Genomic DNA, 236,763 nt, shown 5'->3' with positions numbered 1-236,763 from the left:
GGCCTATTCCGCCTGTGTCTCTCATTCGTGACCATTCACTTTACCACCGCCACCGATCTTCTACGCACCTGCGCCCGCGCACGATCGTAAATCGTACGTTGCTGGTGGTGTGCGTACACGGCACACAAATTGTTTGTTGCTGTATTCTCCATCATCTCCAGCATCGTCACCACAGCGAGGGAGAGCGAAAGAGAGAAAGAGAGACAGAGAGGGATCGCTCCGGAAAGAAACTCCACAGGAAGGTCTGTAGCATAAAAAAACGCACCGAGTTTCAACCGACCTCCCTTGGCTGGTTGCCGTGCACGGTCGGTCGTAGTGTGGATGGAGAAAAGTTGCCAAACAAGTTCCCTACGCTCGCTGACACCAACACCAACGGCACAGGTCTTCCGTCGTCTACGGTGGCTGTGTAGCGACGCGTTCGCCACTACATCATCACTTTTAGGTCTACCGCGAACGGACGCGCGGAGTGCGCGTGTGCATGCGCCACGGTCTGACGAAAAGAACCGGAATCCGGATCGTCGCTCTCGGCAGGGTGACTGGAGCAACGCGTAGAGTGGTAGGTGGCCGGGTCCCGGTGCGTTTGATCTGTGTACGAAAGGTGTGAGCAGGAAAACAAAAGCGATCAAGAAATCGTCAACCCTCCACGGCGTGACTCAGGGCGAGTGAGTGAAACGACGAATCGATCTCGCTAACGCAGGCGAGAAACACACGAGTGAAAGGTTAGCGAAGAGAAAAGCAAACGTTTCAACAACAACAAAAAAAGTTCATTAAACCTTCAAATTTGGCGATTTAGAAGAGTGTTGGAAGAAGAGTGGGTTTCACCTTCGCAATCAAATGAGCAATCGGTTGGTAAATTGCAAGCTGTCTCGAGTGTGCATGCACTCAAAAGTGCCCAAGTGTCCAATTACTGGTGCGGATAAATTGTTTAATGTGTGTTGTGCCGTTCGGTGTGGGATGTTGGTGGAATCAAGCTGGCCCAGTCAAAGGTCAGGAGGTGGTGCAGTTTGAGTGGAGCGATACTGGATCGTGTTCGTTTACTGGAGTAGTGAAGATCAACACTCCCCTTTCAAGTGATCGTGATCGATGGTAGAACCGCCATCCGCCGCGCATGGCGAGATTCATTCGCAGCACCCGTGGCAGCTAGTCGGACGAGGCCTGGAGTCGGTCCATTTAAGTGGGTTGACCATGCTCGTTTCACCATCGTCTGCTTGTGTATCTGGTTTCTGTGAGTGTGTGTATGTGTGAGTGTGTTGGTGCAATAGTTGCTTTGGGGCCTACGGCTACCATGTCCACACGGGTCTTGCAGAGGAGGTGGAAAAGTGATGCTGTGCCAAGGCAGTGACGCGTCAGGCGAGAAAAATCACTAAAAAGAAAAGCCTTAAAAGTGTCTTCCACTTCAGCCTATAGAGTGTGTGTGTGTGTGGTGTTATATTTTACTTGTAAGCAATCAGAGGAAATATTAATAGAAAATGCAAGAAACAAGCATTGCCAGCGTATATTTGATATTTTTTTGTCTTCGCTTCCAAACCTTTTTTCACCCCTTTTTGGTCCCGTTCTAGCGGGCAGGGCAGCTCTCGGGTTCCAGCTTGCGTACGGGTTGAAGCGGGTTGCGTGCGTTTGTATTGGTAAGATCGCTGGGTTTTCTTCGCTGGAGTCTGCAAATGAGGGCCACTCGTTCCAAATCGGTCGCAGCGCAAGCGAAGGAAAAGAAGAAGGAGGGCCCTACCTTTCGTGTGGCGTATCTTGAATTTCTCTGGATGGAATTTGGGCTAGTGGCAAAGTTGGGTTGTTAATTTTTTGTTATCCCCATTCACACCGAAATTAGCACATGGGAGCACATGATCATTGCTGGATTTGTAACGCTTGTTTTTTTTAACGGGTTTGAGTTGTTGCTGTGCTTGGTAAATCATTCAACATTTGATTGCATAACATTACCGCTTAACAGGATTTGAATGTATTGGCCTGAATAATCCACGCCAATCAATGCCCTGAAGAGCACATGCAGATTTAGATATCTATGCGATTCTTCAACGTCTTGCGTTGAAAGCTATTACAAGTTGCAATGCGTTGCCGTTCGGTAACGGAAGCAGTTTGGTATTTTGCAGATACCAGCACCAACACTGTTGCACCACGTTTGCCACCACTTTAATGCAGCGAAACCGTAACCATTGCCTATGCCCACCAACCGGAGGCTGAAGTGAAGTGTGAATAAGACAAAAGCGTTCGTTTGTCTTTCCGACCCTCCAAGGTGGTGTCGCTCGTGGAAGCAGGTAGTGAAGGAAGCGAACGGAGTGCAGTGTAAAGGTTCTGTTGGGCGGTGTACAGTGAAAACGGAAAGAAGAAACCATTCACCAGTTTGTTTCACCGGAGGTCTTAGCCGCTGCGAGGTCACAGCAGTGTCTTCTCAAGCAAAACACGCTACCGCCGGCAGTTGGGCTGAGAAAATTGTATCCACCAACGGAACGGTAAGTACGCTTTATTTTCACACCCTATGCCCGAAGAATGAGCTTTCCTGGTGGGCTTCTCATCCCATCGCGTGGGAGATGTCTGCCAGCAGCTCGGCCTAGGCAAGCCAACCCATTCCACGGCGGCATGATGAGCCGCATAGAATTAGACAGTGTCCCCCAGTTACCGTGGCCTTAACATCCAGCACCAAACAATTGCCGTGCCTGATTGCCACCGGTGCTGTTGAAGTTGGAGAAGAAAATTGAAAGTTTCCGTCACCCGGCGAACTTTTGATTTTGGGGAGGGGACGGGCCAACCCAAAACTGTACGCGGCAGGCACCCAATTTGAAATTCATTCACTGGGAAGCTGATTTCATATTCAAGTGGAAAACTTTTGCCACTGGTTGTGTGGGACTCATGGGTAAGTTACACACGGTTATGAGTTGGTGTAGGTTTGTGTAGGGAAACGGGTAGTGGGCAAAGGAATTTTGGAGGAACATTAACCTATTAAAAAGTCGCAAAAAGACTTTACCAGGTGTCTGTAAAGAATACAAGAGAGTTTTACATCTAAATGGCTGTTTCTTATTTTGTAACTCTTGATGGACTGGTAATGTCAATTTTTATTCGACAGCAAGATAGCATTCCATGCGCTTACATTGTTAACTGGTTTTAAGGTCTTCTAGGAGGATTCAAATAGGAAAAGGCATCGCCCTTGAACAGTCGCTATTTTTGAACTATTGGTATATGCACAATAAGATTTCCACTGTCAGACAATTTAAGAGTTTTGAAATTGTAGTTTTGTTTATTGAAATTATTGAATTGAATTGAATTTAAAAGTGTGTTATCATTTCTCTAAACTAAACAAATTTTTAAATTAAATGCTGTTAAGAACCAGTGTGATTCTGTTCCAAAAGCTTTCATCGAAAATAGAATTGATTAATCCTATTATTTGTATTTATTTGTGATAAGAACATACATTCAGAAAGGAAGGGTTGACCATTTATATCAAGACAGCACATTTTCTCCAGCTTTAGCTTCATTTTTGATTCCTCCATTTTATCGATAAAAACGCACAAAATCGTACAAAAAAATTGTCCCCAAATTGGAATGGTTACCCCCATTGTTGACCGAAAAAACTTTCTCTCCCATAAACATACCGTTCTTCTTGAACCTTTCATAACACTGCCAAAGAAAGCCGGCTTTATGCTAACACCGGTCAAACGATTTTCCACTGGCGGCAAGCGGGCAGACCACCGTCTGTAGTTCTGTTAGCTTGTGAGAACGCCAAAACACAATCGTACCGGCTCGTGATCGGCGGGATGGCCTTAATTGATGGCAACTGCCTCGCTGAAAATGCGATCGTCACCATTAAACGAATCACATTCTAATGAACAAACTTTCTTTCGGCTTCGGTTTGATTTGTCACAGCTGTACACAATGCTAGGTGTCCCCCCCCCGCCCCCCCTTTGTCGCAACAGCACGCAATGAATGGGCTGGCAGTTTGCGCCTGATGCCAGTTGTCCGTTGGAGTGTGGCTGCATTGGGCGAAAGAAGTGCTAGATCAAACTGATTTACATTTTGATTGAGCTGCCAGCTTCCCGTTGATGGCAAAACTCGTTAAGAAAGCTGTCCATCTCAAAAAGCGGGAGAGTAATGGGGGGTTTACCCCTCTACAGTGTGTGTGTGTGTGTGTGTGTGTGTGTGTGTTTTTTCTTCTCTCGATTTCCTTCCCTCCCCTACCGTTGACGTCTTTCAGTGGTTGATTGAAGCGTTTAATTTCGCCTTTTCAAATGCGCCGCGGACGGGTACCAAACACATACCCACAAAAAAACTCTATTTTCGCACAGAAAATGCGTTCTTTTTAACGTCAGCACTCTTTTAAACGTTTTTTTAACATTTGAAAAAGCACTCTTTGAAATTTGTTTGTTGCTTTCCAGGCTCTATCCGGTGGTGCTGCGACAGCACACTCAGTCAGCCGAGTGCGGGAAGTATATGCAGAGAACAAACGTCACAAAAATCAAAACAGTGTGTTGTGGCTGTTTGAAATATTGGTGCAACAATTGTTTCTCTGCAAGCTGCAAGCGTTTCGTTGCACTGTTTTCCGCTTTTTTTTGTAAACCAAAGTTTTTGTAAAACACGATCTTAACGATGTTGGTTTTAAAACGCATGGTAAGGGGAGAAATGTAACTCGCTTTCTTCTATTCCGCCGAGACAGCACAACTGGCAACGCTCAAAATCAGACAAGGGTAAGTGTGGCGGTAACTTGACCGCCTTATTTTATTTTTTGCTCAACACCCGTTACCAGATCATGCTCGCTGTTGCTTCCCAAGAAGCGGTTGGATGATGATAACAACAGAAGGCAAACAATGGCCAAAAAAAAAGAAGAAAAAGGCTGTTGGCGCCATCAGCCAGAACAGAGCCATGCACCAGCAAAATGGTGTTTGGTGTGAATGTATGAAAGCTGGCGAAAGATGGAACAGCGCAAACATTACAATTGTGAACTACACCCGGGAATAGAGGGACACTGTTCTTCGCAGAAGTAGCCTCGGTGGGTCCTTCTTCTCGGTCGGAATAGCGCGCAGTGGTGTAGCGTCTGAATTACAATCCGAATTTATTGTAGCGATACGTTGTTGTTTCCTCCCGATTTTCTCCCAACTGTAGGGGCGGCAAGTGCATCAGCTGGCTTGCCAGCAATTCGTTTAGTGAATGGGACGCCACAAGCAAAGACACGTCACCATCGCAACACTTGCTTGCAATCATGGCTGTGTTGGTAGTAGCTGTGTTGCAGCTGGAAGGGAAAGTAGCAAATGTAAATGGTACCAACAACAGCCGAGAGATAAAAAAGAAACAAGAACAATGAACAAGTGTAGCGTTTGCAGTGAGTAAATACAATTTTCAGCTTCGATGAGTTGTTGGGCACTTTCGTATAAAATGAACGATAAGAACATTCGATGAATTCTATACAGTGGGTTGTGGGTGGTGGTTGAGAAAGCACGCTTGGATTGTGTTTTAATTATGATTTTATTTGTTTGCAATTTCGTTCTTATCATTTATCTATTCATGGGTTATCTATTCATAATATGTATTGTATTGAATTTTTCTAAAACCTAGATATCTCAGTCCTCGGTTGTTATTGATTGTAGAATTTTAATGGTACTTTAACAATCTTCGATATGGTTTATTAGCCATGATAATTGAATATTCATTTCTTAAGAAACATCTATAAGCAAAGTCATGCATTTTTAGAATCAAAGAAGCATCGCCTGGTAAGCTATATAGACATCTTCTCGAATGTCATTTAAAATTAACAAAAATACAAAAGCGTATCTGCTGTGGTAAACATAGGATGGGCAGCTTCTATGCGACAACTTTTGCTTGGTTATACATACATCGGCATAAGAATGTATTTCCCTAATGAAAATGGATGTACCACCTTCAATCCAAATTTCATGCAATTTTGATTCATTTCATATTGCTTTCCACTTCATGTGTTGTTGTGTGTTGGGAATAATTATGGAATGGGTAAAAGGAAGTCATCGCGATGAAGAGTTTGTCATCGGTTGCTGATGCATGCACGAACAATACATGCTTACGTCATTTAGCAACAGAATGACTCGAGATTGATATATGGGAAGTGGGAAACCATGTTATGCTAGTTTGAGTAGTGGTTGAAACACGATGCTCGTGTGGATGCATTTTTTTGGATCTACCAGACATACACAGCTTGTAAAATTGTAAGTGATTTTGAATCAATTAAATGCAAACAAGTGTCGGAAACGGAGCGATTTCATGACAACGAATGGATTGACAGGAAGAGAAACAAGTTCAAAATTCGCTACGAAAATGAATCATTTATGGTTTTGCTGTTTTCAAATGTCCATCCCAAAAGGCTAAACCTTCTTCGACCGATCGACCGATAAATCCAATTGTCCGAGCGGCTAGCATCCGGCGAAGCAAAACCAACCTTGCCCACACTGTCGAGTCAATTGCAAATGGGGGGACCGGGTACCGTACGGTAGCAGTAAAGGTTTAAGAACCGGTGTATCATAAATTCACAACGATAATTCGTCCCCATGGTGCTCTTTCGCTCGGTGCCTCGGTTTCGGGTTCGTTCACATCCTTAAGCGCTAGTCAAATCCTTAAATCCCTTCTTAAGGCAGTATTGTTTCACCGCAGCCTGGCTGTGCACGACAGTTCCGGCAGCACAAAAAACAGAGACGTATCCACTAGCGGCGAAGCTTCGCCTATCAATAGGGTGCGCCTAGCGGTGCGGAGAAGCCGACAAATTGGGATTCCTCATCGTATTTATGATTGCTCACAAATCATATGTTGAACCGAATTTATTTCCCTACCCTCTCCCACTGTGCTGTATTCGTTCCGTTCCGCATCCGTACAAATTCCGTTGAAATGTCGAGCACGAAGCAAAGGTGGTTGCGGTGTGCTTCTGTGATATGAGCCCGTGTGTGTGTTTGTATGTTTACGTATCCTGCCATGTGAGGAAATATTTCATCGGAAGAGCAGCTGAAAGATCACATTTGGGGGCTTTTTTCCCAGGATTTGCATAGGTTATTGGCCGGTCGGTGTTCTGTGAAAGGCTACTCTCCTCGGTATCAGTTGCTAAGCTAGTTGGCTACTTTTACCGCTGTTTTGATGTGGATCTGTATCGGAAAAGTTCTCGTCCAACCCAAAAAAAACACATACACAGGCACAAACACAGGACGTATCCATGCAGCACAGGGTGTATGGTTCGTTAGCTTCTCCAGGGCAAATCACTCCGGAAGCTGCTGGGGCCGATCGGTACGTACAGATAATAAACGGTATCATTATGCCCATTCAAATTAGGGAAATTATGGGCTTTTTCCGAGGACCCAAACATTCCGCAACGGTTACGGAAACTTTTCGGTCTAGATTTCGGAAAAGGGCAACACAAGAGATAGGGGAAAAGGCAGACATGTATGCTGTGAAAAAATATCCCTTTTTCTCTGAGTGTTCCTGCTGCCAATCCTGGGGCCCACTCCTTCGAATGGGAACAAACAGGCACGTTTCGGACAAAACGTTTCATCCGGTAAGAATTTACCGAAGCACACCAGCCGTGATGACGGAAGCATAGCAACAAATTTATTCACAACAGCAACAGTGACTGTGGGCATCTACAGCTTCGGAGTTTTGGGGAAAAATATCAATTACAAAATAATGATCATCCGTGAAAGGATTGTTCATCTGAAGTAAGTAAATTTTCAGGATATATTGGGTGTATAAAGTGCAGTTCTTCTTAATTTCTGGCCAATAAAGTACAAAACAGAGCTTGATCGTGAAGTCCATATTAGGCGCTTTAGCTGGTATTTGTGATAATACTAAATGGAATTATCTTAAGCAATACGGCCGTTTTGGACCGTCCCTTATGGATAAAAATGAAATGATTTAAACCATTGATAGTCAAAGCATTCAAAAGGGAATAGCAATGTAATGGGGTCTTAAAAATTGGAAAATCATTTAACAGATAATGGCTAATAGTTTGGTAACTGAAAACATAAACAAGCCATTGGCCCAGGTTTTCTGTAAAAATATACAAAATACACATCATGTCTAGTATACAAACTACTCAGTGAACACATTTTATTTACTGAACACAAAACATCATTGAACTCAAGCATGATTTGCCCAGTTTTCCGCTATCTCTGTTTTAAATAGATCGCATCATAATCAGTATCAAATTTAAACATTTTCTCCACATACACCATTTACAAATCAAACAAATGAAATTATTTTTCCAACGAATCACATCACACCGGAACAATGTGTTGCTAACGGCCACGTGCATTGGTGGATTTAAATGTTTATCCCTAAATTCTTTCCACCCCGGAAACGGTCCCTAAGAAGCGCACAGACATTTTTGAGTCCAATTTGTTTGTCCCTGCTGGTTTTCTATTTGCTCGCTTTTGCCGATTCATTTCTTTCTTCCGCCGGATGAAGCCTTAAACCTCTGCGGCGACCCAAAATTCCGATACATTCCCTTTTTCCCGTCCCATCCGCCATAAAAACCCCAAGACCAACCGACCTGCCTCCTGATCGGTACGAATGCAAACAACAAAGAAAAACATTCCTCACCGAGGGGAGAAAACGCTTCCGATGTTTCCCTTCGTGCTCACGAGCCAGACCCTTCGATTCGCGAGAATGTTTTTCCCGTTCGTGCTGGAAAGCTTGGGTAGCTTCCGGGATGCTTCTCGCATCGCCCCAACACTGGGGAACGGATTCGAACGATTTTTGGAATGTCGAATTGGATTTTCTGACCCATCGTTTTTGCCCCAGTGTGGCCGGCTGTGGTTGTACCCAGAAGACCCCGATACTGCGCTCCGGAAAGGACATTCACAAAAGGGTCGTTGCGTTTTGCGTTTCGTGCGGCTCGGCCCGAGTGGGCTGGGGATTTGGGTTTTGCCGAAGAATTTGACCGATGAGCCTCTACGGTACAGTGGGATACCATACGTGTCGAGGTACGGGACACGGAGTGGCAGCATCAAACAAGGCGAAAAAAAATTAAAAGGGAAAGAAATAGGTTCTCTTTTCCTTCTCGATTCAGACGTCCTCCTGCGCGGAACGGGTTACGCGACACACGAAAGCGTACTCGCGGAAACAATTGTTTCCTAGTGGGAATGAGTTAATCCGTGGAAAACGAATGCTTTCGATTGCGATTGCAGTGTGATGACAGAAATGTGTTTTGGAAGATGAAGGGGCGGGTATTAAGTCTATTTTTTGTTGTGTCTTACTTTTCCCCTCCCCCCGCTGGTACGACGATGATGTGTGCGCACCGGTAAACTGAGTTTGCAAAGCTGTTCACCCAATTGCATACTAATGCGCTTTCGCGCAAGAACGGTATTGTGTTGTTTTTTCGTGCTCGGCAAAATGTATTGTGCGTACGGCTTGAACCGTGCGGACTCAGAGTGGTGATGCAATTGCACTGGGGGAAAAATGGAGATGAGTACAAAACAAGTAAACCTGTTCGGTCGAATGTGACGCGTTGGGTGGAGATTTTCAGACCTTTCGAATGAGAGATTTATTGGAAAGAAAACATGTAAGGCTTGATGCCATACATCTCAATTTTATGTCTGTTTGTACTTCTTTTAGGTTATCTCAGTATAGTGACAACTAGGGTTAGCTTGTTTGATTCGCATTTCTGACAGTAAAGTGATGGTTAAAATATTTTAAAAGAGACAATGGGTACGATGAAAATAAAAGAAAATCTGAATTTTTCGATATCGTATTCCTAAGTCAACTATCTCCAAACAGTTAAGACATATGACAATTTCTTTTGAGGGATTTGTGTTGTGTTTTAAAAGGCTCCCGCTGGATCATTGCAAGTGTAGAAATTCATTTCAACCCTGCACACGGACAGCAACATTTATTGATTATCGATATATCTTCGAGCGTTTTATCAAGCTGGAGCTAAACATGAAAAAAATATGAAAAAACTGTTTCTATTTGACATATGGCTTTCAATACTTATTATGTACCACGCAGCCGGACGTCCAATATGAGGCTTGAACCCATGACGGGCAAGTATCCACGTAAAATTGAACTCTTTCAATGTCCGTTTTAGATATTATTCTACAAAAATGGATAATTTAAGTTCCATCCGTTTAATGCGACGTTGGTCTTTATCGAAACATTGTATGTTTGATTTCTTTTTCATCTTATTTGATACATGGTCTAGGCCAGCCTTAACCGCTAATGAGTTAATTGTTAATTGAGCTATCAATGGCTTAATTGTATTATTCATAGCAGTGTACACTGTCCTCCTTATAGAGCTTGAGTCCACGCATAACTTTATTGAAAGATCTGAAAGTTGCTATTAAGTAAGTGTATACTTTGATTCCATATCGTATCACGTATGCAAAAATGCTTACCAATGTGCATACTGGATATCCACAACACCTGCATATGTGTTTCATAGTTTTCACAATAACAAAAAACCATCAATGTGTCACTTGTACCATTCCTGTAGCGAAAATGGACTTTCATTTTGGACAACAGGTGTATCATACCCATCGGTGACCCACTTTAGCCACTATCGACAGCATACACAACGATAGCCCGGCGTCACCTGCGTCCTATCGTACCACCATGTGCCTCAAACGAATCTGATCTTTGAGATGCATCCCGATGGTCACTAGCCGATCGCAACGAATTCCTTCAGCAGTGGAGCCGGTTTTTTACGTTTCGTTTTCATTCGTTCCAGTTCCGTTTCGTCCAAAAACCGGCACCATCATCATCTCCCGAAACCGGAACACAGTAATGCCGGTTACTATTACCGGTTTCCTCATCACAAGTCCAGCACCTAACTGGATGCCTAGACATAAACACACACACACGCCAAAAAGGGTCAGCATGTATACACGTGGCCAAAGAAAGGAGATAATTTTCCCGAGCTTATTCCGGGCATGGTGCATTGAAGAGAAGAGCAAAAACAAAAAATACCGGCGTTGATTATATGGTTTTGTTTTTGGCACATTCCCTGCCAACACACATGCTGGTGCAATCGCAAAAGCCCGTAGGGCTGGAATGGTGGATTAAAAAAAACAACTGTAGTAGTAGCGAAACGAACCGCTGCCACTGTCAGCTGGCTAGCGGTAGTGGTTGAAACAGTTTTGACACACTTCGGTAAGGTCGGTTTTGCGGTGCATTGTTGCGATGGGAATGGCAGCACTAGTGCAGTTACGAGGAGAAAGGAAATGCCGCGGGTACGTTGCAATACACACTGTACGCTGTTTCATGCCGGGTGCACATTGAAACGCTGACGATATGATATGTACGTATGATGTTTCTTTCGTACGGCATCCGGCTGCTTCCATCATATTCCTGTATAATCCGCTTAAAACACAAATGTCTTTTATTAATATTCATACGCGTAAAACTTGATACGACAAACTTTGCCCGCCCTTTCACTCTCTCACGCTGTCTCAGTCTGTGTGATTAAGATAGTTTCCTTTGCTGTACAGCTGTTTGCCATTGGAATGCTGTTGGAAACTGTTCGCTTCGCGGCACAATGTTCTGCATTTCGTATTTATCTTTCTGCACAACAAAGCGCACCGAAGCAGCATCCATCCTTTGGTGGTATAATTTAGCGCATTGCATAACGCCCACCCGCTCCAACAGCTGACTAAACAGTCGTACCGAGTGCGGGGCAATCCGGCACAACGTGTTCCACTGGATATTGTGCGGGACGTTGTCCTGGCGCGTAGAAAATTAGTGGAAAAGGTGGACCAGATTGCTATGAAATTAATTTCTTAAAATCGCAACTGCCAAACCGGTAGCCCCTAGCCGGCTCGTACCGGTGGGCTCTATTCCCTTTTGCTTGCCTGGCGGGCTCGTGCGAGCGTGCGTACTGCTGAATCGTAGCCTTCGAAGCTATAGAAAATAAGGCTGAAGGTTCGTTCCTTTGGATTTTAGCAGCTTTTTATTCTGCCGTCTCTTGTAGATGTACATCCACCTACCCGGCCCTGGGGGCCGGGGGAGCGTTTGCAGTGGGTGTGTTTGCTTCCTTTCGTACTAAAACGCTTCCGGGGTTGTTTGAATGGTAGATGAAATTTAATTTCCGCTGCACAATAAACTAAACATCTCGTTTTCCAGTCCGTTGCGGAGAATGCGTTTTTGTTCAATCTCAGAATGCGGCACATCTTGGAATGGCTATTAATCTAGTGACTGTGCAAAGAAGATAACGTTGTTTAAGGTTTATTTGAAATCTTATGCAAACAAGTGATTTTTGAGAAAATCTAAAATTGTCAAGGCTACTGTTATTATTATCCTAAAACTTCAAGCACGTTAATGTTTCGAGATTCTTTTACTAAGGTCTGGGATATATTATGCATAAAATATAAGAAACTTATGTTTAGGTAGCTCTTTTCCAGGATTGAAAAGAGCTAAGAAATAGTTCGAGGAATGAAATCATTAGCATCGGTTACAAGATAGCAACAAGAGAAAACCTCACACAATGTGATCAAGTAGAGTTATCGCCTGGAATGATTGGAATTGTATATTAGAACGATTTAAATAAATTTGTAAACATTTTTTGCTTCATCGGTTAGTAATTAAACAATCCAATTCGCTTAATCTTGTCATTTTGGTTCAGCTTCCGCTGTTTGTGTTAGTTTTGGACTGGAAACGCAAAACGCACTGATAAGGGGCTGCCATCCGTTAAACAAGTCAGTACGCAATGAGTTGGGATTTGGAATCGTTTTTTACTGCCAACTTTTAAATATTTTGATAACGCCTACCAGACACACAGATAATCGGTACGGTAACCAGCGGGAGCGTTCTAGAACCAACCATTGATGACGGCGCTGTTTCGTCTCATTTGTCATACCACACAAACAACCCACCGGCCAATCCCGTGACATACTTTGTAATGTGTACAAAGTCACAATAATGGTAAGCTGCAAACCAAAACAATAAATGCAAAACACTCAATTATCTTGCCTGCGTCGAAGCTGCAAGCTGCGATTGCCAAAAGAGTGCCACAGTTTGGCAAACCAGTTGTTGCGCCACGATAAACCTCGTATCCTCGCCACTATCTTCGGAGCAATATTCCAAGTGACATGATTTATTTGTGGTCGAGATTCAACGCTCCAGTCTCGTTTGCAATTCCCCTGTTGTGCATCTTCCTCCTACCGTGCTTGTTCGCATGTCACTCTTTTGCATAATGCTTTAACTCTTTACTCTATACCCCAAAACACAACCTCCAATACTGGGGCGCGTAAATCTTATTGGTCTAGCCCGGTGTGCCCCATCGCCGTGCAGGGAAATTGCATTGTACCGAAAATCGGTGCCAAAAGCACGGGTAAGCAAGTGTTTCGTTTGCTCGCCGAACCGGAATGACAACGTGCTTGGCTAAGGGTTTTGGGCAAAAGAAAATTGATGATATTTATAATGGATCTAGGTGCAGAGACCGCACGGTGGCGGAAGGGTAATGGCAGATCAGTTGCAGTTGCTTGATTTTGCAAAAAAAAACCCACTGCTGGTGTGCGGCTCAGATTCAATTGTACTCACTTGACCCACCGCCCGAGAAGGAAGTTTAGAGTTGTGCATTAAACTGTAAAAGAAACTCTTGTGCTGGTTTTGGTTTTGGGCATAAGGACGTGCTTTTCTAGGACGTTCATACCAGAAACGTATTAACAGTTATGATTTCTTTTTCGGTCACTTCGCAAACGTTGAAAGTGGTCGTCGCAATGGAAGTGCAAGTCGGTCGGAGTGTATTTTTTTGTCTCCAGCCATTTCATTTCCGGCTACAGGAAATCGCACTTTTGGGCCCGCATTTCTTCGTCCGGTATGAGTTATCCTTCCGGCTCACCGTTCGACCGGGAGGTTTGTACTGGGCCGCAGAAACTTGGTGCAGCTTTGCAACCACGCGGAAAACGCTGCTGAAGGGGCATTTTTCCGCGTGAAGTAACAACTGCATGCCCGGAACGTAATCCGATTGTTTTGGCAATCTAACAACATTTTGGCTTTGCTTCTTGGTAGTGGTAGTATTACGGTGCTGCTTCCGTCGGCTGTTGGTATAATGCTCTTGGAATGGGTTATTGTAAGCTTACATGTCCTGTGCATTTTTGACTCTAGTGTCTTGTGTGTGGTTTTTTGTTTGCCAGTTGCAGTGAGTTGAACAATTATTGCAGTGTAACGAAAGTGGTGGAAAAGTGTAGCGACAGAGGACAAGAGACACAGTATGAAACGTGCACTTGTGCTGAAGTTGCCTGCTCTGCAGTTACAACTTTGCTAAGCTTTAAAAGCATTGGAAAGTCGTGTGTACTCAACCGTACTTTTACCCTTGCGACAAGAATAAAAACTTTCGCCCGGCACTCTAACGCCGCGCCGACGAGCAGGGACGTGCTGAAGCACACGAAACATTACGAAATGAGACACAACCACCGGCACCGGATCGTTACTCCCCAAATGTCAGAAACGATCAAACTCCGGTCCCGGAAAGTACAGCCGCCGAGGGAGGTGGTGGCTTGTAGAATGGGAAGGTAAAGTGTACTTGTTCTTGCACAGTTTTCAGCAGCAGTGCCGGGGTAACGAAGTACGGGCTTAATTTAAATACAAATTGTCCAGAAAATAATGAACCAGAACTAGTGCACGTGTCTGGTTCGCACAAGGGTTGTGGAGAGTGGGAAGGGCGTGTCATAATATTATGACATTCTGCAGGCTCTGCACTGAAACTGTTCCCAGTGCTCGTAACGTTTGCCGGCGGGGAGTTTTGTTCACTTTCTTTTGACACCTTTTGGTGTTTATTCGCAGCAGTGCATTTGAACCAGCAGCGATGAGCACAGAAAAAAAGTGTACAGAACCCGCTAGTTAAGGATAATGGTAAACGTATTCTTTTCTTTGGTTCCTGGTACAGGATAAATATAGTGCCGAGCGGCAAGAAGATACACCATATTCCAATCCCGTCCGCCGGAAGTGTGCGCGAGAACGGCTCTTGGAATACATATTTAATTAAATTTTCATTTTCCCATCACCCACCGTGTTGACCCTGCGCCGCCTGTATGACAGCCCTGTGTAGGTGACCGTAGGGAAGAAATGTGACTCTTACTGGTGTGTATCTGCGGTGGTTTTGCGTCGAATGATAAACGAGACGTAAATCAAAGCACTCGCTCAATGCGCAAGAATAACTCGGAAAAGCGTTCTTCGCCCACTTTGCAGCACCGTGAAGCATGTGGTAGCCGAAGGTGCGATGTGATGTTAGCTTTTTTCCCCCAGTAATGCTACCGGGAGTGTTGTTGTGCTTCGGGGCGTGCAGTGGCGGCACGCTACAGTGAAGAAGCGAAAGCTTCAGGCTCTAAGAAGCTGTGCTTGCCCGGGGTACTTCTAACGATGTAATGTGCCGTTGATAGGCAACATCAAAGGGCGGTGCTATGCTAACAGCACTTCTAGCTCCCGGTCAGGACGCTCCGGGCGATGGCAAATTTACCTTCTTTATCTCGTGCTTTTGGGAACGTACAGACGGGAAGTAGGGAGAAAGTTTGTGTGAACCCTGGAGTGGTACGTGTACGTTCTCGAGAGGTAATTGAGGAACCTATGTGGATGAATGCTTGGTGAAGAGTGAAATGTTGTCATAGTGACAGTCATGCTAGAAAAGTGAGATTGTGAGCATGTATTAGTGCAATCATTTGCAGTGGTTTGTTGCGTTGTTGGCAACACTCCATACAGCATCGGTCTGGTTTCGGGGGGTTAATGATTTACGGCAAAATGCATTAGGAGTGGAACAAACAATTCGAATGAATAGAATCATGTTTCTCTTTAAACACCTCTACGAATTGTTCCTTACTTATGTAAAGTGGGAACTTTGTAGCTCTGTTTTGTTTTGATTTATCTATAAAAAACAGTTTTACTCGATATTCGTATATTTTATCAAATATGGTTATAAAGCAAACCAAAACATCTCATAATAACATAGTTGAGTAATAAATAGCAAATAAAAAATCCTTGTTATGGATGATAATAGCATGGTAATTTACTTCTAATTTCAGATTCAGATAAGGAAGAGCAAAAATTATTATGTTTAATTATGCTTTCAAATTATTATGTTTAATTTACAAATAATGGAAATGAATCGGTTAAGTCTCAAGACACGCGCGCTGTTCATGAACGTTGGATTAGACACATGACTGACGAAGGATTGACAGGAGTTAAATTCGTGCCTGAAGCACTGGTGGGTTTAATATGCTCCAGCAATTTTGGGATATTGTTTTTTTTACTTCGTGCGTAACTGTGCATTGTTAATCGTTTGCTCAAACGGAAGACACTATACAGGGGTCTATTATAACATCATTATCATTATTTAAAACATGTCAGAAATTGACAATTGAAATTGATGTATAAAAGATGTATCAGTCGAACAATACAACAAATCTCGTTTTCATTGATCAGATGACATGAAGTATGCAAGTAATCGAACTTTTTTTTCCTATGTGGTTGGTTCTATTCGTTTATCGGTGTTCCAATTATCAAGCGACAATATGAATAATTGACGTCACAATTTGTTTTTTTCGCCCTGCATCTCCCTCTATTATCTAGCCAGCATCGTTTGAAGTAGGTGCTAATATAGCTCAAACCATTCGGCTGCTGTTGTGGTTGCAGTACAAAGCATTATAAAAAAAATCCTTTTTGATTTTGGTTAACCGAGAGGAATATCGAGGCAACAAATCGACCACCGACTGTACTCACCCATCATCCCTCCCGCCAAGTTCGCACTGCAAACAGCTCTTGCTTTGTGGCAGCAGCCCGGTGTGATGTGTAGCACGTGTGGTGCGGTCTGCTATGGCGATGGTCAGCGTGAGGTTAGCGCGTAGTGCGGTGTACCTCAAAAAGCTAAATCGATCTGAATGATTCCACGGACCGGTGGACGCAGCCGTGATGCCAGGCCGAAGCAATGCAACAGCGGCAGCCACGTTCAAAATGATTGGCTTCCGGATGAAAAGGGATCGCTTAGCACGATGAAAGCCTCGATGCGCCGTGGCCGGGGGATTACCACCAGCCAATGAGAACAATGCGCGATGGATTGGTGGAGAGCGAATGGGGCCCCTGTTTGGCGCGTAAGCGGAGCGGGCGGTGGATTATTTTGTTTGCTAAATTAACAGATGTGGTGAGAGATTTCGTGGCACATGTGGATGATGTTTGCGGTATTTGTGAAATCCTAATCTCATGCAAAAGCGACCGTTCGGACGAGGTGCGAGAGTTTCCGGTGCTGTCAGCGCACGAATGGTTGTTTTTTTTCGTTCGTTTTTGTTGGTTTTCAATAGAAATGTTTCCCAAGGGAGGAAAGGAGAGGGCGGGGGATTTTTGAATGGGAAGGATTTTTCCATCCCGCTGTTGACCAGTCAGTTCGCGCTAATTAGCATATGTAGGGACGAGAGTGTGTTTGGTTGGGATGGTAGGGATCAGTGGCTATTGTGTGAATTGCGTTGAAAGAAGCAAACCAATCGAAAGCGGTCGAGTTGGTATGTTTATGTTTTTAGTGAAGATATACATTTACCATGGAATAGATTAGAGGTTCTTTCTGCTCAAATGACCTGTAGTGGTGCGAGTATTTGGATAGCACCAAGGAATGGAACATAATGAAGCATGAAATATGATGACTGTTTCTTTGTTTTTAATGAAGTCAATTACAAATAATGATGAAAGCATCCGGCAAGGACCACGGATTAGCGTGTTGTACGTTTTGCTAGGATTACATGATGTGCAACATAGTGTAAGCAGATTAAGCGAAATTGTGTCAATCGATTTTTCCCTTCCAGTGATCGAACGCTTAACATCAATGCAATGTTCATTTGGTTTGTTGTAGTTTGTGCTCAAAAGGGGGGTTTTATTTGTGTAGCTACTTATAAAGTTTAACCTGTAAAGTTTGAACAAAGTTTACAGGCAAAGTTCATTTCACTAGAAATCGTGCACAACACATCACAGTACAACAAAAACATACCATTGTTTTTGTGAACATTCCATCCTCCGACGTTTACTGATCGAAGAATGTGAAACATGCCGGCTAATGTTTCAAACTGATGACGGGCGGTGTTTTCTTTCCAAGTTCCGTCCCTTCCGAAAAAAACCCGTTTTGATTGGGATTTTGAATGCGATTGAGGTCGGGATGAAGCTTTCGACCCCAAAAGTTGCCAGTCTGTCCGATGTTGATCGTCCGATCCACTCGATCTGTGAGACATCAAAGGGCTTTCGGAACCGGTTACCGGTATGTCGTCTGGAGATGCTACGACAGCGGAAACCGGAACCTGTATCCCTAGATCCGTGGAAGAGAAGAGTTTAGAAATTCCTTCATCACTGCCATTGCCGACCGCATCCTTCGGTATGCTTTTTGCAGCGTGCGTTGTGTACTGTAGAAAACAGCACCCATTCCGTTTTTTTTGATGTTGTTTGGTTGAACGTGTGCACTATAAACGCATTCCGTTGCCTGAAATGTAGACGTCGACGTCGTGTTTGTTTGAAGTTGATGCAAATAGCAAACGTTACTTGCTATCGAACACAACGCCCACAAGAGCCACAGCACGGCATTAGAATCTACAACACAGCAGCGGAGCGGAGGGAATACGGGCCACTGTCTGGGACTAACAATACGGGGCCACGCAAAGCAAACGACGCTGGGCGCGCGGTGTCAAGTAACGGTAAACTGTGCGAGCGAACGAGTGAGTGACGGACCTGAAGGAGACATCTTGGACATTGGAACTCGCATGGTATGATGTGTTCCCATCACCGACGGCGAAGATAGTGTGGCCTTTTTTCTGTCTCCGGTTCTTGCCTTGCCTTTGAGCTTTGGCTGTGTTGACGCGCGAAGGAATGTGATCGTGGCCGGCGTGTGGCACTACTTTATGTATGTGTGAGGTATCGAGTTGGTCTGCTTCAATGTTTCACCATGCAGGGGTTTTCATGGTATCTACTCTACATGGTAACACTTTCTTGACGCTTTCATATAGTAAGTGCATAGCACACTTTTTGGACAATCTCATTGGAAAATGTTATTGGATTTGTCCAAAAATTGGGAAAAATAGTTCAATTCCTATCACATAAAGTGAATTTCCCGTAAAAAGTCTAGAAAATGTCCCTGAAAACCCCTGTAATGACGCATCTGGGCGATACACCTCACAATTTGGGTCATGTATCAAAAATACGAAAAGCATCTGGTAGGATAGGGAGGAAGTCAAGAGAAGACAACATCTTCACCGTGGTATCAAACACATATGTAGGTTAAAGCGAATGCTTGTATTTGTAACGCCGTTGATGTTTTGAGTTGCAATCTGTGTGATCTAGTAGAAAAGGAATAAAAAACAATCACACATGCACACACCGAGACACACACACACACAAAGCTTTTAAACAAGTCACTGAAGTGTGAGAACTACCCTTAAATTTTGTTTGCAATAGCTAGCGCACCCTCTTTTCTATTCGCCACCCACCCACCGACCCACCGACCAATTTCTATTCACACATTCCGGTGCGGGCACCATTCGTTGTGTCACGATTTCACGGGATAGCGCGCACGGAGATGAAAAAGTTTACCACTTTGGCTTAAGTTTCGTGACGGAGTGGTGGCGACTGTGCGGGTGGATGGCGTGCTGAATAAATTCATTTTCGGGCACCCCTCCCCAAAAACCTTACGGCAACAATTTTCACGATTCACGGCTGCCGAAAATGGGTGAAGGGACTGTGCGGGGAGAGGGGGGGGTGAACCTTCGCCGGGTAAGTTGGGCAATCATCCGGCCGCGCGATTTCAGCCACTTTTCGTGTGATAAAATTTGCAACATAGATGGTTTACGTGGCTGGAGGGTGAAGCAAGGGAAGTGTATGTGTATCTGTTTCTGTTTTGTAAGTGTTTGTGTGTGTATGTGTTTATGTGTCTTTTGTAACTTTGAATGTTAAAATTCGTTGGCGTAATAGAATTGTAAGCTAAAACATTTTCAAAGATCTGTTTGAAAGACTAATCTTGTACGAGATAGCAAGAATGGTAAGCTAGGTACAAGGGTAGCGAAAAATGCGAATGTATACAATAGCACAGCTTTTTTTCTTGCCTAGAGTTGTATTCATCTTACAAACAAAAAACGCTTTTTAGTTGAACATCAACGCTTTCACATATCGACGTGGATAACTTCTGCTAAAGCTGGTGCAAAAAAGGCCTCTATAGTATTTCATGAATTTTCAGATTTTAGTGTTTTAAAGTAAGGTTATTCAATATGCATATGAAGTACCAATTGAGGCCTAGTGAATAACAATATTGTCTCATGAACTATAGTTATTGAATGTCAGCACTATGATGACCAATATAGGCAAGCTACCTGGCCATTTTATTAATACTGTCCAACGTTCAGTGGATCTCTTATATTTCATGCTTTGTTTTACATATATGTATCTTACTCCTAGACTTTTCAAGTTGTCAACTTGTTTTTTGGAGAAAACTGCGATTTAGTAAATCTTTCATTTAACAACCATTTCTTTGTTTTATTTACTGAACTTGTTACTGGATTGGTTCATATCATTTCATTACCTTGTTGAATGAACATATGTTATTTTTTAACAACAGGTGATTATTTTACCAAGATCATTTTGCAACATTCTCATCCGATGGATTAGAGATAAGGTCTCCAAAATACGACCCGCGGGATTTCGAGAGCCTTTACTGATAGAAAGCTGAAGAAACTTCATATATGCTTTTCATATTTTTTTATCAAAAAGAAATTCAAACATTCACCCTTAACCAAAACTAAGGTCACTATGGCCCTCAAAAACGTTATTTGCGAAGCAAAATACTACTTCAAATTAAATTTAAATCGAAACGTGACTTGCAAAACGAAGAATAAAATTGGAAACATTTATTCCGATTCCATAAATTATTCTCCTGGTTTAACGATCTTTGTGGAGGGACTCGTAAGGTGTGTAGGATAAGTCCCGCTTAATTGTGGTGCTCTGCTTAATCGTTCAAATTAAATGCAATCGTCATAAAAGACAGGGGCCTGGCTTTAGACGCCGTCAATTTGACCGTGACGCTTGTTCAGCGGTCAATTAGGAAATTGACGGTCATCTTTGGACAGGTACACGGGGCGTTGTTGTCCGGCGCACTTGGCAGAACATGATGGTACATGAAGCCGTTCTGCCCCATCCCCAATACTGACCGACCAGACCGTGGCTAAGTATGACTATTTTACAACGATGGGCAGCATTCAAACACCGACACAAATTTACAATTCGCTTAATTGAATGATAATAGAGCGTACGCGGGGCCACGGATCGTCCGAAGGCGCTTCCAGTACAGACGGTGGGGCGACCGGGGTTTCGGTCGGTGCAATTAGGTTTGGCAAAGGTCCTCCCTCCGCCAGCGCGGTGCGGTGTCTGAGGTCAGGTCATTCCATTAATTGACTCATCCCGGTACATGCCAACCCAAACACGCGGTTGAGTAGCTTCTGTCGAGCTTCCGCACACATAGCCGCACAAATAATGGCCAACAGCTCATAGTCGGGCGAGGAGGAGAAAGGATGGAACCGAGACGCACTAGCGCGGCACACTCTCATCTATCCACTGTCGTTATCTTGCGGCGGTGAGGTAGTACAAGCTAATGAAAAGTAGAGAAATTCGCATCGAGCGGAAGCGAAGGTGCCGAGCAAAAGACAACCAAAATGGCTTTTTTTCGGGTGGAAAAAGTTACCCGCTTCATCAGGACCAAGTCAGAGTTTGTGTCCGTTAATTTTGAGCACAGCGTTTTTGTATGTTTTGTTTTAGCATGTATGCGCTGTTGGTATGGCGCGTTGTTTGGATGCTAAATTCAAGTGCTATGGTACCCTCCCTTGCAGTGGTAAAGACTACGGGTAAAGCGCACACTGGTTAAAGATTGTTTTCGGCAAAAAGAGGGCCAATGAATAAACTATTCGTTCACCATCCATTCGGGCATGGTTACTTTTAGAGATTTTTTGGATAGTTAGTTTTTGGCCTTGCTTTGCTAAAGAGAAACCAGTTACCAGAATTCCACCATTTGGAAGCTGCATCCTTGTCAGTAGCTCTCAACTAAGCAGAAAAGGTACAAACACTCCTCGCCAAAACACTTTACCGTTGGGCAAGTAGAACGGATGCATCCTGTCAGGGTTGGCTGATGATGGCCGGTTGCAAGAGATGTTCGCTTCTTCCTTTTTGCCTCAGCACGGAATACCCAGCGGAACCGGTGGAATGAAGCGGATAGCTTCAAAAAAAAGGGTGATGGTTCATTTAGTATAAATGAGCACTCGGGGATAAGGATTGTGCTTGCACTTTTTTGCGGCAAGGGTAGGAAATTATTCATGTTTCCTGTTTGCAGCACGTACAGGCATCCGATTGCTAGAGCATTAGTGATGGAAGGTGTATTTTGAACATTAGATGGTCGTATGACGTATCCTTTTGCGTGGTAAACGATCCCTGTTTAGTGGAAGGCGAATTTCGGAGCTTAATGAGAGGGTGGGTATTAGAGAGAAGCATAAGTATAAGTGTAGCATGCTCAAGATAATGCTGATGGGCACTTCTACTAGTTTTTCTTATTTGACGGAAATATACACTTCTCAACCGATTGTTTACTTACATCGTATAGTATATTTTTTGAGTATTAAATAACTAGACTACATAGACTACAGGTGGCAATATGGTTAGGATTTAGGACGTCTAGATGGATAAGGCTTTCGATCGAGATGAACAGTTGCTGATAACTTTTCTATACTATGAGATATAGTTAGCTCCGACTGACATACGGAGATTTAGTGCCGTTTAACTAGTTTTACTGACAGTACTTGAACTCTATAACATTTTGCAGTTTGATGCTTTAGTTTGACGTATTTGTTATTTGTTATTTATTGATTAAAATTCAACGAACCGCGAGTGGCTTTCTTGAAGCGAATTCGCTTACATTCATTACATTAAGGTCACGTTTCGGTCATTCTCCGGTATTCCCCACTGATGCTCGAACTAAGAAGACCAGTAGTAGTGTAGTACAGTCGGAATACATATTATATGAACAGACTTTATTTCTTCTAAATTGTAGAATATGTTATAGGCTATGGAAGCTTCATTAATCAGTGCAAATAGTATTTATGGATCAGTACTTTGAGATATTTTTAAAGCCTTGAAAATCTTCATGTAATTTAAAAGTTAAGTTTTGTGAAAAGATTTGATAATTTAATTTTGATCTGTATAAACAAGATAAAAACAATAACCAACGAAACGTGTATAAATTAATGGTAGATAAGGAGTTTATAAATAAGGAGAATGACGTTTTCTTTTCTCGCAGTAAGTGATGAAATCAGTTATGTTTTAGTGTATTTTGGTTACATTATTTATTTTAGAGCTTATTATAGGCATAAGGGGCTATTAAATTTATTTAATTAATTTGTACATATTATGATATATTGAAAATTTAATTATGTTACACTGTATTTATGCTCGGGAGGTGCTTTTCAGTCGCTATCATATATTCGCTACAGTTCGCACTGAAATAAGCTAAATTTTACTAAAATTAGCTTAACAAATTTGTAATGAGCATCGAGAAAAGTTAAAGACTTTTTGTTATGGATATCATGTTATTAAAGTTTCTACATTAACTTCTCAGTTACACATTAATATTGCGTTTTATATGTGGTCTCACGTCTTACAGTGAATTTCTTGTCAAAAATAAGATAACAAAAACAAAACCGAAAACAATAACAACACCCGTGAGCGAAAGCTTTACAAACAAACATTCTGAAACAAGTCAACATGACCATCGTCTGCGACAAAGCTTGCCGTTTTTGTTTGGTCGCCCACCGACACCCACCGACCGAAGCAGCGGGTGCAACACGAACGCTAAACAGGGGATAGAAAGGTAGCTTTTAAAGCATACGGGCATCCTTCGGTGTCACCTTGGTTCGTCGCTGGCGACACAACATCAACCGGGTGGGGAGGGGGCGGGGTTAGTAGCACCGGAACGGCACCCTGCCAGAACCGTGAACGCATAAATATGTAAGAATGTTTGCAATTGTGCAAAATTTCTCGGTCAAATATTTGCCCTTCCCAGCACTGCCTTGCTTTGGCGCTTGCCCAAGCCTCTGGGGCTTCCAAGCCAGGCTTACCAAGTTTTGCGTGTGCTGATTCTAGACACCTTCTGACGTTGGTCGGCAGCGCTAGCGCCCTTCGGCATTGTGGACTTTTTCATTGCAGGTGGCATGGTGGCCTGTGCTGTGCAAGGGCACGACGAACGTCACCTGCTCACGAACTGTGGTGCCCAGCACGCAGGGGAAGCAAAGTTGACGAATATACAGCTACCTTAATTTTCTGCACCACAAGACAAGCCATCGTACGGAGCAATCGTCCCGTCGCTGGAGTAAGCAGATTGAATGTATATGTGTGTCGTACAGATTGTTTTACCTATCACATCTCGAACAAAGGGTAACCATCGGTGTAGCCCAATGTCCGGAACTGCCGAAGCTTATATTGTGTCGTTGTGTGGTTGGTACGAGCGTGTGAGGAAGGAATTTTTTAGGCAAATTTTGGATGAATTTCCCAACAAACCGGTAGCCAAAAAGTCAATGCAAGGGTGTGTGGGAGTGTGTCAAAAATAAATTTAAATATTTGCTTATAGCAAACACACTTCATTTCCTTGACGCCGCTCAGTAAGCTAGTTTTGTGACGGGATAGCTGAAAATCATCATGCTGTCGGCCGATTTGGGGTTGCTGCAAAATGTATAAAAATCACTTTTTAACGTAAATAGATGACATTTCTTCATTGCCCTCGGTCAATAGAATTACCAACTGGGGACGAGGATGGACAAGACCGACCGACCCCTAAAAGGTCATTAGTTGAATGCACCATAAATTAAATGTTTCAGCAACATAATTGAAGTACCATCATCCGTCTGGAATTAGTTCACTCGATCCTTCACCCACACGCCCCTCTCTGTGTGCTCCTTCTCCAGAATGTACAGGAAGTGGTTGCGGTATTGAGGTGAAATAGTTTTGATACTATTTGATTACACCTACACGGATGTGGGGATCCTCCATAGGATGGGGTGTGAAAGGCAAACAAGTGATGACTGTTCTTTTCTCTGTACTGTACTGTGTTCTCCCCCTGGCGAGAAGAGTCGTACGACGACGAGTGGTGCAGCGCTTTGCTGGTAAACATTCGCTACATTCAATGGTCCCCAACCCCTAGAAACGTGTGTGTGTGTGTTTGTTTTGCGAAACTAATATTAAACAAACAGAAGCCACGTCATTGTGCGGTAGTGCGGGGACGTACAGGGCTGAACGAAGAAAGGCTGGGGAGATGCCATGTTCGTAATGATTTGATACAATTTTCCCATCCGTCCGAGAGAGCAGAGAGTTCCACCCACTTCATAGTCCGCTCTACCACACAGTCGATGGTGTCTGTTTCCGTTGCTTTCGAGTGCGAGTCGATGCCTCTTTGCTAAAATAAGCCACATGTATACGGTAACACACGGCGACATAGAGGATTTGTTTCGTGGCTGGCCTACATTGCACTGACTGGGCTGGCTGAATTTCAAGATACCCGCTTACGCTAGATGTGTGTGTGTGTGCGGGCTCGAGGCTTGAAGTGAAGCATTGTGGTAGAAATGAGGGAAATAGATAAAATAAATTAATTCATTTCAAACTGACGAGAACGAATGGTGGAACACAAGTGGACGTAGAATCGGAACAGTAGCAACATATCCGGGAACGGTAAAATATGGAACCAACCAGAAACACATCCGCAAAGCTCTGCTGGTACAGAGAGGACTTTCGAGAAGTATCGTTGGCGTCGAGGAAACTGGAAGAAACCGAAGCGTGCAACACTGAGTGCCTTCGTTTTAATGAAGCGTGTGGGGATGGAATGAGCTCTGGCAAAAACTCGTAAATAAAAACACGATGTGCTAGGAGAAAGAGCAGCAAAGCACAAAAAGTCAAATGCAACATGGTGTGTTTTTGATTGGACATCACTCTTCGACAGGGCTTGGATGAGGTTGGTTTCAGCCGGCAAACAAGTGTGTGAGAAGCAGTTTGTGCAAGTCTCTCACTATATAAGCGACTCATTCGCAGATATCAAACACACACACAACTGACAAAATGAACTGATGCAGAGAGCAGTACCCATTTGTAGGATGTGGGATTGATGAGCGAGCAGGCCAATTTATTAGCGAATGCTAAGTGTTTGCAACCATCAAGGAAAAATCGGTACTGCTAAACAAAACTCCACGCTAGATGTTGCTGAGCGCCTGAAAGTATGCAAAATGAGTTTTAGCCGCATTTTGAAGATTGTGTATGAATAAATTGTCTTAAACGATTTTAATTCAAAAGAAAATTAACAGTACGTGTAGTAACAAGCCTTCATACTTAGAATTAAATAAGATATAACAAGAAAGTTACACTTTCACTTGTTCTTGTAAGTTAATATCTAAAAGCTTTAAAAAATTAAAAATAATTAGATGTAGCATAAATTTAACTATGTCAGAATAAACAACTAAAGTCAGAATAAACCTAATTAATAATTGTAAATAATTGATTAGGAATAACTTTAAGGTTATCTATCACGCTACTGACAAATATCTGAACAATTGTTTAAACTCAAGCTTTATTCACTTTTTGTTGCTCACGAAAACCTCTGTCGCAAGTGAACAAGTAGTAAAGGTACCAAAATTGTTGTTGTTAAAAATCTACTTGTTGCCTGCAACTGCTATTAGTAAAATTTCGATGGCAACATTCCATGATAATCTCCCAAAAATATAGTAAAATTTCTCTTGCAGTACGTACGATTGAGAAATATATGATTGTTCCCTGTCGACGCCATCGAAGATGATGTGTAGAGTTGCATACTTGATGCAAACTAGCTCACATGCAGAGTCCTTCCAACAATGTCACAGGAAGGCTTTTATGTGCAGTCATATGAAATGAGCGAAATTTGAAAGGATAATCGCTTGTACGATTTTTCCCGGTACGAACTGTCTTATCAACAAAGTTTGCTTGCTGACGGGTAAGGCTACAATGTACAGCACAGAACGGTGCTGCTGCTGTCCCGCTTATAAACCTCAATAGTGCGCCCCTACAACAATAGGAGCATTGTCACGGTCGTTAGGCACAGGGGGATTGTGTTCGAGCAGTGGAGTTTAAATTCGTACACCGGTCGAAAATAAACTCGCTCACATCTGCAGCGATGATGACAGTAATAATAATGCATTGTGGCGCTGGTGCCGCGTGGCAGTGTCTGCAGTACGGCAGCCTTCGTCAAACGGTCAAGCGCTCGAATGCTACTGCGCGCGGGGCGGGGGTGTGGCGGAGACATTGAATGTGCGGTATTCGATAAGCATGTTTTCAGTGCCATACGTACCCGTGCGGTTTTGTGGGAAGCCCCGGTCAGCATTGACCAAGCACTGAGATGTTGTCCGTTTCTCGCCAAAATTCGCTCGTCTGCATCCGCATGATACTGCTAATGAAGTTCCGTTGCGGGTGTACTACTGCCAAAAATGTCTTCCGCAGCCTCGGCCCATATTCACCTTTTGCTGCTTACCCCTCCGCGCTGCATGAGACTGATTTTGGGAGAGGAGGGAGTGTCGCAACGAGAAGCTGCTTATCTTGGCGGGATGCTCAGGGGGCACGCAAGGCAAAGATGCGCTAGGACAGGGGTAAAAAGTTCTCTTTGATGTGGGTTCCGTGCTGTGTCGGTATGCCATTCCCGGGCAGATTGCGCTGTACAATGCGGCACTGGGAGGGGGGAGGGGATGGTTGCCGGGTGCGAAGGGTGATGGCAAAAATTTGGCAGCACGAAACGATGGACGCACAAAGGCTGGGATTGTTGGAGCTTTCATAATTTTTCCTTCCGGTTCACCGTGCCCCATGCGCCTCAGTATAGCGTGCTCCACGAGCTCGTGTAGTGGGGTGGGCTCTAGGACACATCATAACAAATTTTCGGAGCTGGCTACAGACAACACAGGGATGGGAAGGGGATTTTAGCTGGCATGTCAGCGGGACTGCCGCAAAGGGACACTTGGAAAATATGCAACAATTTGCCAGCCGCACTTGTTCCCAGCGTGAAGTTGGCGGCCGCCGGAAGTGGAAGTAAGGTGGAGGGGGGAAGGGGGGGGGCAAATAAAACGACAAACGAAGCATCGCGAATCATTGGTGCTAATCGGCACTGGGTGGGTTGGCTGGTCAGCTCGTGGCACAATGTGGCACGGCGCAAAGTTTCGGAGCGACACTTTGTCGTCGTTCTAGTGCTTTTGAATTGAGGGGATTGGTTTGTCGCAAAAGCCAATGGGAGGCAAACAGTTGGCACGACAGCAGCAAGCATTAGCGTTGCGAGCCGGCCGCACATTGATGCGTTCTGTTTGATGGAAGCGAGCAGATTATACAGTGAAAAGCGGCTGGATAGGTCGCAACCGTAATTTGATCTCTCTAGCGATCATCGTTAAATATGCGATGGCGTTTTGGGAGTCGGGTGGGGCAATTTAGTGGAAGCTACAATGAATGTTGATAAAGCGAAAAACTCCCGAAACTACATGCAATTGCGGGCGTTGATAATGTATACTTCAATGTGTCAACAGCAATTGACCCCAGTAGATTATTTCCCTAAAATAATAATTTTGATTAACTCTTCTTATTTCCCATTTTCTTTCTAGCGGACTGAAGATCACTTCCAATTGACCTACATTTGGCTCTTGCCTCACGTTGCAGGAAGTGGCTGTCTGTTGGTTAAAAATAGAAACGCCAGCCTTACCAGTGTGCCATTGGCGTGAACTCTCCCGGCAAGCTTCAGGTGACCAGATGAGCTAACACCACGCTAAGCTAGCTGATCGGAAGCGCTGATAAAGCCAACTGCACTTGAGCAGCAGCAGCAGCGGTGCATCGAGGCGGTGTCATCCCTGCCCCAGACCGGTAAGTGTTTGAATGTGTGAACGCGCCCCGCCCGAACCATTCTAATGCAGTTGAATTATTCCCACTCATCGCGCTCAAGTGCGCAGTGCGTTTAAGGGTTGTTATTGTGCGGTTATCATTCCCGGGGCGTCACGCGGATGCTGCTTATTATGACAGTCCGCTTGCTGATAGTAGGCGCTGAGTGTGTACGTTCGACGCTTGCTTTGCTCACTTGGCTAACCTTTACCGGGGTGATCGGTTTGTGATAGGGCTGGCCGTCAACAGATAGACACCAAGTGAGGGCTTATCGGCTCCGTCGGTGTGGTGTTGTGTGTGTTTCTGGTCTGGTTTTGCGACCACAGCCCGTCAGTGTCTTCCGAGTGACCGGCCGGTGCAGAGACATGCAGGTGGACATTGGGCAGTTCTTTGCCGAGCATGACATCGTGCCGATGCTGGTCGACCGCGCACCGGACGCGTTCGCGAAGGTAGTGTACCGCGGGAAGAAGCTGGTGGACGCGGGCAAGGAACTGTCGCCGGCGGAGGTGCGCGAGGAACCGAAGGTGGAGTGGTACGCGGACCCGACCGCACTCTACACGCTCATCATGACCGATCCGGACTCGCCGAGCCGCATGGAGCCGTGGAACCGTGAGTTTGCCCACTGGCTCGTTGGGAACGTCCCCGGGCGCCACGTCCAGAACGGTGACACGCTGTTCGAGTACATTCCGGTGTTTCCCCGGTCGGGCGTTGGCTTCCATCGGTACATCTTTCTGGTGTTTCGGCAGCAATCGTGGAACGACTACTCGCAGGCACCGCGGGCATCGAGCAAGTACGTCCGAGTGGAGTTGCAGCGATGGGGATTATCCCGCTTTGGTATGGCATTGGATTGAAGCTTGTTTTAACGTTCCTTCCTTCCCCGATCTCGCCTGTTCACAGAAATCGGACGCCACGGATACGGTTCTGTACGCGAGATTTCGCCCGACACTACAGCTTGGGCAGCCCGGTGGCGGGCAATTTCTTCATCGCCCAGTACGATGACTACGTGCCGGTCATACTGTCCCGATACCCCGCGTCGGATGATTACTAACTACGCTTGTTGTGTGAGCGCTTGTGTACCTTGTACCCTTGTAAGGGTGTTCTCGCGCGCGTGTGTGTAGGATCGAAATCAATTACGAAGATCAAACAACAACAACATGGCACTACAGCCGGACCCATACAGTCAACAGTAGCAATTGCATTTTTTATGCTTGTGTGTTGCCGGTGCTTCCATGTGCGTGCAATTGCGAGTGTGTGAGTGTGTGCGTAGACTTGCCGTCCAACATTCCCGCGGGGTTACGATCATTGATCATAAAACTCATTAAAACAAGCTCGTCCATTGTGCAGGGCAGCGTACCAGCTGGGGGACCCCGTTGCATGGGGTTTGCAACGATTCGATTACAGATTTCTGACATCCTGATTGTGATCAGCCGCTTGAATAAAATGAGGCCACCCAAGGCACAGGCACACACACGCATACGCATACACATCCCTGGCAATGACCTTCCAGTGTTGACTGTACGGACATGCAATCGCGCTCTGACAGCGTCGACGGTTCATCGTGTTTACACTAGCCGCGATCTGGCAGGGCGAGCGTTGCAATATTAAAATCGTTAAACCTTTTAAGCCCTTTCTCCTTCCGTCGCTCGAAGCTCGAATAAATATTGACCCGCGTACGCCCTGTGCGTTCGGGTTGCGATTGTTGTGAATGGTGCGCGACAAAACCGAACGGACTGCGTTGCATTGTTTTACGGCGTTGTGAAAGAAAGGTTGGCGGATAGTTGTGAGGTTTTAAATTAACGAAATTTCATGATTAAATATGCACTGCGAGCATAGAACCGGTGGGAGCCTAATTCAACATTGCTGCTATACTTTACGCGCTGCATCCTGCTAGTATGCTGATTGAATTATCTACTAAAAGCGTATGAACCTGTGCTCTCCCTTCTCCGGAATCTCTATATCATTCGCCGAATGCTGCATGCGTGAAGGTTGTGCTTGAGGTTGTGAAAAGGTTAAAAATTTCATTTGATCTCGGTGCCAAAGCCGAGTGTATGATTGCATTTATGGTTGACGCCTGGTGCTCGTGCGGCTGAAGCATGTTTCACTGCCTGCCTTTGGCCTGGCAGGGCGAGTTACGAGAGTGGGCAAGATAAGGGTTAGGTTTGCCTGTGCACCAGCGTGATGGATATGCATAATTTGATTTAGCTACAGTTTGAAACTATGTGGGTCAGCTGCTGTGGGAGTGGTGGTGTACATAGGATGCAGCAAACGAAATGTTAAAAGTCGTATGATATGTTAAAAAGTTCCATCGTTGGACTGCCCACGCGAGAGACTAGAGGGACTAGATCATAGAGATGTAATAATATTATTTAAATGTGAACAGTTTTTGCTTCTTTCCGGGATACTGCAATGCTGATGTTCAAATAATATTTACACCGTTGCACTGTTGCGTTTCTGTTTTCTTGCTTTATACATTGATGGGAATGTGACACGTTATGGTGATTTAAGGAAAATAAAATGGTTGAAATAACATCAATGAAATGGTATTTTCTTTAGTGTATTGTTTTACTACTAAAAGGCATTAGAATTTTAAAATGATAAAATATCACAAGCATTCAAGCTACCCTTTCAACAGCTAGAGATAATTTGAAACAAAATGTAAAGTAATTTACACTTCCAACATCAACGCCAAAAAATCTCTTCCAGCAAAAACCCGTTTTCACGATTCATTAGCCAACAGATACGTAAATATGTTGAGGTTGTGGCAAGGGGTCTAAAACACACCAGCCCTCACAAGCGCTTGTTGAACTAATGAATGGTCTGTAGTGACATGTTCCACGAATTTGATGGTGGTAATAATGTTTTGCTTTTTTTTCGTGTGCAAACAATCTACCATACAACCGTGCTGCCGTTATCTCACCTGAAACGACCAGCACCAAAAGGCGATGTAAAACTGGGTAGATGGAACGCGTCCGCTTGGAAGAGAATATTTTGGGAGTAAATAGATTAAACGTCATCAACGCAATTATTACGGGACAAAAAAAATAGGATAGGACAAAAAATGCGCTGGAAAACTGATATGTGAAAATAGAACCAGACAAGATAGAGGTGCCGTGGGAATTGAATATGTACAGAGTGCAAAAAAAGAAAAGAACACAACCGTATCCGTCGCCTGTACCATCATATTTCCATGTTTCGGCTGTTAGCCCACTCATCCTACGCACGCTTGTTTGTTCATTATAATGATTTCACATATATGTGTGTGCTCTGGTCAGCGTTGGGTAGGATAGCGTTCGGATGGTGGATAATCCCTTCGGTGCGATGAATGCGATATTATCATGCGCGGCTACCGTTATTTCGTTAGCAGAAGGGGTTTAGCATTGCAAAGCGTTCAAACGCACGCTGGGTACCGGCGCAAAGGCACGAGGAAAGGTAAACAAAATTTTAATACGCGAAATAGAAACTACCGTTTGCGCTTGGTACGAACGAGCCTATTCACAGGTGGGAAAGAATTAAGCAGAGGATTAAAAAAAAGAAAGAAAAAGCATAAGTAACATGTTGCAAATGGGTATTGCATTTTGTGCTGGACCATGCACCGTTATCAGTGAGTGAGCCGGTCTACCGGGAACCGTAGGCAAAATCAACATAGTTATTCGTTTTCATTAATGATTTGAAACATGATAAACTACACGACATGAATAGCATTGCTAGCAGAGAGGATTAAAACTGCCTGCCTGAAAACAATAAAAAATAAAAACAAATATGTTTGAAAGGTTCTTTTATCTGTAACAGTTCTATAGTTTCATTTGTATATTTTTTTAAATTTCCATACGTCATGAAGCTTTTATATTTGGTCAAACTATTAAAAAGTGCGTCAAATATGTAATTTGTTGATCTAATTAACACTTGAATATAAATATAAAACGTTAAGTGAAGGACAAATAATAAGGCTCTTGGGGCTATAACAAGAATCAATAAATAATGCAGATGATAAGGTTTGATAGCATATCCGTTCTAGGAAATCTGAAACCTTGAAATATGTCTTAACGTTTTTATATTCTCTCTTACTTGAACTCGTTTCTTTCTTTTATTCTTGTTTTCTTCTTCCTCCTGAATCGCTGCTAAAGCATCTTCATAGCCGCCCTTGCTTTGCTCGTACGATGAACTCGGTGAACATTTCCCCAGCAAATGCTCTACTTTAGCCGCCCGCGGTTGTGCAATCCTGCCGCCAAACGGCTAAATCCTTAGGCGGCCCTGTTTATATACCTTCTCTGTCTGCTACGGGTATAACTTTCGTAAACAAACCTCACCTTGCGGGCTGTAAGGTTTCCAGGAACCGCCTTCCATTGGAACATGCGCACAACAACCCAATAACGTGCAACATCACATCCCTCCCCAGTGAACGAATACCGCTCACGCAATTTGTATCATCATCAACCGGCGAACGGTAGCGACCCGAACGCGCCATAGACAGCGTCTCGGTATTTGCTCCTTTTGGTACGAGTCCGGAACCGAAGCCGTATGCTGTGAGCTTGCAGCCGTGTTTTGATAAAAAAAAAGTAAATGGAAAAACGCATGCTAGTACCATCGGGCTAGAACCTTTCGCTCGGGCTCCAGTTTATGTCGGGACGTGCACGGAAACGGTCGTCGTATTTTGTGCGGCAAGAGCGTAACAAATTTCGCATCACACGCGCTAACGCAGCGCGAGTGAAGGGTGCGCTATAAGGATCACGCGGTTTTCGGCCTGCGGTAACCAAGCGACTAGGTGCGCAGGGGTTTGCCTCAGCCCGTTGTTGTTGTGTTTTTCTCCTGCTCTTTTGGCAAACCTGTCCATCTGTCTATCCGTCTGTCAGTGTTTTCGTGTCGTGTTCTGTATGTCTGCCGGAGTGACGGGGTCAGTTCATTTCCCCGTGAACGTTATCGGAGTGGAAAGGAAAGCGCGCTGTCGCTGACGACCGAGGGGCAAAGCTTTCTCCGCACCTTGGAACGTATGCATGCGTACAGATATGTACAAGTGTGTATGTGTGTGTGAGTGTGTGTGCACATCAGTGTGTGCTAGGTGTTTGTGTACAGATAGGCTAAAGCCAACTAGAAGAAAAAGAGCAGAAAGCAAGCTTGCAAGCACCCACGGTTCCGGGCAAAGATATTTCTGGTAGATTTGTACCTTCCCTCACTTCCTCTTTCTCTCCGCCTACCACTTCCCAACCGAGTTCTTCCACACGTTTCGTTCCCATCCTAACCGCCTCAACTTATCCGTTCTTATTGGCCCGTGCAAAACGCAACGAAGCAGAAGTTCTTGGTGCCGTCTTGAACCTTGTTTGATCAAGAGCCGGTAGCTGTTGCGTTTTGCTGCCGATTCCGTGCTATCCACCGTTCGACCCGGTGCGCTTGTCAATCGTCGTTAATTTACTTCCCACTGCTTTCCAGCACTCTCTCACGGTGCGGTGTGTGTGTTTGTGTCGCTTGTGGGTCGCGTGATTTGGCCGGTGTGTGCTTATTGCACTGTGCTAATGAACGGGCGACAAAGGGCGGTATGGCAAGTGCCTGTGTGTCACGGTGCAGTGCACGCTTAGTGCACGGATCGACTCATTACGGGTCGGGTCGGGAAAGCAAATGTCATTAGCGTTTGATACGCGCTAACCGGAAAACGCGGTGGAGACGCCCGGTACAATGCCGGGCGATGTGATTATAACTGATTGCAAGCGGATCGTGTGCGATTGATGTTTAGTGTGGTGTAAATTTGTGTCATACGCTAGCGGCAGCGCACCGTTTCCAGGAATGGATTTAATCCTTCCAGATGGGAAGGAATAGTCGACGTACGTCTGATTGAAATATTATTTTTGCTCCCCGTTGCAGTATTACCCTCCAGAGCATTTAGACAGCTTCATCAGCACAACCACAAAAAAAAATTCTTACATCTGTGAATAAAGATAAAGCAAGAAGTGTATAGAATAGCTGTCAGTGTCAGTTTATATTGAAAATATTTTTTTTTTGTACAAAAGTTCCATGAATTAAGGATTAAATCTTAACTCAAGCAACAAAACCTAAGGTAAGCATGTAACATTCGCTATAGAGGGGCTGCATCATGACAGTTGAGATTAATAGAATGTCGATCCTGTGTCCCCTTATTGCTCGTTGTAAATCGATTCCAGGATTTTAATTATCCTGAGCTTTTCCATCCGCCTTTCTCAAATCCCTTAAAAAAAAACTTTCTCTCCCGATCAGAACCATTCCGAGTATGGTTTATTAAAATTTTACCGCTCGTAATTAATTATTTTGATGATTACCAAACGTGCAAACCCATTGAACCTGCCCTTTCTGTTTGGTCCCGTCCCTGTGCTGCTCGGAAATTTATCTGTCCCACCACCGCCAAGGCAACCAGCTCGATCCGCGTCCCCAGCAACGGACAGCTTCACTGTCAGTTCTGTCGGGTTGGAACCCGAAGCGACGAGTTGGCTCGAGCGGGGCGAAAGTTTGATCGTACAACAAGCATTTTCACCATCCTGCTTCGACCGTCAGCGGTGCTTTTTTTGTTTTTGCTCGCCCGTGCTCGCTCACACCCGCTTTGTGTGCAGCGTTTCCATCCTGACCACACTGCCCGGTACCCTTTGCGCCATCGGATCATTAGCGTTTCCTCCACCCACCAGCCCAGAGTGGAAAAGCGAGAGCGGGCGAACGAACGAGAACAAAATTTATAATCTCGACCATAATTAGACTTCGACCGGCGGAAGTAATCATGTCCGGTGGCGCATCTGGTTCGCCCTGCTGCAGCTGTGCCATCCAACGGCATCCTTCCTTTCGCCCGCGGTCTGCGATGTTTGCTGGTGTTAGGAATCCCATTGCATCCTGACTGCGCGCGCGACTGTGTGTGTGTGTGTGTGTGTGCTTGGGTGGGTTTCCCGTTCCAGTTGAGCGATTCGAAAAACGAGGTAAAACATAAACTTGACCGAGGCTTTGAAGTAGTGCCGTTCATAAAATGGCGTGTAAAAAGTCGTTAACAATATTGATCCGGTGTAATGAATGGTAAACAAACACTGGCGACCATGTTGCTGCAGTGGACGCGGGTGGAAGCGTTTAAAGCTGCTTTTATTGTCCTGTGTGCGCTTGTTTTTGTTTTAATAATTTCATAATGGCTTGCCGTACAGGTTGCCGAGGCTGGATGGCAGCTACACATGGTGGAAGTAATAATTAAATTACCTGCCCCCTTATTGGTGCGTAATGTGCGTGAGCGAGCTTACAATGTCCACAGGGTACCATGATTTTGCAGCTGCCCAAGCATACACATACGGCAGGTTATTTAGGTCTCAGGAAGGATGTGCTGTTGGGATGTGTGCTTGCTGTGATCATTCCTTACATTTATTATCTTGTCCGCGCTGTTGAACTTTAGGTCGTTTTATTGCTTGCTTTGCCGTGCCCATAATGGACTTTAATTTTTAACAAACAAATCAAATATTTGTCGGCTCGGTGGGGCTTTCCCGACAGGAGCGCTTCGTCATTAATCATTCAAAGGTTTGGTTTACAGTAATTAATTATTCGTCCGCCCGGATGTATCCCCGTGACCTTTCTTGTGCGGTTTGACCCGGTTGCTGGTTTGCATCTTGTTCGAACGGGAAGCAAACGACAACAACATACACTGAACAGCACATGGATATAATTACTTTCGCTGGAATGCGATTTTGGTAAGCTTTTCGGAAGAGTTTGCCTCATACATAATTATCTGTACGATGAAGGCACACAAACACCGGAAACGAGGTTTTTCCGCTGAAAATACATCTGCTACAAACAAATGAGATAAGCAGTGTTTTCCACACAGAGGAGAGGTGAAATCACGGTGTGTGTGTGTGTGTGTGTGTGTGTGTGTGTGTGTGTAGGACAGAGAGTGAGTTTTAAATGCGAAATCTATTCACTTACCATGGCACTGTGCACAGTTCGCACAATCACAATCAGTCGAGAATCGGAAGCGGGCTCTAATTTTACCGGCTGCGTCCATTTCCAGACCCGATCACCCGATCCTGTCCCTTCGCCAGCTGTGGGTGCTGTCGGTCGTTTGTCATGGGAGAATCATTTATTACGTACCTTTTGTTTTCGATTGAAGTTTATCTCAAATCGATCCAATTAGGAGCCGCCAATCGGTTTGCCTTTTTGTCCTTCTCGATTCCTTCCCGCCCTGCGTCGCAGAACGATGGTTGTACTACTGGCGGTACCGAATGAGCGTTCTAAAGGACCGGTTCGAAACGGTTCGCCTTTATGTTGTCCGCTAGTTTAAAGCGGGCAGGAAAAAAAGGGAAAAGCTTCTCTGTCTTCAGGATACCGGAGCGCAGCGGAAGCGGAAAATAAGGATGCTATTTATGGTACCGGAATTAAAACAGAAGTCTCGCAGCGCACACCGTGCTTTGTGTCGGTATCTATGCTCCGGGCCAATCAAAAGGCTAGCAGTTCACGGTGGATGATGGGGGAAGTTAAGCAGAGAAACAGTGGAGAATGAGAGTGCTTTGGGGAAAAATAGCACAAAACAATAGGGACCGACTCACAGCAGTGACAGACCTCCTGCTGGTGCGCGACCATCATCACCTAGCCGCGTCGCCTTACCGTTTCTCGGACAATGAAATTGTGCCACGTGGGGGTTACTAAGATGGTGGTACACAGGAAGCACGTGCTGCACGTGGTATGTTGGCTGTGCAAGAACTTCTCCCGAGAGTTTGGGCTCCGTCACACACAGAGCGCACACTGGAAGTGAGAAACCCTGTGAGTGGAGACGATCGACAAATGGTTCGCGTTTTTTTTCTTCTCCCCTTTCTTTAACGTTTTCACGTTCGTGGGCTTGACCGTGGGTACCTTCACGCGATGCTCGGCGCGCGGCATGGAACTGGGTTGCCCTTTTTCTAATGAAATATTTGCCGTGATTTATCATCGTTCTTGCCACTTCATTGCCCATTCCATCGGTTACCGTGGCAACGAGGGGTTTGCTGGGCGGTCAACGAAGGACCGGTGGGCATCATCGTACTCTCGCACAGGAGTGGATAACACAGAGGGGAAACAGGGTCAGCTATTTATTTCCGGCGCTCATATTCGGTAGTTTTCGGTGACGTTTTTGCAGACCCGGTTCGGTTGAAGATCATGCCGCTTCACCCATCTCTTTGGTAGCTTCTGTTCTTTTTTCATCGTTGTCACAAATTCCCAACGGTTTACGGCATTCAAGGATGTTGTTTATTTTCCCACAGCCCACAAACGCCTTGGCGTTGCACGATAAGATCTTCCGCCCGGCCTGTCGCGGAGTTCATTTTTCGAACTTATGCTTTGCTGAACATAAACACGGGCTTGTCGGTTCGTGTTTGGGTTCTGGCGCTTGACATGGCTGTGCTCGCCAACTTGCAACGGATTCGGTTGGCACTGGCTGGCCACCCGTTGGTAGTGCCAATAAACCAATCGTTTGGACCATGCTTTTCCTGCCACATGCTTCCGAAGGTTATGGGTTTTTTGTTGTTTCGCTCTCCCAGTGGAACGTACACGCCAGAGTTATCACATCTTTGAGGTCCGCATGAACTCTCTGATTAGATTGGATCAAAACTTCTCCTGCTCTCACCGTCCCGACCTTTCCATATTATGGTCCTGCAATGGGGTAGTTGGATGTATGCCCGGACCTGGTGTGCGGCTGGGTGGGTGGGTGAACAAAACAAACCAAAATCCCAAACTGGGCTCGGTTTGCTATGGACCACGGCATCGGTCACGGCAGCAGACTATTTACGGACCGGAATGCGTGTGCGTAGGTGTGCGTGTGAAGAATTGGTTTGTGGCGCCCTCGGGGAGATGGGCCGAAAGTTTTATTTCGTAGAAAATTTCATTTCCACCAACACGGGACCAAGCTAGGGCAGCTTGGTACGGCGGCCGAGGCAATAAATAGTCACTGGGGGGAATGAATTGAGTGACAGGGCTGAAATTTTCTAAATTTGTTTGACATAAGTTACGAAGGAGGAGGTGTTTCGGTGCGATTGCGGTACCCATGCCGTTGGTGCGTTCATGTGGAGTCGTCAGTGCTGGCAGCCAACCTTCACGATTCCGAGCGAATGTTTGGCGAAGGTCCATCTCGGGAGTTGGAACGGTAAAGTATGTCAGAAACAAGGTGATAACGTCCGGAAAGGAAAACATCTCAGAGGAATTATAAATGGATTACCGCTGTTGGCCGTGCGATGGTGATTGTGATGGAAGGTTTCAGGCTCTTGGGGGAAGCACTTCCGTGTGGTGCGGGCAAAGCAACAATACACAAACAACAACAGCAACAGCAACAGCAAAAAGCAAAAAACCCATCGTTTTGCGCTGACGCTTGTTTATGAACATTGCTTTAGAAACGGATAAACTTTGATTGAGTTGCAATCGTGGATGCCCGGCGAGACGGGCGGCTCACGCAATTTTGCCACTTTGCGCCACTTCTGCTGGTTGCCTGGCCTAGATGATAAGCTTCCATAAGCCGGTGGAAAATTCTTTCGAGTAGTGTAGTTTGTAGCGTGAAAGTTTTTGTTATTGGAAATGCAAAGGAAGCAAAAGACATCCTAATCCAACTGCCACCCAATTTGCCGCTTGCGGGCACAGGCTGTCGAGTGGAATGTAAAAAGTGATTGGAAAGAATGTTTGTGCCTTGCGCAACAGCAGGGAGGATAATTTTGCGTGGGAAGTTTTGCTTATTACTTAGTAAGGTTTGTTTTTTCATGCACGTTTATGCATATTTTCGAAGGAATTTTCGTTGTAAATTGTGTTGTTGATGTTTCAATATTTGCAAATCATTGAATTGTTTAAGTATTCGTTGTAATGAACCCAAATCATGGTTTATTCACTCTTGACAGTTTCATGTCTGACAAAGTATCATTGAAACTTGGAACTTTATATTTTTCGTAAGACATTACCATTTTACGGTTGCAGTTTTAAAGCCTTGGGGTGTAGCCTTACTTGGGTATTTATTACGACTATAAATAGTTTTTTGGGGCTAATTTTAATCGAGTGTGTACTGGTAATTGTTCGCCAACATAAAATAGTGGCCTTTTCATTTACAAATTGAGACTTATGAAATTAAAAAAACTTAATGACATAAGTACTATAAGTAATTATTAATATGCATCAATCAAGATTAGTTTGCTAAACATTAATAGAACAGTGCTAGCTAAATTACATATATCGCTAATCAAATTGTTCTCGCTATAAGCACATCTTGTGCCTCCACTTCTTAGTGATTTGTTATTATGAAACATTATAGCAGATATATGAATATTGCCATTATTTGTAGCAAATCTATCTCACAAGAGATTGAAGGCTTGTAACGATGCATGGGAGGATATGTTACGGAGTAAAGCTTCATATTTTCGATTAAGTTTCAGCCAAGATTTGATGCCAAAAGCATGTTCGATCTTAAAATATTTAAAATCCCTAATCAAATATGACTCACAATCCGCTGTGAACGTTTAATGAATAAAAAGAAAAAAAAAACTCTTCCCTATGTATTTTTACAACGATTTTTGGCAATTAAAACGATAGCAATTGGCGTACATTATAAACTGCATTTAGATGTGATTGCCTTGAATTACCCATAAAACACACAGAACACACAGTATATCTACCGATGATGAATGTATCAAACTTTTCCGACAGAAACAGATCGTTGAATACAGCCGGTGGAAAACCCGCCAGCATGCACACTGAATTAAATGTGAAAAATTCATTCCCTTCTTCCCCAAAAGTATCGTACTTGGAACGCCCGACGATGATTGGTTTGGTTTCGTTCCGTGCCATATAATCCACGGGATTCACTCCGGTGCTGGACTGGGCGCATTCAATCGATTCCATTTGGTCCGTTTTTCCTTTCACTTCCTTTCACGGGTGCTCTTTTTGTCCGGGCCCTCCCCGATCGTGGCCAGATAAATTTGGCAAAGTAAAATTTATAACGCCTGCAATCGAGCATCCGCGGCTCAAAATCACCGACCGCGCCGAATACGACTGCTGGTGCTGGTGGTGGGTGCACAAACGCCGGTAGGAAAATGGTAGAAATCTGTCGGTTGTGAAATTGACCGGAACCAACCGTGGTGGAGGTGTGCCGGAAATTTCCGAGGAAAGGATTAACTAGTTAGCCTTTGCCGATCGCTTACCAAATTTACCACGCGAGTGTAGCGTAGAGTACGGAGGATACGGTCCGGGACTGGCGCCATTGTGAAGATGCGTTCGTGCACAAGAGTGCACTTTTGGTCGGCTTGGGGATGATGGTATTGCGGTGCCGGGGAAACGATTCGAGAAGAACATGTACAAGAGCGATAACACGTAACGCGGCTCACCGGTCGGGTACAGCTGGTCGCGCCGATTTTCATGATACGCGCGATCGCCCCGGTGCGGCTGCGTTGGTGGTCAATTCAATTTTTATTTATGCATTGCTAATGCAAACACTTTCCTGCGGTACCGTTGGAACCCCGGCTGGCCGGCTGGCCTGCCCGGCCAGTTCGTGCACGAGCACGCTGTCTTTTAATGCTGTTGAATATTTATTAGCACTGGGCACGGGCTTCCTTTTTTTTTTTGCTAGCCCAAGTGGAACATGTAGCACGAGGAAAAGCAGAAAATGGCAATCCGGAACTGCCCGGTGGGATCGGCACTGCACAAATGCAGCGTTCGTAGCCACTATCGAGCCTGATTATATTGGCTACGAACCCTTGCCGTGCCGGTGCATTGGCGGTGCGTTTGGGGAAAATTTATAGCAATTTAGCTTAGCAAATAGAGCCGATTTGCCCAACTATTCGGAACTGGTTTGTGATGTAAGTAATTGAGTGAACTGCTAGGAAGGAAAACGACACCTCCTGCCTCCCACCCACCATCTCCTGTGAATGATGGTGCATATAACTGCGTGGAGAAATGCATCGAAACCTTTTTATGCTGGCTTTTTTTGTGTGTGCTGCTTTCCCACCAGCAGCGTTTCTGTTCGAGTACGGAACAGAAAGCCCATTACGCGGTTTTCCACTCCGGGGGAGAAAATTAAGGACAGCTGGCAGCTGCTCTGCGTCGACATGGCATTACCCTATAAATATGGCAACACTTCGTGTTAATAGCGATAATAAACTGTACGTGATTGAGCCCGGCCAAACGATGCCGGGCTTGCGCTTGCGACTCTATTCGAGTTTCGTTCGCTGCTTGGGGTGTAGAGGACCGCGCTCCTCGCAACCTTTACCGTGCTCGCATGCCCGAATGGCTGGCTTTTTGGCAAAACGGTACCAACACGCTTGGCTGTAAAGAATTTTGCCACGAAAGGCAGGTTTTTGCAGCGTTGTAAGGTTGACGTCTGACGGCTGTTTATTGCAGCACGCTACTAACCGCACCGATAACTGATTTTGCATAAATGTACCTCAGACTGTTCGGTTCGGTAACGGTGCGGGTTTCTTCTGTGGTAGGGAAAATTGTCCCCATTGGAGCGTTGCAGTGGTTTGTGCGGTCAGTGGTGATTTAGGTTGTTGAGCTAGTTGCAAGATTAATGGTACAACTTTGACATTTTTATGAATCATCGCATGCAACGATTGGAATAATGATTTTACCAGCATGAAGCTAATGTAAATGATAGCATGAAACTCATTTTCATAAATTTGATAATAAGTGCAAACACAAACACAAATGAGCCATGAGAATAAAATACTAATGAATTGTTGCTTTTGCCATGTAAAATAAACTGTGGTTAATGCTTAATATGAGTTAGTTACCGATTCGGTTTCGAGTTAAAAACTTGTTTTTTTATTTGCTTTTCATATTTTTCCACTATTTACGACACAACTGAGCATATTTACACTGCAAGCATCTCTCATAGAAAAGAATGTCATATAAAAGCGATCTTTCGTGTCATTCATACTAAAACAATGCCCCTGTGAAGAAGAACAATGGAGGCGCCTGGTGAAACGTATAAATGATGGAAACGTAAATAATTGTCCCGCTACCGTGCTTAACGGCTGTTGCTGCCTACACCAAGGCAGAAAACAAAACGAACATGGTCACGTCTATGTAACGGTCGAGCGGCATTTCAAGCAGCAAATAAATATAAAAACTGCGAAAGAGCGTACTGCAGCTTCGGGGCACTCATTGCAAACCCGCGCCCAGTTTGTGATCCAGCAGAGCTTAACAAACGTTCCCGTGTAAATGCGAACAAAGCAACGCAGCAAAACAAAACAGCAGAATGGAAAAATAAGCTTGGTCACCGACGTGTCCCCAGTGGTTGTGTGTTTTCTTGCGGTCTGTCACTTGGAATTGAAATCGATCATTTTTATATATATGTTTGCTGATTGGTTTGGTAGCGCAAACACGATTGCATTACGTTTTAAAGTGGAATAGAACAAACAAAACATAAAAATAAAACAGAAAAAAACATCAACAACATACACAGCCACTACAGCCACGGTCTACATTTGGTGGGCTTTGTTATGCATCACTATTTTTATAAGCCATCGTATAAATTGCACATCGACGCAACCCCGCGAGCGATAAATAGTTTAGTCTGTGATGCACTATCGCTCGCATCCGCTATCGGTGTGTGCTCCCGTGCTCCTCGTGGTGATAGTATATTTAATTGCTACGCCTGAGTGCTCCCGGTACGTGAGCGGCAATTTTATGAACCGCCCGCGCTGCGGCTGACCAGTGTGTTTGCGAGTGGCGTTTATTTTTTTTTATTAATGTTTTAGGAGCTAGAAATGATTTACTGTTTTGCTTTTGGTTTTGGGTGTGGATTTGGATAATAAAGCTTTACGAATGATTGCACGTGCTGTCGTTCTTTCTTTTTTTTTCGATGAGAGGATAGCAAATTAGGTCACTATAAATATTTTATGGATCTGGTATCGAAAAACGTATGTTTTCGAAGGTTGCTAAAGAGAATGAAAACAATTTTTCACATTGCACACATTTGCAATCCCTGGCCGACCGGCAAGCAGGCTGCACTGTGCACTGTGGCGGGAATTATGCATAAGACACGGCTTTACACTTGAACAAAATTGCTCGAGTTTAAGCGAAAGCAGCGTTTTTACGTCTATAGTGATGCTTTATAGCAGCTTTTGAAGTATTGGACCCGCTCCGTATGAACCAAAGCAAGTGTACAAAGGCACACGCCGGATTGAGCCCAAAACTGCCCATGTAGTGTGCTTGGATGTTTGGTGAAAAACTTTCATTGTACGTCTGTTTGAATGGGGTGTTCAAGCTGTCACCGGTCGGTGGGTAACCGTGAGTGCTGCTTACCGAAGGTGTAAGCGAACCTAACAGATACAGCCCGAAATACCTCACTCGACAACAGATGTGCCGGGTACGGCAAGCTCAGTCGGCTAGGGTTTTAGGCGATCTTTCTTTTTCGCTCACTTCCGGCTGGTAGAAAACTTTCCCAAGTGTGTGATCCGTTCGGTTGGGCGGTCAGCATAGGAGCAAAAGAGTATTTCGTTGTTGTTGCTGCTGCTGCTGCTGCTGCTGCTACCTCGTATCCATTGGGTTTCGAAAAGGCGACCGGTCGTTCAATACGGTGTGCGACTCTTCTTGAAAGCTTCCAGGAACAAAGTGACAATTGTAAACACAGCCATGGTTGAGTGATGAAACGGCCGGCTGCCTGCTGTCGTCCGTTTGGAGTGGGGAAGGATTGTCGGTGGTCCGGCGAATGGAAGATAATGCCTCTTAAAGGATTGCCAGCCCTGGACTGGGCTACTGGCTACTGGGACTGAAATGAGTAGATGTATCTACGGGGTTTTGCTGTAAGAAAATGGAGAACGGAGGAAATACCATCGCACGATCTTTTTCCGGGCGCACCAGCCTGCAGTAGCCGAGTGAAGCCGAGCCAACCACAGGCACTTGAGCGTAAACGGCAGCTGTTTTGGTTGTTGTTGTTGTTGCTATGGAGTGGTGGGTGAGGTGGTTCGAGAAGACGGCAAATCTGCTCCTAAGTGCGGTTCAAAGCAGCCGCGTGGGCAGTACGGGAGGAAACAAAGGAAGCAACCGGCCGGGCTGTGGGAAATGAGTTTTGGTTTGGATGTCTTTCGGGCCGTTTCTTATCATCGAAACCATCGTCGTCGGTTGTTGCCCAGGCCGAGTTAGGTATGGGGTTTTTTGGGCTACTATTATCCGATCGACCAACCGACCATTGGGCCATAGAAAGCGAGTGAGGGAGAGAGAGATAGAGAGAGTGAGTGCACGCAGATGGTGATGTGGGTTTGTTTGAGTGGTTTTTGTTTTCGTACTTATGCGGCCGAGGGTATAATTTCCAAGTGTAACCACGGGGACCATTTACGGCACAAAACCGACCCTCCCTTGACCGACAGTGCCGCTCGATCGGTATGAGTCGGTGACCCGAAACTGTAATCTGTTGGTCGGATCTGAAGCGGCACTGAACAGTACAGTCAATTCCGGGCAAAGCTATGAACTGGAAAAACTGAGACCGGCAGTAGATATTCATTCGCCCCGGGGTGAGTCGGCCACGGTGCTGTAGTTGCTTGCTTATCGATGCACCGGGCGTTCGTGCTAATCGGCCACGGGAGTAGAGGCGTGGGCCGGTGGAAAACTTTAGTCTGGAAAGTTTTCCACGCAAAGCGAAGCATTAAGTTCAGTGTCGGCGGTGGTCGGAGAAATCGAACCGGGCTCATTTAGAGCGGGTGTTCTTAATTTGCCCTACCGCGATGTACCGGTAAACCCGCTAATGAGGATGCATAATGAATACCAGGTACGGACGGGACTACACGAGACGAGACAGGTTGTAACCGACATTGGTGACGCGAAGCGAAGAACGCCAGCAGCAAACTTTTATTTTATATTGAAGGCATTGTGGGGGGAACGAGAGCAAATTGCATCCGCACTCACGATCGAACTCATTGCCGCTCATTGTTGCGCACTGTTCGTTGGAGAAGCAAAAGTTTTCCTCAGTGCTTCAGCATGTGCTCATCACCTGGGTGGCGGTAGAGTTAGCCCTGAGCTTAATGTTTCCGCTTGACACACGACCTCTCGAGGGAGCGAAGCGTTTCGAAAAGTTGGAGCCACGCTTAGTTTGTAACTCGGTTAAATATGATCCGCGCAGCTCATGTATTATTTATACGGTGCAACAACTGTCGGGAATACAAGCAGGCAGGAGCGGTGGCAACGACATGCCAATAAGAAAAGGATGTGGATGTTTGCAATGCAGCTTTTCGTGTGCTTCGTGTAGAATTTCGGTTTTCATGGATACGATAAAATACAAAAAAAATCTAGAATTTCTTTAGATATTGTATGCTCAAAGGAGAAAAAACACGAAGACTCTCTTCCTTGTCCAAGAAATAAGAAGTGCACATCTATCCGAGATGGTGGAATCGTTGCGAAACAGAGACGATAAGATTTAGTGTCCGAAAGACACTAATCATGATTTAATTTCTCTGCTGGAGCAAGCGAGCGAAAGTGTGATGGAATGAGTGAGAACTCATAAATTAATTAGCTCAAAATAATGTTACTCCAGCAGCGTAATTACCTACTTCCCTCTTCACATCACATTACTGCCCAGCTGACAAGGTCCGCGTGGAAGGCCTGTACCTTCCGGCGGCAGGGCATGATCCCGAGCTTTATTTATTGGATGTTCATTGTTCACTGGCTTGGGACCGTACCGCCGCACGTACGCCATGTTGATTTCGTGCAAATAAATGTAATTATGTGCGAAATTGTATGATTTTATCGGGGCAGAGAGACCCTCTTGAACAGAAGGAAACCAGTTCCTCGAACATTAACTCGTCCGAAACATCGCTTTACGGAACGGGCGAAATGAAATGAGCAGTTTTCTTTCCACATTCCGGCCACTGCGAACGCTTGACATTCTAGCACGGCGGCGGCGGCGTGTCTTGAGTGTGCTGCTCCCATCGTACACCTGTACACGATGCTTTCGCTTTCCGATCACGTGCAACCGGCCGGTGCCGTTTAATCAGGATAATAAATTTTGCCCACTCCTCCTTTCTTTTCCCATGGAGCACATGGAGCAGTGCTTTCTGATCACACCGCTTACACTGTTTGACGCCCTTGAAAAGCACGGCACCCAACAACAGCCTGTGCCGTGTCACGCACCAGAACCAGCACGAGCTCGTAGTTAACACTTACAAACTGCTACCGCCGCAGCCTTGTGGACTCGGGACGTTGGTTTGGCCAGTTTCGGGACAAAACTCAATTACAATTCAATTATCATCTCACTGCCCACTCGCTTAAACGATGCGGTATATACAAATACCTGTACGCATGGGTGTGAATGTGGGTGTGTGTGTGTGTTGAAGAAGGGGAATGTCACAACTTCCTCCTTGCACTTGCCCTGTGTGCCGTGTTTGAACAGAATATATGATGTGCATCCGCCAAGAAGTCTGCGGGGTCGAGAGCGCCAAACCTTCCAACGGGACGCTGTAGAGCAAACTTTGAGCGGCAGAAGATGAAAAAGAAGCCACAATTTATGTACGTTACAGCGGGAATGGGGGAAAAAACTGCCGGAAGCAGTGGCAAGAGCAAGTTTTGGCTGGGGCAAAAGTTTTTCTTCAACACCGCACCACACATGAGGCGCACCCCTTTCGAAGACGGAGCTGAGTGCTTGGCTTGGAAAGGCGAAGTTTCCGGGAAACTGGTAACGCTGCTCCTGACAGTGCGAGCGAACGTGCCAGAGGGCTGAGGCTGTCGAGCTGTTCGACCCGGCGATCAATAGGGGGGGTCTGCAGCTGAAGAGATTGGCTTCTTCTCTGCCAGTGGTCTTGAAGGGTCGTACAGTCAACGGTGAACTAAAAATTAATGCATCAGGAGGAAAGGTGGGTAGTTATTTTCCCTGAATGTATGTAGAATTTGTGAATGATTGCTAGGGGATAGAAAACTATTCACATATGTTAGGTGGAGCAGGAATTAGATTTTGATTCGAATGTTCACTGCAGATGGTACAGGTGCAGCTGGTAGCTGACAATATCGTGCAATGCTTGTTACGTCTTTTTGTACAAATAACTGAATAATCACCATTTCATGCGACATTATTTGTGAAATATTTATCAAATTTATGCATTTATCATCAAGTGAAGGATCAGATGTTGGATCTATACAAAGTGGACGTTAGCTCAGCCTTGTTGTTATGGATCTTCTATAGTAGAGCAGATGTCTACAATCTAATGAATTATTTACATATTTTTGGCAGAAGCAGGGTAACTATGAGTGATAAGGTAAACAAATTTCAACCTTAATTTCAAATACAGTACGCGGCTTTAAATCTTCGCATGGTTTAATTTGCGTGCTCCCGACAAATTGAGTTATTGGCAGAAAATCTGTCGACTTCTCTTTGGAGATATATGCCATCGATTTTTGCTTCATCGACTCGAATATTTATTTATTTATTTGCCCCGCCGGTACCATTAACGAAAAGTAATTTCATTTTTGCATTTGTTTTCCCATAATGTTAGCATTATGAATGAGGCCAGGCACACGCCATGAACATACCGTACAGACAAGCTCTTACAGCGACACGAAGCACACTACACATAAGTAGCATCTTCATCAGTACAACAAGAACAAGGCACGTAGCTCAATTGAAAATCCTTCCCGCGAGCGAAACATAAGCGGGCGTGACGGTAGAGGACCGTAGTTAGACAAAAATGATGTAAAACTTCGTACCAAAGTGTCACCAGAATAATGAGGGCAAGTGTGACAGTGCACTTTGTCCCTTCTCAGGCAGCATTATTTAAACACGGGAGCATCTTTAGCGACAATGTTACCTTTGCCGATGGCATGGCTTTTCATCTAGCGTGAGAGCTGTCTGTCGCGTTCGGTGCGGGGTTTTTACCGTCGATCTAGGGCAAAAGGCACTACTTTTAATGACTCTCATGAAGCCACTTGTCGGTGAAACATCGTAGCGACATGCTCTCAATGGATTCTTACTTCTAGCTGGATGGAGCCGGAGAACGCCACAGTGGAAGAAAAATCTGCAAAACAAAGCGGCAAATAATGTGTTTGTTCGTGTTGCTGAAAATTTTACAACGCAAAACAGGTAAAGCAGCATTCCTAGAAGCTCATCATCATCATCATCATCAACAACAACATCATCATTATCATTAGTATTGTCAGCTGAGGACAACATGATGCTACATTGTGCCTTTTGCTTGTGAATAGTTTCCTGCGTTACTTGTTCCCATGTTTGTGTGATCCGTTTGCGTTCCGTTCTGTCAATGATTGCGTCCTTGAACGCCTGATGTCCTGAAGTAATAACCATCAGCAGCCATCAGCATTTTTCGGAAGAATCACAAGAATGCCTCACCACAGCTGTAGCTACTTTGATAGGACATACCGAGACCGTGGCTTTGGGATTGCTCGACAATCTCTGCCCACCCATCCCGCTCCTCTGACACAGCGGCCAGAGTGGTCGTAGCGAAACGAAGCGCCGGCATTTCACCGGTGTGCAGAGAAATTAATTATCTGATTTTGAGACGAAGGAAATGACACTCATTAAAAATTGTAACTGCGTAAATGGCGTCGCTGGCGGAGAGCGGAGCGAGGAGTTTCATGTTCCGGGAAGCTGGGTTTCTGTTGCCATGGCACTTTCTAAGAACCTTTCCGTGTGGCTGCTGCTGATAGCCATCCTCCCGGTGTTGCTTAGTTGCTGCGAGTTCGACATCGGGCACAGGGCACACGGCAGGGCAACGGGGTAGTGTGGAGCTAAGCAGCTCTGTTGTCATGCTCAACCTGGCATTGCAATGGGTGTTTGGGAGGGGGAATGGTTTTGGAGGATACGCGCGTGGAAGAATGTCCGAATTGGAATGTCCCGTGGATGGGGCCGTGCCGGGAAGAAGGTAAGCTTGTGCGGAACGTCCCACACCAGAAGACTGCACAGCTGAAGCTGATTGGGATTGATGGTGGCGTGGCATACGGGTGGCGGCGGTGCGTACCTTTTGTGAAAAGGCGTCGACCTTAATTAAACAAGAAAATTGGTCGCTTTTTACGACGCTGGCCTGTAGACCATGGCAACCTGGGGGCCAGAACACCGATCGGGCGGCTGGTTAGGTGAGCCTAGGGAGATGCCTGCCACGGACGGACGGGTCTGAAACATCGTTCCGTGTGATATTATGGCAGGTCCCCTGTTTAGGCTCGTGTTTATGACGGCAAAATGAGAATCAAAAATTAGTTAGCCTACCACGCCGATAGACGCAAGAGCAGCCGCTTGGCAGCAGATCATTAGTAACCCGCTTGATGGAATGACTAATGTTTTCGAAACTAATGATTTTGGGACCGGGCATTATCCTTTGATGGTGGTGGTTTGGGTGAGGTTTGCGTTACGCACCGGATGACCCAATACCCCTTATAGGGGGTTCATTTCTGTGCGTGGAGCGAATATTGCGATTAGACGCAGTGGATGTTCCGTTTACGAATTTTAGGTCCGTTTTTAAAGTGGAAGCATAGCTTAAGCGGTAGAAAATTTGAGTAGAGATTTACTGCTGATAAAAGAAACATCTGCAGTGTCATCACGGGGCCATGATAGCAAGATTCAGCATCACAATGTTAAATCATTATTAAGGTAATGAAAGAGGTAAGGGCCTGAAAAGTATTTTTCTGAAGGTGGATGATTTTTTTGTCATAAGAAATATAGCATTTGAATGATTGTACTTGCATGAATAGTGTTGTGAACAAACTAGTACTCTTTTCATTTGCTGGTTAGTCTTTGTCAGTTTTTTTGTCACCTCCGGCTTTATTAAATAACTTTAAAGTAAAACCCTCACTTTAGTTACAAAATGTCAAAGCTAGCTCATCAAAGGAAGGTACTATTTGTCGCTAAAGTTGAAGTGTGGTTTGCTGTATGCGACAAGTGCGCTCCATCGTGCCAGGTTGTCGTCGTGGTGCGTTCTGTATCCAAGATACTGTGGTGCCAGCGGCGTAACTGCAGCAAGGTTGATTACCGGTACGGTGAGTAACGCTCTATCGTTGATCGAGCAAATCTTGCATGCAGACGACGGTGGGTTAAGTTTTCGTTTATTAAACATTAAATATGAATCATCATCGTAAACCCTTAACGCAAAGTCAAGCTGCACTGCCGGTCGCTCGGTGAACGTGGTTGGATGTGCCAGCGAGTGAAACATCAGAGCCGGAGAGATTCGTCTCATATCTCCATCATACGCAAGGTCCACGGAAAGGGGAACTGAAGTCGGAACCAGGAAAAGTAGCGACGAAGATCCACTTTACGACTGCATTAACCGACCGGTGCGCGTTGGAGGAGCTGAAGATACAGTTCTTTATCGCCGTGCCTCGAGCGGAAAGTAAAAAAAAAACTCTCCATATACATGCACATATTTGCACACAGGAACACAAACACACACATACACACACACACACTGAAGATAGTATCCGTATCGTTGGTAGAGATTTGCAGCAGCATATCTGGCGTCTTGGCATGGAAAGGATGGAAGCAACCGACAAAGAAAAATGGAACCGGTGGGTGCGGGACAGGAAGTGGAAATTAATATTTAATGCTCTGCCAGTTTCCAGCGCGCTGTCTATTTCCAGTGTCCCTCCCGGTGAATGCATCAGCGTTAAGTGGCTTAGTTTTGAAATGGGAAAGTTGCGAGCTGCTGCTGCTGCCGCTTGTGCTGGTACTGCTGCTAATGCTGCAAGGCACAACGGCGGCCGAGAACCGGGGCAGCAGCAAACCGAAACAGCCGAAAGCTTTCAAGTAATGTGTTTGGCTGGGCTGAGAATGAGCAAATAGCCTGGGAAGTGGTACTCGAGAATGCCGAGTAAGTTAATCTGCACAAGTGCTGATTTTAGTGTGCGATGCAAGAGATCATATCTTGCGCCCAGGGTTGAAGTTTAACTTTCGTCGGCCTGTGTAGGCGAAGGCGTGCGTGTTGACATTGAGAAGCTAATCCTGCCGGTTTGGTCTGTTTGTTTAGCGTGGTGCAGTGATTTAGGTGGATCGTACATTTTCTTGAGCGGTGGCAAAGCGTATCTCATCAATTTTATGAAATGTTCTCTCTCATCTGATGTTGTAGAGAAATGTTGAGCACAGATTTCAGAATGTCGTGGTCTTGTTTTGGTTTAAGAGATTGCTTTAAAGGGTGATAGATAATGGTGATGGGAGCACAATTGCGTTGGGATTTGATATGCGTAAAAGGCTTCGCCTTCATCGGGGAGGCTAAAGGAACAAATACACAAAACATCCGTTCAACCTTGCAGAGAATAATTTGACTTGTAATTCACACCATTAAACGTATTAGATTGTAATCGACATCCATGTCTTTCGTTTCTTTCTAGCTAACGCATCATAAGAAGATCTTCAATTGGTAAGTAAAATGAAATTCACCTTCCCTGTAAAACCATTTCCGAGATGAGTTTCACTCCCTTCGCACAACATTCCTGTGCCATCAACATAAAGCACAGTACAAGAATTTCGGGCAAAGAATGGGCGAGACTTTGTGTTAGAATTTGGGTATGTTCAAACAATAGTTACGAAGCGTCCATGAGGAAGATGTTCCTTTCGCCCTGGTGGCGTACACTGAGACGAATGGTCCGCTTTTGTAGCTGGGAAAGATACGGGACGTACGAAAAGTTTTATTGCAGTGGTGTGTACTTTCTCTCCCATGCTCGTATTATGTGTGCTGCCAGATTTAGGCATTATCTTGCCCATTAGAATAGAATAATCGCTAGAAGTATAGGTACGGGATGTGAGGATTAGCAGAAAAACGGAGATGGAATAAATTAGCAGTGTGGTTATCGCTTCCCACTGCCAGCACACTTGAAGCTTCCGCATGCTTGCCAAGCGTGAGTGTGTGTGTCTGAGTGAGAGAGAGAGAGAGAGAGAGAGAGAGAGAGAGAGAGAGAGAGAGAGAGAGAGAGAGAGAGAGAGAGACTCTCTTTGTCTCTCACGCATGTGTGCTTTGTACCGTGGTTCATGCTGGAGTGCTTCGGTGTCGGTGGAAATCGTTGAGTGGAAAAAGGAAATACTTCATAAAATCTGACTATGAGGTGGCATGTCCTTCGTCGGTTCGTGTTCATGCCACTGGTGTGCAGCAGCAGCATTAGCCGCAGCAGCAATTACTGGATCGAGGGGACAGCAGATTCATTTGTCTAGGCAACGTGTGAACAGCTTCCCGGGCTGGCTGCTGTCGGTCTGGTGTGAGACTGAGAAGTGACAATCGCACGGACAGCCTGTTGGAATGTTGGGTGGGGTTCTGGAGCAGCATTTGCCCGGCAGGCGTCTTCACCGCAGAGCGAGCGAAGGTCGCATGTGTGTCGCAGCGTCCGTTCGTAGGGTGGGAAATTTCCCATGCCACCCGGTTCGGTTTAGTGTCACTCACAGAACCGCCACAGCTCGTGGTCGATGAGATATGTGATGTCACGTTTCAAGTGCCCTCGGTAGAATCATTAGCCCAGGCTGTCTAAGAATAGGCGGGACGGCTCGCTTGGCTTAAGAACTGCACTGTTGGGGTCTGCGAAGGTGTGCGGCAGATTGTGTTCCACAAGCTAGCGCTGCAGTAAACGGGACGGATGAATTAGCTTTCACCTTTACCGACGAGTGGTTCGAGTGGCGAAGTTTTACCTTGCGGTAGCTGAAAAGGACCGGACCGAACTACTGAACGGGCCCACAAGAGATGGTTTGGTGTGCAAGTTTGCCCGAGAATGACACTACCGGCCCTACCGGTGCGCCTCGTTATCACGCTCACCGGTGGGAGTGCTTCACATATTGAAACGCCTTAAAAGCATGGCCACACACAAACGCTCCCACACACAGCCATGCAGACTGATGGGGAGTGTGTGCGATGAAAGGATTGAAATCATTTGCAGTCAATTTAGCAGAGAATGTGAAAACTGCCAACGGTATGTTTTCCACTGACTGGCGAGCCCTCGTCCATTATCATCAGCATACGGCCACAGTGCCCGAACGAGGTTTGGATCAAAGGCAGGTAGAGTTTGTTAAACAAAATTTCCTCCCAACCAATTCCCTTACCATTTTCGAGAGTATCCAGAGGTTTTGAATACGTGTGTGTGTGTCAGTGAGCCTCAAAACGCAGGCTTTGTGGCTTTGTTTGAAAGTGATGGGCCGCTTGTTTTCCTTCCGCCCGCTACCTATAATACACATGTACAGGGGAAGAGTTGGTAAAAGCAAGAGATCCTTACCACAGCCATCCAGTGGTCCGTTGATGTTCGCGCTTGATGAGGGACCGGTCGAAGGGTTGGGCATTTTTTGCCAGCTTTTGTTGCTGCGTTCACCCCCAATCTCCAATGTTAGCACTGTCCGGTTGGCTGGCGCACGGTGAGTAGTTTGCGAGCCGGCCATTGAGCGGGGTAACTTAATTAATAAACTTTTGTAAACCCGGTCCGTAGGAAAGCAGAGGGCCCACACCAGGTCCGAGCCAGAAGTTGCTCCCGTGCGCCCAGCAGCAGGTGCAGTGCGAATGAGAAGTTGTTGCCAAATTGATCGGGACTATCAGGATGGGCGGAAAAGTTTACCATTTACATGGCTGAATGCGCCCGAACGGTATCGGTTGTTTTTTTTACCATGGTGTGAAGATAAGTTTTCATCACCTTCAAAGCATCTCGATGGTGTTGAAGATTTGTGAGCTGCTGTTGATATAGGATGTTTATTTTCAGTGTTGATATAGTGCGGATTCGATTTGCGGGATCATTCTCCTTTTGAATTTATGGAAGGGAATGCTTTAATGTAAGAATTGAATGAGCATTAGCAATAGTAAAAATATAAAAATTGAATGGGCATTTTGTAGTAATTTAACTATCCATCAATTATGACTTAAGATATGAGGAATGTAATTTATTCCTGATACGGACATTATTAATATTATATTCGCACAGCTATTCAGGCCGTTTATATCTATATCGTTTATTGTAGCGAAGCGCAGTCTGAATACTCGATAGAAGCCTTTTATTGAACGTTCCTCGAATCGATGAATCTACTGAAGCGTATTCTCTTTTAATTGACAGGAAAATGATTTTATTTCCCTTTGGCACTGGGACATAACAAAACAAAAAAACCGGCGATTGCATCAAATGACCATTTATTCCCATTTTCATGGATCATTATTTGCGCTTTAAAAAGTGCGCAAGCAAAATGATAAAGCTTGGTTCGGTGAAATTGTTTACATTGATATTTACATCATACATCAAACCCGGAACCAAGTGTGTTTCTATAGCAACGCACCAACGCATGGCGCAGTTTGTGTCTCGAAACGAGACCGAGTTTGCAGGCTGATAAGTGATCGGAGTTTCCGGGTCCGCGTTGCATCGTGTTCGCCATAATTGCACCAGGAAACAGTGTTCGAGCACAACATTGTGTTCGGCTGTAGTGCTGTTTGGCGCTGTGGTGGCACACAATTATTCCACTCCACATCAAGCGCCGGTGCTTTCATCGGCAACCGTCCGGTTTGAAGCGTGAGGTTGCCTGGTTACGTATGGTTGAGCATTCTCGTGAATTCATTCATATCCGCTGGGACGAATAAAATTTAATGAACAAAATCGAGCGAATTCAACGTCCCTGCTCGCTTGATAAGCGGCAAAAGGTGCGGATATACGAGCGATGCTGCTAAATTAATCCCTGACGAGTTTGAAGTGGGTGAAAAAAAATACTACAAATGAACAAAATGTTGTCGAAAATGAATTCGAGAATCATTAAGCTGATTGCAAGCGTCGAGAAATTTTCTATTTTTAAATGAGCTATGTTTGGGAGGGAAACGAAGGCGGTATGTTGGTTGTTTTGTTTGATATTGTGCTGTGATGGATTTTTGTCAGTAACATGAAAAGTCATTCTCAAATTTTATAATCTGTTTTACAACAATTGCAATAAGAAAAAAATATGGTCCTTTGGTTTTTCTTTGACATTTTTAACAGATTGCCAGATTGACAGATCCAATAGAATGAAATATAATTTTTGATGAATAATAACTCATGAGTTGCGATAGGGCCGGTACCGTGGCACATTCGTATGACTCAATAACACACCCGTCATGGGTTCAAGCCTCATATGAACAGTCCCCCGTAGCAAGGACTAAGCAAGTATCGAAAGCTTATATAGGCTGGCATACCCACGTAGGAGTTGGCCGGTACGACTTAACAAAATGCGCGTCATGTGTAGAAGACCCGAACGGACTGTGTCCCCATACGTGAGACTTAGTATCCTGCTATGGGTTATCAATCAGTCACTGCAAACCAAGCCCTAAAAATTGTGCCAAAGAAGAAGAAAAGAAAAAGAAGATGAGTCGAGAAAAAATACAAGGTAGAAGTGAAGTAGGTGGCATATACTTCTAGTCTCATTTGCAAGACTTGTTCAAACACTTTCAACGGGAGGAGTAACTATACGAATGACAATATAATAACTTATGTTATAATATCTTGAGCACACTATCGCCATAGGCTGTCTTGGGTAGGCCAAATAAACAAGCAGAAGGCGAACCTTTTTTATATGTTAAGAGCGTTATCAAACTCAAAAGAACCGAAACAACAACGAACAATCATTAAAGGTAAGAAAGAATCAAACGAACAAACAGGAGACAAATTAGCATAGAATCCCGTTTTCCGTTAAGCGCTTCCAGCAGCCCTGTGGGAAGTCCTGAGTGAAGCTCTGCAAGTTGTCCATGCAACGGAATTTCGAACTAGTGCATCAGATAGATAAATCACGTATGTAAAGAAGCAATTCCATCCACAGAACAGAATGTAAGCTTTTTAAACGATTCACAAGCAAAACAAGAAGAAGAAAAACGGGAAATCAAATAGCAACCGCTTACCAAACGAATCGAGATGGAATGATTTGTAACGCAGTTCAGTATGCTCCCGCTGAAATGGGAACATTTCACCCGGTTTCTTTAAAAGCATCCTGCATTAAGGGGCCATCATCAATATACATCATCGACGAATCGTTCGTATCAGATCGCATCGTTCACATTCCAAGTGGGCGCAAACCATCGATAGATAGTGCGGTCCTCACTTGCATTCCTTGCTACTCAGCACGTTGTTCCATTCATTGCAGGCGACGTCAGTACTGTGCCGTATTCTGCCAGGTCGATTCTGTACCAGTAAGCAAACAGATTCTTTGCTCGTATTCAAAACGGCTACACACCGATAAGGTGCAACATCGAAAGGGTTGGGCCTTTAGATTGAATGGAATGCAAAAAAAAACTGGAAACATGTACAAGGGTAGATAGAGAATCATGACGTCATGAAATACAGCAACTTTTTAGCAGAAGCTGCGTCTGCTGCCCATTGTGCTGCGGTTGTTTGTTCAAAATGCCAACCGGAGGGTGAAACGATTACTAGAAATTTAGCATTTGCTACGCGTAGAACAATGTCTGTTTTATCAGCAAACAGTTTAAAGGAAACCCTTTACATTGCACGCCATTGTCTTGGTTGCTAAATATAAGCCAAGCCCCTGTGCAAACATTTCACAGCGTCCGGGACTGCGACTGAGCTGGTGCGAGAAACGGAAAGAACACAGTACGAAAGGATACGTGCCGCTTGTGAAACCGGGAGAGAAAACGGAACTTAAAAAAAAACCAGCGTAAAACCAAAGAAAGATATATGGTGCTTGTTCACAACTTTACAGCACTACTCCAGTGCGCTAATGTTTTCTTTCTTTCACCACATCGCATCTCGCAGCACACACACACAGCGGGGCTGGTGGTAAAGCATTCTTGCACTCTGTTTCCACGTTTCATCCAGTGGTTTTGTAGCATTGTTTCACACACTCACACACATACACCGGAAGCTGGGCATTAAAATGTATTTGCTTGGCAATCAATTGATCCGCTCTGTGGGAAGCTTGCTGTGGCTTTTCACGTTCCAAGTGGAACAGATATTTAAGTGGCTTAGCTACGGCATCACTTTCCTCAGCTCGGCCCTTTTCCATTAGTGGGCAGCAAGCAGCGAGATAAATAAGTGATGTTTGTAAGGCTCTTTTTGTTTTCAAACTAATTCGTGTCAACATATCGTAAATAAAATGTTGCTGCAACGCGAAGCCAGTATGGATAAATTGAAATTGTAACAGATCGCTCATCGGTTTCAATTATATCTTAATTTACGCCCGATGGCTGTGCAGCACAAAGTTTTACTCATGGTTTGCAGTTGCCTAGTGGTAGAAAAATGAATGTTACACTATCCTTTTTTCCACTGCACATTACCACATCGTTGGTTGCAGAACCATTGCCGCCGTAGATGGGTAGCTAAATTTAAAAATAATGTAGCGACAATGTAAACCTGGAACAGGTCACCGTAAACAACAAAAGTCAGATGCGGCATGGAGTGGAATGAAGAAAAAAAAATAAAATAATAAAACTTCCCTTGGTTTGCGAATTTCGACGCACGCTAGTAGAGTTGGCAAATAATAAAGTTCTGCATAGCATGAAAAGCTAACATGGGCTCCAGATGTGTACAAATTGAACATGTAAAAGGACTTATCGATTATGCATGCGACATGAAGGAACTCTGCTTGCCGTTTTGCATCAGCAAAAACAGGAAAGAAAACTAAACCTGTATGTGATGTGCCGAGAAGTCGATGTGACCGAGAAGTTGAACAGCATTTCGACAAGGGTCGTACCCTGGTACATACCCCGAACAACATCCAGCATTGCGGGAGCAGGTGCGGGAAACGGGGAATGTTTCACTGTAGCAATCGTACACACTCTTTGCATAAGGTAGGTGTGTTTGATTTTGGTAGTAAAAATTAATGTCCACCAGTTGTAGCCATTCCTTGGTTCCGGTTTTACTAATTTGTATTGTACACACAACCTACACGCTCAAACATGTGTTTGGTAGTGTTTAGAGACGATTTCGGCTTCTCTATGTTTCAGATTTTAAGTAATTAAAAGTTCAATGGGATTTGCTTGTTCCTAACATCGAGGCTTTAAGCATTTTAGGGCCAAATCATGAATGAAGCTTCAATGGAAAAGGTACGGCGTAGGATACAAGTGCTTAGTTAGGCGCCTTTCTACGTACGTGTGGTTGTGACAGGTTTTGAGTGTACCATGCTGTGCATGCTGTTCATTCAAGCACTGTTTTGCCGCGTTGGTGTGGGCTGCTTTGCTAAGGCAAACGTTGCCGCAAGAGGTTTCGTTCCTGCTTTCGGCAATCAGAAGCTCTAAGTGTGTTTGTACATTCACCAATAATGAGAATGGGTAGGTTTAATGTGTTATTGGTACTGATGGGTTTAACTTTATTTATTTAAGGAAATTCTTTCGAACCCAAACACTCTTGCAATCACGATACAGCAAGGCATTATAAAAGCAACTACAACGCTTGACTGGTGTGTCACACCGGAGAAGTATTCGTTGGCAGAATAGTCTAAAGCTGATTGTTAACAATAGTCATCTAAGTCATAGCGGGGGAAAACTCATTAGCGCACAAAAAAAAACTAAAGCTATGAAAACAAGGTTAATCTATTAACCTCATTGAAATATCAGATATCTTGTCTTCAGGGCAAGTATTTGCTTCCCTGGTGTTATGTGCAGTGGTGTATGCAGCGCCCTGTCAAACATTATCCAAACGCTCATTGTTCTTTCTCGGCACGGATCAGATTCGCTCGAGGATGTGTAAAATCTTCCGCTCTGGACAAAACCGTGTTACAACATGCTTGTTTGACGTGCTTGAGCCGGTGTAATAAAATGCTTCACGATGGGGTACCATTATTCATCGAAGTGTGGCGACCGTGTAACCCTGTTTCGGGATATTTCATTTTGCACTTGCACACGCTTCCACGTATGTCCCGCCGACACACACACACATCCGGGCCGTTAGGGTTCTAAGGCAAAACATGAAAACAAAGAATGAGGGAAGGAGACTTAAAAAAAACACACACATTCCAAACCCTCTAAGCTCTTCAACCCATCACGGGACGGGCTCTCATTTATCACGTCGGTTGCCCTGCCAGCAATCCTTGTTGTACCTGTCCGATCTGGTGGGGCATCGGAAAAAGTCCGAGACAGTTTTGGTTATATCCGGGCCGGTCTCGTAGTACGTCCGTCTTGTGTTCCGTGTCATGCTACTGCTGCCAAGGGTAGAGTGAGAACGGGAAGGAGTGAAGGGGGGAAAACCCTTATCAAAATGTTCGCCCGGGTGTCTTCTGGTGTGCCCCGCATCCACACAGTCGGCTCGGGGTTTAAAGCGTACTACTACTTTGTCAGCCGGCTGCCGTCCAAGAATCAGATATTCAAAAGCAAAACCTGCTGCTGCTGCTGCTGCTCTTCCAAGACCAAGGCCGCCGTGCCGTGTAAATCCCCTAGAACAATAGCTACAAATTCACCACCAGCCCCCCGGGGGGCTCGTGCTCGTACACGCAATGAAATGGATCGCTATCATGCTTAAGAAGTGAGCAGCCGGTGGAGGTGAGGATTGCTTCAAATTGTCGTCCCTTTTTTCGCGCGACATTTCAAACAGACTCGTTTCCACATTTTCCACTCCGCCTTGTCCCGGGGAGCGGCCGAGTGAACTTGGGCGGAGGTTGGGATCGGTTTGCTGTTCGGCCGAGCACCACGGCACGCTAATCTGCTTCCTGGCAGTCCAATTGGTGAAGGCGTTTGGTGAAGGAGAAAGGTGTGCGTGCAGCAACGGTACGCGAAACGAAAGTGAGCCACACAACCGTCCGTGGAGCCGATTGCCACGTTCTCACCGTTCATTCCGGCCGGTGAAACGGACGGTCTGTTCGTGTGGATTTGTGGATCCTCTCGGATGAGGGACTCCTGGAGATGGAGAGAGTGGAAGGGAACTCTTTGCCATCGTTTCGTTTACCATCATTTCTCCAACGTTCATCCGTGACGTGGATGTGTCTCTGCCTCCCACCGGTCTCGCCATTGAAGGGGCTCCGGTTAGTCTGTTGCTTAGAGGGCAGAGTCAGTGTCTGCTGCCATCTTGCCGTGCCACGGAACGTTCGGATCAGTGAGAAAATAGAAAGATGCACAGAGTAAGGAAACCCCCCCCCCGTCCCCCGTCCTTCAGTCCTTCAGGCAGCCGTGGGAAAGGACGGCAACACGGCAAAAGTCTCGGGGCGTGACTCGAAGTCGGCGCACGGCTTTCGGAAACCTCGATAAGCGGATGCTGCCGGAGAGGCGAAAATATTTCACCCAAAACCCGCCGGATGGCAAGCGAAGCTAAGTCGGCATACGAATTGGGAGTACGGTTTCAGCAGGGGACGTGTTTTTTTTACCGTTTGTTGGTATGCGGATTGCTGTGTGTGTGTGAGTGTGTTTCTGCTTGGTTGTTGTTGCTGTGCGATATGAAAAGCGAGAACTACGGGCAATACGCGACTGGCACCCAGCACAAGTGACACAATTGCTAAGCCCACGGCAAGCCTAGGCTCAGCAAGCTGTGGTGGTTGTGACCGGACCGGCCGACAGCGATAGAATATGAAGGAGCATAATTCGTAATCCGATAATCTTCACACTGGGTGCGGGTGGATTAGTGAATATTGAATGAATGTGTAGCTGTGTGGGTGTGTGTTTGTGGAGCGGGAGCGGGGAAAAGACGTTCACGCTGGCACTGGCGCTGGTTGCCCAACATCCTCGAGCTGTCTCCACGGAGTGCTGAATGCTGAAAATTGCTATCCCGTTGCAGGGAGAGGTATCATTTGATGGCATTTCCATTCCTGCTCCTGCTCGGTTGGCTCTGGATGGCTTTATCATAGGATTTTCTTTTATATTTTTTCTATGCTGCTGCTACTGCGTTTGCTACTGCACAACTGTTTGCAGAAGGAAGTGATCTTCCCACGGCAAGCTCGCCGGTAGATACGATTAGAATGCGGGGATTTTAAAATATCCATCGTTTTGCTCTATTGATTCCCGGGGCGGCGTTTGCCACGGGAATGTGTGTTTTGGGAGATGGTATTATTTGTGGGATTGAGTTTGCTAGCTTAATAGGGGGGATGGATTGGATGGAAGCTTATTTGGTGTGTGTGTGTGTACGAGGGGAATTTATAGGACATTTAGGGAGGAGAAGAAACTACACAAAAAGCTCTTGAAATTTGTTATGAAACAAAACGTGTCGTCGTGCGGAATCACGTATTCTTTATCCAAACTCTCGAATGATGAGTTTCGGTACCCCCTGCAGCACAACACTGGCCAACGTTAGTTTGAAAATAATATCACCATCACCATTGATCGGTAGTATTAGTTTGGGCTAGTCCGGAACTATCCCTGCCCGAAATCTGACCATTTGTAACGGTGCAAAAATTGATGGCATGATGATAAAAATCTTTCCCGAATGTGCTTCCGTGCTTTTCTATCGGCGGCGAGTGCCCGACGGTAAAATGAAATTAATGTGTTTTTCCCGGGCGTACGCTCTACCGGCACAGCTCGGCCAATCGATCGTTCCTCCCGTAATATTTCCTTCGATATTGGAGCACGATAATGGCACACCACGGTGAAGGTTGTGTGTGTGTGTGTGTGGCGGGTTATCCTGTCCAGTGTTGTCCCGAACCGTACCGTAGCAACTGTTGTGAGCAAGCATTGGAAGTTCCCAAGCAGTCCCATGTGTTTTTCCAATCGGGCTAGAAGGTGTGTGTAAGAGAGTTTTTTTCTTTTACCCATGCACACACACACGCATATACATGCGCCGTGCCTACACTGAAATGCACAAAGCACAGCAAAATCTCATTAACAAGCAAATAGCTGCTCACCCAGCACTAAGATTCAAAACCTAGTAGATCGCAGCGCACTGGCTGGTAACTGGTGGCGTACTGTTGCGAGCCGGTGACGTTGGGCGGTAGAATTTACCGCCATCGTCTTACAAACGTACAGCATTGAAGGCAGGCAGCAGGACGCTACCGCCGTATCGCTTTTCGCCATTCCGATGCCATGCCAATTTGGCACGAAATGAAGTCGGGTCACGGGATCGACGTTAGTCTTCGATACATATCAATTTTCCCGCACCGCCACCCGGGCAGGGAAATGGGAACCAGGATTCGAAAAGCGTCGTTCGCTTCGGTATGTGTGTGTGTGTGTATCTACACTGCTTTCTTCGCGTACACGGGTGAAGTAGTTTGAGTGAGAAATAAGTGAGTTGAAGTGCAGTTGATGATAGTAATTTATTTCATTAATTAAGATTTCATCGACCGTTCAGTTGTTTGCCTGAAATCGGATCGTCGTGTTGTGCGGGACCAGGGCGGGTGTTGCGGGCAGCACGCAGACGGGATAGCAATACGGAATCCGTGAACCGTATCATTCTAATCGGCAGCCGTGTTGATAGTTGATGGAATAAAATTTAGCAAGGTAAAAAAGGATAGTGGAAACGCCAGCTCGGTTCCATTCGTGCGATTGCACGGCTAAGAGGTAGGATAGTGTTGCTAAATTAATGCTCACTAGAGGCAGGCGAAATGAATCCGTGCTCCATGAAATGAAGAGGGGTCACGCAGTAGCATCGCACAAAGGTTATCCTACCGAGTCGTTGTTAGAGTGGGGCGTGCAGGCGGCAAAGCGTATTATAAAGTTAATTGGAAAATGATACCGCTTTCGATCGTGATACGCGCTCGTTCTTCCGGTAAAGCTCTGTGCTTCAATTCGACATCGATTGAATGCTGACGCGTCTTAAAGCTTCCAAGTGCGGAAAGCGACAGAATTACGAAAGCGTTACTGCTCCATTTTCATTGCTTCAGCTTTCCACCCGAATGGAACGGGAACACGAACCTTTTGTTCCCGGGCAATGCGCGATATTGAATTTTGAAAAGGAAGAAATCGAACAAATCCGAGCGCGACTTTAAACGCCTGTGACTTGCCTGTGCCAATGTCGATGGCTAATCCCACGGCTTCTACGCTACATTATTCATGAGAGCATGGAAAGTTAATTATGTTGCTTTTTTTTCGTCCACTCCCCAATGACCGCCTGCACGCTCGCTTCCTGCGCCGGTGGAAATATCGTTCGGGCGCACTCACCGTTGTTTGTATCGATAAGTCAGTGAGCGTATAAACATGCCACCACGGAGCGCTGCACCGGGGCCGGCATTTTGCGCTGCTACTGCTGCTGTTGCTGGTGCGGGTTGCATCAGTGACCGGTATGAATAATTCAGAACGGTGCTCCATCTTTCTGGGGTTTGTTTGTCGGGCTCGTTTCGCCCTGCTCGCTGTCCGATTTCCCTTCTGGCGGGCGTGAAGGGAGGGAGCTTCTGGGAAGGTGGGTCGTGTAGTTCATTTTGATTTGTACAGTGTTTAGAGGGTAAGGTTTTAACCGTGATTAGAAAGGTAGTGTGCAGCTGCATACAGGTTTGAAGTAAAACAGTAAACTGTTCTTCCTGAAGTACAGTTATCAGGGGGGAATTTTAATACAGTTTTGGAATAACAAATATTAACAAAATTAATAATAGTTACTTGGGACAAAGCAAAGTAAAATGTGCTCCACCGTCCAAAAAGATAAACAATGAATAGAACATACCAAAATTAAAAATATTTTCGCAAGTTTACTTACTAGTTTTTAGTTTACTTGCTCAGGATTTAGTTTGTTAGTTAACAGGAACGCAGGCTTGACCATGCAACCAGATATCCCGCCAAATAACGTCGACGAAGCGTGAAGCCAAATTCGATGACATTCGATGACAGGTCCATACAAAAACAATCAGTTTCACGACAAATATTTCACGCGCGGTATGTGGGCGCGTGAAAATTTTGGCATTTCATCGAATGTCATCGCAAACCATATATGATGATAGCTGGGTATATACTAGAAGTGCGAATTCTTTCAAATGATTCGGATCTGTAAAGTGTGAACGAGTGAGACGATAATCAGTTTTTGGATCATTGCTTCTCTGAGAGAAACAGAGGCGAAAGATCGAATGCACCAAGTGAGCAAGTGAATAGGTATCATTTTCAGATCTCCGTTCTTCTCGCCCCAGATAGCAGAAAAGACATACTTTTTCGATTTTGTACGTATATGATTCTTGATACCAAAGCGATAAAGCATGAATGGTCACACCGCTCTACATGAATGACATATTTAGTCGCAATGTGCAATCGTATGGAGATATCTGTATGCGAGATGTAAATTCCATACAAAATTCAAACAAAAAGTATGTGTAGCGCCAAATTAGACGTGGGAACGAACCAACAAACCATGGGAACTGTACAAAACATTTCGGAAAACAACAAAAAAACCTTAAAACTTTGGGAAAAAAGAGAGAGCGAGAAAATGCTGCCGGCAGGTTTAGCAAAGCATGGTTTAGCAATGAATCGGCAGGTTTAGCAAAGCAGGAACGATTGAATGATTGGTTCGATCAAAAAATCTGGATCACCTTTATGAATGTTTTTTTGACACCTTTAGTACATACATTTAGGCGTGAAATGCCATGTTGATTTTGGCTATTTTTTCACGCTCCACATCGTTAAATTGTCTCGATATGTCTGATTGCACGGTGACACAGCAGAACATTTCGTCCTTTGCAACATTTGAGTGGGTTCTCAGTTTTATCGTGATGATTTGTGTTTAATGAGAGTTTCTGTGAAATAGAGGTCTGTAAGAAACGGCAGAATTTCCACAAAATCATTTATTTGAAGGCAGTTGGGCTTAGAGGTAGATTTAGATAAGATATTGCGACAAATTCCGACTAATCGCGATACCTGTCTTGGATGCGACGCTGATCATGGAATAATGTAAAAAATGACAGCAGGTATGAATTCATTTCCAGATTATTCTGACATGGTACGGTCGGGAATATGCATTTTGAGTAATTTGTGCAAGATTGCTCGAACTTGCAATAGCCAAAAATAGTATTCCAAGAAGGTGCAGCCTTCGTTACTTAGCATCTTTTCGAACGAAACAGCCGTACGGTTATTACAAGCGATGAAAATTCTTTGGAAATCATGCAATCAAAACTCATAACATGAGAAAAATTAGTGTGATGGAAAGTTACAGTAAAATTATTCACATCGAACATCTATTTTTGTGCGTATTATTAGAATATGTGCAATTTATTTTCGCACTGTTGTTAATGCTTTTCTATTTGGACTGAAATTTCGGGCACAACACCATACTCGCTCTTTGATCAAAAACCATATGCTACGGTAAGAATGAAACGCAAATTCATACTCGATCAGCAACGTTACTAAACGGATGTACGTAAAAACACACGCAGCAGTAAAGCAAAACAAAAACTCGCTCATACGTAGAAAAACCATTTATTCACACATCCTTCCAGCCATTGCCCGTCCATTTGAGGGAGGAAAGCACCGCACAGCCACAGTGGGACAACCAGCGTACGCGTACAGGGGAGAAAAACAACACCCCGAACTCCCAGCTTCCCGGGTCAGTTTCCCTTTTCGTCAGCGGTCGGGAAGCTGATTGGTCGGAAATCGGTTTCCCGACTCGCGCGATAACGGTCCCCACTTTCTCGATGTGTGTCTTGTGAAAGTTGGGACAAAGAAAAACTTTTCCCTTCCAAATCACTTTTGCCACAGATACACCAACACAGACGGAGGAGGTGTTGAACAAAAAAATAAAAAGCAGTAGCTAGCTAGTGAAGAAGAGAAAGAGAGAGAAAACAGCCACCCCAGTAGCTTAGACGATCCTCGTATCTTGGATCTCGCCACCATCGGTTCGGTTGATGCGTTGGTCCGGGAAGTGACTGTTCAGCCCGGAACCCGGGCCGGGGAAGTTATTCGGAAGCCCGGCACCGTTTTGGAAAAACAAAAGCAGCATGTATGTTTACGCGAGTAAGGATGCGGGCGGTGTTGGTGTTTTCCTTACTTAAAATCACAAGAATCCAAGGCCATTGGAGTTTGTGCAGAAAACGAGACAAAAATAGTGTTTGTTTGGGAAAAGTTGGTACCAGCGCGGCAAAAGGCAACCATTTTACTCACACAATTGAGTGCGTTTGGGAGCAATTTTCGAAATAGTTTTCTATTTGTGTTGCGAATAATAAAAAACAAACAAACAAAAAAAGATCAAGTGAAGTATTTTGTCAAATATTGTGCTACAGTTTGATGCTGATGAAGAAACACAGAATAATCTGTTTATGTATCGTATGTTGTCTAATGAAAAAGCACTTCCTTTCATTTCTTAGTAGAACATTTCGTCATGTACACTGTGCGTGCTTTTCGAAATGCTCGTTCTTTACAACATGGAGGCGGTAGCAAAGTGAGCAACTTTATCACGCTTTGCGCTTCATCTAAGCGGTCGCTGATGTACGATGCATGCACAGTCTGATGCATACCGCCAGCAAATGCGTTCACCCATGCCGGAAGGCATAATAAAACGCCTTCCGCGTCCCGGGAGCACGTTAACGAGCCGGCTGCACCGTTGAATGTCAAAATAAACGTATAAATCATTCGATGGCGCGTAATATTTCCTTATTGCTGCCAGCTCATGTAATAATAAATTTTTAATAAATTTATATGCACGCCTGTGTACGCTTGCTTAGGTTGGGGTGGTGTGGAGCAAACCACCGTAAACTACCCACACTCCCCTGCGGCAACGATGGCAACCAGTTTTTCCAGTGCAGCGCACTGTAGCAGCAACGTTTTTACACAACCACACACCAGCAACGCCTGTTCACCCGGCAAGGAGTGAGCCCCAATGGTTGATTGATGAGTGCCGGAAACGGAGTGAAAATGATTTACTGCGACAGGATGGAATTTCAATATAAAAAACGACCCTCGAGCCGATGAGCACGTTCTAGCCGGTGCTCTTTGCGTACTAAGTTTTGTTTGCCGACGTGATTGCTGTCACATTCAATTTCGTTTCGAGGGTTGATTTCTTTAATGGGATTTAGCGGCCACACCCCTTTCGCGCCGGGCGTTTAGCTTTTTCGTGAAATTGAACAAAACGTACCGGAAAAGGAAAGCTCTTTATAGATGTACAAATATTTTTTCGCTCCGGCTTTCCACGGCAGGGTCGCTCAAGAAATCGTGAACGAAATCGTGGCATGGTTGTGCCAACCGAACCGTCGCTCATAAAACAGCGAATGAAGTGGCGATACATGTGGCACGTGTGACGTTTGCGTTATCCGCAGGAAACGTCGGCAGGAAGCGTGGAAGCTTCCGCACACATGCTCGTGCCGTTGGCTGAAACGGCAATGGCAGCAAGTTTCCATCGTCACTACTCATAAATCTCATCGTTATGCCACCTCATCATATCGTCCAAAGCGTGGCCAGCTTGGATGGTGTTCGCTCCTTCCCTCGTTCCTTTCCCTTCCGCACTGGGAGGATATCTTTATCCCTTGTTATTCCTTCATTGGATAGTGGAACCTTTAGTAAGTAGCATGCTTGGGGTATAATAACGGCACTAGTGTTGTAGTAATGGGGGAAAAAATGCTACAAAAACTGAACAGGGATGGAAACGACGGGCCAAAAAATAACAAGAAATGAAACGGAAGGAAAAGAAAATGGTTACGTGAGCGAAACTGTTCTGAAAATATGTTTCCTTCGAAGGAGGGACTTGAACCGGCAAAGAAAGCAAAAGTAGAAGAAGAGAAAGAGAGAAAAAACAACAACAAAATACTGTATCCTGTTTGTGGAAGCGCTTTTTTTTCGAAGCCGCGTTTTTCATTCGGTGAAAGATTGATATTTTTCCGTTTACGGGTTCGTTTTTCGCTCCGCTCAAGCGCTGACCAGTTATTTCACATTCCATTTCCTTCCTGCCCCGCGGGCTGGAAGCGAGGAGCCCATGTGGGGTGTCGAGTACCACTCCACAATAATAGAGAAAAGTGGTTGACCATTGACGCTACCGAACCCGAACGCTAAAAGGCGAAGGTATATGATAAGCGTCACTAGTGACCGGGCTGTTTGCCGATGTTTCGGTCGTTCCGGGGGTTACAGTCTGGCGAGATGCTGGCACCGTGGGTGTAAAATCGTGGGTCATAAATTATCGAAAATTTAATAAAATTAAAAAGAAGTGAATTATGGTTTACTGTGCAACCGGCGAACGGCAACTTGCCGGAAATAGTGGCGTGGAATGGGTTGCTGTTGTTACGGGGGAAGTGTTGTTGTGTGTTGTTTCTCGCATGGAAGAATTCTTTTCCAGTTTCTTCGATGGTAAAAACAAGCCATAAATAAATTGATTTTGTGATCTGAGACAAGGAGCGGGTTTCGCTGTATTTTATAATTGTGTGAGTAAGAAACAATCTGGAACAACTAAGCTTAAATTCATGTTTAGGATAACTTTAATTCATACCGAAATACTATTTAAATGATCTGATTTGAATGATTCAATTATTTCACGATAATTCAAATATGTGGGTTTGCGTTCGTGTGCAAGGAAACATTACAAACATCTTAAACAATAATGATAAACATCGGATACACAATAAATTGTCTCTTTGTTATTAATTATCATACCTGCCAATCACAGTCGTTCCCGTACTATCGTAGGCGTATGTTGCGTTAATCAAGGTGAAACTCAAAGCCTTTTGTCTTCCATTATCATCTTCAAACAATGACTTTCATCAGAAAAGCCTTACAGTTAGTTGTTGTGTGCTTTAATGGGCGAGTGTAATGCGAATAAGTTTCTCGCCTAATATTAGGGAAATCATTGCCTGTGCTGCTGCAATTATGCGTTCGATAAAGGTTCTACAAATTTAAATTGATTGTTTTATGAGAATTCGAACAGTAGATTAGCAATTTCGTTGCAGTAAACATCTAATTATGTTTAGACTGTACAGTGGAATTACGTATTCGATAATTTCTAATCATTCATCGCTCATCACGTCGGCAGAAAAGGCAATATTTGTATCGAAAATTCATTGCCGTTGCATAAATTTAGGTTGTTTTATTTTGTTAACTTTTTTTTCTATTTCACCAAGCTAATCAACCGTCGTCATGAATGATGAATTATTTCCACGTGTTTCGATTCCGGCAGTGAGGTACCGGGCGCCTCCATGCCACGAGCAGCACCAGCACCAGCCCCACCACAAACCGCACCGAATCAATCGGTTTGATCAATTTCACGCGCGGATCGAAATTCATTTTTAATCTCATTTGTCAATATTTACTCGTCTGTTGATGATCAGAGCAGCGTCTATTTTGCTTTACGCGAGAAGTTTCGCTTGAACATTCGCCCCCTCAGAAGCGGTACCGCTTTAGGAAGGGAGGTGCGGATTGTGTGTGTATGTACGTACGTTAAAGCTGGCAGCAGTGAAACGTCGACAAGCTCTCGAGACCAACGAATAAACCTCTGAGACAAAAGAAAAAAAAGAAAAATGAATATACAAAAAATCCTCTTCCTGCAGGAGGAAAGCAGAGAGAAAGAGCATGACACAAGCTACGAAAACAGATCCGTCGACGTGATGCATTGAAATCAATCGACTCATCTTCATCTTTTCCAACTTGGGAAAGCACACGGTTTAATGCAAATAAAAGAGAAATCCTATTATCATCCATTGCTTCTCCCCGTCGATTCTAGCCAACGGGGAAACGGCACGCAAGAGCCGCGTCTTTTCCGTGCGCTATTGCTGTTTTCTTTCTCGGTTTGTGTGTTCCGTACGGCGAGCACAGTCTGCTCCATGGACTGTTGTGGGGCAAACCGTCTGTGCACGGAACGCGGTATCGTAAGCGAGCGCAAAACTAACCTTGTCCGGTCCTGTGGCTGGTCATGCTTTGGCTACGGTACCGTGACTCTGCCGTCGCCTGCGCCTGTCAATATGCAAACGAGCGTTCGCCCGCCGAGCGCCAGGGCCGTTGTGGGAAGGTAAAACTAATACGACGAGAAGAAAAATGTAAACAACCACGGGGGTAAAAAGTGAGCTACAGCATCCAGAAGGGCAGTGTAGCAGAGAAATCTGACGCCCGTGTACAGTGTACAGTGTAGCTTTAGTGGCATATGGTACCAACGACAAGCGGTGCCTTTATTGACCACGTGTGCTTGACAGAACTATTGAAGGTTCTCCATCGTTATTGGATCGTTTTGCGATGTCGACAATATGCATATGATAATTTTTTGGGTTTGAAGAGTTACGGAGCTTGCCTTTGTTGAAGGTTTTTGTAAGAAACAAACCCAAATGGGACCTTTTGGGGACTTTAAACTCCCCAGTTGGACGGGTTTTTTTCTCCTGAAGGATTGGTTTATTCATATAAAATCAACTAGTAGCTCCTATATTAAAATATAGCCTTTTTTCCTAACATGATAGGTGTGTGTGCCAGTGGGTTGATTTTGTATTTCAATTACACTGATACCATTTCCCAAGGCGATATGCTCTAACGTTCTATTGCTTCTCGATCATATGCAACGCCAATTGAACGATTTGTCGTATGTGCCACCTGGGTACAGTCATGCAGAAAAGCGGGACCATTAAAAGGAAATCAAAATAATTTTATGAATTTCCAATAACGTGCCCATACTCGTCGCTTCTCTTTCTATCGTTCTATTCCTCTGCATAATGGAATCAATTTCAAGCGAAACGTGTCTTTGCCAGGAGCTGGAGAAGACGGTGCCTTGCTGTTTCTGCTACATCCATAGTATGGTTTAAAGTTATGATGCACGTATCTCGATTTGTTCTGTCGCTTCTCTTTATTGCCTTGATTCGAAGCACTTCGGGAGCAGTGCCAGGAACCTATCGGCTCTGTGTATTGCCTGTGCAGTTGCCATTCCCGTGCCTAACCTGACCGAAAACTGATACTTTCGTTCAAAAATGACGACAATGGATTTTTGATTTCACCCTTCTCGGCGCAGCACACCGTTCGATCGTATTCTTATTCGAGTACTTAGACACACACACACATAGTCAAGCAGCTGGAGTAACGGGTTCTCGAGCCGAAATATATGAGTCACATTTTCCGTGGAAGACATAAGATTTTCCAGCAGCTTTTCTTTACGACGGGACGTCCTTTTGATGGTGGAATCCGCCACCATCCTATGCTGCCTGAAATGGAGGACCAATTTTCCTTTGGCTTGAGATTTTATTCCTGTCGGCTGACAGGGGGTTGTCTTTTTTTCTTCTTTTTTCTGCCTCTTATACTGGAAACAGTGCCGGGAAAGCTGTGCCACAGCAGTGGCTTTGCTTTTATGCCTCTTTTAGAGGTTTGATGTTTTCCCCGCATCCTTGTTGTTGCTCCCTCTCCATGGAAAGCGTCCCTCCCACTAGCACGGTGTTCGCAATATGCAATCAAGAAGCACCACTTACTTTCGCACGAGAGTTTGATCTTTCGAAAAGGATCTTTCTGGCCGTCGTCCCGGTTTTCTTCCGCTGCGTGATCAATTGATTTGCATACTTTACGACGTTGATAGAGCTATTGACAGGCTGCCTGGTATGTTTTGCGTGCTTTTTTGTAGCTCCATCCGTTTTTCTGAACCCGTTCATGTGTCCAGCATATTTTCCGCCGGTCTAGATTGAGTATTAAAATGTTCTACTTCATACCTTTTGCAAGCGGTGGCAAAGCGAAAGGGCTGACGGCAGCGGCCACCCGTTAGCTTACACCGTCTACAGCTATAATCGATTGACCGATTTTACGACCGAAAGTTGCGCGTGAATGGCGGTCGCTTTGCCTCGACTCAAGCGACTCTCGCTGCTACCTATTGGCGCTGCTGTGTCCCAGATATACTTATATATATATATATCTTCCTAGTGCAGTTCATACGATTTCGCTACCGGTCTCGTGTGTAAGCACGTGCCCACAATGAACAACCCTTTTTATGGGTCACTTTTTGTGACCGTTTCGTTTATGGTCGTACACGCTACTTTAGCTTGTGGCGTTGCCGGCCAAACCGCTCCACCTAAACCCTTACAGTGAGATTCGAAGCAATTGTGCCGCGGCGGACCGTGTGGGCTTATCGCTGCGTTAACTTTTCGTAAGACGCACACTCTTATTTACCCTCGTCACTTTTGGGATAGTAGTTCTTTTTAATCCGTTCTTGTGGTTGTTGTTGTAGTGTGAGCAACGTATAGAAAACGAAATCGTGAAGGAGTTTTATATATTAAATCTGCAACCTCAATTCGTTTGCTTGCTGGGTATGGAGCAATGAAGTGGTGAATTGAATTTAAGTGTCAATTACTAGAGTCTCTAGGGATCGTAATGGATTTTGAAAGAAAAAATGTTCGCGAGGTTCGATTGAGCCATGGTGTTAATCGAAATCAGTTGTTTTTTTTTCGATTGGAATAAGAATAGTATTATTGTAATGATGTTTATTCATTGCGTCAAGATAACTGAATTTTCGTTGTAAAAACTGTTTTTATTCAATTTAAAATGGATGTTATTCAACATTTCTGTCTTTGATCGTATGAGCTAGAAAATAGACATTTTAGCATGTCAGTGGAAGCATATTCGTCATCGAGGTTTTATTTTCCATATGCAACTGACAGTTGCCTTCTGTAACATAACATTTCAATAATGATGCCTTCTAAAATTTGGTTATTATATTCTGTGGGAGAAAGTTAAAACACTTCTATTAAATAGTAAAACAATACTTCGATCTGTTTTAAATCTTCATTGGCGTCATATGTGCGTTTCAACATAAAATTTCAATACCACAGGAGCTGATCAAGCATGCAACGAATCGGGGTTTGTTTATGTTTTCATACGGACATCTTTTAAGCTATAAACCTAAGTGAGTTTGGCGCGTAATTTTACGTGGAGTCATGGTGGCATTTTAGCCTTCAAATGTCAAAATCTGGTTTAAAAAGCTGTTTTTCTTATTTAAACAGTATGCGGTCGCCTTTTTTCTTTAACAAGTATAAACATTATGGAAAACATATTTACAGTTTATTTTTAAATAACTTTTTGACCTTCCACCTTCTATTGCGAATGAGACAAACAATTACATAAGCCGTAACCTCTTATTCGTAGTAAAACTTTTGAACGTTTTTTACATTAAGTTTGTTAGTATTCCTGTACAAATAAATCCCGCTTGAGAGAAGACCTTACCACTCACCAAGAAGGAGAAATGCTTTGTTGACCGTCGTTAAAGTTTTTTTTCTTACAGTATCAAAACGAGGATGTATAATGATGTAAGTGACGTATAATATTCGATTGATTTGAACGATATTGACCAGCACATACAAAGCTTCTCCACATCAGTGCTGGTCGTCTAGTCGTTCCCCTTTTTTTTGTCCATGTGTGCACATGTTTCCGGCTGCAATAAAATGAGTATAAATATTGAAAAAGTTTTCCACGTCACTTGTGTACCGGGTGCTTCTGGTCACTGGCAGGGCAACAGCATGACGGTTTCGTCCCAAACATGGTATGTTCGATGTATAAGATTTGAGTGGTTCGTTGGACCATTCGTCGGAACGTCGGATTGGGATTCGTTGATTGAACGTGTACATCATTTGTTACGGCCGCTCGAATGTCCATCCAATGCGACTAGTTTTCTAACCGTTCACGTTCTGTGTGTATGTGGGAATGTTGTAGAAGACACACGTCGCGCCGTACCTCACCGTATTACTAAACCTTTCGTTTTTTCTCTCTTATTTACAGGAATTTTAGTCTGCATTGTCCGGCACACCGGGCCGCACCGGGGAACGATGTTACCCCGATGGAAAGTGTTCGTGTTGTTCGTTACGATTGGCCTGCTGGTTGTACCATGTAAGTAATTAATTGTCTCTCTGTTCTTTTCCCGCATCAGACTGCGTCTTATGCAATTACATCATTTTCGACCGTCAAGATGACGCACCAAGACATTCTGCTATCCTTTACCCACCACCTCACCAGCTGCAAGCATCTAAACGATGTATTAGGTAAAGAAGGGCAAAAAGGGGACCCTTTTGGCCTACTCCACTCATGACCAGTGAGCAGTCGGTCGACAGTCAAGTGTCAAGTGTAACAAACCGCCACGTGGCGGCTGAAGCTGATTGTCGTACCGTCAGTTGCCATGGTTGTTGGAAGAGAGTACAGTGTGGAGTATTGTTGTTGCTGTGTGTGTGTTGGCAAATAAAGTGACAGGTTTATTATTGCCATTGTTGCATATTGTGTGCCTTCCTGCCCGTTCCTTCGGTGACACAACCGGGGGCGACGTTGCGTATGTTTCCGGGGGCTTAACATTTCGTTGACAAGTGGTGTCGAGCTTGTGGACGACGAGAGACAGATCAATCTTGCCGGTGCCGGTGGTGCTGGTACACTTCCCGAAAACACGACTCTGCCACAAGTAGCCACCGGAGTAGCGTCGGTGCTTTGGTCATGCACCGGAACTGGCGGCGTTGGCAAGTGTGGCACGGCTCTTGTGGTATGATTGCGGTTGGCAGCCAGCCCTGCCCGGTGTTAGTGCTAGTGTTTATTTGTTATGCTTTACGGAAGTCAAACGTCAGTTAGACATGGTAAGGTGATGTTGGCGGAGCTCGGGAAAATGGGAAGTTATTTCGTTGTGGTTTCATTGTACACAAACACACACACACACACACACACACACACAAACACGCGCCCGCATGTGTCGGGAAGGGCTACACAAGCCCAAAGGGGAAGAGTGGAAACTCCTTTCTGCCTGCCTGGCAAGAAGCTGGAACCCGCTTTAGGACTGCGTCGTGATTGGTCTCTCCCTGGCAGCCAGGAAAAAGGTGCATGTCATTCTCTCGTTTTCTGAATTATTTACTTTGGCTTCGCACCAACCGCCTCCCACCTTCCAAACAGTCGGTGGATGGCGCTTTTGATCGTTTGATTCGTTTCTTTCGCTCTACGGGCGTCGTTCGGCCACCCTGCGCACTGATCGTATGTCAACGTTGTACTGTTTGGACGCCCCGGAACACAAACTGTTGTTGTCCCGCAAATCTGTCAGACGTCGCTTTGGGAGGGGTTTGCGAAGGGCCGTGGCATACCGTTAGCAGCGTGAGCATGATGAGCTGTTTATTGTTGTTTACCCAGGGTTACCTGGGCCTTTCACAATGAACTAAAGCTATTGCGAACTTTTGGGAAAGCTGGTTTTTTATAGTCACTCTCTCTTTCAAGCTGTTCAAAGCTGGATGGAAAATTGAGGTATACACAATGTGATTAGCTGAAGTGATTTTTCGGTTTCTTCATGTTTTGGTATAATAAAGATTGTATGTGGACGATTTAAGGGCGCGGAAGGGTCTGTTTAGCCTACAGACTTTATGCGCTGATTTGTATACGAAAAATCGAAGCCAAAGTATGTATGTATGAAATACGTGCCTTGGCTATAATAAAGTTTCCTTATGGATTTCTGTATGACTTGTATGACCTTTTATACTTAGGATATGGCAATTCGCTAGGAAGAATTACCTTAAGTAAATTACTATAGGAATTACCCATAGTAAATGTAAGTAAATCTGAACTATAGGGTTGAAAAAACGGCATACATTAAACCTGCGAGAGCTTCATTTTTGTTACTTTAATTAACTTTACGTAACATTTACAGTTGAGACAACAATGCAAGATTGGATTGTAGTCTACATATCATTGCAGATTCATAAAACAATATAAAACTAGCTTCTTCTTCATTTTTATGCGTAAGAACCTAAGCGACCATGCCCGGTTTTTAATGGCTTCTTATTATTATAAAGCGCTATTCGAACGGATGTTTCCAGCAATTGCTACGTGAGGTCGCAGTTCAAAAGAGGATCGATACCATCTCGCCTTTTAGCAGCCGGCACGTGATTCGATTAGACCATCGGGCCGAGCCATCGTGCATAAAAAATATAGGTATTTAGAATCAAATGCACCTACTTCTTATCCTGCAGTTCTTTTTACATCTTTTAGATCTCTATGTGAAAAATAGAATGAGTTTATATAAAATATTCAAAGTAAATAAATGTATTTAAGATTATCATCCTGATTTATCATGGTTCATCCTGCTTTTGCAAATAATTTGTTTTTATTTTTCTAAATATCTGTGGCACGAGTGGAATTGTTGAATATTCTCAATACAGCTACAAATATAGCAACTTTGATATGTACAAAAATACGTTAGACTATGGATTCGTTGAGTGATGTACCAGTAGTATTGGATCAAATATTTGTGCTTCATAACTGGTTATTTTATGCGCATAAAATTCGTTTTTTTTTAAATAAGTCAATGTAAAACGCAAAAAAAAACCGTACGAAAGCACACTACTATATCCCATCCATCGACAATGCAGAGAATCGTGCACAATTTTGTAGGCCTGTTTTATATACATATATATACTCAAAAAAGAATGTTAGAAACTACACATCTGTAAAAGAGCAATCAAATATGAGTACTACCTTCCGACAATACTGTCGCTCCATATACATGTGGCTGTTTCGCGTGGATGATGGTAGATAATAAAATCTTACATAAATTTTCACCTTCGGAAGAATGATGGCGACCAAGCTTAGAACGATTTCAATCCCCGTGGTAGACGCATTGTCTTACTGCGAGTAAAATTCAAACAAAACGAAAAAAAAACAATCTATTCGAACGACAGCTAGGCCGGCGGCAACGGTGGTTCTCCGGCGTAGGAAGATTTGCAGCAAATCGGAAGGTTGCGCGCACAGTCGGCATCATTTGTCGGGGTTCTTGGCAAATCCAATTTGCGAGAAAAGTTCCACCATCGGGGAGCCGTGCTACACCGAAACCGAAATCCCTCGAGAAGGTGACGGATTATGGGCACCGGAGTGCGCGAAGCCACCGGGAAATGGACTGCTCGTTCATTTTGCTGGTTCTGCGAGCTACCAGATCGAAATTCTTGGGGCGACATTAGCGACCCTTGACGTCAAGGCTTTCGAGAAGGCGAGCGTTCGTCTTCGCGTTCGGTTGCTGCTCAGCCTGCTTCAGCCTGGTGTCGATCGCTTGCTCCTTTCGCTGAGCGGCTGTTTCACATGTCCTGTCTCTTCACGGATGGCTGCCGGTCCCTGTCGCTCGGTCTTTGGAGCATAAATTTGATGATTCCGCTTGGGTTGGTCCGTTTCGGTTGGAACAATTTCATATTCAGTTGCAAAGTTGTACGGCACAAGAGCCAGGATTTCAATTTTGTAAATTAAATTTACCTTCATTCTCGGGATGTATTCGGTGAAACAAGTATGGTTTAATTTGGGTGGAAAAAATGTGCTCTTTTATTACCAGACAAGGGACGGGAAAGGATTGAGGAAGCTACTGATGAATAAGTTTTACCCACCAGGTGGTCAGTTACACTTTTCGTAGAATAATTTGTCCGTATTATAGTGGCTGGATGAACTTTAACGAATGTTTTGTATAACATGAGTATGCACGTTAATTCAATTTGATTAAAAAACGAGTTTTTGTACGCATTACTAGTTTCCTGGTAGCAAAAAGGTGTTATAAATGTGCTTGGGTTATTGCTATATACTTTGCAATCTGAAAAACAAAACCAACTGTTTGGAAGCATTGTACAAAATAATTATGAAATGATTTACACTGTATTAAAGTCACTTTTTTGCATATTTACTTTTTAAAATAAATTTTCGTAGTTTTTTTAATACATTTCTGCTGTAGTTTTTCATGCAAAAAAAAATGTCAAAATAAGACAAATAATTACAGTTTGAAACATTTTTGTGCATGAATGTTTTTAGGATTAGCTAAAATATTATATTTCTCTGGTTTTGCGATCATGTGTATAAAATAATGGTAAAATATCCTGTATTTATCAGACATTGTTGTGTTAAGAATGCAGTTAGTTCTAACTACTTCCACACGCGAGTTGATGACGATTCTCATTTTTTTTCGTGGACTCAAATATTGAGCATGATTTATACTCCATTCTAGCCGAACAATGTGCTTATTAGATATTTGTAGACACTTCATTTTTATCACGTACAACAATCATGCAATTCTATCCCAATACTCACATTGACACAACCACAATTACACACACACGCACACACGCACGCTTGTTCTGTAATGTTTTTTGTTTGCCCAAGAGACCCAAGGCAATATGGTGGTGAAGGTACTGCTGTACTATTACATCCTTCGCCTGACAATGTTTCGGAATGCTACCAGGATGGAATGAAGCAGACAAAAACCATCGTCATGTGGCGACGATGAAAATGATGATGATGATGATGATGATAACCACTATCCATGTGTGGGTCGGATGGGTCGTCAGGGAGAGCTTTACTGTTGTTGTTTTGCGTCTATTGTTTTTATTCTATTTTGTCTTACTCACATACCTAACGGGAAGGGGCGTTTGTTTGCACAAATTCTTCATACTTGACCTGTCGATGGACATCTGCCGACAATGACGAGTACGTTAGGCAACAAGGTGCTTTATAAATATGTCGAGATTAATTCGTGTTTTTTCTTTAAGCATTTAAATTACATTCTGCATCGTTTAATAACTAAGCCCGGTCGTGTTATAAATATTTTTAAGAAATTGTGTGAAGTATGATGTTCTTTTGGGTTAAAATTTCAATGAAATTCCGAACAATTAACTGCCCTTGTGATATAGAACCTAATTATTTGTCTCATTCAGCTTGGCACGAGTAGCGCTGCGTCTGTGAATGTGACTATCAAACCAAAGTGACCAAAGTGTGAGTGAAATTCACACTATTTATTTTACACCCAGCAAGGATACTACACAACACACAACATTCTCAAGAAAACCCATATGTCACAGCGATGCTTCACTGGCCACTGCTCTATGCGCGCTGTACGGTGCAGCAAAGCAAACAATAAAACTGACACAAATTGCTGAATTAAATTTAATTAAATCCCACAGTCGCCCACGAACCCACCCGCATGCACACTCCACACGCTTTGTGGGATGAACTTTCCCGAATGAGAGCTGGATGAGAAATGTTGACCAGTTTTATGAACACTATATCATAGCGGCAACCGTGACCATAGCATTCGGTGGTCGCCGGAACTGGGGCACCAAACGCTCGGCAGGGGCCAGATGCATCCGAAAATAATGTACCATTCGACGGTACTGATGCATTTTCCGCTCAAAAAACCAACCGCCACAGCGGCAGCTACCACAAAACCCCAACCCACCCGGCGGTACGGTGTGCTACGACGATGAGTCTGTGTAACACTTTGGGTGTTTTTGGTGCAGCCCTGTTGTCTCGCGAATATTGCTGGAATGCCGCTACGTTTGGTAATGAAACGAAATGAAATAAGGCACAGACTGGACGCGCAGTCGGGGTAGGGTTGGTGCGTTGGTGAGGATAGCGTTTCCTTTGTGAAGGATCTGGTCAACCAACCGCGAATGGCGAATGTAGGTGGCGAGATATTGCGATAGGAAATAGTGTTCCTATCTAAAAGGGCAGCTACCATCGGGTAACAAATGCGGCTTTTCCCCTGCAACACGCTTGATAGGGATAGTTGGGCCAGTGAAGGCGCTCGTTGGTACTTTTTTGGGGAGATGCATTTGTATGGGTATTGAAATAGGGTTTAAGGCTAATGAAATAATAATGAACGTAGGTGACTGGGAAATGGGATTTGGGTGGCATGGAGTGCATTGTCATAGCTTCCTTCAACTCAAAACAGTTTGTAGGGGTTTTGCCAATAAAGGGCTAATTATTACACGTAGTTTCAATGGATATTGCGCGTTTTGACTTCCTAATGCATGTTGGAATGAACAGGTCCGATGAAAGCTGGTAACCTTGAATAAATGAGGAATACACTATAAAGAGCGAAGCGGATCAAAATTATTCATCAGCTAATTTCAATCAAGTCAATCTAATTTCAAGCTATCAGCGAGTGACGGAAAAACGATCAGTATGACACATTTAGCACATTTGTACTGTTTACCACTGCATTTCGAAGTCCACTAGTTTCATGCGCTTAATATATATGAAAAGAGCTTCTTCTGTTGTTTGTTTTAAATCGTTTACCAGAAACAGACAACTGTTTTAATTCGTGGACACATTTGGAGAGACACATGACAAATCGAACGGCACATGGCACAAGAAATCGGAAAGATCGATATAAATTCATGATCCGGATGGCCCTCGTATGAACTTATATACTTACAGCCTTACATACTGACTATCTTGCTATGAGTATACCAATCAGTGCTAGATAGTCCAGCCAGTAAGTGTCCTAGACAATCTTTAGACTGGAACCCTTACTCAACAACAAGAACAGAAACTTGTTTTAATGTAAGTACTGTTTATTTATATTGTACTGTACTGAAAAACAGTAGAAAATTAGCCATAGATGACAGTGAGGTTAGTTGCCCGATCCCAATGACTAACTGCATTTAGTGAGTAGTTCGAGACAGTGTATGCAAGAAGTAGCGAGAGAGAGAGAGAGAGAGAGAGAGAGAGAGAGAGAGAGTGAGAGAGAGCATGCAAACCCTTGCGACGACCAACTTTCTTGTGTGTAATATAGTTTCCGCTTCCGGATTGATTCCAACCTTCGTTTGCCGCTGGAAGCACTGTACCGATCGCTTTCTAGAAACTTTAAGTGCCTCCTGTCTCCGCTAAGACACACTGGACGGAAATGGAAGCAAACGGTGCAAAGTTGGCCGGTTTAATGTATGTATCTGTCTTTCTCTTTTGCTCTTTCTTCCGGGCGCTTGCAGCTAGTTTGTGACTGTGCGCATACAAAAGCGTCGGTCACAGACACTGTCCGGCCTTTGGCTGTCGTGTGGCGAATGCAAACAGAGGGCAAATATTCAGATTCTAATTTCCTGCTTTTCTATCGCAGACTACGAAGATGTGTTTCATCCGGCGCAAAGCACAGAACAGTTCAATTCTTTGAACTTTTCTCTCGGGGAAGTTGACGAAAGTTTGCCAGTGAATGCGTGTAGATGATCTTTAGAACGGGACACATTCGCATCTGGAAATTCATGAGTGTTTTTGTTTCATTTTGTGTTTGGGTTGTTGCACCACACCTTGCTACGTGCCAGCCTGTGCTGTATGAGACTACACTTCAAATGACAGTTTAAATGGAACAAAATTGCCATGACGTTTTTAATGGAATATATTTATTTGTAAATTTCTTGCCCTTTTTCATGTTGGAAGGCACAAAATTTAGTAGTTTCTATGCTTTGAAAAACCGTCTGACGGTCCTATGTTGTAAACCTTTTATTAACAATTCATTGGTCGCTTAATCTAGGATCCGGTAAAAATGTTCATCAATATTCATCGGATCAGCACATCGCTCATGAATCAAACATTCCTTGCCGTACCTTCCTTTCGCTGAATCCATGTTTCCCATTGCCTAAGTTCCAACCGACGAATATACGTGCACATGTGTGCGTGTATGAATTGGAAGCAATTTCCTATAGCCTCCGCCCGTGGATGTGCAGAGCCTATTCGAACGACGTGAAATCTGTCTCATTAATTCAGTGTATCTCCTATTCGGTTTCCCATCTCGGCTAGCCGAAAAACGAGCATAAAAAAGGCAAGCCCAATCAGGCTCCATTTCTTGCTCTGCGCCCCATTTTGCCTGTTGATGGTTCCGTGCGTCACAATTGGAGAAATTTGTACAACAGCGTTGAAAGCAATGGGAAAGAAAAGTAGAAAGTAAAACACATCATTAGCACGATCAAAAGGCAAACAATGTGTAACGTTTGTCGTCCTGGCCAGAATTATATAACTGTGTATTTGTGTGTGTGGATTCTGCGCAACTTTTCAAGCGTGTCTTTCCTTCTCGCGTACTAATGGTTTCGCCCCGAACTGCTAAATGGCTCTCGAATGCACGGCATGACTGAAAGCAAACAAAACACTAGCAGGGACGGTGAACATATCACACAAATACATATGAGCTTGTGGGGCAGCATATATATTTTTTTCGAGTGGCACCCGAAACAAAAGATCAACAAGAAGAGTGTGGGATAAAAATAAAGATGGCGCTTGCTAAAAGACGTCTTACAAAAGCGATGGGCGATACACATCGTTCAAGTGGATTGGAAAATGTTTTCTCACGGTGTTTCCCAATCAGCGTGCGACGTATGGTCGTGAAGAAACTGACGCTGCGATTGAAATGATCTTTGCCGTTGCGTGCTATTTGTGCTACATGTGAGTGTGTGTTGATAAATCCCTATAAATAGTAAAAAAAAAATGGAATCCAATCGAGTAAGAGACTTGACACAGGAGTTGTCTTCAGCGCTGTTGTTTGATTGGCTTTGTTTATGCCGGCTACATTTGTTGTATTTTTCGTTTTCTAATCGAATGAACGCAATGGACACTTTTGAACTATAGCCAATAAGTAAAAGATGTCTAATGTAATATGTGTTCCTATTCATCGTGTAATTGCACACACTATCTGAGGGGGGTTTCAATGTCAACACAGTGCCGGAAAGTTCAGATTAATCAGCTAAAAGCAGCCGTTTGGGAAGGTGAGGTGTAAGTCAATTGAACTTTGCACCTTAGCCGCAGCGGAATCGTTCCGGCGCGTATCCTCACGGAACGCTGGCACCAGGTTCGCATTCAATTATCACCCAAGCCGTAAATTGGTGCGACGTTTTGTTTTTACGACGGCGCGAATGCGCCCCATGCGCCACCGTGGCGCACACCGGAAAGAGCAATAAATTCCGAACATCCTTTACGGCAACCAGCCAACGAGCCAGCCAGCCAGCCAGCCAGCAGGCACCTGCGTTGCTGTGTTTCTTGCTGTTTACCTCGGCGTTGCCTCTTGTCAAAACCGTCCCGAGCCATCCTTAACATTTTTCCAACCCGGTACGCTCTTTAGCTTTGGACCCGATGAACCGAAATGAACCGACAGAATGATTGGTTTTTCAGATCGATGAGCAACCCCCCCCCCATGCCTTTCTCGCCAGAAAGGTGCGGGCAAAGTTATGGTCATGATTTCGTGAAGTTTATCCACACGAAAAATAATAACACTTTTCCCAAGACGATCGTTGACGTTCGATTTGCACTCTCGATGGGATGGGAGGTAACGTAACGAAGGTAGGTGAGTGGGTGGGTTGGGTAAACGAGTGATGGTTTCCGTTCATTCTTTTGGCTTTTTTTCTTTCCTCTTCTTTCCATTCGAATCCATCACAACAGTGCAGTGGCAGAAGGTTTGGCACCACCGCGCCACGGCTAATGTCAAATAATGTCACCAGCGTGCTGGCAATCTGTCGCCGATCGCACATGGAACTTTTGGCAGTAAACTTTAACCATTAAATCGAGACCGAACTTCGTACCAGACGACAGCTGGTTTGTATGGGTGTGTGTGGAGGCTCGTATGGCTTAGGGTCGCTTTTTATCTGGCTCTCCCATTTCGCCAGCGTCGTAAATTTGTTAACATACAACAGCGAATGGGCACAGGTGTCTGAGTGCTTGCGTATAAACGGGTTCCTTGTTTATTAGCCATGTTACTGCTTGTTAAGACTTGTTTGCCTACGCGATAATCCTATACGCGTTGCTTGACCTTCAATGTGAGTTCATGGAATTCAATTGGCTGCGGAGAGACTGTATAAAATGTTTTTTGAATAATACATTCCAGTGTTGTTAATTTTTGTTTGGTAAATAATATACGTATGATCTTGTTTATTTCCTGAGTGACATATACAGCTGTGACAAAGAATAAATCAATCGACTCATACTCCTCTCACTTTACCATCAAAACTTTATTGACAACTAGTAAACAAATATCATCACCGACAAGCGCGTTTGCAAAACGTGCAGCTGTACCATTATGAAAAGGAAAGCATTCACTTTTCCACCACAACACCATGCCAGACCATGTAGCCGAAGATCTTATCAAACAATCAAGATGCAAGCATCCATACAGGATGAATATGGACGGATAAGATAAGGTCAACTTTCTAGCCGAGCAGTGCAAAACAAGCGGAAAAGGTAACATGAGAAGTTGCCAAAGTTTTTCTCATTAAAAGTCTGCCTCGGACCGGAAGGAGACCGGAAAGGCGTGCACCGGGCTGGTAAAAGTTTTCTTCCTCCCGTTGGATGCCGAGTGCGCCGGGAAAAATAAAGCTTTTGACGTTCGCGGCGTTCGGCGTAGGCTTAAACGTTAAGAGCTAAAATATGAGCAGCACAGGGAAAGCCGCGAAAAACTCGCTGCGCTCGTTGGCTTTGAACTCAAATATTTGGTTTCGTGGTGGTACGTTTTGTTGTTGTGTATATTTTTCTCGCTCCCCTTTCATGCGTACAAAGTTGTTCCGACTGATTGGCTCACCTTATTATTCCTATTATTATTTTCTTTTGTATGGTTTCAAAAGTTGGGCAAGAAGTTTCGGTGTTTTTATTGAACTTGGTAGACGAAATGTGGAGCATTATTGAGGCATGCCAGGCAAGGGAAGAAAAATGTATATATCATCAAAGCTCCTTAAACGTTTAACGTTTTCTGTTGCATGGAATCGTTTCATACGCGTGTCACGAAGCGTGCACGGAACGGCAAGGATGGAGTGGTGAAGGTAAAAGGTGAAAGTGTGTGTGTGTGTGTGCGTGGAGTTGCTGAACAAGGCGTATATTTTTGGGGTCAAAGGTAAACGTTCCCCCAAACGCGTTTGCTTGCGGCTTTTCCACCGTATGTATCCGTCCAGTCACGGCAGTGAAAAATTCCTTCGCATAAATTGTATTCTATGCGAAATATTGCCGTCTTCACCCTCTTATACACTTTTTTCTGGCGCCTCCGTCACAGCGAACACCGAGCGTACATGTGTGCTGGTAATGGGAACACTCAAGTCGGTGGCAGAAGCTGTCGCTGTAGTACCCCAGTCGTAGAGGTGAAGTGCTGTTATACGAACATTTTTCTTCCATTTTCCAACGTTGGCCGGAATAGCGGAACGAACGGAAGACGGCAGGGCACATGGATAGGAGTCATTTACATGGGATCAAAGTTATGCAAAAAATATTACGCTTCCTTGCAAATTACCTTCCTCGCGCGCATACGGTGACCTTTTTTCCATTTCGGACCGTCATTGCGTTCGTTGGCATACACACACATACATACGCAAACACATGCAATTTAAGATAACTTACCTTCCTTAGGGTTTGAGGAGCATAAGAGCTAATTGTTTGCCTCAACGCACACTGAAGGATGTGACTCTCTTGTTGGAAACTTATGCTAGAGTCGTTTTAGCAGCTCAAGTTTCCCTGTTTTTGAAGCAGTTTTGTGCCGATCGGAAGAAAAGGAAATTTTTGAATTCAAAGAGGATGGTTTGAAGTGCACAGACGTCTTATTTTATGGTGGATGAGTCTCTTTTCAATGGATGTAGTGTGCAAGTTTTTCTGTTTAGGTATGTGTTAGAAGCATGAGCGAACATGAATAACATGAGATGGGGAATAATTTAATGATAGTTAACTAAAAAGCTGTGGGAAACTAGTGTTCAAAAGTAAATATGAGATCCAATGGAGGCGCATGGTTACTAAAGGGTTTTTTTAACATTTCCACATTTATCATTAAAACCATTGTTTGTTGCACATAACTTCCGATAAATTTTCAAAATATTTTATTCGGAAACAGAAATGGAACAAGTCCAACATATTTTAATTGCAGCAACATTGTTGCAACACAACAATTGATGACCGGGTTCAACAGCACTTACGAAAGTGGAAGCTTTTCATGCTGTGGAACATCATCACAAGTACTGTAAAGGGCCGACTTAAATCGTGATTTTTTTAAACTTTTTTTCTGAAGAGTGAGAGAGAAAAGGGAGTTTGTGTGAGGGAGACCAAAAAAACAACGCAGATGTGTGTACTCTGGTTCCGTTATTGTTGTTGTCGGTGCCATATTCCGTTAAGTACCGCCTGCAGCTAAGTGGTGTTAAAATAAACTGCATACAGAGTGATAACCGAAAGGAAGCGAAGAGAAAAAAGCACATAATTTACTACATTTCGACCAACGCGTTTGCAAGCGCAAGTGCAAACAAGTGGAATAAAATCACCCAAGACACACGAATACGCCAAAACACACATTCTACGTGGTTGAAGAACTTCCTCGAAAGTGATATAAAAAAGAAATCATACATACATTCACACACGCGCATACACGTTGGAGATAATAAAAAAAGAGTTTCACACTAACGCCAACACACACACACACACACATGCGCGCATATACATGCCATGGACATGTCCTAGCCATGCCGTGCAGACTTGTCCGGCAATGGAGACGCCTGGTCGCGGGTAAATTCGGAGAACATGTTCGGAAGTGGTTTTTTTTGTTCGTTTTATCATGGCATCCATTCACTTAAAAGAGTAGTGTGTTGGATGCTAGAGTAAAACAAAAAAAAAGAAACAGAAATTGCACGTCACTGTTCTTATTTCACGTTCGGTAACGAGTGTGCCCGAGAAAAGTGTTCCCGCTTTCTTATTTCTCGGTGGTCGTTACCGTGGCAACGGCGTTCTGTTCCACTCCACACAACATACCTATAGTTTGGGGTTCGCTCAGCTCGAAATATGATGTCTTCCTTGGATGGTACACTTTATTTTCAGTTCGAAGTACTGTATCCGGTGCCAAGTGGAACTTATTTTCGGTGGCGAAACGCGAAAGAAAAGAGCCTCCCGCCCGGCACACCGGGGCCCGCAAGATAGGTGCAGATGTTTGTGATGGGAGTTTTTGCACTTTCGTCCATTTGGCGAGATGTTGCACAGAGAAGAGGTGGCAGAAATGCTGTACCAACCGTTTCGGTAATAGAAGTACGATGCTTTCGCGACCGTAGACGGGATCGGCAAGCAAGCAAGCTAGCAAGCAGCACGAGTGTGAGAGCAGGATCGAGGTGCAGTGTCGGGATGACAGAATGGAATGAAATTAATAATTTCGTTCGTACATTATTCGCTTCGTACTGCGCGACGAACAAAACGATTATCTGGATGGCTGTGCTGGGGGTATGATTTATTGTCTGCATTCCTGCCGGCAGAAATGCTTTTCTCGCAACAATCCAAGCACATAACCAATTAATAGGCTTTCAATGTGATGTGCCATTGCTGCTGTTGGTTCTCGTGAGTTTCTTGCGATATGGTAGAATATTTAAGGAGGATTTATTGCTCGCGAAGTTTGCGCTGGTTTTCAATTTGTGAAAAATGTTTAATTTTCGTCATCATCATTAAAGATTCACGAGACAATGAATTTTGTGATTGCCTTGACAATAAACAAATCAATTTCATTATTCTAAAAGTATGAATGTATGTATCTAGCTGCAAACGAGCTGCGAATTATCTTTATATTTTGAATTGTTTGAATTGTTAAAAATCATGAATGATACAGACATTTTACAATTTTTTCAATTTATCAACGAATGCATGATAATTTATTATTCGTTTAGCTTAGAAACAGATAAAGTAAACAATGATACTTACAATTATCTTTCTTACCACGTAGATATCAAATATGAATGGTTGCCATTTATTTGTTTGATGATAAGAATTATTGATAAAATATGTTCTCAGTGGTAACAATTAGTATTAGCGGTGGGTCTGATACTAGAGTTAGGTAAAATTTCGCATTTCTAGCACAATTCATTTAGGCGGGGTGTTAAATTTTTATTTTAAACAATTCAAATCGTTCATTTCATTTCATTTGTTTCAAAATAAAAAAAATTGATAAAACTTGTTCTTAGTAGTAAAATTAGTATTAGTGGTTGATCTGGTACTATAATTAGATATAATTTCGCATTTTCATATAAACGGGATGAAAAATTTTAATTTCTAACAATTCAAAACGGGTAATTGTTTGGAATGGAATTGTTACACTTAACCTTATGCTTCCCACATACCATTCAACGTTTGCTAAAATATAACATTAAAAATTGAATGATATCCCTATCAATTTGAGTGATATAATCAAAAAGCAGATCACCAATCGATTCTGGCAACTTAAATAATTCACAAATGAAATTAATTTAATATTAACGATATTATTATTATTGTGTTGTAATGCTCTTAGAAGATTTCACACACTATCTCAAAACAGTGAGCCACTTTCCCAAAGCATTTTTAAGCAATGCCAAGAATATGGTGATATCTCAATTCATAGGATGCAATGCTGAATCTGCAATGCTTATACTGCGCAAGAATCAACTTTGTTCGTTGGTTTTTAAATATTTTGTTGCGAAACATAAAAATAAACTTGCATAAAGTTTCCTTAGAAAGCACAGCTTAACGACCGCTTTTACTGTACGCTTAGTGTTCACTTTCCGCATCGTGCGCGCTTGCTCGCGCGTGCAGAAAAAGTGGTATGATACAAATGGCAATAGTTACACGGACTTACATCGGCAAAAGGATGGTTCGTGGAAATGGTTGCGACATTTACAAATGAGCTCGGCTCTGATTTAGTGGCTCAGCCCGTGGCTTCCCATTAGCACGGCTTGCGCTCAATCATACGGCAGGGGACGGAGCACGTACCGGTAGGCTTTACGTCCACCCGCACGTTGGTTTCACTTTGGATTGAATCATGCCAGTGAGTTAAGCCAGTGAGGAAAAATTGACGCACCGCAACGACTGCGGCGGTGCGAAGCTGGAACAGCCGATCGGTCCTACCTGAATGCTGTTTTGCGCTACCGCATACTTCCCAAGGTGATCGAAACGTACGAATCATTGGCCACCGGATGAATGCAAACGCCGCACGCAAACATTAGACCCGGCACGGAACCCCGAGGAGCTAACCGATGAGTAAAAGATTTATGATCCTCAGCCCGTCGGTTCTCGGTTCACTCCAGTCTCGTCTCGCTCGCCGGCGCTGTGAATTGATTTCGGCAATGAGTCTTCCGCGCGTCGCGTCAGAGTTTTCCGCGTGTCTGCCATAAATGTGACTGTGTGTATGTGTGTCATTTTGTGTGTGTGTGCTTTTTTCCGCGTCCAATCTGTACCGAATGTTACCGCCGGCTATGTGCAAGAATCAAATTAATGTGCCATGAAAGGACAGCAGCCGACCGGGCGAGGAAGGAAAGTGAAGATTGAAACACGAGAATATTATGTGTCTTTCGGTGAGATAAGGCTTCCGTTTATCACACGATGTTCAACATGCTGCGTAGCCCCATTTTCTCATTCATTCCCTGTGCAGCACGTGTTAGATTTGTCGGCACAGATTTGTCGGCCCAGCACAGTCGTGTGTGGTATATTGCTTGTGTGTGTGTGTCTCGATGTGTTTGCGCTGGCAATTTTTTTCCCTGCACAAACGACGCTTTCATTAAACTGCACAACCATGAGCAGCTGCCGTTTATGGCCTATAACGACTCCAAAGTTACACCCAATTTTTATCACATTACCACACCGCTCCAGTGCGTTTGGCGCAAACCGATGCTAATATCGTTATGTCGCTCGCGCAAAGAGTGGGCTGAGCGTGGCGTGGGCACGTGTCACATACAAATTGAACATTGTTTTTACCCTTGTTTGATCCCACGGTACCAGTTTACAGCGGATGTGTGTGTGTGTGTGTGTGTGTGTGTTTAAGCACGTATTTTTTTTGTACAGCATCCGGAACGAAGTTTTTCACAATTCTAAACCTTGCTTCCAGAGTTACACCTCTTCGCATATGGTTTGTGCACCCAGCGTGCACCCTGGGTGCGGAGGTCGTGTAAATCAAATTCCAATTGCCTCAGCCACGTGGCAGTCAAAGAAAGAGGAAGGAGAAACAAAAAAATGAAGAAGAAAATATACAACAGAGAGTAACATACACACACAACGGAAGACACACAGAGCTAGAAGCCTCAACCCCACGCTGGGTCGGTGTTTACGAAGGCGCTACTGCTCAAACGGAAGCCAAAACTGCAATAACCATCTGTCATAATTTGGCTGAAATTAATTCCTTCCCTTCCCGGCTCGGACTAGACGGTACAGGGGTGCTGTTGCCCCAATCGGTACATCGGGATGCCTGTGCCATTCATATGTTTTTGGCCTCACTTTTCGACATTATCGTCATCATCAGCATCATCATCATCGTCGGCAGCAGGAGCTGCTTCATGCTTCGCCTGGGTAGCACCTCGTACAGGAGAGCCATACAGAGATGATTTTCTTAGGCCACACTTTTTGTTTGGTCTCTCTCCTTCCCCTCACCATTCGTCTCCGCGCTTTTGCCCTAGCCAATTTCCACACCGGAGCCATATAAGGTAATAATAATACGATAATAATAATTGGCACCGAACTAACCTTGCCGCCAGGCGCCTTATCGTAATGTGGGCCTCCTATCGAGCACACAATCAGTGCACAACGCCACACCAGAAACGGTACCGTTTTTTTTTTGGTGTATATGTGTACCGGCATTCCCGTTTGGGTTTCCTTACCATTTGCCAAAGAATGGAACCCACACTAGTTTCTTTTTTGCAGCTGGTTGGTTGAGTGTATGCTGCGGGCGTTCGAAAACGACACCAACCTCCAGGGAAACACTGGCTCGGGGTTTCTTTCGTTCGTTCAATCGTTGAAAGTGAAGGGTCGAATTCCAGCGTGAGTCTCCCGCCGCGCTATGCACACGATCCGATGGAGAAGGGCAGGGTTGGGAATCTATATGGAAATAACTGAAAACAAGCTGGGCGGAAGGATCGCAAGGGTCGCGCTACATTCTAGTGATTTCAAACCACATTTATTTTTATTTTATTTCTTCTCCTGCCACACGCCGTACCGTCCGTCGACCTTGCGGTGTTTCAGGTCGTTTTCCGTTCTTCCTTTTCGGTAAGGTAGAGCTTTTGTCAGGTTAAACGTACTGATATGTGCACATGTATGAGTGTCTGTGTGTGCGCTGAACGTTTCATCCCTGGGAGAAGGTGGTATTGAATCTTGGGAGGAATAAATATGCTAGTTGTATCCATGCGTTTCTGGCAACGGTTCGGATGGATGCAAACAAACATGCGAAGGCATGGATAATGGTCACATTTCTCTTCTTTACCGGAAAAACAAACAACCAATCGATAGCAATGTAGGCTGGAGGCTAGGTAATAAATAAACTACAACACCACGAACGCTTCCCAGGCCGATGGATGCTATGGTAGGGGATGTTTTGTGAAACTTTGTTAAGCTCTATTAGCCGGTATCTCACACAGTAGAAGCGAGGTAAAATTGTCCACATGAAAATTGTAGAATTGTTAAAAAAGGTTTTTCTATCATTGAGCTGTATATAACAGATTTAAGCTCCTAACAACAGAGAACATCTTTCCAGCAAATCATTTTCACTCAACTCTTCCAAAAGGCTTATTTTAAATGTTGTTTTTTTGTTATTGCTCGATTTGATGTCGACATGATGAAGCGTGCTCATTATTTCCTGTTAAATTGTCAATCAACAGAAGGGATCACAAAGGTTCTACAACAGCACACCTACTCCTGAAACGGAAGGGTATTTTTTAGACCTTTTCTCACTTTTTATCACAATGTTACTTTTAACGTTCCTGGATCAGACTAAACTGATGAAAAATTAAATAGGGTATCCAACAATCCCTCTCGCAGCTGTGCTGTTTTTCTGCGTGTGGTATTCTTACATAATCCTGGCTAATATGTATAGTTTTTGCGTCTCATCAATGACTTTTTCTTTGTTAGTTTGAGGATTTAGAGGCTGTTGGATTGGATTTGTTATATATTTCCATCCCTCGAAGGAATAATCAATTGCTGTGGTTGACAATATGCCTGTCTTGCGTTCAAATCTCACATTGATCAGGGTAAAAAAATAAACTGATGTAAGAAAATCCACACATCCAACAGATTTGCTACCGGAAAATGCTGGTTCTTGTTGCAAACAAATAGAACTATACTTTGTGTATTTACTTGCTTACTTACTAACTTACTTCTCACGAAATAATTAAATCCTTGAAAGATTATTTCAAGTGTGATAATTTAATTAATTGGTTGATTTCTATGTACGAATATTGTCATGTAACAATGAATATAATTTGAATTGTATCGTGCAGAAATTGTATCGAAAACCTTTAAAAAGTTTTAAAAGTCTCATGTAAATACTAAATTATGAAGTGTATGCAGGTGTTAAACAAATAAAAATCTCATTCATTTTCTTACGATATAGCCTTATATATTTATTCTATGCAACTAGAGTATTTTGATCTAGAGTAGCAACTAGAGCAACATGATCCTTAGGCAATGACTGCGGATGGCTGAGTAAAATAAGTTTATACTATGCATAAAAGTCAATAACATTGATGACAACGCATCAAGCAATACAAATAATTAAAGAAAATATTGTTCTCATGAATTTGATTGCCACTTCAAAGGCATGTTTCTGTATAATATTAATCTGGGAAGTAAACAAAACTCTTACATATGTTTAATAAATGTTCGTTTGAACTTGCCTTTTTCTTCAAATCTTTATCGCACTCAATGTGAATTGTATTGAACATCACAAGAATGTATGCAACGCATCCAATCGCGTTTTTTATGGATGAAAGACAACATCGTTCTCAACTGTAGTCTGCTTGTTTGTGTACGAACGGAACGTCCTGATCCCATTCCATAAACTACCCCAAAAGCTACCTTCGCATCGATGAAACAGTTCTCGGAAAATCGAACATCCAAAGGAAGCTACTTTGTAGCAGTAGCGAGCAGCAAGTAATAGCCTTACAGGACATGTTATCAATCGTGACAGCAAAGCACAACATTGCTTTTTGCAACGATCGCACAAACCATCCATTCACCCGGGGTTCATGTTTCTACACCTTTCGACCAGGAAGCTCCGGCATACCAACGAGCGAGAGAATCACGTTGTGGCCTGTGCCGAGCAATGCAAAATTATGGCTGCTGGCACTAACGACCGACTTCGATGGAGGTTCGGTCGGACCGGCTTCATTCTAATGAACGCTCACGCCCACCTACTGTACGACCTTGGCTACCTTTTGACTCGGTCCAATCATCGGTCCCATGGTCAACCAAGAGCTTCTCGAAGGATAGCTTTTCCGGTTGGATAAGATGAAAAACTTACCATGCAGAAGACCTTGGGCAAAAGTTTCTCCTTACAGTGGTATCTAACGCTTTGATACGGAAATGGTTTTTCTTGCAACCTTTGCAGGAACAGTGGGGTGGGACGAATCAGACATTCAACCTTTTCCGCTTATGGGAGCAAACGGACCCGTGCGGTGTGCTGCAGACCGTCCCCAAAGCGTTTCAGTAGTTTGCTGTGGTCCCGATGATGTTGGTTTTTCTCTCGAGATCTAAGGCCCAGCCAGCGTCTCGGTATCTGCAGTGGAGCGAGCACCATCTTAACGCTGCACTCGTGGTTTATCTGGAATGCGAATGCCGAAACGAAGAGCACGCCAAACTTCACCAAACGGCGTGGAGCATCTGGACGAAAATTGCCATAATAAAAACATTTCGCTCACCGGGTCTGATGGCGTGCTGAGACACGGGGCAAGCGAATCACTAGTTCCGTGTAATTTTTTCTCTTTTCTTCTTGCCCTCCCTGGTGTCGCTTTCTTGCGAACTGAAACACACAACTTTGCATTCCACCGCTCGGCATCTGTGAACAAGCTGCTGGTCCGTTGCAAGTTCTGTTGCTGGTGACGTGTGCAGCACACACACACTAACGCCGTTTGCTGCTTGTCGCATTATGGGCGTCGGACTGTCCCGGCTGTCCCCTATCTTCTCTAGCGACGGGAGAAACCATTTCAGCTGCCGTAACGCTGGTGTAACAATTTTCTGCATAAAAGTTTTAGTTTTTCAATTTATTTTCCCATTACAAGCCGATGAAGATGAAGCGAGCAAACGTTGCGGTTATTTTCACATCAGCGTAAAAATGAAGTAAAATTGTTTTGCTCACATATGAGCATGCCCTAATGATGAAAAAGCACTTTACACAGAGAGAGTGATAAAAAATGTGGACAAAAATATAGCGCGCGTGGCTCCTTGCGTACCTAGTCCGTTAGATGAGTCTACCGAATTCATACAGTACTTTTTTGTTTGTTCACCTCTTATTTAAGAAACGAGTCTTCCCCCATGCTTTGCTCTGTCTAGAAGAAGTAGTTAATAAATCTTTCTTTCCAGCACCTACCAGCCTGTGCTGGGTTTGTCTTTTCCCTCTAATGTCTGTAATGGCTTTTCCGATTAACGCAAACCCATTTGGCAGGCATTATCTGGACGAATGAGTTATGACAGCGAAAGAAAGTTCGCCCACCTTCTTCATCGGGCTATAAATCGTTTAAAAACAAAATGGGATGTATAAAACACGTGTTAATTCCTCCCATTTAATCAATAACACACTTTCTCATCTTTGGTTCTCTTCCTTTTTCTCTCTCTCTCTCTCCCTCCTTCGTCGCTTAGGTCACTGCAACTTGCCACCGGTTTTCACGCAGGATATGAACAATCTCGCCCTGTCCGAGCAGACACCGGTCGGGGCGGTGGTGTACAAGCTCGAAGGCTACGACCCGGAGGGCGGTAACGTTTCGTTCGGTTTGATCGGCTCAGATAACTTCATCGCCGATCCAATCTCGGGCGACGTGCAGGTGATCAAGGAGCTCGATCGCGAGGTAAGTACGGGCCGGGCCGCGCATCGTAGTTATAAACCGACCGGCTAACCAGCCCAGGGACGGACTGGTGGTTTGAAGTGCAATTGCATTACGTGTGTGAAAGCCAGCGCAAGCAAAGGGACTAGAATGGGAATGGTTTGGCTTTCCTCGAAACTACTGCTGCTTCACCATAAGGATGCCGGCGGCAAAGATGACACCGACGTAGGTTAGCTAATGGCAAACGACATAAATCTTGCACGATGTCCGACCCACCCCAGACCGTACGCGTACTTGGTGCACACTGAGTGGGTAGGAATTGTTACCCTTGTGCCGCTACCGTTCCCCGTGATGGTGAAAATGATGCAAACATATGTCCAGCCACACACACACACACACGTACATTGCTGCGCTAGGTGGCATGGTAACGATATGAGTGGTTGAGCTTGCCGGGGATCATATACGTGATAAATTCTAGAGAATCGCTTTCATTGTTGCCTGTCGGCTGTGATAAGCGTAGCAGTGGTTAAATTTTGCTCTCTAACAACTAGCTGGAGAATGCACGAAGCATTGAATAGTGATCAATTATGTTCGGGATGTAAACACTACACAATGGTGAAGATTAATGCAGCATACATCACAGTGCATTGTCGATAATTGGTGTGTTGCACAAAAGGTAGACCAAACTAAGCTAGTTCGTGAAAGGCAATCGCTGGTTCGTTGTTAGAATAGTTGAAAGCTTGTTGTAATGTTGAATTTGTATGGAACACATATTTAGCATAGAATGTGAACGAAAATCTCTGTACCGTCCTACTTAACAAAGTTAATAAGCTTGAATTTTCACAGAAGGGATCTCCCCTTTTCCCTCGAACCTGTTTCGGAGTTACGTTCCAAAAAATAATTTCTCGGGGAAAAGCTATGGTAAAAGCCCTCCCATCCCATAAGACCGACAGTGAGATAACAATAATAATGGTAATTATATTATGGAAACGAATGTACTGCATGCTCGAGTGATCACACACGCGCACAAAAACAATTGAAAGGGGTTCAGCCCGAGCTGCAGACCCAGGGAGAAGCGAAGTAATATCTGCCGAGACCACATTCGATGTAGACGGGTAAGAGAAGGACAGGGAAGGAGCGGAAATATTCCTTCTCTTCCAGCTAGGAAGTTTTACGTTCTTCCGGTATTGTTGCGTCAATATACCTAGGGCATAGGCATATAGGCTTACGCATCCGGTGTTGATGTGTGTTAGCCCGGGAACCTTTCCAGCATGCCTTGCGGCAAATCCGAGGCAGAGGCAGAAGAATCTGACCTGGCAAAGAGCAACAGCCCGGCATGGGCAAGAATGGGCGTAAGAAATGTGACTGTGCGAGAAAATCTCAAACGACGATGCCTGGCCGGATTCCGACGGCCGTCGGTTTGGAAACAATGGGGGCTCCTCGGTAAACGAGCCCCGAGCATGAAGGGCTTTGCCGCACAGCCAACCGAACGCAGACGGAAGGGGGGACCGTAATTTACGATTCAATTGTGCCCTGTTGAGTGGAACGAATCCTTCCGAAGCTTTTCTCTCTTTAGCGCCCGGTAACACTGGTACCATTTTGCACACGGAACAACACAGGAAGATCTCACCCTCTGTACTGGTCTCGGATGGCTTTGAGAGTAGCGCCAAACACGCTTACACACAGAGCGAATGCGTTACAAAAGGGCCAGCCAATGCCAGACGTTTGGCATTGAATTGGCCGTAGGATATTTTATGAATTCAAAATGGTTCATTAATTACGCTTCGAGCGGGAGCCGCAGGCCCCTTTTTCCCGACCTCAAACGCATCGGTAAGCTTTCGGTTTTCCCTCCCTTCGGTGCCGGTTGGCAGGAATGGCAGGCGATAAGAGCTATCAGATTGACAATAAAATGTAATCCTTATGGAAGCTTTACCGCATGCGTTCCATTTACCGCGCACCGAACGCGCGTTCAGCCGTACGTAAGCCGCTTCGCCTGCTAAATACGGGGATCCTCGACCGAGCACGGCTATTGAGCGATCAAATCGGATTTAGGCGTGTGAAGGCATGTGACTTTTTTCTCTCGCTCTCCTTGTGCGCTTGTGCTTCGTTCGTTTGAAGATCGTAAAGCATTTTATATCCACCATCACACGGTCGGGCGGAATAATTGTCCTTTTCTTTGCCCGAGGGGTCGATGGCTGCCTGATGGCACTCGCGGTGCAGGTTAGCCTTCAAGCATATTACACACCACCCTGCAACAATGAAAGTCATGCATAATTCTCAATTAGATTTAAAGTAGATCTTCTCGGAAAACATTTGCTTTTCATCTTGCCGTAAGTAAAGCGGCATTTGATGTAAAATGTCAGTACACGTGCTGTAACTTACCCCTCCCTGCTCACCGTTGCCGTTGCCGTGGCTCGGTAATGAACACTTTCCAGGAATGTTTGCTAATCGCTGACCGGGGTCACATTGTGCACAGCTCCCTTTGCGCTGTGCAGTTCTGGGAAATCCCATCCAGCCGAACACCCAACGGCCACCGGTGTGTCGAACGTCTTGTTTACTGGTGTCTCGGACGTTTAGGTACAGCACGACTGGTGTCGGTGATGCTTGGTTGCCATGATGCACGGCCGGGTGCTGTCACACGCGGTACGCTCCAGTAGCTGCAGCAGTGCACAAAACAAACACAGCACAGACTGACACAGACCGGCGTCGGCATCTTCATTAAACGCTGAAGGCATTTTGTCCGTGCCCGCTTTGCTAGGCAACATGGAAATTTAAGGAATATGCATATTACTGGACTGTTCCAACGTTTGAGCGAAGTACAAACAATTGTGTATGAAATATTCATAGTAAATTGGAACATTTTGAGCACGGCTAAGGTATGCGTTTGTTCGGAGTGGAATGTTAGCTGAACCTTTGTGCAAAAGGCACGCATTGAAATGGATGCGCAATAAGACGACGCACTAAGTGGTAGCAGGTGTACAAACATCCACACAGACACTGGCAGAGGATTGGAAGAAAAGGTAGCTTCTCGGGTCAAATGAGATAACGAGGGCCGTGAGAAATAGGATCTCTGGTCCAGTGAAGGAGGCTTAAAATATTTTAATGTCTCTGAACGATATTTGCATTTTATAATGGTGTTGGCTTCGTCATTGGCATGTTGTGCACAAAATGTTATAAGGTAGATTTGCGTTAAGAATATTGTTGTTAACTATTTAATTTCAGATTGTGTTGGAAAAATGTTACAAAATTTGATAATTTTCAACCGATTAAAAAGGGATTGCTCAAATATACTTCTAAAATACCCAGAACGAAATGATCATTCGAAATGCAATTTGTTGAAGCTTCCAAAAAAACAAACCCTTATTTCAATTTGTAGTATTACACCACAAAACGTCCCACGCATGGCCTATCGAAACGATCGCAATGGAAGAGCATGCTTACGCTTTTGATTGAACCGGAAGGAAACAAAAAGTATTTCAGCACATGATGCATCACTTACTCCTGTAGCTGCACATTCCCAAATGCTTTGAATTCGTTCGATTTCTTACCACCACCACGGTCCCATTGAATCTTGTGCACGTTCGTATCAACCATACAACCCAAACGGCTCGTAACCGCGTGGAAATCCGGCACACGAAGAAAATGAGAATCGGAAGTGCATTTACCACCAGCTTCGTTTGACGCTTGATCTATATGCTAATTTTCTGCTCGTCTCCCTTTCGGATGGGGCTCCATGAGAGGATACGCAGCTGTCGACGGAGTGAAGAAGCGACCGTGTGTGGTGATGGCTGGGGCAACGGCAGCTAGCACCGTACGTATGCCACCACGGGCCCGGATGATGTGTCGTTCAATACCGAGCGACTATAGAAAACGGGTGCAAATTAGGAATCCATTGAAGTGGGACATCTATCCCGAAACGGGACGATGGGTGTGCCGAGGGTATTGCGGAAAGTTTTACAAAGAGTTTGAGGTTTGAGGTTTCCGTGGTAAGCCGCTCGAATCGGATGGTAAAGTGTTTTCTTGACCATAGATTTGTGCGCTTAAGTCTGCGTTCCAATTGGGAGCTAGAGGGAGAAAGAGAGAGAGAGAGAGAGAGAGAGAGAGAGAAAGAGAGAAAGAGAACGAGAATTTGCATGTGTGAAGTTCGAACTGAATAGTTGAAGTTTAATGAGATTCAAAATCCAATCAAGACGTTGAAGCGCGTGATGGTGAAAAATGTTTACTTCAATATGTTTTATTGTTCGCACAATTTCATAAAATATTTCTTTACTCTGTTTTTTTTTTAAATTATTGTTTGCTATCGTGACATATAAGAATGCTCGAAATTCTTCGAACCCAATGTAAAAGGTAACCCACTAAATACTACATGCAAGTACTAAAAGCCTATCTTTCACAGAGAACTGTGCATCACCCATAACCTCGTCCATTATTCTTATCCTAATCGCTGATGCGATGGGTATTACGCTATTGAGTTACCAGGTCATAACAAGAAGGATAACGAGAGTTCGACGTGGAGATACCATTTCGGGATGGAGTTTATCCTTCAATCCGCTAAGCGGAATTCCACCCTTCGATTGGCTGCGGTAAAGCATGCCTTCCCTACGCATCTTCTCCTCGTGTGGGAACCGGAGCTTCGTTCCGGCTTCAGCATCATTCAATCATGCTACAAGGGACCAGGAACAGCTCTAAATAATTGCTACCTTTTTCGTTTTCTCTTTCTCTCTCACACACACACGGTTGCTGTCTCAACCAGTCACTATGCACTCGGCAATATGTTCTTTTTGTTGTATAAGATTCTCTAATGGAGTGAACCGTTTTTGTGCGCGTTCTAAGAACAATGTTTCTCTTTTGAAGCATTTATGTTTGCTCTTTTGCCGTACGTTTTGCCGTGCAGGAGCATGGCAACCGTATCACACCACCAGCCGAAACAATGGCCAACTGAACACACTTCAAAATACTGAACAAGAACCATTGTTGGAAAATCGCTTCGCATCGTTCCTCTATTGAACGTGTTACTTTGTTCGGAAAGCCTCAAAGGACACTCGGTTGTGCTTCGCTCAGGATGTTCGAGCCCCGGCTCTCTCTCTTGGCGCTAATCTTTCCTGTAGTGCATTCCGCGTGCGGGTCAGGCTGGGGAGCAAACAATACAAACGAACCAAAAAAATGCACAAACACGCGTTACCACGGAATCGGCCCTTTCGGGGAGGGAAGCTTCCGAGAAGCAAACGGCATGGGAATAGCGAATCCAAAGCGGATCCATCTAAAAAAGGTGTGGAGGAACAATGGAACGGGAATCGCAGACTAAACTACATCGCCTAGGAAGAGCTGAGGAAATGAGCTGAGAAGTGCTGGATGAGGGGTTTGGTATCTATTTGGAATGTTTTGACGCAGCAGAGCAGCAACGCATTCCTGTCCACCTGGGGAAAACCTCTGGAATTTCTTCTCGGGGAATATTCGGGGAAAACCCATCACGTCACAAGCTATGCGCACCGACAGCGAGGCAAACGTCGTTGGTTGCGCAAGCCGTGCTGTGGCTGAGTAGGGAGGGTGGGCAGAGACAGATTGCGCTTTGCTTTACGGGATTCCAGTAATCGGTATAGCATTTGTGCTGGATTTCTGTTGCACATGCCCGGGAAAAGATAAACTCTGTATGTGTGAAAGCTAATGTAACGAAATTTAAAGCACCAAGCCAACAGGCAATGCACCATCAATCATAGGATGGAATTGAAAGGTGCGTTGTGGGTTTTATTCTGGATAGTGTATTATTTCTCCATTTTGTAATGCGTTGGGAAACGTACAAAGTATCTTCGAGATTAAACAGCTTAATAGAGTTGGTTATAGAAAGCTTTAGGAGAAGTTTCTCAAATGATATAACAATCTACACTATAAAGAGAAGGCACTAGAGGTACTTTGTTTGGTGGGTTTAGCTACTAAAGAAATAACTGAATAGTCACACTGAATATATATACTCATATTTGATCAATATGATACTATTTCCTCACTTTTTTGATTTGTTAAATGAGAAATTTATTTGAATTTGCCAGTTGCCCCTTGTAAATAACAAGCTTCCTGGATATTTATAAAATCACTTAAAAACATCCTTTCCGCCTTGATAGTTTTTTTATGTTTGCTTCTCTAACTTCTCATGAATTAGTTTCCCTTTTCGGCATAATTCGATGAGAACAAGTTTAGATAGGGCACAACATACATCTGGTAGCTAGCTTCTGATACAGCAAGGAAAAGGCTAACCAGTGGGCGATGCTTCTCAGAAGCCTGCTCCAAAGTTTGGATCAGCGCTAGATTTACGTGGTAATGCTTGTTTGGACCATGAGCCGTGGGAATGCTGTTCCAATCCTTGCCACACGTAGAATTGTATCGGTGAGCCCGCAAGGACTGTTGGTGTCGGGGCGTCTCCATTCCCATCGTTATCGATCGCTTCAGTAGATGTTAGAACAGTTCTCTTCAAAAAGAGGTGGAAATAAAATACCAACAAGCACTACCACCAGATCATTCCCACACACATACACATACCACCCATAATCTCTTCTGAGGGTCAATTTTGGCGAGTGGATGATGTTCAAGCGAATACAGGGGAGGGAAGAACAACTTGAACTGGATCAAAAAAGCAAAAGCAGCATCGATGTCTTCCCATGCACACATACACTCCCTCACACACACACACACACACACTGCTTGTACTCAGGCACGACAAACAGTTCAATGGCACGAACGAATTCGATTTTTCGAACCGAACCGGGCTTTCGAGCGAAGAAAGGATCAATAAATTGGAAAATAAAATTAATATCGACAACTCAGCATCCCGACCCGGCCGAAGTGTGAGCGGCATTTGGCGCTTACCCCGTTTGCCTCGACACACAAATAAATGTTCTTGTACCACTCGTGTGTGTCTGTGTGTGTTTCTAGTATCAGTAGGAACCGCCGGTGTGCGCACATCCGGAGCACCGACACTGAAAAATATCTTCACATGTTTTCACTTCGGTACGGTTCTTCTGACGAGAAGAATTTCCCACTCCAGCCCGATAGTGCCGCCGTACCTTGCCCTTCGGTGTCCTTCGCTTCAGAAACAGCAGATTCCACTCCGTCAACCAATTTAGTGCAGCGAAATGTTGAACTTCGCTCGATGCTTCGTGCGATGTAAGTTTATAAAATTGATTAAATGGCTGAACGCTTTCGGTTTTGGAGTGGCCGGGGTACGAACCATGAGCATGTTTGCACCAGTAGACTGGTCCGTCAGCCTAGCTGTAGGAATTTCGCCAACCATCGTGCCATAATCGAGTGATTGGACACAGGTAATTAAGTTATGGCTTGCGAAAATTGCCATCCAACACAAACACACAAGCCAACACAGCATCCTTTATCCAGATAAAAAGCGGTATAAAAATGTCCAATTTCGATGCCGATGTGCCGTGCCAAAGCACAACGATGGGATAAGTTTTCAGTGTGTGTGTGTGTGTGAGTGTTTTTTTTGAGTTGGTGGAGGGCATTTGGCAAACGATAAATGTGAGACGACAGTGCCCCTGTATTCTTGAGGGCGCCAGTTTACGGCCGCCACTTTCACAGGCTAATGTTTGCCCTGAGGTCAACGCCGGCACTCGGCGAGCGAAAAAGCACGCTGAGTGAAAATTCAATATTGGATGGATAAATTTATTTAACTTCGCATCGGTGCCAACCGTCAGCTTCGTATCGTTCTGCGATCTGTTTTGCGACTGGTTTCGCATGAGTCATGGACGGGTTTTGCTGCACCTTTTGCCTCTGATATTAGTGCGAACCGTCGTGTAGTGGGTGGGAAAAAATTAAAGCAAGAAAAAACTACCCAAACACCGAAACCGAACAGAGACTGATGGGGAAAGAATTTTATGAATGGGTTTTTGTGTGCCGTTTCTGTTTCCCCGGCTTGGTGGTGCTGGTGAACGAGAAAGTTTTCTAGTTTCTATCTCGTGTTTGATGATGATGATGATGATGCATACACCATTGCCATCGATGCACAGCAGAAAAAGAGGGGCAATGCAGCATTGCGCGCCATTCTGTGCCATGTTTGTGTTTTTTGGTTGTTGTTGACTACAGTGAATAGGGACATCTACTACCTTTCGTGATTTGCAAGTCAGTATCGGTAAAAGCGTTCTCGGCGCGTGAAAGTGAAACACACACGCACACAAAAACTTAATAAGGGTGCGACAAAAATGCACCCGATTGCTGATGCGATGCTGTGCCATGTGCGCACAGAAACGGAAGTCAAAGAGAAATGTGAGCTGAAGGTGGGGAATTTCCCTCTCGATCTATGTTTCCCGATAGCTTCCTTGCTTGATGTGCTGCTCAAAAATGCAATTACACTTTGTTCAGATGCACTATTCCGATGCGGGGGTGCGTTGCAGTAGGCGCAACGTTAGTATCCATTCCATTTTATAGATGAAATTTCCGCCTTTCGCTTGTTTTTCTTCTGAACTGAGCTGCGGCGTGCAATCGATATGATTATTTTGTCCGTTTTTGCGTGGCCTGCTCGAATACGGATACGGTTATCGAATTTTGTACTAAAATTCAAACACACACACATACAAGCACACACAGAGAGGCAAAGTCAGTATCTAGAGAGCTGCCTTTTGATCACGCGCTGCGCCGAATGTCGTGAGAGCTTTGTCGTGTGGGCTTGGTGCTTGACAGTTTGTGCCGCATCACAATAATGATACAAGCGGATTTGTTTTTTTTTTGTCGTTTGTTTGCGATGCAGCACCGGACCATACCTGTGCTGATTGGAGTGGATGTTATAAATGTTGGCAAAGGCAAAAATCAAACACAATTGCACCGGTGAACATATTATGAATAAAGCCGCGTTCGTGACGAGTGGCCACATTGCGAGCACAATACGGCAAAGTTCGGTGGAAAAAGATAAAGAAGAAAAAAATCATCCACCAAAATAAACATTCTGCATAAATAGAATTATTTATTCTGTCTGCATTTTTCTGTGTGTTTTGGGTTTTTTTTTTGTGTGAGCAAACTGTTGGTATTTTTTGTTTCTAGGTTTTTTTTTATACTGTGGTGCGAAAAGCTTTCCTGATTTCCATTTCTAGTGGTGTTCTCTTTTCACTTGTTTTTTTCTTTGTTTTTTGGGTTCGATTGCAATTGATTTTCTACCTGGTTGCTGTGCACGGGTACGTTTACTGCCGTACCGGCACGTGGGTGTCGCTGGCGGCCATGAAGGAACGAGAGAAAACACAGCACACGCTAAAGCCAGACGCCGAAATTCGTCCGAGACCGAACATAAATAAATACTCAATCGACAAACACATCACATCAAACGGAAGTAAAAACAATATCCGTATCATAAGCAGCAGCACACACACACACATACTCACTCGGTAGAGAAAGTCGATCGATAGCACGATCGTGGGTTGGTGTTTTCGCCATCAGTAAACCAAGCTGCAGTGGTGAGTTGGTACGCCCAAACCAAAGGCAAGGTTCAATAGTGCTTTGTCTCGGCAGTGTTCGACCAAAGGCCAAAGGGACTGCCCCAAAGACTTTGCGAACGAAATGCCACGGCGGTTTGGTTGTCTCGGTGCACCAAGATAATGGTGCTGTTACATTATGGGCAGCATTCTTTACCCCTCTCATTCATTGCGTTATTTAGTTAGTTGATTCACTTTTCTTTGCTCTCGTTTGTTTCAGGCTCAGGATACGCTGTCCTTCTCCGTTTCGATTCGGGACCGTGTCAGCGCAACCGGCATCGAGTCCGAGAATGACAACATAGTTAACGTCCCGATCACCATCATCGTGCTGGACGAGAATGATAACCCGCCGGAGTTTCAGAATGTAAGTCGCTGTATTTAACTCGTTGTTTCCGTTGTGTTCGTTTGCTGTGCCTGTGGATTCGTTGGTGTGTGATTCCCTAAAGATGAAATAGAGGAATTATCATTTGATGTTTCATTTCTTAAACAATATTATTTAAGCTACTATAAATGGCTAGTTGAACTAATATAAGGGAATGTACGGTATACAATTTACGTTTGTAAACAGATAAAACATCATATTTTTGAAGACAAATTTAAAGATATTGCCTTGGTATATAAGTAGATTTATACAGCACCTATCATAACTATATCGAGAGTTGTTTTTCGCGATTGCGGAAAATTCAGAGGACATCGGTAAAAACAGTGAATTTATGTATTGTCCAGAATTCTATTTAACATCTTTGTAAGATTTTTTACAAATTTTTAAAACCATTATTACACGATCTATTACGAAAAAATGAATTTAGGGTGGTTCTATAACTATAAAGACACCTAAAAAAATAGATTTTTGATACTTACTTATGCTTTTATGTACTTATGGTGATTTTTCTTAACTTTTTTAAGAGTTTTAATTAGGTTTTATGTAAAACTTATAAATTATGAAAAAATAAAAACACTTTTTTTAAACCACTAAAAACAATTAATTCTTTGCAACTTTTCTAAAAAATGTTATTTATGATTTTGGACGATTTTTTAATGCATTTGTTTGTACAAAACAATTATTTATAGGAGTGTCTTTATAGTTATGGTACGACCCTAAATTCGAATTTTTGTAATAAAAATTTGAAAAAAAAAACAATTAAGTGAAATAGTACTGTGCATAATTCATAAATTCCATGTTTTTATCTATCTCCTCTGGATTTTCCACAAAACCGCGAAAAACGACTGTCCATATAGTTATGAAGGCGCTCTAGAACCAGTTGACTCAATATATCTATACATGATGATGATATATTGATGTAACTAAAAAGAGTGGTGTAATATGTTTGATGACTGTTACGGTCGTCATGTGGTATGTTTTGAGATAGTCCCGGTATGTTCGATTTTGGGATGGTTGCCATGTAGTAACTTTGAACTCGCGTTGGTCAGGGGGGGCCTTCGTCATCGTTTGCCGAATTAAGTAGAACTGAGGTGGATACTGCTTTGAAGCGGACGTTCGACACTTGATCGTCCAGGCGATCATAGAAACCTTTAGGAGGTTTCCCTTACTGGAAACGTTGGAGTTTAGAGGCCTTACCTTGGGCAGGGGGACATATCTAAACTCTTTAAATGAGAACTCGATAGATGTAGGATGGGCATAGTCCTATCCTGACAGTCCGAACGAATCTGACTTGCCATGATCGGAGTTGGTTTTATTTATACTCAAATGAAGTTAAGGGTTTCTCACATTTGGTTCCGGGTTGTATGTTGGAATGTTATTGTTTTCACTAAGCTAGTTACGTTTGTCTTTTGTTGACAAGAACAATGGTTCTTGTCACTAAGTTCCTGTTTTGGGTGTAATGCTTCTACTGTTCCTGCTTTGGGTTATAAAGCATAAACTGTTCCTGCTTATGTTGTACGTTTCGGTTGGTTCTGTTAAATGAGTCACAATTGTTTTTATATGAACGGTGTGGCCTGAGCTCTTCCGGGTGTGTATGGTATGATCTGATTTACTGAATGTGTTATAATGAATGTGTTACAATGGTGTGACTTGGCTTTCCAAAGTGTGTTACTATGTGTCTATGGCTGATAGTGTGTATTACAATATGTTCTGTATAGCAGATATGCTACAGTGGAAAAAGAACAACCGTTTATTTATATTAACAGAGAATTTGGATGAAGTAATGTATCATAACAAGTTAATATTGTACAATTTTGAGCTCTTTTTAATTTAAAAATAGCTACGTCACTTACAGAGGAGTTTCGAATGTATTTAAAAGTACAAATTGTTCTTTAGTTAATTTTTTTTTAATGTACTTGATCTGAGAGCTTTGAATGCTTTCAACATGTTAGTTTGTCTTTAAATTTTCAACACATCTGCAATATTTGAAAACTCGTCGATTATTTTGCGTTTCGCGATGTTTAAAAATATCTTTTTCTTTTGATGGCGCACTATGGCTGGAAAGTGTCAATGGCACATGCCGTCGCAGCAGTAACATTTCAGGGCGGCAGTGTCATTTGCCTTTCACCTGACTGGTTCATCGGATCTTCAGTAAATCAGTAAAACTTTTCGTTCGCTGCCGCTGCTCGCGTTGTCAAGGGGAATCCTGTTTTTTTTTGTGTGTTGTTTTTGTTTGTTTGTTCGACACTCTTGTTGCTAGCTGCTATCCATCTATCACTTTGCCATTTTCCCATTTTATCATCGCAACTTTCGCGTTAGTTGCGAAACAGCGCGGGAATGATGATAAAAAACAGTTTTTCCCGGCAACTCGTTCGATCGTGACGAAAACCACGAGAAGCTTGCAAGCGGTGCGATGCGAACAGGTCCTCTTCCTCCTGCCCATTTCTCCCTGGTGTATACATGCGGGGGAAGAAAAAAGCAGCACCAACACGAGAACTGTCCACCGGCGCAAAGAAATCTGTGTCGGTTGATGAAAGCAGGAACGACACCAACTGTGACGGTGAACTCATTGAAGTGAAATTAGTTTCGTGTTGTGCAATAATAAATAGGAAAAGTTTCCCATTTTAAACAATTTCAATAAACTCGCCCGGTTCCATGGTGGACACAGTTTTTTTCCCTCCCCCGGTTGCCACAGCACCTTGTCACCTTGTTTGGAACTATTTGTGTACGTGTGTCTGGGTATGTGCTCTGGCGTTTTGCGTCCTCTGGAACGAAAGTGTGGAGCATGCTTGTTTTCTCGCACACAGTGCACCCGAAAAGCTCCTGCCATCGAACGGAACACACAGGCACAGCCCCGGTGTACGGGACCATTATAGCCCGGGATGATTAATCTCTACTTTCGACCTCGGCCCTTGTGTGCCGCTCTGCCGCACCGGAAATGGAGCTGTGGCAGACTGTCCGTCCGTCCACGGAAGGCCCGGGCAGTAACCCGTTTCGGCATTTGGAACTAATTTAAACTTCGGAATGCAAACATTTTACCCACCCCCGTACGGGAATTTCGGGGAGCCCGGGTCGTTCGATTGGACCTTCCGGTTTTCTGGTTGGTTGGAATTTTTCCCCACAGCTGACAGTGTGTCCAGCTGGTGTGCGGTTATTCCGCAGGGAGATCGGTTGGTTTTGCATTCCCGAGTAGGAATGGGTAATGAGGGTCAGCAATTATAAAAAGGGATGGAACGGGAGGAAGCGTTGAGCGAATTGAATTGTAATTTTAATGGAAAAGATTGTAATCCCAGTGGAGTTTTCATTCCGGACCTTTGTTTTTACTTTTTCCGCTTTCCCCATCCCCTCGCAGGTACCGTACGAGACGGAGGTGCTGGAGAACGCCCTACCAGGAACGACCATTTTCGACGGCATCCTGGTGACGGACCGGGACACCGTTGGCGAGAACCTGGACGTGTCGTGCATTCCGCAGCCCCAGAACCCGGACGCGTGCGAAAAGTTTGCGATCGAGGTGACGGACAGCCAGCAGGACCGGCTGACGGCGGCGGTCGTGCTGAAGCAACCGCTCGACTACAACGAGCGCATGATCTACCAGGTGCTGCTGGACGCCAGCGATGGGCTGTACAATGCTTCGGCCGGGCTGGAAATACACGTCCGGGACGTGCAGAACGCGCCGCCCGTGTTTCAGGGCTCGCTGGCAGCCGTCATCAACGAGGACAGCCCGATCGGCACGCTCGTGATGGTGATACAGGCGCGGGACGGCGACCGGGGCCAGCCGCGCAAGATTGTGTACGAGCTGGTGACGAACCCGATGGACTACTTCCTGCTGGACAAACACACGGGCGAGCTGCGGACAGCGAAGCCCCTCGACAAGGAAGCGCTGCCGGACGATACCGGGCTGATCATACTGACGGTGAAGGCGCGCGAAGTGGTGGACGGTGTGCCGGGCAACGACAATCTGACCGTGGCCAGCACGCAAGCATCCATCACGATTCGCGACGTAAACGACTCCCCGCCGATGTTCAACAAAACCGAGTACTTTGTGTCGCTGTCGGAAAACACGGCCTCGGGCACGCCCCTCCCGCTCGAGATTAGCGTGCGCGATCCGGACGTGGGGGAGAATGCAGAGTTTGCGCTGCGCCTCAACGACGTCTCGAACGTGTTTGACGTGGAGCCGAAGCTGGTTACCGGCTCGTCGCAGATCAGCATACGCGTCGCCAACGGTACGCTCGACTACGAAAATCCAAACCAGCGCAAGTTTATCGTGCTGCTGATAGCGGAGGAAACGAAAACCAACCCCAAGCTATCGTCGACGGCCACGCTGACCGTGGCAATCACGGACGCGAACGACAACAGGCCCACGTTCGAGCAGGACTCGTACTCTACCACCGTATCGGAGACGGCCCATCCGGGGCAGCTGATAACGACGATCACGGCGAAAGATCTCGACTCGGGCCTGTACGGGGACCAGGGCATACGGTACTCGCTGTCCGGTACGGGCTCGGAGCTGTTCAGCGTGGACGCGATAACGGGTGCCATCTCGGTGGCCGATTGTCCCGGCAGCGGTGTCGAACGTACCGCCGGCGAGATGCAACCGGTAGCCGGCCAGCTCGTTCGGCGACGGCGGCGCCAAATACCGACCCGGTCCGATCTGCAGCACGAGCAGCACCAGAACGCATCGGCCCGGGGCATCGAGTACATGACGTATCGCATTGTCAACAGTGGCGAATCGAACGAGTACCACGACGTGAACGTAATAGCACCGCCGACAATATCAACACTCTACGATAGCTTCGAAACGACCACACTGGAGCAGCAGCAGCAACTGGTGGAGGAGCTGGCCCTACCGACTACGGTTCGCATCGAGCCGCTGCTCACGAACGATATACAGCACCCGCGGCAATCGGACGGCCCCGGCAAGGCACCCTGCCTCGACTACGAAACACAATCGGTGTACTACCTTTCGTACCGGGCGACCGACGACGAGGGCCGGGGACAAACGTCGGTCGTATCGGTGCGGATCAGCCTGCTCGATGCGAACGATTCGCCGCCGGTCTGTGAAAGCCCCCTGTACCGGGCGTCGGTCGACGAGGGTGCGACAGCGTTCGAGCCACCGCTCATCATTAGGGCCCGGGATCCGGACGTCGTTTCCGAAATCAACTACCGGTAAGTAGTGGTGCGACCCGGACCGGGACCGGGCTACACACCGATGTGTCGGAAATCGATTAGACCCAGATGCAATCTAACCGCTCTTCCCTCTGCCATTTCTCCGCAGCATCATCGGCAACGAGGCCGTCACACGGCATTTCGAAATCGATAAACGCACCGGTCAGCTGACGATATCGAAAACGGTTGCGCTCGATGTGAACCACCTAAGGTCGGAAAATGTGTTCTTTGGCGTCGAGGTGAGTGAGCCACCGGGGCGGGTTTGCATTGGATGCTACAGTACCCGCAGTCCCTGTCGGGCCATTACTATATCTAATTAGAAATTCCTCTTGATTAACATTTCCTTGCACGGTTGTTTGAGCACCAGTTCCGTACGGTGGCCGTGTACTAACCCATCCCATCGGATCCTCCATCCTTGCCAGCGGGACCTTACCTGCTGCAGGGAGCTGGGCGAGGGTTTGGGAGGCAAAAAATCGACCTAATACCTATTCTGGTCTGGTCTTCCAGATCGCATTCGAACAATTTCTAAACCGTTGCACTAACCTCCGACATTACCCCGTTCCTCTTCGCAGGCTACCGATGGGCTGTACACGACGCTCTGCAATGTGAACATCACCATCCGAGACGTTAATAACCACGCACCGCAGTTTGCTCGAGAAAACTATCTCACCTCGATCGAGGAAAACTTTCCAATCGGTAAGTTGCTCCGTAAGTTGCCGCACACCAGTTGGCCCGCACCTTCTCGCAATGCCGCAATCGTGGTAGTAATGGCGTTCCTTTTATAATGGGTGATGAACAAGACAAAAGTGAAGTTACGCTGCCTTAGTTGCCACGAAGCGCTCAAGAGCTCGTTCCCAAGTATTTAAGTTCCTTCACTCAGCCCCGGCTGCCGCTGTTTGTTGTCATTGGTGGGAGAAAGTTTGCCACAGGAGCGGGCACAGACGGGCAGCGGTAGCGAGACACTGTCCAAATGCTTAGAGAGCGAATTAAGACATAGTTCTGGCAGTGCGATAGAAACTACTTTTGCAAAGACACTCTATGAAATTGGAGCTTACTTATCGGAAATATCAACTTCAAGGGGAAAGGATAGGCTTCAGCACGATGGGTTATCGGCTGCACACAGTGCCACTGTTGGTATTTGTAAACAAGTTAAGTTTATGAACATTTTGCTCCATCCAACTCCACGTTTTCTCTCCCTCCCACCCCAGCACTGTTGTCATGCAATCTCGTCCCCGAAGCGGGCCTTATTGGAGTTTCCTCATCAAACGAACTCGTCAAAAGATATTAATCCTATCGAACGTTATCGGATGGTTGCGGTTCGTCTGCCATGCCATGTCAATATCCATGCCCGGTACCGGTATCGATCGACATTCGGAAATTTCCTCTAACCCCGTCCCCCGAGAGGACGCAGTTCTCCTATGGGCGTGCGGTTCCATGCTGAGCGTAGAGTCAAGTTTATTTAACATCAATGTTTCTCGATATTATGTCTGACGAGCTTGATTTCCGAATCCCGAATTTCCCTGGTGACTGGGGGGATCGACGGGACCCGATACCATTTCGCATTAATATCGTCACTATCGTTATTGCGAGCCTTGGGCAGGTTTATGTTACCTCAGTACATTGGCATTTTGCGTAATATATGGTTCGTTTTTCAGAAAACAGCGACTTTGACACTATTTTCGTGTGCACTGCGGTTCTTGCAAACTAACGGCTCTTGTGAAATCTCTCTCGTGTTATTGCCTGGCGTAACTACCACTTAACGGCGCTTACATTATTTCTATTGTGTTTTTACCATCACATTACTCATCTTACTTTACAGCTCTACCAGCGAAAGCTAGCCCAAATAATTGATTTACGTTCGTGTTTCTTTCTGTTTTCCAATCAATTTCCCAGGCACCGTAGTGGAGCGACTGCAAGCGATCGATTTGGATACAGGAATCAATGCGGAGATCAGGTAAATTTTAAATTTCGTTTACACCATGTTTCCACAAACCGCATACCCCGTCCCGTGTGAACGGGATGAGCAGCGATGGAAAGCCGAGCCGAGAGAAACCCCCATAACCAATTTTCGATCGATTCTACGGCCCTGGTACCGTACGGTGCCCGGTGCCCGGGCTGTACCGTTGTGTGCACTGGTTCGAAGGCTATAAAAATAAATTTTTAGAATAACTTGATTATTTTATCCTGTTGTACCCGTGTTTTCAATCCTTCCCTGCGTTACGGGACATGGTGTGCGGCTGTGGCACGTTCATGGCCCAACGGGTCGAGGCGTCGGGAGGGGCGGCTCCTTCCGAAAGGATGCTGTTGAAGAAACTCGTTCGATCATGAACGGAAGCGATTCAATCTCGTGAGGGATGGAGATTGCGGAAGCCAAGGGGTAAAGGTTATGCTGTAAATGCGAATATATGACCTAAACCTTTCCTTGTTTTACCTTTATTTATTCATACCGAAGGATCGACCGGAACGGAACGGGGTATACGAGCGAGGGCCGAGCCTTCCGATTCTTCGATGCTACTTCATTCCATGCTCTTTCAATCTCTACTCCCTCCCGCCAGCAATGGTGGTGGGTTGGGTGCGGTTAGGGTTTCGGTTGCAAAACGACATCAATGTCCATTTTAGTCGCTTCCGCTTCCGGAGACGTCGAGATTTTGTCCCTCGGTAGATGAGCTGCGCTCTGTTCTCTAAAGGCTTGCATACGAGCTTCCCATCGAAAACCACGGGGCAGGGCGAACGACAACCAATCGATGATGGTTATGATGATGAAGATGATGGTGTTTATTGCAAATGGGAAAGTTCATAGAATTGATTACATGGAACATTGAAATGGTTACAAACAAAAAATCGGTAAGGAAATAGATGAAACAGCCGTTAAATATCCGTTTGAAGCCATTTATTGGTTCTGATGCGGCATAAGGAAAAACAAGCGCCTCAGTCAAGCCTTCTGCCGTTTTCTTGTTTTGTTTTAATGGCCTTTATCGCTTCTTGATTACCTTAATAAGTAACGATGCGTTTATTAGGATTTTTTATGATTGAAAGTAGTTTCTGTATGAAGAGCTTGCCTTTTGGCTGCCGAAATTATGCCCACACTTCAAAAAACGGAAAAAACGGTAACATAGGTAACTTATTAAAAGGGCCGAATGAGGCAATAAGTAATCATAAAAATAAATAAATAAATAATAATAATAATAACAATAGTAAATCGTAATTTTACTTATTTTTCTACTGATTTTTCCCACCTTTAAAACAATGTTTGGCTACTCTAACAAAAGTTACGTTTATTACGTTTTAATTTTAACTGATTGCTTCGTTTGGTGAACCCTTTTTAAAGAAAGGTGTATGTGATGAAGTATGCAATACTTATGCAATAATAAAACAGTTAAACTGCAAATAAACAGATTTACTAATGCCAACTACACGCTGCTTGCTTAATAATACATGCACTGTGTACAAAAACGGAAGGGCGTGTAACCATTTATAAATTACCTTGCACGGTACAAGATTACCCGTGTTTTATGCAAACATATCGGCCTATTTTGACTATTTGCGAACCGATTGCACTCCGGCATCCGCCATCCCGAATGGCAACCCCCGTCCTGCGCCCTGACGGCATAAAACACAACTTCAAACCTGTAGGGATCATGTAAACCGAACCCCACGCTTCCGCGCTCTGGCCCAACGAGAACAGCGAAACTACGAAGTTCGAGCATCGATTTTACTGATGTAGTTGTTGTAAAACCCGAAACCGAACGTGTACAAAAATGCAGAAAATACACGGCCCCGGCAAACATGCACAAGTACAATCGAGCGTACAACCACACGGTACGACACGGGACGAGTCCCCGGATCCACGGGCACATCGAGAATGAATCGGAAGCAGCAAAGAGGAAAATCACAATAACCGAGCATGTTCCCGCGCTGTAGCTGCATCGAGCCACAGCATAATTGACTGGGACAAATCAAACAAGCAACAAGAAGGGCTGGAATCGGTTAAAAGGGGGGTTCCAAAAATGGTCCACTATGAGACGCTAGTATCATGGCGAGCATTGTTGTGGATGGGTTGCGAGCTGCCATAAATAAAGTTAAATTTTAATCAAATTCTTGTTTAGATTTACGAATGAACGGGGAACGAAACTTGAGCGCCCACCGCGCCTAGCATTTTCGTGCAAAAGGTGTGGTCACCCTGCTCGAAAAGTACCAATCATAAAGTACGATACGACAAAGGTGGAATGACCGAGAGAGCGATAGAGTGTGTGAGTGGGAGAGAGAGTGTCAGTGTAGACGGGTTAAATGAGATTAAAGCTCAAACACAAATTAAGGCTCATGCAGCGCTTCGGTAGGCGGAGCGCTGCTATGCCCACGGTTCACCACTTCATCCTTGACCGGCGACCTAATTTGTGTTCGCGTTTTTGATTACCTTGGCAGCTGGAATGCTCTTGTCCCGCCGGTTCGAGGAGCAAAGCTTTAAATAAGATCATTTGGGATGTGAGAACCCGGGTTAGAGATGCCCATGGCATTTGGGGCTTGTTGCCAGATTTCATGGAGAAACCGTGTCCATCACAAATAGACCAGTGAGGAGTTAGGGAAGAAAATGCAAAACTTTTTTTTATAGACTAAAGCCTAAGAGCGAGAGAGTGGCTGTTTTGGGTGATTAAATTGGTAACATTTTTGTTGCCAAAGTGCATGTAATGAATGTCGGTTTTTAAAATCCGTGCACGGTCCGAGCACTCAGGCGTCCGCTTATTTCCAATTCAGAAGTGGATTGAGGTGTCGAGGACCAAAAAAACGCCCCTTCCTTCCACCATCTTCCCGTTGCGAATCATAATCTTTCCCCGGGACGCAACCTCAGCCCATTAATTAGAGCAGTGTTCTTAGCTTAATGTGTGTGTGTGTGTGTTTGTGCGTTTTTTTGTTACTTACTCGGTTTTATCTTGCTATTTCGGTTCGCGTGCCAAGTGCGCCAAGCTCGGGAAAAGGTGGTGGAACGTCCTGTTGAATTTTAATTAGGCCAGCAGCACCAAAATTCTCATTAAATATGCAAACGATTTCGGCAGAAGTCGATTTGCAATTCGCTACTCACTTTCAATTTGTAGACCCCGAAACCTTCCCACCTTCCCACACTGTGTCTGTGAACCCTAATTGCATTCGCTAATGTAATAAAGGTGAGAGCGGTAAGCCGGTGCCAAGCCTAAGGCCGAGATTGACCCGAGACAAAGACAAAGAAATTGGGGAATGGTGGCTCGAAGGAAGCTTAAAAGTTTTACTTGAAATTACAATGAATTGTACGCTTTGTTTGTTTTGCATCGGCTTTTTCGGTTTATTTGCATTGATTGGAGGTGTTTAATGTGTGTGTGTGTCTGTTTGTACCCTTTTCTTCCCGCAAGGTATCGCATTCAGCAGGGTAGCTTTGATGATTTCACGATCGACAATAGGACCGGTGTCGTTAGCATTGCCCGCAAGCTGGACTACGATCGACGCAACACGTACCAGATGGAGATTGTGGCGTCCGACTCCGGCACACCCAGCCTGTCCGGCACGACCATGCTGACGGTGAGCATTATCAACAGCAACGATAAGGCGCCCTACTTTACGCCGACCACGCAACGGGCGGATGTGAGCGAAGATGCACCGATCGGGACGCTGGTGCATACGCTGGTCGCCGTCGATCCGGACGTGGCATCGAGCGAGTCGCTGGACTATGCGGCCACCGAGCCGATCACCGCGGTGGACAAGAACGGCAAGGAGGTGGGCGAGATGGAAGACTTCAAGGATATGTTTATGATCGATCGTTCCGGCAAGGTGTTTGTGAATCGACGCTTGCTGCGGGACAGCTTTGCGGTAAGCGTTTGACGCGGGGTGGAGTGAAGTGTAGTGGCATGAATCGTGTTTCATAAATGTTTCGCTTTGTCTGCAAATTCCAGGTCATACGCATCACGGTACTCGTGACCGATACGACGGCACCATCCATCCAGCAGGGCGAAGGACTTCTCATCATCACGATTACGGACGTTAATGAAGAGCCACCGGTAAGTGCAAAAGATTACCCAGTCGGGGACGTGGGGACGGCTTTGCTCGCAAAACTAGCAATTTGAAAATCGGAGGCAAGCTCCCATTAGTCAGTTCGTTTCCAACCGATCCCTTACCGAGGGTGTTTCTGCACAGCAACACATGCAAATGAGTCCATTCGGGAAATGGAAAATGGATCGCTGCTTGCTTTTCTGAGCCGTGCTGATGTGCGGAACTGTTGTGCTGAAAATCCCATAACGCGAGCGTGCTATGATCGATTGATTTGCAAATTTGCTGCGACAATCATATCTTCGCTGCTGGTGAGGTGCAATGCTTTTTAGGCGAGAGTGCTTTTACGGAAAATGGTTTGGGATGTGCTTTGCATGCGATCACTTCGGTTTTGCCGGTGGGGAATAAGTAGTCTCCTCGCTTTGATGGCACCACTAGGAAAGAGGGAAATAAACCTCGTTAATATGCGCTGTGCAATGCAATGCGCATAATTTTCACACTCGATTGAGTGTTGGGAGTGTTGTTGCATTTCAGCGGTGGAGGAAAAGAAGCGTCATATAAAAGTTTGGAATAGGGATGCCGTTTTGTAGCGCGAAAAGTACTCTAAGTAAATGGATTACTCTCAGTGTGATGTGATGGTGGGAATTGTTCCCTTTGTACCGATACATACAAGATCGAGTAGAAGACGTCGTTTTAACCCGCTTCGAGTGAGTCACATACAGCTCGTTGAATTTAATAAATATCAAATATCCATCGTAAAATGGGCTCAAGCGTTATTTTATGCGGAAAGCAAACGGTCCTGTTTTCGAAACGTCCCACTAATGATGTATAAACATACGTTGATGGAGGATACTGTTAATTCATGATACATTTTACGATGAATCATTCAAAAATTTCAGCAATTTAGTATTACACTTAACCAGTAATAAAATTTGGTTAAGTTGTGGCTTGTTGTTATAGACATGTTTTAAATAGTTTTTTGTTTATTTAGATCTACACCGAATCGTATTTTCCATTGAAGCGAAGATACGTATTTCCATGCAACATTACCACTACCATGAATATAGAATATTTCTTAGAATAAATGTTCAGCTGCGTTTTCGTAACTTTAAACAAAACAACGAAAATAGTTCATTTATTGTTGCTATCTAATTAATGTTGTCCAAGTATTCTCGATTTAGATCCATTTCAAAGGAAAATTGTTTGTTTATGTTTAGTACTTAAGTGCTGTTTAGTACTCAATCCCGACAAGCCATGTAGCGGGGTTGATATGCAAACTACAGTTAATATGAAAATAGAACTGATGCGCAGTTTAGTGTAAAGAGAGTTTGTTATAACAGAAAACCTTTATCATGATAATACACATAATGTTCCAAATTGAAGTGTGTTCAATAGGAAATAAATACTCATAAGCTCGTGACTCTTATTGTTCAGAAAGGTTTATGCTGAATTACGGCTGCAAACAGGCATTTGAATTTAATTAATTAGAGATATTATTCTATTTGAACTGTAAATAACAAATTCATGCTATCATCTCGTTCAACCCGTAGCAAGAAAAGATAATTTTTTTACACAATCGCTTCACCAATTGAAGTACCCTTTACTAAAACTCTTCCTGCAAGTGAAATCTCGTTGCTTATTAGGACCGCCATCAAACGGAGTTAATTTTAATTCCATGAAGTAGACTGACAGGGTGCCAAAACCAACGAATATGACCCTTTGTGAATGATATTTGTATAGGTTTTTATGAAAAATGACTGTTTACTGTATATAAATTGTCAGCTAGCGCTTTATCGTACTGTAAGATGCGAAAGTTTTCTTTGTGTTTTCTTTGAAGTTTTCTTTGAAAAGAGAAATTATAAAAGAGAGCTTCTTTTTTCCTTTAAAAAAAGAAAACACATTGTGGAGGAAAACACATGAAGCTAATATTTACTTTCATAAACTGTTCTAACTATCAAGTGCAGCTGTACAATTCCGTCCATTTTTTTTTTCAAAATCCACAGAATGAAGTTCTCGTAACTTCGCATGAATTGTTTTAATGTTTCTTGGAGAATGCTTTTTTCTCGCGTTCATCGGGCCACACAAAGCTCACACACGTACCAGAACACCAGCACCATGGACGTGAAGTTCGCAGCAAGTGGATCAAACGAAAACAAAACAAAAAAGAAGAGAAAGATAGCTAAAAGCAACACCATTCCGAAAACAGAGCACCATATAATGAAGCAATTTATTCCCGACGCAGTGGTTTTAACGCCGTCCTGTTGCCACTCGCCATCGGTGGAGAGAAAAATTCCGCCACTCACCATTTCTCATTTCACCAGGGCTTGGTTCGAGGGCACGAACATTCCATGCGGGAAGAAAAATTGCATCGCTTTTCGTTTCCTTTCATCGCGCGTTTTTCCGTGTGCGCTGCTTTTCCTTGTTTTTTTTCTTACTTCTGGTTCACCCCTTTCGGTCGCGATCTTCCTGCTCAATCTTGGCTTCACGCTGTGTGTGTGTGTGTATCGCAACGTGGTGGCAATGATGAACTCCTGCTAGTGGTGGCGTTTTTTTAGCATCCTTCCAGCGAATTATGAGAAAATATCCTAACGTTACCCACCAGCGTAACACCCCTCCCGTCCCGGACGAAGCTGCATCCGGCGGTCGGCTGGTGCCGTTCACTTGCCCCCACGCAGTGCCGGGGTCTCGCTGGGATCCTCAGGAGCAGTGCTTGATCCATGCAAACGCCAACCCACGCCGGCAAGCCGTGGGAATGGGAATGGTGATGGGTTTACGTAGCATGGTTTTAAAAACATCCGCCCCGGGTTCGCTCTTGCGTGCTCTATTAAGACTGTATCAAGACAAATCGCGCGTCCCGCGTTCAGGCCCCGCGCCTCCGGCTGGAGTGCTGTCATCTGCAGCGGGTGGAAATGAGAAACCAGCGGGCGTGGAACCCAGCTTTCGCGCCAGCATACAAACGCCCTGGTCTGCCAGAAACGCCAGGGAGCCCGAGGAACCCATTAAAGTGGAACGTGATAGCGCACAAGGTTCTCCTTTTACGGAGAGCCGGGTTTGGGTGGCGTCGCATGACTACGGCATGAAGATGGTGCCCCTTTGCCGTAAGAAGTCAGATTGTCTGTGCTTTGTGTGTGTCGGTAGGTGTATTTTTTCCCTCTATCCTGGCAACTTTTCGCACTACGAACAAACGGTGGCACCTTTTCATGGATACGGTGCCCCGTGATCCCTGCTGGATGCTATGGTTGCTCTTAGTGTCTTGCTTGCCACCCCTTTCTGCTGCCCCAGCCCTTCCCAACCGCCAGATGAGCTAAATTAAACCAATGACATCGAGAAGCATCCCGCCGACCGAGTGACTCTTGAGCATTATCCTAACCAAGGTTACTTTGCACCACTTCCGTTAATTACTGTCCGGGTCAGAGGGGTTACGGTGGGCGGTGCCAAACGCGGGACAAGGGGTAACCAGGCATGGGTAGTCATCCTACCGTAAATGGCGTTTTCGTTAAGCCAAAAATACTCTCCCGAGTAATGGTACGGTTTGAAGACGGGTTGACGACACAGGCCCAGACACTGGTTGTGTCTACTGACGCATGAAGGCTTGGCGGGCGGGTAGGACAGGGGGCGCTGACAAGCGTGTTATGACACAGGTGAAAAGTCTTATTACGAGGATGTGAGGTCGGTCGGGTGAGTCGATGTGCCGTAATCCACCAGCAGTGGATGCCACCGCTACCCGGGCCAGAAGGAGGCGAATTGGTGCTCTCGGTGGTGTTAATATGTTGAAGTGCCTTTCGAGAAAGCGCAAAGGCAACCGGTATGTGCAGCTGCGGTGCAATATACTCCGAGGCTTACTGGCTGAAGCTAGAGATATCGCATTGCACAACACCGGGACGGGTACGTTTGATCAGAATGTGCTTGAGACTCACCCGTTGATCCCTCGGCATGATAAGGCACACTTCGAAACTGAGCAGGAACGACACGAAGTGGAGCATCGTTTGCAGGACCTGTTTTCTCGGCTCATTTGAAACAGCAGTTCGGGGCAAAAAATCACTAAAGTGAAGATAGTTCGATGTATACAAGAGAAAAGGAAGCTTTAACTAGGTCGAATGGAGGCTCACTTAATATTGTTTTCAATTCTGGGGCAAATACCAGCAGGTAGAGCGTTCCATTTCAAGGAAACTTGTTCTTCAAACTAGCCCTAAAGCTTACTTAGAACAAAAAAGACAAAAATTTGATCCCTTCTTTCAATTACACATCGCTTCCGCTGTATGAAACAAACGAAGCACAGACAATTCCAACTACAGCTTAAACGAAGAGATGAAAACTCTTTCATCGTCGATCTGTAATTAATTCAAACAAAACTCTCTCGAGCCGAACATTTCGGCTACCGGGTTTCATCCCAACGCTCTGCGGACAGATCCCGTAATATCATCTCCCGTACAATCGACCAAACGATGGGGTTATTCCTCTTGAGTAAAAATCTATCCCAAACTCCCAAACGCTTGCAGCAGAGGGTGTGTATGTGAACGATTCAGTGGAGCGTTGGGAAGGTTTGTCCGGAAGGTTCTAAGCGTACCGATACGTACCGGAAGTGGGCTTTCTCCAAGGAATTGTTTCTACAATTCCATCAAGCCACTTTCTGGGGCGGGAGTGTGCTAGCATATAAGGCATGTTCTGTATGATGGAAGCAGAGCCTGTAGAAAATCCCGACCCAGTTCTTGCCAACCAAGAACAAAAGCGGCGGTAAGATGAGGGCATTTTAATTATAATACGATTATGGGCTTTACCCATCGGTTAGGTTCGTTTGGAAGCTTTCGGAAACGGACATTCGCAGCCACAACCCGTACCCGAGAAGAATGGTGGTGTCGTGGGATATGTTAGCAGAAACGGTTTGCCTACGCTAAGGGAACATTTCAATCGATCCTGCTCATCTTCACTCCTCAGCCTCGGGACTCAGCCCACCCCGTCGGAATCATTCAATGGTGAATAATTTATGTGCTCATTCTAAACCTGTATCGTTCCCACACGGCACGCAAAACGGAGGCTTTCCCAAGTGTAGTACAAATAATGGAATTTTCTTAAGAACCTATCCCCTCACCCAACCCAACAGCAACGGAAGCTTGGGTTGCTGCTATCCAGCGTTTATCGGTCGTACATCATCCACATCACCGGTTTTGTGAGACATAAACGGCCGTGCGTCTGTTAAACTGTGTCTGTGTGTGTGTATGTGTTGAACGATGTGTGAAAGACGTACCCGCTGTCTCGTATTTCTTCCTCGTCCTGCAGCTTCATCTCGCATCAATTTTAATTGCCGCTCTTGCAGAATGGTTTCTCGATTCCCAACCAAAGCCCGGCCTTTTGTTTCTCATGTGAGTGTAAATTATCCATCCACGTGTCACTCCCCACGGACCTCGGGCTTCACCCTCGCCCCCGGGCACATTAATAATTATGAATCCATCTCTGCAGCAATGTAGCAAATCTATTTTAAATTAGTAGTGATAAAAGCGGAAAATACACCCTCATAAAATGTACAAAGCGGGGTGGCCACACAGCCACTCACTCGCCTCTGCGTCTGCTTATCCACGAAAGTTGGTCAGCGATTTAAAGTCAGACTAAAGCAAACCGGCAGCCTTTACGACCAGAAACAGAACAGTGACAGCTCCGACAGTATCTCCCAAAAGGGAATCTCGTCGAACGAGTTTGGCGTGTGTGCGTGTGTTTCGGCGGGTTGACAGAACTCAAGGCTGAGCGTGATCTAATTTGTTGTCACTAGGGTGCAAACTACTTCGCTCGTGACATGACATGCCGGGTCATCTGGTGCTGTGCAATTTTTGGCCCGCCGCCCAGGGCTCCCCGAACTCGACTCCCAAATCCGATCAAATCCGGTGCTTCTAAATACCCCCGGCACACAAGAAGCGCCTGCGTTGTGGCAAGGAGAGCACCAGTACTCGGTTTCGCTTAGGAACAGTTGCTCTCGTGTTGCGCGAGGCACGTCCGGTTTGACGGAAAATCCACCGGCAGGCAGCAAGTGCTTACCAGTTGGTGGCAGTTTTTGGGCAGGACCAATAAGTGAGTTAATATATCTCACGGAGCGTGTGCGTGCCGGCGCACCGTTCGACTATCGAGTGTATCATTTGCATAAATGATAAGGCAATTATCAGTGTTTAACAGGCGTTTGGTAGCGTGATGCTGGGAACGGTATCGGGTGTACTTTCCGCGTACTGTCGCCGTTGCTGCGTTGCTGCCTGGTGCTGGAGGAATAGGTAAAGGCACGAGCACAGGTGCAGCTGGAGCATAATTTTAAGTTTCCCTTGGCCTGTTACGGTGCCGGTAGGGGCTGAAGTTTCTTAAGGCGATCTGTCATCTTCATTAGAGCGTATTAAGCAATGATTTGGGTAATGTATATTCAGTAGATTGTGCTGCTATTGCGATGGTGAACGTGTCTGGCATAGAGCATCGCAAACGAACGAAATTGACTGGGCGTCTCCATCGCATTCTGAAAAGCAGTTAATTGTAGTTTTCATAATTTTGGATTTGCATATTAAGTCATATAAAGTATTATGTTTCAAAATTAGTTTCTTCGTGCTTCCTTGTTGATGCTGTTTAGCTCAACGGTTTGTTGTAACAATGGAGCTAATGGGTAATTCAATCATAAGTTTGGTAGAGTTTTGAATCTTTAATCTACGAAGAGCATATCTGTAACTTTGCGTTTTCCTATTCTATATTAAACTCAATGGTATCATTATATACGAAAAAAATCCATCTTAAGTTATGGAAACTTTGTTTTTTTTCTGTTTTACATATCACGTTAACCACTTTCTAGCATGTTTGTATAATGTGTATTTTCATACATTAAATTGTAATTGTAGCCAAGTCGCACGCCACATTATTCTAGCTATCCTAGTGTATGCTATTCAAATGCGATCAAATGTACACCAATATCGCAAAGTACACTTTCCTATAAAAAGCCATTAAATCGATCATTAAAGTCACAGTGTAAGTCGTACATTTGCTAACCCATCCATCAGCAACATTTTATTGTATCCAGCGGCAACTTCTGCAATCGAAAGGAATTGTTTCACGAGACGAACAGTGATAGGGAGAGAGAGAAAAAATGAAACTCCAGTAAATGTATTCCAATTCAATCCGCCACCTAGCCAACCGATTCCGGCAAACCCATTCCGACAAATCGTTCCGATGATTTACTTCCGTTGCAAATGCAAATCACAATGCTGTCAATTCCATTCCGGCAGCAAAACAAAAAAAAGCTGCCCGTCTGTGCCCAACGATGAGTCGTGTTTTCTTTGCACTGTTGCTATTCTTATCCCTCCCCGGGGATGCTCTCCGCTTCTGCCTGTGCTCATACTACAGAAGCGTGTTTTGACGTGAGTCTTTTCAATGCCAGCACCCAGTGTAAATGTTAGCCCTTAGGAAAGGCAGCTGGGGCAGCTTCGCAATGGAAGGCACAGGACAAGAACCCTCATCCTTTCGATTGCAGATCCGGGGATCTGGTACGCTGTGTACTCGTCGTGTCGAGGCAACCCGGTAACCGGCACCGGTGATGAATTGTGAACACCCCCTTGATGCGTTTTCTCACCGACTTGTCCCCAGTTTGGTGCTTGGCATGGGGAAAGGCTCCCGGAAACACGTTGTTTGGCGCAGAACCATCGCACACGAAGCTGGGCTGGGCAAAAACACAAAGTGAAACGTGTTGTACCGAGGGACGCCGAGGGATGGTAAGAGGCCAAGGCTTGATGATGTACTTTGTTGGAATGTCCGTGGCGTCCCGTTATTGGAAAGTGACAGACGAGGTTAACTCGTCCACAACTGCTGAGGAGGTAACGTGCCAAAGACTAACAATGAATGGATTCTAGCCAATATCTTGATGATTTTTGCTCAAGAGTTTCGTTTTTTGAGGATTGAAATGTTTCCTTTGAATGCTGGCAAAGGAGGAATGTTGAACGCAAGCACAAAACATTTCGATTCGCACATTCTTACCTACTAGTTTTTATTAGAAATTAGTGAGCCCTTTGGAAAGTTGGGAAGGAATGCTACAGATAGCATCTCAGATATGGTGCTATTTACTCTTGATTGAGCATATGGAAGCTTAACCGGTTGATGATGGGAATGGGAAAATGGTTCAAATCATAACACATCTGTACCCTTCCCATTTCCAAACCAATAAACACACTCACAGACACACATACTCGGTCGTGGTTTACGCTGCAACTCGAGTCAACTAGACCACGGAATGGGCTCGGTTGCTCCTTGATTTATGCTGCCGCCTGTGCCCGATTATTTGTGATATCCTTGCCGCACCGACAGCAACGGCTATCGACCGAAGAAGCTACTTTTTCTTACGGCACCTTCCTGGAACGGGGTCGTTGAGTGCGACTGTGGTACCGCCCGATACCGCCCCCATTGCCCGATACCATTCCCCATTCCGTCACAGTCTGGTTGATGGCTTTTCCAGACCATTATTCACAGTTTATTGCTGTCAGCAGAGAGTCACAACGATGACAACGATCCGGTACCCGGTTTTCTGTGCAAACTTCCCCGAACGGCTTAAAAGCCACCGTGCTTGGCTTGCAGGTAGTACCCTCGTAGTGCTCGTTTGCATTAACCACCGATGGGAAGCACTACCGGAAACACGCCGGGCACGGGTAAATGAGGCGTGCATGTATGCATGCATAAATTTGTGTGGAAATTTATTATATTACTTAAGGTGACGCCTACGTCTCAGCCATTTGTCAATCCATCTTCTGTGCGCTCGTACATGCTCCGTGCTTCGACCTTAGCCTGAACCGTTTCTGTTTCTCTCGTTTCATGCCCATTGCCGCAGCTGTTCGCACCACCGTGGACACCGGAGAACCCGCACTATCACTACCAGGTGGTCGAGGAGCAACCGATCGGTACCATCCTGACGACGGTGCAAGCAACAGATGCCGACTCGACGATTGCCGAATACCGGATGACGGAAAGCAGCTTTTTCGAGATCCACAACACCACAGGTAAGGGCCACCGGCGCCACCGCCACCGCTTAACCTTCCATTGCGTTTAATCAAGTGTACTTGGGCTGAATGGGCCACACTTCACGGCTCTACTGCGCTGGATCGTCATCTGGTCTATATGGATGCAGCACATAGAACACTGCACAAAAGGTTAGACAGAATGAGGCTTTGTTTGACCCACACCCCACGTGTGTTATTGTGTTGGTGTGTGTTGTATATTGATTCTAAGGACAATGCGCCGTCTTTGCTATCACTACCGGATGCAACGGCAAACCGCAAACACTATCAGTGAGACACAGGAACCATTAACAAGACTGTGATAAGACAGAGCAAATGGTTTTGCCTGGCCTAACGTACGGTGCTATCGGGCTTTTATCCCGTGCCCCTTCTTGCCTGTTGACCATTAATCGATTATTTATTGAACACTGTCAAGATGCATTCCCGGGCACACACACGCAAACACAGAACAACAGTTTATCGTGGAACTGCTTCCGTTATAAGCAGTGTCACTAGCGCGGAAGGACGACATCATATATATTTAACTTCCCCTCAAACTGTCATTAGAGCGCGGGGCATCTGTTTTCCGCGCGTACATCACGAAGCGGCGGTCAGATGGTACGAGACACATTGCTTGCCGGTTTGCCGCCAGGTCCTTTCGCAAAAGTCGAAAGGAATCAATAAATTAGCAATGTGCGTAACGTCACCCTTGGAATGGCTTTCCGGCGGACGATCAACGGGGAAACGAGGTTAGCTAATCGGCTTAATTAGTTCCGGCTGCTCGTTTAACGCTTTGCGCCTTTGCTGCCTGTAACTGTGACTAGTGAACCCTAGTTGTGATGGGTGTAGATTTTGTTTTTGGGCGCCATTTTTAAAGTCTCCGCTTCAAAGGGAGATCGAAGGTGAAATATTGTTTTTGTGAATTTTTATTTCCTTATTTTCATAAATATTATGTTTACCTATTGGCCGAACTTTCCCGTTTTGTCAATGATAAAGGTCGCCTTAGAGCTCGCATGAAATTGAATTTTGTTTTTTTTTGCTATATTTCATTGAATATTAATCAGAATGTGGCTTATCGTACATCAAAACAAAGGGTATTGAATTCCCCAGCTATTTAGACTATAAAACATATTGGAATAATGAATAATAATCCTTGTGATTGATGCAACAGATGCCAAGGAAATGCATGTGTGATTGGAGCAACAGAACAAGGAAATGCGTTTAATTTATTAATTCAAAATGTTTTATAGTCTAAATAGTTGAGGGAATTTAATAACCTTTTTTTTGCTGTACGATAAGCTGCTGTACAATTAAAATTTAATAAAATTTATTCAAAAAAAACTCAAAATTTTGCGATCCATTTTACTAGATTTGTAACGCGGGCTTGACAGGGAAACTGTGTAAAGAAAAATTTGAAAAAGGGGATATTTATTTCAATCCATCTTTGGCAATGGTACAGAAACAACAAATGATAGTCGTTTATTGATTGATTGATTAGACCAGGGGTCTCCAAACTTTTCAGTTCGCGGGCCGCATTGCTTCACAATCAACGTTGTTGAGGGCCATTTTGACACTATCGTTAGAATGAGTGGAAGTTCAAATCTCGTTTTAATAAGAAAATACTAACAAAATATATCAAATTTCTGCAGCTTTCTTTTATTGAATTTTGATTTTCGTCTTACAGAAGAAAACAAATAAATTTTGATTAATTAGTTAGAAAAGAAAGCTTTTTAATTTAACCTTTACCCAGTCATCGCGGGCCTCATTAAAGGCTCTTGAGGGTCGCAAGCGGCCCGCGGGCCGTAGTTTGGAGACCACTGGATCATTCTGATCATTCCCAAATGACCGAATTCATTGAAACTCTGTAAATGAAATTTGAACGCTCTAAATGGCTTGTATAATAAAAAAAAACTTTTAAGTTCTTGGATGAACGAAAGAGCATGCTCATCTTGTAATCGTTCATAAAATCTCACGAGTAAGAAAAGCGAAGTATTCCTCATTTGTCATTTGTTACCAAATTAATAGGTTTAATTGAGTTGGTTGCAGTTTACTTACATATTAATGAGAGTAATGGTGATGGTATCTGCTCAGGTAGAAGCTAGAATCAGGAAATGTGTTTATTGAAAACATCATTTTCTTTATTTTTCATTTAGAACTCAAATGCAAGATTAACAGATCAACATGAAATTATGTTTTCTGTAGATATTTATAAAATAAAACTTCGTAAAAGTATAAGGCACTCATTATGAATGGATATTCTATTCTTCTACAGTATGCCACGTTTTCTACAGCAAAATGTCTCATTAAACATATTTTCTCGCCATATACCATTTACATTAAAAATTTAATAGACTGAATTTAATACATGAAGAATTTAATAGCATAATAGAATTTAATTCTTTATATTTAGTATATGTCTGTGAGTAAAATAATCACGTTAACCGACACTCGACCACTAAATGTGCTAATTATTGTGGAGTTCATGGTGTTTTAATGACATTTGTTGCCATTGTACACTCTTTTGGGCGCTCGGTCACATAGACTGTCGTGCGGGCTTCCTCAATTATATTTAAAACTTTAATCCAATCGTATATACACTTAGAGCATATAAAATAAACATAACAAAACAAAATCAAAAGAACTAGATTGTTTCACAATCGAACTAGATTGAACCAACATAAAAGCAGGCTTATGCGTCTGTTTAAAACATTAATTGCCCCTAAACAACAGCTGCCAATTGCCCACGCATCGGAACAGCGACATCAATTGTTGAAGCATTATCGATGGCACTCAGTGTCAGACTATTATGGGCGAAACATAATCTCTCGCACAAAAGCATTTGTCATTTAGCCCGTCGCTTGGCAGATTAAATGCCAACGACAACAACTGGGTAACGGTTGAGGGTTTGGTTTGTGTGCCAAGCGGTGCACAAATAGCCGGCTCACATATTTTAGCATTGTTTCGCTTCATCACCTCGGCTAATAATTCAACCGTTCAACCCATTCACGTTTGCCCGACAGTTGCGCACAGTCGGCACTGTTGACCATCGTCACAAATCGTCACCTAATCTGATGTGGCATCAACGAATTAACACCGAGGCAGGCGGTGTACGGTACAACACCTTTTCCTCCGCCCTTGATGCTCCCTTGACAATGATGCTGCCAATGCATGCTAAAAGTGTAATTATTTTATCATTTTATCCTCATCATAATAGTGGGCAAACAGAAGCGCACCTGCACTCAATACGGAAGTCACTGTCCCGTTTAGTGTGTCCCGGTGCCCTTTTTCCTGGCGCATTTCAAACTACATTTCTCGGAACGTTTGCCAGCGCTTTTGATTGCGGTGCGGTGCTTCGCCCCCCCGACAGCTGATAATTTATTATATTTCATTTTCCAACCACAACCCCTCGCTCCCTTCTGCACGGAACGGGCAATAATGTGGAAAGGATGCGAGCGCTATGCACCGTTAATGACAAAATTGTAGTCTGCACGATGCGTAAATATTCCAGTGCGTACAGTCGCAGTTGTCCGGCGGCATTTTGGTGTGGTGGTGGAGAATCCGGCTCGCCCGATTTGACATTCTAATTACGCGGCGTGAAAAATTAACGCACCACTAAATATCTTTTTCCTCCCCTCCCCCTTTCCTCTACCAGGGCTGGTGCGGAGCATCGCACGTATCGACTACGAGGCGACGCCGGTGATAAAGTTCAACGTGTCCGTCATCGATACCGGCGTGCCGCAGCTAACCTCCACCGCCCAGATCACGGTCGAGGTGGTCAACACGAACGACAACGATCCGGAGTTCGAGCAGCCCGAGTACACGCTGCAGGTGCGGGAAAACAGCCCCGTCGGCACGCTGGTCGGCATGGTGCGGGCCCGCGACGCCGATGCCGGCCTGTACGGCCAGCTGACGTACACGATCGTGGGCGATCACAGTGGCAACTTTGTGATCGATCCGGACACCGGCGCCATCACCGTGCACAACGCGTCGGCGCTCGATCGGGAGACGGAGCAGGAGGCGAGCCTGACCGCGATTGCGACGGACCGAGCGCCGGAGGGCATGCGGCGGTCGACCACGGTCCCGGTGCAGATCCGCGTGCTGGACGAGAACGATAATGGGCCCACCTTTACGCAGCAGATCTATCACGCGACGGTGGCGGAGAATGCAGCGCTCCATCCGCCGGCTGCCATTTTGCAGGTAAGGTCACACATACACACACACCCAGAGTTCCGTCCTAATGGTATCTGCATTGGTCATGTTTTGCGCTACGCTTGTGCGTTTCGGTTTCAGGTAATGGCCACCGATCCGGACGAGGGAGCAGCAGGAGACGTCAAGTACGCCATCCTTTCGGACAATGTGGGCGGCATTTTCCGGCTGGACGCGAACTCGGGCATCCTCTACCCGGGGGCCAGCCTAATAGGGAAAAGTGGTAAGTTAATGAAGGCGGAATTAAAAGTACTTGCTCCCCGCTCGGTACGCTCTCACTCTCGCGCGGGCGATTTGACGGCGGTTTTTGCTTGCAGTGCGTGTGCGCACGTGAAGCAATCGGTGCAGTCATGGCACTGGACGAGCTGATATCAATTTATTAGCTAACACCGTAATGGATTCGCTCGTGCCAGCACCACCAACCGCATCATCCCATTCCCGGCCGTCGTACATCCTCTCAAAAACTCACTTAATCGTTTCCCACTTTCATTCCCTGCTTCAGGTCAGTACCGCATCGATATTGAGGCGCGCGATGGATTAGGCTCGGGACCGCACAACGACGCAGCCACAATAGTGATCGAAATCCAGAGTATCAATCAGCATCGGCCCGTGTTCATCATGCCGGCACTCTACAATGCCACGGTGGAAATACCGGAGGTAAGGAAGCACATTCAAATGCCTTTCGCCCGTTCCGTCAGGGGCAAATACATCTCCTTTGTGCTGCGGCACTGCATACGCATGTTCTTTTTTTGCGGGTGCCCACATGGTACTACGCACGGTGCCGCACTAGTGCGTCGCGTCGTGTGCCACTGGCTGGGACTGTGTTTAATTGAGTTTTTCATTAAAATTCTATTGAAATTGTCACTCAAAGTGCTGGGGTGACGTGAGGCACGGCCAAACCATCCCGCCCCCCTACGGAAGGTGATAATATCGTAATAACGGGTGCTGCGCCACTTGTACACATTCTGACGCGGGTGGTTCGATTGGTGTCGATGTCGCGTGCGGTTTAAATTAAAACGCTCCTGTCCGTCGGGGGTTTCTCTGGTCCGAGAACTGATGATGGGTATTGCCATTTCATTGAGTTTTCTCTGTGTGTGTGTGTGCAGATTGTCCCATATGGGGTATGGTGAGCAGCGGGAATGCGTGTTTTTTGGAAGGGATGAAGCATATTGAATGTTGCAATATGTGGAATGCATATTCGGGAGCACTTCCGTTGTACTGACGGCTGTGCTATTGAGCGAGGAATAAAATCATTTTGTGTTGAGTTGAACTCATGAAATTCAAATATCTCAATGTTGTGTTGTTTGAGAGACGATAAGGAGTCTTTAACACGGGTAAAGGAGGGTGAGGTGTGCAAAAAAAAAGCAAAATGGGCAAACCGGTCCAATTTCTCTATAACAATACACAAACTACAGGAAAACGGGAACCCTTTGGTTGAGTTTTATAACGCTTTAAACAAAGACAACGTAACAAAGCTTGTATTCTTTTCATTTCTAGAATCTTGCTTCGCCCGATTACTTGGTGATGACTGTCAAGGCGACTGATAATGATTCGGGTTCGAATGGAAAAGTTCTCTACTACCTTCAGGTACGTAGCGTGTCAATCACTTCAAAGCCACGTATGTTTGTTCTGAAAACATCCCTCCGCTCGTGCTGCTAATACACTTCCACAGGTCAACAGTGTAAACGTGCAGGAGACGGACGAGTTTAGCATCAACGAGATGTCGGGCGAGCTGCGCATCCGCCGCCAGCTCGATCGTAAGCGCCAGTCCCGGTACGAGCTGATCCTGGTCGCCCGTGACCAAGGTACGCCGGCGTGGTTCGAGACGCTCCGCTTCCTCACGGTGCTGCTGGTCGATGTGAACGAGAACTATCCCGAGTTTCCGGACGCATCGAATCCGTACAAATTTTTCATCACCGAAAATGGAGCGCGCGATGTGCGGATCGGCAAGATCCAGGCGTTCCTGGACAGTCCCAACCCGTCCATCTTCTACTACATGCTGGTCGGCAACGAGGACGGTGCGTTCTACGTGGACAAAACGAGCGGTGACCTGTACACGAACCGGTCCGTCGATCGGGAAGAGAACGACCTGTACGTGCTGTACGTGCTGGCGAGCAAGCAGTCCGACCTGTACGTTAGCGAGCACGAGCGGGCCCTCCTGTCGATGGACCAGCTGGAGCGGAACGCAACCATCGCGAAGGTGTGGGTGCACGTGCTGGACGTCAACGACAATGCGCCCGTGTTCAAGCGGGACGTGTACTACGCCGGCATCAGCTCGAAAGCTTCGATCAACGAGCTCGTCACGATCGTCAATGCGACCGATCGGGATCTGGGCGTGAACGCGACGCTGGACCTGTTCATACGCGGCTCGTATCTGTACAAGTACGGCGCTACCAAGACGACGGGCAGCATTGTGCCGAGCCCGTTCGCCATCTCGAAGGACGGGCGTGTCGTAACGGCCAACTATATGGCGGAGTACAACCAGGACCGGTTTGTGCTGGAGATTGTCGCGAAGGAGATCGAATCGCCGGAGCGTGAGGCGGTCACCCGCGTGCACGTGTGGATTTTCAACCCGGAGCAGCTGGTGCGCATGATACTGTCCCGGCCTCCGTCCGAGGTGCATCAGGATCGGGACGAGATTGTGTCGGAGCTGGGCAATGCGACGCAGCGGCTCATCATCGTGGACGAGATCCGATATCATGTGGACAGTCTCGGGCGCATACGCATGGATTGGTGTGATATGTACTTCCACGCAGTTGACATGACCACGCAGATGATCGTACCGGTGGAGGAGATCTTGCGGGAGATCGATGCCAAATATGATTTTCTACAGGTATGAATTGTGGGTTTGATGTGTCATCATCAGCTAATGTGTGTTTGCATCTTGGCAGGATTACAATGCTGGCTTCTCGATAATGAATGTGGTGCCAGCGTACGCTACCACGGTGCAGGATGAGTTTGATCTGGCACTGGCGGCGTTGATTGCACTGCTGATCGTGCTGTTCGTTGGTGCGGTTAGTTTTATTGTACTCTGCTGCTGCTTGAAGCACTGGTAAGTTGCCGTTGGTGAACTAAGAATTTAGCTAGTGTGCCAAATCTATCATTCTATTCTCACCTCAAACAGGTCGATCACGATACCGAGCGAAACGAGAAGAAAGGATGCGCTGATCAAAAAGCAAATCATAGAAGACTTAAACACCACCGAAAATCCACTGTGGATTGAGCAGTAAGTACTATTCTGAATTTAAAAAAAATCCAAATTTGAAGGACGACCGCCTCATTCAATGCTACTTTCAACGCGTTTCGCAGGAAGCTAAAGCTCTACGAGGAGCAGGAGCTAACGATGCAGGTATTCTCCGAGCCGGAGATGTCGCAGCAGCAGTCGAACAGCACCAACAGCTCGCAGGATCCTCCCTCGCAGCTTTCGCTTACGCTTGGGCTCGACCATCACCATCAGCTGCACCACCATCAGCAGTCGGCGGCGCACCAGCAGCGACGGGACTCGTACGATCTGTCGCAGGCCGGTGACAACACGTACGCTACCATCCAGCCGCGCAACTACGGCACCGGCAACTTCAGCACGGTGCTGGGAAGCTCGCTGGCACCGCCCGGCGCCTTAAGCTCGTCCGGTGTTACCAGCCCCAGTGCGACGAGCTCGAGCGAGGTGGCCGATTACGCGACGTTGCGCAACAGTCGTGCCCCTTCGGTAAGTAACGATTCGCTGTGGACATAATTATATTCCTTCTAATTGTGGTTTTTTTTTGCGTCACCATTCCACCAACAGCAGCTGTTCGAGTTCCGTGGCTCCACGTTTCAGGTGCAACAACCGGGTGGCACGGATCAACCAGATTATGTGACGGAGCTTATGTAGGTTGGATGGACGGCCGCCACCAGCCGCCAGTTGGACGGAGAGCGGGTTCCCGTCCTATTCGCACAGCACAGTTAGAGTAACTTAGCAGTAGGATTCTTTTCCGTAGAGTTGTTTTTACTCGCATACTTGGAAGCATTCCGGGCGCAAACCCCCGTAGAGTTCGTAGAGTAATTTGCACACGGAACTAAAGTACAGTGGCGCCTACAGTGCTGCGATAGTGAACTGGTTCGCTGCCAGAATTGATGGATGGCATAGTATCGCTCAAAGCGTGTCCCAACATGTCCCATAAGTAGGGCGTGTTTAAGGAAGGGAGGGCACGAACATAAACAACAAGACTTAAGCAAACGAAGGAAATGGATGCACACAGGCTCGTCGATGAGCGAATTACGAGATTAAATGATAGAGACAATAAATAGATTTTACTGCGAGCGTTGGGTGCGCCACGTGTACCGGCGACAGGCGTAGCACTGGCAAGGAAGACGGAATAGTTGCGGATGGAATTGCCTACGGAAATAACCCCGTTTCAATCATTTCGTGCACGTATTGTGTGTACTTCCATCAATTAATTTATTTTCAATCATTATCACACCATTACCTTAACCTCTCCCATCGCAACGGAATTAATCATCCTTCACGTTGGTGCATTTATAAGCATTTCCGTGGGTGGAAAGGTGTCCCAATGCCGGGGCTGCAGTTATCCGGTGTTATTTGCCACTGCTGGAGGTTTTTTTTGTGCCGTATGTGTGTATTGTGCAACATCATTGTTAAGCACGGTGCAGGAGCAGGAGGAGTAACGGGGGGAACAACAACATGTCACCCGTTAGCCGCTCGATTGGTGGTCAATTCATTAGCGGCCGCAATTTTATGCTTCACGCTCATTATTCTTCGGCCTCGGCTCGTTTGCATGCAACGATAACGAGGGATTTCTGCGGTGGCAGAATTAATATGAAGGGAAATATCGGTGACCGAGTGGCAATGGGAGTGAATAAAAAATGAACAAAACAAAGCAGAAAGCTGGCAGGGGCGACGAGGCATAAAGGGCCACCTCCATCATGCGAGTATCCGGCACACAATTGATTGTTGATCCTATAAGCCGTACAACGTGCCGTTTAATCATTTCCGTTCTGTTTCGGTTGCCGTACCACCGGCCCTTTGAGTTTTGCGTTCTTTCCCTTCCTCTCTCTCGTTTGCACTATTGTTAACTTTAACCTCATTTTCATGTCATTATTATATATGTGCACTACAATGTTCCCGTTTTTTTGTTCCAACTTTGCCTCTTTAAACATTGATTTTAATGCATTCAATTAAACGAGATGAAAGGATCGGCATTGCAAAGTATAACTGCATGGGAGGTCATCAGCACACATTGGCGCCTCATTAGCAGCGACAAGTCCCGTTTTTCCCGACTTTCGCTCGCACCCTTGACTGATGTGAACAGCAAAAAGCGGTACGGTTCGTTTTGTAATGCAAATGATAAATATTAGTTTACGTTGTTTGTTTTTTTGGTTGCTGTTGCTTCTGTTTGGTTGCATTACATTGTACGGCAGTTTACTCGATAAGCGGCTGCATGCTTTTCGGCCTGCATTTATCGCCCTCGCAGTAGCTTTCGTAACATAACTTTACATTCAATTGTCATCCTGGCTGCGTGCCAAACGACACACCCAGAAATTCTTTTTTTTAATATCAAGCTACCGCCTCGTTTTCCCAACACTACTATCGCTACTTAATTTTTCACGTTTTCCGAGCTTATCCCCAGTGCGAACGGTGTCGTGCGGCAATGGCCACCCAGCTAGGCTAGGCTTGATTGGGCCAGCGAATTAAACAAAAAAAGAGATCACAAAAATCTGTACATAATTACAATAATGAATGAGAATGTTTAAACGCTGATTTTAAATCAATTAAACGGTTCACAGTGCATGGCGCCCGCGCGATGGTCTCGTGTGCCAGCGATGTAAAAAAAGAAGATGTTTTTATGTTAAAAAGTTCAGCGAGTGTGAACGCGCTGGGAAATGTGAACCAATCAAAAGGCCACGAAAACACTCTCGCACACGATTGAACTCAATGTACAAAGCAAACTCAAGTTAAACAGCAAACACGTGTAGTTTTGGTCAGAAGCAAGGAAATAGAGACGGCATTGGCTAAAATAGTTCAGTTAGAGTGCAGATCAGTTGAAATCTATAAGTAAGTTTTCTGAACAAAGCGAGTGGTACAGTGGTGGAGATAGATCCTGTTCTCCCTTAGGTAAGATCATTTAATTTGTGTTAAAATGGTACGTTTTTTGATGCATTGTTTTTAATAATTGTATTTTTTTCTTCTTCTCTTAAAATTTTAATACTTGTGCGGTATAAGGTACGAAAATTGTTTACTCTTAATTTATCCATTAGCACCTGAATTTAACCGTGAACCATGGTTTCTGTACAGTGTATGCGGGAACTTTCCTGGGCAGGGTTGTCGTAGAGCAATGTGTGTTTGTGAAACGGAATGGAAGCGTTAATACATAAGTTGATAGACAAAATGTGTACACGTTCTTCCCTACAAAAAAAAAAAACAACAACACAAACTATTGTATGAAGAGTAACACAATGTTAGGGAAAAATAAAGTTTTTAAGCAAAAGTATATTGCAACTTGTTGCACTGTGTTTTTGTCATTCCTTGTTGGTTATTTTTAAGAGAGTTGTGTTGAGGGCGCTTAATGCGTTTTTTTCTCATGTGTTCCAGTTACATGCTTACAGTTGTACTGTACAGTCGTGAATTTTTATGTTTGCTATACTTGGTTTTTCTTGGCTTTCAATTCTTTCTCTCACTCTTTTACTGTCATTAGTTTTGTCTCTATTTTTTGTCTTTTCTATTTATCTTTATTGTAGTTTACTTTCTGAGCCGTTATTTCTTTTCTCTTCTCAAGTAAACTCTCTTCAGTCTATTCTTGTTTTAGTTTGTATGTATAGTTTGAGTTTCTGTTTGTCTTATTATTTGTTAACCACCATTATGTGTCTGTTAATGCCATTATGTGTATCATGAATTTTATTATGAAATCAATTTATTATGAATATCAATTTTGCACAACTAAATCAGCTCAAATAACAGTCGTTAAACATTACATGATTATTTTTAAATCGCTCTTCAATTACTGAAAATGTGTATTTTTTATTTAACGAATGCAACCAAACATTTGTCCTTGACTGTTGCTGTATTATTCAGCCAAGGCGAGGTCCCGCAAAAGCGCCCTTTGGTATGCAATACGCATACCACGCAATCAGAGGAATAAATACAGTTGCGGTTGGCTGGGTTTTATTACTCGGTATTGGTTACACCCTGGAATTCAAATTCATATTTTATTTTTTTTATACTCCACCAACATAGAAGAATGCTCCTTTTATTTCCTTTTCCTCTTCTATTACCATTCAATGAAAATAACGAAACAAAAAGAAACAAAACGATCAATTGCCCTTGCTTGGTTCCGGCACCTATTTGTACATTTCCTGGAAGAGTATGTAAATCCTTTGAACTATTTATGCGATGCTGCATGTAAGCCTATCAGTTACAGTCATCCATTCAGACAGGCTATCACTAGCCCTACTCACAGGATGCAACGATGCGAAGCAACTACCCCCAACGGACACCGACGACACGGTAGGCGTGTAATGATGATCAGAGCACATATCCGGGGTTGAAGCGAAAGGCCACCCGATGGCGTTGTTTCACATCTCGCATAATCAACCATTAATAATTGAACCCACCATCAGCCAAAGGAACTGGAGCAAACCGAATAGGTGAACGACTGAACCGGGTCTGTGAAGTCGAGTCGACGGGTTGTGCCGACCCGGCATCGACGAAGCGTCCAAGAACTGGAGCAAACTCCAGCGAACGAAAGGGAAACGAGCGAAACCATCGACACGCGGTACGGCCAGTTAATGATTTATTTGTGCCGTGTGGGCCCTTCCGTCTGGGGAGTTCTTTCCGAGGGCGGTTTGCGTTGAGGTCGGTCGCCCAAAACTGTACGTCGATCGGTCGATCGGCTTCGGGCCAGTAGGTTCCGTGATTGCACTTTATTTCATAACAAAAACAGTCTTTTCATACCGTAGTGACTCGAGCAACGGGGTGGGTTATGTACTGTACTGAGGAGAGAGAGATTGTGAGGTCGCACGAAGGATGAAATTAATTTACTCACATGCAGTTGCACTTTCGCCGCTGCCCGACGAAATGATAAAGGAGCTTTTGGCAAACTTGGCCCACCAGGGTTATCATTATGCTTCCGAAGCGCAAACAGCTTCTCATTATCGCGGCGAGAAAACGTGCGAGGCGGAACGTCCCTCTTGGAGTAGAATTTTGTGTGGTATTTGTTGTTGCACTTTATCTTAAAATCTTGAATCATATTGAAACATTCTAACAGCGAGCGGACATGCTCTTTAAACAAACATTCTTGGGTGTTTGTGACTTTGAACTGCACCGAAAAACATACAACCTTGAGTGCAGGGAGGTCTAATCTCTTCCTTGATCTCTTGATCGAATTGGTATGGCTTCGCGCGACCTTTCCTCAGCTCGTTCGGGGCCAGAGACCAGCAGAATCTCCGTAGCCGAGCCGTCGTTCTTCATTTCGGGGTGTCGATATTTTTGTACGTTTTATTTTACGTAACACATTTGTCGCGCATTTCACCCAAAAACAGCTACGCAGATGCGGTTTCCCGTTGTGCCTGGCTTGAGCTTCGGGGGTTGTTGGTCCTGGTTTTTTTTGTTCCATTTCGATTGACTCTTTTATTTGCTGTTGCATGAGTTTTGTTTGTACTACGTTTTGCGCGGTTTTGCATTGCTCTTATTCGAACCGCCTCCACTCACGATCTCCCGTTTCCGTGTAGTGTGCGTGTTTGTTTGAGTTGTGAGTGTGTTTTTCCCCTCATGCTGTTCTCTTTCACTGTGACTCCCTTTCGAAACGTGCTGCAAGGCTTTCGGGGTAGTGTGGGTCTGCAGGATCAGTGCAGCCGCATATCGGAATTCCGGGAGCATGTCTACGAAGGGTCATTAACCTTGTGAGGTAAAAGAGCGCTAATAGTAAATCATTTATTTAGTTGCAGTGTATTATGATACCTGTTTTTAAAAGGTTGATAGGGTTGATTACGATTGACAATGGCTGTCATCTAAATAATAGCTCCAATGTCTTGTTATTGTCATCATACAAATAGTTGTGAAAAATTTCATAATTTTGTACCGTCATGTGGTCCTCGAGAGCCTATAATGCGAAAAAAATGATTTTGTAATTAACTGGTAAATAGTCTTTGGATTTAATAAAATTTGGATTATAATCATCAAAACATTTATTTCTATTACTAACAGACGCAAATCGAGCTTCAATAACATAAATCTGTTGAAATTTGCTATACTAATTAAGTTTTTTTTAACCGAAACGAGGTTTCAACGTTCCCATTAGCTAAAGGAAACACCAAATTTGTTATTTGCGAAGCAATGCGGCCCGCGAACTGAAAAGTTTGGGGACTCTTGCATGCCATGCTAGAAAAAGACCTAAAAAACTATCTAATCAAAGTATACCATTCCGTTGATAAGTTGTTTTATTTAACTTTTGATTTTGCATTCAAATGTCATATTATTTCTACACCGCAATATTCAATTGCTTTATTGTTGTTTAACATTATATCCGCATGATGGACATTTTATGGTGAATTTTTTTCTTCAAAGCTTAAGAAAATCGAGTCCACTATGGTATTACATTGACATTCTCTTAATCGATTGAAAGTACTGTAGGAAGATTCATTACGCAAAATAAATGTTACTACATCAGCCATCCATGCATCATGGGGTCATACCGTTGAAACAAACGCCTCCCATCGGAAAAGCCGACATAATATAACATGAGGAAGGGCAGCATAACTAACTCTATCCCGCTATCCTGTCGCACTCGGTCGGTTGAGGTGAAGCATTGAAAAAATTTGCTCTTTATTTTTACCCACACTTCACCCATACACCGACTCCGACGAGTTTATTCTGCGCCAGGTGGTAGGTTGTGCTTCAAACCGCAAACGATCGACCAAAAGGGCAGTAGCGATAGGAATATTTCTCGGCGAAGTTATTTTACGGCTTTGCAAATGCTTTCCGAACAGCACAGTCAACAATCACCGCTTCTTCGAGCTGATGATCATGGTGAAGAAAGGAAGGAACATAGGGGAAACGGCGTTTGTATGTGATAAGATTTATTTACTTTTGATTTAGCTTTTGGAGTGAAGTTTATTTTTAAAACACTCAACCCACACGACCTGCTGTCGCGATCACGGCCTGGGCCCGAGTTTACCAACATCAACCGACGTTAGTGAGAGCAGTAGGGGGGGGGCAGTATTAGAAGCAAAGCATCGAATTGAATATCAGTGGCGAATGAAGCAAATGAGACTCGAATATCATCAAAACGAACGACGAAAGACCGCAGCTACACAATCCGGCGGGCTACCGGTGGAATGCAGATCGAAAGAATCATTCGCAATCGAGGCGATCTGCCCCTCCCTCTGCCGCTGCTGCTTCGAGAGATGCTGGAAGCTGGCGAGCGGCAAGCGAAATATCATCGACGATTGAATGAACGCCTGAATGCCGCTACAATTGTCATGAGACTCGTTGAGGAGGTGACATTCTTGGGTCCACCTTTTACCCGACCACCTTTCCCACAGGCCGGTGGAGCTGGTGCCGATCGTTGGAGAGATTTGGAGCGGAGGGAACCAAGCAAAAAAAAAAACAACCGAACGAACGCGAATTATGTTGCAAACGGGATGACATTCGCGCATATAAATTCAAAGCGAGCTGCCTCACACTGTGTGAGTGTGTGTGTGTGTGGTTTTTTGCTCAGCTTCCCCCCGGCCCCATAAACAAACGGGTTGAAAGTGAAAACTGAGGAGAAGGTAGTAGAGCCGGTGGGCTATTTTATGATTGTGGTTCGTCGGTAACGAAGCGGTCCCACCTGAGGGATCGCGTTTTTTGTTGTTGCTGTTGTTGTTTTGCTTCTTGTGACTTCCCTTGCGCGCCCAGGGAAGCTCGTTTGCATCTCAACATTTGGCCAACATTTGGCCAGTGGAACAGGGTAGGGAACGGAGAGTAAGGGATCGAGTGGCTGTGTTTAGGTAAAAGTCGTACCGCGACTCCAAACCGATCCTGCCACTTCCGGGAACATCAAAATATAGTAGGGCATTGAACCCGGCCGACGCCGAGCGGTTATTAAATGTGATTAATATTCCAAGGCATTGAATTGACATGTTTTCGCTGTTCATTGGTGTGTTTATAATGTAAAATATCGATTCCAAGTTTCGAATTAAACTGTGGGATCTTTTTTTTTAATCCTAAATTATTCACAAGAGTCCTCAAAATATAACCATAACATAAAATTAATGCACTAAATAAAGAACTTGAGCTTGAAGAGATCTTCTTTACAATATCAATCATTCCATTTCCTCATCTCCATCATGCCAACCAAGTGAGCATGTGATGAATATCATCGCAGCTTAACAAACCATCATGCAGCTAATTAGAATTGCCTTAAATTATCGTACTTTACGACAACGGCTGTCAGACGGCAGCCGACTGTCAAGGTCAGGATCATGCGCAGAAAAGGGCAACAGCGGGCAGCCGGAATGGAACATTTTAACGACGCGTTTATTGTTTACCGCAATCACCTTCGCATAGTTTCGCAAAATCTTTAACAGTAAATCATGCGAAACGCGTAGCACGTTGTTAATAAAACAAAAACCGAAATCTGCTTTGAGAGAAGACATTCGTTAGACGCATTTAAAGAAGAATTCGCTTAATTGGTTTTGAGTTGGTATTTAATAGCCACGGCGTACTAGGCTGCAAAGTGTGTGTGCGTATGTGTAAACAAAGCCAACGCAAATTTAGAGTGGACCACTGTGTTTGCTGCATTCAATTCCAGCTGCACACCTTGTTTGATAGCGTGACTGTAAACACAACCACCAGCTCGCTACATCCGATGGTGTGTGTCGCGGGACAGAATTAGAAGCGAACGTTGTTTATCAACGCCCTCCTGTTCCCTTCCCATCGGTAGTGTGTGGCGCTACACTCGTGGCTAAGAATAACACACCGAAGCAGAAGTACGTTAGCCCTGTCTCACATACACACAAACGCACAGCGAGAGAACCGGCCGGCAGTTTGGCGTTTGGTGGATCATCAACATCGCTATCAATTTCGGTACGCTGGTCGTCGTGACAGCGCGGTGTTGGCCTTGGGCAGCAAGAAGCAACAGAAGCGACGCATTTGGAGCATTGACCATCGCGGCCGCGAATTAGTCCGGTGTGAAGCGTTCTAGCAAGAGCACAGTGTTGTACGCCAGTGTTCGTCCGCCAGTTCGTCCGTAGTGTCGTTCGTGTATCGTGCTTGAAAAAAAAAGGTGAAAGAAAATGGCAAACCCCAAGCAGGAGATCAAATACACCAAAGTAAGTTCGGTCCGCCAGTTATGGGCGGAATGGGAGTAGGTGTATTTTTAATGTTGGAAGTGGTCCGTGATCGCGTGTGTGTTGATCTGTATTCGTCGATGCTGCGAACAGTGAGAACGAGGTGGACGTTTAGATCGAAAGCGAAAGTGACAGATGGAATTCGTGTTGGTGGTTCAGAGTGTGCCATTTTTACATTGCTTCCCAATTTATGTTTAGTTTTGGGTTCAATTTATGTATTTTTTTAACAAAATATTTCTCACCGTTTATGAAACTTTATGTCGAATTTATTGATCCAGTGATTAAGATGCCATCGCTTGCAATCCAATGCAAGCATCGTGTTTAAGAAAAGCTTTATCTCACATCAGCAAAGCTCTTCAAGCTCTGTTCTAATTAAAGGAATAAAAAAGATTGCTTCGAATCCATATAAACCGTATAAATATTCGGCCAATATTTAACTACACGCTTCCGGTCATTCACCCTTGTCCCAACAGCGCCCAATTCCAGCATCACCCAGTAACCCAATTCCCAGCAACACCACACCACTTCGCTAATCCGTCACACCAATCGCCCTGGTGTGTGCTTCATCGCACTTTAATTGGTATCGTTCCCTTTCCACCCAGGGCGTCGTTTTGCCCTTCCGGCAGTAAAGCTCCCTGTCTCGTTATCTCGTTCTTACCATCAGCCACCCGATCTCGGCTTTATGCCGATCATTATCTTCTAAATTGCCGTGGTGTGGTGATGCTGCGGATCTATCCAGTCTCGGGTCAGCTCTCGGGGAACCATAATCCATGCTCTCCACCTTCTCCTTCCTCAAGCCTCTTTGGGATTAGATTTCCGATCATGAATCTGCAGACACTTTTGCCGTTTGCTTTTGGAGCGTTCGGATCTATTTCAGCAAGACGTCCGAAAGCTTCAACCCACCAAACGGCAAACGTTTTTGGCAGCTATTGGATCACCCGTTCGGTGTCGGTGTACGGGCACGATCTTCTAGTTTGTGGTGACGTGTGACGTAAATGAGTGGTAGCTTTCCCTTTTTCCCCCTAACCCGATAGCTTTGTCCAACCGATCGCACGGTCGATCGGGTACACTACGGTCCGTTTTGTACACCCTTGTGTGTCAGATCAGTCATCGCGTGATGGGCGATTAGATAGCGATATCTGTCACCAGGCCCTCGGCACACTGCTTTTGGCGGTGCCGCCCGTAGCGTCCGTATGGATCTGATTTGAAGGAGTCTCCGCTTCGTATGCTTATCGGTGTTCACAAAGAACAGTTAATCGATTCTGGTTGCTGTGCCGAGAAAAACAAAACCAAAACAAAAAAGAAACACCACTTAAAGGTAGAGAAAATTAAACGCCGAGCGATAATCGACACTCCGCGAGGTGTGTCCAACATCTCGTTCCCCAATTAAATCGCTATCTTATCAGCGCCGGTTTAATTGAGCTTTAAGGTGCGTGAAAAATGGTCCGCTTGGCAACAGATCGGTCGCTTCGGGTCGCTTCTGGGTGCGTTGCTGCGTATCCTTAATAACTCGTACGACCTTTCTTACGCGATCACGGTCCATCCTTCACCCAACATCCTGTCACTTGGGCACAAATGTCTTCATTTCTCCAGCCAGCTCCCCTGGGGGTGAACTTTGGAGGTGCCACCGATTTGTCTCCGCGATCGCGGGAGTTCGCGAACCGTGGCGAACCGTTTTGTTTCCATCGCCAAATGTACAACAGCCGAAAACAATGGGCGTCTGTGTGCCGCCGTACGATCGAATGCCCTTTTTTAACGGCAGCCGGGTTTGGTTTCGCTTGCCCGTTCATTTGTAATGTTACAGCGTTTCGTGCGCCCTTTTTCGAATCGAATAATTACTCCACGACTGGGCGGCAAGCGGTTCGGCACGGGCCCTGTTTCGGTTGCACCCACGGATGGACGAGCGTGGTACGGCTTACGTAAGCCCTGACGCCGCGGGTTCTTATGCCATCTTTTGTCTTCTGGTGCTGGATCCAGGGGGACACAGCACCGTTCCGTGGGCTCTGGATGTGGGATTTTGGCGGGCGGAAAATGCGGCGATTATGAAGCGTGGTAGAAAAGCATGACAAAAGGGCAACGGAGGCATCATAAAAACATTATTCTGAATTGTTTGCAGCACGCCCGAAAATCAATCCGTTCGCAAAAATGTATAGCTAAGAGCAAGTAAGCGAAATTATTTGCAAGGCGTTGAGCAGGGTGTGTGTAAAGCTGGCATAAACTTAGTATAGCTTTGCTTTACAAACATGAGTCATAATTAAATAATTAACCATGATAGCAAACTCCAATATCAAACTAATTATCTAACAAATCTATCCAACATAATTGTGTATATCGCTGCAATAAACTAAACAACCGAATGAAAATAATATTATGATATTCATTTTTTCTTTCACGGTTTTCGTCAGATAAACAAGTCAATAATGGCAATTGTCTTGCGATAATGATAGAAATTGGACTGGCATCGGGCATAACTATAAAGTTTTATCATTTTAATTGATTTTAAATTGAAAGTATTATTATTTTTCCAAAACACCGATGGCAAACATGATGTCTAGTTTATGTGTAAACGTGTGCATTTCACTTGAATTGACATAAGAGTACGAGCAGTGCAATGTACATCTGCAAACATTTAACCTTTCGCGGCTACATTTGATTCTTGCTAAATCAAATGGATTAAATTACGATTTAAATGGAACAGTTGTGGCAGTCGTTTCCACCGTATGGTTTTGTTTCAATCACTTTCGATTGATTGAAATGCTTAAAAAACACATGTTTCAATTATTTCTTGGAAAATAATAAATGGCATTTTTTAAAACAAATCCCTAACCTTATCGCTTGCGCGAAACTTTTCAGCTGATGCTAAACGCCCAGAGCGGTGCAGAATTGATTGCGTACGGTTAATAAATTAAAGCGCTGTTGCTTTCGATCGACAACGTGCGGCTTGTAATGATCGATACTCACCGAGTTGTTGTAGTTTTTTTTTTTTGTGTGTAAAAGGCCGGCCAATCATCGAGCTGACGGGATCGGCCTACTAGCATTGTTGTGCGTACAGCTGTGAACGGTGTGCCCCTTCGATTACGGCAAGCAGCTACACGAAAGAAGCGCGAGTAAAAATCGAATGCACATACATATCGCAAGACATCTCTCAGGCGTCCCAAAACGGGATGCATAAACAATTTTAAAATGAATGTCCTCTACTTATGCCTCGACGGTTGTCGACGTTCAAAAGGATGTTCCGGGGGCGTGAGGCAGCGGGGCGAATGGATGAACCCTTGTTTTTTTTTGAGTTCGTACACACATGCGAAAGCATGTGAACTGATTCGGTTCCAGTCATTCATCGGACTTAAAAAGCAAGAGCAGAAGATGATCAGCCCGAGCAAGATACAGTACAAGATGGACGAGATTCGCGTGTTTGCGCGTCCCGCCTGGAGAGTCACGCATCGCAAATCAGCGCAGTAAGCGCACATGGCCATAAGTTGTGCATTGGCATGCAGCGCTATCGCGTTAAATCGTATCACATTACTTAAGTCGTTTATCTTTTTCTGCTTTCTTTACCTCGCCACTAGGCAGCCCTCCATGCAACCTCCTCGCCATATCATCCGATCGACTTTTAATCTTGTTTTTATTTTTATTTAGGGTGCAAAGAGAGTGCACCCCTTCCCATTTTGGTGCTTGTGCTAAATGACCGTCACCAGGCTGATACGATTTATTTCCCGCCCTTTCCCCCACTGTATGTGAAGGGCATCGGAATCGTAGTAGAAATCAGAACCAAAAATAGGGACTCAGGAACTTTTCTTGCCCCGCGAATCTGAATGTACCAGCGCATGAGCCTCCGGGGTCAGCTGCGTCAGTGCGTCTGGCTTCTGTGCCAGGCAGCAGCTTGGCGCATCTACGCAAGCGCGTGCACACGCGCACCGGAATACCGCAAAAATGCAGCACGCAAGAGCCGCGTAAGAGGAAGCGTTGATGCCAAAAATTAATTATTATCATCTCGTGACCGTTGCCCATCCACAGTCGACCGTCGGCAAATGGGGTGGACGGTGTTATAAGCTGGCGCATAAATTTCTTTTGGCGAAATCTTTCAAGGCTCCTGCCTTTTGTGTGCTGCCGCCCAGATGCGCCGCATTCCAGTGCGGCTACGGTAGTGCGAGTTGACGAGCGTGGAAAATTAAGAAATTATGTCTTAACACTAATTTCTCCTGCACGGGGGGACACATACACGCCATGTCAGCGCAGCGCGTCGTTGGCCTGCTGACCCGGTGGCCCGAGTTGTTTGGTTGCGTACTTAATTGCGGCAACCGCGTGGTGTGGATTTTTTTGAAAAGCGCTTTATTTCGAATTCTTTGCTCTCGCAGAAGGAGAAGAGTTTTCACAGTTACGATTATTTATTCGATTTAACTGCATCAACACTTTACCGGTTAAGGCAAGATAGTGAACATTGAACTTAGCAGACGCTGATCCTTCTTACAGAACAACAGTCTAGAACTTCCCTTTAGGAATTTACAGAAGTCCGCGACCATAGCATATTTGATGGACTTGTTAATATGTCAGGCCATTTTTTCCACTGGGTCTAAATCAATCTTTTTTTATTATTATTAAACATTTTGATGTTTCTTATCTCATAATCTCTCATCTATTCCTAAACGATGTCATATCAATGCTTCTTTTATTAGTTGATTCAGTTGTACAAGTGGTTGCAAGATATTGGGTATATTGGCAGAATGGATAAATCAGCATGGGGCGTGTAATAGCATAACGAATGGCTGCTATTTTGACCGGTGTTTCATTTCTCACTTAATTAAATGCTTTCAATAGTTGCTGGCTAGTTTATATCTTCGAAATGTCCTTATTTAAGGTTATTTAAGGGACCCCCGCTTTGTTGTCAGGATACTTAAATCACCAGAAATCAAGATTTTTTAGTTATTTGCTTTCTCGTTCTATCGGTTTTTGATTTATAATCATGACAATTCATGCATATAATAAACCACAAATATAAAAAAATAAAAGTTGTAGAGCTTAATCCACAAGGGACCTCATGATTAAAATTTTGAATTGTTCTTAAATTTAACCATTTTTTGCATATATTATGTCAAAATGTGTTGTTGTCAGTTTGAATGCTGCATTGTTGAATTATTTGATAATCACCTTTTTCATGTATTTTCGAAAAGTGTCCATCTTACCCGGCGAGTCCGTCTTTACCTACTTTCCCCTACACATTACTTATATGAACGTTAGACCAGTTTATTTTTTATTTGCATCAATTTATATTGGCCAGTGGACTTGACTATGTGGATAGTGAATCGTACGTTCGAGGCTTGAACACACGACGAGCATTTTGTTAAGTCGTACGAGTTGACGAATGTACCACGGAACCGCCCGTATTTAACGTTATAAGTTTAGGTATACCTTTACCTGTTCAGTGAAATTATTGTGTGTCTTTTTCGTATCATTTGCTAATTAAATGCTGAATTTTTATCTAACTTTTGCGTTAACTATGATTTTTTATGATAAATCTCTATTTTTCCGTCAATGAAGATATTGAAATGGGCTAGAAATCTATAATATTTTCGAAATTAGCAACAAAAAAAACTTTGTTGAAAGGGCATACAAGGTAGCTATTATAGGCAAATTATTGCTGCAATAAATTAATTGACGATATAATGATACATTGATGATTTAACCGTGATACATTGAAATTGCTTGCAAATAAATACTCCATTGTGTTGCATAATTAATGTTTTTTGTACTGCTCATTTTGCTCATTTCGAATCTGATGTTCCATCATCAACCGTTGATTAATTGGTGCACGATTGATAGTACATCATTTTAATCATGCTGATAGCATTGTAAGGGGACAATAATGAAACCCTTTTGAAACTGTATTCGGAATTAATATGAAACTGTGGATTATGGTTTATATCAATACACATTGCAATAAAGTCAATGGTGTGCTACTGTTACGCAGTATATAAAACGATATTTCATTAGAGATATACAATTGAAATAAAAAAAGAGAGTTGCACCTTTAGTACAGTGAGCTTTTCTTCATTTACTGACCCATTTCACATTCTCTCCATACATCACACCGCACGAAGCGCTTGTTGACAACCGTTACATCACCCACTCGCTAGTAGCTCGAAACAAACCCTTTTGGAGCGCAATTGTCGTAAAGGTCGGAGGGACGGGAAAATGCGAAAAAAAACAACAAAACTTCCCTTTTTTGGAGGATGCGGTTAGCGTACGAGCGCCATTTCTGATTGCTGCACGCTGCACCCGCCGCTGCTTTACTGTGCGAGAAAAATTGCATACTGTGCCAAAGCAATTAACTATAACATGCATCCCTGTTGGCGACCCGGTGCCCGGTGCAACGGTACGCTCCCGGGGGCGCAACATATCGGGTAAGCCGATTGCCCATTGACCCTAAAAGCAAGAGCACAGTGTGGAGTGTTCGTTCAGCTAGCCGTTCGGGGCATTCGCCGAAATGTCGCCAACAGGGCTGCAAAGAAGAAAAAAAAAACAAAGGGAAGCAAACGAATGTCCCAAAACCAACAAAATGAGACTGGGATAAAAGGCCCGGGTCCAAAATATTGTTCTCCCTGGGTGCGGGAGGACAGCAGCGCGACAATGTAGTGTCCCGCGCGCAGCTCACGGTGGCTTTGGGACTAGCGTGCACTCACGGCGAAACGGTCGCATGCAAAACAGATGCCTTACCTAACGAAGCGCAAAAGGGCCCACCAGCGGAGGTTGGTCCGCACCCCGGACCAGATCCCGAGCCATACCACACAACACACTGTCTGCCACGTGGAGCCGACGAAGGCAAGGAACCCCTGCGGAAGGCATGCGGAAGGCGAAAGAGATAAAAACAAATACACATAAACTGTCGCCAGCGTCGTCGACCCCAAGGGTGGAACAGGCCGCCCGGTTGCGCTACATGCGGTTTTCCGCTTCATAAATCTCCCGACTTAATAACTTAATTTCATAATTTTTATTATAATCGTTTCTCGCATGGCGACGACAACGCCCGGGCCCAGCGTCGCCCTTTGCCGATGGATCGAATTGAGGACACGGACGCGAATCGATCCGGCAGACCCTGGAGCAGTGCCGTTGGCAAGAAGGGGGAGGGGGAGGGGACGGTTAAGCGAGTCGAGCGGGTGTCGAGGGGGGGAATATCGTTGTCACACCTCCTTGGGGCGTAGCATGCGAAGGGTTGTTGTAAATGTGCATTTCGCCGGATTTAGCATTTCTCGACGACCGCTCCAGGATGTCGCTACGGTAGATAGAACGGTTTTACCGTGCCGGAACATAAATCATGCTGATCATAATGAACGCTGTCGAGTTGGGGGTTGTTTCTTGTGTGTGTGTGCGCGCGTTTTTTTATTACTAATTTTGGTAAACAAGTCGGAGCACGCAAAATCTGTATTGGAATTTCAAACCACCCTCTCACTCACTCTCCTTCCAGCTCTTCATCAACAACGAGTTTGTCGATGCGAAGAGTGGCAAAACGTTCGCGACGCTCAATCCGGCCACCGAGCAGCCGATCGTGTTCGTCGCCGAGGGTGACAAGGACGATGTGGAGGCGGCGGTCCGGGCGGCCAAGGCCGCCTTCGCCCGGTCCGCACCGTGGCGCCAGATGGACGCCTCGGGCCGGGGCCGGCTGCTGAACCGGCTGGCCGATCTGATGCAGCGCGATATCGATACGCTCGCGAACCTGGAATCGCTCGACAATGGCAAAACGTTCGGCGACTCGCAGTTCGACATTACGTGCGCGATCGACACGTTCCGGTACTACGCGGGCTGGGCGGACAAGATCCACGGCAGTACGGTGCCATCGGACGGACCGGTTCTGACGTACATCCGCAAGGAACCGGTCGGCGTCGTCGGGCAGATCATCCCCTGGAACTATCCGATCCTGATGCTGACCTGGAAGTGGGCGCCGGCCTTGGCGGCCGGCTGCACGCTGGTGCTGAAACCGGCCGAACAGACACCGCTGAGCGCACTGCACATGGCGGCGCTGTCGAAGGAGGCCGGATTTCCGGACGGCGTGATCAACGTGGTGAACGGGTTCGGGCCGACGGTCGGTGCCGCGATCGTCGCCCACCCGGACATCCGGAAGGTGGCGTTCACCGGGTCGGTCGAGACGGGCCGCATCATCCTGAGCGGGGCGTCCACGTCCAACCTGAAGAAGGTTTCGCTCGAGCTGGGCGGCAAGAGCCCGCTGGTGATCTTCAACGATGCTGATCGTAAGTGCGGAATACGAAGCGTTGCGGAGCATTGCAGAGGGCGCTAATAACATTCTTGTTTGATTGTTGTTTCAGTGGATGAAGCGGTTGAAATTGCCCACAATGCCATCTTCGCTAACCACGGCCAGAACTGCTGCGCCGGTAGCCGCACGTTCGTGCAGGAGGGCATCTACGATGCGTTCGTGGCGAAGGCGGCTGAAATGGCCCGCCAGCGCAAGGTGGGCGATGCGTTCCAGGACGGCGTCCAGCAGGGACCGCAGGTGGACGAGGAGCAGTTCAAAAAGATTCTCGGCTACATCGAGTCGGCCCAGGCCGAGGGCGCCCAGCTGCAGGCCGGTGGCAAGCGTGCCGGTACGGTGGGCTACTTCGTGGAGCCGACCGTCTTCTCGAACGTGACCGACGGCATGAAGATTGCGCGCGAGGAAATCTTTGGCCCGGTGCAGAGCATCCTGAAGTTCAGCACGCTGGACGAGGTGATCGAGCGGGCGAACAGCACCGAGTACGGGCTGGCGGCCGGTGTCGTCACCAAGGACATCAATACCGCGATCACCTTCACGAACGCGGTCGAGGCGGGCTCCGTGTGGTAAGTGTTTTGGGGTTGGCTGGGCGTGGCCCCACCGGAAAGGGAAACCAAACGTCAGACCGCAGGCCCCCTTACCCTTGCTTGTGCTACCGTTACAGGGTGAACTGCTACGATTATGTGGTACCGACAACGCCGTTCGGCGGCTACAAGCAGTCCGGAAGTGGCCGCGAGCTTGGCTACAGCGGCATTGAGCTGTATCTGGAAACGAAATCCGTCACGATCAAGCTGCCGGCGAAGGTGTGAGCGTGATGATGTACTGCTGGAAGAGCTGTGCTTTTTTTGTGAGCGTCTTCTGCGGGAAGTAATAAAGTAACCGAACATGCCCATTTCGCATCTGCATCGTTCAGAGCGACGAATTCGCTTGGCTTGGCTAAGTTGGAAAGAAATCGAAACTTTATCGAGCGAAAGTAAAAAGCGGATCACGGAACACATACGCACGATTGTGGATCTTCTGATTGAGAAGCTGTGTTTTGAAGCAAATACCAACGGCCGCTGGGTTGAAGATCGTACGGCGTGAACAGCACCGAGAGCGGGATCGTGACAGCGTTCGTGCATCTTTTGAGCAATTTCAATATCAATTACAGTTCCATTTCGGAAAACTACCGTCCAACGCTGGCCCGGACGTCAGGCAACGTCCAAGGAGAAAGTAATTAATAAGAAAGTCCTTTTCTTGTCCTTCAATTTCAAGGTTTTGGCGCGGAGGGCACGGAAAGGAAAGACGCATCAGTAAAATGTTTTTTTTTTTACATTCGTGTTTTTCTCAATTTCTCCTTTTCCCTCTCATTTCGATCGATTCGTCGACAAGTCCCGTTGAAAGGTTAAATTTGCGTTCCAAAAATCGATTATTCTTGCAGACCCCGATCGAGTGCGAATCAGTCGACACGGCTAACGGAGTTCGGGCGCGAGCTTAAGGCTAAAAATAACACTGATCGTCTTCCCTTTTTTCCCAGTGTTCCAGTGGAGCAGGCCATCAGCCGCCCTCTCGCTGTAACTATCAAAGCAAACAAGCGGACACCATTAATGGAAGGGAATGGAAAAATGACTGAGAAACACGATTCGATTCCGAAAACAACCGTTACAACAACCGGCGGATGACATTGGCGTGGCAGATGGAATATGCAGCGGACGCGGGACGACATGGAAGTTCAACTCCCTCTGTTCGCGCCAGGACAGGGCGCGAAGGGTTCACAGCTGTGGTTTGCTTCGGTGACATCGTGGGATGGTGGGAAGGTTGTGAGGGGAAGAGTATCGAACCGATTGATGGCTGTGCCGGAAAATCCGTTAAGTGCAACGGCTTGCGCGCCTGAAAACAAGGCGGAAGTGATATCTTCGGTATCGGAGGATTTTCTGTAGGTTCTGCGAACTGGGCGCTTTCCTCCAATCGACAAGTATCGCACGCGGCAAATTCGAACGACCATCTCCCGCCAGGATCTGGATGGGGACGCGCAAATTGAGGCAAAGATCGTGCTTCGCATGTTTCGCACCGGGACAGGTATCAATAACATCTTGAGGCATCAGACTTTTGTGCGAATAAGTGGGTAAGATATGTCTTCGCACTCAAGCTTGGAACGCCACTCGAAAATTGTTAATACTATGTCTCGCCCCGTGTGCCAGAACACTTCACCCGGTCATCGATTCCCTTTGGATGTGGGGTTTTGTGTATTTTGTTGTTGTTTTTGTTGCTCATACCAGCCCTTTTGTTTGCCCAGCGTTTTGGGTTCGATGGACTCCGTCGAATAAGCCCACTCGAAGAGCAACGGTCTGCGCTCCAGACGCTGCATGACCTTTCGTTCATGCTTGCGATGCTTGACGTACCGTAAGAAATACGCAGAAGAAGAAAAGTAAGCAACCCAGCGCCCCAGTCCGCGGCCGGAGCAAATGTGCAAGTCAGTTGGGCCCATTTAAGTTCGCTTTCGTTTTCGCTCCTTCATCTTCATCATTTTCACACGTCAGTGCTGACGTTTCCGCGTGCCCTGGTTCGAATTGCAATCGTCCGTCCAGACGCGCACACTTGGCGGTCCAGAACGTTGCACGATGCGAGAACACCTCGCCTACGGTGTCAGATCCTTCGGTTGGTCGAACCAAAGCGCACTTGTCTGCATACGATCGTTGTATGGTGCCGAATAGCAGGTGATCGTATAGCCGATGCCACACTTAATAGTCACTGTAAACAGGCACCACGGTACGGAGCGTTACCTGTAGTACGCTGCTTGCTCGGCAAACATCCTGTATGCCGAGGTGTCTGTAACGCCTGCAAGTGTTTGGCAGGTGGTGCAGAAGATCGTCTTAATTGAATGCGGTGTGAAAACGATACACTACTTGTAGCGGGAGGATGTAAAACAAACACCTGGACCGGTTTGTTCCAAAGCACGGGGTTTGGCGTCCACACTGCGGAAGAGATTGGAGCCAACTCCGCCATCAACCCTTGATGTAGGTGCGATTCGGGCAGCATCCAACGATCGCGGTCGGTAAAAATGCAACAGAATTTGCATCCTAATTGAGTTGCAACCAAATCTAATCACAGCGATTATTGCGTAGCAGCTTTGATGAAGTCATCGGGAAAGGTACGGATGCTGGATTTTTGCAATTTAGCCTAATAACTCGCCGCTCGCCTGTCGGTGCAATCGGAACGAAAGCGACATTAATGATGTGGGCATTCCGCCGTGGATCGTGGACCGACAGTGATATGATCCTATTAGCTTCTCAGCTGCAATCCTGTTTGGACTGGGGGGCCGGACCTGGAACGGCCTTCGGTGCGTAATGGGTGCTATCGATTGACCGGTCTGCGTTTCTGATTATGCAACCGGGCATAGTGCCGTGAGGTGGTGTGAGGTACGATCCATTGCCCGGCGTTCTGTGACGTTAGAAATCTTCATTCGATATGCTACGATAGATGTTTATTAAGAGACTCGCTAGAGACAGTATGAGTATGATATGATAAATAAAGGATGCAAAAGTTGGACAAGTTGGAAATATAAGCTTCCAGAAACGGCTTTTGCGGACCATACATCTAATCATTATATCATTCTTCCAAACAGTACAATGATTTCGATGCAATAATTGCCTGATTACTGGTGTAACACACATTGCTTATGCTGTAGTAACGCAAAAAAAGTTGTTTGGAAATTTCAGGAAAAAATCGTTTCTAAATAGATGTATGCTGTTATACTGAGTCCGATTGTAGAAACATGAACGAAGTAAATTAATAACATTATTCTTCAATATGCTATTTCGATTGCATACGATTTTAACGTATCATTTGCTTAATCTTTTTGATTTAACCTCTTTTTGTAATTTATACCCATTGAATTCATACATAAAAGCAAAGTGTAGAGTCTTTTCCCAGTATAAGCTTAAATTGTCTCTTAAAAATTCCCTCCCATTGTATTTTTGAACTTTTACGATGCTTTGCTCCCAATACAAAACATTAAAAAGTATAACATGAGCAGCATTTTGTTGCATAAAGTCGTTGCAAACTTTGGTGCAGAAAACTTGAAAACCATTCTTATATCCGTTGAGTTCTCCTGCAGTACCGCATTGTCCGTCTATAAGCTTCGGTATCCGGTATCTTACAATATTCACTGACATTGAATTGATCACCCCATGTTTCCGATGCTCCCGCTTCTTCAATCGATCATCCAACGGTGGAGTTTTCCTCCAGTCAATTGCATCATCAAACCATCGCAGCCCCTGATCTGCTTTGGGAATTCCTCTCTCCCGGCAAATGAACGCAAAAACACACACTGACACACACACGGAGAAACCAATGGATTCAGCTGAACCGGTAACTGCCAAGAAGGCGTCCAGTAGGCTCGGCAGGGCGTCGTGGCTAAAATTCCAACCAAACATCGTTCGCTCCATCAAACCCCCGCGGGCGATGAGACAGACACCAGGCACCAACGGCCGGAGAGAAAACACACAAACACAAACATTTTGGTCGGTGCACATTTCGCGCCCCGGCTGAGCACTGAATGAATGCGATCTGCTCCGATTGCATAATTATTCGGCGTCATAACTTCCGTTTCTTCGCACACTTCCCTCGGAAAGCTTCGAGCCGTTTCACTGTCTCCTGCACCTTCCGCACGGTTTTGAGGAAAATGAAACCTTTCGAAAACTAGTCCACTAATGGGGGATAGTGCGCTCGGTGAGCGCTCCGGAACGTCCGATTGATCTGCTTGCACCGGCTGTGTTTGTGTGTGTGTGTGTGTGTGCCGATGCCGAGAGGCTGTGAAGCAATGAAAACAACTCGCTTCCACTTTCCAACTCAACTCAACTCCACTGGTGAAGCTCCCAGGGCTAGAGCCACACATCTATCACCGGTGTGCGCACACCAGCCATCATCGAGATCTGCGCGAACGGGTACACTCATAAATCATGCACACAGAGAGCGTGCAAGATGTCGTCCCACGTTGGCAAATCTACTAGGCAGCCATAACAAATCAGCATAACTTCTAATTTGTGATGTTTTTTTATATTTATTTTATATTCACTAGCGGGTTATTGTACCGTGTCAAATTCGTCGATGAACAAGCAACCCGCAACGGGTTTGAAGGTAGGAAAGCGTTGGTCGAGCAGTTCAGTGCTCCATGCCGTTGTACACACGAGACACGAAGATTCGGTGAGTGAAATTAAAGCTAAGCAGCAAGAGAGTGATGGCACTAAAAAAGTAGCATAACACCACCTAGCAGATTCCATCACAGCGTAAGGGAAGAAATGGTGATCGTAAAAAAAGCGCATGAGCGCCACCTCCGAGGCGTGAAACTTGTACCCAGTGTCCAGTGTCCCGTTTGGGCAGTGGAAAGCAAAAGACGTGCAGCCGATGTTTCCAAGCTGCTCCAGCGATCTCTCATATGCTGACGAATACGAAACAAAGCCACATACAACAACAAAAAATCTGCTAAATTCAAACGAACATTCATGCGGGACCCACACCGGAACAATGTTCAACGTTCAACGGGGTTTGATCGAATTCGATCGACTACTCAAAAAAAAAAATTCCCCCAAGCCACCCATCGAAAAGGTGTCTTGCGTTGCCGTGGTCAGCGATTATGTGACGCAGTGCGGTAGTGAGTCGAATCCGAAATGGTGCAATTACGGTGTGCCGATTGTGACAGCATCATCAGCAGACAAAATGACACCGGGAACCTGGGAGCGAAGGTACCACGGGAAGGGCACGGGATACGGAACGGGCGGAGGTTACGAAGATCGCGCACCCCATCCACGTTCGCTGGCACCCTCGCGCGCGAAAGTGATTGTGTGAAGGCGTAATGTTGGCCGTTTTGTTTGCGTTTTCGGCCAACCGACGGGGCCGGTGACGTGTAATGGCGATGCTGATGATGACGATTCGCGATGGATGGCAATGGAAGGAAGACATTTCGCATTAGCTGGATAAATGATTACGCGAACGCGTCCGGAGAATGATGAGCGTGAGAAAGTTGGCAGCTGGGTGGGTGAGACACACGGTGGTCACATTGCAGTAACCCGAAACGAGATTTATTATTTGTTTAATTTTGTCACCTGAAACGAAAAACGAGATTTATTATTTGTTTAATTTTGTCACCTGAAACGAAAAGCATAAGTTTGGGATGAAATATGGATTTTTTTGTAGTTGGTTTCTTTTAACTTGCTTTTTGAATAAAACTGAAAATAATATAAAAAAATTTAAAACATAAAAACATTTAGTCAAAATGAGGGGTTTCACCAAATTTTAGCTTTTCTAGGGCAAACAAACTCTACTCTACTTGACATAAGTAATGATAACAAAACAACATATTGATCCTGGAAATCATGTTCTTCCCATACATACATCTTTTTTATAACAGCTCTATGTGTGCCATTTGCCAAGTGTAAATGCGAATCCAAAGAACATGGATTTTAATGACATACTCATTGTATGGTACAAACAGCCGAAGGGAATGCTCGTGTTCTTGGAACGGTGGTGTAATGCATGGCAAAGAATGTCAAAAACAATTCTACCACTCTTGGTCCATTACATCTGAGCGCTATAACTGGCTTGCAAACATTTCATACACTAATGACCTAAAAAACAACCGCTCCAGCTGCATCATGTCCAAAAATCAGCCAGACTCCCCGCGGGTGTTCCAAGCGAACATTATTGCAAACTGTGGCTGTTTTTGTTTTGTTTTTGTTTTTTGTTTTTCAAACAAACCCCCAAGCACACACTTCTCACGATTTCGCACTGGAGGCCCTTCGTTTTGATCCTTCTTATTACAATTCCCAACGCAAGCAGCTTGGCTCGCAGGCATGTCTTCGCCTGTCTGGGCCTTTCAAGCCCGTCTGCTCGAGAAGCACTCCAGCCAGAGGTAAGAAAAATAACGCATTTACCAAAACATAACGCTTGCCGTCGTTCGCCGTGGCATTAGTGTACCCCTCAACGCACCCTGTCGAGTCCCCTCCGCGCCGGTAGGTTTAGAACGCAAACGCTCTCCTGGCCACAGACCAACAGAACAGAATCCAACCGGCGAGATCGTGCTCGATTGCTGACGCGCGCGTTTGTATGCGGGCGAAACGCAGGCAGGCCCTTTCCGATGTGCTCATCCTCCGCTCGACTCCGGGCTCCGGTGAGTAATCGCATCTAACAACCCGTTTATGGGTAGAATAAACTAAAATAAAACGATACATCTGCGCTAATAATGTTTCCCTCCCTTTTGGGAGGACTGTTGCGGCGCACGCAACTGCAGACTGCGGGAGAGGACTGGAGGAAGAAGAGAGGGGCAAATTACAAGTTACCGCCATCGGGACGCATCATGAACCCACGGTACCTCACCGGTAGTGGTTGCAGGGGAGCAGTGGACCGCGCATGACCGTGTTGCAATTCAATGTCAGCAATTTGTTAGAAAAATGTTCCGTGCAAAGGTCGATTCTGCGAACGCCGTTATCTGCGCTGGTGCTACAAGATGCCTTCCACCTTGAACCGCCCCGAACCGAACCTGCTACATCCATCTATTGTTTCTATTTATTGTACCTATTTTGTGCTAATAGCCACCAGATGCAACATATGCCCCTTTTATTGCATATGTGCACTTGAGAACAGAACCTTTCCTTGCGGTGCGTAGTCGGGGTCTGGGAAGCGGGGACAGGGAAGAGTGTCAGCACACGTCTGACACGGTTGTTGCGATACAGACCGCGGCCCAGACCGCGAACGATCGTCTACCGAGGGGTGGAACGGAGAACAGGGGGGTCTACGTACAAAGCGCAGACATTACCACCGATGCACCTTGTACGACGCGAGTCGCAGCTTGGGCAAGAATCAGGTGGATCAAGTTTCCTGATGCTGTGCGCCCCGATGCGCTGGCGGGGGAGCTCCGAAGGCACAAGGATGCTTGACACCGTTCTGCTGCTCTGTGGTGGTCATGGACAATTACACGTGCATACGCACGGACGGAGCTGCGATCACATTGCACGCCGATCTATCGACCGCTTCGGCTGGCGGATGACGTTCGACTTTTGAGCGTGGGAATGACAGAGAGGTGCACGGTGGTGGAGGATATTTATATTATTTGACTCTTCCTTACATGCGCACACACACACACACACACAAACACTCGACGCACACCGAGAGAACAACTGATCGCAACCGATCGTTCTGAAAGCTGCTGTTGCGCGCCTACAAGTCAGCGCGGAGCGGCTGTGGTTTGCGCCCCAGCAGCGAACAGGAGAAGGAGCAGTTTTATTGGCAGGTAATTACGGTTCCATATCGATTTCCTAATGCTACCTTCCTTGGCGCGACCTGCACCGCGTGTAGCAACGGTACGTGCTCAGCGCATCCTTTGTCTAGTGGCTCTAGTCGCCGGGGGGGGGGAGTCAATGCGAGGTTAAGTTATGGTAATACGCGACAGACATGTGAAGATAAGGAAAAACGGCCAATGAAAGAATGTATTTACACGCTCGACTAAACCAATCACTTGTCGCTGGTTTATGGTATTTACAGAGACAAAACCACAAACATATTTTGTTTGTTATCTCATTAAAAAGTAGAGTCATGCCAATGCCCTGTTTCAAAAGCATAGCCGTATTTAATAAGACAGCATAAACAGAAAAAAATGTCGCTGGTATGTTGCTTTTTTTGTTTTTAAATTATGATTTTTATGTACCAAAAAGCTCTGCGTGGTGTACTTAGATCCACGATGATTATATACCTATTATCTTTGGTTTCATTTGTAGAAAGAAAATCCGCTTAATGTCCGCTTAGCGATTTTAGTGATATTTATCCGCTATCAAATAAATATCGCTAAAATAGCAATATCTTCATATCGATATCAAATACTAAGATTGTAAGTAAAGACAAAATCAGAATCGTTTGTTAGTTTTATAGTTGATGTAACCTATATTTTGCACTTAGACACGACAGAAACTTGACATGATGTTAGTCAACTAAATAAAATAAAAAAAAATTCTTTAGGTCACATAATAATTCACTTACAGTTCTTGGTTCTTACTACTCTATTTTTTGATGCAAAGATTTGTTTTTTTGCTTCATTATTTGTTATATTTTATTGTTGATTCTCTGAAACAAAATATGAATAACAACAATAACTAGAATAACCACCAGCAAACAGGAGAATCTCAGATGTTTAATTAATAAGTGAATTTAACCATTTACTAAAACAAAAACAAAAATACATCCGAAGCAGCATCAGAGACAGCATGAATCCCACGTGCTACATTTATTTGGTTGTTTGCCGTATAGTCAAATTAGTAATAAATTAGTTTCCCTATTTGGCATGATAATGATAGTTATTTTAAATTAGGCTAAACCGTATTGGCCAAAAAGTGCGAACATATGTTACCACTATTAAAATTTAAACTTTTGTTAGTGGTTGAAAATTGTGTTTAGTAATTTCATATCATTTTTTAGAATTCTTTCAAGAAGAAAATTATACCAAATTATATGTATGACTGAATAGTACACTTTTGAAATAAATTGAAACAATTGCTGTTTCTAATCAAATGCAACCATCGTTCCTCTTCGATCGAGCTTGGGAAAGCGGCTAAATAAAAGGAATAATGATAACAAGAAACGTTCAATACACAACGCATATTTATTAAAAACTGATGAAATATACCTTATTTTACTGTCCGCCAAATATGAATGCTGTAAATAGCAATAGTACTATAATTACATTATTCTTCAATGATCTTTTGCAACTGTACACGCCTTGAAAAAGCAAAACCATCGCACATGAACGCTCCGTACAAAACACGTACGCTCTCCCAATTTCACACCACGTAAATAAACGCAAAACGATTGCGTCTAATTCGGTGTGCACTTCGCGAACAAACGCGCTACAAGCTTTGCGCATTAATAATCGCGCATAACTCATTGCCAATCGATAATTGCTTTTCGCACCTCTGTGCGCCGCCCTACGGCAGCTCCCGGCACGAAAAAGGACTGGGTTTTGCATTCGCGTACACATATATTTTTGGTAATAACATGTGCCTCAGGTGCTCCCATTCCGAAGCACCGTCCGCATATGCTCTCTGGCCGATTAGAGCGTGGTGCGAACAGACACCACCGGCAGCATAATTGTACATTTGCTGCCACATTATGCTGTGCGTTTGGGAATGGTGCCGTTTTGCTTGCATTAATCGTCGCCCGCCGATCTTTGGCACTCGCCTGCCGATCCAACGGAACGGGTGTTGCCCCCATGCGAGGAAGGGATATGGTGAGCTGGTTGCGTTCTACCCGATTCAAGCTGCAACCTCACGTGCGGTGGTTCGTTGTGCGAGAGCATAGCAGACGAAATGGTATAGCGATCTCACTTTCGCACTTTTCGCGCCGTGGCGCGTGTTGGGCTGGTGGACAGATCCGTTTGGCGACGCGGAGATGGCAAGATGCTATCCCCGGGGCCAGCGGCGGAACGACTGCACCTAGCCGGCAAGCCACCAGGCGGGCAGTGCTCAGTCGTTGTTTTCGCTGCGATCTGTTCGCGTCTCGGTTTCGGCTGCTTGGCTTTCGGCGTCACGCGTGTAATACGCCCGTGTTTGGCTAGACTTGTTTGCGAGTGGTTGGTGTCGATTTGCTGTGCGGTTTCCGCTTCCTTTCACACAGAGTGCAGTGCAGTGGTGGTGTACTGATCGCGCCGATCGAGTCTGCGTGGTAAGGTCGTAGTACGGCCAGGGGGGACGAACGCGCTGTGACCGTTCACTGTGCCGTGTACAGTTCGTGAGGGAACCGGTGAGTGCGGGCTTTACAGTGTTTTGGACGCGTTTCCCTCTCTTGCTCTCTCTCTCTCTGTGTCTCAATCTCGCTCCGTTTGAATGGAAGGTTAGAGAGCACAGCGTTTGACAGGGTTCGTCTTCTGCTTCCATCCGTACGCGTGCAACGCGGGCCATCGAACTCGTACTTTCATCGTCTGGACACTCAAGTTCGGGGTCTCCAGTCACGATCGCGCCTTGAACACGCAGACTCCTTTTTGCACAGGTTTCGCCACCGCATTTCTTCCCCTCTCACCTTCCTCGTCCTACCTCAAGCGTGGTGGCGAACGTGAATATGAAAGTTTAAATCGAAATCCGGGCAACGTTTTGTGCGACCCCAGCGGAAACAAAGAGCCAACCGTCCGGTTCGACCTGGTTCAAGTGCGGCCGTGCACCGTATCGATCGCGTAGGCGTTGAAGAACGATCCCGAAAAGGAAAAGGGAAGGAACAAAACCCCACAGTGCAACAACAGCGGCAGCAACAGCCAAAACAAAACAACCAAGCACACTGCAACGGGTCGCCAACTACACGTGTTAGAAACTCGACCACTCCACAGCGCTCGTACAGCAAGGCGAAAGTGTTTTCGATGACTGGTGAAAAGACTAAAACGCACGACGACGTCGATCAAGTCCTGAACACCCGCTCCTTGGAAGGTAAGCTCATGAATGCATGCACGCGGTGGTAGATTCGGGCGAGTCGCGGAAGGAAACCGCCCAGCAACAGAAACAATTTCATTCATTCATGTACAAAGACAATCCCGGACGTGGCGGGTGAGACCCAGCTGGCAAAATGGTAAATGGTAGGTTTCGGTGGCTATCTGAGGCGGCAGGTGCAGTGGTCCGTGTGGGCCGGTAGCCTGACCTTTGCAGTGTTTAGCTTCCAGATCCGATCGGAACGATCGCGGAACGGCACCCAGACTACAAGCCGACCGCGGGGTGATCGTTCAAATGATTAAGATCTCAGATATACTGTACGTGCAGCTCGAGTAACTCTTGGGAAGGGGTAAAATGGTTGGAATGCTGTAGTGCTGAAGAGTGGTTTGAATCCGTCGGCCCTGTCCGGTACGATTATCGGGACACGTAGGGGCGCACGTGTGGGTCAAACGTTTTAACTTTCGACAGAGAAATAAGTAATCGGTTTGCATTGAGATCCCAAAATGGCACAATGCTTGTTCAACGAGTATTTTTTTAATTCAATTGTTATCTTAAATTGTACGAAAAAAGCATAGTTGTAATGTTTGAAATCCCTGTCTTGATATGTTCTGAAACTATTGCAAATATCTTTCAGCATTTTAATGAACACAAATACAGATAAAATTGGAAGCTTCCCCGTTTCCACGAAATCCTATCAAATCAGTTGCAAAAACTCCAAAACATTAGTTAATACTGAATTCTAAACGATTGGGGAGATATATGGCCAAGTTAGCAATTTACCAAAATCTAATCTGGCAATTCTGGTGGCAAATAAAGACATGTTGTGGTCATCTTCGACCCAGAATGCGTCCGATCTTCAACAGATAAAATATTGATTACAGAGTTTTACAAGTCACTTAAAAAAGTAAACATTGAGGCCTTTCACGATTCCAGTCGGCTTTTTGTATGGAGTTTGACAGTTGGACGCTGAAATTATGTAAACACTCCATACAACATCACACACAAAACTAGCCTGCGATTTTCAGTCTAGATTATTCTAGCCTCAAAGCTAGAATTAGATTCGAGTACCTGCTCGAAAAATGGCAAAACAAGGTGGTGTTTACATTTATCCCAAGATACATTTAAGAGATCAGGTGATGGAATATAGAATCAAAGTGTATGTAGTCCATGTGGTCTCATAGCATAGCATAGCTTTTGCTCAAACAAGCTTTCTGGAGGCTTGACGAATACACAAAACACTCTTAAAGTCTTTATTCAGAACGATGAAAATCACTCTTCTTAATTCATACACCTTGAGATTATCCCACCTGTATATTATACCGACTTAGATAGCTGCTCGAAAACTGCAATACAATACAAACAGCTTACATGCTGAAATTTCAACCAAAGAACTTAAAACGGAAAGGACCCCATTGTTATTCGCCACGTGCAAAATGTTATTCCTCATAGACATTTGACATTTCATCATCATAATAATTTTTAATTTCTTCAGCATGATTTTCAACATGACTCAAACTGGATAGAGTTTGACAGTTCTTTATTATGTGTTGAAAATCATGCGTTGAAACTGAAATTTCATTTTGAAGCAATTACACAATTTGACAGCTGATGAAAAACATCTTGGAGGTCGAGAATAATGATGTGCACATTCGAAGGTGACTTGGAAAACCCTGGAGTTGAATGGAGTTGAAATTACTTCATATAAAAATATAAATCCATGATTAAAACTAGAACTTTGGAACTAATTACTCCATATACCTAAAGATTCACTCGTTTTGGACATATGCGTAAGAATTATTTGACAACAAACGTACGTTGTTATCAATTACCAAAATCATAGTTCATAGTTCAATTCACTAAAAAGAAAAAGGGGTTTCTTCTAGTGTTGGCCGTTCCGGTCCGAACCTAGTAAAAAAGTTCCGTTCTTTATGTAGGCCGTTCCGTTCCGATCCTTTATACAAAATCGTTCCGTTCCGTTCATTCCGTTCTTTCCGTTCTTTCCGTTCCGTTCATTCCGTTCATTCCGTTCCGTTCCGTTCATTTCGTTCTTTCCGTTCATTCCGTTCTTTCCGTTCATTCCGTTCCGTTTAATTCGTTCTTTCTGTTCACTCCGTTCCGTTCCAGTCTTTGCCGCTTCAATATTGTTAGCAAGGTGCTATCGTTCGTGCGTTCCGTTCTTTGAAAAAACAGGCTTTGTCCGGCTGTTGCTTGCTGCATGCAAGATAACTGTTCACTCTTTCTCGCATACAGTATGTGTTGCCTGTGCACTCTCCCATGCTCACAGGAATATTCATCGCACTTCGTCGCGTATCGTATAGAAAAATCGTGATAAGCGAAACCAAAAAGGGTGTTGCATTTGGTATTATGGTGCAATTTGTAACATCTATTCTACTTTTTGTTATAATTTAGCTAGTCTAAACTAGACAAATAACTATTATAAAATTTAAATTAGTACTCATATGGCAGAACGGGTTGGAAAAGATGTATTATGATATGCGAGTATGAACAACGAAAAATAAAATATATTTATTTTTTATGCCACGATGTCCACATGATCTTGGCACTCGGCATGATTCCAATATTTGGCCATTCGATTTGAAGCATTCTGTTCCATTCGACAACCGTTTGAGTGCTGTGATCTTGTAAACGATTCAAATAATTAGTCAATCTCGTGATACAATCGTCAACTCGTAGCACTCAATAACATCAGCCCCCATACGCTGGGATGATTATCAAGCTATGGGCATTTAATAAGTTACTGATAGCCAAGCCTATTAGTGGTACAGGAAGGCTTTGACCGAAAATGGTCGTCGCATATAAAAAGTTTAAAAAATGGTAGATAATAAATGATTCCATAGGTAATTAATCATCATCATAAATGATTCAACCCCCCTCCCCCCCCCCCCCCCCGGAACACAGTTTGGCTTCTAAGCTCTGGGTCGGTTCTTTTGCACCCCAGGTTCACGTTCCGTTCTTTTTGAAAAATGAACTAGTTCCGTTCCGTTCCTTTTTTTAACGAAATTCCCTACACTAGTTTCTTCATCGATTTCTTGTTGATCTTTTTTTCACCAATCGCTCAGTAAAATTGAATTCGCTACTAGTTTTATGTGGATTTATAAGCATTTCCTTTGAGTTTCCTCACTACGATTGAGCAAAGATCACTACCGTTCAATATAAGGGAGTTCTGCATTGTTGAGAAGATTGTGGTCTATCTAAACTTTGCATCGCTGCAATAAAGAATTCCTTTGTAAATGAGAAGTTTGCTTTTTTTAATGTGCTTACAAGTAATTTCTGTAGAAAATAAATGTTTTGCTGAACAAAATTTATATTTATATATGCCTCAAAAGTCACTATCACAAATGAAAATTTTAGTTCGCAAAACAAATAAGAAATGGAGGAAGGAACGGTCCAACAATTCAGACAGTATACGTGCGAGACACACATAAGTCACTCATCTTTTCCAAATCAACGAAACGCGTCGGTCCTGCAATACCAGCCAGGTTGAAAGTTTTGTTTCGTCCATCCCATTCGAAAATCGTTGTATCATTGATGTTGAGCTGTTGAAAAATCGTTTCATCTCACTGAACCGCTGGGGGTTAATACTGGGGGAATAGTAAGTGAAAGTCTTAGAACAACCACCATCATTAATCGGCCTGATCGACGGTGCAATCCATTGACGCCCTCGCCGTAACCTTTCCCTCATCTTCGCTCTCTGTCTCTCCCGCTTCCCCATCTGCCTTTGGCGCTGCTCTTGGTGCCATTACCCGCGCGCCCTCCCAAAACTATGGCCGTTGGCGTTGTGCGTGTAGCGCTGGCATTGGTGTAATGTCGATGTAACGACACTGGTTGCGCGCTGTTATGACATTTTATTGCCCGCCAGTTACAGTAGTCACTGCGTCTGCAGACCCCTTCTGGTCGGGATCCGGCCCGGGCTGGGAAGAGGAGCCGCAACGCGATGGGACTGCGCCAACGGAAAGCAGTGCACATCGGGCGCATGCCCACACTTTCACCTACGTGAAACGAGATCAAAGATCATGTGACAAAGTGGGCAAACGCTGCCGTCAACACGTGTGTATGTGTATGTGTGATTGCGGCGGTAATTGTAAAAATTTCATTTCATCATCATGTACGTTTTGCGCTTGTAGGTGGTCCCGCTTCTAAACGGTTCCTGGATTGTTTTGCGTTGCTTCTACAGGGCTGGGAGAGAAGGGAAACACTCACTCATTAACATTGTTTTGGACTGGGTAGTGCAGCTTCCTAGTGCAACCTTTTCCATCTACTGCCACACACACAAATGCAGCCTGTGCTGTTCGATCAGAGTTCAGAGTAAGTCATCTGCCGGAGGAAATTCCCCCGCGGGAGTTGCAGGATTCCAGGCAGTGAAATGGCAATTTCTCACATCGCGTGTTAGATGGCCGGTACGCGTGGCGTGGGAAATGCAAATTTCTAACGGCTCTATTGGCTGCAGCGACAAAGCGCAATTTTATTGCCATCCCACGAACAGAGAGGCGCAAGGGGGGGGGGGGGGAGGGGAGGTCTTCGGATGCGAATGGTCGTAATCTATGGTTGCTGTACATGCAATTCATCTGTTAGCGGTTAATGTGAGTTGCAACGACTTCGGTCGGTGGCCAGCGCGGAGTAATGACCGGATAGGGGTTTAATTTTTAATATCCGATAAATGCAATCACGCTGTCGATCGGGGGAGCATTTCAATCCGGGGAGGTTATAATTTATGACGTATTGTTTGCGGAAATGGCTCTCTTTCTCGATGACCTTTGGACATTTCGATAAGAATGAGAGAAACTTTTTGCGAATGAACGCAACTGAAAGGGGAAGGGATTGTTGTCTAATTGTTTTATAATAAGCCAATAGCTAAATTGATATGACTGACCTCTGTATGAGTATGAAATTTATTTCTAAAAATTAATCAAACATTCCATTAACTGCAAATGATCACAATTTCTTTCCATTTCGATGTCCCACTTGTGCTTCCATACTCACTTAATTTTCCCTACACCCAGTAAGACTTCTGCACTTCGCCCAATGCACAGACGTCTTTCGATCCATCTTAAGATAATCAATCTTAATCGACCACGAGCTCCATCAAAACGACCACAGCAGGACACGGGTCTGTTAAACCCATTCAAACAAACCCTCTATCGTCAAGCTGCCCCTACGGTGGTTCTACGTCCGTTTTGGCCGGCCAGTGTACGGAACTGAAGGTGCACTTTCAATTTAGCTAAACGAAGTAAAACAAAAGCAAATGGGAAAGATAAAACCGAGAGGCCAAAGGGCCTCTTTGAGGACGTGAGGGGAAAAGATGACTCATCAGATAACTCGATCAATTTCGCTTTCGCACGAAACGGAATGGGGCGTTTAGGAAGACGCTAACCGCAGCTCACCGGAAGACTGCAGTGCTGCCCAGTGAGTGAGGCAACGTGCAGCCGTCACTCTAATTCCTTTTGCTTGAATGTTGTTTGCTGGTGCGCTGTGAACGATGCAATGTAAAAGGGGCGTTTGGGTCTGTGGCAAGGTTGTTGTGCCGTGATGAACAGTATCTGATGCGAGATTGAGAAGGAAGAGAAGAGAAAAAAAAGTCACTGGATGGAGTGGTTGGGGATCGGTAAAGTGGATTCCACCGTACAGCAAACTTCCGAAACCTCGAATCATGCATGCACCGATGCACGGCAAGCTGTCAGCTCGTCTCGATCCTCCTTGAGTGAATTGTGTTTGTAGCTGTTGATGTTTAATTGGGAAGAAACGTAAGCTCGTACAATGAATTTCAGAAATTATTTTGTCCAAAAAATATGCTTAATTTGAGACCCCCTTTGCACATGACTGTGCAACACTGAACCTTCCAAACAGCTGTCCATTTGACTGCCCTTCACTCAAATGCAACCCTTTTCTCCTAGGGCCGTGTTGTGAATAAACGATAAAACCCTTTAAAGGAACAGAAGAAAAAACCTGCCCCAAACCGGCGATCATCCAGCGATCCGAATAATCCGAAAGCCACACGCTCACCGAGGTAGACAAACGCAAATTAGAAACGACGTAATGGACGCGGGAGATCGGTAACGGATACGCTTTGCTGCCGCATCCAATCCAGCGCAGCGCTCGTCGCTTCACAACAGCCAAGGGATCATCCATTAAGTTCCTATGCTCCCCTGCTTTTGCTCGTGGTTCCATTTGGCGAAAGGCCTCGAGGGAACCTTCACCGCAGTACGGCTCCGTGAGGCGTGCGCCAAACGGGATCACTGCTCCAAAGCCAGCGAAGCCACTGCACTGAACGGTTACGGGTGGGAGAGATGAATCTTTGGAGACGTGTCGATAATAATTGCCCGTGTGCTCGTGGCGTGGAGTTTTATGCTTTATTTCAAACCATTTTCCTCCTCCCAAACTCCCTCAATCGTGGATCGCTTTTGACGGTCACGAAGAATCATGAAGAAGGATGTGACGAATCGACGCTGTGTCAGCGATGGTCATTAAACATGTTTCGCCCAATTTCTTCCGCATGCAACAGAGCGAGCTTTCGTTGGCATTCGGAAAGAATAGCTTTATCGGCAAAAGGGTGTAAATGTGACATGCTACACGTGCAAGATTAATACCACCACGTAAAGCGCGAAACTGTTCTTGATGCAACCACAAAATGCCTCAGAACTTGATTTTTTCCAACACAACCATCACTAGAACGGTGTCATTCGCCGACTTCTGCTGGCTGCTTTTGGTTGGGACCGAGCGACAAAAATCATCATCTCGATCCGACGCGAGGCTAATCCGACACTAATCTGTAGCTTCTGAGCACGATTACAGCAACGGTACTCGTCGGTCGGTGGTGGCGCACTAATGCGGATTGATGGCATCCCAACTCGGCCCTTTTCGGGAGTTGGTGTACAATAACAAACACAAACAACGGAAACAGCGAAAAGAAAGCATCGGATAAGCAGCATCAGCACACTGGTCGAGAAATTAACTCATCTCACCCTCGGCCTCCAGATGCGACCGTAGGTAGAAATGTAATCTTCTTTGTAATTCATGCACCATTACACAGTCATCGAGTGACACGTTAAGGTTGCCTGGTGAATATAAATCGCTTCGCTCTGCCCTCATATCCGCAGGCGAAAGGCAAGTTCTTTCCCTTAAATCTATCGTTCGAATTAAGGAATGAAACGAAAGAAGAAACGATTCGGCTAAACGAGGGAAAGAAACGGAGAGCAACACCCCAAACATGCACATGAATCGGAGCCGCGTGATTTGAGCCGTTGGTTTGTAGATCGTGCTACATAAATCACCGAACAGGATGCGGAGCACTGGCAAAACGCGCGAGCTTAGGTGACTTAGAACGGACCTCAGCGTTTTGTGTGTTTTCGTTCTTGCTCACAATCGTATCCCTCGTTTCAGGCGCTGCCGTGTAGACGACATTCCACTGTTAACGTTCGCCCTTTTCCATTTCCTCCGCGGTGACGGTTCGGCAAGGGATCGAGAGCCTGAGAAAATTGGATTCGATTGCCGAGGTACACATGCTTTCGTGTCGGTTTTCGATCCACCCACCGTATCGAATGGCTCTAACCTCAAAACGTCAACCACGGAAGAAGGGAACGTTCTTGTCCGTGACGTTCTAAGACGTTCTGGGTTGACGTTCTTTAAAATGGGGTTTGGCTCGATCTGCATCGAGCCCGAACCGAATTGGCTAAGCGATCGTGCCCTTCTAGCCCGTCCCGGGGGACAAGAAGCAGGCCGGCAGGGTGGAATAGACAGCAGCTCCATTAGTGTTTTACCGGTCGCAATCCTGAACTATGCGCGCGGTCGTGACATTCGGCGAACCCGCGGGAATCTTTCCTCCCCTTTCTGTTTTCGCATTAACCTCCACCGCTGAAAAACAAAACCGGACCGCATCCGTTCACTCGCGGTGTGGCCGAATGTTTCATGACGTGTTCTTGCACTGCTGCACGTTGGGAAAGTTGTAGGTGCAGATATGGCGACATTCTTCCACCCATGCACCACCGACTCCGCGTGGAATCTCGATCTCGGGGCGGGGGCAACGATCGCTGGGAAGGTTTCCCCAAGTGGCCGTCGTGCTGATGCACTGTGGCTTGAATTTATGATTGCCAAAGCGAAACGGGTGGTCCGCACCACTGAGGAAAGCAGATCCTGTGTAAACAGCGTTTCGCGTCAGAAAGGTGCTTCCCGATGGTGCAAGTGGCTTGTTTTCGGCGCAAAATCGTTTTGTCATATTCACTTGTTAAACAACGCGCGTGATTAATGTTTTGATATCCTGCCGTGATTTGGGAAGGGCGGTGTGCCTTCAAAACACACGCCTAAGTGTTGTGAAGAAGGATGTACAGTGTCTTACGCCAAGAGAGGGAACTTGGTGGTAGGTGAGTTGGTAGTGAAGAGTATAAAGATACACATACCGCATGATATATCATTCCACCAGGATACGGCCAGTGGTTGACAGGGCCGATTGCAAAATGTGTGACCCCTTTGCCATCATCAATCATGCTCGGGAAAGAAGTTGACCCTTTTGCTAAGGACGTTGAACCGAATGGGAGAAAGCGATGCAATGATTTGCTGCTGGGGCTCAACACAGTTCTGTAGCATGTGCATTTTTTCTCAGAGCTGTGAAATGTGTTAAACCAACTTTTGACTTACTGTTGTTTACTTAGAGCTGAGGTTATGAGAATGGATACTAAGAAAGAATCATTTACAAACGATGTGGAATTAATTATAGTTTTGCTAAGAGGTGTTTCAGTTTTCATTAAATTTCTTCATAAATCGTAAAGTGTTGTGTTTGATTCACAAAAGCTTAAAAATAAAAGCTGTTTTAAATTGAAAAAGGAAGAATAAATTCAAAATATTTGCGTTATAACAGTAATTAAAATATATTTAATATCCAAAAATTTTACATTGATTATTAGAGATTGCAGCGATTTTCATCTCATTACTGATGGCAAGTAAGTCTGCCACCATATTTGTGATTTGTAAACGATATAACTGGTTTGGCTGGAGTCGACTATTTTATAATAAGAGAAATAGAACGATGCTTAATGGAGTAATTTTATTTAATAGAGTCGTTCTCGATTATTGGTTTGTTTACTGATCGGATGTAAATTATGATTAAAAATGATAAATTAGAATATTTTTTGAAACATGTTGCTATCATAATTTCAATTGGTTCCCAAGTGGTGTGCCCTAATGGCTCCTTAACAATCATCCTCTCAAGTGTTGGTTGGGAAACTCAACAAATGGTGTGCAAACTAACGAGGTACCCAATAAAAACAGTCCTAAGCAGTGATGTCAGATTGTAACTGTTTAGCTATTTAGCATATTTTTATATTTATTCTGGTTCAGCCTGTCAGCCATTCCAATAATTTATAAATTTTGTTTACAAAACGATACAATATTGTTGGTACAATACATTCCGAAGGACCTTTACGGAGAAGTTAATTTCCCTTCCAGCGTCACGTTCACCAGTGATCAACATGAATAGCTGCTTAATATAGAAATACCGAACGCAATTGGATTTCATGGAACTGCCCCATTGTGCGCGGTCACACAATCGCTCTCTACCGCTAATCGAATGTCATTCATCCAGTGGAGGAGAAAAAAGCTACATGAAGCTCTGTACCGTGCCAGTAAACGGGGCAATCTCCGCTGGGAAGTGAATTTATCCCGTAGGGTACTCCCGTGTGCAGCTTCCCAAATGGCCAACACACCCTACGCACGTGTTCAGCGGTGGTCTAGGTTTGGCATGGCATGCTAGCGGGACCGGGCGCCCTACAACAAGCCCCACCGAGGGTGCGCAAGAATTGCTTTGATCTTCTCACGGCACGCTAGGTGAATGGATTCTATTCATCACCTGCGTGACAGCCCAGATTTGACCTGTCATGCGGAGGCTCAAGTGGACGGCTGCCTGCACCAGCCTGCTGCATCCAGCCTGTACCTTTGCGGGTGAACTTTCGAACTATCAACCGCAGCCGGGCCAGCTCGAAGCGTACAGCGTCCCGCACACGAAGGGCTTTCGCGAGATGCACTCTCACTTCCACTACACTGTCCGCATGCGAGTTCTTTCGAGCAGCACGATCAGGGCTGGCTGCGGCTCGGGTGAAACGGCGAGATCAAGATAGACAATTTGCTTCGGTAAGGCGAAGGCGCTGGCAGTGAGCACGATGCATCAACGCGTCGTCGATTTCTTCCCTCGGGATCCGAGCAAGAATAAGGCCCTCCTGATGCTGTTTGAGGCCCTGAGATGCGGTGGTGCTGATGATGATGATGATGCATTATCGTCATGCAAATGGTGTTCGAGTACGCAGGTCGAACAACGATGCAGATGCAGATAAGCACACCTACCATCACGAACCGGTGGGAGGCCGGGCGCTGCACGCAACGTCTTCTTCGTTGCCCTGTCGCTCACGGGCAGTAAGTGCTTCGTGCGCCTGGTTGGTAGGGCAGTTAGCGCGCGTCGTCAAAAATGTGCGAACGACAAGAAATTAGACAGGTCGCTGCGTGGCGGTGATGCGCGAACATCGTCCACTGCGGCTTGTGCAGTAAAGGTGCGAAAAAGTGCACAGAGTTGCTGCACGGTGGGAATGTAACGAATTGCATGTTGGTCACAATAGCTGAACAAAGCATTAGAGCGATGCAGTTTCTTTGAAGTTCTTACTATCGTTAAACAGTTTAAGATAATCATATATTAAATAACATAACTGAAGCATATCATCTAAAAGTTTGATATAATACACTCTAACACACAGATAATCTAAAGCGGTGACAATATGGGTCCTCTGTTATGATGTGATTTTATTTCCGCATAAAATTGTCAAACATCTCGACAAATAAGCATTTTTACAGTATTAATCCAACTACACACACATTAACGAGTTAAATACATCTCATGAATATCGAACTTGATCGATATTTGATTGTTAGGGTGGATCGGGGAACTCGTTCGTCGCTCTTGAGTGGACAGGATTGTATCACTATGTTGGGCAGTACAAAATCTAGACGGTTTTCTAATTTTTGATCTTAAGGGCTATGCAATGAGTGAAAATGAGCGTCGCGGCGAACGTTCCCGGAAACGAACGAGTTCACCGGTAAAGCTGAATACTAGAAAAAGCAAAGAATGTTTCCTGGGAAATGAATGAGGAAAAAGAGGATTAGAAACGGAGGAAATAATTGTTCTCACTGGATCTTTAAATTAATGATTCAAGTTCATAGAAAGGAACCAATTAGGCATGAGGTCGAAAGAGAGGTTCGTTATACACGGGAGCTTATTACACACGTAAAATACGGTAAGTTGTTGTATTATCAATCTATTGGCCAATTGATAATTTCTTCAACGAATCTTTGGAAATGCAATGGCTGAAATATCAACTTTTTTATATTTGACTGTTTTCTAATGTGAGGGATGTGGCCTTGAAAACTAATAAACGTATGCTTCTTAAGCAATCGACCATTTGATAACTTACTGTAGCCTATAAGCCTAAGATACTACCATCTACCAAGTTATACAGATGCAGGCTTGCTGGACTTATTTATGGCACAGCAGTGTTACCTACGAGATGGATCCATCATGGGAATGAAAACTACCTTTGCTAAGCTGGTATAGAATTGACAATTACTATCTTATTCTACGAAATGTGAAATTATAAGGCTGTAAACGTGCGCTTACATCAAGTGATGTTCTGTCGTCATTAAATCAACATTGAAGTCTAACGCATCTTAAGGCGCTGTCCTATAACAATCCCACAGTCCAAAGAAACAACAACCCCATACGAAGCTGCAACCACACTCAAAGTTAGAGCTTCAGTAGGGAAAAAGCAACACGATGACGTCGCCCTATGTTCGCCGCATGTACCCAGTGTCACGCTCGTTGTCGAACGGCCCAAACCGAACCGTGCGGTGGGGACTAATGTTTCACTTTAAACAAGACAAGAAGACAGAAGGTGTTAAAATGTGAATTAGATAATCACGCCAAGTGGAGACGGGATCGGGACGGCGGGACGGCGCGGCACGAATTAATCAAACGCTCCTAGTCCAGCGTCACCTTACCGCAGTGCTTACACTGACCCACACTGGCCGACAGTGCTTTTCCACTGCCATTGGCAAACTTATGCCATTCGCACGACGACGCATCCGTCCTCAAGGAGGATGCCATTCGAGAGCGTGTTAGTACACTAGACCTCTCGCTGCTCACCACACACAACCGACGACCGTCTGCTTCTGGCATAGCAGGTACCCGGCCAGCATGCCAGCAGTTCAACGGTGAAAGGCATCGCAAGCCATCGGCAGGTCATAGCGTAAAAGTGGCGGACTCGCGGGGGTTGGGGCGTTAAAAAAAGCATACTAAAAAACAGCGCAACGCAATAGCAAAGGCACCAACCATCCGAGTGGCCAACGATCCCGAGTGGCTTAGGTTCAGATTACGCAAATTATCGCCGGTGGGAAGTGTTGCGTGTGTATGTGTATTGCAAAAGGGAAGAAAGCCCAATCGCCTCTTTTTTATGGCTCTTATCGCTCAACTGGTGGTGCGTTTGCGCAATCGATCTTCACCTGGGCGAAGAGGGTCGAATTTTCTCTGTATTATGTTTGCAGGTTTGTGCGTATGTGTGTGTTTTTTCCTTCTTTTTTGCACCAAATGATTCGTTTCTGCAAAAAAAAAACAATGTACACCACGCATTAGGGACAAATAATTCTACGGCGTAGCAAATCGGACGCAAAAAATGCTTTCAATACGCATTTTACGATCATTATTCGATGACCAATGGGAACGTAAGAAGAGGAAGAGAGAAAACACATTTTCGTAACGATCAAATCCGTTGTACCCGCGGGCACCGCTCTTTTAGCTTATTATCCATTTTTGGTCTAAATGGGATGGGGCATGAGATGAAAACACAACACCAACCCGTGAACCCGGACAGCCGCAGACGGCCAAATTCGTGCACCAGCCTCAAGCCATCAAAGTTTGCGGGTGCGCCTGATACCGATGCAACCAGGGTGCTTGCGCGAACACCCGGGACTGTGTCCAATTTTGCATAATAATTTAAACACTAAAGCATGCGAAACAGAACTGAACGGGAGGGTGTTGCTCGCTTGTGTACGAGAATCCCGTTTTTTTTTTGCTTGCGACGCGTCGCTCACCTGTCATTACAAGCGACACGAAACAGAACGCAGACGTGTTCCCGGGAGCGGTAGGGAAAACGAGAAAGACACGGTCAGATTAAATTGTCCCGGAAGCGACCAACATCCTTCCCTTGGTGGTGTCCGTTCGTGCCGAAGAACGAATGGCGCCCAGACTTTTGACAGAGCATGAGAATAAAGCTCCAATGTGGTTCTTCCCTGCCAGGCCACGTACGGTCGGGTACGAGGGACAGCGCTGTTTACTCGGGTGATCCTTGTCATTTCCTGCCGGTGTGATTACAGTGGTGCACCTCTACCCCTTGAAGCACACAAAATCCATCCAGCGTGGAAATGATTATCGAAACCGAACGTAATTTGTCCGGTTCGGGGAACAGGCAAATGAAGGTGGGAAGCGATAAATCCTTCAGCCCTGACGAGGCGTTAAAACACGGGACAGAGGTGACAGCATGCCAAGCCGCAGGAATCAATTTCGATGCAACGAAGAGAGCATGGAATGACGTATTCGCGCAAAACTTGTACCGACAAAAAACGCGACACGAAAAAACGGGACCTATGATTCAACCACATTGAACGGGGATGTGATAAAACCAAAATCGCAACAAAAAAGAAACTGGCATATTACGACCATTAACATATTTCGCGTATTAAAGTACTCGCAGCCCGGCAGCAGGAGCAGGAGCAGGAGTGAAATTGGACGTGAACCCCGTGGAAGCATTTTGTATCACCCGTTTTCGGAATTTCGGTAGCACAATGTTGAAACCCGCACAATGGACGGATATGCTGGGGTGCTTTCGACCGACGAAACGTGTATTCGCGTCCGCTCGTTTAATTCGTCGTGGCAAAATATGAGCGTGAAAACAAAACGCCAGATAATCAACGGTAAACACGTGAGATGCGGCGGCGTACCCCAGCAGCGCAGCTGAGAGCGCCCGCCCTCCATCCCGTGCACATTAGCGCGATAATTTTACACATGAATATTGCATTAAATTTTAATAAATTAAGTTAACTCGCTTCTGGTTTTTCGTTAGCATTTTTTGCTGTTGTTTTGTTTTGATGTGTTTTTTTTCGCTACCAGCTTTACTTATTTATCATTTTATCACCGCCACAAACGGGCCGGGTCTGCTCTGTATACGGCGAGCGTGTGCACATGCTGCTGCTGCCGGTACGCCGGGCACGAATCGAAATAGGAAACCTGAACTGCATCTAACAGGACAGGACCATTTTGTATCTTCTGCTCCGCCCCAGGAACACCAGGGGGAAAGGTGTTAACGACGCTGCTGGGATCGAATTTCTGTCCCCCCTGCACCGGTTGGGTGCTTCCAAAACTCGTGCGCTTGTTTGTTTTCGTTCGTATATAGCAAAAAAAAAAAAAGGCACACGATTCGAGCACTGTCCAGCACCATCGGGGTGGTACGGTGCGACCAATCCATCTGCCACCATCTCACCCACAGTCGAGCACTGCTCATTAAAGCAATGCTAAGCAGTCACACGTTAGCACGCTATGGGACAGCGGCAGCGTGCTTTTGCTGAGCGCCACGAAAATCAGTAACACTCCACCTTCACCACCCACTTTCTACTGCCGGGCCGGGGACGGGGGTACGGTGGCCACAGCGCTAGATGCTTTAAAATCCACCTCCGGCGGGCTGCACGGGGTAGGAAATCAAGAAATAAAATGGATTAAAATTAATTAATGCCATTAAAAGCATCACGCCGGCGTGGCGCTTAGGTTTAGGCGGCTGATCGCTTTGATCGCTTTGATGCCCGAAACGGCGCCCCCATGCGCGTGGTCTCGCCAGCTGAACGGAGCATTCCGGCCAGGTGGTGCTGCAGCCAACGCGAACGGCAGCCCTCGTTGCATTTGCATGTGCACGCCGCGAGCAGCCGTGTTGGTGTCGTGCGCTAACAATAAAGCTAATAATAAAATCGTTGCATTTTAGCATTTGTAAGGCTGAGGAATTGAGTAGGAATTGATATGGTTTTGTGTTCGTTGTTTGTGTGTGTATGTGTGTGTGTGACCGAAATTCCAACCCCCAACGGTTACGGGCTGTCGGCAGTGGAGCAACCGATAGCTTCAGCCAATACAAAGCGAACGAAACGAAAGGGAGATGAGAAAAAGGGTGCCCCAAAGACTTGGTTTGCTATTCGTGGTGGCTGGGCTGTAAGCAAAGGAACGGAGCAGACGCAGCAAACGCCGTGATTAGAATGTAGGTTTGGAGTTTTTTTTTTTTTCGTTCGTTAACCGTTCCATTCTTCCCCGTCCCAGACACTTAATTGGATGGCAAAGAACATCTGCCGACCTACATAGCCGGCTGTTGCCGTTGACAGCTGGGGCGGCTCTGGTGTGCGTTCTGGTGAACGGGAAGCCTTTCCGGAGCCTTCCATGCTGGACGCCATTGATGATTCATCGCCCGACTGTGCTAACCTTGGGGTACGGTTTCACAGTGGTCGTTTGAGACGTTCCAGAAGCCCTTTCAAGGTGGAGATGAAAGAGATTTAAGACGCTTTGTTTTACAAGCAGATAAAACGGATGGAATATGTGTAAAGGGAAAAGAACAACTTGAAAGCCGTGTTCTGGGACACAGTTAATGATGCTGTATTTAATGTTGGTTTCCTTTTGTTCGCTAGATTAGTCAGTTCGTTTTGTTTTTATTTTATTTTTATTTTTCAATAACGAACTACATTTTAATTGAATTAGCATCTAAAATTTAGAGATTCCCCGTGGTACAGTCGTCACATCGCACGACTGAATAACATGGTCCAAGTCCAAGTATGTACTGAAACCACTATACATAGTGCGGGCTATCCTGCTCTGGGTCCTCAATAAGTCACTGATAGTCAATCCCATTGGTGGGACAGACAGACCTTGACCAACTACGGGTGTAAATGTAACTAACTTCAATAAAAACAGTTTTTGATTAAGAATATATACAAACGGAACAGGTATTTTGTTTAAATGAACCATTTATTGAATATTAGGTTATTAGCGATAGAAAAAGACGATTTAGAACCTGTTTTAGTGACTATTATTGTATTAGTACAGTTGTGTTAGAGGCTAGTAACGCTAGATGGTTATCCAGTGCATCGGACAGAGATATAAAATAGCAAATCTTTGACTTAAAGTATGGACTATCTAATTCAAATTTTTAAGCTTAATTACGTTGCCATATATTTTATGTACTTTTTTTAAACAATGAAAAAACAAAATATTTGATTTAGTGATACCCCACTAAAAACGCATGCTACAATTTGATATGATTTACTTTTCTTATCCATTAGCGCTATATAAGCTCGTCCTTCATATAAAACAATAACACAGCACTTGATTAATGAAGCAATGAAGTTTCAAGCAGTCTCTTTTCCCACATCCCCATGATCGAATGTGTCATTTGCAATTAGTGTCTCATATATTGACATGATCAGTATCACAACAACAAATATACCAACCCAAAAGCCGTCGTTACACATGGTAAGGGAAGAGGTTTAAAACCAGTCCAATGAAGCACAACCGAATAAAAATGTGTAACAATTTCTTAACACAAAACATACACCCCCAGCACTCTGTACTGATTATGTTGGGGGCAAAATGGGGTCTTGAACTTACCCCACACACAGGCGCTCGCGCGCGCACCCCACCAAAACTTTGGCCAGCCACCGGTTGACATTTGTGGTCGGGGCTGGTTTGAGCACGGCTCGGCACAATCGGAGAGAGAGAGAAGGAAAGGGATTTATTTGCTTGCAAAAAGTGCAAGCAACAAGCAACACGGTGGGCGAAACGCTCGATAGACACTACGAGCGACGCAGATTTGTCTGCTCGTCTGTTGACATATTAGCGCTAAGGAGCGTATCCTATTACATTCGACCCTCCCTCATACCTCCGTCCCAAAACACTCGGCAACGCTGTTTTACACCCTTTTGGTGTCGTTTAGCTTTTCCCTCTGCGGCACTGCGAACGATTCGTCATTTCCGTAAAGCTGTCCGTTTTGCTTGGACCCGATGTGAACCCGTTTAGTGGAGTGTAGAAACAGAGACACAACCGAGCTCAAATCTCTTGACTCCGAAAGTGTATGTGTATGTGTGTGTGTGTGTGTGTGGGTTTGCAACCAGTAATTAAAAACAAAATTATTACCAGGCATAACTCGGTGCCGCAAAATATGGTGTTGAGATGAAGCAGGAAGATACGAGCTTGCAGACGTTATATTTACTCTTATTTATTGCATGTGAAGAGCACACCTGTGCAGTAATTAAAACAATGTTAAAGACCTTCACTAATTGTTTATCAAGGATGCATCCTTTTCGGAAGACGTTAAAAGGAGACAAATGATCTTTTGTCTTATGTGTGTGTTGATATGAATATTTCGTAAAGTGAAGCATTGATGTGCTTGCTCATAATTTATGAGAACGACGAGCTTTTCAGACAAATCAAAAGATACCAACAACTGGCAATTATTATCTCTCCTTCAAATAAACAAAAGAAACATGCTACACTTGCATCATTTTTTAGTGAGCGAACCCTTGTAATGTGATAATAATTACCATTCGGTCCATTTGTCATCTTTTGACCATCGTCCAAGCACTGTCAACCTTCAGTGATCGCTCGAAACAAAGGATGGACGCTCAGGAGCAGTGGGCAGCAACTTGCACGTCGCCCATGCTTCCTGTTTCCAATTAATCAAATTTTGGTCCACGTAAATCAATTCAAACCCACCCTGAAGGAGTGAGATGAAAATGGTACTTTTCATAATTACCGCCCCAAGAAGTTGGTCACCCATGCTTGGAGCTCATCAGCGCAACAGAAGAGCATCTCACTGCTCATCATCATCTCCACCTCTGTGGACAAAGTCGTTCGTTTGTTTTTTCACTCCCTTCCCTCACCGGCAGCAGTGGACTACCCGTTTCTCATCAGACCGCGACTACCTTTTAATCAAATTAAATTATCGACTTTCATGAGGGCAATTAATAACTGCACAGGGCTGCACTTTGCTTCACCGTCAACGCGCCCATGCGCGTCCCAAAGCTCGCCTTATAGCCAGCTAAGTGCCCAACTACCCGACGGTATAGACGACCCGTTTGCTGTGGGCAACGAGACGCCGCCCGTCCCATTGATGGCTGGGAACGGCAATCAGGTCGGGTCTTTAAATCAATTCTCCCCTGCAATCAAACCGATACCCACACCCACACCCGGATCGATGACAGTGAAGCTGGCCAATGAAGAAAGCTGTCCGCGCGCGTTCGAGCAAGCTACAGCAAGGCGCCGCGCCGCGCGTTGAATCGCCCGAGCCAAGCAAGACAACACCTCGACCCGACCAGGGGGCCAGCAGGCTCGGCCTTACACGCTCGGCACAACAAAACGGTCGCCAGACTAAATGCGCGCCAATGCGGCAAACATGTGTAAACAGTATGTTAGTTTTATTAATAACCTAACCGTTGGTGGCGATAGTGGTGCATAAAACAAAGGAGCCTTTTAGAGCTGAAAGGAAGCAGCGCCGTTTGAAATAATTGGAACGTTCGTCGGTCTGAGCCGTGGACCTCCCGCGTTCTGGGTGGTGAAATATTGCACTCAAATTCTTAGCGAGCAAAGGGTAGGAAGGTGAAAGATTTGCATAGTACGAAGCGATTTGGTTAAAGTTGCTCCATAGATGGGGTCGTTATTGGCAGTCAATCATTCACCGCAGGTGGGAACGATTGGCACGCGAAGAGAAAAAGGCCTGACTCATCTAGGTCCATGCAAAAGTGGTTCGTTTTAGTCGGATTTAAGCACAAATTGTACATGAATAAATTACGGTTTTTTTAAATACATTTATTTGTTGTTGTGTGTAATATTTCCGTCTTACAAAATTTGTAAACATCAAATTTGCTTGGGAAAGGTAAGCTGTGCTCTATTGTGTTTACTTATTTCTATGGTTCATCAAACAAGCCGAATTTTGCTGGCTTATGCGAAAAAAGTTCACCAAATTCTTTTGCAAATAGTAGACGAATAATTTTTTCAACAAAATCATTTATCCTTTACGTTGAATGTCGTAAATACATTATTTCCTTTTGATAATTTGTTGCATGTGCATGTGTGTGCTATCAAACACTTCTTAAAGCGTTACAAATATTGTTCTTTTACAATCATTTTATTATGAAGTGCTTCGCGATTAATTTCAAGAGAATTGTTACACACTTAAGATTTAAAAAAAGTCCATACAATGAAAGTGCCTATAAAAAAAACCCGTTTGTATTACAAAGTACTTCATTAAAGCTGATCGTGCTGGTAATTCGATCATAAAAAAAACATTTCTTCTGGTTCCTCCATGGTCCTAGTCCATGGTCCATGGTTGAACGAGATAATTCCAATCGTTCATATTTATGTCTATCACTAGCGAAGCAGATTTGCCACAAGTTTGCTCTCTAAATTAGATTTTTATTGCACCAAATCGATGGAATTCAATTTCACTATTAGCACGTACCAATGGCTCACTAAAGCAGTCGTAATCAATTTCTTCTAACCACAGCACTACCGGGTTGTCGACGATAGCTTAGCAGCGAGTGGGAGTGCAAAATGGGTACTGCTCGATCAAAAAGTAGTATACGATTGGACCTAGCGTAAGCGGAAGGGCGGCCCGAGCTGCTGGTGATAGTGTTAATCCGCTCGTGTCATAGTTGGACGAAAGTATCATGCGGCGTACGGTACGATTTCAGTACGATTGAAAGCCGAGTACGTTCCCGAGCAGCGTAATTGAATTGCAATTGTGCGATTTCGGTTGATGGACGGTGTAAGAAAAGCAACGCAAACGCTGAAACGGGCACGAAACGTGTAGGTCCCTTACACCCTGATGATAAGCTTCGCGCTCTCATTTCCATTTTGCGTCATATTTTTACTGACATTTGACATTTGCCATGGGAGTGACAGTGGAATGCAAAGGGAGCAATGGACTAACTAAGGTTTCATCTGGATAGTCTACAAATGAGGCTATGAAGTGATAAGAAAAGAGTGCTCTTTTCATTGGTTTATCAAATGAATTTATCTTGAAAAAGAAACTTACTATCTACTTATCAGAACATTTCAAAGTATTATACCTAAACAAAGAAAAAATTAATTACAACAAAACACTTAACGCCTGTTCCAACTACCTACACTACATGAACTACACGAAACACTGCAAAAAATGTTACGTCAATTCTTTATTTTTGTGTAAAATTATTTAGAACTACGTCAATAGGAGTTTCCATTACATTATCTGATTTATTTTGAAATGTTTATTTATTTTTAAATCATTTTTCTACTTAGTAATTTTTTTTATTTTTATTTTTTTATTTTTTATTTATTTGATATTTACTCCAGTTATTTATGTTCAAACTATATTTTCTTTTACTTTCTTTATGCTTTTTACAAAATAAATTTAGAAGTCCAACATACAGTTATCATAACAAACACAAGCAGCACACATACATTATCACTTTCTCTCTCTCTCCAACCGCCCCCCCCTCCCCCCATTGGGCAAAAGAATTTCAACATTGTTGTGCCTCTTCGAAACACCTAATTGACGCCCCAAAACGGTGTCCAATTCCGCACACGCGCGGAACATACCCGAGGCCCGAGAGGTAAGAGAGTGGCCTCTGCTGCACGCGCCTCTGGAATGCACCCGAGCGCTGCATTACACGTCGCGCACAGCACGCGGAATTGGTTTGCATGCAGGCGCCCATGACGCTAATGGCGCCAGCCGTGGAAGGCTAAAAATTGTAATCATATCAATGATTAATCTTACTTTTCGCACCGTTAATGCTTTACAACGCGGCAACCAGCTTTCCCGTCCCGCGGGCTTCGTTTCCGCGAGGAGTTCCGGGCGGGCAAACGAGGGGCAAACGATCACTTTCACGGTGCGACGCGGCATGCCCGGTGCGGGATGTAGTGAAGGAGACGGGACAGGTTGAAACACTGGCACCGCCGGTCATCTCGTTTGCCAGCGGGTGCCGGCCCGGTGTGCCCGATCGCGGAGATTCCTTTGCCAATATTTATCGCCACAATTTGATACCCGAATGGGGCAAGCATCCCTCCGCATCGCATTGGTTGCATCTTTTTTACACGTGCGCTTAAAAATAATCATTAAAACATCGGCCGACAGATGCAAGCAGTGGTGGTGGTGGTGGTGATGGAGGAATGCAAAATAAACCGACATAATTTTGAAATATTCGCGGAATTGATTGCAAGAATTTCGCATTCGCTATGGATGCGGGACGTTCTGCCGTTCACGATGCCGCCGCCGCCGCCGCCGGCCACCGCCGTCCAGGATGACACGTTGATGCCTCAATTCACACACAAACACACACACACACATCGAGGCCAAGACCGCACCGGGACCACAGAGCCGGTGACTTTTATTGTCGATTTATTTACGGTTCTTTACTGGATCGTGTAGACCCCGATGGGTGGTACGAGGCGCGATCGCACTGGACCCCACAGAGTGTGACTGTGAGGGCCAAAGCTACCGCGTAAATCCTTCACACAGCCGAAAGCTTACGAAATGTGGCCAGCAGAGGCTTACCCGTGACGTGAGGCATGTGAGCAGTGGGTCGATTTATATATTTATTTTTTGCCTCGGCTTTGTTTGCACACTTCCATAAATCCTTTATTTTTGCAAGATTAACCTCTTTTTTTGTTGCTGCTGCCGAGCCGAGGGTTTAGCGTTTTCACTAACGGGAGATTTGCGGCGCATGTTTTTTTTTGTTTAGTTCGCCCTTATTTCTATATACTCACTCCGTTCGATGCGGCTATTGTGTTTGGGGTGGTTTTCTTTTTAGTGTTCGGTGGTTTAGTTTTGCCAACCCGGCCAAATGCCGCTCTAATCGTGTGAACTACTTTCACCAAAGGTCGCCGGTAGGATATCGCCAAAGCGCGTTTGCCGCGCTGTATAAAGGATTATCGCGCTTTGACTGGTTCGAACGGTCGGCCACGGTAGTGTCCAGCGGTACCACCTTCGGTACAATAATTTCGTTATTTATGAGTGGGTAAAACACCTCAAAGTGGTAAGCATTTCGAGGTGGAATTTTGCTGGAAAGCCACACAAAATAGTTTGATTCAATCGGTAAATGTTATCTTATGGGGCTGCCTTGTGCCCGCCCGACCGATCGCTGGACAACCAACCTTCTGGCCTGGGCGTGGATGATATTTGCATTTAAATGGGATTTTTCTAGCCGATGACAACTCTATAAAAAGCATTTGTAAACACATGTTCGCCCGGATGGATGGGATGTGTTGGTTGCAGTTGGTCTACATAATGCGCTTTTACGGTCCACGGATTAACCGGCCAGAAAGCTTAACGGGATCAGTGGAATAAATTTCCATTTTTTTTTCATGTTTTTTCAATTGGCAGATCAGATGGAACGTAACATATTTGTTTATAATTGACTTGTTGTTTACAGATGCATAACAAAAATGCACATCACTCAACACACGCTCACGCAATGTGCTCCCGCTTTTTTCTCTCCTCCAATGCAATTTGATCCAATTTCAACCGTTCCTAGCCGTCCACTGCGGCACTCTCGCAGCCATTGTTTTATCGCGAAAATTGTACCGATCCGGAGTGACGGGACACCCAACGCTCCCGGAGGATAATATGTTTGCTTAACGTCGCCTGCCCGCGGGGGGTCGCCAGCGACCAGCGTCCAAACGAAACAATTCACCATCGTATCAGACCCAATTCCCCCCAAATTACTGCACATTGCCGGCCATTAAACGCTCGTAACGAACAAAACTGTCTCATTAGTGCATATCAACACCGCGCTCAGTGTCTTACTCAAGAGTATATCCGTCCACGGCCACAGACGACGCGCACGCACATTGGACGAAAGGGAGATTGAATTTGCCGGGATAATTTCACTGCACGCGGTGTGTGTGTGTGAGGACGGTACCTCAAATTACAGAAACATAAGCAACATGTTGCTTTAACGCGCACCGGATCCCACCCAAAGGGTAGTGAAGAGATTGCCCACCGCAACCCTATGCTTATGCTCTGGGGCTGTGTGTACTTTTGGGGAGCGAGGGTTATTTTTGCTCTGTTCGTTTGCTGCTGCTTCGTTGGTATTATTTTGTTTCGTTTTGCCGTTCCGTTTCCTTTCAATGAATCCCATACGAGCGCTCGCGCGCGCGCGCGGTCTATGATGACGATTATCCAACTGTGCAGCGGCTGGGCTATGAAAGTCATCCCGCCAAGTTTGTTTGGTGGTGGCGGCGGCCCGGCAGTCTTCGGGACGGTAATTAGCGAAGCGATGCTCAAGAATTGCCACCGGGTGGTCGACACCGGCCAGGTCGCTCCTGGGCAGTGGGGAAAGGAGCGGGAAGGGAAAGGCGCGGGGCTGATGAATTGAGCATCATTTTCGATTTTCAGGTCTGCTGAAAGGGTAGACAGGCATATGTTCCACTGACGCCACACGATCGCTGCCGCTCACTCGAACGGCACCCTGTGTGATCGTCGTTCAGCATGAAGGGTGGAGCAAAAGGGGTAGGATTGGGGATGTGTGCGCACCGGGTAAGCTTTCATAACACCCGGGAGAGGCTTGGATGGGGATGTTCAACCAGGGAGCTGTGGACACTTCTCGGGCTCCGTTGAGAGACAAGAGTAAAGAGAAAGCATGAAAGCAGTCGTTTCGTTCGATTGTTTTGTGAGCATTGGGAAGGGAGCAGCCTAGGAAAATGGAAGCAAGCAGTGAGAGGTTTTTGTAGACTTTTTAACGGCGAGCTGCCACCAGTCCCATGGTGAGGGATTTTAAATGGAGAGCTGAAGAGAATGAGAGTGAATGTAAGCATGTTTGGATGAGAGTGACTAGGCTGAAAGATCGTTTGTCTGATCCTCCTTGCGCTGTGCTCAGATAGGAAAAAATCTTGCTGATCAACGGTACAAATAGTTTTTAGTAACATTATCTGGCCGTATGTGATAGATTATAAACAAGATTATTCATAGAGAAATTCTCGTGGAATGTTTGTTAAAGAAAATACCTCAATATATGGTCAAAATTTAGGTTGAATGTTGAACATGATCGATCAGTTTGGATGAGTAGGACAACCCTATAATGTGTTTACTAAAACAATATGCCAACCAACATCCAAACCAACATCTAACATCAAAATTACGCTGATCATGATCTCGATCAATGTTACGGTCTGCATAACTGCGGAATGCAATAATCAGTTAAATCAGCTTCCAAAGAATCTTTTTAGCTACATGAGATCGCCGTTTATTAGGTTATCTTTTATTTGGCTATCATTTTATGAGTGTCGTTCACAGTTGACAGTTCATTACATAGATGGTAAGACGTATCCGTTATTGGATTATAATTTGATGACAAAAACATTTAAATTCAGGATACATTTCAAATATTCTCTTTAACAAACAATCTTCCTTCAAACTCAAAAACATAATAATTATTATTTAAAATGTTATTGATAATGGTGAAAAAAACTCTATGATAAGTCATCCTAGTATCCCGATTACCCGGATGAGGTCGAGTCCCGACGGGCCTGGAAAAACGGAGTTCCACTATAAAACATTTCATGAAAACTGATAAACAACAAAGATGAAAGTAGTCAATCAAACCATATTCCTTAAAATTAAAAATTATTCAAGTCAATAACAATACGTTTTCTTCTATACTCTTCTGCTGTGTTTCTACACAGAAAGAATCCATTCACTTGCTAGAAAGGGATAAAATAACAACAGAGCGAGCTGTCCCGATGCAGAGGCTCTCACTTGATCGTTGTTTCAGTTTTCTCTCGCGAGTAACATTCGCTCCTAGCCAAGCTTAGCGTAAAGATCGCGCAACGTGCATACCAACTCGTGCTCGTTGCGTTCAGTTTTGCGCAGTTCGCGAACCGCGGTGGATCATAATTCGCCCTTCTCCCGTTCGGTAAACTCACCTCAGCAAGCAAGTAGGCGCATAATCGATCGCACCCGGCTGGTGATTTCGCGAGCGTTTCAATGCAGCATCCAGTGCGAATGGTTCAACTTTGGTGCGAAAGGGTGCAGAACGCGAGCAAAGGCTGACTGTGCGGGAACGTGCGTTTGTCGCAGTCTGTAATCAGTTTCATCAACTGTTTGGAAGGAAATTGTAGAAGTTGTGCATTGTGGTAGTGAGAGTAAAGCCAAAACGTTGGTCCGGAAAGTGCACATGCACATCTTGCAATGCGAGTACAGATTGGTACAAATTTTGAGTGAAGTGCGGTGTGTCAGTTCCAACATTCTTATTCTCATCCTGCAAGACAGTGTAACGAATGTGTGTGTCTGTGAAGGAGAGTGACGGTAACAAATGTTAAATTTATAGAGAAATTTATAGTCTACAAGGCGCTACGTGATCAAGTGTATCTGAGTGTTAATGAACACATTCCGTACAACAACGTAGATCACCATTAAGTACGGTAGCTCCCATATGTTTACTAGCTGACAAATTTAAAATACTTCGAGGTGAGCTTTTGATAAGCGTTTTATATGAGTTTAATATTTTACAAATGCTCGTCACAACATTAGTTCAATCAGGCTGTTTTCCAATTGATGAGTGTATTTTTGTTTGTATTTCTCACAAAATGTTTATCCTTATCGCATGTGTGCTAGTGTTTTGTGCTAGCTTTTGTCTAGCCGTTTGTCTGATTTGCACTTCCTTACAATGTCGCTTCCTGAGTGCGTTTTGTTTGTGCATTTCAATACCTTTTTTCAAGTTTGTTTAGTTACAAAGAATAAAAAAAAAGCAACCAACCTCATGTTATCAACGTGCTACACGTGCTATTCGACGTGTGTTGTTGCGTTGACGTGACAAAGTGTCGTTTGTTTTTGCTATCCTGTAGGTCAGAAGATTGCTCCAAAGCAACCGTGTCCGGCTTACCAGCCAGTTTGGTTAGCCCGCGCCCAAAGGTCAGCTGGTGTCCGTGAAATGTGCGTAAGGGGGAAGTGCTACGCAATGTGATCGTACAAATAAGCTTACAGAATGAGTTGTTGTTTAAAGTGTTTGTTTTTAACTTAAAAAAAGGCAAAATACACGAAGTGGGTACGCATTTTTAATTTAAACAGTATTTTAACGAACGTTAAAATGCTGCCACAAGCGTTACAGTGATCCGTTATTTTGTCGCTTTAGTCTGTAATCCGAGCCTCTTCCCTTGATTTCCGGGGATGGCTGTGGTTTGCAGCATCAGCTTGCCACCCACAACCATCGCTGCATCCACTAGAACAATACTCATTAATTCTTGCCCGCTTGCTCGAAAAAGGAAGGCTTAACGATCGTAAAACTAAAAATCACGCTTAAGCGACATCATTATGACCCACGGGCCAGCGTCACCTAAACAAGTGAGCGGTTTTCCTATTCTCTCCACCTCTATTACCCCCCCTGTTTTCCGGCTCGTTCCTAGACCAATCTTCGGCGCTGCGCTCGTCCAGCAAAACGGATGAGATCGAGACGCACAGGCTGGCGCCAACCGGGTCGACCATGCGCTGTCGCCGCCACCAGACGCCACCATCGGCGGTGCGCACAACGGTCATTCGGTCTGGCGGGAAAATATGAGGAAGTATCCAATCGAAATTCCACACCAGTGCGTACGGCGCGGCATGCTGGTGTGGAGGAGAAGCGATGCTCATTTAATCGCACGATCGCACCGGAGCGTCGTATGTCATGCGCGTGTGTGTGTGTGGAGCTGTAAGCGAAACGAAGCGGCAAAAAAGAGTGCAACCGGCATGATGATTTCCCTACAACCCGGTCGGCGATGATCTGCATCGTTGCAGCTGCTTTCCCATCCTTTATGCACACGCTTCAGCTTCGCTAATCGCACCGATTTGTCTGATGGTACGGACACGGCAGACAAGATACGACCGTGCACGCCGAAAGGGGACTTCCTTCGATTGCGCGGCCACTTCAGTCGGCGAGAAGGAAAACTCAATCGTGTGTGTGTTTGTGTGCGCGCGTTTGTTAACGCAAGAATGCGCACGGTACGCAACTCGCAGCTCAAAGATCTTGATTAGTGATGCTTATGCTGGAACGTCCTTTTAGGGCGCTACTTAGCTCGGTGAATCGGGTGCCGGCAATCAGATCGCTTCCGTCCTGAAGGTGATTTGATCTTCGCTAATCCTTTACCTTGCCCGTGGTCACGTGTTGTATCAATCGCTGGGGCGGTAAAGATGAAGCAAGAATGCATTCTGCGACCGTTCGACCATCGGAGGTAGGAACTTTCACCGGCACCGGCCGTGGAGCGATACACGATACTCGATCCCCCGCTGAGGTTTTGATAATTGAGAATTTTTGCTCGCACGAACCCGTCGGGAGAATGGATGCAGCTCCCCCGGCCCAATTATCAAATGACCCAGCCCGATGCGGCGGTTGCGGCGTTTCGTTCGAAGGGCAGAGCATAGAGTGGGGTAAAGATAAAATACAATCACGCAGCCAAACCGAGCGTTGGATGCGCTCGGTGAAATTGAGATGTATCCCGCCGGGATTACACGCAAAGGATATGTACGGGGCTGGGGAGCTTGTGTCGAGTTGAAAAGCCACAGATGCCGCAAGCAGTAGGAACACCTACTTCCAGAAGCGACGCTATTCTTGCCCCTGTCTTCTGGCCCCCACACGGGGATCGTTCGTCTGTGCCGGTGTGGTCGCTGTCGTTGTTGAAGATGATCGTGAGCGTGGGCTTTGGCCGCGTGTGTAGCAGCATGTTTACAACCGATGCGCTTCCGAGCTTGTGACATTACAAATTCGCTCCATCTCATTCCGGCCGAGAATAGCGACCGGAAAGTGCGCCGCAAATGTGATCGTTGGAGAGTGGGTTTTCTGGACGATTATTTATACACGAGCAAGCGGTCTGGTCGCGATCGTAACGGCAGGTTCGATTTACCTAAAACCCGTGGGCGAGCCGCGGCCCGTTGCGTTCCGCACGCGCGTATGTGTGGGCGAATTTGTTTGATTCGAAATTCCACCAGCGTGTCTGTCCGGCGTACGGTGGTGGTAATACGGGTGGTGGAGGTTCGTTCAGACGTTCTGACCCGTGCTGTTCACTGTTTTGACAGGCGGCTCTTTGTCGGAGCAATATTATTGGCAGTCAAAATGGAGTGCAGTGTGTGTGTTTCTGGCGAACATCTCACGCATGGTGCACGATCGTTCCGGGTTGAACGGTTTTATTTAACGATCCCATTGCCACAGATGGTCAAAACGGAAGTAGAGCTAGAGGTAAATTAATTGTCTACGCTTTGGTGCGGAGGGTGTTAAGAGGATTAGTGGACGACAAATGTCTGAGGAGCTTAAGCTATTGAATATCTGAGGCGAAACAAATGAATTTTAATCGCTCTAGTGTTGGGCAAGATTCATGAGGTAGATTAGCAATGTCGTTAATTATGAGGTATTTATCCGACTCATGGCGTTAAGTGGTGTCCACAGCTCGTTGAATAATATTCGAGCAAAGTAATCTATTTATTTGTGTTTTCAGGGAATGGAGTGAATTTCTAAATTGTTGTAAAACGTATACAGCTACTCAGTAAACAGTAACAAAAGTGGAACACTGCACCTATCTATGATGTGATAGATCTTGGAATAAGCTTAGTTTTACAACAAATCATTAAATGCCTGACGTATTATTTATCTTTTTTAGGAAATACTTCAGTTATAACCGCAAAATTAAGAAGGAGTTTAAATAAAGATGGCAATATAGTTAATCAGGACATGTTGGAGTAGTCAGGTTCAACAACAAATAAACAAAATAAACAAAAAGATCAGATTAAAATGTCAACAAAACTATTATTTGATTATTTTTGAATTAAATCAAATTAGTACAGCTTGTTGAATAATTAGTGTTTTTGTTAATTATTGTGCAGTGCAAGATTAATAAAGATTTGCAACCAGGATTTCACAATTTTTCGATAGTACAGATGTGAATAGAAACATTTCATTAAACGATCGCGCTCTTTAATTACACAATCCAACCTTTCTTAGAGGAGCGATATAAATGTGAAATTTTGGATTTATTGTTATATATTTTTTATAGACATGCTGAAAAATGAGGTGCTGAAAATGTGCACTAAACGAGAGGTACCGTATTTTAGGGTGTATGACGACCCTTTTTTAGGCCAAAAATAAAAATCAAATAGACGGGGTCGTTATACACGGACAGTAGCTTTTCAAATACACCTGAGACATTACATTCAATTACTAACAAAAATACACATACACATGACTTTGCGTATCCGCAAAGATAATACTGGAAAAAGCTAGGAGTGTTGCCATTTCCCTGTTGCATAAGCAAAAATAATAAATATTGGAATTTAACAAAAAAAAATGATCTCACTGGTTTATTAAATTGTTGGTACAAATTCATAAAAAGGAACCACTTATGCGTGAGGTCAAATACTAAAGCGCATAAAATACCAAAATAATACGAAGGTGAACTGATTGCCAAACCATCCAATATGCCAATTGTCTTTAATTTGCTTGTACTAGAGACAAAACAAATGATCTGAATCAAAATTGGAACATAGGCAAAGTTGTTAGTGAATTTTGTAAAATTTTAAGAACAAAAAAGTTTTTTTTTATTTTTTTGTAATTCATCAAGGATGTCGTTACACACAGGGGGTCATTACACGTTAAAATACGGTAATTATATGCTCCATCAGATTATTTAGGCGTCCTATCAAATTTATCTTTTTAGAACCTTTATTATAATTTACCAAATAGCATAGCATAGAGGAAATAACAATGCGAAGGAAGAAATAACAATGCTTTGCGAATGGATAAAATTATTCACATCTATTTCACACTATACACGTCTTCAAGTTTTTGGAATTATTATATTGAAAAGTTTCAAGTGACATTCCTTAAACACTCATCGATTGTACAGTTCTAATAACCACGCAGCAAATGCCTGTTCTTGTTGTATTATTGAGTACATAGCAAATTTTCAAATCCCGATGCAATAATCAGAATCCAGAAAGACCTCCTTTCCACGTAAAACAATCCTCTTGATGTTTGTATAACCTGTTGAATAATTGATGTAATAAGAGTGAAAAATGAACAAAAGCGCTCTCTTGGACTTTGTTGCAACCACAAAGATTTGTAAAAATAAACAAAGAGTAATATTAAAGTAATACGATCAAATGGGCCATTCTTACGAGAAATATGAAAAGAGCAATATTAATATGAACTTTATTATTGAAACCCAACCGAATCCCATCTAAACTCACAATCCACCTCGGTCAGTGCAACGACATTCTTTGTCGCATCTTACAACCATTTATTCTATTCGCTCTTATGACATCACTTAACTCAGCGCAACCAGAAGCCCGGCAACGCTGCGCCTGGCAATTCGTTTACCAAATGTCAGTCCTTTGTCTCCAGGGGCGCTCATTTGCCGCGTCAAGTGTGTAAGGTTTCCACGGGACGCGAGCAAAAACAAAACTCTACCAGCACACACCCACAACACTCGGTTCCTGCCATTCCTGCTGCTCAACCGGGAGCCGGGGTTGATGAGTCAGCAGGGAACGTGTTGCCCTGCAATAAGTCAGCAACTTTAAATTACCTACCCACACACTCCGAACCTCCAGCCCGGGTGAACTCTGATTTATGGTGTGTCAAATTGCTGCGAACTTTGCAAAACCAATCAGCCGCCAGCGAGGGCAGGCGTATAAATTAGGCGAACTAGGTGGGAGAGTCTTGCCGGAGGTAAATAAAATCGTCGTAATACCGGCAAAACCATGCCGCCTGTGCACTGCGAAAGAGATGGCGCATCTTCTAGCGTCAGCAGTGCATCACATCCACGACTTTGCAGCTGCGCGTTGATGCATTCTGGTCGGAGTGTAATAAAAATTAAATAAACACATAAACACACAAGGCGAACCTCGTGGGTAATCCTTCTATTCGCAATGCCGTTGTTCGTACTGTTCAAACGCTGCGCAAAGGATGGAAGCGTCAGCGGCGTCATCGGCAAAAGAAGAGCAGGGGAGAGGATGCCGTAACCAGTTCGAGGGCCGAATGTGCGAGCACCCATTCGGAGCTAACGCCACGCCAACCCGCGCAAAGTTCACCAACTTTTCCTTTCGTTTGGTGAAAGTTCCAGCCCCCAACCATACCACCACGCGCGGTTCGACTGGCAGCTGTCTGCTTACATCATGTGGCACACAGCGCCGCGGCAGCACCAAGCGAAAGATGCATGTCTCAATCTCCGGGACTTCGGGTCGGGTCGGTCGGCCAAATCGATCCGATTGCTGCCCAAGCGTGCCCAAGTCCACCGTCGCCAGTTGTGACAATAATAATCCGCACCATCCCTTTACGCCGAGAGAGGCGACAGTGAGAGGCAGACGGAAAGCCCTCTCGCGAGACACTTGGGATACGCGTCCCTTAATCCTTTGCTAAGCTTCAACTCGCTGCCTGTCACCGCGCGATCATGCAGATCGCGTTTGAATCGGTCGTCGACGTCGTCGTCGTCGTCGTCATCCTGCTGAATGTGCGATTTCCTCCTCCTCCCCCTGCCCATCACCCCAAACGCGATCATGATCCTGTGCATGACGGAGGAAAAGCGAAACCCTCTAGGCACGCAAGGGCCAACGTTGAGAATTGGACTGGCCGCCCTTAGGCGTCCTCCTAGTTCCCGGTACGCTCACCCAAGCCCTTGCCAATCTCACTCCGGTTGCCATTTGTCGGCAGGATTAGCCGATGGTTTATGATGGGTTCGAGCTCGAAAGGGGGCGCATATCGCCAACTGCACGACATTCGCTCTCTTGCGGTGTCTGGACCGGAATTCCCCTGCCCAGTCGGTGCCGGTGAACTTTGCGTTGTGCGATGGTATTGGAATTCACTTTCGCACCCTCGTCTCTAATGTTTCGTCAAATTGGGTGTTTTTTTTTCAATATAAAACTGCCACAAACATACAATGATGTTGTTAATCAAATAATGCAATCTGCCGGTGGAAGACAACAACATTTGACAGCAAGAATTCTACACGCCCAGCGACGTCTTTGCGCGTTTGGTATGGTCCTATTTATTTGATCGTTTGGTTATTGCTTACGACTTTATTTATCTTTTTGCAAATCAGCAACAAACCACCGCTGGCTTTTCGTTTGATCACCCAATCCCCTGCACGCTTGCCCAATTGGCACATTCACCCCTTCGACACCTGCCCCTGGGCGTGCAATTCGAGCGAAAACCAGGGTGGAACTCGCTGACTCGGGACGGATGGACCCGTGTGTAAGCGTGCTACGCGAAGGCCGATGGCCACAACAAATGGTTGTGTAATTTTTTTGTCCAAACACCTCTTTCTTTCCCTACTAACTGCGTTTGTTTAATTATAGTTCTCTTCGGTGGGCGGCAACGTGCCGATAGCGTACAAAACGAAAACAAAAACGGCGAATCATTACAGCGAAAAATGGTTTCACACCGATCCCGATGCGATAGGAAATTGGTCCGATAGTGTACCACTAAATGGACCGACTGCACGGTGTCTCTCTGTTTGCAGTCCATGTTACCGGTTTTTTGACGTATTGGATCGCCTTCGGTTCCGTCCCTATCTTTCTCCCGCCGTTGCGGGAGGCATTGCACACCACTCCAAGAAGGCGGGCAATTAATCGGATTTGTCAAACGACCGAAATGACACGGGTGGCGCAGAAAGTGGCCAAACAACCGTGGACCTCCAACCAGCGATGCGATTTATGACGCTCTGATGGGATAGCGGCGCCGGGAGGGAAGGGCCCGATTGGAGGGAGTTTGTAGAAAAGGGCACACTTGGAAGCAAAACAAAAAACACTGTTACAAACACACAGCCCGGGCGAAGCAACGGGTCGCCGCAATGCTGCTCGGTCCCGGGCAGGGGGAAGCGAAGAGTCCCATAAATGACTTCCCCGTACTATCCCCGCCCAACGCTCTCCTTTCTCTCGCCATTAGTGGCAAATGAGAACGATAACTGTTGCATCAAGCAGTGCAGCCGGGTGGGGGGGATTGTGGGTTGGGAGAGTCGGCTGTCGGCGGCTCAAATCGACAAAGTGCGCCCAAACAGGAAAGCAAACAATGTTTCCCGGAGGTGACCGGTGGTGACGGTGGTTGAAGCTTTTGCCAAGTCAGTGAAAAAAACTGAAGCAACAGTTCAAAGCGATGTAACCGAAAACCGGCCACCGACGTATATATTGCGGTGAAGTGTCGTGGGCTGGTCGTGGATAGTGTTCGGGTTGGTGATCGCTGCGAAGAAAAAAAGGGCTTCTGGAGCGACCATGTTGATCCCCACTAAATGAAGGAAAGCAAATTGCATGACTCAAAGTTAGGAAATAGAAGAGTTTTATTGTAATAATGTTTGTACGTGATAAGTTAATGTGTGTGTAATTTTTAAATATTTATCTAGAATAGTTTAACTCTCGCTGAAGAATATAAAGAGAAATCTATATAAAGAGGAATATGCATAATCTGCTAGAGATGAAACAGTAATGTTACGTTCTCTACAGATACGAGAGCCTATGATATCCTATCCATAATTTTTTATCGTGGATTTTAGTTTGGATTATATAAGCTGCCACAAAATATCACTCTTACTCTCTAATGCTATGATACTTTCGAAATTCTCTATGAGCAAATTATCGTATCCAACCAAATTTGTTTGTTCAAAGTTATAAAATGTATTGCTTGTAAATATCATGATGTGAATGAATTGTTTAATTTAAACGATCAGAATCCATCATAATAATCTGATTTGTCAATAATGGGGCCTTTCACGATACTACGAAACATTTATTATATGAAGTTAGACAGTTGGCGGCTGAAATAATGTCAACACTCCATACGAAACGACACACAAAACTAGCCTGCGATTTTCAGTCTAGATTATTTCAGCCTCAAAGCTAGAATTAGATTCGAGTACCTGCTCGAAAAAATATCAAAGAAAGGTTGTGTTTTCATTTATCCCCAGGTGCATTAAAGAGAACAGGTAGTTATTTGTATTATCAAAGTGTATGTAGATCAGGTGATCATGTTTTTATAACCAAATTAGAACGTCACTTTTATAACCGTTTTTATAACCAAATTTGACAGGACGGGTTAAAACTTTTGCTCAAACAGCCTTTCTGGTAACTTGACAATTACACAAAAAGCTCTAAAAATTGAAATTGCAGCCTACGATCCTTAAAAGGGGAAGGGGCTTATTATTAGGGTTATTGATTCCTTCTGAAAAGTGTAGAAATATCTTTAGCTCTTGACTTTGATTTTATTTATATGCCATTTGTACAGAACTAATAATAAATTTACACACAGCATGGCATGGAATCAGATGCAAGAGTGATGTTAACTTTTATATAAAGTTCATATAATTTCCGAATGGTTCAAACATATTTTTTATAATCTTTTTTTTTTATTTAAACAAATTCGATGATGTCGTAAGAAGAATTGTTAGAATATGTTATAATTTAACAATATCTATCTTATTTTACCTTCTAACAGATCTTCCAACCAAAGCCCAATCTAGAAGAAATAAAGTAATAAAACTTTGGAACTTTTCAAACGACAGGATTTACTGAATTGTAAAACAAGAATGAATTTGTAATAAACAAAGTTAAAATAAGATTAGAAGACCCGTAAACGCTTCAATGAACAACATATCAAACGTGTGTAAGCGTACAATCCAAGTCCAAAGCGCATGGAAAACAGGTTGTTAGCCTTATTTATTCAACCCATCCAAGACTGCCGTTAAGCAATTTAGTCCTCCATCATCGTGTGGAAGACACTCCATTCCCGCGCTTCTCAAAAGGGGACTAAATAAATAATCAATCTCGCCCGCGTTTGCGTGTGATGCGCTCCCGCGTGCCCTTTCCGGTTCGCAGCGGTCGGAACTCGGAACCCGAAGAGCTATCTCGGTGCCAAATCCAATCCATCGCTCGTGACAGATGATCGTCAGCAATCAGTTACCCGTGCACGCGAGAGGAAAATGCCATTCATAGGCCTTTCTTTCGCCAAACACCACCCACCGGGACACCGGGAAGCGTTAGTCTGCATTCGTAACCCACTGCACCAGGAGAGGGCGAATAGGTAGATGCAATCGGGACCACCGCTTATCGGCTTATCGGGTCGAACCGATCTTCAAGGCTAGATTGCCTTCAAGGGAAGATGATCGTACAGCTTTACTGGCTTGGGCGAAAGAATACCCACCGCCAGCCCATTTAATCCTAATTGACGGATGAAGGAAGCGTCCCCGTGAAGCAACACACTAGGAGCTAGGCGCAACGGGCCGGATGGTCCCGTTTTGTTGGCAGCAAGATGCAATCCCCGTATTCGTTCCCAGGTTAATTTATTATTATTACACTGCAGAAGTGAATTTATGTCTCACCACTCAACCCGAATCCAAAAAAAAAAAACACGTAAAAAGCCGCCATGACGCGGCTCCGTAGGCTTAGCTTCGCAGAGTCATAACCAACGAACAGCAGCTGCCCAGGACAGTGCCGGTTCCAGCCTGGCAAACAGCCAACTGGAAATGAAAAGCTCGTTAAAGATTATCTTCCTGCGGTGTGCTTAGTGCACCTTCGAGTGACGCTTTTGGCGATCGGTTTGCTGCATTTCCTCGTGCGCGCTGCGGTTTTCTGCCGCCAGTATTGGCCCAGGGCCACCCAGTATTCAAGAGAGCAAAGGCTAATAAAACTGCTAATACTATCTAGTGGCAGCAAGTCGAGCCTTGCTTTGTCCGCGTTTGGCCGGCTGGATCGATTCGACGAAACACGGCCAGCGTACACTTTCGCCCGTATTGTTATTGCTCAAAATTGTAGCATAAAACTAAAATTAATGACTATCCAAAACGAAAGGGAAAAACACGGTAACGGGAGGCCAGAATCGAAGCACTGCAGCAAATTTTAAACCTCTTCCCGGGCACGCGGTCACGAAACGGAGAACCGGAGTCGGTGAGTCACCAAAATTGCATCGAAAGGCAGTCGATCGGTCGGCGACGTGCTAGCGTTAACAACGATCAACAAATGCACCGTACCCCGGGTACACAATGCAGGAAATCGAAATCGGGAGCAAATAATAAATTGACCACCATCATTGTACACTGCTCGCTATCTAGACGCGCCGCGTTTCCGCAAAAAACTAGAAGAAAAAAATTAGTCGCTCGGATAGGAATCGGTTTGGCGACTATTGGGCGATCGATGCACCCGTAGCGTTCTCTCCCTCTAAACCCACCATACACAAAACACAACCAACGCACCAATGCTTCGAGGGGGCCACCCACTGCCACCCACGGGTCTCCCCGGGACCCGTTTTGGCAAACAGTAAAATCAACGCAACCAACGAGGTGCAGACATCATCCACCGAAATCGCCGCACGACGCCCCAACCAAACCCAGCCAGCCTAACGAACTAGCCCGAAGCCCTGGCCAGCCACAGCTAGTAGGAAAAATGCTATGATTTATCGCAAAATATTACGCTCAATTTGCAAATTATGCACTCCTACAACTCAATCCGTGCAGCGACGGCGGCGGCGACGACGGCGGTGGGGACTTGTGCACCCGGGAAAGCGACGAACGGGCGCGCGATCGACCAAGCCAGCCGACGGTCGTTTCGATTCGTTGCGAGTTTCAGTTCCATCGGTCCAGATCAACCTCACCGGCACTGGACCCGGTACCCCCTTTTGCCCGTTTTTTTATGTTTAGCATATTTATCGGTGCGAAAAATGTATGTACAGCTTTTTTCGCTGTTGCTTGGGCTGTCCAGTGTCCTACTCTTTCTAATTTTTCATATGCACTCACCACCGTATCGATGCACTTTAGCGGCCAGATTTGACTATTTATAGCACACACGCTAGCAAATGTGTGTGTTTGTTTGTGTGTGCGTGTGCTGGTTGCAGCCATGGCGCCGCGTGTACAGCGGGCGTAAATCCCGACCCGAACAACGGAGACGCGAGTGGGTCGCGTGCGTTTTCGCGCTGGTAGTAGTTGCACAGTTTTGAACGACTGTGACCGCATTCGGTGTCGCCGCGGAATGAATGCCCATTGGGTGGGGTGGGAAAATATATGCACAAATTCGTCCCGTAATTCAAATGATGCACATGATTCACCCATTGCAACCTGTAGTGCAAATGGTCGACGGTGAAGGAATATTTATTCGTAGCTGCTAGTATATGGTTTCGAAATACTCTCTTTATTTATTTATGTCACAAATGTGTACCGACACCGGGCACTGCGCACCCATTCTGGTATCATACATTTGTGACATTTAGTGATCTTCTATTTTGAAACATAATATCACATTACAAAATATAAGTAAAGTATTGAAGTACAGAAGAACCCTCGGATATGACTGTGGTTGGGACCGAAAAAATGTTCCAAAGTTAAAAAGTCGTGAGTCAAATATCTGGCAAAGCATAGTTCATAAATGAAGTTGAAGAGTCGAAACCTGTTGAAGGGATGTGTATTTTAACTAAAACAATTTTTGATAATGTATTAGTTTCAGATACTTCTATTAATTTCTTCTAAATGACACCATTAAACTATCAAATTTAAAATTGTCGTATCTGCGAACCGTCCCAACCCGAGGGTTTCCTGTAATAACTTTTCTCACTAAAACTATTACCTAAATGAATAAATATATTTATTAGTTTTAGTAAATGTGAAAATCTCTGGTTACGTAAAGTGTGATTAATGTGTTTTTTGTTCCCAAGTTTTTGTATCAAGCAGTACGTTATAAATCTATATAACCATTTTGTTCGTTTAATTATGATTATTGTCGGTATTATTAACAATAATAATAATAATATTTATAATATCTAAATAGTAGGTTTAACAATATTTATATAATAATTTTAACAAAATATTCCAAAGCAAATATAATGGCAGACAAACAATGTTTGTATTTTTGTGTTCAAATTTTAATTAAATACGTTTCAATTCCTTGTTAAAAAAAAAAACAACTCCTACTTTCCACAAGCTATGATGTAAAACTATCAATATATTTACCATACAACCATACACAGCATGATAGTAAACATTGCATTGTCTGTCAAATCAAAAATCAAGTGAAAGAAAAGCTAGTTCAATGTTAGCAATAATAAACAGCCCCATTTTCTATCCACAATGAGGCTTGTGCATTATATTATGCACTACACTGTTTCATTTTTGTTGTTGCTGCGATATTTAGCGATCAGTCCCGGTTGCAGTTCCAGTTCGGTGGCGTAACCTGGGACCCTCCCTTTACTTGCCCTAAACGGCCCATTCAATTTAAACCTTCTACCGTTTTGCCCGCCGGTCACATCGCACCACCCGCCTGGAAGGTTTGCGCATTTGTGCAATGTGAGACAAAGCGATTCGGGACGGTATTAACCAACGGGCGCTGCACATTATGCGGCAGTCCTTCGGCAGTCAATCAATCCCTGACGCATTGCCCTCCCTTCCCACACTTCCGCCTCACATTTGAAAACGGAACCAACCGCCTTTTTGCGGGAAGTAAAGCCGACCAATCTTCACCGTTGACTTGGGCGGCTGAACTTTCAACGATGAACCCATAAACCATTCGCGATCAATAGAAAGTACGACCGTCATCCGCCCGGCGACAAGCGGTACCGTGGAGGGGGAGGTGAGGAAGCGGTGGAAAATTATTGCTCCCTTCGCTTCCAGATCGTGATTGGAGAAATTTGAAAATTTAGCAAACCAACCAACACTACCCCGGCCCCACCGACACCCAGCACGCTCGGACGCTGGTTCTCCGCTCCGCGTGACTGTGCTTAAATTTGAGCGCATAAATTATGTACCTTTTTAAAAAACTTTTGCACCGAATATTGTGATCGCTCTCCGATGTGATCGAAGATGATACTGGGCAGCACGAGCCCTGGCGCATACCTGTCGTGCTGCGTTCGGGTTTGGGGTTTGTTGTGACTTGTGGTGCAATGCAGAACATAAATAACCGTCAAATGGGTTATTTATATCGTGCCCTGCCCGAAAGCGGAGGAAGAGCAGAACGGGCGACATTGAACCTCTTTTTTTATGAAACTGCAAAGTTAATGCATTCTTTTCGGATGTGCTACACCCAAGTTTCGACGTAGCAAAAAGACAGCAACAAATGACCAAAGGTTAGTACCGCTTGTCGCCCGGGGAAAAATCGATCATGATGCGAGCAAACGGGGTACTTGCTTTTTACGATGCAGTCCAGCTGGCACGCGGAAGCGATGAGATGCCAAACGCCTAATTGCATCTCGTTAATCTCGTGCAATATTTCACACCCAGCATAAAATCGCAACACAAAGCTCGCACAGTAAAGATTAATAAATACCCAATACTGTCGCGTCGCCTGTTGGGTGTGTTATTGTAATGCGATTACTAGCAACGCCCTCGTCCTCTTTAGAAGTTTGCATCGCTCCACCAAGTGTGCAGCTGGTCGAAGTGCATAAACATAAATTTAATTCACCGCTGCAGGCAGTACATTATTCCATCCAGTACGTCACTTAATGGTGCATTTCAATTAATTTTTATTTTAAAAAGAAATTTTTACTGATTTATTGTTATGTTGGCCGAACTGTCGCACATTGTACAATCCGTTTGGGACAGGGGGGATTTTATGGGCAAACGAATCGGAAACGAACCACTGCCATACTCTACCGCGTGGAAAGCATACTTTTATGTTTACGACCGTGTAAAACCGTCCAGTTGCCATTTTTTTTTAGTTTTATTCATCCAACCGGACATTCCAGTTCCATCATGCCGGCCATTCCGTGCAGTAAAAAAACGGCCTTTCCTTTGTCCGTATTGCGATCGGCACGAGCATCATTGGTGTTACATCGATCTCATCACACCAGATTGGCCGACACGGTTCACCCTTCTGCTATCATCGGACCCGGTGGTGCCCGCGGTGGAGTGGGTGCACCTTAAACTGATGGCTTTTATTTTCAATTTCCATTACGATTAATGAACGTACGAACGGGGGGGTTTTCGAGTAATTCAATAATAAACTCATTTCGGCGGGCCCGGGTTTCAGTCCCCGCTTTTAGATTACCTTTTCGGCGGCTTGTTTATCATTCCAGCGCGTTACCACGATCGATCGGTCGATCGATTCGGCCATTCGGCTGGTGGTGCGAGGCGGGTCGGCAATTTCTTGCAATGTGCAACACTCGCCGTGTACCGTTTATCGAATGCCGACAACACCGGTGCACCGGCTGAGGTGCGCACTAATGGGAATTTGCGTTTTTGCTTGATCTTCCGATGTAATCGAATCCGGCCAGCACACCCGTCAAGGACTGTACGACGGGACCTTGTTCGATTATCTCGCACTGAGTGATGATTGGGAGGACAACAATCCATGGCCACTCCGTTTAATCGAACGTCCGGAAATCGGGTGTGGTGTGGCTTGCGTCTTTGGCGTTTCTGTTTTTCCTTTTTGCGCACAACAGCCCAGCAAATCCAAATCTGTACTCCGGTTCGATCGCAATCATCAACACAATTCCAAGTGCTTTGCGTGCTTTGGTTTCCGAAAGGTAAAGAGCGACGGTAGTGAAAAGAAACAAACAAGAGAGTAGCCAAGCGAGCCCTGTAGTTCAATTTCTCATTTTCCTTTATTTGCCTCAATCGAGTTATTACGTTTCCCCACATAATAACAATAATATTATGGGCGATTATTCACTGAGCAGCAGCTCGTTTGTTTGCCAATTTGGTCGGTTATGTCATGCCCAACACAGTGTGCCTGTTCATGATGTGCAGCCAACGCACGGTAGCTTTCGTAATGATGATGATAACAATTATGAGTAATGGCGAACCGCGAGTACCTTGCGTTGGGACGGTGTCAGGATATTAAGCGCGGACATCTTGACCGTAGCATAGCAGGGAGCGTCATGAAGATGTGCTCGTAAAATTTAATGCAAGTCTAGTGGAGGTCACTGTAGGGTAGTTACAGTTGCTGAAAGTGTAATGCGTATTGAACCTGGGAATTAGTAATGGTTTTGTTTAAACTAGAGGCAACCAAGGCAAGTAAGGTAATATAAGTTGTAAGATGTATTTGTAAGCAATTTTCAATTGTTTCTAAAAACCATCGTTTTAAATTAATCAGAAAATTTCGGTTTTTGTTTAATTTACCACAAATTGACGGTAAGTTTTTCGAGAAATATGAAATATTAGGGTAAATGTATCAGTATTGGGCAGGTTAGTGCAGTAGTTTCACAAAAACTGCTCGTACATTTACAATTTTTATTATTTTTCATGAAAAGGACATTATTTTGAACGATAAACTATCGTATTATGTTGTGCTATGTTTTATTTGCCGATTTAAATATATTTTTTAGAGATATTTGTGAAAATGCAAACACTGTTTTTGTTCCTATTTTCGGCAGTTTGGTCCTATTTTCGGCAGGCTGTGCTCCTATTTTCGACAACGCGAATATGGGTCGGAAAATGTTTTAATCAATGCAAATAGATAGACAAAAATGTTCAAAGCAGTTTTACACTCTCACTTTTCTAAGATTGGTGTTGAAAAGAACTTAAATTATTAATTTTTGTGGTGCCCATTTTGGTCATTTTGAGGGCAGTTTTTACAGTGAAATTGGTAATATGTAATACAAGAAATATTGTTTTATGTTTCGACATACGCATTGCAGTGTTCAGGTCAAGTTTGTATTGATTATTCAGCTAAACCAAAATGTTTTTGTTTTGTTTCAAGCTTCGGCAGGCGCCCACAGCAGTTATCTGTCAAAAATCAACATTTACCGTGTGCCTCTTTTCGGCAGCATTTAAAGTGAATGATTAACTGTTTTTCGTGATCCTAAAATTCCAATCGATCTAGAATAATTTAATAAACACTTTAATTGTGTTAGTGGTCTGGCTCTCTTAATATTAAAACCTGCCGAACTATTGACAGACATCAAATCTGCCGAAAACTGTGAACTGTGCCGATATTTTGATAAATATGCAAGGAAATGATGTGATACTTCGTATATAAATAATAAATGAGCATATCTCCATTTAAAAAAAATGTGTTGCGACCAATTGCAACGCGTTTTAGCGTAATTACACGTTTTTAGATACCCTGCCGAATACTGGTACAGTTACCCTTTGTACGATTTGAAGACAAAATAAAAGAGTTTAATTTGAAACATAAAACATAAAAAATAATAACAACACATAAAGCTTCAGGTATCTGCTTTTCAGGAAAAATAAATTATACTTTTCATAAGCTATAAGGACCACAAAACAGTCGTAGTAATCTCAGAATAATTGGTGTTATTTTAATTATATTATTTTTTATTTTTAGAACATTGGGCTTCAGAATGCTTGTAGCCAAACTCGTTTTAATCATCGTTTTTTTTAATATTTAAATACTCTGAGTCAACACGACCTGCGCAGCTTACAAAAACACTCTCCCAAGACGGCATATTAAAAAAAAATCAGTTTGAATTTCGTTAAAACTTAAACCGCCATCCAACACGGATTGGGATCATAAAGATATAGGTAGCAATCCACTCATTTGTATACAATAATAAATTTTCCACAAGAAAGTTGTTGCTAGTACATGTTTGCCTACGTTCGTATGACTGTTGCTGCTGCTGGTGCTTGTAGTTGTTCACAAAACCACATTGCCCAGCAAAAAGACATCGTCCACGACAGGACAGCACTTCACGTGCATGTTGCGTTACAAATTCCATTTCGAGCTCGAAGATGAACTGCAACCCCCATCCCACCATTACCGTGTGGCAGCAGCATGTCCATGTTCACATTTATCTCCTGCAGTTACAGTGGATTCACCCATTGAACAACAACGAAAAAAAGAAAAAAAACAGTCTCCCTTTCTCACCACTCCTTTCTCAGCAAAACCATTGGTGCGTCATTTTCGGAGCATAGTAAATCTTGGCTGCACCTTCCGCAGCTGCATTCTGTGCCGCTTGTTTGCTATTTAGATTTACAATCGGGCGATCTATTAAAATTATGCAAAAATTCGCCACCCATCCCATCGCCCCATCGGCCGCCTTATCCAGTCCCTGCCGGTGCATGCACAGCCTCGTTTGCGGCTGTGAGAGTGGCAAAATCAGGCCAGGCACCGCCGGTGCAATTGCTCGCGGCGACTGACGATTTCGAGTCGTTTCGAGCCGTACCGCAGCCACGGTGAGGATCATTGTGTAGTACGAACGACACTGGCGTCGCGGCTAGACCAGCCAAGTCAGGGTCCAGTGTCATCTCAATTCCCAGGAATTGGCCAACTATTTTTAAACCCCTTGTGCGCTGGATGGTTGCAAATCGAAAGCACGAATCCCAAGCGGCTGCAGCAGATGGGAATGAATTTCAACCTAATTAAAATATGTTACACTTTCCGCACCAGCCACATTGGCTTATGCTAAAGGCAACCTTCCCGGGCTCGTATCGCTATCGATCGTCTCAGGAGGCTCTAGGTGGGAAAGCAAAAATCAGCTTACCTTTACGATCGCTTGGAAATGGTGGAAATTGCCTGTTATTCAATGTGTGTAATGATTTCAGTGCGTTTATGTTTTTTTTTGTGCAGGCTCATTTTTGCATATTTAATCTACACATGACTTACCGGTGTGTCATTTCTTAAGTGGTTAGTTTCTTATATGTATTTTTCAATTTTTTTCCTTCTATCCTTTTTTGCAGCTTCTTCCACGTTCTATCTGCAAATCGCTGGCATCCTCGTCGTGTCCGGTTGCGCTGCAAGCCGTTTTTTTTCTACGATCGCATTGCGTTGAACAGCTGCGCCTGGAAGTGTCTCATTAAGGAAGGAGGAACGACCAAACAAACCAAAATGTGCTTCCCTTGCGCGCGGGCCGTTCGATTCTGATCGATCCACATCACGCGCACCTGAGCCCCTGTGTTTGTGGGGCTGTGTTGCAACACATCGACGACAGAATGGCGAACCCGTGCTTCGATCCTGCCACCGCACCGTACCCAGCCACCGTGTGCATCCATCTGTGGCCCCGGGAGGCGTAAAGTTTTCCAACGCCAACGGCACGCATCCGCAGCAGAAGGAGCAGCAGCAGCAGCAGCAGCAGCAAACAGCACCGACAGAAACCCCTACGGCTGTGACACGGTAATTGAAAATTCAAAACGAACCCCAACACGTACACGACGCGAGTGGTGTTACCGGCAGAGAGCTGTCCCGCATCTAAACCTACACACGCCCGGGTACGGTGCTGCGTCTGGTGCACCCGGGTCGGGGCGATTTTGTTGTTTGGCGTCTACAGCCGAAGGCCACTCTCCTGGTGGGCCTCGACACCCTTCCCGAAAACCCGCCAACCGGAGGAATGACGAATTTAAACAAGCTCAAGGTGGTCGTCATTGGCAGCGCCAAAGTGGGCAAATCGGGTAAGTGTATGTGTGTGTGTGTGTGTGAAGGGGGGGGGCTTCAAGGGATCGAGCGTAAATTTTTATGCTTATTGTTATGGTTATTGCGAATTTGAATGCATTTCTGGTGTGTTCAGGCAGGCTGGGGGGGGGGGGGGGGGGGGTCTCGGTGAACTTGTTGGGCGTCTTCTTCCATCTACTTCGTCACTCGTTTGCATTCGTCTCATCGGCAATCGTGGTTAGAGAAATTGCGATTAGCCTATTTTAGGTTTGATCTCGGGACCGACCTAACCGACGGACGGGGACTTCGGGTGCACTGTGTCGCCGGTGCCACATGTCAACCCACATCGGACGATGCATTTCAAGAGCGCGTGCAGTTGGACGACAAGCCGCATTAGGGCATTCGGGAAGGTTGTTTCTTCCTCTCCCTTGCTTCTACATGATCGGAGATACTTGAAATTGTAATAACCTAATTACCGATGAACAGGTGCTTCCGTTGAAGAAACTTCTTTCGCCGGGAGTCGTTGGAGTGGACAGAAGTGTAAGGGGACGGGGATCAGCGAAAGCCCAATGACTGAAGGTTTGCGTGATGGAAAGGTATTTAAATTAATTTCATTGGAATCGTTTAGAAGCAAATGGGTAATTTGAGCTTTCTCTTGGCGGAGATCTATTTGACATGTTTGCAAACAAGTTGGATTCTAACCATAAATCCACTTTCTTCGATTCACAAATAAGCAGAGCAATGCGCTGGCTCAACACTGAAACGAATCATTAACTTTATCTGTCATCGTTTCTTTAAAAAAAGGTTTGCAGAACAAAATGATCTTAAAGAAAAGAGAATAAAAAAGATGACGTACATTCCCAATTGAAATTTGATACACAAAAGATAAGATATTTTAAGTTATAGCATTACCAAATTGTATAATGGTAAATCGGGATTTTATTTCGAGAGGATTCTAAAATCATTTTGTGGTTTTGGACCGGATGTAGCACAAAAACCAAAAAAAAAAATCAAATTATTAATAATGAATAAGGAATATTACAAATCACAAGAAACTAGATAAATTTAATTTCATCAAGCGTTGATCACAAAAATAAATAGATAAATAAGAGTTTCACTCGTCAGTATAAGCTGCGCATCCTTTGTTTTGGAACATCTACACTTGTGCTAGGATCAACAATGCTGTTAATCATTCTTAAAAGTAGATCAGAATTAAATGAATGTAATCGAAATAACAAAGTTTAAATTTCAAATTCACGTTTTTATCAAAGTTAAGGTTCTAAGACACGATCATGTTCTAAAAATTCCCACAAAATACTTTGTTTTTCAAAGTTCTTAAATCATATAACTCTTACAAAAAAGTCATTAGAGAAGTGATGAAGATGATAGAAAAAAACAAACAATGATGATTCAAATTGACGACTTTTGAAATTAAAACAAAAGCACTGTTTATGATGCCTCACCAATTTGTTTTTATCGCTCGATACCAACTAAAAAGCCAACGCAACTTTCCATTCTGATCTTGAACCCTATCTATCGATCGTAATCATCCACATTCTTCGTCCACGGTGCATCAAACCTTGAACTGGATCGGTGTCAAACGACGATCACCCTTGTGCCCCAAAATCAGTATCAGTAAAACGCCGGCGATCGATCGGCCGGCAGCTCATTAGACGTGAGCAGTGAAACCGATTTCACCAAACACACCCGCCGAAACAAAAACGGCAACGGTTTTCGACCGATGACCGATGCACGTTCGTGTTCCGTTTTCGGTCGCAACGTGCACGTGACTGCACCGCCACAACCACCGACTGTCCGCGTTGACGCTATCGCACACGCATTATCTTTATCGGACAATCGCGGGCGGGTTGGGTTGGTGAAAACTGGACGAACGAATGATGACGACGGGCTCACGATGCAGCCAAAACGGTTCGATTATTCGAAGCGTGATAAATCGTAATTAATAATTCGAGCCCCTTTCACGAGCCAACGTCAATGGTGTGGCTATGGTGTGCGGGTGGAAACACGAGGAAGTAGCTAAAGACCCAATAAAAGGGTTGGTGGGTGGTTTGTGACTCCGGGTGCCGGCGAAGGCAGGAGAAGCGATGCGGGACAATATTCAATGCATTTCGTTCAACTTCGACCTACATACGGGGACGGTGTACGGCCAGTTCGATCGCTTGGACATGAGGTCTTTATCAACCACCGTGCGAAAGCGAACGGTTGGACCTGCTGCATTAAAACACTGAAAGGAAATGCATCACCATGCGCACCATCTCCGTGTGTGTGTTTTTGTATGCGCGTGAGTGCATGTGTTGAATGGTTATTTATTTCACTTTTTCAGCATCAGCGACCAGGGTAGTAACGGTGGTCGATAATAAAGAGATCTGTTGGGTGATTTTTCTTTCATCAAGAGAAATGAGGTGTCCCGAAGCGATCGTCGAGTTTTTGGGGTGCAGCATGGTGATCTTGTGCACCGTTTGCCAAATAGCAGGACTGCCCTGCCCTGCCCAGGCACAATGGTGAGATAAATAGCGTCCGATTGTGCCGTTCGAGCTGGGGCTAGTTCACGAAAGTCAAACTGTTACAAATTGTGTACACAGACAGCCCTTTCTTCAGGGATTCAATCGTGTTTGGAACGCTGGGACTGGAGGTATGGAAGGTGTAGGTGAAATAAAATGAATTGAAATTATCTTTTGTGATGCATCACTTACAGAGCCGGACAGTCAGTCAGTCAGTCAGTGTTGCAGGACCTTCCAGCCATTGGTTAACGGTGCCTTGAAGGGCGAAGTTAGTTATGGCACACCACGACACGAAGCAGCGACAAACAATGCATCGTTTCTAACTGAATATCGCTGCAGACGATAACATTGTTCGCCGAGGTGCGTGTCCTTTATGGTTTTAAGACGAAAAACGTAATCCATGATTTAAGCAAAAGTATATTTTTTACTACACAGAGGCATGCGTGACGTGGAGCTATTTTATGAACATTATTAGTCAAGATCGTGGAATTATCAGGCACCGGGTTACGGCACCAAGAGCAAAGATTGCACGATCTCTTGCAACTGGCTGCACAGTTTGTAGCACTGCACAATCTCCAGACGGGTGCGTTCCAGCACGGTTTGAAACGAACTCAATCAGGGGACTCCAATTCCTAAAAGGAAATCATGTCGCCACAGATCAAAACAACTTCGACTGATTCGGCTGATACTGCTGATGCGGGAGAACTTCTCCAACACGTCATCGGCATGCTCATGCGGGGTGCGGAGGTATCGTGTCAACAGGGCTCTGACCAAACCACCAAGCTCCATAAACGTTCACAGCAGAGCCGTGGTGCAACGAGAACCACGATTTGCCGTACTTACTTGTTGGGAAGCATCTTGAGGTTCCCTTTTTCGAGAACGCTCCATTTCACAATCCCAATCCCCTTGTCCCGCCGTGCAGTCTGTCGGGTGTCGGGTGCACACGACTGTCCTTAACGGGCAGCGCAATCCAAAACTCGTTCCAAGCGCACCGTTCCATCGATTGCGGCGTACAACACCGGCAGATCACTCTTCCATCACAGTTTGATGCTTATGCTTCTCACCTTGAAGGCCATCGCGTTCGCTCGAGTCGGGTTGGGAAACCTTATGGGATGAAAACTATGTTTGTTTGTGTGTGTGTGCGTGTGTGTGTAAATGCGTGTGATTGTATAGAGTAATGCACTACTAATGGTACGCTTTACATTCCACAGCCGTCACGGTGCGTTATCTCACGAAGCGTTACATCGGGGAGTACAGCTCGGCGAGAGGTAAGTCTAGCGCAGCAGGAAGATTCCATCCAGAACCGATTTCATCGCACCATTCTTTCGTTTGCTTTTTCCCCTTTTTGTTGCAGACTTCCTGTACCGGCATAGTGTCACCTATGACAATATTACGACCGAGGTGGAAATTATGGACACTTCCCGGTGTGATGTACGTAGGATCCGTGCTGTTACGATGGAGCGTTTCGGCTAACATTGTGTGTAATTTGTACCTTTTCCAGAAGCGGGGCTGCTTGTACGAACATCTCCGCTGGGGAGACGCATTCGTGGTCGTGTACTCAATCTGTGATAAGGCAAGCTTCGAGGAGGCGGCCGACTATCTGCAGCAGCTGACCAAGCTGAAACTGCCCTCCTACTACACGCTCCTGCTGCTGGGCAACAAAAGTGATCTCGATCATGCGAGGTAAGCGGAGCTGATCCACCACAAATCCTTACTTTCCCGATACATGACTAACTCTATTTCGCTACTTGCAGGGAAATCTCGGTTAATGACGGACAGGAGCTCTCGTTCCGCTACTCCTGCCAGTTCTACGAGGTATCGGCGGCGGAAAATTTTGCCGGCGTTTCGCTCGCCTTCCATTCGCTGATCCGCGAGGCCCGCTCGACCCAGCTATTTCGGGCGCTGCCGATGCGAAGGAAGCTGGGCGTCAACAGTGTATCGAAAGCGCTCGGGAACATTTTTGGCAAGAACAGCAAGGGCGAGCGGAAGAAACGACCCTCGCTTAGCATATGACAGCCACCGGCTAATGCTGGGACCAGGGACACCAAGCACCATCGACATCCGAGCCTGCCTTAAGCGGGGTTGCATTTCTTTCTTTTTTCGTTTTAATTTTTTTATTTTTACTGATTGCACGATGTACATATACATATTTGTAACAGAATTAGCTTCTATGTTACTACCTATGTTAGATGCTAGATCAAGTGTAAAGAATAGTGAGTAATAAGCAACTGTGACACCAATGCAGCCATTCCTGAGGGGACTATACCCTTGTTTTTAGTAAGTTAGTGAGTTTTTTTTTACATTACATGCAACAGTGCTAGATTCAAAGTACTAAATTTAAATCTTTCCGGGCAAACGGTGAGCATGTTTCGAACAGCAGTTGTATTACGTTCCTATCAGATCAGTTCCGTAGGATAAGACACACGGATTGCCTAACAAATATTGTAAAGAAAAGTAAAATAAAACCCAAGTAGAACAAAGATATCTAAACCTTTTTCATTGAGCTTTTAAGGTTACATGAGTAAAACAGTCCCTCGTTCGAAATCGCTTGTTGGTTTTGATGTAAGATCCTATTGAGAAAATAAAAAATTGGGATATAAATATGAATTGCTGTCTACCAGAATATGAATATAAATATCGACATTCATAACGATCTGCAAGTGCAACGAGTATCCGGAATTGGATTCGGAACTGGAATCGATTTTGCTTCGGAAACTTCTAATTTCAATTCTAGAGCTGGTTCTGATTCCGGAGTCAATTTCAATTGCAAAGTTGATTGCGATATCCGGGTCGATTTCGATTCTCAAGCCAATTTTGATATCGGGACAGATTAAAAAATTGATTCCATAAAATTCTAGATCTACTCTGCGGAATCGATTGAAACTAGAAGTTCCGATTCCAAGCTTTTACCGCTAGCACAGACAATAATAATTTTTGTACAATAATAGCGAGTGTACCGCCAGACCGGCCCAATGGTGACTGATGCATACTAAAAATAGCAAAAGGCAGCGAAAATTTTCCACCAACAATCATCCCAAACAGCCAAAATTGCCATCAATTGAGCACACGCCACATGCCATCTATTGAGCAAACCAGTGAAGCTATGGAGCTTTCTTTTTTTCTATGGATATTCGATTTTCCAATCATTTAAATTTAATCTCTGGCGCTTGTTAAGTTCCATTATGAACCATACACATCAGGCTAACCAGCCGCAAGGTTCCAAAGAGTACCGAGTGCTTATTAAAAAGCGCCACAGTTCCGCAAAGTACCGTTTCTTAATCGCCCAAATAGTTAGCTCGTACTTTATAGCTGATTTAGGGCTGTTTAACGAAAAATCGTTCCGATGTCTTACTTTGTGGCTGATTAAGAGATGGACGGTACTTTGCGGAACTATGGAGCTTTTTAACAGGCACATGGTACTCTCAGAAACCTTTTAGCTGATTAGCCTGATGTGTATGGTTCACGATGGAACTTGAAGGCTTGTTAAGAAAGCGTACCGAACTTGGTGGAACTTTATAGCTTTTTAATGCATGACATCGGTACGAGGTGGCCCTTGTCAAAGTGTCAAAGACTGGTGCCGTCAATCGTCTCGTTTCTGCTGCCCAAGCTAAATAAGTTAACTGAAGAAGGGATTTTGAGTGAAGTGATTGTGATTGTACAGTAAATTGTGAAACATTTCGTGTAGTTTATGAATATAAAAGATTTAAAAATATACAGATGCACACAAACAAAACAAAACCTCTTGTTTATTTCATCGATGACGCTTGCTTGAAAATAGAACGCAATGAAAAATAATCCCTAGTACTTTGGCATAAGGAATCTGCTTAAGCGCTGTTGAAAAGACCCACCTGGAACTTTGATGCCGTTTATCTACTGCAAAAGGCTAATTCCAGCAGCGATCTTTAGCATGCCAAAATTAGCTGCTTAAGCAAGCAGCTGGTTATTTGGGCAGTCAGAAAGTACGACATCGGCACGATTTTTTGTTAAACAGCCTCAAATCAGCTATAACGTATCTCTGGGACAGCTTAAATTTCAATTTTTGTAATTTTGGCCAAATTCTACGTCATTTCGCACACTGTCCAAAACAATGCAGCTACAAATTGCTACATGGGAAGACATATTTATTCTATACTTTTGCATTAAATCCTTTATTAAAGAGAAATGTGTCAGAAAATTAATAAAAAAATAATGTCCACACAATTTTCAAGCGGCAAGCACCTAAAACAAACAAAATTTAAGAAAATTATTTTTAAATTTTTAATTAACCAATTTGACGTTTTCGGTGGCGACCATTGTGCGTGTTGGCGTTTCTTGTGGCCGCTAGCCAAACTACAGCGTCGAGAGAAAATAAAATATGGCGAAAAAATCTGCTGGCGGTCCAAACGCGGTAGCTCCGTATTAATGGTAAAGTTTATCTGACAAAAAGTGATTGTGAGTGTATTTAACGTGTCGCCAGCGGTAGAGTAAACCGCAAGCTACAGAAAACGTCCGTCCATCCGTTCGTTGTCCGTCGCGAAAATGGAGCCACCGACGGCAGAAGCGGTGCTGCAAGGCGTTTTCACCCTGTACAACGATCCGAACAATGTGGAAAAGGAGAAAGCCTCCAAGTGGTTGGAAGAATTCCAGAAATCGGTAAGTGCTGCTGGCCGTGACTGTTTGCAGCTCGCCGCGGAGCTTTGGCCGGGTAATACGTGCACCGTCAAGGTCTGTGTGAAGGAACTCTCTCGCGCACAATCAGCATCATAACCTCAAAGAACGGTTTGTTCTGGAACATTTCTGATCGAATGGTTTCCCAACGTCTTGCCTCGCACTGGGTACCGCGACCGCGCCGCAGCTGTGACGCGACTCGTTTGCGGATGAAGCACAGCGCCGTGCCGTACCTTGCGAATGGTGGGCAAACGATGTGCCGCCCTGTTATACGTGTGTGCCTAATGCCAAACACGTAAATCGGAACGCTTTCCCTGCGCATCTGGTGAAGGTCACGGTGGTGTTGTGATTTTCCGTTTTCCGAGGGGGGATTTCCTTGTATGTTCCTTGTTCCGGTGATGGGCAGAAAAAAATGCGACGTTGCAGCGTTTTGCAGATGGAAAGCAAAATTTACATTTTTGCGCTCTGGTTTCGTTTTAGATTCATTCCTGGAAGATAGCGGATGAGCTGCTGCGGCAAAAACATGATCTTAATTCCTGCACATTTGCGGCGCAGACGATGCGTAACAAGATACAGAACAGCTTTCACGAGTTGCCAGAATCGGCCCACGAATCCCTGCGGCAGTCCCTGCTGGAGCATCTCAGCCACATAACGATCGAGACGAAATCGGTCATCGTGACGCAGCTGTCGCTGGCGCTGGCCGATCTGGCACTGCTCATGTCTTCCTGGCAGAAGCCGGTCGCCACGCTACTGCAGCGCTTCTCCAGCAACGCGAACATGATGTACGCACTGATCGAGCTGCTGACGCTGATCCCGGAGGAGGTGAATTCGCGCCACCTGCGACTCGGCGCGAACAGGCGGAAAGAGATACTGATCGACCTGGAGGCCGACTCGACGCTGGTCAGCGAATATTTAACCGTCTGTCTCGTGAACGGCAACGAGAACGAGCTGCTCCGCTCGAAGATACTGAAGTGTTTTACCTCCTGGGTGCAGATCAACGCATTTAAGCTGCCCGAAATCAGCGACAGCATGATCATCGTGTACTGCTTCCAGCTGCTTAGCAGCGGCACCACCAGCCCGGATCTCCACGAGGCCGCCACCGACAGTCTCTGCTCGCTGCTGCACTGCATGGAGCTGAACAACTCGCGCGGCGGGCTGGACGAGAAGCTGTTCGGCGGCATCATGTGCCTGGAGGAGGCGTACAACATGTCGGTCGCGCAAGAAGATCTGGACAAGTCGATGAATCTGTGCCGGCTGTTCACGGTGCTGGTGGAGAGCAATCTGACGCGGATGGTGGCCTTATCGGACGACGAGGCGCCCCACTACTCGGTCAAGTCGCTCGATCTGGTGCTGAACTGCGTCGGCCACTACGATTACGAGGTGGCCGAAATTACGTTCAACATGTGGTACCGGCTGAGCGAGGATCTGTACCAGCGGAACAACTATCAGCTTACGGCGCACTTCAAGCCGTACGTGGAGCGTCTAATCGCGGCCCTGTACAAACACTCGCAGCTCGACCCGGACCATGATGGGCTGGTAGAGGAGGGCGGATCTTTCAAGGTATGGATCGAACTCAACGGCGTGCAGTGTTGCGATGGGCGAAGAAACGAACCGATTGATGATTGTTTTCGTCGATTTTTTAGGATTTCCGATCGAAGGTTTCAGAAATAATTAAGGACGTCATATTTATCGTCAGCTCGATCAGCTGTTTCAAGCAGATGTTCGTCGTACTGCAGTCCCCGAACGTGTCGTGGGAGTCGAGCGAAGCGGCACTGTTCATCATGCAAAACGTGGCGCGCAACATTCTGCCGTAAGTAGCGACAGACGCCTCCCTAGGCCTCGCGCTTTAGTGTTGGATAGGGTTGCGGTTTGTTTTTTAGGCCCCTGCCACTGCTACTTGGTCTAAAGCTTATTATCCGTACCGGACTGTAGCGCTCCGGTACAGCCAATAGCGCAGCAGCACACGGTAGTTCCGTGCCGTGCCGTGCCTCGGCCGTACGGAAGTACCGTTTGCGGCTCGCTGTGGTCCCGATAATAAGAGCGTAGAACGAGCGAAGTGCAAGCGTGCGGCGATAATGTTTTGATAACTTAGTGTTGTAGTAGACGCATGTGTAACTGTTGAACCAACCTTTTGTACCTAGCCAATTTGAACTGAGCAGCATAACTACTTTCCTTTACTCCTTTTCCCCCAACCACTGCTCGAAAAACGAACACCACACCCGCAACCATGAACCGCCGCTGCCGCTGCCGCTGGCGAATGGAAATCGGACACAATTTTAATGTACTTTTGCGATTTGTGTTATTTGCATCTTCTAGAGAGATAATGGAATTGGGAGAGCGTGAGATACCAACGTCGCGGTTCAACCAGCTTTGGTGATTAAAATGAAATGCTCGTAGACATGGTTTAAGGGTTACAAATGGTTTTCTATTTTCTCTCTCTTCCCCTCTCTCCCTCCCACCCCCCGCCCCGGTTCCGTTGTAGTGAGGAGAGCGAGGTCGTGCCGAAGGTGGTCGAGGCGATACTGAACCTGCCGGAAAACTGCCACATCGCGATCCGCTACACATCGATCAGCATTCTGGGCGAGCTGTGCGACTGGATCGACTCGAACCCGGAAACGCTCCAGCCGGTGCTGAACTTCCTGCTGTTCGCGCTGCAGCAGAAGAACGGGCTGGCATCGGCGGCCGCCAACTCGCTGCAGCTGATCTGCTCCACGTGCAAGAAGCATATGGTCGGCCACATTAGCGGACTGATGGAGATAGCGCGCTGCCTGGACAGCTTCGACATCCAGTCGGAGTCGGCGATCGGGCTGCTGAAGGGCATCTCCATCATCATAGGGCGTCTGCCGCCGGCCCAGCTTACGCCCGCCATGCAGGAGCTGTGCAGCTTCCAGGTGGAGGCGCTCAGCCGCCTCGCGAACGGCGACGACGACGGGCTGGACGGGAAGAAGAGCCGCTCCGATCCGGCCTTCTGGCTGGACCGGTTAGCCTCCATCTACCGGCACGTCAGCCCGACCGTGCGCAACAACGAGGTGAACCCGTGCGCGTTCGTCATCGTCAACAACTGGAACGTGTTGTCGCGCGCGCTCGAGCGGTACAAGAACGATTCGAAGATCATGGAACGCATCGTGCGCTGCATCCGGTACGCCATACGGTGTATTGGGAAGCAGGCGATGCCGATACTGGAACCGCTGGTGAAGCAGATCATCACCATCTACTCCGGCCACAATCACAGCTGCCTGCTGTACCTGGGCAGCATACTGGTGGATGAGTTCGCGTACGAGGAGGGCTGCACCCAGGGCCTGCTCAACATGCTGCAGGCGTTCATCGAGCCAACGTTCGGCGTGCTGCAGATGGAGAACGGGCTCAAGAACCACCCGGACATGGTGGACGATTTCTTCCGCCTGGCGACGCGCTTCATACAGCGCGCTCCGCTCCAGTTCCTGCAGTCCCCGCTCGTGACACCGATCATACAGTGCGGGCTGTTGGCGTGCACGCTCGATCACCGCGAGGCCAACATATCTGTGATGCGGTTCTTCTGCAGCCTGCTGCGCCACGATCGGGCGAACGATCTGGAACCGATGGTGCAGTCGATACTGGCATCGCACGGCGAAGCGCTCATCATGAATCTGCTGTACGCGTCCGTCTTCTGCCTGCACTCGAACATGCTGTCGGACGTGGCGGAGGTATTTGTCGAAATTAAGCAGCACAGCCCGCACCAGCTGGAGGAGCACGTAAAAAGGCGGTCGACTCGCTGCCGAAGAAGAACAGCGGTGGCTCCGTAACGGTAACGCACGAGCAGATGGTGCAATTCGTAACCAACGTGGTCAAGTAAGTGAAGTGCGCGGTGCGATAGAGGGAGAGAGAGCGCGCGAGCTAACGAAGAATACGCGCCGAAAGAGGCTGAAGGCGGTGTCCTAATCGGGGTAATTTGTTTGTCTCTTTCAGCTCCCAGACGGCGAGAGCCACGACGCAAGCACTGCAAGACTTTGCGCGGTTATATCGATAGACAACGGAGAAGGCGGCGAAACAGTTGTCTGGCAGTTAGCTCTAATTGATACGTGTAACTGACTACAGTTTGTTATTAGTGACGAAGTGCGAAAAACACACCCTGTACATACATTAACTCCCCATTCAAACGGTAGTGCGTTCGTGACGTATAGGATTTCCGGCTCGAACGGAAGAACACAGTTTTTAAGTGATCGCGATGGAAGAAACGAACACTTACACGAGAAGAAGAAGGATAAAAAGAAGAAGGAAGAGGAAGACACAAGGATGTGTAGCCGGGGCCCGTCTCCGGTCGTCGCGTCGGCAGCGGTTTGTTGCGTGCAAAGTTAGGCGTTTCGCTGTATGTACAGACAACATATGGCCGCGAAAATTTAAATGTGTGCGATAATCGCACGAAAGATATTAATTAAAAGCATATTTGAAATAATTAACGAATTCAATTGTAATATCGCAATTGCCCTCCCCCAACTCCCTGTTGTGTACGCAAATCGTGAAGCGAACATAAATAACGATGAACCAAGAGAAACAGTGTACTAGTGCTCTTCTAACACCAACGCCACAACCATCCACCATCAAGCCACCAACGATCCTTCTGTAAGCCGTTCTTTGCCGGTCCCCGTTTCCGAACGAAGCGCCGACGATATGCTCTCCTGCGGGTCGTTCTTATTCGGCGTCTTGCCCGTGTGTCGGGTGCTGCTAGTAAAACGAATTTGACGACGGAGGAGGGAACATGTATAGTGTCCCTTACTACGTAGATTCCCATTAACGGTCGAAAGCAATTAGTTTTGTCCAAGAGCGAAGTAGAGAGAGAATTAAATTAAGTCCTCTTTTGTTTGCCCACCTTGTTAGCCCCACGATTGGCGCCAAGTAGTTGATATCTCTAGAGTAAATATGAATTATTTCGCTCTCTACCGGATGAGTTTGAACTGTGATATGTTGTGCACTGATGCATTAAACATAGCTCGGCGTGGTAAAGGATATCTTAAAAAAAAAACAACCAACACTAGTTACAATATACTTGATCAATGAAAAATTACTGATGCTTTTGTTTTCATTCATCCCCCTTCCATCCCAACGGCAAATTTAATGGTAGCATTTTCGAATTGGATTGCGAAAGCGGTAAGTTCGAAAATTGTAACGGATATTTTTTGACAGCCGCCCCATGACAGATGCAGCAGCTGACTTTGACGTACCAGTTTGCCGGGCAAACAAAACAACAACAACAGTGTAGTTTGGTGCTTGCGACCGGTGGCCGGTGTTGCGAAATAGAACGATGCTTCGGTTACGAATATTTTACCGCACTATGTGCCAGAAGATAGTGAAAGAAAACACTAGCCCGGATGCTGCTCGAATATACGCGCCGCACATTGGTAAGGATTGGAGGACGGAAGAAGCTCAATAAATGGTAACCTCTCTACTTGACTCTACCTGTAGGAGCGGAATACAGAGTGGTTCACAAATGGTTGCTAAACAATCCTGCCCTGCTGGAGCTGGATCGGGAGGAAACGATCCGGAAGCTGAGCTACCTCAAGTACGTTTACATAACCCCGGACGAGATCCTGGAGCAGCCGCACGTGCTTTTCAACCATCTGATTACGCTCGAAAACCGTACCACAATCTTGCGCGAGTGTGGGCTGGTGGAGGGCCTCACGCTGAATGCCATCGGAAACTATCTGAAGCTGATACGCAAAAGCATTGTGATGCTAAAGCGCAACTACCTGATTCCGAAGGATTTGGATATGTACGAGCAGCTGAAGCGACAGTTCGAGTGCCCGGTAGAGCCGAAGCTGCGCTGGGATGACGGCACGCGGCTGCAGGATATGCGCATCGCGTTCTTCAACGAATTCCTTACCAAGCGGCTTGACTTTGGCCCGACCGAGCTGGAAAAGCTGTGGAAATCGTACTCGAAAATCAAGCACAAAAGCTTCGGCCACACACAGCGCGTCGTCGATATACTGCAGTACGATTACCAGTTCAGCCGGGACAAGCTGATCGCCAACATGTTTCTGCTGCATGCCGATCCGGAAAATTTGCTCCGCTTCCCGGTGGAGATACCGACGATCGGGGGTGTCGAGCTGAAGCAGGTGGTGGCGAAGTATCCCAAGATCATGATGGTCAACTATGAGTCGGTGAAGCGAGTGATGGGCATTTTAAAACAGCTCGACATACCGGACGGCGAGGTGTTGAAATGTTTGTCCGTGTTTACGCTGTCGTCGAAAACGATAGAATATCGGCTGGAGCGGTTGATGAGCGTGAAAGAGTTCGAGGTGCTAACGAAGCATCCGCGGGTGCTGAAGTTGATCCAGTACCACACGAAAGCGGCAATACGGCTGGACTATCTGCAGCAGCTGAAAGTGCGCTGTGCCTCGCTGGATGTGCTGTCGAGCAATTCGCAAAACTTTGAAAGGTATTCAAAAGCTTCCGCAAATGCAGGACGTTTGGAGGATAGTTATTTTTAATGCATTTTTCTTCTTCAAAGGTATGTCCGCGAAGGATGCGATCGTACGAAGGGTAAAGATACGGGCCACGTGCTGAGACACATCTTCAAGGAGCGGGGTGATGCCGCATTGCAAAAGATAAAGCGTCATCCGAACTGGTTCCATGTGCCGGTACTGCAAATGCAGGAAACAGTGGATACGTTGCTAAAGAAGAAGTTTACGCTGGACGATATCTTCAATAACGTTCACATCCTGCTCTATCCACTGTATGTAGCCGTTTGTTGGATGCTACAGTCAGACGACCGTCAGCAATAATTTAAATGTATTATTTTTTCCACAGGAATCGAATTGAGGAGAAACTTACCGCACTGGAAAGCGGCGATCCAAAGCTGCAAGAGGAAATGGGCGTGGAGCTGTACAGAGCGGACAAAACGCAACTGTTGGCGTTGGCGCTGTACCTGGTGGAGCTGGAATTCCACTTCACCGGCGATGGTGTGTGGCCGGAGCAGGTTCAGCAAAGCGATTCCAGCTCAACCATCAACGTGGAGCTGCCGAGCAGTTTAAGTGGTGAGTATAAGTTTGGCAAAAAGCCTTCGAATGCAAACAGTTCCTCTTGATAGTATCGGAAGACGGGGCTGTTTGTAGCTTCGCAAACAGTTACAGAGGATCGAACAGTTTGATGTAAGAGATTTGAGCATCTGTAAAGCGATGAGTTACTTTCAAAACAAATGTGTATAATACAGAGTTTTCTAAGGTTTTTTTGTTCTTTCCCGAGCATTGTTGGTTGCTTCCCGTATATTTTAGTGAGTTTCCACGATTTTATGGGTGTGTCCCAGAATTTTTTGGTTCAATTTTATAATACCATGGGATAATACCATTAAATTTATGGAAAACGATGAATAAATCGTGAGACGACCTGAAAAAACTGGAACTAATCAATAAATCATGGGAAACCCTTTAATTAGAGGTAGGTGAGAAGGGTGGAAATGTTTGAGTATTTAAAACTACTATTTGATAACATATACTCTTCAAACAAGAATTTGTAGTTTGATCTTTAGATAGCTTATTTCGAACTTTATCAGAGTTTTATTTAACCGAAAAAGCCATATTACTACATTTAAAAACAAATCCTAACATCTACTGTAAAAATGTTGCATTTGTGTTAGTTGCTCTTAAATAGGTTACATAGGAAAAAGTATCGATATGTTATTTGTAAGAAAATGTGTTGATTGTAGTGGTTGTATTATTTGAAAGGCTTGTGAAAAATGGAGTACACTTGTTTTATTTGCAATTTTGAAAGAAACATGCGAAGATCGGCTACGTGTTATTCAGGGATGAGGAATCTTTTTTAAGCAGCGGGCCACATGCATGAGGAACTCATCTTGGCGAGCCACCTGATAAATATTTTCGATAAACTATTAAATATGATTAGAAAATGTGGTCGCTATTCAATACAATGATGCTTACAACTAACCCTTTTAAAGAAGCTCGGTAGTTCAAGTGATGATGATATGATGAGGAATAATCTATATATTTTTTAAATATTTTATACTTCATCGGAGATCATCAATATTTGTTACGCATCGCTCCCCTCACTCAGTTTTCCTAATGCAATCAATATGCAATGACTAACTATCAACCTTTAGCAATGTTGTATCTTGATACGCTAGAACTAATCAAATATTCAATTAGAGTGTTGAAAAGTTTTGATCATTTATCCTTTTTGGCATTCAAACTTTTTATATGTTATTTTTTATTATTAATTCTGTTAGGTTATGAAGGCCTGATTTCTAGTTTTCTGTTTGATAGCGTGCATAATTTAAATTAAAAATAAAATTAAACAACTTCTGGTAAACAATGAATTATTTTTAAATGAAATGCAACAATGTATTAGCAACGTTCGGAGGGGCAAAAAAATCGCATAAATTAATAACTCACTGCATATAATTGTTTGATCAAACATGTTACTGCGGTACATCGTTTTGAATGAAAACAAACAAACGATCTTATCGCGATTGGACAATCGTGGATGAATAATTTGCTACTGGGGAACGGTACATCCAAAATAATCCGATTTAACGGTGCAGCACGCAGCTTTTTGTGACACCAGCACCACTGTTCACGATAATCGGTTGTTGCATCGGTTGCATGTGCCGCTTGAAATGATGGGAGCTAGTAGAGCGTTTAAATTATACAAACAAAAACAATGACCTACCATTGCAGTGAAGTGCAAGCTTTGTTGCGCCTAGTTTTCCAGGAAACACGGCAGCATGTGCAATAGAATATGCATTTTGCGCACTGCCATTTCGCGTAGAGAGGTGCTTGCTGCGTACCTTTTACACCACAGTGGGCGTTTGTCACAGTGCTTTGATTTTATTAATTTCCTATCGGCATAGTGTTTCCCTTCATCCTTTGAACATGCGTTTGCACACATACACACACACACACACACACACACACACACACACACATGCGAAACAGCATGGATACGGATTTCGCAATGCGTCAGGCATTCGTCGAATCGAGATGACAAGAATTGCGTCTCATGTTCACGGTCTGGCACCGTTTCAACACATCGCCAATGTTGTAGTGATTGCAGCCTAGTCGGTGCGTTTGTGAATATTGTGCTCCATTACGGAAAGTATTGTATCCCTGTTTTTCCCCGTATCCTCCTTCCTTTTATCGCGGGCGAATTGCAGCGCACGGAAAGGGAAAAAGAGTGAGTGTCGAATGCAATCGACAAAGATAAAAGGCATAGTTTAACTGCCAAGGTGTGAACGTGCACCACGTGGCTTTACAGGTGACAATTTAAATGAAAGCGGCTCCCATTGCGTTCCCATTTCCATTCCACAAAAAAAATGTAGTACAGAAATGTAGTGGTTTTTTCTTTTTGCACGAACTCTGCGTAGCGCGTAAAACGAGAATCGTCACACACAAAAATATATATCACAGTGCGTGCGTGTTGAATTGTTTCTGTCTGTTATTTCAAACCGATGGGAATGCGAAAGGGATCAGCCAATTTGGCAATAAAGGTGGCATTGTTGACACCACTATTAAAACGTGTGATTTTAGCCACGAGCGAAAGGCTGGTGAAACAAGTCCTTCCATTCGAATCACACGCTTTTTTAATGTTTGTGCAATCGCTGCGCACAAATGGAAGTACTTAGAATTTATGTGCTTTTGCGCTGTTACGTTTATTCGTTTCATGTTTTCAATTAAGCGTGAATAATTCGACTAAACTAAATAAACGTTCACAATGAAGAATAATATTGTAAATTGATTGTGATTAGATGCAAATGGATGTAATCCTTTACTCTTTTTTACCATTATGTTTTTGGGGAAGGCCGGTCTCGTAGTACAGTCGTCTACTCGTACGACTTAACAACATACCCGTCATGGGTTCAATCCCCAAATAGACCGCGCCGCCATACGTAGGACTGACTATCCTGCTATGGGGGAAATCAATTAGTCACTGAAAGCCAAGCCCACAAGTGGGTACAGGCAGGCCTTGACCGACATCGGTTGTTGAGCCAAAAGAAGAAGAAGAAGTTTTTGGGAAAAAATAGCCAAATGTGCTGCAAAATGCATATTGCATAGATTACTATCATAGTGCAAAATATGTCTGATAAGAATGTCGTTCGATTGCATAGAACATTCGAACCTGGGTAAAACTAGCATCTAACATAACAACGCCGTTCTCGTGGTACAGTTGTCAACTCGTACGACTTAATAAACATGCCTGTCATGGGTCCAAGCCCCGAAAGGACCGTGCCCCCATACGTAGGGACTTGACTATCCTGCTTATAGTAACCATAATTCACTGAAAGACAAGCACACTTCACTAGTGAGTACAGGCAGGCATTCATCGTCAGTGATTGTGTTGTGCCAAAGACGAACAACATAACAACTTTTTTTTTTACAACAACAAGTATATTTTTTTAAATTAAAATGTGTTTTGAATTTTTAGAGATCGTAATGAACTGATATCTGCATATCTCTTTCGCGACATTTACCACGTTATAAGGTTCATAATAATTCTAGATCCTTGGTAATACTTGGTATCGGAATCTAGTTAATACTGCACAGTGGTCATTATAGTTGTATTTCTTCTTTGCATGATTATAGATGTTGTTGACCGATTGTGCCTTTTTTGAGTCCAATTGCTGTGTTTCCCCTCCCCACTGTATACACAAATGTTAATATGCTTTATATACATAACAGGGTTTTCATAGTCAATTCGATATAGAAAACTAGTTATCGGTTTTCGTCAAGTGTGACTCTGGCGTCGTAAACCCTCAATATTAGTGATAAATAATTTTTTTAAGATTAAATTTAATAACTGTGTGAACATTACTCCTTTTTTATATATAATTCACGTTTAAAATTTGTTTACTTCTGCGTATTTATCGATTGCAATCTTTTAGCTAAACTGCAATTTATTTTGCATTTTACGATTGTTATAATATTTCCATCCATTTCCATACCAAAACGGTGCTATTAGCATTCCTTTACACATAAAATCCTTCCAAAGCGATGTACACTGTTGCACACATACATCCGCTTAGTTAACACGATCACAGGATGATGCTTTTACCTTCATCCCGCGCGCTAAGCGTCCGCTCCTCAATAACACATCACTTTGGAAAACCGCACACATTGTCCACGTGTCACAAATCCGCCCGGTAAGTTGAGCATCGGGTTTTTTTTTGCGGGAAGCTTGCAATAAAATCAACATAAGCGCAAAGGCCTCCTGCCCCTTGTTTGACCCGTATTGGGGCAGGCAAATATCGGTATATTCCGTCAAAAAGACCTTTCGTATTTTTTGTTGGTTGTTCAATCGCTAAGGGTTTATGAATAAACTATCAGTTGAAAGGCTGATCATGTAAAAGTTGTTTGAATATGAAGGGGACCGAGAAGGTGGAGCTCTTTTCGTTCTCACCCTCACCATGTGCAAACGTATTTGCTTTTTCTCGCGTTTGCTCGCCGTTTTGTTCGTAGTCGTCGTCGTCTGGCGAAATCACATGGTATCGAACAAACCGTCTGCGCGGCCAGGATGTGCTGCGCAAAGCCAATAGCCAATAAGCCTATCGGGCGAATGTCTCCATTGGTGCTCGTGTGCTTATGTCATGCATGGGAAATTCAAAACACTCTCAAACCGTCATACACACACACGCACACCGAAATGTAACAAATAGTGACCGGAAATGGATGAAAATGGAAATTGTGTATTCGTTGTTCGGGCTGGCGTGTGGAGTGTTTCCCGCGAAACCGTGGCCGCAAAGCATATCATAGGGTGGGGGAGTGGGTTGGGATACCGAAGGAGCTGTGGGAGGAGTGCCAACAGTATCCTGTCGAAAGAACGCGCATATGAACGCAATGGAACGCGCGCCGCAACTACACTCACTACTAAACCCGGCACACACCGATCGCGCGACAACGCTGTGCGAAGAAAAGGAAAAAAATAATTGATTTGTATGCAAATGTGAAATTTCATCAGAGCTGGGTAGCCTCTCGGGCATTCTAGCAACTTGTTCTACCCATCCCTACCGACCAACAACCGGTGGACGAAGTTTGATGCTTGGTTTTGGTTTGCTAACTTTTTTCTTTTATTTCCGTTGTTTTTTTTTTTTGAATTCGTTCCACTTTGCATGGTTTCTTCTCATATTCGAAGTATTAGCTGACTTTTTTTTTTCGTCGGCCACATTTGCATTTGCCGTCAGTACAGTACACTACACACATACTCGTTGCAAATTGTTCCTTTTTAGAGGTCCAGCCGAACGTTACCTTTTCGAAACAGAAGCAAAAGAAAACAAGCTGTAGTAGTGCGCCCAGCAGGAGCCGATGCGCTGGAAACAAGTAATACGAGCGCATTCATATCGGCATGGTGGCGGCCGTGGCCAGCGTATTCGAATATTGTGCTGGGAAACGATAAGCGTAATACCGTCAGGATACAAGTGTGTGTGTGTGTATGACAAGGTAGGTCGAGCTTTCCAGCAGTAGGTCGGTAACAATATTGCGGACCATTCTGTTGCTGCTTCTGCTATTGCTACTACATACTATCTGTGAAAAAAGCGGAAAAGGCCAGGGGTCGGCAAACTTCTCTAGAAAAAGGATAATCACATTGAAGGAATTGATAAATATTTAGGCCAGTTTTCTAAAAGATTTTTTTTCCATTTTAAGTTCCTATATAGTTCCACTAGCAATAAAAACCCTGGTGATGTTTTGCAAGACAAAATAACTCTGCTGGTTGAAGGTTAAATAAATAACCGATAATGCAATTCATTATACGAATGTATTATGCCATTTTAAAATGAATTCGGCAAACGATACGCGTCTGTTTTGCATAAAAGTCACAAATGGTAGGCAAACACAATTTCAATTTATTCCAAACAATATACAAAGACGACAAGAGATGTCCAAACTCAATAGAACTTGTTGTGTTTTTATTCATTTTCAAAATCCAATCATTTCCAAGATGTGGTTCTATTTTACAATTTCAACGTGAGAAAAAACTACATTCCTAATCATGTGAAAACTAATTGAAAGTATTTCAAAATAGACAAGACATGAATGGTTACATAGATGATCAAGTTGTACTTTGGTACAGGAATTTTGTAATCTTTGCTATAAGTAAATTATATCTTAGTCAAAGTGTATTAAAACTTAATCTTGTACAATAGCTGGTCTTGGCTACAAGTTTATGAAGTAAATAGTAGTTTTTAGTTGGTTCGTTTTTAAAAATCTGAAACAGGATATTATCCTATAATCTTCAAAGTTCAATTTCTTAACGTTCCATAATCCAAGTTTCAAGTGCACACTTTCTTACTTTCTTGAAAATTTGATTTGAGACTTCCATTATTTAAGTTTCCTTTTTCATTACTCTACTTCTGTTCTTATATTAACCGTTTCTGTTAAACGTTTCCGGTTGTTGAAAGCATGTATTCTTAATTCATACAAAATTGTAATGGACAAGGTGACTCGTCACTCTCTGTACCGCTTCATTTCCAATCCGTAAAATCCCTATTCAACATTATCAAATGAATGTGAAGTGTATACCGAACAACCAATGACAGATCATTCGAGTTTCGATTGTTGTTATTATTGAAATGTATTTTACTTACTTACTTATCCGGCGCTACAACCGCGCTGCGGTCTATACCTGCCTCAGGAGTGTCCGAAACCGCTAACGGTCTCGCGCCCTCGTCTGCTAGTCCTTTAAAACGACCTTAATGGCGGACGCCTCCACGCCATCTTGTCACCTCAATTTGGGCCTACCACGCCTTCTCTGTCCTTGTGGACGGCCTAAAAGTATTCTACGGGCTGGGTTTTATATGATACTTTGTACAACAGTGAGGTCGCCGTACATCTCGTATTGTTTGTCGTCAGTGCACATTGTCATAACAAAAAAAAAAAAAAACGCTAAAATTCGTGGCTGATTTCAAAAACTTTCATTGAAAAAACGTGTTGTTTATAAAAAAAACTAGGTTTCGCCAAAACATATTATAAATTACAAAAAATCTGAAATTTGTAGTAAAATATATGTGAGAATCAGTTTAACACCAAAAGAAGAAGATGGGTGGCTTTCGTTCAGTTCACTTTATTTTTCTCCAATTCGCACGTCCTTCACCTTCGACATTTCGCGTTCAACTGATCTCCTCACCCAGTAGCGCGCGGCTTAAATTCCCTCCTTCGCTCAATCGGCGCTCGCCACGATATCGCTTTCTCTTTTCCCTACTTCACATATATACTTTGGCCCATTATCCGTGCTATTCGAATATCTGGGCGAGATCGAGTAATGTAATATACTGCAAACAGTTTAAGTAACTCGCGTCGAACGTTTTATTATTTCATATCTATTCAATGTTATTATTAGGTTTGAAACAAATACGGTTGAATGCTGTATATCTGTTCTCAATGGGACTTGGTTATATTTACGTCCTGGCGATTTTAAACAAAATTGTAAAGCTTGGTAAACCTCCTTTTTGTTAATTTTTGTTTTTACACATCATACCGCCGTCCTATTCAAATTTCGATTTGCAAGCCTCGCTGGCGGATTTGTGTCGATCCCTGGCCATGCACGGTGTCCCCCCGGTGCGTTCGATGTACCGAATAAGTCCAATTTGTACCCATCGGCGTACGGGAGTGTGATATTAAACGGTTGGCATAGCTAGGTTCGGTTTTCGTTCCCGGGAAACGAAACCGGAGGTGGCAGGGGGCAGTTTAGGGACATTGAAAATATTGCCAGATTAGGCAAAAAGCCATCATGTTCTGGTGTCGCGTACCGCGGGCGCATTTACAAAAGCGCCAGCTCCAAAAGCCGACCGTGGTGGTGTGTAGCCCAGTAGTAGTCCCGTGAACACCACATTTGAACGATGTGGGCCTGCAACTCGAACGTCATCGCCGCACAAATTGCTGGATGGCAGCCGAACGACGGCAGCACGGTCTGTTGCACTCATTTCGGCACAATTGGTGGCTGTGAAAGATGTCCTAAAGCAAAGTGGAACCACCTCACTCGCCCACTTTTGCTTGGACAGGCATACAGATCAGGCCCACGACTGCTGAGCCTATTTGGGCCCTGCCCCTGGAGCATTTTGTTTTTTTTTTGGTTTGTTGTTCGTTCTCTAAAATAGCCCCGAAATGATCAAAATGGAGTGAAATTTGTTTCAAGTACAGCACACCGTGTGTACCTTTTAGGCCGATTGATTTAATGGCACCCTGCGCTCCTTTCACTCGTTGGCTGAATGGCCTGCACATGCTTAAACTATTTCCTGTCCATTTGGCTCACAAGCGTGCTTAGGGCCACTTTCTCGCGTACATGGGCCGCACTGCCCTAATGATCGGGTATGCATGTTGAATGATGACGTTGATTGGGGAACGAGTCGCCTTTGGCTGGCGGAAGAGCCTCCTAACCCCGGCTCGGTTAGGAGTCAGCACCAGCGAATGGGGGAAATTTTGCTTCCGGTCTCGATATCACCTCCTACGTCGTGCCGGAATGAACGTACGCTTAGCTTCTATCGGTGGACGGAAGCTATCGATCCTTGGTACGTCGTCATGGTAGTATGCGATGCCTGCTTCCTGTGTGGCTGTGTGCGTGTGCACTTATGCTGACCGTGTGCACAATTATCAGCTGACACAAGCATGTCAGCGTATTGAACACAGACCGATCATCAATATCCAGCAATAGGGCGTGCGCGTTAGGACGATGGGCCGTACGTTCGTCGCCAATGCCGCGCAAGTTAGATATAATGCAATTTTGTCAACCCATTATATTCCCTCCCCGACGACGACAACGACGGTATTTGCCGCCCCGGTAGGAGTATTTTGTTTTCCACCAAAGCAATATGTGCCCTGCAGGGAGCGTGCCATGTGTGGTGTGTGGTAATTTTGTGCTAAAACAAATTAAATCTTAAACCGATATTTGATACACAGAGTCGATCGGGGACACACTCGGTCGATGATTGCGACCCTCGTCCAAAGGTTCGGTACATGCTGCTGCTGCTGCTGCGTTGGAAGTATGCGTTTCAATTAGCGTTGCCTCGCATGTGTGCCAGTGGGGTCGATGGGTGCTGCTGCCGGACAGTCTAGTCAGCGCAGTTTCGGCGAACCGTTGCGAGCTAAATTTGAATTTGGTGGTTTTAGCCATTTGGCCGGACCACCAGCCTGTCCAAAGTTCCGCTAGTGCACCGCTTTCAGTTTCGCTAATGAGGGCACTTTTCCAGCGGCCGGACCGTTTGTTCGATGGGTGCCATGGTTTGTCTTTGGACTGCTGCGTGTGTCAATCCCGGGAAACTGGCAGTGGCACACACTTGCACTGATACTGAGAGCTCGATAGTGAGTGATCACTGGCCGGGCATTGTGTCGTGCGGCAGAGGTCCCGTTCCCGGGTGTACGGCAAGCCCGGTTTCGATGTGATGTGGTTTTCGGACGGCTTAACACGGGAATTAGGTTTTGGTCAATGGGTGCAGGGGAGAGGGAGAAGGTTAGCGAACGCTGCATGCAAAGGTGTTTGTTGTAGTATTTTTTCCCGGGAATTCTCGGAAGCATTCGTGCAGAACTGTTGCAGAGGTATCCGGGTACTAAAGCCCACCCCAGCCCGGGTTCTGTTCCGGGTGGGTTGAAAAACAAACTAAGCCGCCGTTCGACGACAATTGCCACAATGCGCGATTTAATTGAACTCTGCCAATTTTCTATCGCTTCGACGGGGAAATTTAATTTCCGGCCAATAAATTAAGGCAACAATACAGCATGGCGTTGGGCGGGGGGCGCGGGACAGGTCACTGGTTCGCTGCTCCTGCCCTTTTCTGGCGTGGTGGAAATTAATGAAAATTCGTGCGCACGGAAAGAGTTGGGAAATGAGGGCCAGATTTCGGAGGAGCGAACGGCAATCAGTTTCGTTACGAAAGATTCGCCCCCGGGATTTTCATTTTATTGGCAAGTGATACGGAAAGTGTCACCGATGACTAATCGCGTTCGATTTGTGCTAGCGACGTTGAATAATCGAATAATGATAATTGTCCATTATCTCGAGGGTGAAAGTCGGTGTGTGTGTATATTTGTATTGCGCGTAACTACAAATTGGTTGCGCTTCGGCAGGACGGAAGGGTTGGAAAGCTTTGAAGTTTTTTATTTGGAATTTAGAGATTATTTGGGATCATATCGATTATATTGAGAGCAATGAACTGTCACTTTTGAAATCCAATCGTACTTTTAATATAAGTTTCGGAGATAATTTTAGGATTGATTGAAGGAATAGTGATCAATTACTTTGACAGGCGCATAATATTTCGCCGTAATTGAACGGTTCTAACTGGAACGGTCGTTCGGTGTGCAATCTTGCCGTTGTTTTTTCCTGAGACTGTATACACTTTGTCAGGGATCAACTTAAAACAAAACTTATGAAGTATAGATTAAAGGGAAACATACCTGGGTGAGAAAGTAATTTGATATAAGTTTTTTTTCTTTCTTAAAGATGTTGGTAAATGACATAGAGGCGTCTATAAAATACCCGAATAGACCGTGCCCCCATACGTAGGACTGACTATCCTGCTATGGTAACAATAAGTTAAAGAAAACCAAGCTCACTTCACTAGAGTGGGTACAGACTAGGCTTGGGCAATTTGATTCTTTTCAGTGAACGCGTGCGATGTAGTTCGTTCAGTATGATGAACTGAACGCGTGCGGTAGGTCAGTCGCTCAATTGTAGCTAAGTACCATTTTTTAAAATATTATGTTTAATTTTATCGAGATTTTAATGCAAGAACAAAAAGTTTTTGCTTTTAAGGCTGCATTTTTAATTATAAATACCGTCAGTCCGAGATACGCGGTTCATACATAACTAGGTAACTAGGTTTTTACATTAAACCATTTATGTATCACAATTCATGCAGAAAATTTGAAAATTTCTGGTTTTTAAGAGGCTCTACAATTTTTGGTAAAACAGTAATTTATCTTGCATTTGAGAATCCTTTGAGCCAATTATACTAATTGCACACAAGAACTTAGAAAACGTAGCTCGAGAACAAACTGTATATACTTAAGTTGATTTGTAACGAAAGCTAATCTAAATGAGTAAAATCTACAAGCTTTCTTTTTTATGTTGCTGTGCGCTTAACGAGTTCTTTTTGTGCGACTGAACTAACTGAATGCGCGTGCGGCAGTGTGCGGCAAGAGTTCTTTTTATGCGACTGAACTAACTGAACGCGCGTGCGACAGTGTGCGACAAGAGCTCTTTTGTGCGGTAGTGTGCGACTGACCCCACTGAATACGCGTGCAGCAGTGAGCGACCGAACTAACAGAACGCGCGTGCGGCAGTGTGCGACAAGAGCTCTTTTTGTGCGGTAGTGTGCGACTGACCCAACTGAACACGCGTGCGGCTGTTTGCGAATGACCCATCGGCTATGAGTGTTCTTTCTCACTCAGAATGGGGTCAGTGTGCGGCAGGAGTTCTTTTGTGCGGCTGTGTGCGATTGATCAATCTGACCACGCTAGCAATATGTGCATTCTTTCTCGCGCAAAGTGCGATCGATCTTCTTGTATCGTTGTGTGTGACAAATTCTGCCGACCCAAAACGAATGTTTTTTTTTCGTTCAGTCTATGACACCGACAGTTATCTTGCATCTCTTTCAGAGCACATTTCAGTTAGTTCTGTATGCGTGCGGAAGACCTACCCGTTCACTTTTTCGCGTGCGGCGATCAACCGCACACTATAATGAACTGAGTGTGCGGCATAGGTCTCGCACAATTGTCCCATGCCTAATTCTAACCTCAAGTCAATCAGGGGTTTCGTTCATTCGGAACTGGACGTTCTTGCGATGGTCTGATTGTTGTCTGATAGAGGTGTACAATTTTGTCTGCGGAATCTTTGGAAACTAGTATTGAAAGTGCAATCAACGTTTCGTTAGTGCGGGTCAAAAAAAAAAATCCCATGAAAAACAATGTTTGTCAATTTTATTTTTTTTACTGCTATGCAAACGTTATAATACACTTAAAATTGTGCTGTAAAGTTTATAAATGAACTTGCGTTGCTATATGTTTGCTACGTTTGCTTTCCGTATTGTCTTTTGATTGTATCAGAGGCGGATCTAACGGTAAGTGGACTAGGCGGTCGCCTGGGGCCCCGTAGATCGCTAGTCTGAAGTATGCAGTGTGTATAAAAGTGGACAGAGTACCAGTGACAAGGACCCCGGAAGGAGAACTTTGAGGCCCTGACGCTGGTGATTCATGTTCCTCCCCCATCTCGCTTATCATTTACCATTAACAGGGGGCATCAACTCGTCTTACCTCCCAGGGCCTCCGATACCCTTAATCCGCCACTGGATTGTAACAATTACTGGAATGTAAAGACGAAATTGGTTCTTTGTTTGTAATGTTAAAATCCTTGTTTGTAAAAACCTCCATCAATAAAAGCATCATTCTAGAAATTTTATATAATAGATTACATTTGTTTTTTTTAAAATTCGACTGATTGTTTCCCTTGCTGAACCTTTAACAACTGATTACATTTAATAATATACTATTGTTTACCCTTTCTATTCATTAACACAATACTTCTGCTCATTTTGATTTAAGCAATGACTGAATGATCTCATTCTAAACATCATTTGGTCGGTTTACAATTCAATTACCATCGGCATCGTACCAAGTGCAATAAAAAAGCGAAACAATTACTTCGAACGGAACTCTCTTTTCGAGTGCTGCTGGAAAACACCCTTGAAAACAAGACACTTTATGAACGCAGGCGTGCTGTCAGGATGCCTTAACCCTCTCCCACGAGCAAACTTCATTTAATAGCCTGTTCGACAGGGTAAGCACCGTTTAGAGTGCGGCAGGGCTGCGATGGCCGCGCTGAGTGATGGTAGTAATCCGAACGATGTTTAACAACGGTAACAGATTTGCCTGCGCTATCGGTTGTGCACGACCCGCCAGCAGTTTCCCCGGGCAAGTGCTTTCTGTTGTAACATCCACTTCTGTTAAATGAAGGCACTGTCCTGTCGGCAGCACAGCGAGAAAAGATACTACTACTACTGCTGCTACTACTACGACTACCACAACCGATTTGACAAATGAGTGCCGAACCGTTTGTTGTACCGTAACTATCGTGTTGTATGACAGCTTTATGGCGGCGAACCCGTCGTCGTTCACCGTTTGTCGTCATCCTGCAGCAAGCAGAGGTAGGATGGTTGGGGTTTGTCATCCATTCTGCGTTGGCAAGTGGCTTGTGTAGGTGTATGGAGTGGATCGGACTTGTTACGCCAACGAGATTGCTGTCCACCTCCTTTCCCATTCTCCCAGCAGGGCAGGTCGAGACACAGCCACCTCCGTGCTGTATCGGATGATGATGATGATGGGTTTAAAGGTCTGCGTGCTTGTCAGTGGTTCGGCATGAAGTGGCCTCCATCTCTGGGACCCGTCGGAGATCTTTACGCTACACACCGTTCTCAACCCTTTCGCACCGTTTTGGACGGATGAAAAGAGAAAAAAATGGCGATCGAGAGAAAATTGGCAAGAATCTTGGCAGCGCTTAGGATACGCGTTTGCCTTCCTCGGTTGGCATTGTGTACGGGAGGGTGTATGTGTTGGTGTGTATGCAGGTTGAATGGCTCGTACACTCCTGTTTTATATTTGATTTTATGCTCCATTTGTTTGTCGAGTCAGTTGCCGACCACATTACGACGGATGGTTGGCAGTGCGGAACAGCGCCGCATACATCTAGAGTTGTGCCTCAAGAACCAGAACTGTACGATTCATTCAATTCATCCTAAAGAACGAACGACCTACGTTCATCTAATCAACGTTCATCGATTCTTTATAAATTATAATGTATTGAGTTGTTCATGAAAATAACCCGGGTAGGAACCCGTCGAAATGAAGAACGTCCTAGTACGCCAGGTCGTTCATTCCCCCCATACAAATATGAACGTGAATCGTATGACCAGGACGTTCACGAAAAGAACGTCCTACCCGTCGAAATAAAGAACGTCCTAGCAAGCCAGGTCGTTCATTCCCCCAATTCAAAATGAACGTGAATCGTATGACCAGGACGTTCACGAAAAGAACGTCCTACCCGTCGAAATAAAGAACGTCCTAGCAAGTCAAGTCGTTCATTTTTTCCCATACAAATATGAACGTGAATCGTATGACCAGGTCGTTCATTCTCCTGATACAAAAATGCGCTGTCCCACATGATAGACATGTGTCGATGAAACAAAATCAGCATACTTTCTCACTCAGCCCAACAAAACATCCGATCTGGCATTCTGCACTGGCTTTCTGCGGAGAGCACAGTACAAGATAAGAGAGCGGATAGAATGTTTCGTTGATCTACATCGTTCACTCTCTTTCTGATCCTCGGAGACGATGCCGCTTCTGCAATATGCGCTCTCTTTTTCTTCCCGCTGCAATACTTTCAGCTGATAGTTACCGAGAGAACGATCACAGAGATAGAGAGTCAAAAAAATGACGAGGACGGGGGGTGGTATGTGGGATGAGTTTTTTACCTACTTGTGAGCGAGGTACAGTCAAAGTTCAATAATTGAACGAAATTTTGGTTTGTATATTTTTCGATGGATATTTGATGGTAGGTTGATAGATCAACTAAAAAGCATGCCTTTATATTAGTGAATTTAATTTCATAGAAAATCGCAAAACTGTCGCCTATAATGAAAAAAAAACTTCATTTATTTTGTGCAGGAAAGAACGTGAAAATTTATCACCAAACGTGACACTAACCAAACAGTGAGCTGCCAATCGAAGTTCAATTAGTGAGTTTGAACTGTACTAGTCGTTTTGTTTGAGAGAGAAATGACCTTCTCGCGCTTTGAGGAAGAGAGGAAAATTACACTAATACGTTTATGGTCACTAAATCCATATGATAAATACATAGATCACGTATGTTCGGTTCGTTGTTGTATAGGTGATTTTGACCGTTATTTTTGAATACGTTCGATTTCTTCAATGTGTTGTAGGCTTGTGGTAATAAACATTGCTGAAACCGTGATTGTATTGATAAATTGATCTTTGATATGCCATTTGTTGTGATCTTTTGACTTGTAAACCACAAATTGATGTACGCTCCATCGAAATAAGTGAAAATTTAATAATTGCACGGCGATCAAAGGTAACATTAGTCTTGGTAGTTAAAAACAAAAACATAAAGTGTTGTATGAAACATTTCCACAGATATAATGGCTCCAACAAACGCAACAACAAGCCCTGTCTGGGATCATTTTAGTCCGGTAGAAACTGGCGCAAAGTGCCTTTATTGTTTAAAGGTGTTTAAGTATACTAAAGGAACTACTTCGAACTTGAAGCGGCATTTGAATTTAGTGCATAAAACTGTGCCGTATTTAAAGCAAAAGCAACCAATTCCTCAAACTATTAACATAGACGATGAAGCGGGACCTTCTGCTGTAAACTTTCAGCCATCAAATCAATATTTCAATTCAAATATGAGCATACAGGGTTATCTGAAGAAACCCATTAATAGCGAGACTAAAAAGGTTTTAGATAGAATGTTGCTAGATCTAATTTGCAAAGAATGTTTGCCATTTAATTTAGTAGAAAGTGAAATTTTCAAAAAAATTCGTTTATACATTAAATCCGAACTATATTATGCCTACACGAAAAAGTTTATCAAACGCCCTACTACCAAGCGTATATAATCAAGAATTTGAAAAGGCTAAAGAGAAATTATCGACCGCCAAAGCTATAGCTATTACGTCGGATGGATGGACAAACCTGAACCAAATAAGTTTTTTTGCCTTAACAGGTCATTATATCGACGAAAATTGCAAACTTAGTTCTATTTTGATAGAATGCTCGGAATTTGAAAATCCTCATAGTGGTAGGAATATAGCTAATTGGATTCAAGGTACCTTGAACAAATTTGACATAGAGGATAAGATTGTTGCAATGGTTACTGACAATGCTTCCAATATGAAAGCGGCATCAACTGAGTTGAATTTTTGTCACATACCATGTTTTGCACATACGTTAAATTTGATTGTTCGAGATGCTATAAAAAAAAGTGTGCTACCAGTTGTAGAAGAGGTAAAAAGAGTAGTAATGTTATTTAAGAAAAGTCCAAAAGCCTCACAAATGCTAGCTGATACACAAAAAAAGCTCAATTTAGATCAATTGAAAATGATACAAGAAGTGTCAACGCGATGGAATTCGGGGTATGATATGCTTAATCGATTTTATAAGAACAAAATTGCATTACTCTCCTGTGCAGATAGTTTGAAAATGAAAATATCTTTAGAATCTCATGATTGGGAAGCAATTGAACAAATTGTGAGGGTTCTAAAATATTTCTATTCTGCTACAAATATTGTATCCGCCCAAAAATACATAACCATTTCACACGTGGGATTACTATGCAATGTGCTGTTAACCAAAACATCACAATTTAGAAATGATGAGGATATATCAGAAAACATTCAAAATTTAGTAGCTTTGCTCATTGAAGGTCTACAAAACAAGCTAAAAATTTATCGTTCCAATGAGCAGATACTTAAATCTATGATATTAGATCCTAGGATTAAACAACTTGGCTTTCAAGACGATGTGGAAAAATTCAAAAACATATGTGAATCAATTACATCTGAGCTGCTTCCGTTGCAAAAGCCCGCAGTAGAAGTCGAAAAAGTAGTAAAAAAAGTTAGCAAGGATGTGGACATGCTTTTCGGCGATTTATTAAAAAACAAGGGAGCTCAAAACTACAAAACACCTAGACAAATAGCTGAGAATGAACTACATCAATATTTAAGCGTTGAAAATATTGATTTAGAAAATGATCCGCTTCTTTGGTGGAAAGAACATCAAGTTCTTTATCCATCATTGTATACTCTTGCCATGAGCACTTTATGCATTCCCGGAACGTCCGTTCCATGTGAAAGGCTTTTTTCTAAAGCGGGACAGATATACTCTGAAAAAAGATCTCGACTAGCGCCAAAAAAATTGCAGGAAATATTGTTTATTCAACAAAATGCATAATTAAAACGTCGTTGCAAAATTTGTAACATGGAGTATATGAAATAATTGTTTTGTAATGCACTTTTTGTAATTAAGTAAGACTTGAATTATCTAGAAGTAAGTGTTATTTTTGTAATATAAAAAATGAATTCAAAATGGTGTTAAAATGTGTTGGTT

General features: G+C 44.8%; 6 protein-coding genes across 17 annotated transcripts; all 6 read left to right on the top strand.

The window, feature by feature from the left end:
* The first annotated feature begins 354 nt into the window (after positions 1-354).
* Positions 355-135,611, top strand: LOC120904216 (cadherin-87A). Of its 11 annotated transcripts, XR_005739730.1 has the most exons (24): positions 356-556; positions 2,091-2,465; positions 28,587-28,842; positions 52,099-52,127; positions 74,163-74,270; positions 94,716-94,921; positions 104,579-104,722; positions 108,093-109,906; positions 110,016-110,145; positions 110,479-110,602; positions 111,800-111,860; positions 115,288-115,741; positions 115,825-115,929; positions 124,752-124,920; positions 128,570-129,114; positions 129,208-129,346; positions 129,626-129,780; positions 130,621-130,710; positions 130,796-131,956; positions 132,015-132,175; positions 132,248-132,349; positions 132,433-132,829; positions 132,908-135,235; positions 135,344-135,611. XR_005739730.1 is itself a non-coding variant. In XM_040314124.1 (23 exons), the coding sequence occupies exons 5-23, from the start codon at positions 74,210-74,212 to the stop codon at positions 132,992-132,994; spliced, it is 6,102 nt and encodes a 2,033-aa protein (XP_040170058.1). In that variant the 5' UTR covers positions 355-556; positions 2,091-2,465; positions 28,587-28,842; positions 52,099-52,127; positions 74,163-74,209; the 3' UTR covers positions 132,995-135,611. The 11 variants fall into 11 exon arrangements, 10 of the variants coding, with proteins under 10 accessions (XP_040170058.1, XP_040170005.1, XP_040169988.1 ...); XM_040314124.1 differs by having other exon boundaries at positions 355-556; positions 132,911-135,611; XM_040314071.1 differs by having other exon boundaries at positions 2,249-2,465; positions 132,908-135,611.
* On the top strand, positions 29,042-30,583 carry LOC120904262 (protein D2-like). Its single transcript, XM_040314136.1, has 2 exons — positions 29,042-29,647; positions 29,755-30,583. Exons 1-2 carry the CDS (start codon positions 29,223-29,225, stop codon positions 29,903-29,905), a joined length of 576 nt encoding a protein of 191 aa, XP_040170070.1. The 5' UTR covers positions 29,042-29,222; the 3' UTR covers positions 29,906-30,583.
* A 5,029-nt stretch (positions 135,612-140,640) lies between the features above and the next one.
* On the top strand, positions 140,641-150,626 carry LOC120896082 (retinal dehydrogenase 1-like). The gene is made up of 4 exons (XM_040299914.1): positions 140,641-141,429; positions 148,907-149,687; positions 149,763-150,270; positions 150,369-150,626. The coding sequence occupies exons 1-4, from the start codon at positions 141,394-141,396 to the stop codon at positions 150,511-150,513; spliced, it is 1,470 nt and encodes a 489-aa protein (XP_040155848.1). The 5' UTR covers positions 140,641-141,393; the 3' UTR covers positions 150,514-150,626.
* A 9,573-nt stretch (positions 150,627-160,199) lies between these two features.
* LOC120895930 (ras-related and estrogen-regulated growth inhibitor-like) lies at positions 160,200-210,568 on the top strand. 2 transcript variants are annotated; one of them, XM_040299670.1, is made up of 6 exons: positions 160,200-161,142; positions 204,815-205,522; positions 209,236-209,292; positions 209,379-209,455; positions 209,526-209,707; positions 209,779-210,568. In XM_040299670.1, the coding sequence occupies exons 2-6, from the start codon at positions 205,462-205,464 to the stop codon at positions 210,035-210,037; spliced, it is 636 nt and encodes a 211-aa protein (XP_040155604.1). In that variant the 5' UTR covers positions 160,200-161,142; positions 204,815-205,461; the 3' UTR covers positions 210,038-210,568. The 2 variants fall into 2 exon arrangements, with proteins under 2 accessions (XP_040155604.1, XP_040155603.1); XM_040299669.1 differs by lacking the exon at positions 160,200-161,142 and adding an exon at positions 186,076-186,716.
* A 1,774-nt stretch (positions 210,569-212,342) lies between these two features.
* On the top strand, positions 212,343-217,202 carry LOC120893740 (transportin-3). Its single transcript, XM_040295812.1, is given in 6 exon segments — positions 212,343-212,656; positions 213,152-214,231; positions 214,315-214,481; positions 215,154-216,397; positions 216,400-216,499; positions 216,617-217,202. Coding segments are annotated over 6 exon segments (2,766 nt in total). The 5' UTR covers positions 212,343-212,542; the 3' UTR covers positions 216,678-217,202.
* Positions 217,203-217,811: 609 nt separating this feature from the next.
* On the top strand, positions 217,812-220,384 carry LOC120893741 (transcription termination factor 5, mitochondrial). Its single transcript, XM_040295813.1, has 4 exons — positions 217,812-218,046; positions 218,111-219,083; positions 219,156-219,380; positions 219,455-220,384. Exons 1-4 carry the CDS (start codon positions 217,950-217,952, stop codon positions 219,729-219,731), a joined length of 1,572 nt encoding a protein of 523 aa, XP_040151747.1. The 5' UTR covers positions 217,812-217,949; the 3' UTR covers positions 219,732-220,384.
* The last annotated feature ends 16,379 nt before the right edge of the window (positions 220,385-236,763 follow it).

This window comes from Anopheles arabiensis, chromosome 2, assembly GCF_016920715.1.
Source record: "Anopheles arabiensis isolate DONGOLA chromosome 2, AaraD3, whole genome shotgun sequence".
Taxonomy (NCBI): Eukaryota; Metazoa; Arthropoda; class Insecta; order Diptera; family Culicidae; genus Anopheles; species Anopheles arabiensis.
Note: the sequence above shows the minus strand (reverse complement) of the source record. Positions and strands in the feature narration are given on the sequence as shown.

What these genes read in the sequence shown, in the direction of transcription:
- LOC120904262 (XM_040314136.1), top strand. Translation starts at nt 29,223, where the DNA reads ATGCAGGTGGACATTGGGCAGTTCTTTGCCGAGCATGACATCGTGCCG. An exon ending in GCACCGCGGGCATCGAGCAA is followed by an intron (nt 29,648 to 29,754) that starts GTACGTCCGAGT and finishes GCCTGTTCACAG; the next exon opens with AAATCGGACGCCACGGATAC.
- LOC120904216 (XM_040314071.1), top strand. Translation starts at nt 74,210, where the DNA reads ATGTTACCCCGATGGAAAGTGTTCGTGTTGTTCGTTACGATTGGCCTG. An exon ending in TGCTGCGGGACAGCTTTGCG is followed by an intron (nt 115,742 to 115,824) that starts GTAAGCGTTTGA and finishes TGCAAATTCCAG; the next exon opens with GTCATACGCATCACGGTACT. An exon ending in CCACGGTGGAAATACCGGAG is followed by an intron (nt 129,781 to 130,620) that starts GTAAGGAAGCAC and finishes TTTCATTTCTAG; the next exon opens with AATCTTGCTTCGCCCGATTA.
- LOC120896082 (XM_040299914.1), top strand. Translation starts at nt 141,394, where the DNA reads ATGGCAAACCCCAAGCAGGAGATCAAATACACCAAA. An exon ending in AGGAGATCAAATACACCAAA is followed by an intron (nt 141,430 to 148,906) that starts GTAAGTTCGGTC and finishes CTCTCCTTCCAG; the next exon opens with CTCTTCATCAACAACGAGTT. An exon ending in GATCTTCAACGATGCTGATC is followed by an intron (nt 149,688 to 149,762) that starts GTAAGTGCGGAA and finishes TTGTTGTTTCAG; the next exon opens with TGGATGAAGCGGTTGAAATT.
- LOC120895930 (XM_040299670.1), top strand. Translation starts at nt 205,462, where the DNA reads ATGACGAATTTAAACAAGCTCAAGGTGGTCGTCATTGGCAGCGCCAAA. An exon ending in CGCCAAAGTGGGCAAATCGG is followed by an intron (nt 205,523 to 209,235) that starts GTAAGTGTATGT and finishes TACATTCCACAG; the next exon opens with CCGTCACGGTGCGTTATCTC. An exon ending in AGTGATCTCGATCATGCGAG is followed by an intron (nt 209,708 to 209,778) that starts GTAAGCGGAGCT and finishes CGCTACTTGCAG; the next exon opens with GGAAATCTCGGTTAATGACG.
- LOC120893741 (XM_040295813.1), top strand. Translation starts at nt 217,950, where the DNA reads ATGCTTCGGTTACGAATATTTTACCGCACTATGTGCCAGAAGATAGTG. An exon ending in AATATACGCGCCGCACATTG is followed by an intron (nt 218,047 to 218,110) that starts GTAAGGATTGGA and finishes CTCTACCTGTAG; the next exon opens with GAGCGGAATACAGAGTGGTT. An exon ending in AATTCGCAAAACTTTGAAAG is followed by an intron (nt 219,084 to 219,155) that starts GTATTCAAAAGC and finishes TCTTCTTCAAAG; the next exon opens with GTATGTCCGCGAAGGATGCG.